The sequence below is a fragment of the Tachypleus tridentatus genome, chromosome 12, assembly GCF_004210375.1.
Source record: "Tachypleus tridentatus isolate NWPU-2018 chromosome 12, ASM421037v1, whole genome shotgun sequence".
NCBI lineage: Eukaryota > Metazoa > Arthropoda > Merostomata > Xiphosura > Limulidae > Tachypleus > Tachypleus tridentatus.
Genome location: NC_134836.1, coordinates 14,649,247 through 14,937,604, shown reverse-complemented (window position 1 = coordinate 14,937,604; position 288,358 = coordinate 14,649,247). Strand labels below are relative to the sequence as shown.

At 33.9% G+C, this 288,358-nt stretch overlaps 3 protein-coding genes and 2 long non-coding RNA genes across 12 annotated transcripts in view; 3 read left to right on the top strand and 2 right to left on the bottom strand.

Annotated features, from left to right (window-relative positions):
- The window catches only part of LOC143234923 (uncharacterized), a 14,701-nt gene extending 9,440 nt beyond the window's left edge, over positions 1-5,261 (top strand). The window contains exons 1-3 of one of the 2 annotated variants that reach the window (XR_013018852.1): positions 3,565-3,673; positions 4,578-4,659; positions 4,883-5,261. This is a non-coding gene — a long non-coding RNA (uncharacterized LOC143234923). Of the gene's footprint in view, positions 1-3,564; positions 3,674-4,577; positions 4,660-4,882 lie in introns of those variants that run through there. The other variant, XR_013018853.1, reaches the window with a different exon arrangement.
- Positions 5,262-24,370: 19,109 nt separating this feature from the next.
- Positions 24,371-52,864, bottom strand: LOC143234920 (cytochrome P450 3A5-like). The gene is made up of 14 exons (XM_076472619.1): positions 52,710-52,864; positions 45,403-45,499; positions 44,581-44,633; positions 44,328-44,424; positions 43,852-43,980; positions 40,319-40,556; positions 39,862-40,004; positions 39,448-39,574; positions 38,365-38,443; positions 37,248-37,356; positions 36,293-36,381; positions 25,746-25,886; positions 24,824-24,986; positions 24,371-24,597 (listed from the first exon to the last, which is right to left on the bottom strand). The coding sequence occupies exons 1-14, from the start codon at positions 52,766-52,768 to the stop codon at positions 24,520-24,522; spliced, it is 1,602 nt and encodes a 533-aa protein (XP_076328734.1). The 5' UTR covers positions 52,769-52,864; the 3' UTR covers positions 24,371-24,519.
- Positions 52,865-61,771: 8,907 nt separating this feature from the next.
- LOC143235132 (uncharacterized) lies at positions 61,772-66,268 on the top strand. The gene is made up of 3 exons (XR_013018935.1): positions 61,772-61,887; positions 64,280-64,371; positions 64,924-66,268. It is a non-coding gene; the product is annotated as an uncharacterized LOC143235132 (long non-coding RNA).
- An 18,353-nt stretch (positions 66,269-84,621) lies between these two features.
- cyc (basic helix-loop-helix ARNT-like protein cyc) lies at positions 84,622-248,365 on the bottom strand. 7 transcript variants are annotated; one of them, XM_076472613.1, is made up of 18 exons: positions 248,066-248,235; positions 224,113-224,244; positions 223,786-223,855; positions 221,208-221,293; positions 174,622-174,750; positions 173,677-173,742; positions 172,694-172,851; positions 160,240-160,319; positions 156,076-156,168; positions 150,798-150,915; positions 145,216-145,380; positions 135,428-135,671; positions 124,658-124,764; positions 112,243-112,393; positions 106,847-107,077; positions 103,975-104,074; positions 97,275-97,449; positions 84,622-85,885 (listed from the first exon to the last, which is right to left on the bottom strand). In XM_076472613.1, the coding sequence occupies exons 6-18, from the start codon at positions 173,727-173,729 to the stop codon at positions 85,710-85,712; spliced, it is 1,851 nt and encodes a 616-aa protein (XP_076328728.1). In that variant the 5' UTR covers positions 173,730-173,742; positions 174,622-174,750; positions 221,208-221,293; positions 223,786-223,855; positions 224,113-224,244; positions 248,066-248,235; the 3' UTR covers positions 84,622-85,709. The 7 variants fall into 7 exon arrangements, with proteins under 7 accessions (XP_076328728.1, XP_076328725.1, XP_076328729.1 ...); XM_076472610.1 differs by lacking the exon at positions 174,622-174,750 and having other exon boundaries at positions 248,066-248,236; XM_076472614.1 differs by lacking the exons at positions 223,786-223,855; positions 224,113-224,244 and having other exon boundaries at positions 248,066-248,365.
- Positions 248,366-272,749: 24,384 nt separating this feature from the next.
- On the top strand, positions 272,750-274,098 carry LOC143234910 (alpha-crystallin B chain-like). Its single transcript, XM_076472606.1, has one exon. It carries the CDS (start codon positions 272,813-272,815, stop codon positions 273,452-273,454), a length of 642 nt encoding a protein of 213 aa, XP_076328721.1. The 5' UTR covers positions 272,750-272,812; the 3' UTR covers positions 273,455-274,098.
- The last annotated feature ends 14,260 nt before the right edge of the window (positions 274,099-288,358 follow it).

Genomic DNA, 288,358 nt, shown 5'->3' with positions numbered 1-288,358 from the left:
TAACTAACTAACTAGTAGCATATTATCAAGTAAAATAACAAAACTCAAATAACTACAGTATAGCTTTCAAATAAATAGTTCAAATAAGCTTTTGGCCAGATGTAGAAGTTAAAATTACACAGTAGAGTGTGAATGTTTAAATTAAACTAAAATACCTAAAAATTGAGAAGAAGCTAAGTAGCACTTTATTAATTGTTTTATATTAACCTCAGAAGCATCTCCGCCAGATGTATCGTAGCTTCATTTACAGCTTTGCCGATTACTTTGAACGTAAGGGTGAATGGGTTTAAATCACTTTCACTTGGAGTATGTCAAAAGTGTTTGAACTGCCTTTGAACCTAGGACGTGTATGGTTTTATAAACGATCCGCTAGTCTTTTGAAAGAAGAGACAATGCTTGCGTCATCACTCATTGGATAGCAGAGTTCTTAAATGACATATGATATTTGAGAGAATTTGGTTCGATCTTTAAGACTTTTTATTCTCAGCAGAGTTCTAGCTACATATTAAAGGTGAACTTGTAGATAGACTCTATTAAATATGATTATTAATTTCTTCTTCAACATGGTTGATGAAGGCTTTTATTGACTGTATAATATGTAGTATATACTGGGTAGAAGTTGAGTTTTAAATTGAATTTTAAGCTGAATAACTCTCCTTGTAAAATTTTTCAAGAAATGGTAAATCTACGACATATTAAAATTTTAAAGGTTGTCTTTGAAATAAATAAATAAAAACTGTCAGAATGAGTTTATAGCTTTGTGAACCTGTATCTGACCATGATTTGTGTATTTTAGTGTTATATTAACAGTTTATTAAGCGCCAGTACACCTTACATGCGCTCAGAAGGCACGATCTTTGCTCTCATTGGTTTAATATTCGATACTGAGTGAGGCATTTGTATAATATACAGCTACAAATTGTCTTACTTCAAACATTAAGTAGCTAATGCATACTTAACTAGATTCCTAACGCAGCATTGTATAAGACTAACATAACCTGAACGAGTACTCGACTTGCAACTTGGAGATGGCGGTATCGAAAGCCGACACCAAAGATTTCTTGAGAGCACTATAATGTGTCAGTGAACCTCGCTTTTCGTTAGTAACCTAAAAGTTGGAAGTGGATGTTGTTAAATTGCTACTCTTTCTCTAGTCTATCATTTCAAAATTATAGATGTGTAGCGCAATTAGCACTCGCGTAGCTTTGCAAAAAATTCAAAATACGAATGAAGAAGTAATATAATATAATTATAGCCTTAAGTCAAGCCACCCATTCAACTTAAAGATGGGTATGATACACAGCCTATATTCTCTGGAAAAAATAAAATATTTGTAATAAAGAAGAGGCTAATAAGAATGAATTAAAACACAACTTGAACAAGCTTTAAGTCACACAATACCAATTTAATATAATATAATATTTAGGGACAACAAGAGTAATGAGTGGATCCATCACAAGTTGGGATCATCAGCCTTCTTCGGAAGAGTGAAGGAAGGGTCACATCTTGGGATTGTAATAAGCCATGGTGAAACTGGCTGAATGAGACAGCAAAGTCGTCCAATACCAGACATGTGCAGGTGCGTGTCTATGTATGTATGACTGCCATAGTTCCAAAAGGAAATAATCTTGATTGTTTGTTTGTTTGTTCTAAATTTCGCACAAAGCTACACGAGGGCTATCTGCCCTAGCCGTTCCTAATTTAGTAGCGTACGTCTAGAGGAAAGGTAGCTAATCATTACCATCCACCGTCAATAGTTTGGCTACTTTTTATCAACGAATAATGGGATTGACCGTCACTTCATAACGCGCCCACGGCAGAAAGTGCAAGAATATTTGGGGTGACGGGGATTCGAATCCGCAACTTTCAGATTATTAGTCAAGCGTCCCAGCCACCTGGCCATCCTGGGCCAGTTATTTAATAACAACATGGGCTATCTGTGCTCTACCTACCACAAGTATCGAAACTTAGCATTCTTTCTCTACATACATTTTGCTATGCAACTGGAGGGATGAGTATTTTGTGTTCTTTTGATAGGAATATATACAGTGCTACATTAGAATGAAGGAAACACACTTTGTTTTAAGAGTTTTGAATAACAGATGCTATAACTGTAAAACATTCCACATCCTAACAAAGACATTTGGATACTTCTGTGACTTGGTAAAAAATAGACATATGCCTGTTAGAAGCCAGTAAAACACAAAATTGTTGCAGAGCAGCCATGAGTCCCAAAGTGTGGTTAACAGGAGGTGAATTTTCTTTCAAATTAGGAATACAGTTTTATCAATTACACGAGGCGTTCAATAAGTGACGGTGATGTGATGCCAGGACCAAACCTAACTCCATTTTTGCACTCGAAGATGATAGTATATAGAACTTTTCAGAGTTTACTGGTAATGATCACACTGACACTTATATAATACTACAAATGCTATACTATACATAGATGCACTATTAGAATTATTCCAATATTCAGAACTTTCATCTAATAGATGCTAACATTCTCACTGTGCTTACTTGGAATGGGATCTCGAGTAACTAGACTGAACAGCACTCTCATTAGATTTTATTTTAAACGTGGATAATAAACTCTTTACAGTACATGGTTACTTCTTAGAAGTGTTCTTGAAGTGGAGACAGTTACTACCTTCCCACTAATCAATCAGTCCTAAATTGAGGATGACTAGTGCATATAGTCTTTGAGTAGTTTCGCGCGAAAACAATATAATTAAAAGAGGATCATCAGTTGAGGAAAAGGAATGAAAGAAAGACACAATAATATTTAAGTAAGTTACTAGATATATATATATACTAGAGATATATAAAGTATTTATAACAATAAAATTGAATTTATCTGGCCAGTTCAAAATTATCTTCTGATCAAGAAACCAATAGACTGATGAAAAGGTGCCATAATTGGTTTAGTTCCAAATCATTTCCAGGGTGAATATATGTAATAGTACGCACCAAACTCTTACTATTTCTGCCCTTTCCATAAAAGAAAAGAAAGGCTAGCTTTATTTCAAATAACCTTACAGTTGAGAGCATTAAGCACAATCAAGCATTGGTATCTGCCTTGTTCAACAGAAAGAAATATCCAGAACAAAGTTTCAGAACAGAGTACAGAGGGAAAAAAAGACTTTAGTCAAATTTGTAGTAGAAACACTTGCCCGATCAAAACATTTCCACTTTCAAAACAGGCTAAGGGTTCAAGAAATAGAAACTATTAAGGAACAAGGACTGGTAGAACTGAGTACTAGTCCTTAGGAAACGCCTATTGTGCTTGTGAAGAAGAGGGTAAATCAACAAGATTCTTCGTGGACGTCTAGAAGGTGAATGAAGTCACAAAGAAAAATACCAGAAAGAAGAATGATTGATTTAATACTTCATAGTAGGTGAATTTTATCAAAAAGAAAACTTTTTTGTTATGTATTTACGTGTGACATTTTCAATGTCATTTACACAAATGCTACATTCTAAGAATCATAGTTTATTTGAGTGTATGAAGTTTAATTTATGATATCTAGGAGCAGTTCTAGTGTTTATGAGGTATTCACATGTAAATTAGCTTCTTATAATGTTCGTTGCAATTTGTTAAATGCAGATGGCTGCAGATTGGGACTTGTGTGAAATTTCCTCGTCGAAAGTTACAGGTGATAAACCTTACAAGGTGAAAAGTAGAATTACATCCTTTATCGGTTAAAGTATATTAAATGTTTTAATTCAAAGTACAAAAGTTTTAGCACTTTGTATGGATTGAAAAAAACAATGGAAATGTTTTAAATGTAAAGCAAGACGTGTTTCATTTTATGATTTATCGTAAAGTAACGTTTGTGACTTTGACGAATTTGATCAAGATAATTCTCAAATTGAAATAAAATGTGACTTAAGACGTAAGTAATTTGATTAACAACGTGCGTTTGATAGTCGACCATGACAGTAGCTCCTTAGCCTTTATGAAAAAGTTTGTTCTGGATTAACATATAAATTTATGTATATTTAGTTATGTAGATTTGATATTGACGAGTTTCGTACTTTTTACTGTATTAATTGCTCACTGTCGGTGATATAAAGTGAATTCATAGATACATTGGTTTTGCTCATTGATAATATTAATTTTGTATATTTTTGATAATTTGAATTTTTATCACTATACCCAACAAAGAACTGACAAAAGCCGTACACTTTCATTAAAAAGTTAATGTCTGAAAAAAAAAATTTAAAATGCGAAACATTTTGTAATTTACATTTCCAATGTTTACTGGCGATATGTTTGTTTTTCTATATGACTCAGTTTTGTAGCTTTTATTTTGCTAGTCCCCAGGTAATCCGGTAAGAAATTAATAATATCCTCAGTTAGTGAGTTTATCTGGAAATATCAAGAAATAAGTTTTTATAATAACACTGTGAAAGAGCTTGGTAGCGTGATTGTCAAAATAACATCCCAGCACATGCGATTCACCCTCACCAGTCTATTTGATATCTAATAAGTGAAATAATTCTGTATTTTACTTCAAACAAATTGCATTTTTGAAGTCAGTTGTATAATATTTCTTGTTTGTTTTATGTTATAGGTGTTGTAATCTGCTATAATGAAGTCTTTGGTACTTGTATTACTTGTTGTTCTGTTCACCGGTGTGATTAGCAGAAAACCAGGTAATCACATTTTTTCATTTAAACATTTCTTTGTTTAGTCAATTTATATTTTGATACACTAAATGTTATTACTTTTTATTGTAAACTTATGACAGTCTATTGGTATTAAAAATTTCAGTATATTTGTATATACCCGACTTTCTTCCAACTTCAGATTTTATTAGTCTCGCCTAGCATTACGAGAAATACTAATAACGTTTACATATTTTCTTCATCTACCTAGCATGGAAATGTCCGCCTTGGCCATATTTCTTTGTAGACCCTTGTCCCAACGGAATTCTTCCAGGCTCAACCTGTAACTCTGACAATGATTGTCCTGGTGCTTCATATTTATGTTGCTGGGATTGGCGTGACTGCAGAAATAGGTGTACAAGAGGTGTCAATACTTAAATACAACATTTAGTATTAAAATGCGAAATCCAACTTCTGTACGATACCTCGATTTAATGATAGTTTTGCCTCGTTTCGAAAGTGTGAAATGTTTTGCGATGGCACAATAAGTTACTTACTCTTCAGATTATATTTCATAATTTTACGATATCTGAATTTTAAAAGCATTTTGTATGTTTTAATCTTCAATAAAGACTTAATTAATTAAGAAACGAACGAAATGCCCGTTTACTACAAATCTTGATGTGTTAATACGGGCATCGATAACTCGATATTTCCACTTTTTTGCAAACACATAAAAATATGTAATTTTTGTAACCATAAAAATGTTGTTAATATCTTCGAATACATTTTGTAAAACAGCAGAAACTTCGTATATTACACGCAGAACACTTAGTTTTAAATCCACACAAAGCTATAATACTTCAATGCTATAAAAAATTTATAATTAACTTATGATAGATCTGTTTGGGATAAATGAATAAATTTCATGTTTCTAAAACGTGGTATTTCTTGTTTTTTAGTTATTTTCATACTATATTATCCATAAGGCGCTATATACACTTTGAAATATTCTGCCTATAAGAAATTTAAGAATTATATTCGGTACGTTTTTCAATATTTTTTTTTTTATAATAGCAGTTTAAAGCTAACTTTCGTTTCAAAATAAAGTTACGACTATAATTTACACTAGTTTTAAAAAAATCATTCAATTTGACTATTTGCATTATATATTCATATATAAAGTTTTTATTTAATTTTACTTACACCAGAGATTATTTGTGCTGTGTCGTGTATCGAAATCAGTATTTAGCATTATAAGTGATCATGAGTACCACCGAGCTACATTCGGGGTTGGGAAGGGGGAAACGCGGAAGGAAAAATTTGAATATCTCAAGCAATTATACACGTTAATACATTTATATATTGTATGATCATTTATTCTCTCTAGAATGGGACAATCTAAAATTCATGTCAAAACATTAAAACACGTCTTTAAGCACTAATAACAAATGCCTTAGTAAAACTATATTTAAAAAAAACACATTAAGTACCTTTTCTGTAAATGAAAAGAATCTAATTTAAAAACGCCTTAGGTTTGAAACAAAGGTACGGCAAATGAAGGATTGAGTGTGAAACTTAAAATAATTAAAGCGGCGGCCAAACTGGTAGCTAAACTTATAGGCCTTGTTTTTTGTTTACCTTCCAGGCATGATGATGAGTAAAATAAAATGCGCAGCCGAAGTAACTAAAGCACGGTATTTACTAGAAAATACGTAATGATGCTGGAGTGGTTTCAAAAGAGGCATAGCCAAAGTTTCGACTTAATTCTGTGATGGGTCGCCAATTTATTTCGAATTGTCTGAAACTGAGTTAAATTGTAATTTAGGGTTAGAAATTAAATAAATGTAGCTGTGTAACTAATTTATCATACCAACAAGATTGATATACACACTTTTTAAATACAAATAAATTTTGATATACAAACAATAACACAATTTATAGTAACTGTTATTAAAAATAATGATCCACAAACAAAAGCTTTATAAACTCACAAATAATATTTGGTGGCCTATATGACGTGGAACTTCCTCGATATCTTACCGAGGGTTTAAGATGAGTGAATTAATTTTAAGTTGATGTAGATACAATTAAATTAACAATGGCTTAGCTAGCTCTCTGTCTCCTTCATTCTTCGTTTGTTAGCATGAAGATTTATTGAACACTGAAGTTATGTTTTTGTAAAAATACTAATGTCCGACGCAAATCCATTGAAGTTAAATGTATTAAACGTCCCTAGTCAAATGTATGAATTTTCCTATTAATAAACGATATAACAATCACGATTATAGCTTCCTAGGTTTATAGCAAACCAATAATATATACTGTCTTTGTGTGCGTGCCGCATTGGTTATATTTATAGGCATGAGGGGAGTTTCTCGAAATTACAGTTGTCAAAAGTGATTTAGGTGAATGAATACTTATGAAGTCAACACATTTCAGTTTGTGTATTCCTATGCATGTTTTGCAGATATTTAACCCCCTTTACATATAAAAGTGCCAAGATTGACCGTTAGAATTTTGAATAAAGAATAATTTTAATAAAAACATTATTTACATTACTTGTATTTCATCAAAATGTTTCCCCCCGCAAGTACAGCGGTATATCTCCGGATTACAACGCTAAAATCAGGGGTTTGATTCCCCTCGGTGGGCTGAGCAGATAGCACGATGTGGCTTTGCTATAAGAAAAACACGCGTTTCATCAAATTGTCACATTATTGGTAGAGCGTGAATACTTTTGCAAGGTATAATATTTATATTGCCACATACCTTCAATGCCTTACATTTTGACAAATTCTCTAATAACAATATGAAACAAAATTTTTACTTTTTCTTGTTCCTGGACAGAAAATGTTGTTCTCCAATTGTTCATGCCTAAAGTAAATGGAAAAGATCTATTGTTTTCTTTAAACTTTGCTATTGTGACCAGGGTAATGAAATTTTCAAATTTGCCCATTTTCCAGAACATTCGAGGTTAATTTAGTGCTGAATAGCTGACAAAGAATTGTCTCGAACTTACAAGAATTTTCTACAATGTCGTAGAACATACACGAATTTTCAAGAACCTTTTAGAATTTTCTAGAACTTTCCATGGTAATATAGGGGCTCACCACTTTCGTTTAGTTTTAGCTGCCTAAGTGAACACATAGACCTATCTGATTTTATCACAGATGGCATCAAGAAGCTGCAAGCATTCTGCAGACACATTCTGCTATGTATGTGGCCAATTTATCAAAACAAGAGCGAAAAAGTACTCTGTGACAGCATCTGCTAAAATGTGTGAAACCTTCAAGGCATATTTTGGCATGCTTGTTGGAGATCAAGACAAACTCTGGGCACCTCATTTTACCTGCGAGCACTGCAAAAAAAACAAAACTCTAGAAGGTAAGACGGACAGTTTTAATTGCTTGAATAGTAAGATTTTATATTATACAAGTTTTAGACCTTTTAAAATTTAAATATCTTTTAATTTATTTTTTGAATGTCCAATAGTATAGATAAAATATCACATATAGAATATTTTGCACGAACCTCTTACACATTAGTTGTGGATGAAATAAATTTGTTCTTCATAATAAAAATTTTATTTTGCTTTTTTGCAGGATGATACAGAGGGGAAAGAAAGCCATGAAGTTCGCTTTTCCAAAATTTGGCGAAGGCCCACTGACCATTCAAGCAATTGATACTTCTGCATGGTGGACTCTTTCAAACGTCGGGTTGACGAGAATGCACCTACTATCACGTATCTGGACCTTCCATCATCCATCGCCTCAATGCCACACTGCCCTGAGTTCCCTGTAGCCACTTCGCCAGAGAGAAACAGCCATCTCAAAAAACTACTCACTTCTAAACACTTTTTTTTTTCATTTTTATATAACTTTAGTATAAATACATGTAAATCTTGATACATATGTTGTTTTATTCAGTCCTTATGTAAATGCAAATGTGCAAATTTGCCCGTTTTTACATAGAAAATAGGTTAATTTCTAAATTTCATTATCCAGGTCACAAAAGCAAAGTTTGAAGGGAATAATGGCCATTTTGTGTACTTTTACAACATCTCGTATGTAGGTCAAGCTGGACTTGACATTTGGGCCAAAGGAATAAAACTTGGAAACATAACTTATTAGTTTATATTCAGAAATATCTGAAGTAAACAGTCAACAGAAGTGGTTTATATACGCTCTTTCGTGCACCTTACACAAAGTAGTAGTATATTTTTCATTAGCTGCTTTTGTTTTGTAACCGAATTAGAACTAACTGAACAGAGAAAAGAGGAATCTTACTCAAGACCATCCAAGTTCTAAGTCTTGCCTATATTGTTTCGTTTTGCTTCTTTTTAAATCACGTGAACTGATATCGAGTGTTTATAGCATTATGATAGGAGAGGATTACCTTGCCTCTCTGTTCTGTAAAGAAGTATAAACATACTGTTTTGCAGATTTGAAAGTAAATAACATTTAGTTTTCCAGCCTTATATCAAAGTGGTGCACTATGGTTAAGCTGTATGTTTAAAGGTTGATACTATTAAAATTAAGTTTATACACCAGAAGGGCAAAGAACTCATAATCCATATAGTAGCTCTATGCTTAAAACAGAAAAACAAGCAAAAATCTAACAATCACTATTACTGTACTTGGATTCGAGATTGTTCTATTTGTTATTTAATGTAGATTGTTAAATCAAGGATTAGTGATTAGCGTCCAGTTGCTTTAGTAACGCGCTCGAATTGTGATACCATTGTTACAGTATAAGACTGACTTTCAAATCCCTTTATTTGGTCTGTCTACAGTTAGTAGTGGACATGTGCCATCCTTTTATACCATGGTTTTTCAAACGATGCTCCACGGAGCTCTTGGGCTCTGCCATAGTTATCTGGGTTTCCGCGAGGAAATTTTAGAATGTTAATATTTTTTTCCTAAAACTATAAAATTGAATCATAATGCGATATACAAAAAAATAAAAAGTAAAATATATAATTAATATAACACGTTTATCGCGTATTGGGCCTTTTAATATTTTATTCTGCCTAACGCCAGATGATTTTATTTAGCTTAGGGGAAGTTCTCGCGGTGAAAGTGTTAATATAATCTCAATAAACTTCGACAGTGGCACTACTGGTTGCTAGTAGATATGGCATCATCTCAAGATTGCATGCGTCATTGGAGATACAAAATGAATTAGTAATTTTCGTATGAAACATCGGTCAGCCCTGGGTAGTGATTCCAAGTGTCTTTTGAAATCCAGATCTGGTTAGCAGCTAAATCTCGAACGAAATGAAACATGGTGTCATAGCTAAAACTTGTTCAAATTTTAAACATTGTGATGCAATTAAATGCAGTATCAACTTTTTAATTTCAAAGTATATTTATATAAAATACAATTATATTTATAACAATTATAATTGGTAATTGTTAGGTTAGGTTAGATTCCTTGTAGTTTAATCAGACAAACTTGGTACTAATGAACTCTATGACGTCATACGCCCGCTTGACGCCATGTTTCATTTCGTTCGAGATTTCGACGCACGTCAGATCTGGCTAAATACTTTGTAATTTAGCTTAAAATTTCTGTTTAAAATATTAAAAAATGTAAACATAATGCTTTACCCTTTCCCTTCAGAAAAATATATTCTTCTAGCGGCCTAGCCTTTTTTCTACAAATTTTATTTCTGATTTCGTTATGGCAACACTGATCTAAAGTCAGCATGTCATTGTATGATGATAAAACTCAAGTGCTTGAAAGAATTTTCATTACGAAGCTATTTTGTGTCCGTGAAAATAGTTTTGAAATGCCAAAGATATAAGAATACGTTTTTAGACAAATTAATAATGAGTTGTCACCCTTATAATGGATAAGTGACTGAATATCAGCAATAAATCTGATACGAGTAAAAATCTTCCTAATATGAATTCATCGGCATTATTGTTGCGTGTAAGCACTTCAACACAGGATGATGAAAGAGAAACAAGAAAGAAAAAAATGTATGATGAAAGTTTTATTAAATATAGTTTTACATGGACAGGTAATGAAGATGGACCTAGTGGGTTGTATGTTGAATGTAGAAGAATGTTGAATAACAGTAGTTTGCATCCAGCAAAGTTAAAACGGCATCTAGAAACCAAACACTGCCAGTTAAAAAATCCAACTTCCGAGTATTTCAAAAGAAAGTGTTTGCAATTAAATGCAAGGAAACCTGCATTTCGTTCGTTTGTCCTTTAGGACAAAAGCAAAAGCAGGTGATGCTCATACAATTGCAGTAAATTTGATAAAGCTATGTGAAAAAGATTTGGTAGAGTGCGTGATTGATGAGAAATTTCTTAAAAACATTAAATCACTGCCCCTTTCTGACAACTCTGTTTCTCGAAGAATCAAAGATGTGTCGGCAAATTGCTTAACCGAGTAAATAAGGAGAGTAAAAGCAAGTCCAACTTTTTCGCTTCACATGAATGTATCAACAGACGTTACAGGTTATGTGATGTTTCTTTCTTGTGTTTGTTTGCTATATTCACGAAGCTAGTTTTGAAGAAGGCATGTTAATTTGCAAATCTTTGCCAATTCAAACAACAGGAAAAGAAATATTTAAAGTGATCGATGTATTCATGGAAGAACATGAGATCCAATGCACTGCTGAGGCTGCAGCTGTGATTGGCAATTTTCTGGCGCAGTGGCACGCATAAAAAAGAAAAACCCGGACATCGAGAGCATCCACTGCTATCTTCATCGTCATGCACTTGCAATGAAACGAATGCCAGAAGACTTTAAAGAGGTATTGAGTGATGTCATATAAATAGTTATTTTTAAAAAATCAAGACCACTCAAAGCGAGAATCTTCAGTTGACTCTGTGAGGATATGGAAAGTTTGCATAAAAATTTGTTGCTTCATTCTAAAGTTCGATGGCTTTCTCGGGGAAATGTGCTTGCTCTGTTTTATGAACTGCGTGAGGAGGTACGTTTCTTTTTATCTGAATGTCGTTTTGAATTTGCATACAAATTAAGGGACAAATGCTGGATACAGAAAGTGGCTTATTTTTCTGACTATTTTCCTATCTAAATGAAGTGAATGATACAATATAGGGTACCAGGATAACGTACTTCAAAGCTCAGGGTAAAACGGAAGCGCTTCAACGTAAGCTGAAACTTTGGGGGTGATTGTATACATATGGAAGAACTTGATTGCTTCGAAAATCTGTGGTTTTTGTAGTCGTGAATAAATTTCTTTAAGTGAAGATGCAAAGTTTCAGTCTTGCAGTACATATCTCATTTGTGTACAAGTATTCGAGAATACTTCCCTCCTCATTTAGAAAAATTGCTGTGCATTCAAAATCCCTTTGTTGACTCTGCAAAAACCAACAACTGCCTTTGAAAGAGAAAGAACAGCTTATAGAAATTTCAACTGATTACACCCTAAAAACAAAATTTCAGCAGAAAGAAATTACACAATTTTGGATTCAAATGGCCATAGAACATCCTGAAATAAGTAGCAGAGCTTTAAAAATTTTGATGCGTTTTCCAACAACATATCTTTGTGAGAAAACATTTTCAATGTATGCAACTACAAAGAACAAATTTAGAAAGAAGCTAAATATTGCAGATGATTTCCGGTTACAGGTAACAACCATAGTTTCAAACTTTGAACTACTTTGTGTACAAAAGAAAGCCCATCTCAGCCACTAATAAATAAATAAATACACTGTACTTTTACTGATATAAATTTTGCAAGCAGAAATTTTTGAACAAGTAAGTAGAAGCAAAACTTTTTCTTTAAATATTAACATTTTTAATAAATTTATATTCTAAATCTTGAAGTAAACTTTATCTGGTGCTAGTGATCGACTGTTTCTATTTTTAGTGTGTTTTTTTCATATTAAGGCTCCAGAATTTTCCTTTTTGATTTGAAGCCCCGCCGGTCTAAAAGGTTTGGGAACCCTTGCTTTAAACTATTATTTTTAATTTTGTGTGGCTATTTACAGATATCTTTTGTGCAGTTTGAGCAAAAATTCTAAAAAAAAGTAAAATTAAATTATTGCTTTGGTAGAAGTCAAACAGAAAACGCTAGTATCTCTGAGGTAGTCCAATTTATGGTTAGCATTTCGAGGTACACACACACAAATATATCATTCATTACACTTTGGGTTAATTCTTATAATAATGAAATAGTTTTGTATGTAATAAATTTATACATTTCGATCATAAGTAAAATAGGAAACACGACGCTTATTACTATTACATTATTATTAGTTGTATCTGTTTCTTATTCAATTACAGGCAAAAAAACTATATGTCTACACAGCTAAGAAAGATTTAATTGTTATACATAAATGTATTTTATATTTCATTTGTAGAGACCCACAGATAATCATTTGAGATGGTAAAGTGTACAACAACTCTTTTTGTTGGGTCCTTTGTGTGTGTTTTAGGGATAGCTAAAAATGATGTAGGACCTCCAATTAATTTGTCAATTAAAACGTTCAGAAACTATTTGAAAGACTGTTCTATGCCTTTGAAAGTTGAAAAAAAATATATCCTTACTATGAAATGGCTGTTAGATTATCACACGTGTTATCTTTTATTTGCCGGACCGTAAACATAATAACAATGAGAAATCTAGCTGTATGCTAGGCAGTGTACAATCTTAAGGAAAAAATATATTTATTTTAGAGATATTTCAAGGTATGTTAAAATGAGATGATAAAAGCTTCAAGATGTACAGCATAAATAAACTTTAGTGTACATAATATTAACTTTCAGCAACACAAACATTTATGTTCACGCCATTTGCAATATATCCGGATACGATGAGGGCACTGCCCTCAGAATTTACAAAGCCTTTACGTGTAGTGTTTCGTGTTATAATATAGTTGCCTTAATTTATGTTGAAACATACAGTGTTAGTATGAAACTGCTATTTGCGTAAAAGATAACTTATTTGTTTCTTTATTATTATAGAATATGGTTCGTATAAAAATGTTATATGAGTTACAACTTACGTCATAATTATCCAGCAGATACATAACGACAACAATTGTAAATATATTTTATCAAAGATTTTATTATCCAAATCCTGTTATCAAAGATTTACAATAAATTAAAGGTATAACAAATATGGATGCAATATTTCCTAATGGCTGATTTCGCAGTCGCAGGATTTAAATGAAAGTATGAACAAGTATAAAGTTAAGTAAATATTTCCATGTAAAGTTAAAGGTAATTTGGGTTTTTGAGGTTAGTTGAACATGTTGAGTGGCGTTTAAATCCACTAACATTATATTTTTATTAATATGAATCTAATGTATTTTATGTCAGTGTTTGAAAAAATTATACGATAGCTGTCCTGTACTGCTGTACATTCTCTTGAAAAACCAACTTGGATTTTATAAAAGTAATTCGATCGGTTGAACCATAAGCTCTTTAAACTCAGTCGGAAAGATGTGAAGCGTTATTGTGTATCTTCGTAACTTAATACGTTAAACATCAATACACCACCACACAACAAAAAAGGTTACTCTACCCTTCTTGTTCTACTTTTCCTTGTTTTTTTAGCACAGTAATTTTTTAATACCTCTACATATTGCAATATTCTAGAACGAAGAATCTTTTATTAACCGTGTTTGTCGACTCAGTGCTGTTCAACAGCGTGACAACGAAAGGTAAGTCCTTGTTTTTTATTTTAAAAATATATGATTTATAGCTTCTGATTTCTCAACAATAAACTTTTATTTTACTCGCTTTAAGAAAAATCTGGAAAATTTTAGCTATATTGAATGTAAGATATCTACAGAAATTCATTTTTATCCATGGATGGATTATAAACGAATAAAGCCAGGTTTCTTTCTTTTAACAAACAACTTCCATTTCCTTTTTATCTTTATGTTTCATAACTATCTGGCCTGGCATGGCCAGGTGGTTAACGCACTCCACTCGTAATCTGAGGGTCGTGGGTTCGAATCCCGGTCGCACCAAACATGCTCGTCCTTTTAGCCGTGGAGGCGTTATAATGTGACAGTCAATTCCACTATTCGGTGGTAAAAGAGTACAAGAGTTGGCGTTGGGTGGTGATAACTAATTCTCTTCCATCTAGTCTTACACTGCTAAATTAGGGATGTCTAGCGCAGATAGCCCTTGAGTAGCTTTGCGCGAAATTCAAAACAGACCAAACAAAATACATCATTAACCTTATACAGTGTAAAAAATGCAATCGCCAGTAGGAAGGACATACACAAATAATTCTTAGGGAACGTTTTAACAACCATAAATCGTGTATGAACACCGAACAAAATCTCCCTGTTGCTCAACACTTTAACCAACCCGGTCATTTCATTAACGATGTTACTCTCATGGCATTGAAACAAGTTTCAAAACAATAAATAACTGGTAGAGAAGTAAAAGAAGATTATTAGATTGCTAATTTAAAAACTGTTCAACCTTTCGAAATTATATAGATTCTAAAATCAGTGATCTTCGTTCATTGGTTTCATCTCTATCACAAAAATAATATTTATCATTTACGTATTTTTGTCAAGTAATGTAGAAGCTGAATTTCCTAAAATTTGCTAGTTATTTAAAATTAAGTTTTATACCTGCTTTTAAAAATTGATTATTATAACGATATGTTATTTCAATGAGACCTTGGACGTCATCTTTATTTTATGTAAATATTTTAATATAGTTTTAAGTATATATATATATATACAGCTATTTTTAAAGCAAGATATCTCTAATACCTTTTAACATACATTCTCTCCATCAGTTACATTGTACCGAAAATTAAACACTTAGAAACAACAGTACATGGAGAAATGAACATTTCCTGGAAAACCGAATGATCCTCATGACGTCAATAAACTCCTGTTATATACATATATCACTCATTAAATTATACCATAATGAATCCTTCGTTGGGGCGGAGTTTTTATCCAGCCCTCAACACCCGCAGACTAATCATACTTGTGCCAGCCATGGAATACTAAATTTAATGTCTGTTGTTCCCCCTCTAAAAGCACTGTTAGCCTTTTCTCCGTGTTTCTAAGGGGCATCGACCCAAAAATCCAACCTAAAGAAATAAAACATGCCATCGAGTGCTAAATCCAGACCAAGATATACGCCGTACATCGCATCTCTTCTAAACACACCAATCTGCTTACTTACTTCCTCAAGACAGTGACAATCTCCAAGTACTCGTATAGTGTCGACTGCATCCGACGAAACGGTTGTTATTACCATATATTTCACTTCAGTGCCGAACGCCCTCATCGTCGATCCACCAAGCCCGGGATATTCCAAAATTCCAGGTTTCCACAACAAGAGAAATCGACCGACGACTTCCCACAGTCAACCAACCAACAAACACCCAGTAAAATCACCCAAACTGATTTATACAACAAGTTATCTAAGGATACTCAAACCAAACTTCTAGACATCACTACGGTCGACGCCTCAACCTCCACCTCTTAAGCAACCCAAACCAACATCTATCGGCGAAGGAAGGCCACCCAGACGAGCAACCACCTGGTTGAAGAATCTCCACCACCCACAGACCAGCGGAACAGGCAGACGGACTCACCGCTTCCCATTAACCCATGGCATTGGGGAGCCGAATCATCACCACTACCTCCACCCTACATTATTCATCACCAACAATCCCACGGCCTTATTTATCGCCGATCAGATCCCGAAGACGTAACAGGGGAAAAAACCCACTCATCAAGTCGATATTTTTCCCGTCCACTTAGAACTGTATACAAGCCCTTCCTTTTTCTCCATGCTAACTCAACTGGCACTAGGTCGCTTCACTGGCACCAGCTAGTGAAAGTAGGTTTTCTCGGGGTTCTACCGTTTCCCCCACATCAAAAATTTGGCATCGGATTTATAGATACCAGCCTTTCTGATGGACCTTAAGTCCAATATCGGTAGTTGATTTTGTGATCTGGTGTACGTTATTCACAACCGCGATTAGATGCCTGTCATTGGCTCTTTTTCGCCGTTTTTTAATTCAACACCAATTTAAGAGTGGGGTGAAGCAAAAGCTAATTTTTATCACCCCCGGTTATGTCTGTTTCCAAGCAAAGGGGGCAAAGATATTCAGACCGAAATACTTGTTAGTTTCAAGGTATACCATCACTTCCAATTTGCCCCTGAAGAAGAAACGGTCCACATTTCGAAAGCGCTCGGGTTATATGGCCTTTATTCATTTTTTAAACTTAACATAAACTTAAACCTCTCAGCACGTAGCCCAAAGTGATTGTTATAAAACCAATAAAGAAGTATACTTCCAAATCAAGCTAGTTAACCTTATGAAGCATATATCGGTTAAACCTACCTACAACTACTATGATGAACACAAAAGAACTACAGTGTTTTTTATACTAAAAGCATTGCAATAGTTCTGTACTTAATAATATTTCTTTTTTTCCTGCCATTTCGATCATCACTTGTTTCTATTTGCACTAGAAAAACTGAATCGATTTGTAGCATTTAGGAAGCAAACTGTTGTTTTTCGTGTGCTAAACAAATTATTTAAGTTATCCATAGTTCGTTAGCCTTACATTTGGTAAATACAGAACTATCATTTTACCTATAAAAGAACTATCTTAACTTTATGTTTTCATGATCACATTTTTCAATTGTCACTACTAATTATTAAAGAGAAGAAAACGATAAGAGTATGGAGAAAAAGAATTTGATCTAGATGTTAAGAATTGATGAATGTTACGTATTATATTTTATCTCGGACGAATCTCGGATTTATTATGTTACGTATGTTAATGTTTTACGATTTTAAATTGCCGGAAACTTTAAGTTAATTAAATGTCGATATGTATCAAATGTATAATATTTGGAATCAAGACCGATACACACAACTTTCTTTTTTAACACATATATATTTTGATATCCAATACCATTTATAATAACTATTATAAATGATGATTTATTCTCATCGGCAACATATTCATAATTCATAATGCTAAAAGATTCAAAAGGCAATATTTTCACCTGGTAAACCCTATTAACTATCCAAAAGAATTTTAACATTATATGTAAAAACGGCTCGTTTGGGTTGAGAAAATATTTTACATAGAAGAGCGAACAACGTTTCGACCTTCTTCGGTCATCGTCAGGTTTACAAAGAAAGAAAGAGGTAACTGACCGGAAGCTGTCCACATGTTTGAAAGGGGTTGTGTAAATAAGTGTCGGAATGTAGAGTGTGTGCTTAGATGTTTGATTATATAATTTTCGCTACTCTACGTAAAATATTTTCTCAACCCAAACGAGCCGTTTTTACATATATATTTCTCTACAAGTGGGTTTTCTCGACATCACTGAATTTTAACTTTGTTAACTGACTACACAAAGAATATTTTATCAGCTATCAAAATATTTTTCAACCACTTACATAAAACTAATATGTATATAATTATGGGATAATTTTTATCATCTCTTTTCAAAAGATGAATAACATTAGCCAACTTCCAATCTTATGGCAACTGCCTCTATTGAAGAACTTTGAAAAAATTATAATAAACAAACTATATATTAAGACCTTCTTTCAAAATATTATTTACTCCAGGTGCTTTATCATTTTTTTAAACTTTCCAACTATTTCTTAACGAGTTCAGAAGTAATGTGATAATCATGTTAAATTTTATTGCCATATAGCAATTGTTCAGGTTAAGGAATATTGTTCAAAATTTTATTAGTAAAATGTGAAGAGAAATTATATTTTAATAACACAACCAGCCCATAATCATCAAATATTAGCCTTCCGGTGTTCAAAGGTCCTGCTCCCATCGTAACATTTTGCTTACCTTTAATGTATTTGAAGAAATTTTTTTTTCATTGAATCTTTTTATCATGTGTTGTTTATTTCATAATTTCTTATTTCACCAACGTTCTGGATCTATAATTATCCAAATCTCCCATGATTGCAATCAGTTTAAACTTTTTATAGTTATAATGTTTTTCTTTAATTTCATCAAAATACTCTTCGTGAGCCAACTTGGTTTTTTTCTTTGCAACAATCCCCCTTTTTTCCGTCTGAGCAACATACCTGTGTTGAACATTTAATAATTTATTTAAACATTTTTTTTCCACATTTTGGTCAGTGCCTCAATATAGTACAGTTGCCGAACTTACTGCAAATAGTTCTTATATCATTTTTTGAAAATTTTTTTTTTGACATTTATACAGAAAATGTCATTATTCCCTATCTCCATATGCAGCAAAGCATCAGATCTAATTTTATAATAATCATTATACTTTTTAACCATTTCTTTGTCAGAAGTTAACATCAAATTTAAAATAGCATTGTTTCTAATGGTTCCTTAACACAAAGTGTTGAAAAAAAACCATCCAGAACAAATTTTAAAAAATCTAACTCTCTCATGTTTCGACCCCAAAATCTCCCACTCTGTATGCCTAAAGTTAAAATATCCCATAATTATAATATCATTGACCGTCGAATTATTTATCTTATTAAAGAGTTTTTCAATACTTTTATCAGTTTCAGTTGGTTGTCTGTAAGAAATTCTAAACAAAACCATTTTCCTTTGAAATAAAACGAGATTGACTCAACCTCACTGTTGTTAGCTTTGATAATTTAATTTGAACAAGCTGTAACTGACATTTTACGTATAAAAAACACTTCTTCCTCGTCTACCATACAACCTATAATTATGTATTTTAACAAATTACTTTCATTATAAATGTCTACATGTCAGTTATTATTATTATATCAAAATCATCTGTTCCTACCTGTTCTTCATTTATCCGTTTTATTTTTTTATGCTTTTAGGATTACTTTTATGACAACTTACCCTACCATTAAAATTGCCTTTATATCTATACACTAAATACACTTTATACACTAAATCCCTAGGGCTCTCTGCATCTTATATCTTCTTCATTATTCTGGCACTCTCCACTGTCTAACCCTAGTTTAAAATTATCTTGCCAGTTGAATTAACAACCATAGCAAATAAGCCTTTTCATACGCTATTCAAATAGAAACAATTCATTTCAAAATGTTCCCTTTTCACAATAAACTTACCCCATAAATTTAATCAGTTAATCTTCTCTTCCTTACGCATTAACGTGAGCCTACCAGTCAGCCCTTGTGATCTATTTATAATTTCATCTCCTCAGTTAATTTCTCGTGGCCCTTTGGGCTGGCCGTAATAACTTTATTAATGGTTGTACTTGCTTAACAGTTAGCTCTTCTAACCGACCCTTTTCCTTGAACTTTAGCTTTATGTACACTACACTATGGCGAGAGAGAGAGAAAACATAATTTCATGTTGGGTTTTAAAAATGTATACCGTTTTACTTAGCATTTTCCAAAAGCACATTGCAAGAATATTGTACTTTGATTAAGTTTAAATAATAATTAATAAGTGTAGTTGTCAGAAGCACATTAAATTCACAGATAATACATCAGATTCCTTAGATATCTTAAGTTAGTTTGCCAAGTGTTTTATATGATAAGAGAAATAAAAAACACAAATTCATTTTCAATTTTAAATAATACAGTTATCAGATGTGTAAGTGGAAGGAAGTACCTGCGAAAAGATAATAAAAGTAGAGGCAATAGCCCAACTGTATTGGTCTCGACCCCTATTTTGTACTACTAGAATTAGGTGTTGTCTACGTACCAATTAGACATTGGGATACGAATGATGCTAAGTAGGAGTGTTTGGCGTCTCTGTATCCTGCTATCTAGCAAGGACAACAGAAAACACCATGGGCAAAGGTCATATAAAAGCCCAGTGTATCAGGAAGTTTTTAGGTAAAAGCGTTTGACATTGTCTGGCACTTCGGATTAAAATACAAATTTATGAAGTTCAAAGTATCTCCAATGTTTATCAGATGGATTTCCAACTTTATAGAAAATCGAGAGCTAAAGTCAGAATCAACTCTAACTTATCCAAACCATTCACCTTTAATGCAGGTGTACCACAGGGCTCAGTTCTTAGTCCACTATTGTATACACTCTTTGTCAATGACCTACCACAGCCGTCTACACCATTCACTCATCCATCACAATACGCCGTCGACATCACATTATGAAGCACTTCATGGGACTCTCCACTAATAGCCAAAAAAATACAAGAAACGCTAGACAACATTACTCAACAATGCAATAAATGGAAAACCACTCTTAACCCCTCCAAAACACAAGCTATAATCCTACACCGCAGATTAAACAAGAGATTAAAACGCGTAAAACTAGCTAAACTTAACCTTTATAACACTCCCATCTCTTTCTCCAAAACCGCTAAATTCCTTGGAATAATAACAATAAACAAAAACTTACATGGAATTCTCACTTCAAAATCATCAGAAAGAAAGTCTAAACCAGAATTTCGTACCTCTGCAAGATTAGTCACCATACCCATGAATGCAGACCCCAAACCACATTATACATTTATTAAACATTTATAAGACCTTTAATATAATACGGAGTTATGGTGACATGCAACACTAACAGAAACCAATCCTTATTACTACAAATGCTACAAAATCGAGTGATACGCATCGTACATCGCCTACCGTGTTACACGCCAGTAAGTTATGTCAAAAGAAATACGAAAATACAACTAATTTCAGATTGCCTAATTAAGCTAGCTAAAAAATAAGCTAGCTCATAGTCATAACCAAGTATTATTACACTCTTAATCTATGTCATTATGCATAAAAAAGATAAAGTTACCAAGGTATAATTGAACAAATGGATGCAACAAAATACGATATTACTAGATTTCAAGACAAGAACACTGTAGTCTGAAAACTATTAGAAAACAAATAACATATTACGGCTTAGTAAACATCTTAAAATATGAATATCAGCACTTCAAATGTAAAGCAATTAAAACATTGCTAGTAGCATATTAGGCCTGGCATGGCCAAGCGCGTAAGGCGTGCGACTCGTAATTCGCGGATTCGCGCCCGCGTCGCGCCAAACATGCTCGCCCTCCCAGCCGTGGGGGCGTTATAATGTGACGGTCAATCCCACTATTCGTTGGTAAAAGAGTAGCCCAAGAGTTGGCGGTGGGTGGTGATGACTAGCTGCCTTCCCTCTCGTCTTTCACTGCTAAATTAGGGACGGCTCGGGGCAGTGGGCTAACAACCTACTCACTTAAATACCTGTTGAAGAATCCGCAAGCGATTGCGGCCCTATGTTCCTAGATGGAATCTAATGGTGATAACTAACTAACTAACTAGTAGCATATTATCAAGTAAAATAACAAAACCAAATAACTACAGTATAGCTTTCAAATAAATAGTTCAAATAAGCTTTTGGCCAGATGTAGAAGTTAAAATTACACAGTAGAGTGTGAATGTTTAAATTAAACTAAAATACCTAAAAAATGAGAAGAAGCTTAGTAGCACTTTATTAATTGTTTTATATTAACCTCAGAAGCATCTCCGCCAGATGTATCGTAGCTTCATTTACAGCTTTGCCGTAAATTTTTTATTTTATTCTCAGCAGAGTTCTAGCTACATATTAAAGGTGAACTTGTAGATAGACTCTTTTAAATATGATAGCCTTAAGTCAAGCCACCCACTCAACTTAAAGATGGGTATGATACACAGCCTATATTCTCTGGAAAAAATAAAATATTTGTAATTAAGAAGAGGCTAATAAGAATGAATTAAAACACAACTTGAACAAGCTTTAAGTCACACAATACCAATTTAGTATAATATAATATTTAGGGTTAACAAGAGGCATGAGTGGATCCATCACAAGATGGGATCATCAGCCTTCTTCGGAAGAGTGAAGGAAGGGTCACATCTTGGGATTGTAATAAGCCATGGTGAAACTGGCTGAATGAGACAGCAAAGTCGTCCAATACCAGACATGTGCAGGTGCGTGTCTATGTATGTATGAGTGCCATAGTTCCAAAAGGAAAGAATCTTGATTGTTTGTTTGTTTGTTCTGAATTTCGCACAAAGCTACACGAGGGCTATCTGCCTAGCCGTTCCTAATTTAGTAGCGTACGTCTAGAGGAAAGGTAGCTAATCATTACCATCCACCGTCAATTGTTGGGCTACTTTTATCAACGAATAGTGGATTGACCGTCACTTCGTGACGCTCCCATGGCTGAAAGGGCAAGAATATTTGGGGTGACGGGGATTCGAATCCGCAACTTTCAGATTATTAGTCAAGCGTCCTAGCCACCTGGCCATCCCGGGCCAGTTATTTAATAACAACAGTTGCAAGCCACAAAGTTATGAAAAATTCAGTTTGATGATTAATTCAATATATTACTAAAAGTGAAGGAAACTTGATTAACATATACAACGTTTCTACATTTCTATATTCACGACAATAAGTGATAACATTTGCGTTTTATTCAATAATTAATATTTCCGAAGTGTAGAACTGATACGATTATAAATTTATTTTCGACAGCTTTCAGAACGGGTAGAAGTTTTCTATTTACGCTGTTGAAATATGCTAGTGCATCTAAAAGGTTCTGTTTATTTATTTTAGCCGCCTCCTCAGCTGCACAGTAGTATATCCGCGGATTTACAACGCTAAAAACCGGGTTTCGATACCCGTAGTGAGCACAGTTAGCCATTTGCGTAGCTTTGTGCATAATAACAAACAACAGTTATTTTGGTCTTTAGTATTTTCTTGAGCAGTTTAAAAGCACATTGAAGTAAAGGTTAATTCCATGTTAATATATGAGCATACTTTACATCAAGAAGAGTCTCAAATATAATTTCCGAGCACTTTAAAAACGTTTCAAGTTCTGGAGACTAAGCTGTCCCTAGGCTCCTAATAAATGTTCACTATTATGGGTGCAGGTGAATTACTGGTGCACTTTCAGATTAAGGTGTAACATTACGATCCTGCTCTCACCCTTATATCTAAAAAAAAATCAAACTATTGACCAGTTTGTCTGTCCATTTTTACTAGATTTCTAGCCACTTTAGAGTTTGGAGTAACGAGCTGGTTGAAAGGGAAACTATATAGGTTTCTCCTGTCACCATACGTTCATCTGAGGCAGGAAATCTGGGCAGAGATTTGTGTCAAGTGACAGGAAATCTGGCATTATAATAACCATTAATGTTTGGTCATCTATTTCAGAAAAAAATTTTAAAATAGTGTAAACAAGGTACTGGTCATCTAGTTTGCATAAAGGTTGTAGAAAAATATGGTTTTAGCAAACTTCCATACTGATCATAGCTGTGTTGTTATTTTGGAAAAGAACGACTGTCAATGTGTGAAATGTGAAAATCACTTATTGTGTTATATTTTCACGAATTCGCTATTGCACATAGTTGTTTTAAACTATGGTGTCCCTTTGACATTGAACAATATCATTGAAAATTACTGCCCAGATTGATCTTATATTTAACTACTTAATGGCCATAGGCCTTTTTATTTATTATTTTGCTCTTTTTGATACACTTAAATTTTACCTTTAAATGATTTTATTTCTTTGTTGTTTGAAGGATAATATTTTTTGTTACAAATAGCTAGTGTAACTTACCGCCAACATACTTCGAAAACAATTACTTCTAAATAATTTGTTGGTGTTTTTTAAGAAAAGAAAAAGATAACCGTTGTTGTTCACGTGAAAACAAGACAAACTAAACAACAAAGGTCAAGTTACATTTCGTTTTTCTATAGTAATTTTGAATCCTAAAACTTTAAACATTTTATAAACCTGCTAAAACACGTATAGTGAACACATTTTTCAGCAAGAGTAACAAACAATGCAATTTAGAATAATTTTTAATACCAATCTTATTGTAATTATCATAAAGCTTTATTAGAGAAACAAAATAGCACTATATATCTCAAAATGGCTTGGGTGGGTATTAACACTTATCAGTAAATGTCTTCTGAGATATATTTTTACTTCAAGTGGGTTTCTTGTCATCAAAAAAATAGCACTATATGCTCTCAGCAACAACAATAATGCCGGATCCTGGAACAACCTGAAATAGTTTCTCTTTCATCATTATCTGTCCCTGTTCGTAAGTAAAAAAAGAAAAAAAAAACCATTAACTGTGGAAGAAGTTAAGCATGTTTTCTTTTAGTTTTTTTTATGAAACTGGCTTAATTTATAATTACAGGAAAATAAAATATAATGTTAGAATGTAAATGTGCAAATGATGAATTTGATGTACTAAAAATTGTAATAATTTCATGAAATGATAACAATTTCTTTTTAATACGTTTAAATAATTCACTTACGTTTCCAGTTTTCTCGTCTGGTTTTAAAATAAAATGCCGAAGTATCTGAGCCACAACAATCTTGATTTCTAATAGTGCAAACCGTTTTCCTATACAGTTTCGTGGGCCCGCTCCAAAAGGTTGATAGACCAAAGACGATGGTTGGCTTTGGTTAGGAGAAAACCTGACAGAGCAGCAACAAAAACGAAATAAACAGTTATTACTAAATGAATAATAAGTATATATATGTATAAATAAACCTGTTGGACATTAAATAAACATCATAAGCACGATATCGATAACATCTGAACTGTCTGAAAAAATTCATACTAACTGTTACTACTGTTTGGTTATGATAATTACTTTCATTAGCTGAAGACATTATGTTACTGATTATAAAGTAAACCTGATGACACTAAAACACATGAATGGTTTTCTAGTATGTAGTAGAGAATATACAGACAAACTCACGTATTATTTATACCAGTTTGTTCATCTTAAATCATATATCGTAGAATGAAAATATTTGCTGAAGTTAAGTACATTTATCACATTTCTGAACAATATTGTTTATCAGTGTTCACTATACTGATTGTAGTATATTTGGTAACGAAAATATGGATTGCAGTTTGTTTGTAGGTAACCATAAAACTATACAATGTGTCCATCACGGATATCGAAACCCAGTTTCTGGTATTATACCTCCGTAAACTTATTACTGTGCCACTGGAATTATAGTTTACTAACGTTTAGTAAGTTCAACATGTTTTAAAATATAACTTCATATTAATGTTTTTATTAAAGTTTAATTATTTTCTCTCTCTTTGACAAGTAAATACTTTCTATAAATTTTAAGAAGCATGTTTTTCTTTTTCTTAAGTCTTACTATGGCAATTCATACATTTTAATTAATATATTAGAATTTTTAAGCCTATATACTAACCTTTCCGGGTCAAATTTTTCAGGTTCAGTCCAGTAAACAGGGTTATAATGAAGAGCCCATACAGGTACTTGTACAGTGGTTCCCTTAGGAATATACAATGTGCCATATCTGTAGTCTGTGACACATTCTCTATTAACAAACCTGCATAGATTATGATTAAATTAACACATTTTGTCTGCTATGAAACCATGTAAACAATATACGTTCTAGTAAAAGTGAATTACCGTACTGAATTACTTATTACGACTACAAGTAATAATAACTAATACTACAGTATATTGGCGCAATCCCACAGATGTTACTTGTTATAAGGTAAAACAAAGACATGCAGCACTATTCAAAAGAACATTTTGTCATTCTTTCTATTTTAAGGGGCTAATTCTTTCACGTCATTATAGAATGTAAATTTCAACACTGTGGTAATCGTTCACTGATTCTGTTCATAATTGAATGAGTCAGTGTAAAAATATTTGTCATTCTTTAGAATTCCCATATATTTGTACTAAGAGCATGTCATAAGCGCTCTACTTAAATGAACATACTGATCAAATTTAGGGTCTGAAACAGATGTCATGGTACCCTGTGCAGTGTCTTAAGTATATAGAAAAAAACTAGCAAGGAACTAGCACATAGTACCTGTACATGCTAGAAAAATCAATTCAATAGCACTCCACACATTAAAAGCAGTGTTTAACCTAAGTTTGTTTTTTTTTCATATCGCAGCTCAAAATGTATAAAATTGTCACTAGAGCAGAGAAGTCGCATAAAAGTTTTACGTGATGCTGGTTGGACTCTCGGACAAATTGTTGAAATGCTCCCCAAATACTGTCAAGTACATCCTTAGATAGTAAGACCGAGACAGGTAAATTTGAAAATAAAGAGGGAAGAGGAAGAACACTTAAATTTATTTATACTAATGCTAAGTATCTTCGTAAAGCAGCCTTCAGGACAGAAGAAAGACAGACACTGATCTGAAGCATGAGATAAATAAACATGTACCAAATAACAGAAAAGTATCCAGATCTACAGTATCAAGACTCAACGAGATGGAGTATTTGGTCGTGTAAGAGTTAAAAAACCATAAAACTTCTGTCCAGATCTACATTATCAAGACTCAACGAGATGGAGTATTTGGTCGTGTAAGAGTTAAAAAACCATAAAACTTCTGCCCAGATCTACAGTATCAAGACTCAACGAGATGGAGTATTTGGTTGCGTAAGAGTTAAAAAACCATAAACTTCTGTCCAGATCTACAGTATCAAGACTCAACGAGATGGAGTATTTAGTTGCGTAAGAGTTAAAACCCATAAACTTCTGTCCAGATCTACAGTATCAAGACTCAACGAGATGGAGTATTTGGTCGTGTAAGAGTTAAAAAACCATAAAACTTCTGTCCAGATCTACAGTATCAAGACTCAACGAGATGGAGTATTTGGTCGTGTAAGAGTTAAAAAACCATAAAACTTCTGCCCAGATCTACAGTATCAAGACTCAACGAGATGGAGTATTTGGTCGGGTAAGAGTTAAAAAACCATAAAACTTCTGCCCAGATTTACAGTATCAAGACTCAACGAGATGGAGTATTTGGTTGCGTAAGAGTTAAAAAACCATAAAACTTCTGTCCAGATCTACAGTATCAAGACTCAACGAGATGGAGTATTTGGTCGTGTAAGAGTTAAAAAATCTTTACTTTGATCTCCAAACACTGTCAAGAAATTGAAATTTGGTTGCAAGAACAAACACTGGACTGTTGATAGCTAGAAAAGAGTGTTATGGACGAATGAGTCCGAGTTTGAAATATTTTGTTCAAAGTGTAGATTGTACGTGCGATGGAAGAAAGGTGAAATATACTTACCTCAATGCATAGTACCTACCATGTAGCATAGGGGTGGCAGTGTGATGAATTGGGCGTGTTTTGTTTTTTTCTGCTAAGGCGACAGAAGATATTTGCAGAATGGATGGAATAATGGACCAGTGCAAGTATCATCACATACTGATCCATCAATGTATAACCAGTAGTTTGTATATTATTGGTAAAGGATTCTGTTACGAAAAAGTTAATGACCCTAAACACTCATCCAACTTATGCAGAAATTATTTCGCTAAGAAAGAAGTTATTGGAGTCATACAAATGATTCAATGGGCCTCACAGAGCCCCAATCTCAACCCATTTAAGCAGACCTGGGATTCCTTAAATCAAAATCCTGACAAATAAAAAATTACTTTATTAGTTTACTAATTTTTGATTTTGTCCTAACACTTTTGCACAGTTATATACATAGCTTGCAAAATAGTAATTTATCTCGTGTATTTGCAGCCTATTAAAGCATTGGCAATGATATTACGAATAATTAATATAAAACCTATCAGATATTTTACTCCTCAAACTGTGTTTATGCAACTGTTATGTAATAGACAAAGGATGCTGACAACCGAGACTGTTATACAATATGCAAATTATCCCAACACCGGAAGACTGCGTAATAGTCAGAAAAACCAGAAAACACAGTGCTAGAGCAGTATGATAGGCGGAAGTTGTCATACCACCATGACACTTTACGACGTGACGTGTCATGATTGATAATGGAAGCTATATAGAGAGTGCGTTGCTAGAGGCCCGTTGATGGAGTTACTAGGTGATAGGCAGAAGTTGTCTGCTATCAGCAAGTACATCGTAGTTTGAATGTCATATAACAGAGGGTATGTTGCTAGAGTCGCAAAATAGCATAAGAGGATGCGTTGGTGTGATAAACGCACAGACAGATCAACACTATGTTAACTTTAAAGTAACAATAAAAGTCTTAAAATTAACAATTTAATATAATTTACACAATTAGCTTTTCTAATTTTTCAACTTTAAAGTTTTCTCTAACACACATTTTACAAAGGTAAATGGTATTTTATAAGCTGATAGTGTCATTAAAGTTCTATGGACGAATGATATTACTAAGAGCAATTTTAACATCGCTCGTAGGATCATCGATTGATCAATGGTATTTTATTTGCTTAGAGTAGGTTTTACAATTATCCATCTCTTTTTGCATAAAACACTTCACTAATTAGTTAGCTCTAATGTTTTTCCTTCTATATCTAATTACATGACATACGTTTTGCGATTTCTTAATAGGGCGAATATTTTTGTGATAACGCCTCTAAATATCGTGAAATAGCTTAGCACACAATCTTACTGTTATATTGTAATTTATAGTTTTCATTTACATATGTTTTACAAAGTAGATGGTGTTACTAGGTGGACTGTACTACTAAGATTCTATAGGCAGAAGTTGTTACTATGTAAACAGTCTATAGATAGATAATATTACTATGTGAACAGCCTTAATATGATTCTATAGATGGATGATCATATTAGGTGTGTTATGTGTTTTACAAAGGTAAGTGGTGCTACTATACTTCTGTTGGATTGCATACAGATTTCGACTTGTCTCATCTTATGTTTATATTTCTGATTTTTATATTTAAAAAGGCAAATGGTATTACTACATGGCTGCAGGAATACATACATGTTTTAACTTGATTCAGTTTATTTCCTATATATATTACAAAACATTACAGTTCTGCATCTTTCAAAACTTCACTTTATATACACAATAAGATTTAAACTTGTTAGTTGACCAAATCTTAAAGTATATTTTTTTTACAAGTGAACAGAATTTATAACTGAAAAAAGAGAGTTGAGAATTATAAGTTAAATTATTTCAAAACAGATATTTTCGTCGCAAATATTTTGAAACAATGGTTCAGTAACATACATTATAATTCACTTACACTTCATAGAAACATTATCAAATATATTAATCGTTAGTTAGAAATTAGTGTTCTGTGATAAGTGAATCCCAACCATTAGTATAGATGTACAGAGCAAAACTAAACAAGATTTTCTCCTTTAAGGATGAAATCATGTAATTTGTGTTGTGTGTGTTAATAATATTCACTCTGTTTTGTTTACATATCTATCTTATTTTCATGGTATTGATAACAAACATGATAAGATTCTCTTTCTTTTATCAAATTAAGAATGGCAGAATTACATGCATAGATTTTTCAATTTGATATCTGCTTAATTACTGTGGTTCAATCAATTATTATTAATATATATGGTGAACAAATGTACCTTTTTACACAAATACTGAAGAAAGAAAAGTGTGAAACCTGTTATGTTATTCAAACTCATCATTCTTATAAGATTTTACATCATGATGAATATGGTTATATTTGAGATCTACATTAAGAAGAGTGGATAAATTTATTGTTGAATCTAAGAGTAAAAATGTTAAATTTATCAATTTTTTATTAATGAACCTTTCTTGGATACTGTAGAAAAAAAAACTTTATTCAAGATTTATCAGAAATAATGTGCGTGTATCTTTCCTTTGAAGATTTTAAGAACAAACACAAACCTGTAGAATAACTGTGATAATAAAAAAAATTTTCTCGACAAAAGATTTCAAAACTATACTGTTTCTTACCGTAAAAGATAAAGTATACAAGCAAAGACATATCTCATATCCTTTCTTTCACATTTTATAAATCCATCGTGTTTGCAGTACAATATCTATCTTTAGAGAATATATTTTATAACCACAGTAAGTTTTAAATCTAACAATGAAAGATGAATTTTGTATGTCATTGAACTTAAGAGCCAGTAAAAACAACACTTAAGGTAATAAACTTAAAAAGAACTCTCGTCATTTCGTGAAACATTAGAAAATTATGTTCTACTTCTAACCTATAACTTTCTATTTTCAATATAAAACTCGAATATTTGTCGTTTAAAACTACTATTGTCTACAAATACAATTTCTCAAGATCTATACATAGTCTGCTTTTATTTTAGGTGTAGCTATTTAGAGGGTTCCAGAGAAAAGGAACAAAACAGCATCTGGAATATACACACTTTACGGCACAAGCAGCTGCTGACGACGCCTATTGCACATTGCCAGAGCTCATTGGGTCTGTTGGGAAAATTTATGGAAGTCTAGGTGAAACACTGTATCAGTCATTACCGTTACATTTTTAGATAAGTTATTTAACTTTAGGGCTTGCATTTTCAGTGGAACCACGATCACTGAAAATGGACAAAAGGTCTTTTTAGTAGCGGTGTGTTTTGTAAGGTGTGCAAAGTTCAGATGCTTTCTACAGAAAGGCCAGAATAATAGCTCTACAACACTACTAGTTAAATACAGATCCTTTAAACCTAGTGATCGATTCCTACATGATATTTAAATAAACATCCTTTCAGGACGAATAGATAATATATATTAGATATACATATACTTATAAAACATGTAAAATATTATTAAATATAGAAATAAAAGCTATAATCAATGCATTAAATGTATACTAAATCATAAAAAACACAATCAGCTGCCTCGTTCAATATTATTGAAATAATACATTAGTTGTGTTAAAGACGTTTTAGGAATACTGTAGACATGTTAGTAACACATCCTTCCATAGAAACAAATTTAATATATAAACATAAGTTGTAAAAGTTGAAACTTTTATGCAGTTCTACATAAGTGTGGTAACACAATACGCCTTTTTAAAACATATGTAATACAATAAAATATATAAATAAAAAACTATATACATAAGATAAGCTGAAATCTGTATGCAATTTTAACCGAGGTATAGTAATATAGTCCACCTTTGTAAAACACATAATAAGATCATCAGCCTATAGAATCTTACTAAAGCTGTCCGCCTAGTAACATAATCCACTAGTGTAAAAGATATGTAAGTGAAAACTAAAATTTAACATGCGTTAAATGAAATAATTTGCCAAGAACAATAAAAATAATAGTTATATTCGTAGTGGAAGAGTACATTTAAACCATAATGCTAATAAAACTAATAAAACAGTAAAACTGTATGTTGAACTATATACAGAGATGTTATCACAAGATATCCTTCCTCTTCAGAAATTATAAAAAGTATGTCATACAAATAGATATAAAAAAAAACATTAGAGATAATTAATTAGTGAAGTGTTTTACCATAAAACGAAAGATAATAGTAAAATAACCGTGGTACAGCAAAATGATTGGGGACTTAAAAGGATGGAAACCGGATTTCGATAGTTATGGTGGGCAGAACACAGATAGCCCATTGTATAGCTTTGTGCTTAATTACAAGCAACTACAATTGTAAAAAATATGCTAAGCAAATAAAATAAAATACTATGATCAATCCACGATCCTACGAACTATGCTAACATTGTCCTCAGTACAGTCATCCGTTTATAGAGCTTTAGTAACACTATCAGCTTATAAAAACACCATCCGCCTTTGTAAAATGTGTGTTGGAGAAAATTAAAATCGATTTTTACTTAGAAATTGTAATATTGATATTATGCAAGTTAGATTAAATTGTTAATTTTAACACTTTGATTGTTACTATAAAGTTAACGTCATGTTGATCTATCTGCACCTTCATTATACCAACGTGCTCTTTTGTGTCATTTGGTGACCCTAGTAACACATTCTCTGTCGTGTAACAAACAATTTCCATTGTCCTGGTGGCATGACAGCGTCCGCCTATCTTTGTGGCCTAGAAACCTGCTTCTAGAAACGAACTATCTGGCTAACTTCCCTTATCAAGTGTCATGACAAGTTTGTGACGACTTCCGTCTGTCACGTCAGACTAGTAAATTGGCCTTAGCAACACATTCTTTGGATGTCATCACCCTATGGTTTTGTTATACAACACTTACGTAAATCTCAGGTGTCGGGATAATTTGCATATTAGGTAATAGTTATGTAATTTTTAGGTGTTGGCACCATTTGTCTATTACGTAACAGTTGCATAACACCAGGTGGCGGAAACTTTTGGTCTCTACTAACTTGGCGACTCCCCCCCATCCAGTGAGATGAAATACTTTGGACACAGAATAGTCTAGATAACTAATATCTCTCTTGAAAGAACTGATAAGCATCTAGTTTATCTAACTACAATCAGAGACTTGTGTATGAAAACACATTATGCTAATATAATAGCAAATTTACACACACAAAAATTAAGAAACATAATGAGGTGTTTCTATTTTGGGGGAAATTTTACATGTTTCGAAACATTAAGGAACATACTATGTTTCGGCCAATGTTTTGTCGAAACATGTAAAATTTTCCCTCAAAATATTATTTGTCGATATGTTATTACGATAAGAGACATTAGAACGCAATGTTATAAATGAGTGATTACGGTATTCAAATTTACATTTCGATATATTCCTGAATGCTCTCCCTAAATGTTTCAGTTGCTCTGGCTCCCATGAAGAAGGAAAATGCCTAAACAAGCGTAACCAGCTTACCTGCGCCAAATGTTAGGACCCCCACGCTACCAGCTATAGAGCTAGTTTACGCCAAGAAGGGACAGAGTTCTTTTTAGAACAAAACGAAACACAATCTCCACCCACAAAACATGGAATTTCCCCAAAATTTTCTCCAAAAATGCATGTCGAGGAACCCACAATTATTGGCGATCTAGGCGTCCTACATAAAGACTTAAAGGGTAACAGAAACACACTAAGAGGAATAACAGTTCGCAACTTACTAGCATGAAATAACATGTACATCATAAATAATAATACACCAACACATTATCACTCGCCAACAACCACATACGAAGTTTGGTTTGTTTTAAATTTCGCGCAAAACTACACGAGAGCTTATCTGCTCTAGCCGTCCCTAATTTAACACTGTAAGACTAGAGGGAAAGTTGCTAGTCATCACCGCCCACCGCCAATTCTTTGGCTACTCTTTTACCAACGATTAGTGGGATTGACCGTCACATTATAACGCCATCACGGCTGAAAGGGCGAGCATGTTTGGTGCGACGGGGATTCAAACCCGCTACCCTCAGATTACGAATTGAACGCCTTAACCCACGTGGCCATGCCGAGCGGAAGTACGAAGTTACGAAGTGCTTGATCTGATAATAGTCGCTTCGATAAACACCTAATTTTAGAGCCCATCAAGAACTCTCAAACGATCACTTCCCCCCTATTATGCACAATTCATACACTCAGACCTCCGACACCGTGGGAATTCCAACCAGTTTGCAATTACACCAAGACTGACTGACTTGCAGAAATTTAATGAAACACCCAAAAATCATTAACCGCCCATAATCACACATATAAATAAAAATCGACTTAGACTCTTACGTAGAAAACATAACCCATGCAATAAATAAGACCCCAGCCGAAACCATCCCGTCAATCAGTTATATAATCACTGAACGTTAACTTCTCGAGACACTCGTTTTAATTACAGAACGCAGGCGCCTCAGAAGATAACATAACACTTCGCGAGATTCCGCCCTCAGATAAACAGATTAAACACAAATAAAACAAAATACTAAAATAGTAAAAGAAACAAACTGGCTGGATTTTTGCAATAATTTAGAAAATTCTAAAAATAACATTAAAGACTTCTGTAAAAAATTCAAATCGCTATTCTCCAACAAAAACAATAATCAATTGTTTCAACCACTAACACACAATAACAATACATCCAAAACAGATGTAGACAAAACAATTTTACTAGCAGCCTATTACGAAAACTCCTTCACAAACTTAAACTCTCACAACTTCGATTCCGATCAACACGCTCACGTAAACACCTTTATAAATTCCCGCCCTACACTCTTCACCTCACGTTTTCCAGCAACAAACTTACACGAAAATATAACAATCAACCAGTAAAATTTGATTAACAGAAAAATCACCAACATTGAACTAAAAATTATCATACAAATATTCAAAATACAGGACACAAAATAAAACCCCAGGACACGATGTTATGAGAAATATCGTTTCCAAAAAAAGCTTCTAACCTCTAACTAGTACACTTAACAAATATCCCTGATTTGTTACTATTCAGTTGATATTACCCTGACACACGGAAACATGCAATAGATATAGTAATACCAAACAAACAAACAGATCGAACCCAGATAATTTCCACGCCATTAGTTTGATAAGTTGCCTCAGTTAGTTAATGGGAAAAAAAAAAAATTATATCAAACAAACTGTTACCCTTTTCTGCAACTACTAATCTCCTATTATAGTATCAAAATGCCTGTAGGGAAAACACACAAAAAAGTGGCCACTTTTCATGATTAATCAAATCAATATACAAATCATTCAGTAACGACCAAACCACAATAAGCGTATTTCTAGACGTTAAAAAAAAAGAAAAAGCTTTTCACAGTGTCTGGCACAGTGTCATAAAATACACATTACATACAATAAAATGGATATCAGTTTTTCCAACAAATCGATCATCCAAGGTCAAAATCAATTACATATTATCTAAAACATTTACAATTACAGCACCTTTGTGAGCCTGACGATGACCGAAGAAGGTCGTAACGTTGCTCATTCCTCTGTTAGTGCCTTCTCTACCCATACCATCCGGTTTTAAATGTATAATGATCTGTCCTTTTGTCCCTCCTATATATCTTATTTGTTAATTATATCCTTTTTCCCAGACTAATGTATGATATGATGATATTGCAATCAGGAGCATATCCAGAAACCCTATCATTGCCACAACTCGCGTCCAAAAATCACCTCAACTAATCCTCAAATGGTGCAACAGATGGCGAGTGATATTGAATCCAACAAAGACGCAAGTCATACCTTTCTATTGAAAATTACAGAAACACGAATAAACTCAAGATAATCAAATTAACAGTAGGAGATATTCAAATAAATTTTACAATAACCTTTGACACCAGATTAACGTAGAATAAAGACGTTCACGATACAAACACCTCAATCAACAAACACATTAGCAACATAAGCTTAACCGCAGGCAAACATATTGCCTTTTGATCTTCATAGCTATCATCTCGTAGTCATTACTTTTAGTCCTAGCCTAAATTGTCTGTGTTCAGGAAAGTCGTTTTACTTTATTTACCAAACTTGATGTTGGTTTTATTCCTTTAAAACTCATTCATTAATACTACTTCCATTTGCCCATAATACATTCTCCAAATACATTCAGACTTAAATCAACCACATAAGAGTCATAAAAGAGATAACCAACATGCAAAGACACATGACTAAACTAAAATTGCAATAGTTCTACAGATGGTGTGGGACCAGAGTAACTAGTAATATTATTTCATTTTTAATCAAACTTAACGTATGCGTGGTTATTATTATTGGGAAAATATAAGATTATAATGCCCAGTACAAACTAATCCATAACAGGTCTGCATCTCAAGGAAATAAAAGGAATAAAAGGAGAAATGAGCATTGTAAACGTTTGAATATTTAAAACTATTTGTCCGTTAATATTTTGCACCTAATCTTTTTCAAACTGTGATAAAAATTATGATAAGTTTAATAAAAAGAACCAATAGTTAATAAGTGAAAAAAATAGATCATACATTTAATACACAGATAGAATTAAGAAGGACTTAGTAAATGTAATTGTCTATTAAATATTAAAATAAAACAATGATAAGGAAACTTTAATTACATAGTAAGATAAGAAATATGAAGGAAGTAAACTTACGCTGGTACAGGAGGATACATCCTCAGAACCTCACTAAGCACTTGGTCTAAATATTGAAGTTTAGACGTGCTGCTGTAGTCCAGATCTTTCTAACCAATATCATAGCCATGAAAAAAGATTTATTAGATTATTCTTTAATGTGCTTTCTGTCCAATACCACAACCATGAAAAAAATGTATTAAGGTTACTCCTTAATGTAAATTATGCCTACGAGCTGCACTAAATTATGTTTAAAAAGAAATATGAAAATCAGCAAGCTTCATATCAATATTGTCATCTGCATGTGAATATCTTGAGCAAAAATAAAACATGTATTGAAACACCTATTACTTTCGAGAGATAGTGTGTTCCTATAAAACTATAACCTCGTACTTTGCTTAATGTGCTTCTAACCGGCGAATCTTTGGTGTTTTTTGTTGTATAAGCTTTGGAAAGTATATTTATGAATTATGCTTTTTAAGTTTTCCAGCATACTGATAACAGCAAAATTATTTAATTACTGTGTATAGTAGACACTTTATTATTATGTAGACTTAAGTATTTTGCAAGCTTTCAGTTAGTATTGTATTTTAAAATAAAGCGATTTTATGAAGTTGAATTGTGTTCGTTTTTTGTTGTTTTTTCATTCATGAAAGGGTTATAATGTGACGGCCAATCTTAACATTTGGTAAAGCGTAGTTCAAGAGATGGCGCTGTGTCGTTTTAATTATCTTCCTTCTAAATTAAGGACATATAGTACATATAGCTCACGAATAACTTCGCACGAAGGTCAACAAAACACCAAGCAAACAATCTTATAGTAGTCCAATGCAAAGGTTCGGCATCATTATTATATATTTTGCAATGGCTTCACTTGTTAATTTAACACTAATACAGTTTTATTTGTGGGGCTATAGATTTTTATTACGTATGATAAAACAACTATAATAGGTTAGTGAAAAAGATGGAAACTTACTTCTTTCTCCAACATGCTGTTTACTTCATTTCGAAGTTTTTCTTGTATTTGTGGGTGGTTGACTAAGAAATGTGTAGTAAATCCAAGAGTGGTACAGGTTGTTTCATATCTAGAGCATAACAGTAAAAATAATACCAGAAATTTAATAAATTTCTAATATTTCCCAGTTAGTCTTTTTTAAAAACATTAAAATTTATTGAGATGTCAGTAAAAAATTGAAAATATATAAATTTAGTTAGCAGCCTCACCAATAAAATAACACATTGTTTTATCAAAGACGTAGGTCTTTCGACGTTATATACATTTCATCAATCTGCTTTAATTATTTTAAAAAAGTTAAGTATGTACAGATTTATTTGCCCAATTTTGAATTTTCCTATTTTAGTTGGGTGTAAAAAAAATCATAGGAATAAAAACATATTTAAATATCAAGTTTTTTTATAAATTAATAATATTAAAATTCAATAGAAATACATAAATTCACTATAAAAATGACTTATTATATGTAAATAGGTATGTATATGTGTTAGCAACATTTACTCCGAATTGGGAACCTCGATTACCGCTTTATTATTTATTTATGGAAACTAGAAACTACCTGACAATGTTCAAATACTATTTTGGTGTACAATTTCTTCCAGAGAAATGAAACAAAAAAAGACCCTGAAATAGAGCAATTTTCTTTTTTATTTCTTTTTTTTAAGAGATTTTATCTTCATCACTTAAACTTGGTTTCCTGAATTATCTAAGGTAATTGAAAACTGCCGGATTGTTTATATGAACTATTTTGATTTCGGACTTTTGTACGAGAAGAGAGTAAAAAAGATCCTGAAATAAACCTCATTTCAACTTTTTTATAGACTTTTGGCTTTTAATTTAACGACACAAATAGTTAATCAGTTAAAAGAATCAGTTATCACTTTTCACAAAGTAGGTTATGCAATCATCATCTAATGAGATCATTGGGAATTTAATAGAAAAGAAAGAAGGGAAAAGAACAGTATCTAACATTGTCCTTTATAAAAATTTTACGAGTCGAGTATCCTAACCACCAGGCCATACTAGAACTAATGAGTATCCTCAGTTAGTTTATCTATAGTTACAGTTTCCAACTCACCCAGCTAAAAGAAACAGTAAGCAGTTCGCCAGGATCTCCGAATTTGAAATGTAATTCTGACCCAAATCGGATAAATTCTCTATAGAAGTAAAAACGATGCTATAATAGAAAACAATATATTTTACATATTCGTATGTCATCGTAAATCTTTCAAAATTACTCTCATATATTTTGTTTAATAGTATGAGAACTCTACCAAGACATGCTACGACTTGATCAGTGGGAAACAGTTCACTTTTCCTTATTCCCTTTAATTGCGACATTTATTCATCGTTATTTTTTTTCATTAGTGGAAGAAATATCTCATCTTACTATAATGGACATAGCGACAGTAAATGTAACTGACCGAAAAAAAATGTAGTGCCATCTATTGAATGGCACTATAAACAAAAATCCACAATTAGAAAAATAACTGCGGTATGCACAGCAATCATTACGTTTCCACAGAAAACAATTTCAAATTACAGTTCTCTCCTCACAACAAGAACCCAGCTTTCACTAGGGCTATACGTTAGAGTTTTATTATACCTTTATTCATGTAATTCGTAAAAATAGAGTTTTTAATAAGCCATTTTTTTTTCAGTGAAAGGTCCCACTTTTAATGTATAAAAACAGTTTATACCGGCATGATTCGAACATTTTTCCGATGAAATAGTTCCCAGAAAAATCTTTTTTTTTTCAAAATGTTCATTTCTTTCATAAATTGTTTCTTTCACTATTGGCTAAATTACCGTTTATTAAAAGTACATGATATTTCTGTAATTTCCAGCCGCATCAGTTATTTCAATAGAGGCAAATTAAGTATCCTGACTCTAGTCAAACAGAACATGACCCCTGAAAAAAGATCTAAGACTAGGAAGAAGGAAATGTATAGTATGGATTAATAAGCTTGAATGGTACTTTCAAAAATTGTGTGTGGTTTTGGCATTTGTCTTAGAATGCTCATCTACCCTTTTTAAGTTATCAGGAAACCCGTGCATATAGTGAAAAGCAAAACTCCCATGGATTTACGAATTTTCAATTGCAACGAGTAAGTGCACACTTCATTACCAGGAAGAAACTTTTGCAGTATTCTTAACATACCATTTGATAACTTAGTTTTAAAACATTGAGAATCAGCATTAGATGTCAATTCACTATTCGAAAAGGTCCCTAACTCGTTCGACATTTGGGCATCTAGCATTAGCTGAAGTAAGTCAGCTCGTCGCTCCTGAAGAAAAAAAAAAAGAGAGAAAGAGAAATAGAATGCATATACAGTAAGTTTAATAAATATTTTACATTTTTACATCACTGAAACTTTATAAAATTTCAACAATTCTGAAAATAGGTACTAACGAAAAGTCGTAAACTTACGTGTTGTTTTAATCTTAATTTATGTAATGAAAAGTAATAATTAATGTAATAAAACTAATGATAAACTATACTATTCTTCTCCAGACAAGTGTGAGATTATTTTTAAAAATTATATATTTTTCACTTCACATATACAAAATTTACCTTTGATGATTTTCTTCGTAGTTCCACAACTTCAGCACATGCTTCAAGAAGTTGACCAATGGGAGAAGTTCCTCGCCAAATTCGGATGAGTTCAACCAGACGGCGGAATGGAATAAAGAGAGATAATAACTCAGGAAAACACACTAAATTAGATAGAATGAACTATTAGTTGTAAGCGGTAAGAATCGCTTGATCTATATAGATTAGTATGTTAGATATAAAAAGAAAAACGCACAACCATAGACAAGATTTTAACAATATAGCTTAAAACCACGACGTGAATTAATTAAAACGTTTCGAATTAAAAATTAAGATTAAAGATCAGTTGGAATAAAGATAAGAGTAACTGACTGTCAATATGAGTATAAATGTTTACATGTTAGATAAAAAAATACAGATTAGTTCGTTAAAAATACAAAAATAAGAATATTTTTGAAAGCTTTAAGTTAATACTTACATTGGATTAAAAAGGCTGTTTTAGAAATACTACTTTTCAACATCTTTTGGACATTTGTGAGAAAGAAGTGATTGGTATCTTTTTGAGAATTCGTTTTGATCCCAAAGGCTGCTCTACTGATAATATCTAAGGTAATCTGTTCGTAAAACTGATAGATGTCAAATCTTTGTCCACTTGATGCCTTCTCTCGAATTTTGTTCAAAAGAATGTTAACTGCATCATTTATAAGTTGTGTTAACTATAAAACAAAATAAAAAAATTAAATATTATAGTTTTAATGGATAATTAAAGCAGTTGTACCTTAGTATACTATGAACAAAAGTATTTTATTTATAATTAAGTTTGGGTCCTACCCACTAAATTAAATAAAACATTAAAACGATCAAAACCAGCCCATATCATCCAAGCATTCTGTTAACTATCTTAAATTAACTGCATCCACCGCATTGGTTAGAAAAAACAAAGCTGTCTTAATGAAACTTTGTAGAATGGACGGCAACTGCCTGTTGTGTGGATACAAGCGTAGAGGATGACGTTTCGAAAGTCTTCCGCCTTTCGTTTTCAGGGAGAAGACTTTCGAAACGTCGTTCTCTCTTGTGTCTCCACAACAGGCAGTTGTTGTCCATTCTGCAAAGTTTCATCATGAACATTCTGCCTAAACAATCTACCAAAGAAAGCTGTCTCACATGAAAGTGACTCATATCTCACCAAAATCAACACTTTTATCCCTTAGTCTAATCATTCTAACCATTAAATATGAAAATAAAAACGTATCACTATTATCAGTTCCCTTAAGCACCTCAGTAAGATCCTGTCTAACAACAATTTGTTCAAGAGAAGACAAGCGCAAAGAACTTCTTTTTGACCTTAGATATCATCCTAGTATCCCTCGTATGATCCCCTTCCGACAAATTATTGTTCTTTCTAAGGCAAGAAGCCCAAGACTGAACACAATACTCTAAAAGTAACTTAACTATTGGCATATAAAATAACATTATAACCTCTTTAGACTTGTATTCAGTTCTTTTATAGATACAACCTAAATTTTTTTCAATTTCTCTAGCAACAGCATATTTTTTAGCCTTTTATTTTCCTTTATACTGTTAAGGTTACTCCCATCAAAATCACACACATAATTCAACTTATGATATCCCATGTCCATTGCCTTGTATTTATTGCTACTAAAAGCTATCTACTACTTATTCGCTGAACTCAACAAATAGTTTAAATCCTTTCTTAACGCAGTAGCATCTTCTTCACAAACAGCAACAGTCAAAACTTCAGTATCATCAGCAATTGTAAATAGCATCTGGGCCAGTCCTTCATTTATCACATTGGTGTAAATAAAGAAAACAAAGGTCTTGACACTGAGTTCTTAGATATCCACTCGTAATATTAATCCAATTTGAATGAATGTCATTTATAACAACACTCTGTTTTCTTTTATCAAGCCAATTTTCTTTCAGATGAGTCAGTTTATCTCCCACACCCACAGTGGTAACTTTTCAAACAAGCCTTTTATGTGGCACTTTGTCAAATGCTTTCTTAAACTCCAGATACACCAAATCCACACCACAAAGAGCTAACCTTTTCAATGAGTGTTAAAAAATATTAATAAAATAAAATTTTTCCATAGTGAAATCACCCTAACTATTGAACAAAATTTCAAACTTTGTTCAATTACTTTGCAAAACACATTTTATCAGACTTTCAAAACGTTTTTCACCACTGGTAGGCCTATAATTACTGGGTCAAGTTTTATCACTTACCCCGAAAAGAGGAGTGTCATTAGCCATTTTTTAATCTTCTGTTGCTTGCTACTACTGAAAAACTTAAAAATAGTGTCAAGTGGCTCACTTTCAAAACACTCGAGTAAATAAACTTTAAACTTCCCAAAGTTTTCTTAATAGGCTCAGGATCAGTTAAATCATCTTGTTCAACCTCAGTTATGATTCGCTTTCATGGGTTAATCTTCTATAAAATGTAATTATTAACTTATATATACGTCTATAAAATCTTGAATGTTTTCGTTTCCAATTTGTTCTTTACTAATCTTTATTAATAAATAACTGTTTCGGAGAAGCAAACAATTTAATCTTTGTCTTACATATCCATTTTGGAGTGACGCCTTCAATTGTAGTTTATATATATATATTTCACAATTAGATACTAATTATTAATTAGCTGTTATCCTCCTTGGCTTCTAATCCAGTGTCGTATTTAAAGACATTCTATTTCCGTATTGTTAGAAGCAATATTCTAGAACTTTTTCATTGAAGTCTGGTGCATTATCAGTCCGACTTGGGCCTCGCCAGTTTAGATCTTGAGTCACGTAATTATTTGCATGCTTTTAAGCGTAATATACTGGATTTACTGACTTCTACCTGTCTTATCACTGGGATTAGTAGTTAGTTATTAATATCTAGTTTCACGTACGTGTGTATGTATTTGTGTATTTCTATAACTTTTGTTCAGAGGCTTTCTCTAATAAATATGGCACTTGTCTTAAGTTTGGAGTTCATCAAATCCGAGATATTTTTAAGGAATTAAGATTTGACGCGTCCCCCCCCCAGTGGTACAACGGTACGTTTGCAGGCTCACCTCGCCAGAAACCGGGCTTCGATACTCGTTGTGTAGCTTTGTGCTTAATATAAACAAACAATGAAATTTGACTCTGTGATGGCTGTTTCATTTGTTAGAGACCTTTAAGTGTTTCAATTGATAGGTATGTAACATCTCTTTCAGTGACGTCTTAAAATTGAATGTATATCCAATGGTAGTTCAAAATACGTGGTGAACAGCCGAGTTCTTAAAGTTTCCTGAGTCCCAAGTAGCGTCATGTACAGATTTCATTGATTCTGTTAAACTATTTTAATTATTTCTGTTTTGGCATTTTCATAGCAACACCACATTATATTAACTGTGTTCTACAAAAAAAATATGATAACATCTCTCATATTCATAAATTCACCTCACTGAAAAATTGTGAATGTGAATATTTCAAATTCTCAATAGTGATGAATCGCACATAAACTGCCTTGTGTTCAGGTTAGACATCTTAACAACTTTTTTTTTTTAATACACTGCGCTTAATCATTTGTGGATGTGTATTATTTTCTATAAAAATTTCAATTTAATTAAATGTGTATCATATTAATGTCATGACCCCCCGCTAGTACAGCGGTATGTCTACGGATTTACAACGTTAAAATCAGGAGTTCGATTCTCCTCGGTAGGCTCAGCAGATAGCCCGATGTGGCTTTGCTATAAAAAAAAACACACACACACACATTAATGTCATGGATAAAGCGAGAAAAATCAGTAATTTGTTTATTTTAATGCTCCATACATTTTGAACTACAGTGGCTTTTGTTTTATAGAAACCATAAATCAAAGCTGCGGGAGCAATGAGGTTTTCTAATAAAGTTGCATCTTATATATAAAGTGTAACTACTTAATGATTGATATTCAACTATTAAATCTGACTGTAACTAAAGAATGAGAGAGGTTTCAATTAATTATTTTTCTAATACCTGTTTAAGTTTGCTGCTGCTAAAAGCTGGAGTCAAAACATTTCGAACACGTTTCCAGCTTTGACCCTTCAGGGCAATAAGTGCATCACTTGCCAGCCCTACTGGTGTTTGCCCTCCAGGAATTGAAGGCTATAAAAAAATACTATAAATCTTTCATGTTATATACATATTTCATAAATTTGAATAAACCTCAACTTAATATCATACTCAAGAGTATATTCAGACAATAAGACTTAAACCAAATCTTTCTTAACACAAATATATTGTTAGTTGTTCTACTAGTGAAAAAACATCAGTGAACAAGCATATTTTAAACTGAACAATTTTCTACAAAATACAATATAAAAGGTACTGATTTTTAAGGATAAAACATTTGTAGAGAATACCTATATCCTCATAACAAAAAATTAGGCGCCTATTATAAAAATAAATTTTAACGTAATTATTTTATCGTAAACCCGAAGAACCAAACTCACAGGGCGATCTGCAAAACTTAAAAACTCTTTGATTTGGATGTCTCTCAAAATATCAGGTTCGCCAATCAATAGTATTGGCTTAGTTCCAAGAAAGTACCTAAAACAAAAAAAAATTGATGTGAAAAAAACATTAGAATTTTTATGACGCTTAACTATAATATTTTGAAACTAATTTTATATTTATTCAAGTTATGTATAATGATAGGAGAGATATGATATTTGTTGCACTAGAATGTTCGCTTAAAATACTCACCCTACGCAATTTCCGAATTTGTTTGTCCATTCCACTTGACATGTTGTAAACCCCTAAAAGTGAAAAACTACATTACACGGAAATTCTTTAGAAATTACTATTTCTTTATATATTAAGTCTTCGAAAAAGGATTGAAAGTTGTTTGTTTTTGAATTTCTCACAAAGCTGCTCGAGGGCTATCTGTGCTAGCCGTCCCTAATTTAGTAGTGTAAGACTAGAGGGAAGGCAGCTAGTCATCACCACCCACCGCCAACTCTTGGGCTACTCTTTTACCAACGAATAGTGGGATTGACCGTAACGTTATGACGCCCCCACGGCTGGCTGAGAGGGCGAGCATTACGAGTCGCACGCCTTATGCGCTCGGCCATGCCAGGCCAAGATTGAAAGGAGGGGTCACCTGTCTTTCGGACGCTTAACGTTGCAATTTGTACTGTTAGGGAATCAGTAAAATGTACGCATGCCATGAATCACGAAAAAAGTACGAACTCTGTAGGCTACAACAATACAATGATATATGAATTTAAAACGCAAAAAAAAAAAAATCGTTACTCTTAATTATGGTTTTATTTACTCTTGAAGCAGAACATTTCCGGAACCCTGCGAAATTACGTCTAGTTATACAGTAATAATTAATGTGCTCCTCGATATCATAATTTGTCTATGATTTTTTTTAAATAATTGTACGTTCTGTAGATAACATGGGAAAAGTATCTACGTAAACAGTCCTACTAAATATGATGTGTACCTATAGTTGAAAGGTATTTCTGTCAAATATTAGAAAAATTAAACAATACAGGAATTTAATTTAGTTTTTTATCTCACCTTACTGATATATTCTCGAAGATTACCAGTTATGAGATGAGGCTTAGGACCTGGTATACCCAAATCTTCGAAAAATTTCGTCTGCTTCCTTCGCCAACTATACCATCAAAATAATCATAACTGAGCCAATCTGTCGCATATATAATAAATAATATTAACTAATACTTTGCAAATTAAACTCTAAGATATGCTGGTTTTTGCGCTCTCTTTTAAACATAAAATGGAATTACTATACGAACTAGTTGTTTTCGCTTTAAAAAATTTCTATAAAACGTTTTACAAAATAATTGCTTCGAATATTTCTTTGTATACTTAAAACAATTCTTGAAAATTTGGCGAAAATTGTATTTATTAACTCAGCAAGCAGTGAAGCCACGAGAATATACATTTGAAAATTGTTGGAAAACTGCTACGTTTTCCTCCTGTTTAAAAAGAAACCTTATTAAAACCTTTTCTATAATCCTTGTTACAGTGTGAAATACTAAGGTGTGGTTTCTCATCTTTCTTTAGTATTTTGGTCATGATAAGAAAGGTTTGAGTTTTTTAGTCTGACGTATGTCTGACAAAATGATAGTAAGCGTTTTGCTTTGTTTGTTTTTTAAACACAGAGCTGTAACGTGCTATCTTATCTGTGCTCACATAAAAGAAAGCCCTGAATCTTAATGTTATAAACCCTCAAAATTACCGCTAGAGCACAAAGGTACAGATCAGCTTACAGAAAGGTTTGAGTTCCACCAGAGTGAATAGCAGGCTATAATAATTATGATGAAATCATTTCAGATGGAAGATTCTGTTTTCGATGTATCGATTTAGTCAAGAGGGCAGAGAATACAGGAGCGGATCATGTTATATGAAATAATGTTGAAGCCTCACCATATCGTTAAAGTATATGACACCATGTCTGGGCATCTTCAATATGACGACAATGTGCTGTAGAACACCCATACAGCAGAGTTTCACTGTAAAAGGATCTATAATACATCTAGGGAGAGTCTAAACACTAATTTCAACAGTGTGGTTATACAGAAATCCCTAGAACCTAGCATTTGGTAACTGGAGTTATATATCTTCGTATGGAATAGCATTAATGCTCACTTTATTCTATAGCTGCTTTTGGTGTATGGTAATTCATCAGGAGATATGAGGACAAGAAGTATCTTGGTGAACCTATAACCTTGTCACCCTAACTTTTCATACATGAGCCCTTTTTAATTATATTGTGAACTGTTGCCCATGGCAGATGGATGGCTTTTGTCACCGATTTCTGTGTTTGTCAGTTTAAATACAATAAATAGAAATACCAATAACAGTGGTCTCCAGACGTTTAATAAATGGTACAGCCATGAAAGAAACATGCTTTTCAAGCAGTAAGCAATACCATAGTGGACCTTTTCATTAAAAAGTTTGTCTTCCATGAGCAAAAAAAACAAAACAAACTTCAATAATAAGAGTATCAACAATTCTCAGAAATACCTACTGTAACATGACACGTTGGAAGCTATTATAACATGACACGTTGGAAGTTATTATGCAAACCACAATAGTCTCATCTTGCAGATGCTTTAGATGAAAAGCTTTTATCTCTTGAATTTTTATCTTATTTCTATTCTTCCAAGTAGACATATAGTGACCGGCCTTACTATGATAAACACAGGTGAAAAGGTGTGTGTGTGTGTTTTCTTATAACAAAGCCACATAGGCTATCTGCTGAGCCTACCGCGGGGAATCGAACCCCTGATTTTAGCGTTGTAAATCCGTAGACATACCGCTGTACTAGCAGGGGGCAGGTGAAAAGTAGGACGGGGGAATGATAACAACCGTAAGAAATGCTTATTTTTATACATATACTATTATATTATGACATATTGTGTTATATTTGCATTGAATATATATATGCATACAACTATACAAATTGAAATATTCGTATGGCTATCTATACACACTACAACTTGAAAAAAACAACTATAAACTTTTTATGTATATATATATATAAAACTAACCAACATGCATTGCATGTGCATGTTTCTATAAAACGAGTGCGGTTACAAAATCTAGTTCATGCACCATTCCAGTATAGTTGTGTGTGTTTTCTTATATCAACACCACAACAGGTTATTCACCGAGATGGATCGAATCCCTGATTCAAGCGTTGTAAATCTGAAGACTTACCCGCTGTCTCACCGGGGGACTCCAATGTAGTTCAGAAATCCTTCTGATCCATGCCTTAAAAATGTAATATTTAGGAGAGTTAAAATGGGGATTTGTAGCTTGAAGAAATAATTTTCAACACTAAGCTTGTTTGTTTACTGTCTTCCGATTGCACTCTCACTCTGAGCTATCTGTAATGTTTTGAAAATCCTATTCCCTCTTTTTAAATGAACAACTTTAATAATCTTGTTATAAAATATATCACACTACCAATGTAATAGCGAAGGTGAGTTCATGGTTAATTTATAAATATTTACCAGTTATATCGTGTTTGTGTGATTTATTAGCAAGAAGTCAGCTGATTGAACTAGAAAAATAACATATTAAAAAAAATTATAAAATATATCAAACCAGATAAAGCTGATCAACAGTATAAAGCATAGAAAGCCTAAGATGAGAGAAAGTTTTTCCTTTTTTCAGAACTGTTTTCAAATAAAATTTGTTTTGTTTTGTTTTGTTATGAATTTCGCGCAAAGCTACACGAGAGCTATCTACGCTAGCCGTCCCTAACTTAGTAGTGAAAGACTAGAGGGAAGACAGATAGTTAGTCATCAGCACCACAGCTAACTCTTGAGTCACACTCTTGCCAGTTGGAAATTTAGCAACGTAAAAATATATATATATATTCCAAAATCCGACCAAATTAAACGTTTTTCTTAAAGTTCAAAGTAGATATTATACAGAAAGCGTACAGAAAGTTTTGTATAATTTATTTAAGTATTCTAATTGTGGGGAAAAAACAACTAATCCTGACAACCGGTCTAGAAAGGAATAGACAATTCTGGTATTCTACCACTTATGGACTCGGTTTATTGGTTACAATATGCTCCCTAGTGGCGCAGCGGTATGTCTGCACACTTACAACGGTAGACACCGAATTTCAATATCTCTTTAAATCTTAGCACTGTATGTATATTTTGCAAGCCATTGACATTTGTTTTTGATTTACATCTCGTTTGTTCGTTCTTATATTGTTGTTTTATAAAATATTTTTTTTAATATTATATCTTTTTAGCTTCTTTTAGTTTATTTGGTGTTAGCAACATATTCTATTGTGCACTCAAAGTATGTGTGGGAGGGAAACAGCACTTGATATGGCCTGAGGAATAATGTGTTATACTCACATTCAGCGGAGGAATTATAATGTAACAGTCAATTCCAGCATTTATATAGCTTCCCAATGCATTATACCACTCAGTCATTTTTGTCCTTTAAGACAGTGTTGGGTATATGCTCTCAATAAATGCCCTAAAACAGCAATACCCACTGTCCAAGTAATATTTGTAGAATCTTTTAATATAATTATCACTTTGATACTGACTTTAGAGAACTTAAGGTAATTTTGTATCATGATTAATGGACGGGCAAAAAAAGAACAGGGAAATCAGATTTAATAAAGCGATTTATGAAGTTATTTTCATGCTGGTTTGAAATGTTTTTTATTGATAGAAAAAAATCATCCTAAAAACTCAAGTAAGTAAAGGGAATTAGTGGAATGTAAATTAGTTGATGAATCATTGGATGTACATGAAATACCCAAGTAAATAAATTTGGCCACTTAGAACATTCAGGGTGTCTTATCTGGACCTTATAGATCAGACTTTTGAAGCTTTCTCTTCTTCCAAAGAAGGGACCTTTACCTCAGATAAAATAACTATGCACAATATATATGTAGCTCAGATTTCAAACTTCTCTGAAGTTGTTTAAGCTTTGAAAGAGAGAGACAAACTTTTTTTGAAAGAATACCAATAGTTGTAACGATTGAAGAAATTATCAACAAAGATAACCAGTTTGAAGCTAAGAACAACCACTTCTGGAGTTTATTATCTGAAACGAAAGAAAATAATTCCAAAATCTGAGTCTCCACGGTAAGTTTAGCTTTACGAATGAAAAGACAATAACATAAACAAAGCCAACTTTGTGCCAAACATTATAGTCAAAAAATGATCAGTTTTTGTAGCATAATAATCCATAATGATTATCTGATTGACCAGCAAAAAAGAACTGTCTTTTTGATAGATTATTATAGGTTATCTCTCTCTTACGGGAATGTGAATAGCAAACAACTGCGCTTTATTAAGAAAACATAAAGCTAAGTAAATCACTTGAATATCTTATTGCCTTCAAAGTGGCCACAATGAAAAATATATAATAATTTTGCATACTAAATAATGGAGAAAGAAATACACAGTTTATTATTATAATTTATTATTAAATATTGAAGCTAGTTTGTTAATGTTCTCAGAGAAAAGGCCAAACAGAACGAATACAAACCAAAATTTGTGGAAATCATGAATTAAGAATGCAATAAAATATCTGATTAATGCTTTGAAGAAAACGTTATAAAACTTATTTGGGAGACTGAACATTTGTTGAGCTTCTCTATTGGAGTATTTGCACCACTTACCCCTGAAGTAGACAAAAATGTGATGGCAACTTTAGTGGTTGGAAAGAAGATTTACGCAGATTTCAAGTAAGAAAACTAAATATTTTCTCTAACTGTTCAATTCTATGACAAAATATGAAAGCAGATGTTGAGAACTTAGAGAAGTAAAAGCAAACCAGAGAAAAGTCAAATAAATTATTTGCAAACCTAACAAGATTTAATTGCATGTATGATTCCTATTGTTCTGAGTAGAAGCTTACAAATGCACACAAATACCGATTTACTTTAAAGCCAATATTTGTTAAACAGCTTTGAAATAGCTCACTTGCTGTTAAAATTATCCCACAACCTTCAGCTATCATTCTTGATGGCATGGACGTTTTTGAAATGTTTGGCTTAACAGACAAGTAACCATAAAAACACTGGAATCGTTAGAAATTAAATTGTCTTGCAATGAAATAACGTTTGAGCAGTATGAAGAAAACCATTGTTTCCGTTTTTTCTTGTACATTTAAGACTCTGGGCCTCTTATACAATCTTTTGTACCAGTTAGAAGCAATTATCTTCTGAATACGGTTGAAGACAAGGCGTAACCTACTTAAGAAGTGGGATTGTCAAAGTCAAAAGTTTGAGTCAAATGTTTACAAAAAGGTTACACAGCAAGCTACATGAGACACATCCTAATAAACAGCATCGGAAAGAATATATGTAAATCTTTCAGTCAATAAGTATGCTCTCTCTAACATGGCAATGTAGCCAGTTGCTGTTTGACGCCCCTGTATAACCTGAAACTCCATTGTTCCATGGAAGGAGAAAGCACCCCAGATCATGATGGAACCTCCTCCACTGTGTTGTGTAGAAAATGTCTCTGGTGGGGTATCCTTATCGTGCCAGTAACGTTGGAAGCCATCTGAACCATCCAGGTTATATTTTATCTCATCAGAGAACAAAATCTTTGTCCACCTTTCTATGTCCCATGTTTGGTGCTTCTCAGCACAGTTTAACCAAGCTGTTTCGTGGTGTGAAAGGAGGCGTGGCCTTTGAAGACGTTTACAGTTTATAAAGCCTTTCTCTCGTAGATGCCGTCTTATTGTTCTTGAGCTGCATTCTGCGTCTGTAAGGGTTTTAACCTGGTTCGACGATCGGCTGATGTCTTGCTGGACAACTCGTCGAATCCTCCTGCTCAACGCCTGCGAAATTTTCTTGGGCCGACCACTTGAAATTCTCGTTCCTTATCCCTCAGGGTCTTTTAAGAAATTTGCAACAGCAATTTTACTACGCCTAATCTCACCAGCGATGGCACATTGAGAGAGACCTTGCTTTTGCAGCTCGACAATTCTGCCACGTTCAAACTCTTTCAACTTTTTAGTCTTTGCCTTGTGTTTACTCAATGCAACATAGGAGATTTCAGTGGGAGATGTTGACACTAATGACTAAATTTCGTTACGTGTTTACTGGTTAACGCTTCGTTTCAGTACGGTTTTAAACTTTTAACCAACTACTGTTTAGGCTAATTTCATAGTGTTCACATTTTCCCTGTTAAATTATTTAAAAAAAAGTTTTTATTTTTATTTTCCCTTTTCTTATTTTCATCTTTCGGAGATCTACTCAAATAAGTGGTTGAGTCTAACAATGCAAAAAGCATATTTTTTCTTTATGTTCATTGGCCTTAAGATTTCGGCCAGCAGTGTATGTTGAGGTCTATGGTTTCATTCAGTGGTATATTTATATACAATGAAATAGCATTAAAACTACCAAATGCAGTTTCATGATAAAACTAAGAGTTTTTAATAAAGTTTGACAAATCGAAGTTCTATGATTTTGTTCTAAAAGATAATGTACCATTAGGCCTATTGTCAAGGGATCATGTCTCATATCAGGAGAGCAATGTAATATGCAAAACATAAAATACAACTTGTCAATGTATTGACGATGAGGAAATATAAGCACAACATACTAAATTACTTGGTTTATTTGCGTAAAACTGCTTTCATTGAAAATAATATTCACACCAGTATTTAAATATGAGACTTAAATTTATGTATGTTCTATCACTTCTAGCTATCACGTAACATATATTTGTAGTTGTTTTATTTAATATATATTACTCATACGGTGATCTAAATCAAATCACTTGTCATACCAAACAATGTCAAGCTGAACGATATTATGTTGGTTTACATGTTTTCTCTATTTATTTATGCTGCTCAGCACTTAGTAAATATCGCATTACGTCTAACCTTATGTGAGTACGGTAGTAAAAGTAAGGTTACTACAGACGAAGTCACGAACACAATAGTGTAAATCAGTATGAAAACAAGACAGCGTGTTTTTAAAATTTACAAGGAAGAAATATAAGACGGAAGTGCGTAGCACACAAGAAAACATAATTTATTTTTACATTTATTTAGCACATAGTTAGTTCAAGTGACAAACTGTAGAATTGATGTATCTCAGGACGGTCGGTATGGGTATTAATACTTTTATTAATAAAGCAGAGAACAACGTTTCGACCTTCTTAGGTCATCTTTAGGTTAATTTGGGTTAACCATACTAACCGTCCTGAGATACATTTTTACTTCAAGTGGGTTTCTCGTCAGCACGAAACTGTTGTATTATTTTTTGTATATTGTTTGTCAGTATTTTTTGTCAGTATTGTTTATCAAATTTACATCAAAAATGAACATATGTAGTTGTGAAACTATGTACTTACCTGTACCAATAGGCTCCAAGTGAAATTAAAGCTAAGCTGATTAAAAGACTCAGAATCATTATGTTTATGTTTTCTTTGCTTCCTTCGTTCGAGCAAGAATGATGAAATATATATACAGTGAATATGCGTTGTTCCACGTACCAACAGGATACAGCTGTGGTCGAGGTCTAAGGTCAGCACAATGAGATACGAGGGGCGGAAGACTAGAGTAATGTAGACGTTACTGTATATTCGTCTGGAAATTTGACACCACAATCAACCCTGCGAACTCACTAAAACTACTACGTGGTTTTAATGTTTCAGGTTACAATGACCTTAAATTCAAGATTTAAATTGCAAATTAAAATTTTAAATCTTGAACTTGACTAAAAATAAACGAATCGGAAATTCTCGTATCTCTCAGATACAGTTACGCCAGTCAGGTTAGACTCAAAGCTATAATTCTTTTATGTCTCTTTCTCTCTCTTATCCGTGTCAAGAAGTTACTCATGTGGTCAGTCTTCTGTGTCATGATTCCACACATCATCCGATATTGGTTTTTTAATCATTTTCCTTCGAACTGTTTCACCCATTTATAGCCGCAATACAAATTCAGTTCCCAGTCTACTTCGATAAGTATTTAAATTCCTCAAATTCAACCATTCTGCGGCCTTCTGCTGAATAACAAACAAATACAACCGTTCAAGAATTGCAGTGTGGGGAAGACATTTTTAAAATTATTTTTGATGGTATATATTTATTTTAAGAGGTTCTAGCGTATCATTTGTTTCTTTTTTTCAGTATATGAAATTCAAAGCTTATTGTTTCCTGGTTGTAATGTTTAAAACTTTATCTTCCATTATCTTTAAAACACATATAATTATAAGTTTATGATGATAATCAGTAATGGTATAGTTAATATGATAACAAGGAAATAAATCAATGTACTTTGGATTTAAACAATGAATAAATGTTATATAATTATGTAACACTGGTCCTATGGGCAACAAATATTTTATTGAAAAAATAATTTTATGCATAACATTTTCAAGCAAAGAAGGTAGACTTAAGTTGTTAGGTTTTTTGTTTAAATTTAATAACTTTATATTACTTTTCTCTTCTTGGCTCTATTTATGTAGCCAATTAGTGGGATTTGATTATTCGTCACTCTTATAAGGTGCTCATGGTCAGAAAATAACGATTTTATAGCAACAGTTAACGAACCACAAATTATTGATGCCACAGGTTAAGGACGTTGACCACTCAGCCACATCCTACTCGAAAAGACTGCAACGCAGACTACTTGCATCCGTAAGTTGTTGGCAGGCTCATTTTGCCCAGAATCTGCTATGGCTGACGTCCTTCTGTCCAACGAAACCTGTTGTAGTGTTTTCTTAACATTCTTCAGTCAGTCATGGTTCCACCAAAGTAGCTCATAGTTAGTAATGATGATCTTATCCGATTAAATCTTCCAGAGCTGTATCGGTTGAAGCTCTTCTGCAATGTCTGTAGAAATTATCAATTGTGTTCGAGTTTTCAAGAGGTGAAGAGGAGCAGCTAAACCTATGATGATGGACCACGACTATGCAATGTACAAACTATTAAAAAAAAGGTTGACTACCTATGAAAATCCTACCAGGATCCTGGTAGTTGGGGTCTTCTCGCCCACTAGGCTGCGGAATGTGCGTTTAAACTTTCTTGTACTCAAGCTGCTTTTTTCTGGGTACAGTACAACTGATTTTAGGAGATGCTTTGTTTGTTTGTTTTGGAATTTCGCACAAAGCTACTCGAGGGCTATCTGTGCTAGCCGTCCCTAATTTAGCAGTGTAAGACTAGAGGGAAGGCAACTAGTCATCACCACCCACCGCCAACTCTTGGGCTACTCTTTTACCAACGAATAGTAGGATTGACCGTCACATTATAACGCCCCCACGGCTGGGAGGGCGAGCATGTTTGGCGCGAACCCGCGACCCTCGGATTACGAGTCGCACGCCTTACGCGCTAGGCCATGCCAGGCCCCTTAGGAGATGCTAACAGTAGATCCTAACTTTACTCAATGAATATGTATTGTATTAGCTTCTGTCAGTGGGGCAGATGGTATAACAAATAATATCTATTTCATTAAAATAATATGATGCAGTTGGTAGTAATGCACACAGGTTAATAATTCGAGGAGTATTAAGTGAGAATAAAAAATGAGTTAAAAGTTCTCTTAAATAAAAAAAAATGTTTATTAACAACAACAATAGCTATACATTGTATAAAGTTTATATCTGCATTAAACATTTCTATACTACATATATTTCAACACTGAGCTATGAATCTTAAGAAAACCTTTTTTCACAAGATTTACGAGCATGTTTCAACAACACTTTAATTTAAATATGCTAACAACTACAGTCACTAAGAAACTAAAATTTCCATGGTAAGAGCAGAAGACTTAAATTATTGAAGATTCATTCTATTATAGCTTGGTGGAACAAATGTAGACTTTTTGTTTAACTAAAACATAATGGAATGTGAAAACGCAGCTTAATATTGTCACCTACTCTGGAAGAACTCACGATTACATACAGGGTGTTCAAAAAGTCACTGTGCAGTTTTGTAGTCATATTTTATTCACTCTATTTCAAGCCAGCAACTGATAGCGGTATTTAGAAACAAACTAAGAAAGATCCAGGCCTGTATTGATGCCAACGGGGGCCACTTTCAACATTGTTTATAATTGTCATTCATATTTACCTCCTGTATTCTATATTGAAATATGTCTGTTAATAAATATATAAGTGCACAGTGACTTTCCGAAAACCCTTTATTATACATAGCGAACTTTGCTCACTAGGTTTGCATTAGTTCGCGAGCACTACGCCGCCGATTACAAAAGTTCAAAGTGCGGACTTTTATTCACCACGTGATTACTAGCGTCATTATTCTGATTTTCTGTCACCTTCAAGTTTTCTTCACCCTCTTTGCAAAAATCTTCCTTATCAAAGGTTGCTATTTAAATTATTTTACTGTTGAATATATAGAGATTTGATACCTTTTATTGATTTCTTTCCAGAGAAAGTCCAATCTCAAATAAAAGCTTCCTAACTGTATTAAAGAAAGACGACTATGCTGTGTTAAAGTGCTTGTGTCTGTATACTCAATCTTTGACCTTGGTGTTATAGTTACTGTTTCATAACTCTAAATTTCTGTAGCACGAATACTGCAAGAAAACTACATCACAGCAAATAATATTTTAGTTTTGTGTATAATTATAATAGTATTAACTTTGTCTCTGTTAGTGCATATATGTACTTACCATAAGAATTTCAGCTGTTCGTTTATTTGAAATTACATGAAGCGTTTCCTGCAGAATACTTTTAGCTCTAAACGCATAAAGATCTCCAATACGTCTTTCTTGAAGAAGTTGCTCTGGATTAGTTCTCAGAACTGCTAGCTTATATACTTTTTCACACACATTACTTTAACTCATGTAGGTGCTACATTAGAAGAGAGGAATGTGTGTCCTGGAACAGTTGAGTGGTCATGTCACACTGTTAAAAACAGCTAAAATTTCTTCTGCAGGGTAACTGATGTAAAGCAAGACATTTTTCTGAAGGTTCTAAGAAATGTGTTCACCCCAACTATAGCGAAGGTTTGTTTTGAATTTCGCGCAAAGCTACACGAGGGCTATCTGCGCTAGCCGTCCCTAATTTTGCAGTTTAAGACTAATGGGAAGGCAGCTAGTCATAACCACCCACCGCCAACTTTTGGCCTACTCTTTTACCAGCGAATAGTAGGATTGACCGTCACATTATAACGCACCCACGGCTGAAAGGCGAGCATGTTTGGTGCGACCGGGATTCGAACCCGCGACCCTCGGGCCGGCTAAGGTAGAGAAAACATCACTGTGGATTCTATAGTGGTATTATAAATCAAAACTAACTGGCTCATCACTACAATTTCTTTCAAGTTATGACAACATTACAATATCGTGTATGTGGTGTATGTTTTGCGTCCTTGTATTAGTTATGAACTAAGACCATTGAAAATTAATAGTTTGTGTAGAAGTGTGCTTTCTATACTTTAGTTGAAGTCATTCAAAAATATATGAAAGGTATTTAACTTCAAATTTGTGGCAGATCACGTTTATAGAATTTGCAATTACTAATAATCGAATGAAAAGAATGATAAAGTTATTGAATAGTTAAAAACATTAAAAACAAATGATTCTTTGTTAACCTGAAGATGACCCAAGAAGGTCGAAACATTGTTCTGTACTTTATTTTAATTAAGTTTTAATAACCATACCAGCCGTTTTGAGAATGTATTTAAACTCTAATGGTATTATAGATCACTCATACAAGAGTAATTAAACCTGTTTGATTGCAGGTTTTGATTTTCTGGTTTATATATGTTCTCTTTAATAAGATAGAATGTGTCCTTTGTCTCGTCTGGTGTTCAGCGGTGCATTTTCGGACTTACAACGCTAAAAGCTAGGGTCCGATTTTCAGGGGTGTTCTTATTCATTTTATAGCCTGGAGTAGAATTCATAAAATGTGACTCCCAAACGATAAGAAAATTCATGAGTGGGGTTCTGGTCAATTGCCCAGTTTGCCCAATAAGTAAGGTCGCCTGTGCTGATTCCTTGAGGTGATCCATTGTGTAGCTTGTGAGAGAGTTGAAGACTACTTTTACACACTTTATCCTTCTATCTAGCAGCATGATAGTGGTATACAACACTGAAGTGATCTTCCTACAAATGGTAAATAGTGGTATACAACATTGAAGTGATCTTCCTACAAGTGTTAAATAGAAGTATATAGCATTGAAGTGATCTTGCTACAAGTGTTAAATAAAGAAGACACTTCTGTTGTATTCTCTTGTTTTTAAATAGTTCACTTGCTATTCATTTAAAATATATTCTATAAGGATATTGTTTCTTTATGCAAGTGGATTTTGAGGTTGAAAATGGATCCAGTTTATTGAACTTTAAAACTATCCATTATATAATAGTCAATTTACTAAACTGTCACATTTCACGAACAAAATAATTAACGATTAACTATATTATTGTTAGACGATAAATAACGTAAATTAGTCATTTAACACTTAAGAGTCAGATATGCAAAGCTCTTCCAATCTGTTATTTTGCACTTCATTATTTTAAACCTCCTAATCTACGTCAAAACGCATCTTTTAGCTAAATGCATACAGTAAGGTTCAGGTATCTATTATTAATTAAGAGATTATTGTGAGTCACCAACTCTATACTTCATTTAGCAAATACAGTCAGACTTGTTCAAGATAATATCACCTTTTTCGGGTTGGTCTGTAATGCTTGATAACAGTCTTCTTTGAACTGTAGTTATACAGGAAAAACAAAGCAATGTTTAAGTTAGTGTTCAGCAGACCTTAATTTTTCTTTGAGCGAATTTCAAAAACAAATAAACTGAAAATAAATCAAACATAGCTTGCTTTATCTGTTCTTTGTCGAAATTATTAACCTCAAAACAAATAACTTATTTTAGTCTTGATTGTTCTTTCTTTAACTGAACAAACAGCAAACACTTTATATGATTATAGGTTAAATAAACAAACCTTTCTGATTTTTATTTATTTCAATTCCCTATGCATTTGTTATTTGCTTTGTTCGACAGTCAAGGTGCATGAGTTGCATACATCACTTTGATCAACAGAATTTGCTTTGCAAGTTACATACAAGTTGAACAAGAACATTGTTTTTCTTTTTTTAACGAGTACACTCCTATGATGTGTCATTATGGATGTAGTGTCGAAGTGTCAAGTTGTGTTATAGTTCAAAATAAAGTTATTTTACATTCAGAATCACCTTGATCTTTGTGAATTTGTTTCTTTAGCTTGTCATTGGTTGCTGATCAGGATATAAAAAGAAGACGATGTAGAGTTTTTTGTTTGTTTTTTTTAATTTTGCGCAAAGCTACACAAGAATTATCCGCGCTAACCGTTCCTAATTTAGCAGTGTAAGACTAGAGGAAAGGCAGCTAGTCATCACCCCAACTCTAGGGTTACTCTTTTACCAACGAGTAGTGGGATTGACCATCACTTTATAACGTCCTTACTGCTAAAAAGGCGAGCAAGTTTGATGTGACAGGCATTTGAACCTACGACCCTCAGATTACGAGTCGAACAGTGCCGGGCCTGACAATGTAGAGGATAGATACTAAACAAACCTTGTCTACAGTAAATTATATTGCATTCCATTCATTTCTTCGACATTTTGGAACAAGTTATATTCCTTTCCATCCTTTCTGTATCTGAAGTTGTTAAATTATTTTTGTGAATTAATAGTAAAAATGTATTTTCAGTCCTACTACAAAGCAAATACGGTCAATAAATTGAAATAAAAAGAAACAAGGAACTTTATACATCACGGCACATAGTTTTTAATTCATTAGAAAATGAAAGGTGTTCTCTTGGACAGAACTGAAGAGAAAGACAAAAGTTACTGTTTTTAATTTTATATTTAATATTCCGACCAATTTTAGAAAGTTCAATATTAAGCCTGAATAGCACCTTGCCTAATCGTAATTTATATTACTGAACTATTATCATTTGTTGTAAAACTATAAAGCACGCCACATAAAATACTGTTAAATGAGAAAACTCAGTGACGGTTCTGTTTCTCGAATTTTCAAACTTATACTTTAAATCATGCTACTAATTTTCTCATCCATACTTCAGTTCTAAAAGTTAATTTATGAAATTATCTAACTGTTTTGAGCTAATTTCGACATTTGTTAAATTCAATTTTTACTGTTAAGTTTTTTAAAATAATATTTGGCTTTAAAAGTTTATTAGTTATAGCTAGAATACTCAAACGAATTCCTCACTAACTGTTCATCTAAAAATGTAAACTCGAAACAAGTTGGTCAGAAAATAATTAATCATACGAGAGCTGAAGAAATTTCTAATAAGTTTAAAATGGCTAACAGAAAATTCGCGTTTTTGACATTTCAAAAGACATTCTCAGTCCATTGCTGAGGTATCTGTATCAGGATTCCTAAGAAATCAAAGGAAAAATAAATTAGCTCAAATACATTGGGAAGAAACATCATTTAAAATCAGAGGGCTTCTCTTGAACATAGTAAACAATGTACATACATGTAGATAATTAGCCGTAGGCCTACAATCACTAGCAGCAATGAATATTCAGTCTAAAACTCATTAGAGTGTTTGCATGATTTTTAATACAAAATTAATATAATGAGGAGTCAACTTATTTGTTTACCAACGCTGACATCATCAGAAATTTCCAATGTCTCAGACTGGACCTGAGGTGGTAGTGACAGCACTGGTAGAAAACCACGGTGATGACTGACAATTCAGTTGACAATCCTCATTCAACCCGATTGGCTGCAGCAGATTGATCAGGTTCAGCCTCATGAATGGGTTTAGAGAACCCATGCTGTGTCTTTTGCTTTTTCAGGCTTGACATAGTGAATGATTGTTTATCGCAATCTCTATTTGTCAACGTCACATTCACAGTACCATTGGCGCCATCTATAGTGAATGATTCAATGGCGCCAATGGTACCAGGTTAGTGCCATGGTGCTGCCAGCCTGCTACGGTGCCACCCACTGTTTGTGAAGTTAATTCTTGAAATCCAGGGAATCTGAACATACACTGTCCATGACATTTGAATACAGATTATAGACACTATACATATATTTTGCACTCTCCTGAATGACTCTATATTTCATATGTTCATGACAAGACTGTTGGCCTACTTTGCTGGGCCCGTTAACTCTTAAGTTATATATTATATATATAGGCCTATATATTTATTTATGATTAAAAAATAAGACAAACACTAGCAGCAATGAATATTCAGTCTAAAACTCATCAGAGTTTTTGCATGATTTTAATACAATATTAATATAATTAATATAATATAATAGGTAGTCTCAGAATGCATAATTCAGGCTTTTCTTTTATGTTTTTATTAAAAAATTTCACTGGGGCGCATGCCCCCGGACCCCCGTAGCATGGCTTCGAGCTTGCATCAAGCACTGAAACTCCCCCCCCCCCCAATGGCTATTTCTGGCTACGTCCCTGCTGTGAGACGAAGAAATGAGTTTATCATTAAGTTGTACATCTACTTGAGAAAACAGAGAATGAAGTAACACGTTTAGAGGTACAAAGGTATTTTTATCCTTTTTTTTTTTATATAGAAGTACCATTAGGCTTAACAGTCTTTACCTTTACAGGGAGATATTCATTTCCTGATTTTCATATAGAAAATTTGATGAGTCGTCTGTCGGTCACTGAATATACTAACGTCTACTGTTGCACTGGATCGAGTGCTATAGAGGTTCCATCATTTACGTTCATGCTTACTTTTTCGGTTAAACGAATCGTAAGTAAATATAAGTTCATTGTCTGGTTTAGGAAGTGTATCTTCTACTGTTTTTAAGATTCTAATTAAATCTTCAGGTTGTTTGTAATGACCTGGTCTAATATAATCAATTATGGTAACAGAATGAGAGCCTGAAAAGTATGATATCCATCCTGTACCATCATGCACTTTATGTCAACTATGTAGATAAATGTAATTCGACCAAGGCCACTTCCCACGATCCTTCAAGGTTAATAGATCTAGAAAGATGAGTGATATAAAGTGATAAATTATTAGTAGCGAAATAATTCATAGAACTGTTACTTGGTAACGTCACATACAACTGATCTATGTTGAATAATAAGAAATATAGTTTACATAACATTTTATCAAAGCAGACGATTCATATCTGTTTGAGGAATCCAACTATTTATATGCAAAAACGGCTCGTTTGGGCTGAGAAAACACTTTACATAGAAGGTCGAAACGTTGTTCGCTCTTCTATGTAAAGTGTTTTCTCAGCCCAAACGAGCCGTTTTTGCATATAAATTTCTCAACAAGTGGGTTTCTCGTCATCACTGATTATGAATCCAACTATTAAATTTATCAGGATATCCTTTCCATTTTACATAATGTTGTTTGTTTTTGTTTTTTCCTCGTTCACGTAATATTTATTCAATAGTGTAGATGTCATCAAGATACTTTGTAACTCTTGGCAGTTCTGAGTCATGAAATATTCTATTTAATTTCTCTTCTAGATAGCCTTGCAGTTTATAAATTCGTAGATGTCTCTCTTTACTCTCTGATAAATCGTAACAATTTCATTTGTCCATCCAGGTATGTAACTTTTCCTAAATTGACGCCTTGCTTTACTAATACGTATTTGATCATTTACTTTGAAATGAAATTTTACTTTAATGAATTGGTTTGTAAAGCGTTTTCCAAGCCGAAGACCGAATAGAATGATTAATATTTATTGATCTAATTTTAATGTAACCATGATATATTTTATTACAGGCATTGACCAAATGTTTCAATACAGTGATATATATATAAGTTCAACGATGAGTAAATTAGCGCCACAGTTTAATTTTAAGAATGCGAATAAATATTTATACTATATTTGCCTTTGTTTCATTATATGTAATAAAGAAGGGAATATCTTTTTCCTTGAAATACCGTTGAAAGAGATGATTAGTAAACTCTGTCTCAACGTTGGTTTGAAGTTTACAAGGTTTTCGACCCTATTTTAAAATTTGTATGAAAGGTTTTACAAGTGTTACACCTTTCTTATTTTTGAGTGTAACAATTCATGAACATTTATAAAACACGTCGATACACATGAGTAAATACTTGAACTGGTTGTTCTATTGATCTAAATTAGAGAGAGCAACTAAATCTGCTTCCTATTATTCATCGATCTCCAAAACGATAACTCGGTTTCTCGAAAAAATCTATTTTACCGGTTTGTGTAAAGTCTATGTATCTTCTCAACTTAACCAGTCTTTTACAGGTTTTAGCCTTACGAACTTACCTTGCACTTTTACAGATCTAACTAATGACTGTACTCCAACAAAACTAGTAGGATGTGCAAGATTATAATAAATAGATTGCAGACTTTTATTAGATATTATTTTCTTCCGCATCTACTTGTATTTAATTTTTACATTAAATTTGTCCATAACATTAGTAATAATATGACCTTTACAATAGACGATATTAACTTTTAGACGGTTCAAGATATTATACAGTAACAAGCCCAGCCACTAAAACAGACGTATAACAGTAAATCTGTTACACGTTTCATGATGAATACATGAAAACAGACTGTATGTACAACATATAAAAACTGTTTATTGATACATCCATTTAGATATAACATCAACTTTCTTCACACTACAGTTTTAATATCTGTTTATATGAAATGAACATGACACAACAGAATTTGCAAGTTGATCAACCTTGGGACATTCAAACAATTTCAGATTATAACAATAAATTTTCAGTAGACTTGTCAATATCTCAGCTTTTTCTCTTTCATTTGTACAAGGCCCGGCATGGCCAAGCGTGTTAAGGCGTTCGACTCGTAATCCGAGGGTCGTGGGTTCGAATCTCGGTCGCACTAAACATGCTCGCCCTCCCAGCCGTGGGGGCGTTATAATGTGACGGTTAATCCCACTATTCGTTGGTAAAAGAGTAGCCCAAGAGTTGGCGGTGGGTGGTGATGACTAGCTGCCTTCCCTCTAGTCTTACACTGCTAAATTAGGGTCGGCTAGCGCAGATAGCCCTCGAGTAGCTTTGCGCGAAATAAAAACAAACAAACAAACAATCATTTGTACAAACGACTGTAAAAATACATTTTAAACACGGCTGCTTTGGGTACTAAGACTTTAATTAAAATAAAGTACAGAACAACGTTACAACCTTCCTAGGTCATCTTCAGGTTAAAAAGAAAGTTTGCAACTGAATGTTGCCGGGCATGTCTTAGAGATGAGAGTGTAAACGGGTATGAGATTGTAGGGGCATTACAATAGATGTTAGGTTATTAATTAGTATAGGTATAAAGGTGTTCCTTTATATTGGTTCACTTTTGGTTTGAGTTGTTGAATAAGTAGGGTTTCTTTGATTTTGCGTTTGTTTGTATTTGTTTCCCTATCCAGAATGTGGGTGTTTTCTATGGTTATGTTGTGCTTATTTGATTTACAGTGCAGAAAAACGTGAGAAGGTGTTTTTTATGTTATGTGAATATGGTTTTCATTCTTCTGCTTGTTTCTCCTATGTAGAAGTCGTGATAGTTGTTGTATTGTCTTTTTTAAATAATGTTGGTGTTATGTTTGTCGATGTAGTTTTTACTTTGTATGGAATTTAGTTTTGTACCTAGTTTTTGAATAAATTTAGTGTTTACTGGAATGTTACGTTTTGTTGTAAGTTTTCTTTCCATATGGTTATTATTTCGCTACTATCAGGAATATATGGTATGCAGCAGTGTAAGGTTTTATAGTTTGTTGTTTCTTTGAATTTATTATTGCTTGTTTGTTGTTGATTGTGTTGTTGGTTTGTATGTGCGTGTATCATTTTTTCAATTTTTTTATGGAAAATTATTGATGTTGATGAAGTATTGTTTTATTCTATTGATTGCATGTTTAAATTTTCGATTGAGCATAGTTTTGCGGCTGTGTTTATTTAGTTTCTTAATATGTTGAATTTTTGTTTTATTTCATGTGCTGAGACCCAGGAAGCTCCAGTCGTCTTTAGAATTTATATTTTTACTAGAAGTTGGTTTCTCGTCATCGTGGAGATACGATTGTAAAATATCCACAGGTAAGGATAGTCAATATCACAAGATTTCCATGGAATGTTATGAATGTGTTGTGTCGTCCAATTACACTGACGACGATCAGCAACTGCAAGAAAACGGTTGTTTAAACAAAAACAAGTTTATATATCCATTGACAAAAATGTAAGTTCTTTAATTACGTATAGTTTATTCTTGGCTTCTAATTCTACTACAGTTACTGTCATATTAATAAATTAGTATATATTCAGTTAAGCATTATGTTAACTTACCTTGGTACGTTACATTATAACTTTATCTTCAGGAAAAAGTCCGATTTCAAGTAAACCTTCGATAAATTGAATGCTTAGAACGTTTCCATTATTTTGATATTCAACGGTAGAAATTCACTTTAAAACCATATAGTGTTTTCAGGAATAGAATAAATTACTTCACGTTGATAAATTAAACTATACTTAGAAACTGTAATTTATTCCATTCTGTCGGACCTGACACTAAACATGTAAAAGGATGTAGTAGACGGTTATTCATCTCTAAATTTGATGATAATAAACTCTGTTGTGATTCACCTTATATAGATCATGTTTGAGCACACTTGGGAATCACCCCAAGGCCCTGCACATGCCCTCTTTCTGACTCGTAGACCATGGCGAGGAGTTAATTCCAAAGGATGCAAAGAAATCAGTATTCATACGGAAGGGTGTTGAAATCTGGACGGGTGTGTCGTTTGGTGTAAATCGAACGATAATTCTTCTTTGTTGTAAATCATCTGCGTCTTTACGTTTCTGCAAATATTATGATTAGTAACTGTTATAAGAGGTGAAAAGGACTGAATATATCCGTTACCATACATTTCATTGACGAAAAGTTTACATTTTTACTGTTGATAAAATTAAGGGTAATCCCACTGATTTTACAGCATGAATTTCCGTAAATAACCATGGAGATTTGGACCATCACTGACCCACGATGTTACATGGTGTCCGTCCAGCTCGTCTGTAAACTCTCCCAGAGAATATTCTAGAGGTGGATCGTTAGATCTGTCTGAAATGTATGTATCGTAATATAAAACAGACGGACTTAACTTCTCTAATGTATCATATAATTTCAAACGAGCATGTAATGTTGTGAACGATGCCAGAAAGATATTCGTTTTATCTTTCTGGGACACATATTCATGTTTACGTTTCCAATGAAGAGCTATAATTTCTTCATTAATTAAAGTAACATTTATTATTATTTTGATCTTATCATTCATTAACAATGATATTCTTTTAACAGAAGTTACGTAGGTTAGTTGTGATTTGTCTGATTTGTCCTCAGACATACCCCAATGACGCCGAAAAGACAATGTTTTGCAGTTTATCTTCTGCCTAGATTAAATTCTATGTTTTCAGGGGTCAGTTGCGCTCCTTCCTTTTTAACAAACTGTTCAATATATTCCTGCTTTGCTTCTGAAGTAACACAGTGAGAAAGCCATTCTGAACTTTCTTATTTTATTTTTTAAAAATGTGTCTATATAATATTTAAACACTTGTGTGGATCTTTCACAGAAATGGTAAAGTTGTATTATCTTATAGTTACGCTCGACTTCTTTTTTTACCTACTCTGTAACCCACATGCCGATAAAAGGTTTGTCATAATCCGTTGGTGATATACTTAAATAGATACACGTTTTACACAGAGGAAAAGTCAGTTTCTCGTTACTTCTCAGAGGTAATACTGGATGATAAAGTTTCGTCAGTGCTAAAAGTTTACACATAGTAAATCACAAATAGTTACTTGAATCAGAAAAATTTGTTCAATATGATATTCAAAATATTTATTAGACCACGGGGATAAAGATGTGAAACCTACATGATTTTCCTCCTTCTTTTATGTTGTATAAAATGCTTGTAGCATTAACTATTTCTCAATCTAAGCGAGAAAATTCATTAAATCAGTGTCATTAGTTGTCATATTCTTGTATTCATACTCTCTTATTATCACGACTTTGTATTCTAGACCTTCGAGTTGTAGGCCCGGCATGGCCAAGCGTGTTAAGGCGTGCGACTCGTAATCTGAGGGTCGCGGGTTCGCATCCCGGTCGCGCCAAACATGCTCGCCCTTTCAGCCGTGGGGGCGTTATAATGTGACGGTCAGTCCCACTATTCGTTGGTAAAAGCGTAGCCCAAGAGTTGGCAGTGGGTGGTGATGACTAGCTGCCTTCCCTCTAGTCTTACACTGCTAAATTAGGGACGGCTAGCACAGATGGCCCTCAAGTAGCTTTGTACGAAATTCCAAAACAAACAAACAAACCTTCGAGTTGTTTCTGTTTTTCTATAGTACGATTTGTTACAAACCACATGGGTCTATTTAAAACTATCTTTTTTGCATGAGAGTCATAACAGCTATTATAAACATGATACAAGATCCCTAAAGCTCATAGATGATGCTATGTTTCATAGAGAAACCGTCTACCTTATAATATAAGATTTGTTTCTTACCTCCATTAATTGCATGTTGGATCTTTACCCTCTCCAATTTTTGTATTCTTATGTGTTACAATTTGAAATAGCTTGAGACTGAGTTCAGTTGTAATTTAGATTTAATAGTAAAATGAATGTATTCAACTTAAGATGCCCCCAAGTAGCACAGCGGTATGTCTGCGAACTCATATCGCTAGAAGCTGGGTTTTGATACTCTTTGTGGGCAAAGCACAGATAGCCCACTGTGTAATGTTGTACTTAATTCCAAACAAACAAACTATTTATAATACTTCCCAACAAGATTGATACACACAGTTTATTTTTTGATATAAATACATTTTAATATCGAAACAATAAAAGCTTACAGTAACGGTTATTACAAATAATCACCTATATACAAAAGTTTTACAACCTTACAAAGAACACAGAGTCTTCTATCCGGTCTAGATCTGAATATCCTACCGAGGGCTCACGATAAGCAAATTAATTTTCAGTTCATGTAGATACAATTCACTTAATAGGAGCTAGCTAGCTCTGTATTGTTTTTCTCGCTGGTCTCACGTTGAGTTTTCCACCGATGAAGTGATGTAATGTAAAGGTGTCTGCTGAGATGGCGGGAATTTCCTTTTATGAGAAGATATTTTATGTGTTAAAGTTTAATAATTGGAAAGATCAGCTGCTTCCTGTAATGTTTCAACTTTTTTCATCCAAGTAATGTTTCAGGTCATCACTTGTGCAGCGTTTAAATTCCTCAATTAGTCATAATTGTTTTAGTTTCTCTAAATTGTTGCCAATGTGCACAGAATTACACCATCTATCGAATTAAACCTCTTTTTGTCGGATAATTCTAAATACGGTTAGCTATCCTGCTTGCGATAAGCTTCTGGTACTAATTCACTAACTCGTATGCTTCGAGAATAGTTGTTTTAGCCTTATCATAATTGACACAATTTTTCCAAAAAGAGACCGACGTAAACTTCTTGTGCTTTGTCAGCCAAAACACTCTGTAATAATAATGATCATTTTTTCCTTGGACTATTCCATGCTTTGGGAAACTTTCTCAAAATGTTGGAAATATTTATCAACTTCATTTTTATTAAATATTTTAATATATCGATTGTGTTCAAAGTCAACATTTTGCCTTGGTCGATCGGAGTTAAGTTTAATTTCCATTTCTTTCTCGACTTTGATACAGGCTTATTATTTCTATTTTTTGGCTTCCATATAAGCTTGCTCTTTCTGGGTTTCGATGCGGGCTTGTTCAAGTTCGATTTATTTCAGTTTTAACTTGATTTCTAACTTATCTTTATCACTCAACCTTGATTGGCTAGTGGAGACGCTAGAGTATTACCCTAATGCTTCCTCAGACAAGAAATTATTATTTATTATTACAAATAATAATTTATATACAAAAGGTTTACAAACGTACAAACTATATTGAGTCTTCTATCTGGCCTAGAACTGGTCCAAGTACAAGAGCGAATTAATTATATTGTTACACTTCGCTTAAGCTAGCTAATGTTATGATATTTAATATTTTCATAGAAATATTAACGTCCGAAGTTAATCCACTGAAGTTACATGCTTTGTAATGTTCGAAATATTTAAACTTCCTGATCAAATATCTAGTTTTCTGATTAATAAGCGTTTATCACAATTATAGTTTCCGAAGATTATACCTTACTAACTGTAACAGATCAACAATATTCCATTGTCTCCTCACCTCATTAGGCGAGATTTTCGAAGATTCAGCTGGCAATAATACTGGTACTCCCTAGTGGTACAGTGAAATATCTGCGGATTCACACCGCTAGAAACCGGGTTTTGATATTCGTGGTAGATAAAGCACAGACAGCCCATTGTGTACTTTTGTACATTTAACAATATACGTTACATGCATTTCTAAATATATATTAAACCGAAATACACATAGATATTAATGTATATATACATTAGTACATTGGTAATCAAATTCTTTGACCACACGCATAGTACCATGGCAATGACACATACACAGTAAAGAAAAGATCAGATTTCAATACCCGCAGTAAGCATAACACAAAACGCCCACTGTGAAGGTTTGTGCTTAATAACAAACAAAGAAAAAGTATTTCACATAAAACACAACTTTACAACAATCTATGTAAACATAATAATTCTCTCTGTTGCATATTCATGTAACTAGTTCGCCAGGGAGTGGATTGATCTTCATCAAAATTGGTTTGAAGGTTCCTTATTTCCTTGTGGGTGTACATACAAATTTTCAGTTTTGCCTTTTATGAACGTTTTTGTTTTCGCGTTTTTAACCACTTCTTCGCCCATTGTTGATGGATTTTCACCAAATTTGCATGAAAATTCGTTGGATCCATGCGGAAATATAAGAAAACTTGAGGATACATATTTTGTGTTTTGCAGTTTTTATGGGCGTTTTCAAGTTTTCTTGTAACTACCTATAAGGGAAGCAACCTTTCACGTCTTAAGATAACCTATAATTAACTATGAGTTTACATAACTTCCGTTCAGGGTACAAGTACTCCAGCTAGCTAATGTATTCTTTGATTCCCTGCTCCCTCTGCCGTGGACAGCAATTTCGGTAATTCAAGGTTCATCATCACAGCTTGAGTCAGCCAGTCAAAGATATACAGTAATCCCTCTTATAATGGTGGTGTTCATATAATATTTTAGGGATTTTTAAGTCCTTTTAACTCACCATTAGTATCTTTCCAACTTCCTTTGTGCTAGAGCGCAGGTAGCCCTCGTGTAGCTTTGCGTGAAATTCAAAACAAACAAAACCTTGGTGCTGGAACTTTATGTCCACCTGCTGCTCCCACCATATTTGGAGGCGCGCGTGTGTGTGTTTTCTTATAGCAAAGCCACATCGGGCTATCTGCTGAGTCCATCGAGGTGAGTCAAACCCCTGATTTTAGCATTGTAAGTCCGTAGACTTACCAATCCTTCTTTAATAAATCAGATAGAATAATTGTATCCATATCTCCGCTGTCATATTCTCAAAACTAAACTATTATAATTTACACAATAAAATTAAAGCCAGGTCTTATCTTTCATGTACTTATCAAGCTTTCCTCTAAACTCACTCAAATTTACAACCTATACAACATTCAAAGGCACCCATTCCTGAGATGAATCCCCTTGTTAGAAAAGTAAAACTCGCTTGACTGAAGATAATTTCTACCTCCTTAAATTTTCAGTTTTATATTTTGCGTTTTGCGCTTTTTATGAGCGATTTTGCGTTTTTTCTAATACTTCACCTCTTGTGGATAGATCTTCACCAAGTTTAGTATGGAGATTTATTGGAGCAATAGGGAGATACATACAAATGTTCAACTGGCATACGAAATATTTGTAACTAAACTAACGTCGTAATACAATTTGAGGAATTGTTATACAGCTTTCAATGCATAATGATGGCCAAACTAAAGTTGTTCGTTATAGTATTAAAAAGATACTTATAAAAACGCTTAGAAAACAGTGTTTTGAAAAAAAGTCTTATATTCTTTAAATTCATTAAATCTATTATCTAAAACAAGAAGTGTTTTGAATTTGCTGTGATGTCCAAAATGTGGTAGAAAAACCTCGTATGTGAAAAATGAAAAATAATTTCAGAAGTTTCTCCACGAAATCTTTATGTTGAGCAAATTACATAGAAAAAGTTAATTTTGATTTTTGAGCCTCTTTGTAATGTTTTTTATTTATATTAATTTCACCATTTTATAATGCTAATTGAAAGTCGCATATTTACAATTAATATATTTGATAGCTTTATAAATATTGATTTTTATATATTTTAATAAAAAAAAAAACAGAGCTTCTACGTTCCATTCATTTTCCCTAAAAACATGTTCAGACTTTCTCAGAGTAATGTTATAGCCTAAAAGTAGTATGTTCGTAAGTATCATGAATTTTTAAATAAACCCGAGTATGAAGTGGCCTATTTTACGTTCAAGAGAATAATTAAAGATTTCTTCGGTGTATAATTTGAATATTTTTGCTCGCTTCTTTTGTGTCTATCACCAAAAACTAGTTGAAATTATTTCAAAACAATTCCAATGTAAATCCTTCGAGCTAACGGATTAGCTGTCACTTTTATAACTCATCCATCGCTTATTGTGTGATTATTTCACAGATTCAAAATAAAAAAATTGCTACATTGTCGCGTCCAAATAGTACGATTTAGATAGAATCTTTTAAATGGAAAATGCATCTATTCAATTTCAATTCAAAATGTTTAAAGTGAATCACTTGTCTGAACTGTTAAAATTAAACTTTTCAAGAGTTTCTCATCGTTTTGTTTGTTTGCTCTCATTTAAGCGAAGTAGTGGTAAAAACGCCCACAAAAAATCCCCAAAAAACAAAATCGAAATACAAAATTGAAAATCTGTGTGTGTCCCGTATGGACCTAATAAACCTCCATATCAATTTTGGTGAAGATTCATCCACACCCTGCAAAGTAGTTACATGGACAAAAAAATGAAACATTGTCAGGAATATGTGAAGTACTTGTATTTCAAGTTTACGCCTGATACTTGCTATTACAACGATCTATAAATAACTCTTCGCCAATTTAAGGTGTTCAGAAAAACAGAATTTAACAAGTTTGGGGAAAAACTGAGCAAAATAACAGAAAGAACATGAATTATTTTCACTACATCCACTATCTATGCCAAACATCCAGTAAAAAATTAAAATTAAAGTAAAATTAGGAAATTTATAAAAGAATTTAAGGTAAAATAATACAAAGTAAAAAAAGGCATAAAACCTATATTTACATCTAGTCGACAGCATTAAGAGAAAAACTACAGTAATACAAGTGGTAGAAGACTTTCTGTAACGTAACTGTAATTATCTGAATTCGCCAAGAAGACTAACGGGTAAGTACAAAAACCACTGTCAATCACCTGAAGTTGGCCTTTCCAGTCCTGATTCCAAGTTATTTGATGTTATGGACATTTTCAAAAAGTAAAGTAATAACAATTTTAAAAGACTTGTGGCAATATTTCAATAATAACTTACCAGGATGACCAACAGGTATTTTGAACAGCAGCATTAGTCACCTGAAGTTGGCCTTTCCAGTCCTGGTTTCGAGCTATTTGACTTTACAGGCAATTTTCTAATTTCAAACTGAACTAGATGGACCGTGATTCTTAAAAGGGAATCTCATTAAAAAGTCTAATGTATAAATTAACAAACTTAAATAGCATTAAAAAGATTGATGGCCTTTAAAAAACAAAAACATTTCCAAGGTGGACAGTGTCACCATCATCAAACAACACTGTCTAACGTTATGGACAAACCTTGGGGCAGAATATGGTGAAAATGGCGCCGTCGTTGAGAGTCATAACGACAGCAAGAAAGTAAAGTGTGGTTTACCGTGACCTGAGTATCACACAGACTACACATTGGTGCATCAGTTCCAGATAAAAGTAAATGATGAGTTAAAAACCGTGACCAATGCGTAGTCTAGTTAGAACAACTTCCTCTTTCTGATCCTTACGGAAACAAGACGGCCAAAGCCCAATATAGGGTTTTATTTGGAAAAGCTTGTTGTCAGGTTGCTCATTCCAATTCGACTGCCAACTGGCACAGAGCCTAGCCTTGAATACAGGATCATAGTCCATGTATGGAACATGCACAGTGGTGATAGTGCCAGAGCAAATAGATTTTTCTGCAACGTCGGCAAGCTCGTTCCTACGGACACCAACATGGCCTGATATTCAGAAAAACTGGATAGAAGTAGATGTTAAAGATAATTGGGCCAGTCGGTTTTGAATGTTGGCGAGAACAGGGCGTGAACTAACGTGAAGCAATGTAAAGGAACGATTATAGTCATAGAAATAATCAGCTCGAAAAATATAGGTGACTGCTCTGCCTAAGTTTTAAGGGCTAAGAAGGTGGAGGAAGAAGCAAAAGTGCTAGATACCCAACAAAAGATTTCAACTAGAGTATCAGCAATGCTTTGGGTATCAGCTATTTCCTGGCCATCAGAGAGCAAAATCGAGAAAGGGATAGAATTATACTGCCCACTGACCCTTTGAATCTTGTCCCATATGACTTTGGAACTGGTGGTAGAAGATATGCTGGTTGTGAACTTAATCCAAGATTCCTTCTGGCTTTGATGTCTTACCCACCGAGTATATGCATGGTCCTGCTAGAAAGCGATGCGATGTGAGAGTGTGGGATACCTACGAAAAGTATCCCAGGCCCGTTTTGGGGCCTTCAGTGCCATGTGGCAGGCTGGGTTCCACCATGGACGACGATATAAACCTCGACAGTTCCATTGTAGCAAGGTGGCCAATTTTATTTACGTGTAGGTGAATTGGGTGGAGAACACTTCTGTTTACGACCACGTCTTTTTCTTTACTGTCTTTTTATTCGAGGGAGGTTGATCGACCTTCATGGATCCTGCCCTCAGTCGATTGGGCAAGTCTTTGTTGTTGGAAGAGGATTCTAGCGATTGAGGACGTGAACGAATGATCATTTTACATTGTGGGGTGGGAGAAGAAGATGTATCTAAGGAAATGCCTGTATCCAAAACCAAAGGAAGGGGATCTTGGAATTTGTTGGAATGTATGGAAGGGTCAGAGATGGATATTGAAGTTGATTCATCAACCTTTTTAATCATGTAGGTCAAAAGACTTTTCAATTGTTTGGAGAACGATTCTTTAGGAGACAGAGAAATCTGTCTGCACTCCCACAGTAGCTGTGGAACGAAATGCAGCAGCATACGTCCAAGATGAGGTGGTGGACAGCAATTTTCGAGCCTCAGGATAGGTAATGTTATGAATTGTTTTCAAACGCTGCACCTTTTTTCTTCCAACCATTTTGGGTAAAAACGAAAGTAGGACGGGTGAGAGGCATAGCAATTGATGCAATAAGGGTCTGTTCTACACTCGTAGGCATTATGGTCCTTGCCACTACAACGAGCACACGTCAAGGAACCACGACATGACGTCTTCGAGTGACTGAACTGCTGACACTGGTAATATCAGAGAGGGTTTGGAATGTATGGCTGTACTCTGCAATTAAAGTAACCTGCCTTGATGGTGGCAGGTAGACGTGGTGACGTAAATGTGACAATGAGGACATTGGTTGGCATTATAATTCCATCTTTGCGAGTGGATGTACACCTCACTGCAGAAACTCCTAGGGTGTAGAAACCAGTGAGAATCTCCGACTCTGGGATGTTCTTCAAATCCTTTTCAACAATTAACTCCTCATGATGAATTCGAAGTAGCATGAGGTGTAACCTCAATAGGTTTATCCCCAATTAACTTTGAATGCAAGAGGAGTTCACTGTGTTGCAATGTGGATGTTTCCACCAATATGACACCACATCGAAGCTTTTTTTACTGACTTTGGAGAGCCAGCAAGTCCCTCTAGTCCATTCTGAATGAAAAGGGATACATTTGCCCTTAATGTTTCTCTGAAAGTGAATGCAATATTAGGAAATGAGGTGCGACAAGTGATACAGATGGTGAGGATTGCTGCTCAGAAACTTTAAGATATGATCGTTTACCTATAGATTGTTTTCACTATTTTATTAATTAGAGTATCCATAATAAAAAAAAATTTCGATGCCCACTGACCCCACTCACCATGGAGCCCTATGAAAGAATACACTGCAATGTCAAAGGACATAACAGCAACGTCAGGGTTTCGTAAGCACTATACCCAAACACCAGCATCAGATACAATGTCCACATCATCTGTTGAGAGTATTCAACACTGGTACTTAGTTGACCCTAACCAAAGTCGACCAGCCAATTGACCCAAGGGGCCACTCCAAAGCTGCCTGTCTACAGGAATTCAAGGCCAAAGTGGTGTGTTAGGGTTGGACCCTCACAGGTTGCCACACATGACAAACACGTGGGTGAATGTTTAGATCCCAGAGGAGATAAACTGAAAGAACAGAACCTTTCCTGGGAGGTCCCCTCACCACGTACAGGAATCCACACCGAGGGAAAAGTAGTAGGAGAAAGGTCAATAAGAAATTGAAAGATGCCCAGTGATAAATAGGAGTCGGAGCACAAAAAGAATTAGTGCATGTCACATTACAGTAGAGATCCCTAACCAGAGGAGGCTATCAGGATCAGATGGTCATAAAGAAGTGGTGTGGAAGAAAGGGAGATGGGTGTGAAGGTGGAAGTGCCCTCCTTAGTGGACAAAGGTTTGGCAGGAAAGAACAGTCAGGAAACATAACAACATAAGAACAGTGAAATAATGTGCAGTAGACATCAACAATAAACACATATGATATGTTACATATATATGTCAACAGAAAGAGAAGACAATATCTTGTAGAACAGGTCCTTAGGGCATGGAGGACAACTCTGAGGTTCCAATCTGGGAATGAGGCAAGGCAAGAGAAACTGGTGATATGAAAATAAAGAAGCAAAAGAGAAAATACTGGCACATGAAAAACATACACATATTATCGAAAATGAAGCGTAGCTGACAAGGCAGTGTAATATTCCAACACTGAGGAGACTGAGAATATCTTGCTGAAGAGCCAGTTATAAGAAATGAGAGATGTGGGAAAGAGATGGACGAGAAGAAGGATAACCATGACATATGGATCAACAAAAGTATGTATGCCACATTTGTTGAAACACAGTCTTGGAAGAAAGATGACTGAAATAAGGATACTACATGCTACAAAAATCTGGACTCACCTGCCCAGAGACTAGGAAAAGCCATGTTTGAAAATGAAGAGTGGAAACTGAAGGGTAATAGATACTGGAATAAAGGTGATGTAAAAGGGTGGGGGAAAGAGAAAGCAGAAGAGCAGACAACACCACTTACAGGTAGAGGACCATCCAATCCTGAATGAAAGCACTTACCACATCAACTGAGTGATGTTGAAATGACAACCAAAACCATGGGAGCTGAGAAAAGAGATGTGTGGCAAAGGCATTCAGATCTAAGAATCCTACTGGGAACATATACACTGAAACACCAGTGCTCCTGCAACCACTCCATAGAAAGGATCTTATCGAACATGATACACAATCCAAAACTAGAAACAGAGCACCTGGAAAATGGCAAGCCATCAAAAGAATATGATGGTTTTTCGGCCCAATGTAGGTGATCCAGTGTTGGAAAAAACAAGATATCTCTGGAAATAGAGATATCTGTAAGAGGTGATATTAGGGAAGATGAACACCCATAGTGGTTTTGTTTTGGTACAACTACAAGATGAAGTTGATCAGTAAGGAAGGAGGAGAGGGGCATCCAAGAGATGTGAAGAAGACTTCACTGGTCCATCAAGCCCATTGAAGGTGATGCACATGGGCACGACCAAGAAAAGTGAGTGCTTTAAGAGAAGCCCACTACCCTAAAAAGAGATAAAAGCTCTAGTGAAATGAGAGAAGGTTATGCCCAACTGAGAAGGAAGTTATGACCAAGATATTGTGTAGGAGTGAAAAAAAGGCTTCTCCATTTCCATCAACCAAACAACTTCTAATAAGGAGAAACTTGAAGGGTATGGGTTGGCTGCAAGGGAGCTAGAAGTAGTCATCCATGTGGCATTGGAAACAAAGGTCTAAGGAAAAACAAAGACATGTCAACACACTGAACACCAAACAAAATTGTAAGACGCCAAAATGGAAGAGCCTGAAATTGAAAACCATGACCTTGTTGGACAAAACAAAGAGAAAGTCAGAATACAGCGAGATGAAAAAGTAAATGAAGACCATCGACTTTCACAAACCAGAAATAAAATTAAATCCTAAGGACTGAATGAGATGGAACCAAGAAGCAGTTCAGAATCAACAGGTCCTGGGATTCTTGGAGACGATAAAACAGATTAAAATAAAGATCAGCACGAGAGGAATCTATCATTTGTTGGAAGCTGTGTTAAGCAGGTCCAATGCCACCACTGAAAGTTGCTGGTAGTAAATTATATCCTTGGTAGAAGAAAAGGAAAGCAGATGGTAGGACAATGGAGGAATAAATTCGAAATGAAGAACCTGACTTTCTCAGAAACTTCAAAAACATTGATGTTCCATAGCATAGGACTACCAGATGTGGGCAAAGCAGAGAGCCCAGCCCAAACAAGACCCAAACCTACTATGCACACTCTGAGACCACTGGAATAGTGCCACAAGTATCAATTGCAAACTAAAGTATTACAGAATTCTGGAACCCAAATGGAGAGGAAGAAAAAGGGCAAAACACAGAAACAGCTTCAAGAAGGGTTCATGATAAATAAGAGGCAAATGAGAAAAGGTAAGTAAGAAACCATGCCACCTGAACTCTGGTTGTCAAACAGTTGAGAATTTCCCTTGAAATCTCCTGATGCAGAAAAGGAGCTATATGCAAATCACACACTGAGAGAGAGAGCAAATGTACCTGCAACAAAAGTGATTTTATCGCCAAAAAGTTTCAACAACAGAGGAGCTGTATTAGCAAGGAAAGAGTGAACAAGAAGAGGCATGCCACAGTAGAAAACAGGAAAACTGAGGCTTAGAAAAGTAACCAAAGTATTGAGGTCAATAACTTAAAAGGGATAAGTAAGTAGAAATGCTGAGAGTCTAAGCAGGGAAACTTAGAATGGTGATATGGCCTGATGTCATTTGAAGTTTCAAATACAAGTTGCAAATCAATAAAAAAATTATTTGATAAACAGAAAGATGCATGTTTGGAATAACACATATAAATTAGCTAAAAATTTTGTATTTGTTGTTATAGCAAAGCCACATCGAGTATCTGCTGTGTCAACCAAGCAACTAAAAAAATTAATGAACTAGTATATAAAAAAAAAAAAAACGAAAATGGCAAGTAGTCTGCTATAATTTGAAAAAAGACATAATCAAAAGGAGAGCATGAATGGCAAATGTCCTATCAGTCACAATGCTTTTTGAAAAGTGATTACAAATCACAAAAGAGAGAGCACTAGTGATGGTAGGAGTTGTGTTGCACTCCTAATGGTGAAAAGATGCTACATAATAGTATGCAGGTCTCTCATGTGAATACATGTGAGGGTAGTTGGGAGTATCAAAGCTAGTAACAAGCAAAACTTTGCACATATACAAGGCAGTATAAGTCAAGGAAAGCTATTTGTGAAATGAGGTAAGATATCATATACCAAGTTATTCATTGAAGTGAACCAGACAAAGATGTGAGAAATATATTTTAAAATTCTTTATTATCATTTGCAACAAACAAAGAAGACTGTTTTTATATCTTGATCTTTAAGTCCTACTAACTTCATTGCTCTTGAGGTAGGGAAGATATTACAATTAAGAAAAACCATCACTTGCACTGAACTGATACAAATATACTGATATAAGATGAAATATTAAAACTGATACATTCTACTTGTATCTTGTTCACCCTGCTGTTGTTGTTATTATCTATCCGAACATTTGGCAACTGCACAACACTTAAAAAGACATGATATTCATGCAAGTTATCTAATCTAATGTTCATAAACTTATATCAAAATCTAACCTAACATTCATGGTATTATGGCCAAACAATGAAGACAGTTTTGTGACTTCATTATTTTCAGTACCACAGAAATATTCTAATGTTCTCTTTGTGATATATTTTGTTAACAAAGTATTTTTTTCACAAACAAACAATTAAGTACAGATTTCAGGAAAATAGTTATTCATAGCTAACAAACACTGTTTCAGGTATAACTTCACAATCTAAGGATAAAAGCACATAAAAATAATTTAAGAGTTTACAGATTTTATTAAATTTTCTACTCTCCAGTATGTGATTTTCTAGATTGACCTGAATAATTAGCATTATACATAGTGAAATAATGCATGCACTGTACCTATCATGAATGCATGTAAATATCAGTAATATAACAACATAAATATAAATTGCCACATAGAAACTATGCCTTACATTTGGTTTATCTTTAAATATTGAGTGCCACCTGTTATCTCAGTATTATGAAACTTTATATTTTGACAAAACAGTAAATGTACTTATTTAAAGCAGTAAGTATTTTAGGATTTTTCACACAAAAGTACTTAATGAAAATTGCAATCTTATATACAGCATACACATTTATCCTTTTCTTCATAGTTAACTTTATACATAACATACTTGTACCATAAAAAAAACGTTAAACCTAACCACCATTACTCATGCTAAAACATTATTAGAAGAGTAAAATGTAAAGGGAAAGATTTTATTGTTGAAAGTTGTAAAGTAAACATATGTCTGTTGAAGTTATAATTTGTTTTTTCTCTAAACATTAGAATATTCAAACTAAATATACAAGTTTTCAGAAACATAATTAAGGCTTCTATTTAAATGTAAAGCTTATTTTAAACAAAACATTTTAAAATTGTATATATGGCAGACAGTATGGTCATTTAAGTTTATCACTATTTGACACACATTCAAGTGTTAGTAATAATCTAAATACTCGTAGCATACACAAGAAGTTGTTATAAAATAAACAGAGGTTAACAGAAAATAAATCTTTAGGGCAGATACAAACAGTTTAAGAAAACATATTTCTTGTATCAATTTGTAGGTTCAAACACTTTAAAGTTAATAATAGTTGAAAATCTAAATAAATAGCTTTGACTTGTACTTCTTGTAAATACAAGCATAAATTAACACTTTCAGTACTTTAGGTTGGTTTTGTCCCAGCACGTTTATGCAGGACTGGTGGTACCTATATATTCTTCTCAAAATATTTTAAACGTGTCACAGCAGAGATTACAAGTTTAATGTCTTTTTATTTCAATTTGATGTACTTTCACTAATTATTTTATAAAATGAATCAGTATATATCTCTATGTATAATTAATGTATATTTTTATAATTTAAAAAAATAGCACATTGATTATGAGATATTATTTTGTTACTTTCACATTAGAATGTATAGATATTTTCATAAACAGCTGATGGGACACATGATCACCAACAATGCTTGTTAGGACAAACATGTCCCATACGCAAATTCCAGAAGTTATACTTAGGAAAATGTAGGAAACCTCTCTTATGTATCCTGAGTTATTTAAATGCACTTGTATTGTTTCTTTTTCAAAAATACAAGTTGTACTGAAAGGATTAATGAGATCACTGAATATAACAAAAATCTTCATGTTGCTGAAAGACTAGCACTATTTAACTCTATAATACATTATAAGTGCCTTATTCCTTAGGACGGTTATATCCACAATATATCCAATGATTTAGAAAAATAAACATAGCCTTTACTTTAAATGTCTGTTAATACCCTGGAAATATCATATATGTGCTAAATTAATATGTACCAAATTATGTTAAAGCACTTAAGTATAAAATTTTAAAATTATTTAAAATTTAAATCTACCCTTTCTGACTTTGATCCCAATTATCTGAACTGTAGCCTATTATAATTATAGCTTAGTGTTAATAATAAACAATGCCCATTAAAATTTGCACCCCTAAATGTTTTCATGAATGGCTTTCTGTGCACTAAGTATATGCTGTATAAGTGCAGGTTTTAATACACACACATATGTACACAATTTAGAGAATATCCATACTTAAAGAACAAGTATGCTTACATTGTTCAAACAAACTGGTTGATAAGTAAGGAGGTATATTTTTCAAGTAAAGTATATGCATCTGTAATAGAGAATGCCTAATGACGTGAACACATTTTGATAAAATACCCTGAAATGATGAGAGATGGTTACCTATCTCATGGTAAAAGATTTATGAAACAGGAAAACAAACAGTAGAATAGTATATGAACCTCGGGATGGTGCATGGAGTGTTTAGTGCAGCATTCTTGCTAAAGAAAAAGGAGTTAACAGCTTTACAATCCTATGTAATAATTCACTAACACACATACATACATTTACACTCAAGCATGGCATGTATTGACAAATAAAGCAGATTGGCTAGTGACAGAAGACAGCTATTACCATTTCATAGCATACATGTATATACTTTGGAGATGAACAATATTTTGGTCAGTAACAAAGCAAAGCAAATACATAGCACTGGATGTAACAGTTTAAATAATATATTCCACAGATTAGCTTGGTCATTAAAAGCTGGTAACACAAAACAGATTATTACAAATATTGAGACCTTATAGTTCATCTGAAGTATGCAAGGCAGAAAATTATATACATGAAACACATGGGAGTTTATCATTATTACAACTACTGAAATTCTTGGTAAAAGTTACATTACTTTCTCATACATTTTATCTTCTCCTCAATAAACTTATCTAAATAATTGCCTAAAGATTATACTAATCGCAAAAACCCTTTCTGTTAATAATGTTCACTATTTGTATTTCTTAATATCAATAAAAAAACAGAATGTTTTGGGAAGAATATATATAAATGTGAAGATATAGCATTTGGGGTGTTAACTATATACAACAACTGGATGAATTTCCTTAAACATCAGTAAAACATAAATATGGATCACTCCCATACAAAAAGAATACCAAAAACAGATATCTAGAAAAACAAAGTATTCCATTCACCAAATTCTATTACTCTGTATTCATATTACTGAGTAACTATATAGCTTTATAATAAATTTTAATAAATAATTACAAGACAGTAGTAAAACAGACTAAGACCCATTCCTTATTCTCTCTGTTAACATATACATACAAAGCATTTTACCACAAGTATGAGCAATGATAAAATATAACTATCAATATATAGTTTTTAAACTTAATGATGGTGTAATGCTACATGTTAAAGTGGTAAGTTTTGCTTTTTCAACTATTACATGTTGGTAGCTTTTTTTACCAACTGTGTAGTTGTTTATTTTTTAATATCTTTTGTATTAAGGGTAACCTGATGACAAAGAGCAGTCGCTTTTAAACTGCAGTTTTTAACAAATACTGAAACAGCTGAGAACTTTTCATAACAGAATATGATAATTGTTGTTACTGTGGTACTGCTACAATCTTTGAAAATAGTTTAAAATGTATTGTAATTGAGCCATGAGAACATAATTATATTATGTAATACAATATTTTACAGAATTGTGAAGGATGTAGGCTTATATTAATCTACTGCAAAAGATGGTGATGCTATAAAATTAGAAAATACCTTCATTAAAATAGATTATTCAGATACTGGTGAAAAGAGCTTTGTCAAATCCTTGGAGGTCAATCAAAATTGTGGCATATCAATAATTATATAAAAAATACACTGAAAACAAGCAGTAATATATGTATGTATATGTAATGTTCTAATGTAACATACATGTAACACTCAGTATTATAATAAAAGGAAGCCAGTTGTCAATATTCTCCTATGGTGTAGTTTAAGAGTAATAACTGTAATTAATGTTCCAATGTAATGTAAGGTAGTGCTCAATAATAAAATAAAAGGGAAGTCAACTGTTGATATATTCTTATGTTGAAAGTCAGCAATGTAAAAAAAATATCGTAATTTCATGTATGTGTAAAAATATTATAATAAATTGAAGTTAACTGTTAATAATTCCTGTAAGTTTCACTAAATGTGATGTCATGCATTGGTAATTAAAAGTTCTCTACCTGATGGATCTCTGAAAGTGCATCAGTTGAATTGTAAAATTTACTTACAGTAAAGTTACCATTCTAACAGTTAATGGTTTCAAAGTAATGAGAGATATATGCATTATACACATTATTTGTGTGTATTGGTTTTAATATTACACACTAAATATCTTCTGACTGTAAAAAATAGTAATGTTTATTTTTGTTACTTACCATCTATTCTCATACCAGATGAGATATTTGTGTGTATTGGTTTTAATATTACACACTAAATATCTCCTGACTGTAAAAAATAGTAATGTTTATTTTTGTTACTTACCATCTATTCTCATACCAGATGAGATATTTGTGTGTATTGGTTTTAATATTACATACTAAATATCTTCTGACTGTAAAAAATAGTAATGTTTATTTTTGTTACTTACCATCTATTCTCATACCAGATGATAAATTATGCAAGATTCTTTACTTGCAGCTTTCCCCACCTACTAACAGTCCAAATACTATTCCTAACAACAGTGAATACAAATCACACCAATAGTTAAGACAAAAAAAATATTATTCTTGCATCTATCATGCTTTTAATGAAGAGCAAAGACAAACTGACAAAATACCATTCAACAGATCCATCATAATACTGTCTCTAACTATAATGCAATTTGCAGTATCTCATTTAGAACTCAATGTCACCAGGTGTCTTGAAGAACTAGAAAAAAATGACAGGCAGCAAAAATTGTACAAAACCCAAATGAGACACTAAAGGACTAGATGGCATCATCTTCTTTCTTCTCAAATACTCTTTATTAGAAGGAACACTGATATGATGATGAACAAAGAATTTCAAGCTTTTACACTGTTAAAACCTGGTTTACAAATGCAACAGTAGTTGAATATGAATGCTGCTTATAAAAACATGACTGACTGCACTTGAAATAACTGTATGTAGCAATATTAAGAACAAAAAAAACCTAAAACAATTCAATGAAACAGTTTTAATAAGCACATTAAATCCCAAAATAAAGAGAGATCAAGGCTAGGAAATAAGATTACTAGTGTTATTACATAATAATAACTTAGAACTAAAGCAGTATTCCAAACAATACATTATTGTGTCTTATTAAGATTTTGCTATCAAAAAACTACCTTGTAGCAGCATTTTAATTACTCAGTAATTTCTCTGTTACCTTTTATTACATATTACTCTTGAGCTTTTGTTTAGACTGTACATCTTAATGAAAATGTAAGCCAAAAGATGGATGTAGTAAGTTATTTATATATTCATAATTAGTCATGCTTATATGTAAAGACAAAAGTTATACCTATGCTTACAAACTTTTCCAGTATTATTTTCAATAAATAAGTTTCTCAATGGCATAACCATAACTGTTACTGTTGATGTTTAGAGTATTCAAAATTGTAATGTTGAATAGTTCTTTTTACTGTAAATACTTACCAGCTCTATTATGACATTTCAGATCTCTGATGATCAAATTTTCAAAATAATATTGTACATCCTTATCATTTTTGTACACTTTATGTATTGGTGATTTAAGAGAGCTTCATTAATTTGTAATGTTAAATTTTTTCTATTTGCTTGCCCAAAATAAGAAATTCTTTAATGCTTATTTAATAACCCTTTGAAATAATTTTTAACTGAACAGTAATGTGTTATCCCATTGTTCTTAATGTTTGTGTGATGAAGCGGTCCTATGGAAAATTTATGTGTTCATTAGCAGTTGATGAGAATGATGACTGAGGACTTTTGCCTAAAGATAATGCTATTTCAATGTTGAAGTAATGACAACAATACATATTTGTATTATTTGATAGATTGTTTAGGCAGAGTATTCATGAATCAATACATATATGATTATAATGCTTTATAAACTGGAATGTACTAGTATAAAAATTTATTTCAGTGCTTTAATCAAAGAGGAGAAAATGTTAGTGGGTGATTTGTTTGTTTTGGAATTTCGCACAAAGCTACTTGAGGGCCATCTGTGCTAGCCGTCCCTAATTTAGCAGTGTAAGACTAGAGGGAAGGCAGCTAGTCATCACCACCCACTGCCAACTCTTGGGCTACGCTTTTACCAACGAATAGTGGGACTGACCGTCACATTATAACGCCCCCACGGCTGAAAGGGCGAGCATGTTTGGCGCGACGGGGATGCAAACCCGCGACCCTCAGATTACGAGTCGCATGCCTTAACACGCTTGGCCATGCCGGGCCGTTAGTGGGTGATGATATAAACATTGTCAAATCAGTAACAATATGATAATGTAAAAACAGAGCATTTCTGTTCATGAAAATATCAATGTTAATAACAATTTATTAATCTGAAAAATGTATAGACTAATATCCTACATAGACAAAAGTCATTCTTGTCTGATTAGCCATCTATATTAATTATGTTCAGAAAATAGAACTGATGAAAAAATAAATACAGACATGTTTCACTTATTATAAAACACTATAGCAATCAACTTGGCAATTCCTACTCTCCTTTCTAAATTAATGTTACCTATTGTGGCCAGAATTCACTAATGATAGTTAAAACAATTATCATAAAAACTTTAATATCAAACAATATGGCAAAAATATTACAGGTTTATAAATATTTTGTACATGACCAAATGATCATCACAGTTTCATAGATTACCCACAAAAGAAAGGTTATTCACATCAAAAAGGCTCCAACATTTGATCTAATTGCCTCAAATGATTCAATCAATTACTAAGTACACATTTGGTAGTAAGATCTTGAATGATAGAAGGAAATTTGAAATCATTTGAAAAGACTTTAAATTTACAAAACAGATGTATTATTGAGGGCATTCAACTAGGACTTTTTTTATTCAGCCAACACTGGTAAGAGATATCAGTATTTGACTCATTTATTCCACCTACAAATTTTAAAGTATTATCAACACTATTAAGTAGTATGTGATCAAGCACCACATGCAAACAAAATGTGAAAAGAAAATTATTTTTTTCTGAATCACACATAATAAAAACGTTCTCAGTGGGCTTACAGTAAGATTCAAAGTTAACAAGGATGGTTCTTCAACAACCAATGTAACATTAAATTTAGGATTTCTGTTTAGAGTTCAACAATTAAACAACACTGACTGATCACAGTTGAAATGTATCATAATTATAATGGCCTTCATTATTTGTCACATTTAACTGTCACAATAACATTAATTTGTTACATCAAATTCAACTAGTAATATTCTTCCATTTAGTGTCAAGACTGACATATTCAATTTGTCATGCAGTTTATATTCAGGCTAAAGTGAAGAGATTCAAAGCTTCCAGCTAAACCACGAAACGTCTTGTTTGTGTGAGAGATAAATAAGCAGATAACTACACTTTATTTGAATAATACAAACACTCAAGTCATGGAAGAGGCCATGGAAGGCCACTGAAGTCTACTGGGCCCCCAAGTCCTGCATCAGCTTCCAAAAGGCTCATAATAACTGCCATTGCAGCTTCATCATTTCCTTCATTACTGTTGTTTTGGTATGAAACACTGAGCATGTCCCGCCCCATTAACGTATCCATAATATCAATATCTGTAACAACAAAAGCATCCACTGAAATTCTTGAAACAACATGACTTAAAAAAATGAAATGTTTGTATGCAACAATTTAATTTTTATGTATTATCAAGTGCACAGAATAAAACAGTGGTTTTCATCCCTCTTTTTGACCTTATGGATCCTTTAGTAATCCAAAGACAATACTGCCTGCATACTCTGACAGATTATCTGTGGACGTTGAACCTACACTGTGTAAAAGTGCCACTGACATAATCAAGTTTGTAAGTTATTAAATTTTCAAATAAAACATAATTTTCATTTCTTGAACATATATATATTTTTAACTACAATGCATAAACTCATTATTTATCAGAGTACAGTCCTTGTGGATCACAAACTACATGTTAAAAGCCAAAGAATCAAATACTGTTTAGAAACAAACAGAAATGGGAAACATAATCATGAAAGCATAATAAAAATCGTGGATTTCACGATTAACAAGGTTAACCACTACTAAACTGGAACACTGAGAAAAATGTATATAATATTAAGCTACTGACAGGCAATATCACCACAGTAAAATTAATTCAACTACCATTTGTCCAAACAATATGCTTCATTTACATAAATAGGTGAAGGCTGCCTTTCTTTAAACCATTTGGTAAATGAAAGACAACTGAGGAAACAATAAATCTTTTAGAAAGTGATTATTTTTACACGACTAAATACATGTTAATATTTCTAGGTTAACATATTAAAGACATAAGCTCACTAAATTTGTATTTCGAAAAACTACTCAAAAATACAGATTAGATTAAATTATTGTTTGAAGCTAGTTGAAACAATTCTCATAAATCAATAAGCATGAAGCTTGGTGTGTGTGTAAAATTATTCATTCAAAGTAGAACATGTACATATTATTGATTTAAAGCATTCAAATAATGGCTCTTCAACAGTTTTGAATAAAATTATTTGCAGAGATTGATCATCTAAAATGCAAAATACTGGTCAGTTAGAAGCAGAGTAAAAACATAAAAAACAAAAACTACAGCAGACTGAAGTCTTACATCAGTTCAGTGATAGAATAGACAGGTAGATGTGTGATCAGACAAATGAGTTAAGCAAAAAAGTCTGGAATTACAGAAGAGAGAAGTCATATACAGGGGTGCTACAATGACCTAGCCCAAAACAGATGGTACTTAAACATTTACTAACCAGTTATTATCACCAAAAAAGAACATTCCTGAACTCATCCCTATTGCAAAACCTTTCAAGCCATGGGATTAGAGTAAAATTTAAGTATGAAAACAGTCTCAGGAGTTTGGTGGATCAGTTCTTTGGGGAAAAAACATTTTTTGTACAAATCCAGTTGTTGACTAGAGGTAACAACAGCTGGTGAGAAGAACAGTGTGATCTAGTTTTCAATTTACATAAAGAAAAATGCTTTAGGTGTGTTGGGTCACTTTTCAGTCCATCTCTGGCAGGATTATAAGCTCTCTAACTAAAGCTTTAGAGAAAAGGTATATTGAGCCAAGTTTAGGATAAGGGTAAGATAACACTTGAAGCCACAACAACAGTTGGTACAGGAACTAGAGAAGCTTCCCCATTCTGTCCATCTATGGAAACAAGCCTACTCTAAATGTTATTACAAGATCAGGTAATAGATGCCCTAGATGATGGCAAGTTAAAACTCCATGCTAAACAGGCTAAATCTCAGGTTTTCCAACAATTTAACACAAGCATTGGAATTTGAAGCATGCATCAAATCAAGTGTAAGCTAAAGCCAACAAAACAGAATGATTGGTGGCAACAACAGGATGCATTTTATAGAAATGCAAGCTAGAAACCAGAAAAAAACAAAAAAAATGGAATAAATGCATAGATGATTTATAAAATAGAATAGGAAATATGGCAAAACGTGTGAAAAAAGTTAGGAAATAGACTGACTTTATTGAGTAGAGGAAAAGAAACTCCATCATCTGGAACAGGGAAAGCAAAATCCACAACTAAAAGTAAGAAAAATACTAAGTGTTATACCTGTAGGAAAAAGACATTACAAAAGTCAGTGTTGGTCCAAGACGATGATAGATACTCTACAGAGAAGGCAGCAACAGTTAAGTTATTCAGGGATTGTCTTGCTGGTCTTAGAACAATCAGTATTAAAACAAGCCCCACCTATATGGAGTAGAGGGGAAGAGACTTCTGTCCATGGCATACGAGTAGAAGGAAAGGTTAACATAATTAGGGGTATGATGACTGTAGATAATGGACCTAATCAGACATTTTAACAATCAGGGATCATGGGTCAGAGGTAATTCATAAACAATTATGAGATATTAAATGGAGTAACTGAGCACTCTAATACGATTAAAAGGTTCTGAAGAGTTTAATGAAACTTCAATAAGACTTAGGATAGGTGACACTGAAAATATATGAGAAAAAGATGTTACTAACGTTGTTGAAGCAAGAACAGTCTATTTTGAGAGCTAAATTAAGAATAAAGATATGGTAATTTATTGTGACATCACTGGTTCTGGATTCAAAGAACTTGCAAGAACAAAATTGGTAAAGGTAGAAGGGGAAAGATCCTGAACAGAGGAAGACTGCCAAAGGATAAAGAGTTGAGAATGGGTACCATAGAAGTAAGCTGTGCAGGCAATATAACAATGAATAGTATGGACTATACACACAGAAATTTTACCTGGATCGAGACAAGGACAGCGATGAGAAATAGAAGGAAAGGAAATAGGCAAAAAGGAAACATTACCCTCCCCAGCCAGCAAGGTCTTTGGGAAGAAGGAACAATTTGGATAAAGGAAAAGAGAGATTGTTTGTTTGAAGTTAAGCACAAAGCTACACAGTGGGCTATCTGTGTTTTGCCCACTACAGGTATCAAAACCAGGATTCTAGTGTTGTAAGTCCACAGATTACCACTGTGCCACTGGAACACAAGATAGATAGGGTAGTAAAGCATATGTGAAATGTCAATGGCAAACAAATTAGACATTCAATGTCCACACTATAAGAGTAAAAGAAAATACATTTTAAGAAAAAAGTGAAACATGGATGACAAAAAAGTGGTTCAAATATAACGTAAAGTGAGAGAACAGTAGACCACATGAATATCACAGTTTAAATGAGTAAGCCTTCAGGGGGAGAGTAATAAATCCAGAAGGAAAACATTAACTTGGTAAGAATGGTGGAAGCAAAACCTTGACAGCATTGGGAAGAACGAAACGAATGGAATAAGGAAGTCCAACAGCCAAAAAGTGATGACAACAAAGACCCCCAAGTACCAAAAACTAAGTGAGAAACTTTGCCACTCAAGTCACAGTCAAGTGGTCAGCATGAATTCCCTAAATTACAGACCAATTACAGAATACCTTCCATTTGTACTGATACACCTTCACTGAAAATGGATGTGGAATGGAACAAGCTATTAGGATAGATACTAGATTGGTGAAATCTCATCTCCTTACCAAGGATTGCATAAAAGCAAGGTGTAAAGATGAAGGTTTGGTTTCTTTTGAAATTTGTATAAAACTTCATGAAGGTTATTTAGCAGTGAAAATGGTGGGATAGAGTTTCAAACCTGTGCCCCTCAGATTGTAAAATAAAGGGCATTAATGACTGGATGCAGTATTGGTGACAGAGTTTGACAAAGAAGGGACAGAGATGTACAAATGAAGAGATACTAGAGGGAAAAGTGGAAATTGTTGTTATCACAGAAATCACAGTTAAGCTGGCCAATAAGGAGTGATCAGAAGGACTCAGCATGGAATGGCATGGATGAGAGAGTCACCCAATAAAATAATCAGATAGGAGGATAAACATAAAGGAACTTCAGAAACCAATCCTGATGAAGGTATTGACAGCCAGAGCCTGAGATGAGATGAGATACTGAGGTCTAAAACAGGGGTAACTTGTGGCAAATGTAACTACACATGGAAACACCAATGAATGCAAAGCTTCCCAAAAATGAGGGGACCCAAACACTTCACCACTAAATAAGTTTGGTCAGGACAGGAAAGACAATCCTCTACAAGATTGAAAGCACCCATAACATGGCACACAGTGAGGTAAATGTGGTGCATGTGAGCCCAATATAGTAAATCCAGCATTCAAAAACACAGCGTTAACAAGTGGGTGACCCCTTGATGATTGATATGTGCTACCACCTTAGACTTATCAGAAAAAATAATCACCAAACAATATCTGGTAAGAGGAAGGTTGTGAGTTAAAGCTTAACAGACCACAAGAAGCTTAAAGATGTTGATATGCAAAAAATCTTTCATCTACAGATCTATGACCTGAAGCCTCCTGGTGATTGACCAATGCATCCCAGCCTTGAAGGAATGCATCCATAAAAAGATGTAAATCCAGAGGAGGAGAAGGAAGAAGAGCACCCATCGACATACAGACTTTGTCCATAAAACCAATGCAGATCATCCATCAGGTAGGAGAAAGGATAATGCAAACTGACAAAGGATCCTGAGCAAAATTCTATTATTCATGAAGAATCCACTGAAGGAATCACACATACACACAACCGAAGGAAACCAGAGACATTATAGAAGACTACATCTCTAAAAGCAGCAAAACCTCACAAGCAAAAAGGGCTTGATGAACTAACAGTTTCATGAAATGTAGTTGTAGAGGAAAAGGATGGGCCCCACTAAGATGAATGCTGAAAAAAACCTCAAGAGGATGAGATATTGGGTAGGTCAGAGGAAAGATTTTTCCAATTTAGTTGCTAGAAGGAACTAACAAGTGTGACTGGGAAACTAGTTCAAAATAAGCCAGTACAAGCCACTTATCCATATAATGGTGTGGTGGACCATAAATGGGAGACTGACCTCAATCAACATCATACAAACTATTATAGTGACATTTGGCTCAACAAGATAAGAAGGTCCAGTATCTTTCACCTCTGTGCATATCCAACTTGACCATCATCCTAACTGCCAAGAACTTACATATGGGGAACAGCAGGAAGATGTGTACATCACTTGGAGGAGCAAACTACATTTGGGTAGAATGTATCATCTAACACCTGACAGAATATGGAATAGTACATCAGATTTGCAGTAGAATGAACATCAACACCATCTACACCAGCATAACACCATCCTACTCTCAATGGAATGTACTTCAGCACACTCAAGAGGAAACCTTTATGACCCACTAACCCAATGACTAGGTACTGGTTAGTGGCAAGGACCCTCATACTACACTGCAAGAAGGGAGGAACAGTATATTGAAGAGTTCAGAGGAATGTAGCACCAGAGAAAGTGCACACCCTATTTTTAAAAACAAACCATTCCTAAATCGCTTAAATAAAGGAATGGCAAGAATGGGCAACAATTTTCTTTTGTTTGCTAATGTTAGTCTATCAGTGTACAGTCCAGGGCAAACATATTTATAATGCAACACACCTAAAGCAGTCACGAGAAACACTCCATCTCAATAATAGGCATTATTAACCTGAATGATCATACACTGTGGGTTCAAGAATAAGTATACCCGGTCATGCAACACTTGTCATTGATGAGGATACGTATATGCAAGAAAAATCCCTGAAAAAAGCAAAAGAGCATTTATCCACTCACAGAGAAACTATGGAGCTCAACATGGCAACAAGAGGTAGATAGTAACCTACAGGACAGGAAATTACCAGACAATGAAGATAATGCAAAATAAACACACAGGGATTGGTCTACATGGCAGCAAAAAGCATAACTTTTTGCTGCCATGTTATGCAATACTCTAATGAACATTGGAATCAAGCAACTAGGAACATGGTGAGGTGAAATATTGAAAAAAAAATAGATGGCAATCACTGGGAGACAGAGAAGAATAAGCCAGGGAAATAAGCTTGTAAATCTGACCTGCAAAGGTAATGAGAGAAATATCAAGGGAAAAGGGAGTCATGTAATAGCAACAAATACCCAGAAAAAATATAAGACACAATCTGGATTGGAATGACGATAGAGGTGAGAAATGGAGAGGTGGGGGGAATGGGAGTGAAGTCAAAACTGCCCTCATGTGCAGCTCACATTTTAAGCATAAAAGACTGATGATCTGGATATAGGATGACATATTCTGTGATATAATGTACAAAAGACACTGAAAGCACAGATACTGCTGTTAAAATTTCACATACCAAAAAGAGGAAGAAAAAGACCTTTAAGAAGAGATGATAAAAGGAACATAATGACATTAGCTCAAAAGGGGGAAATGTAAGGGCATGGAGGATGAAATAATGTTAAAGGATTAAAAGGGAATCACAAACTACAAAACATTCCAAGTTTTTGTTTGGAAATCAAAATTGCATTAGTTAAAGATGGCTTGTACCTCACATAACTCTGTATACATAAAATTTTGGTGCATCAACATTAGAAACTCCTTTTACAATCTTAAACACTTCAATCAGATCCCCTATAACTTTACTTTTTAACAGAAAACAAATTTAAGAATCTTGATATGACAACTTTCCATCCAACTTATACTTGCAATTCAAAACATGATAACCTACAAGTAATATCTGGCCTTTATCATAATTAAACTCATCTACCATTTATTTGCCCAACTCACTAAATGATCTAAATACACCCTTGTGCAAATTAATTGAAACAAATGGTCATTTTACAATATTTTCAGCATGGCGGCCAGTGTAGGCTAGCTGGACCCACTGATTTCCTTTAATAGTCATTTTTTTCACACAGACGGCATCATTAGCTGTGTTTTGCAGTACGGTCGATCTATTTTTGGGATACATGACGAAATTTTGAGGAATATTACGTCATTCGAAATTGCGTTAGAAGGGCAAGGAGATCAGTCAAAAATCAACTTCTTACCAACTTAATGAAGAAAAAACGATATCAATTGGGTCTGAAATACAAGGACTGGACGCAAGAACAATGGAGGAAGGTGTTATTCAGTGACGAGACTCATTTCTTCATACAGGGTCAAAGACGTCTGTATGTTCACAGATCTCCAGGTGAGAAACTTCGAGAATCTCGCATCAATCAGTTCATAAAACATCCCTTGAAGAAGATGTTTTGGGGCTTTTTCAGATACAATGGCATCGGAAGGTAGAAGGTATGATGCGAGTACCACAGTACATTGAAGTTTTGCAGAGAAAAGTCGTTCCAGAATTGAAAAAGAGCTTTCCACATGGATCTGGCATTTTTCAGCAAGATCTGGCTCCATGTCACACATCAAAACTTGTGAAGAATTTTATGACTACAATGTGAATAAAGATGCTGAACTGGCCTGGAAACTCTCCAGACTTAAATCCTATTGAAAATCTTTGGGCGGTTTGTATAGAAAGACTTCGGGGAAAAGACTGTACTACGAAAGATAAGCTAATTGAGGCCATAATTGAGGTGTGATACCCTGATCCAAAAACTAGTAAAGATTGCAGTCAACTCGTGGACAAGGTGCCAAACTGGATTAATGATCTTCTGAAAAATAAAGGCAGTCATATCATGTATTAATTTACGAGTAATTTTTGGATTCTCAGAAATAAAATGCAAAAAATTGAAAATATCGTAATTTTTAATCTTGTTTCAATTATTTTGCACAAGGGTTTACTTTTGTAAAGCAGCAGCATCCTCTTCACAACTAGCACTACCAAAGACCTTAATATCATCATAAAATGTAAGTAATTTATTGAGCATTACTTCATCTATGCCATTAATGTAAATCAAAATTAGCAATGGTCCTAAAACTGAGCATTCAGGTACACACCACTTGCAACATTAATCCAGTTTGATTGAACTCCATTTATAACAGCCCTTTGCTTTCTTCCATCAAGCTACTCTTATGTCCAGTTAGTTAACTAATCCTTCACACCTACAGAGATACAGTTACGACAGAATGTGTTCATAACCCTGCATCACGAGTAGTTTTTTGCTCATAACTTAAAACGTATCACAAGCCTTTTCTGTGGCACTTTGTTAAATACTTTCTGAAAATCCAGATATGCCAAATCTTCACCATTATCTTTATCTGCATATGCAAGTAACATTTTTAAAGCATTTTAGTGAAACCATGTTGCCTGTCTGAAAAAAATTCTAAACTTTGTTAAATGACTTTACAAAGTAACTTTTATCAGACTTTCCAAAACTTTTCCCACAATTGATGTAAGGCTAAAAGATCTATAATCACTCAGACAACTTCTTATACCTCCCTTGAAGATAAAGGAATGACATTAACTTACAACCTGTTGCAACTCGTCCACTGTTCAAGGACAAAATAAATTGTGGCAAAAGGCTCACATATCAAATCCTTGATCTTCTTTAAAACCCTTGGAGAAATGTTATCTGGCCCAGGAATTATCATTCATTACACTTCCAAATTTTATTTTAAGAAGCTCAGAATTTATGCAATTATCTTCTTTAACTTTGTTTTCATCTATCAGTTGCTCAAAATGAGGAATACTTCTTAAGTCTTCATTGGTAAAAATTGAATAAAAAGCAGAATTTAATAACCTAGCCATTTCATAATCATTAAATAAAAAGGCCTTTCTTTATCATCCATCAAGAGTCCTATCCCCATCTTTTTGTTTACCATTAATGTGCTTTTTAAAAAAATCCTTACTGTTAATTTTTATGGTTTCAACCAAATATTTTTACACATCCTTTTTGATGCCCTACTTTTAGTTTGACCAATTTTCCTGATCTTCTATAATAGATCATACTAGTCCATTTAAACTTCTTAAATTTGTGATGCTTTTCATTAATTTTATTTCTTATGACTTTTATGAGCCAACTTTTTTTTTACTTACAGCTATCATATATAAGGAATATATCTGTTTTGAATAGTAAAAAATGTTTCTTTAAAGATATTCCAAGTTGCTCAGTGTCTCCAAATAACTCAGCTATCCAATTCACAACAAATAATTCCTGTTGCATCCCTTCAGAATTTGCTTTTTTGAAATATGGAATCACAATATCATCATTCTCAATTTCCATATCCAGCAAAACATTAAACTAATGCAACAATTATCAATGTACTTAAATGTTCCCCGATGTGCACGCTCTCTACCATTTATATATTAGAAGTTAACAATAAATCTAAAATAGAATTATTTCTAGTAGATTTCTTGACCAACTGGAAAAGAAATCTATTTTGAACAGTTACCAGAAACCTTTCTCCCTTATGGTTTGAGGTTCCAATCTGGGATGGTAGTAGGATATGGGGAATGGCAAAGGCAGAAGAAAAGAAACAACAAGATGAGAACCAGAGAAGTGAAGACACTGTAAAATCTTGTGAAACAGAAAATGGCTGACAAGGCTGCACAATAGCCAATAATGCTGGATACCAAACACCACCTGTTGAAAAACCAGGTAAGGCAAGAAATCAGGTGCAGGAAAGTAGGATGGGATGGAGGAAAACCACAACAACACAATCAAAGTTACAAACATATCACACTGGTGAAGTGACATGGATGATGGATGAATGGAATAGGAAAATGAAGAAACCTGTCTGTCTGGCAAAAAGCCACATACGAATATGAAGAGTTGGAATGAAAGAATGTAATGTACCTAACTGAGGTTGTCTGAGGAAGGTGGATGAGAGGGGAAGAGGGAGAGGAGGTGTGAAAAAGCTGGCACAGAAGTGAAAAACCAAAGTGGTGCCATCAAAAGGACATAACAAAGGGTGGTTTGGATGAAGAATAGGATACAAGAAAGAAGACAAATGGGAGGATGGGCACAGAGGTAAAGAATAAAGATACAGGTATCCTGAATAGAAGAATGCACAGAACCCAAGTGTCTGTGGTGAAAATCTCCCAAATGATGGTAAAGCACAAAAGCCTGGCTCCCACTGGACCTGTCCCCACCACGTAGTCACCAGGAATATCAGCAGTGAAGAAGTCACCAACGAATCAACCTGCTGTTAACCTTGAAGATTTCTGTAGCAGACACTGATAAAAAAAAAGGAGAAGAGAGACAGAGCACAAAACCAGGGTCAGGAGAAAGTTGAGACAAACTGGAAGCCAATGTGGAAAGGGAACAAAGAATGAAGGATAAGGATATGCAGATACAAGAAAACTTAAGCTGGGAAAATGTTACCACAGTATTGGGATGCAAAGCCTATAGAAGCAGAACAGAATACAACTAGTGGGAGTCCAATAAAGGAAACACAGACCTATGGTAAGCCATAGCATGGATTGCTATATTATGTGGGGACTGAGGCATATTGACCTCTGAACATAATTGGTCTGCAAACCTACTGACATGAACCCCAATACCTGGCAAATGGGGGAAAACAAGATATTGGCCTAAAGATGTCTGACTCAAAATGGAAGGGGAAAAGTAAAAGTAAACTGAAAGGGAAATAACAAAACATAACGCACCTGGTGAATTGAAAGGAAGTATGGGCATATTTATTAGAGATAAATGTAACTGCATGGCACAGGAAGGGTGAAGAAATAGGCTGTCAAAATCTCTCTATCCTCTTGTTCAGATACCCCTGAACAAGGCCTGAGAGAATAATCCTCAAACAAGTCAGAAACCTGTATGAAAGTAGTCAACTCCCAGCAAACCAAGGCCATAAACATCTTCTGCTTACAAATGTGGACCCAAAGCCACCGTAGCTGAAGTAAGTTTAAGAACAGCAGTAATAGTAGTTGCAATGTGAAACTCGTAGCTCATTTCAACTAACAGTGTAAGCAGAAAAGTCCAAACAGGGAGCTCCAAGGAATAAACATGTAACGCCAATATGTACTAACTAAAATTTCAAAGCACAAGTATAGCAAACATAAAGAAAAATCAAGTTTCCATAAAAATAAAAAAAGAACTCATTGAAAATTATGTAAATATAATGTTCTGGGACAACATTAGACTTATTTGTCTATCAGCTATCCCATCCTCTAAATGCAATTAAAACTATTAATAAATACATTTTTAAAAAAGTAATAAAAAGCCCAGCCAACCCTCATCATTCATATATTTATCAAGCTTTTTTTTAAACTCAAATTTACTGCCTCCAAAACTGCACGCAAAGGTGCAGGTGCCAATCACATATAGTGTGCAGTACAAGTCAGGAAAAGCCATTGTATGAGAACAGGTAAGATATTGTCTTGCAAACACTTTAAAGTAACTTTTCATGGTAACATTTTATTCACTCTTTTTTAGTATTTTGAATTTACTATTTTAGAATAATTTTATTAATTTCTGTTAACTTTACAGGATACTGATAGGCATGCTAAAAGCTATCTGTTTACATATACCACCACAGATTGGGAATTTGTAACTACTGATAAGCTGCTAACAATGGAATCTAAGAACACACAGTTTGTTCTGTATGGGTGGTATAAATTTTTAAATGTTTTCCTACTTGTTAATTTCGTGGCTTAATTTAGAAAAAGGATAACTTACTTTAAACATTAAAATATGTTAACACAATTACTCACCTGGATCACTAACAGAACTATTATGTGGAGTCCCAGAGTACTGGCTTTGATTACTTTGGCAGGACTGTTGAGAAGGTGATACAGAGCGAATATCTCCATTCATAATAGGAAGATGCTGAGGTTCCACTGGAGTCATAGTTGCCATGCTGGGGCCAGGGATGATATTGGTCTGGTCCTGAAGAAAATTGGACTTAACATGATATACTTTTCTCATAAAGAAGTCTGATCCATCATATATGAATATAATTCTGACTTGAAAACTATAAGTTATATTTACCCTAAAAAAAGTAACAGTTGTGGATAAATCATCCACTGACAAACTTGATACCAATTCACCTAACAGAAACATTACATGAAGAAATTACTCTCCTCATAAGAATTAATTTAGTTATTATAACTCAAACAATTTTAAGTGACAGTACAACAGATTAGGCTTAATACAAATGAAACATTTCATAAAAAAATACTACTTATGGCAGAAACCTGAAACTTGTTTTATTCATTAGACAATAAACAATCATAGCTTTAACAAATAATTCTCTTTAATGAATAGAAACATCAAAAGTACAGTTAATGTTTTAAACAAACTGCAAGATAAGTTTAATAAGCACCAAGTTGAAAAAGGTGTTGTTTACAATGATTGTACACTGAAGCAATCATTAACTGCTATTTTCATAATCATGTATCATACACTAAAATATGATTTTAAAATAAATGAATACTTCTTTTAAAAACACAAATATCAATTTTAATTTTCAATTAAAATGTTACATACTGTTTAATAACATTTCATTTAAAATTCTGGATCATACTGTAAACAATCCTTACTTTTTCATCTACATTCACTTCCAGGAGTTTGCTATAACTCAAAATCAGTTTTAAGCTTCTTATTCCAAGAGTTCAGTTGTCAAGTTTTTATACTTAACATAACTTGTCAAATCTTATTTTGACAACATTTGTCTAAGAATCTTGAAATATAATTTTCAAATTATCTATAATTTTCTTTGAATTTAAAATTATCCTTTGGTGTATCACCTTCTATGTATTTTCAATAAGAAAAGATAATTCCCAGAACTCTTTGGCACAATGCACGGGCATCATCATCCAAGCTTACCTATTTTACAATCAAGCATTAACACCTTGGAGATGAGTCACTGGGAATTATTATAAAAATACATTTCCAACAGCACAGCAGTCATTGCTGTAAAATTTCATTATTTAAATGTATGAAAGGAATAATTAATGTATATTTTTGTACATTTCAATCATTTTTAAATAAGTAGAATCAATGCAATATCAGAAAATTCAATGTACTTAAATACAATTAGCATTTGTTTTATATCATATTCAACAGTGGTGATTAAACATAGTTCTAAACTACATCTTTCTTCTTTTTTTTTTAACACTTTGGAAAGTTCCCTCATTATCTATAGGCAAATATTTTGCTATTTCACCTGGTTCCTCAAAATGGAATTTCCTACAATCAAAAATGCTACAATGATATTTAATTCCTAAAAGCATGCATATTCTACTGACGAGAAACAGTTTAGTTCCTTCAACTCAGTTGGTATTAATGGGAAAAATACTGTTATGTCATTTGGAGCGTATTGCTTCTGTATTCTAATGCCTGCTTTCATCACTTCTTAGGGTTGAAAGATCACTTATGTGCTTATAAAAAAATTTCTTCAGAGTAATATTAGCATATTGGTAATACATAAACCTGATATTATGGGTTAATAATAATTCAGAGAAGTTGTAATATTTTCTACACTGAAAATGTATTCTTGATAGGTATTTTTCTCCATTCTCAAGATTAGTTATTCTCATCCAATGCTACTCTACATATGCAAATTTTTCCTTACACACACCCCAATTTTTTTACTCATCCCTATTGGAATCTACACGCCAACAACTCAAAGCCTCCTGGTGATTGACCCATTCATCCCAGCAATGAAAAGATGCATCTGTGAAAAGATGTAAGCCTGGATGATAAAAAGGACATGAAACACCTACTGATGTATAAGCTTTGTTCAACCCTCAGCGCAGATCATTCTTCAGGGTAGAAGGAAAGGTAACAAGAGAAATATTGAGCAAGGTTCCACTGATCGTGAAGACTCCACTAAAGTGTTTATATATGTGCATAACCAAGCAGAACTAGAGAAATTACTGAAGATCACATCCCTAACACAGACAGCAGAAAGTAGGGGAGCTAAAAGGACCTGACAAACTAACAGTTCCATGGAACGAAATCATTAATGAGAAGATTGGGCACAACCAAAATGACTGTTGAAAAATACACCCAAGTGAACAAGATATTGGATATTCTTTGATAGAAAAGAAAAATCAAAGAATAATTTTATATTAACACTATTAAACCTTCACTTAACAGAAATTCCAGATTAGAAGTGAGTAACCTGTGACTGCCATTGGTGAATCTACAGAAAATCAGAAACAGTAATAATCTGACCAGTCACAGAACATTCTCCACAATCCACCAGGATACTATAAAAGACCGTCAGCACCTACAAACACATTGACCTGAAGACAAAAGGCAGAAGACTTTTGAAACGTTGTCCTCTACACTTGCGTCTCCACAAACAGGCAGTTGCCTTCCATTCTACAAAGTTTCATTCAAGATATTAGGTAGATAAAGGGAAGAACTTCTTCAATTGATTAACCAGCCCACCACCTGAGTATCCACTGGAAGAAGTTAATGAAAATGGCTGCCTGATTTCAGTTTTGAAATAGCCAGAAGAAGCCAATCATCCATATTATTGTGAAATTGCAACATCTATTTATGATGATGATGAGCAAAAGCTATTACCATCTGACAGAAAAATAAGGGGCAGAGGCAAGCCTAAAGGGTGAGAGAATAGAACTGATAAACCACCCTATAATGGATGAACCAAAGATATGGATGAGACCATGGCAATATAGTAATGTGGAGATAAGCATTGCCAATGTCCATCTTTGTCATTCATAAGCCTGGAGAAAATGCCCACTAGAGGGTGAGAAATGGCTCAATGGTAAAACACAGCAACTGAATAAAGTTACTGAGGTGGCACAAATCGATTACAGGTCTCCAGTACTCAATTTTCTTGGGAACAAAAAAAAGAGTCTGAAAACAAGAACCTGGTGAATGACGTTAAACAGGTTTGATGGTTTGCTGAGATAGTAGTTCCTGAACCACCTATGGCAAAGCTGTCTAGTCATAGGGCCCCAAAGCAAAGAAAAGAAAACAGGTATATGACACACAGGTAACATGTGGTTAGGAAGGGCATAATTCATAGGAAACAGGGAAAAGGGATAAAACATCACATACCTAAGAAACAAAACCTAAAAAGACTATAGTAGAATTAATTGTCTCCTTATGTATGGCTTGGGTAAGCACGGCAAATTAGGTGGTGGAAATAGGCAATCCAAGTCCTTGTCCACTTGAATAGGCTCAGCTTGCTCAGGAGGAAGTGAAGCGAGATCTTTAGACAGAAGATGACCTATGTAACATTTGATCTCCTGGTGAATAAACACGTATAAATCACTCACTGGGTCACCTGGTTCTGAGGCATAAGACATAATGGTAGTTGCTAGTGTGATCCTTAAAGTAGTAACATAGCTTCAGAATTCATAGTGAGGAAGAGTCAATCAATAATCAGAAGTAAAAATATGCAACTGTAACAAACTGGGATTAACCCAATTGTGATGGGTCACCACATCTGTTGACTTGTTTTCAAAAGTTAACTGAATTACTATTTTATAAATTTATGTCAATAAGTTTGATATGAAATTATAGATTATAAATCAAATTTTAGTATTATATTTTAGTTAATTTCTTAATTTAAATTAAAAGAACACACCTAAATACTGATATCTGTGTGTCACGTGGTAAAATGAATGGAGCATAGGTTCAAATTATGTGTTTGTGATGTCAAAATACAAAGTCTATGGTTCTGTACAAACTAGGAACTCAAGTTACCAATTTTGACAAACTAGAATATAAAATAAAAACTTCCTATCTTTTTTTTAAATTTTGAGATATCTCTTATGATCTGAAACACACACAGTAACCCCACCCGCCTCTTTCCATCTTTAGAAACACTTTCTTATGTACACATACTTTTGTCTATGTCATGTCAATAACCAATCAAAAACTCAAAATGTTTCTCTAGTAGCTTTTTCAGCCATTTTGAAGTACAATGATGTCAGCTTGTTCTTTCGATCCAAGATTTCACGCTGGTAAGTTTTATATATTTTTAGACCCAAATACAGCTTAGTTACTAAGTTTGCTAAACTTACTGGAATTCTGTGGTATCAATGTAGTAATTTATGACTTTTAGTTATTTCAAATGTATATATAAACCATAAAAAATTTTAGTTTCACATCTTCATGTGCGAAATTTGATAGGCTTAGCAAACTATGGCACGAAGTAAATGAGTACAAAGTTTGGAACTAAAAGAGATAATAGTTTGCTATATATCTTCATTTAAGTTTCAAGAAAAATAATTTTAGCAACTTATTTGTAAATAGTAATAACATACTCTAAATAAGCCTTTATAAGTGGTAAGTAAAAATAGAGCCAAGTTGTTAAATGACCTTATTCACAACTAAAAATAGTTATCAGAAGTGTTTAGTAAAATTTCTTTAATTTTTATTTATTTATATTTTTAATACATTATTATATTTCTTACAGAATAGTTTAATAATTTTATTTAACATTTCTTTATTAAATCCATTAACTATTAATTTTTATATTATTATTTCAACATTACTGATAAAATCTTGCAATTTATTACAAATATTACAATACATAAACAATTGCAAAGTTCTAATACTTATAACAGAAAGGCATGGTACATTACTATTAAAAGAGTGTAAACCATAAATTGGAAAGACAAAATATTTTCTTTTATCAAAAATATTAACATTGATATCTTTATCAATTATTTTAATTTCTAAATCTAAATAATGTGCTTCTGTATTAGATATTCAAGTGTTTTCCATTTCTAATTCTACTGGATAAATAGTGTTAACAACATTATTTATTTTAGGATTATTTATCCTAAATAAATCATCTATATATCTGTAATTTAAGGTAAAAATATCTGAATTTGTGTAGTTTTCAATAAATCTATTCCAATACCAGTAAATATATAAAGTTGCTATACAAGTAGAATAGTTAGCTCCCATTGGAGTTCCTATTACTTGTTTAAAAACCTGGTTTTATATATATATAATTTATATATGAAATGTGACAGTATTTTACACTAAAACACAGCCAAGACAGGTCACTTTGTAAAGGCCAGTTTTATTTTCTTGGATTTGATAACTTAAGTGCATGTGTGCCACATCAGTGCAACTTCTGTAATGTTAGGCAGGCACAACTGGAAAATCAATATAATAAAAATAATAAATGTATATAAATGTACAATGTTGTGTGGTTTAAGTTATTTAGATTAAACATTTGTGTTGTCTCGTTATAATTTGTAGTCATTCTAGAACGAAAAACAGCCTACTTTAGATGTATTTCCTAATTTTTTATTGTGGTTACAAGATCAGTCAAATTGACAGATCCCATATAGTTAAGGTAAAGAAGATAACAGATGAAATATAAAGTTTTACTGCAAATAAATGTATGAAATGTATTTAAGAATTTTTATAGATTACATAAATAATATATGAGATTTTTGGGAGGAAGAATACTTTTTAATCATAACATGAAAATCACTTTGCACTCAGACTGGTAAAGAAACAGATTTGTTATTTCCACAAGCAAGTCTTTAGTAAAAAAAAAAACAACTAAATTTTTGTTTGCAAAAGACTTGTAAACTTTACTAAGAGTCTGCCCAATTTTGTGAAAATACACACACTGTATCAAAAGTTATAGTATAAATACTTGACTTATGTATATTATACCAAGCTCATAACAAAGGGGTTAGAGTGAACTTAAAAACCAGTATTACTAGAAACTAGATGTGAAATAAATTAAGACCATTTTGTGAATATAATAAAGACAAACGTGAAACATTAAACAAAGAAAAAGGAAGATGTCTGAGTACAAGCACTGATAAATAAGAAGTGAATGTTCAGTAGAGGAATATAGGAGGAATCACATGCATCACATATGTCATGCTCCTATTGCTGGAGAAGTGATGCCAAGAGATATGTAGGAATCATTCATTTCCAATAGAGGGGAGCACAAGGTTTATGGTGTATGTAAAGAAACATTTGCTTACACAGGACAGAACTGAATGAGCATAGCTACTCTTATGAATGGAGGAGAGTACTATATTGGAAAGAGGGATTACGTTTGTTTTTGAAGTTATTTACAGAGGCAATAACTATGAAGGCTAAAAGGATTAATATAATAGAAAATCAGTTACTTTTAGTATTGTCAGAAGTACACAGTTAACCTAGTGAAACAGTGGGTAGGACAGCAGTTTTGATATGAAAAGTGAATATATCAAAAACCTTTGTAGTTACGTACATGTATAATTCTAACTTACAACTTAAATTAAAATTTAACACACATCCTTTAGATTTATTCAAAGCAAAATATTAGTGTGCAAACAAACTGTATGAAAATGTTAATTTGTCACTAAAAATTATACAATTACAAGCCCAGTGTAATTAAAAGTAATAAAAATAAATGTAAAATAAAAAATACAGTAAATAACTTGTATGTATTATATGAGGAGTGCTTACTTCTATTGAGCTGTTCACTGAAAGTGATGTCCTGTCAGGCAGCCCCACATTATTATCAAATACAGGAACTGGGCTGTTACTTGCAGAAGAATCTCTTAGTCTGGTGAATCAAAAGAAAACTGCATTCATGCTTAATTCCATTACCACACTTCCTATCAATAACAAAACTTTAATTAACATTTTTCTGAGATTAAAATCCAGAATCCAGAAAGTACTTTCTTAAAATAATCTTACAGTAGATAATTATGAATGTTTCCATGTTCTACAAAACTATTTTTTGTGTCTCTTCTTAGATAAATGCTAAAATATTTTTTCATTATGTAGTAGAGTATGATGGTTATGTTTATCATAGATACACTTTAGTAGGAAAAATATATTACTGTCCTCTCTATTAATTTATTTTTATTCTTTCTTAATAGATAAGTACATGTAAAGAAATGGTCAATCTGTGGAGAAAAAAAATAGAATAATATTATCATTTCATTATCTACATTCAAACATCTTATTATAAACATTTTGCATCAATTAACCACACCATGATACACACTGGAGGAGGAGGATAATTACCACTCTTACACATTTTGTCTGTGTTTACCATATCATGATCCATGCCCAGAGAAAGGATAACAATTACCATTACAAAACTTCTACATGTTTTACCAAGTCATCATTCATGCTTAAAGACAGAACAGCAACTACCATTCCAAAACTTCTATATGTTTTACCAAATCATCAACCATGCTTACTCAGAATATTAATTATCTTTAGAAAACTTCAACATGTTTTACCAAGTCATCATTCATGCTTAAAAACAGAATAGCAACTACCATTACAAAACTTTTACATGTTTTACAAAGTCATGATCCATACTCAAAGATTATAAAAATGGCATGTCCTGAAAAATAATTTTCACCTATTACAAATATTTCCTCTAAAAATATATGGCTCATAAACAAAACCAATCACTTCTTTTATGAAAAGACTGAGATAAGCAAAAAAAAGTATTAGTTTCACTAAAGAAAGTAATGTGAAAACTGACAATTACCTGGTTAGAAAAATTAACTTACCTTAATAATGATTTATTATTCTTTACAAAAAACATTATACAACTGTAGTTCTTCTAAAACCAGCCAAGGTCAAACAAATTTTTAAAATGGTAAGCTGTAGATGTGAAAAGATATTTTGAAAGTAACGTAGAACACTATTAAACTTGGATTTAAAAGATGAAAATTACAAACAAAGATTAGACAGATACACACACACACAACAAAACATTCTGAAATGTCACCAGATTATGCTGGCTTAAAATACACTGATTGTTGCTTTATTTAATGTAAGTATATACATAGATTGAGTTGTCTTATTAAATTACATAATATAGATTAAGATAAAATGTATATACCCACATTATACACTTTTGCCTATCCGGTGTCTTGAAATCAAAATACTTGTTACCTACAGTATTATGGTTTGAATGTGATTTGTTTAGTATATGACCTACTATAATACCTATTGTTTAGACTATACTAAAACTTTTTTCCTCCTCCACTGAAATGAAATAACTTGCATTTTTCTACAACTAGAACTAAGACTCTGTTTCATATATTTAGAAATTACAGCTTCCATACTTGTTGATCTCTAGTATCACACGTAATACACTGTTATGATAGGAATAAAAAAAGAAAACACTTTTTCCAAAATAATTTTATTTTTATATTTATATTTTTTAAACATAATACACCTTTATACATCAGGAAAACATAGAATCAAATTCTACACTTTTAAGAAGAAAAAAACTGATTATATGAGAGAAAGTGCAAATTACATGGGGATTTAAAATATTTCAAACACTTTGACTTAAAACACTAAAAAACATAATTAAGTTCCAAAAAAATATTTTGGAGAAAAGAGCCACTGAATGCCTAGTGCATGTATATCATCTAGATTTTTAATCTTCTTAAAGGCACAGTTCCATCTAAACAAGAAGTTCAACAGTATATTACAACATGTGATTGGTGATTTACACTCTTCCAAAAAATTTGAATAATGAGCATTTTTTGCTACTACCAAACACATTCTAAACATCAGTCATTCATTTCACATTAAGCAATATAACGCCTTGCAATATGGAAGAAAGTTAAACAAATTTCATGATAATATTGAACAATAAAGTTAAGCAACAGTTATACTTTTTGAAACAAGCATTACTCTCAGTACAGAAAAGCAAAGCCCCCAAAACTAATGTTCCTTCTTTAAATAACAGATACATATATAAACACACACACATACTTAAAATTAATTATCTAGCAACAGTATAAGCAACAGTTATACTTTTTGAAACAAGCATAACTCTCAGTACAGAAGAGCAAAGCCCCCAAAACTAATGTTCCTTCTTTAAATAACAGATACATATATAAACACACACACATACTTAAAATTAATTATCTACAGAAAAAAATCTTTCTTTACCAATCATCATTACCTACATAAGCAACATGAAGTACATATTCAATTGAAGAAACATATATTCCATGTAATTTCATCAGTTAAATCGAAACATATAACGTGGAAAGTTACAATCTCATGTCTTAAATATCAGGTGATTTTAATCTATTTATTTACACAAATAATTAACATGTAGTAATAGAAATTTTAAATGTGATAAATTAACATTTCTGGCCCACGTTCCCTAATTATCTGCTGGAGAGAATCTTTGTTGTTAATTTTCTGAAGTATAAATGAAAAAATGACAAACTAATATTTTTTTCTTCTCTGGTTTGAAGGCTTACTGATGTATATAAAAATAGACTAATAAACAGATTATTTTTTTTGCTGAAACCTACTTCAGGTTTAACTACAAATAATAATCTACCTTTGCACTTCCATGGCTTCATCAGCTATCTGTCTGCCTATCTTGCTTGCTCCAACTCTCGTATTTAAAAACTTCTGAATTGTGTCACTAGTAGATGCACTACTGGTTGAAGGAAAGGCAGATAATACAGCATCAAGACTATTGGAATTATTGAGCATTTCTTCAAATGTGGCATTTGAACTTTCTACAACTGCCACATCAGGAGCACTAGAGGGGTCATGGGAAAGGTACCTCAATACAAAAGAGAGAGAGAGAAACTACTGAAAGCTTAAATTAGTGAAACAGAAAAGTTAGCAAAAAGATAAACAAAATAAAGTTGTTATTCTTGAGTACTGTTGAAAATACCTGTGTACCTATTTATGTGTATGTAATGTATGAATACTTAGGTTTAGAAAAACGTATGTAAAGAATATTACATTAGAAAGGAAAAATTGTCACAGTTCAGTGCTTCAAGTTCACAAAGTTAAAAAAAAAACAGATGCAAGACTTGTAAATGTGACTAAGTGACTACTCTAAGGTTAAATATATCTATAAATACAAGCTAGATCTTTAAATACATTTCTTCTTCTCTTCAAAGTGATAAGCTGGCTTGAAAAATAAAGCCAACCCATCAATGAGTGGAAACACAAAAAGACTGGCACTAATGATTGCCCTGTCAAGAGTAAGCTCAATAAATATGTTTACATAGGTGGTAACAATAAATGCACCACTGGTCAGTCATGTGGCAAATAAAAATTATAACACAGCAGCAATCACCAACTTCAAACCAGCCTGACGAGCTAAGCCCACCACTGTAATTATTTGACCTTGCAAATGGTGTGTGGGACCCATCAATAAGTTCATCTATTAAAGTAAAAGCACTACTCAAGTAAAAGTTATACTCAAATATAACTCAACACTTTTTCAGAGTGAGTAGGAGCAAGAATAAGTTGCAATTAAGTAAGAAAACTCTCAGATACTCTGAAAACTGCTGTAATTCATCAGAAACTAAGTCAGATTTCTTTTTAAGCTAGATGTATAGTGATTCAGTTTGAGTTGCTTTTGGTAGCTTGTATAGGATTGATAAACAATGTTCATTGTTCTTTCTAAAAAATATACCACACATTTTAAAAATTAAGAAACAACAATTGTATATTGCTGTTCAACAAAATGTTATAAAAACACGAAAAATTAAGAAACAAAAACTGGTTTTAACTGTGAAACATCACCAATAATTACTGTTTAATAAATGACAGAACTATATATGAAAAGTTAAGAAACTATAATGCTTTTTTTATAAACTGTTTAGGCAGAGAGTTCATGAGAAATAAACAATAATAGAAAAAATAAAGAGTGAAAAAGGCCAGGACCAGATTTACTATGATTGGAACCCAGGGCCCCTTCACGCACATTAAGTTCCTTCTTTTACAACTTAACCCCTCTTGCTCACTTTTGAACACTGATTGGACCTGAAATCATAACTTTTTACATCACAAAAAAAATACTTTTTTTGACATGCACATAGTGATTAAATTGTTAATATTTAATCACTTGGAAAACACCTTTATACAAAATGAATTACAGGGTTTTCAAGCATCAAAATGTAATACTTCAGATATCTACACAACTGAACAAGCTTACCCCTTAAACACACCTTTCAAACAACATAATAACACAGTAAACAAAATGAAAGGAGAAAGATCCAACAACCTTCATACAAATTAATAACAATGACTGTGGAAATTTCAATGAAAACATGAAACACTTTGAGTAAACAGATCAATAACAACCAACCCTAAAATGCACCACTTAGCAACAAGACCTAAGTATGGGCCATTATATAGGCCAACTAAAATGCTACTGCAATTACTGAAGTATCATTTTAGCTTTTTTTCTACTTTTTTGGTATATGTTTTCTAACTGAAAGTTTTAGTTTGTCTTTTTTTCTTATAATTTTCATTTTGTTCTGTTAAATTGACAAGGAGAAATGCAATCCTATGGGCACCTATTTGTGCTGGTAATTGTTGTATTAAAGTGTAATGCTTTTACATATTAAAGGTGATACCCTTCATTGAAAAATGATTTTTTAAGAACTCCATTTCTTTAGTACTACATTTATAAGTTACATCAATAAAGATATAATAAGACCCTCATGTACAGTACTAAGTGAAAGTTGTGTTATTTTTGTCATAAGAGTACTTTCACTTAAAACTGTGTTCAGTGAATAAAAAAAAGGTTGTTGCATATACTGTAGTTAGTTTCCTAATTGCCTGAATGTTGAATATCTAAGGTGTGAATTTTTTATGGATTTTTGCTTGTGGTGTAATTCAATAGATGACACAGAAGTTTTGGTTACAATACATAGATACTGACATACATGTTACATCCATTATAGTAAAGACATACACATTTCAAACACTATACTTATATTTTAAAAATAATAGTAGTATAATAATTATAAATAAGAAACACAGCTTTTCAAATGCATTTGTTAGTGATATTCTAAATATGATTCCCTTTGACTGCAAGGTTGTGTTTTAACAGGCAGTTACTGCTGCTTCAAATGTTGTGCTCTATTCTAATCCATAATGAAACAAGTTTCATTTTATATAATCTCTAACAGATTATAGGAAAACCAATGCAATATAACATGAAGATGAAAAACGGAAAGTGCTAAGAACATCATTCTTTCTACTTAAGTTACTTTTTAGATTAATTTTTTGAATAAGTTTCACTATTGACCAGGCAGTTACAGTCCATTTCCCCTCACTCTGTTTGTCAAGAAGTTACAACACTTCTTACTGTGTAATTATTGCTACAGATATCAAAGGTTAAGAAATAAGTTTTTTTTTACTGTCTAATAAATGCCAAAATATGATACGCCAAAAATGCAATAAAACTGAATTAGGATATAAAACTGCCAAGTGAAATTACTGAATTTCTTGAAATCACTAAGGCTAATTTATGCTTGGTTTGTCCCTTTATTATACATTAAAAGCAGATTTTTCCATCCATTTCTGAATCACTTGATGACAAGAAACCCACTTGAAATAAAAATGTATCTCAAAATGGCTTAGATGTGTTTGGCAAGAGTCACTTGCAAACTCTTTCCTGCTTAACCTGAAGATGACGTAGGAAGGTTGAAAACGTTGTTCTCTCCTTATCAATAAAAGTGTTAATACCCACATCAACTGTTCTAAGATACATTTCCTAATCAGTCTTGCTCATGTACATATATATTTAAATTCCTTCATTCATTGGAAAACTCCTGATATTTTGTTGCTGCCTGCACAATATGTATACTATGCCATCAGAATCAGTGTAGTGGCAAACACAAAGATTGAGGGGAAAAAAAAAGAGGTTTTAAGTGTCCATAAAATGGCACAGAAATAAATAGTTAAGAAACAATTGGTTGTTACCATATAACAAACACTGAAAGCATGAAGAGTTAAGAAACAAGTAGTTATTACTATCTAACAACTGGCATAGATATGGAGAGTTAAAAGAAACTATATGTGATTGTCCAGAGAAGCATCACAAATATTAAAGTACAACAAGAAACATCAAATTATAATTATTCTACCAAAAGCACAGAAGCACTGAGTTAACAAAATATGAGTCTATAGCTTAGTAACAGACATGATGTGGAAATAAACAACCTATTTTATACTTGCTGTCAAGCAGACATGTACAAATAAATGTAAAGAGTGAATGAACATAACGTAAAAATGATTTATTTGTTTGATAATTCTTCTAGTTAAATATTACAAAAGAAACTTGAATACAGGACTCAAAGTGAGGTACTGGGATTTAATATATTTGTGTCATTGAAATAAATTAAATAGTGCTTAAAAATTTAATAAAGATTAACAGTTAAATCAACTTTCATAAAAGCTAAATGTAGTTCTATTGGGGCAGAAATGCTATATGAATGTAATGACTTTATACAAGAAACACTGTCTATTAGATTTCCTCATCAGAGTAAGAACAAGTTAAGTGCAGAATCATTTCATGCCATTTTCTTCACCAGACATAACACCAACTGATTTCTGGTTGTCATGAATGTACTGTGGGAAGCTTACACAATTCCAGACCTCAAGGATGCAGTTGTTCAGAAAGTGGACAACATGCCATGTAATATGTATGTTGTTTTTGTAATGTTCATTGTCACACAGATGAAATAAATTCTGAATGATGTAGGAGTAGATTTTAAACAACTGTTGTGATTTATCAGACATTATGTTATAGTGGCACCCCTTGGGATAACATGTGACAACTGCAGCATTTGTTTCTGCAAGAAACATACCCTTGACACCTATATGCAGTTTTTTCAGTGAAATATGCACTGAATCAGAACCTTTCTTCATAACCACCCTGTACAACTCACTGTATACACACAAAGCAATAACAAGTGGATGTTGGTATTTATTTTTCAGATAAAATGATGGACTGCATTCAAACTAGAAAGTAATTTTTATGGCTATAAGAAATATATATATACATTAATTAAATGTTTTTATCATTTTTGAAAAACATTGAAAAGGGGGCTTAAATATTTTTATATTACAACGTACACACTAAGAAAAAATTGCATGCTGCAGAAATATGTATGTCTCTTGATAAAATAAATCATGCAAGAAATATATATTACATACTTACATATTCTTCCATTCTTAAATATTTGATTAACATTTCATACATACAATAAACATGAACTTAGGTTTTAAAACTATAATTATTAAATCTAAATTAACCATGAAAAACAACTTCACAATGAGAATGTTTCATCATTTGATTACCATTTCTGGCATTAATTACAGAAGAATTTACTACCAACATTTAACAAATATTACAATACTGCAAGCTCTTTTGTTTGTGGTATATCAACCCAATTTGACTATTTCTGGCAGCTGTTGACCTATATTACACCACTGCACCATAAGACAAGGATGCAAATTTAGAGGGAAAGGTAATTACTATCAGAGATTGAGCTTCCAATATTCTTTGGTATTAAACCCCATTTTTAATTTCTATTATACCTAATATATAGTTTGAATCCTAACAGTAAAACTTTGCCACAAATATGCAAATCACACTTTTTCATAGATAATTAATTCATTACTTGTGATATGAAAAATAATTTTTGAAAACAAAAAATGTATAATCTTCATGCTACTATATATATATATACATACATACATATACACATAGAAGCACACAAACATATGCACACATGAAAACTAAGCTTTTGTTAATTAAAGTACAATACAAGTAAATGTAATTTTCTCTTCTGCCACATTTTGAAGGAAGGTATCTTTACTATCTTAACCAAATTTGAAAAAGACTACATATATAAATACACACACTCATACATCTATACATATGCAGATGTTAATTATTTAATGTTTTACACTTACGGAATTAAGAAATTAACAGCAATAAGATATTCAAATTCTTTTGTCCATGGATTTTTGAAATTCTTCCACTTGCTCTGCATACAAATAAAAGATCCCTCCTTTGTTCGGAACCTATAATACCGAGTTGTAAGCCTTTCATTTGTTTGAAGAACTAAAACAAAATTACAAAATATATTGATTAAGAATGTTGTTATTTTACAAAGAGAGCAATATAAAAGAAATAGTTTTTGTAACATTAATAATTGTCAATTTTTTTAAATATCACAGTGGATAGAAATGATGCATACTACACCTTCATAGAAAATCTAAATATGAGGACACTAGTATATTGAAAAATGTATTTTATAAAATAATACCTTGTAATACGTAAACACTATGAACTAATATAAAGTACATGCATCTTTCCGAAATTATCATTTTCTTACACTGTAAATGTATTACTGATGAGTACTTACCTCCATCACACAAAACTATCTATCTTGATCTTCATTCTGTTCCTAAGGCATTACTAAAAACTTTTAACACTCATTACACCAATCTATATACACCATAAGTTTCATGTCACTCCTGGATATGTATATAGCATGTGATCACACTCACAGAATAGAACTGTACCACCTATATTGATGCAGTTTGCTCCCTCTAATGTTCTCCCCCTCAATCCTCACTTTCAAACATTGTCAGGATTGAAAAAGAATAACAGCAGCAATCAGGTGGAAAGTTTGTGAGAAGAGATAAGTACCTATCAGATATACACTTTCAGTGTAAGAAAATGTTAACATTAGATACAGTCTTACCTACTCTCACACAAAGTTAGAATCCCACATTGAAAAGGTGGAAAGGCCAGTCAGTATGTGTCTAACAATTAATCCAAGTGGAAAAGTACCACTAAAAACAATTACTGTGCTCAAAGACAAAACCAATTTACAAATATGGAACCATGCACTACTTCTGTAATAAGTATGCTTTTCACCCCACGAGAAAGAAATTAGCCTGATACAAGCTCAATATAATCTGAGAAGTGCAATCCATAGAGTGAGTTCAAATTGTTTTCTATCACAAAAACTAGATAAAAAACCAGGTAACACCTATAGACGAAGAGCAGTTTCATACACAAGTAGCCTTAGCTAGGTATTTATCAAACCTCAACAGAACAGATGAAGCTTCATAAGCTGTCCTTGGCATTAAATGTGGAGAATCACCTAATATTTAAGTAATGTAAGCATTGTGGCTGGGGCTTGTGGACCATAGGACATATATACATCAACCCCAACCAGAGCAAGTACACTTACAAACAGGTAGTTTTCATTCAGTTGAAACTGGACAAACTCCCTAACCCACGCAGAAGAAAAAAGTACATCAAATTGAACCTATTGTTACAGGGTCATGCCATTGCTAAACTCAACTGTAAGAATGGAGCAATATCTGTAACTGGTTTTAAGAACAGAAATCATATCTCACCAAACCATAAATTCAGGGAAGATACATCCTATACCTGGAATTACAAGTAGGCTGTGGAAAATTTGCTCAGCCACAGGAACAATCTATGTGTATCATGTTGCTGATGTTATGAAGCAGACAAAGTTCCCCAAAATGAAACGTAGGAGCAGAGAAAGAAACCTCCTGCAACTAGAATTAACAAGAACCATGCACTTAACCATGGGAACTGCACAGTGTCATCCTGAACCCTAAATTACAAGAAGAATCCCACATAGACTAGTCTGCTCCAATTGACAAATCGTTAACCAGGAAATAAGCATCCAAAGAAAGCATATGAAATTTTGTGAAAAGACACACCCATGTTAAAGCTGAATGGACATGCATAAAATTGCCAAGGTAGAGAGACAATATCTGCCTCAAAAACACACAGCCACATAATGCAAATAATAAGTGAAAAAGGAACAGGGGGTAGTCCACATTCCACCTTGAATGACATCCTCCAATAGATGTCAAAGACACAGCGAAAAGAAGAAACATCAAGGAGACAGCAATCTTCCATGGATATTGCATACATCAGTATAAGAAGTTGACATACTCAACCAGCTAGTGTGACATGGGAAACAGATAGGTTCCATGGGATAAAAGGTGAAGAGCAAGAACCCTGAAATTCTGCATAACAATGTAGGGAATGAACCCGACAGAGATGCTGATCGAGATCAGAATGGAAGTACAGTTGGGAAATGAAAGGTAAAGAAATGGGTGATAAATACAAATGGCTTCCTGGATCATAAGGGGGTAGAACAAGTCTGGAAATAACTTATAAGAGGATTTTGTTAACATTACTCATATAAAAATCTAATGGATGATGTCTGCAAGCTATGAGTATGAATTACAAGCATCTTAAGAGAAATAAATACAGTAAACCCTCCTAAAATGTAGGTTTATCCAGCACAGATTCCCTTATACGTGCAAAAAGTAAAAGCAACCAATAAATAAAAAAATGCCTGCCAAACAAGGAAAATTCAATTATATGTAGTTCACCCAACATGCAAAGATATAAGCACTTTAGATTGTTACAAATCTCTCAACATGGGTTCAGTCAATTTCACAAATCGAACCAGTTAGTGTGACATCAGACAGATCACGGGAAATAGAAAGGTTCCATGGAATGACAGGTCATTTATCCCTATTGCCATGGGAATCCTTTTCTGTGCAAGATGCAAAGTTTAGTGAGTCTTACATTCAAAAATTTATTAAACTCCCTTTTGTTTACACTATTCCAATTACAATAGCATAGAATCTTAGCTAATAATTCATATTTCAATAGTATATAAGTTTCAATTTAATAATTCTACAAAGCAATATTAAGAAAAATTCTCAATTTCACGTAGTGTGACACACATGAAATATTTTCTCTCAGCATGTTATCTTCCCTATTGTATCCACTACCCATTGAAAAAGTACAAAATCAAACTTAAATTACTCTCTATAATATCATCATTGCTCAGACAAACCACATTTATTATAGTCTTAAATTTTGTTTTGTTACAGAGCTATCAAATAGAAAATCAGATCTATCCTGCCACACGTACCTGTCACATGCTCTTTTCCATAATTCATTAATAGCTCTTTCTTATGTTTAATTATATATTACCATTAATGAATAGAAAGCAAACCTTTTCATCTATCAAATGACCTATTACATAAAATTATGTTCTGAAGGATTAAATTTCAGTATCACTCACAATACCAACATCGTTCCCATGAGAAAGTTAGCAACTAGCTTGGATGAATTTTTAATAACTCTTATAATAATTATAAAGTCAGAAAAATTTTGAAAGGTGAGGGGAATTTGTCTACTTTTTTGTATGTTATTAGTTTGTACTACTTGGTACATTATTTGATTAAATAAAAATTATTACATGCAATACTGTGATTAGCATAAAAAATTAGAGATAACTCTCTTCAACAACTGAGAGCAAGAAAGGAAAAGAGTGGTGTAGTAGTTTATTTCTTCTTTTTCAATGTTTATTCCTTATATATAGCTATAAAAATAACTAAAATGCAAAAAGAGGGATTTTTCTAGGTTAGCTAATATTAAAGTACAATAAAGAATAATTTTAAACAAGTTTCATAAGGTACACACAACAGCAGATTGTGGTTGCTCAAGGGTAATATAATTTGATGGAGCAGACAATAGTTGAATACAGTTCAAAGGACAATAAAACAATAACATTTAATTATAAGTAAATGTATACTGTTACAAACTTAAGATAAATTAATGTAGTTTCATGTTATAGTTTGAAGTCATTCTATAACTAAAAAAGGGTAATTTGAATTCATTTTGATTTTTTTAGTGGTTATGAAGTTGATCAAATTGACAGATTTCATTCTGAGACAGGTTAGAGTAAATAACAGATAAACCATAAAGTTTTACTGAAAAAAGCTTTTGAAATGTATTTAGGAGGTTTTACAGATTACACAAAGGAAATTTGAAATTTTTGAGATCAGGAAACATATTTTTAATTTTAACATGAAAATTATTTTGCACACAGATTACACAAAGGAAATTTGAAATTTTTGAGATCAGGAAACCTATTTTTAATTTTAACATGAAAATTATTTTGCACACAGATTACACATAAACATCACTCAGTGTATTCACTGACAAATCTTTATTTTTTTAAAATACTTCATTAAAAAATATATTTCTGTATGTGAAAGACATAGCATTAACTGAATGACTGCCAAATTTTGTGAAAATATATACACTATGCTGAAAGTTAGAAGTATTAAATCTATAAAGACTTTAATAAATGAGTACATAGAGGTCACATGGTCAGTCAAATCAACAGAACCCATATTGAGAGATTTAATAAACAACATTCATTTAGCCTAAGTAGCTTTATGATTACAAAAGTACACATATGTTTAAAATTAAATTTTGTTGTTTTATTACCATTTTGACTGCCTTTTGAACCGTGTCTAAGTACTATTCGTCTCAATGTAAGTTGTAAATCACTGGAGGAATATACAGCTCACATTATGCTTGTTTGTTTTTTGAAGTTCGCACAAAGCTACTCGAGGGCTATCTGTGCTAGCTGTCCCTAATTTAGCAGTGTAAGACTAGAGGGAAGGCAGCTAGTCATCACCACCCACCGCAAACTCTTGGGCTACTCTTTTACCAACGAATAGTGGAATTGACTGCCACATTATAACACCCCACGGCTTGGAGGGCAAGCATGTTTGGCGCGATGGGGATGTGAACCCGCGACCCTCAGATTACGAGTCGCACGCCTTAACACGCTTGGCCATGCCGGCACATTATGCTGTCAAATAACATTATCCATGAGTTATTCCAAGCTGCTCATGTTCATACTTTGTAAAATAATTTTATTATATTATATATTTTACCTGATTTAACCTTACCTAACCTAAAGAGATCCATACTTTTATATTTTAGTACTTCTATAATAATTAATAAAGAATAAACATGAAAAACAAGGAATACAGCACTTACTTGAGTATTTTTTTTTGCTGTCGACTATGAATGACACTTAATCCTTTTTTTTTTTTATACAAAGGGTAGTTGTACATTAAATAATGCACCAAAGAACAGAGCATAATAATAAGCAAAAACCAGACAATATCCTCCTCTAACAATCCAGCTATACGACAAGAGCCATAACAAATCCAACCAAACTAACCTTTAAGAATTTCCATACAAATAAACTATGTATTATGTACGTAAAATTGACATCTATCTATGTGGAACACAATGTAATATAATACCATTTAATAAATGCAAACACTGACTTCATACTGGTTATAGATGAAACATAATTAAAAGTACGAGAGAACTATTAACAGACCCTGCTGTACTAATTGGTGTAACATAAACAAAAACTAGTTTAATAAAAATTCTGAATATAATACACAAACATTTTGTGACATGCACAGTAAAGGATATCTATAAAATAGAAATAGACACTCTTCAGCTTCCCAAGCATCATTCTATCCCCACAACTTGTCTAACTGATCAGACTAAGTTCAGTGTCATGTAGTAAATTTATTTTTGCCTTTTTTTTTTCTACTTTTCTTAATTACCCTTAGACAGCATTATGAAACCAAAATGTAATGCATCTCCAAGTGGGATGAGCATAACATCAATGGGCTAAAAATATGTCAAGAATGAGTCATTCATACATATGATGAGGAGGAGTGAAGAGAAAACCCATGCAAGTGTTAAGGCTTTTGCCCCTTTTAAGTGCTAAGGTTTCTCAAGTGCCTAGGAGGAATCTGTTCATGGAAAAAACAGAGAAATTATTGAATATATGGATCAAAAAACAAGTTAACAAAAAAGACTGTTGTTGATAGCATAGCTATACATGAGAAAGCACATAGTTTGTATGAATGCATAATCTATAATGAGAGTGAAAGTGCTGCAGATGCCAGTAAGTTTCAAACAAGTAAATGTTGGTTTGTGAAACTTAATCAACACTTCAACCTGCATAATGTGAAGCTGCAAGGTGAAGTAAGGTGATAACAATGCAGCTGTGGTTCCTTGAATTCATTATGGAAAAAGAATATGCCTCTCAGCAGGTGTTTAATGCAGATGAAACAGCATTCTTTTATAAAAAGATGGGCAACAGGATATACATCACCAAAGAGCAGAAAATAGCATTGAAGTTTAAAACCTTTAAGGAAAGGTTTACTTTGTTTTTTGTAAGAATGCACTGGGTGACTTTAACTGCACCCTTATATTAGTGTACTGCTCCACAATTCCACATGCATTAAAAGACAAGAATAAATGACATTTACCTATTGTTTGGTGTTCAAATAAAAAGACTTGTGTAACTAGGAAGTTATTCAACAACTGATTGCAAAATCATTTTGTGCATGAGGAAAAGAAGAATGTCAATTTTAAGATTCTTCTAGTTTTAGTTAATGCTCCTATCCATGACCCTTACACACTTTAATTCTGCCATCCTAATGTGGAGATAATATTTTTACCTCCCATTACCACATCCATCCTGCAACCAATGAACTAAAGAGTAATAAAAACATTCAACTATACAAGGAAAGTCTACCAATATACAACTCAAGCTATAGATTCTAATTATTTTGAAAACGTAACCAAAAATGTACTGATATCACCAAAATATCTGAGGTGAAGTTGTGAACAATTTTAATGGTTTTCTGATGGTTGAGAAGGAAGTTGCTGATATTGTGATACTTGCTAAGAAATAGGAAGTGAGGGGTTTGATAATATGAGGTATGAGGAGGCAGTTGAGCTGAGGCAATCCCATGAAAACTTTGAAGCATTGATAGCCTCTAGCAACAGTAATGAAGATGCTGAAGAGACACAAACTGCTAAACCCATCCTCACAGTGAAAACATGTCTAGTTTCCTATGCAAAATGGCTGTAGACATGGATCCCATAATGGAGATAAGAATTAAATTTAAAAGAGGCTTTAATGATGTTCAAGCACCCCATAGAGAAATCTTGAAAGATTTGTGAAAGAAAATAAACAGCCAAAAATTACTGACTTTATGAAGCCCAAGTAAGTCAATGTAACACCTTTTGACCCCATCCTGTCGATTTCTACACTTGCTTCATTGGAATTTAAGGTCATAAGTCTTCCCCTTATCAACAAAAGGCCTCTGTCTTCATCATTCATAGATGAAGGTTAGGGTAAAACAGTATGGTATTATTTCATTCTACATATTTTAATTTACAGGTGCAGGATATCACTTGTGAATGTTATTACATTTATGATTTTATATTTTTCGGTAGAGCCTTTCATTTATGTGTAAAACACCCATGTATAAGCTCTTATCAGAGACTTAATAGAGCTGTGTTCTCATAGCCCTAATAATCTTATAGAGTAATGAGTTCCTCTAACATTGATAGTACTGATGCAGTTTTGTTCAAGAACATATCCCACAAATTGGAGGATTTCTACCATAAAACTATAAAGTGTTATAAAGGAAATATACCAACATTGCAATTGTTATTCTGTAGTAAGGAAAAAAACAAGTAGGTAAGCATAGAAAACATGGATTGTTGAAGTAAGGACACAGGCATACCACAAATTCACATATACTAATGGCCCGATTACATAACCCAAGGCTATACATACCTGTGTGAGGTAATCAAAATATTTTGGAAAAAAACCTAAAAGTTGTAGAGCAGTATTATCAGGATTGAGCAAAACTACAAAAATAAAATGAAACTTTATATATGATATGCACAACTTGAAACATAACATATGAATAATTGTGCATTTAATGTGTTGTCAACAGTACTGTATTTAAATTAAACCTGTTGATTATACCAATGAACGTATGTAAATATATTATGCAAAAGACTTAAAATCATTGTTGACAAAAATTACAACTCCAAAATCCACACATACAACATATGGACCATCAATGCTTGTCTATAATTACTGAAATCCAGGATGCCAGACTTGACTTTCACTCTGATGTCTTTGCCTTTACTGGTCACCTCTGCCTTCACCAGCTTTCAGAGATAAATTGAAATTAAGACTAATTTCATAATACAATTACTAAAAAGCCCACTTTAACTAAAAATAATCTTCATGAGTGAGGGAATACTAATATCACTGAATATCCCAAATGGGGGAAAGTTTCCTTCCATTTCAAACTAAACACCTGCCAAAATTAAAATGAAACAAAATAAGTAGCATATGCAATTTGTCCTGGATCTGATAATCTTTGTCTACTACTACTGCTGTGATACTGAGCTACACATGTAAACAATGACATAGTAATAATACAAATGTTATGGAAAGAAAAATTAGGCACTTGTTTCATTAGAACCTGCAGAATAGGTTGCCATGTTTGGAGTTCATATACATAATGACTTCCTTTCTTGTGTACTCAGCTGACAAAAGAATCAAAGATGTTTTGATCTATACCTTCTTTGAAGATTTCTTGGAACAGCAAGACATACAATACTTGTCATGTATTAATATACGTACATCCAGATTTTTTAATGAACGACTTGTGAGATATGTTCTTATGGGTGTAACATTCTGTTCTCTACCTTATTGATAGCTGGATAGTATCCAAATTCTTGATACTTAAGAGATATCAGATGTATCATTGGCACTGAAGGTAGATAGTAAAATATGTTACAAAAATGATTGATAGATATTTCATACAATAATTTATTTCATTATTTCTTGCAAATGTTACGATGGTTAGCAGTACTTGCCTGTATTATAAACTATTTCCATAGTTTCCACTTGTTATTTTCACTTTAAGCCTTTTTTTGTAGGTTTTGTCTGAAGTTAATGTGCATTTTGCAGTTTATACACTTGTTAAAAACACAACTCAGAAAAGGTCTTGCCAAGATGAGTTATGTGTATGGATAAATAATGGCCAAGTATTATGTCCCAGGATAATTTAGAAGGTACATGAAACATCTGATTTTGTGACGTTAATTTAGTCGTCCTTATCCAAAATGTTTCAAAAGTCTGCAAATATAGTTAATTGACTCTGTTACTTAGTAGGGGTACAGTGGGTTTGTTTACATTCTTTCCTATCAGCAAACTTCATTTATTAGCCACAAACATATTGTATTACTTTATTTAAAATGCTATACTTATAAATCTTTTTGATACAGTTTAAGGTTTCTTAAAAACATATTGTTTAAACTTTTAATGCTATTACTACAAGTGATGTAGGAACATTGTACCTTAAAGCATTAACAAGATGTCAACGTTTATGAATAAAATATTATAAAGGAAATACTTTACTAGTCAGAATGTCTGCCGACATGGCACTATAACAAGGTCCATCAGATGCCAGATAGTAAAGCTTTTACTGTAAAAGCTTTTTCCTCAAATATTATACATATTTCAACAGCTATCAGATAATACTACTCCTAGAAGTTAAGGAAGGCTAGTTAGTGATATTTTCATAAAAAAGAGCCAGGAATGATAAATATCAAACAGAATAATATTGATTATACTATGTGTTGCATATTATAATTAAATTGGACAAATATCCAATTTATCATGTCACATATGTTAATGTATTATTTTTTCAAATAACCAAATATATGAATTTGAATTTAGAATTTAATTAAATGTTAATACATACCAAATGTATGGTATTTGCTAACAAAACTGATACACACAATTTCCTTTTTTAACACATATATATTTTAATATACAAACAGAAAACAAGACAATTTATAACAGCTATTACTAATAGTTACTACAAATGATTGTTTATATACAAGAGTTTTACAAAATTACAAACAATACTGAGTCTTATATCTGGTCTGAAAATCTTTTATCAACATTCATTGAGAGCAAATTATCTCTTTATTGATACATCTGTACACTTCTTTTGAAACACCCATAAGTGTTCACCAGCAATAATATATAATGTCCTTGTAGAAGTACTAATGATGGAAGTCAATCCACTGAAGCTGAATGGTTTGTAATGCTCAAAATTTATAAATGTTCCTGGTTAAATTCTGTAGTTTCCAATAAATGAGCATTAATCACAATTATAGCTTCCAAAGCCCATAGCACACCTACTGTAATTGAGTAACAATAATCTTCTATTATTGTCTCTCAGCTAACTGCTTTTATATGAGACACACAATTTCTCAAAATTTCAATAATGTTCAAGCATGCTAGCATTTTTGTAAAACAAGTATTGTTGATTCTTAGCTCTCAAGAATCTTCTACAAATTTAAAGAACAGGTGGGACTTGTACAATACACAGCAAATATACATCACATGCAGAAATAAAAACTATATTGAAACATGCACAGGTACTAAAATAAACCATGCTTATATGTACATATATCACATATGGCACACATCTTTCAACAATATGTAATAAATTTAAAAGCAACAAAATGTCTTACTTGCAGCTTCTAAAACGTAAGTTTATAACCAACATCAACCTCAGATTTTCATGTAAAAGTAGTAATATGTCCAAACCACACAAATAATGCACAATGTTCTTGTTTTTAATCTTTTTTGACTGCTTTCTTAAGGTAACAGCCACCATTAATTAATTATCCTTCAATATAATTGGCCTTACAGTTTGCGACTTTTTCATTTAATCTGTGATGACGAGAAAACCCACTTGTTGAGAAAATTATATATGTGCTTTCTCTACCCATACCAGCTGTTTTTTTAAATATATAACTTTTTCATTTAAATGAATCATTAAACATTCACTTGCTTATGGGCCATATGACAAAACAATGGGAGCAGTTTTATTAACTGTAATATGTTATTTTCTCAGGAATAAACTAAACCATATGTTTTTTGGTGTTTTTTTTAACAATTGGTGAGGTGCATGTATTTTTTGTTTCAAAGTATGGTTACATGTGACACTATGTTGTTGTTGTGCAAGTCTCTGTTCTTCAGTAGCATCTGTTAGAACAGCCTACAGAAAAAGGAAACATGTAACAGACCACATACATGATAAACCATTTGTATAAAAAAAAAATGTAGATTGTAGCAGACCAAAATAATTTCCTTTTCCTAGAATTTATTCATCCTCAAAAACACTGTGGTGATGAAAATAAGAAAACATCACTAGCCAAACTTAGGAACCTAACTTCCTTCAAATCAAGGACTGTACCTCCTCAGCAGATAACATGAAATCCAAAGCCTCAGTAGTCATATTAAAAGCATTTTCTACCGCAACCAAAATTTCTGTTATCAATACATTGAATTGCAAAGTCATTCTAAGTTATAATATAATTCGATAACAATAAACAAATGAAAAAAAAATTAAAAACTGAGACAATTTAATGCACACCAGTAAAAGAAAACTGTTTAAAAATGTATTGAAATGTCAATGAAATAAAATTTTAAAAGGAAGACACATGAGAAAAACACACCTGTCTAAATGATGCTGTGCCAATTAAAAAAAAAAGAGGATTGAGAAGAACATTAGAGTGAGCTAACTGGCACCAATGTAGGTGGTACAATACTATTAATGCATGAGGTATAAAGACTGGTGCATTGAGCATTAATATCTTTTAGCAATGCTTAGGAGGCAGAAAGAAGATTGAAATACCTTTGTATAAGATCAAGACTGTATCAAAAAGTATTCAGGTATTCAGAAAGACTATAAATACACTCAATTTCTTTAAATTTTTGATGAAAATGGACAAAATGGCAACAATATAATGCAAAAAAGAAAGGAAGATAATAACCTAAACATTAAATCAAACGTCAATAAATGTAAAATAAAAAAAGCTATCTTAATTGAAGAAAACAGCCCCACTATAAATCAACAACCCAGGGTACCAAGATATCTATATCAGAATGTGAAGCAATATGCAGTCATGTGACTTCTTTGTTCTGTAATGTATATATACTTGTGTATCTCTGTAAACTATACTATCAATACCTGGGAATGACAAAAATCTGTTGAAACATCATACATTTATAAAAATGTTTTTCATTACCCAGTCAAGCTGTCTCAAAAACTTTTATTTTCTAAAAAGGGGTTCCTCATTACCAACTAATTTTATCAGGTAATCACTTGAGTTAAGAACCTGAAAGAAGAGCTAATATGTAATTGGCAAAGTATTCAGGAGATCAAACAGCTATAAAAATTATATTTACATGTGGGTATGTGGGTAGAATATATTTCACATATTTCTAAACTTGCAATGAGCAGACCTACATTAATCAAATGACAGTTATAGAATTTTAAGTACTTTTCAAGTGTTTGTATCTCTAATACATATTTCTGCAAATCAGTTACATTTTTTCCCTACTATTTACTTATAATTATAATTGAATGTGAATATTGTGACATGTTTTTCCAGTATTCAGAGAGATGTAGCCATAAAGGTGCACCTAAACACCACATTTTATACTCATTAAGGCATCTGAATGGTTCTTTGAAAGAAATGTAATCTTTTAATTTCAGGAAAATATTGAATTTTGGCTTTCCTTACCTTGTTTATGGCTATCTGCTAACTGGGATATATCATCCTGATGGCAGTATTCATAAAAAGAAGTTCCTAGAAGTTCCTGAGGAAGGTACCCCAACATTAAAGTCGCTCTATAAAAAGAAGTATTTCATTAAAACAATAGGAGGCACACTTTTTAAACATAACAGCACTATTCTAAAGTCATGAAATAATTTTTTAAATAAAGTTGAATATTAGATAAAATAAAGTTATACCAATGTCCTACAAGAAAAGATTCTTAGATACAATAACAAAAATGTAATATAATGGTTAACAATTTATTTCATCAAATAAAGTTTGGTACAATGAGAGTGACTAGGTAATATAATGTTCTAACCTATTCACAAAATGTAATACATTTTAGGTCACCAGATTTCTAAAAAAGGAGTAAAGACATACCTTCTGGTTATAATAACTTATATAATTATTCCTTATATTTTGTCCAGTCATCTTGGTTAAACTTAATCTAATAAACTACAGTATACAATGTAACATTACTTGTCTTATAAAGTATTTACTGGTAACTGACATATGACTCATGGTACTAGTAATTAACTTATGATTCATATAACGTTACTGATAATTGACTTATGCATAATATTATATTAATAGTCTTAAACGTGATAATAATGTGTGCTGAACTGTAATTGAGAAATGAGGTTGATGGAGTTAGTACTGTTTGTGACTATAACTTTGTCAGTCAGTGCTATATAGGTTCTAATCTACCAATAACTAATTGGATTTGTCACTCAGACTGTGGATGTTCCTTGTCCTGAGTTATTTTATGTCATTTGTCTTCATGTGTTAACAAACAGTTCCTATGATCTAAACTTTGTCATCATTGAACTTCAATGCTACTGTCAATGATTTAGTCATACAGGGTGTAAAACTAGACTGTCACATGATTTACGTGGATTTTATCAATGTTACTATTTAACAAACTTATCTTAATGAAACATCCCGCCACATACAAAATAATACCTGAAGTTTATTTGTTTGTATTTTCTTTTGACTTAGTGCATTCTGTCTACCACAGGGAACCAAATGTCAAAATTTAGCATTTGAAGTCTGTGGAGTTACCATATGATTATTAAATATGAAAAAAAAGAAAACTTTAGCACAAAGATATTTCACCAACTTAACTACAATAACAATTAAATTGCAACTAAAAACAGTGTGTTTGAGCTGCTAATTTCATTTCTTAACATATTTAAAATGGTGAAAATAATATATACTCTTCAAAAAAAGAAACGCAAAAGGGATATTTTTATTTTAAAGAGAAATATATGTAATAACATTACAAGCTCAGAGTATGTGATGTCACACGTGTTGAGGCACTGACTGTCAGACCAAAATGACAATAAAAGTTGTGCACTTTGAAAACGGAGGAAAACATCGGATTTTTCTCCAAAACGCATTCGTGTCCAATAAATTTGTTTGAGAGATCTGCATGTTCTGCAAGTGCAACATGTGCAAAATTCCTATAAAAGTGACGGGTTCTTGGTTTCCATAGCTCAGTGTTAAGCCACCGACACGCAATACAGTTACGCCAAGACTGACTGAAGCACAACGCAACAACGACATTGGTCGCTTGGAAGCAGGCAAATCTCGATCAGATGTTGCCAGAGCTGTGAATGTCCACCCAAGCACCATCACAAGGCTATGGAATCGTCACCAACAACATGGATTAACTTGTGGCCGTCCACGATCTGGCAGACCTCGTGTGACCACACCCGCACAAGATCGCTACATCCGGTTACGTTACCTTCGGGATAGGACCACCACTGCGACGTCTACTGCCTCAACCATACCAGGGCTGCGTAGGATTTCCGATCAGACCGTACGCAACCGTCGACGAGATTCTTAGGCCCCATGTGCAGCCCATCATGGTGAACGTCAATGACGTTTTTCAACATGACAACGCCCGTCCTCACATAGCCCAACTCACCACTGTCTTCTTGAGACACCACAACATCAACGTTCTTCCCTGGCCCTCCAGATCACCAGATTTAAACCCCATCGAACATCTTTGGGACGAGTTGGACCGACGTCTACGACGGCAACAACCTCAACCGCAGACTCTACCTCAGCTTGCAGCAGCTTTGCAGGCTGAGTGGACAGCCATTCCACAGGATGTGATTCGTCATCTCATCGCTTCCATGGGCAGGAGATGCCAAGCAGATATTGATGCTCACGGGGGGCATACTCGTTATTGACGTTGAGTGACATTAAACTTCACCTAGTGAGCGTGGACTTCGCCTTTCCAGACTTTGGATGTTCAGCAGTGAAAGTGCAAAGTTTCACACATGTCATACAGAACTACCCGGAATAAACTTGTTAACAATATGTCTCAAATTTTGCCTTTAGCATTTCTTTTTTTGAAGAGTATATTTTTATATAAAATAAAACTTTATACCTGATATACAAAAATATACAAGAAAATTTATACATCACAGAAAACATCTAAAATCAAATATAAATAACAGTCACATATGTAACATAACTGGCAGGGAACAGAAAGAACTAAAAATGGCTTCCTATTCAAATTTATTTAATATCTATCATAATTATTTTAAATGTTTCAAGTTATTTTACCATTTATTATCAAGAAAGTAGTTTTCAGAAGTTCTAAGATTTCTGGTTAATAACAATTCAAATTGTAGATATGTTATACCGATTACATAATAGTAAACGTGAGTTTTGTTTTCTAGACTATAACACTTTATACTAAATGACTGCTATATTAATAAACATAATTTGTCAACTGTGTTGTTGGTTGTATTATTTAAAACTTGTGACATAGGTTGATCAGTAATATTTGATCCATCCTGGACATTTCATACATTTTAAATATAGTAAAAACTAAGATGGTTAAATTAACTGCTGGGTTTTTATTCAAAAATTGTAGCTAACATTTTGCATAAACAAATTAGTTTGGAAAATATCTTGTTTTAACATAATTTCTTGTTAAAAAATTATCCTAGTATTGGTAAGCAAAGCTCTGTGTACATGCCAAGTGGTAATGTATTGATATAATAAAAATCTATCATGCAAATTAAATTCTATATGCATGTGTGGTATATTCAAGTGCACTAAATTAACTTTTGAGCTACCAGGTAGAAATACTAAATAACTGGAGTTTGTTCAAAATATTAATTATAGATTATATTAAAACTTTTAATTAACTGAGTTAATGGTCAACAAAATAATGAGACTGGACTCAAATTTAGAGCAAAATCCACAATTTTTATTATACACTAAACACATACATTAACATGAGATCATACCCTTTAAAATAGTGTAAGAGTACAAAATAAAATAAAAATATATCATTTTACCAGTTTAAAGTCCTTACAGAAAAACACAGTTCAACAAGATAAACAAAAAATTAAGATTTTATAAATCTGCAAATAGGAATCATCAAAAAAATTAGGAAACAAGGGTAAAAATACTGTATACATTATTTACTCAATCTACAAACCCCTGTTTTGGCTCCATGCTGTTACCTAAAATTCAATTGGTGGAGTTAATAGGAACTTGTAGTTTAAGTAAATAATATCTACAGTGTCATCAGCCTTGTTTCCTTTCTTTTTTATGACCAGTATCTGAAAGTTTTTAAATTACCAGTTTTGTATTTATCTTGTTTGCTGGCTTTTTTATGTTCTGCTATGGATACAAGATTATTTGTAAGGTAGGTAAATGTATACATTGTAATGATAATAACCATAGTTAGTAGCTTGTTGATATGGTTCATTATGATTCACTGTAGCTATTAACTATTTGATTGCATTAGTTCAAAATATGAAATGTTAAGTTATAGCTGGATATTGTCATGGAGATTTCAGAAAATAGCGAGTGTTCTTTGTTTCTCTATATATAATACACAGCAATGAGCGAATATATGCCTAGACTAAGACACAACCCAACTAAATGCAAAACAAAATTTTACCAGCAGAAAAGCAGCCTTTTCATGTAAAACTTATACACCTAAAACATTTGCATCTTTTAAAATAATTATTCTATGAATTTGTATGACAAAATTTAAGTGTATTGATTTTTTTTGTACACCTTCAATTCACATGTAATATAGGGGTTGTTCTTTTATATACAATGAATGCATAGAGTGCAAAACATTGTGTATACACATGTTAAAGTCATCTAATAGTCATATATTATTGCTTTTGTCCTGTACTTTTGCTTTTTCAAGGAACACCAGATACTCATAAGAAAATTAACATCAAGGGGTAATAATAACATCACTTACAGTAAAATTATGATGGTTTGTTTCTTACATAAAATATGGAAGAAACAAATACATTTTTCAATATCCCTATAACCTTTGCAGTAACTTATTTAATGTTCTACAAAAGGTTTGTATGCAAGATATCAACCATTTTCTTGTAAGCTATTTGCTACCATTGAAATACCCAAGGATTGTTTATTTATTTGCTCAACAGTGCTAGTTATACCAGCAATGAACTTTTTATCTAAGGCTTGGCAATAGAATGGTTTCATTAATTGCTGTAATCATCTCTAAAGGCAGTAATGGTGCAGGCTGAGCATCAATGAATGCCTTGTTTCTGCACCCTCTGCATTTGACTGTTCATTGATATTAACTCTGAAAAGACCTTCAGCTTCAGAATAAAACAGTCCCACTAAATGTGGGTGCATATTTGATTATGTCTCTGGTTGGTTTTAATGGTCTACCACTGCTGAAACATCTGCCAGTTCTCCTTCTTGATCATGGTAACTGGACTGCTAAAAGGCATGGAGGTAGGATTAGCTGATTCATAAGCAGCTCCATCATTCTGCCCAGTAAAGGCTAGGATATTTGTATGCTCCAAAGGAGACTGTTCAACCTCTGGAGACTTCAACACCAACTTGATATTTAAGTTGGCCAGTAATGTATCTTTATCTATGGATTCTAGCAGATGGAAAGTTGTGCAAGCTCAAATTTGTTTTCTCTCAGATGCAATGTCATTCTTTTAATCCTCCATAACACTTCACTATTTACTAAACATTTCAGTGTTAAAATTAAAATATCTTCTCTCAACTATTAATTAAAATAACAAGTACAGTGTACTTTCAAATAATACCTTTGTTTTCATTCACATGTTTACTTCATAATTGATATATCCAGATTAAACAACCATCAAGGATTCCATATAATGTTCCTACATGTGCATAATATCATGTATGTGTATTTAGTTATACATGTATATTATGTATATTGCTGCAAGTATTAACTCTAATACATGTTGTCACATGCATTAATAGTTCTTCAACAGATTGCCCCTGGTTCCCACTCAAATTATGTCATAATTGTCTTAGGTTTTCCACATAGTTACTACTGATAGCTTATTATTTAAAGCTTTCCTAAAGGCCTCGATATAATAAACATGAGTTCACATTTGTACAAATTAAGTAGTTACACTATAACCTTTGATACAGTATATATACCTTCACAAAATTTGTCAGACTTTTAGTAAATATTACAAGCTTTTTGTACATAAAAAATCTGATTTTTAATGAAATATTTTTACTAAAGGTTTGTTTGTGAAAATAGAGTCTGTTTGATCACTAGTCTGAGTCCAAAGATATTTCATGTTACGATTAAAAACTATTCTTCATCCCATAAATTTCAAATATTATTTGTAAGATCTCTAAAATATCCTAAACACATTTACAATGTCTGTTTGCAGTAAGACTATATTATATGTTATCTTCTATACCCTATGTGGAATCTGCTATCTGACTAACCTCGTAACTATCATAAAAAAATTAGGAAATAAATATAAATTGTCTTTTTTTGTGCTAGAATGACTACATTTTATAATACGAAAATACAAATGTTTAGTCTAAGTAGCTTAAGTCTCATAATGTTATATATATTTATTTATTTTTTTATTACATTGACCTTTAGTCATGCCTAGCTAACATTATAAAACTTGCACTAACGTGATGTACATGCACTCCTGTTACCATACCCAATAATTTAAAACTGAATCAGTCATAACTGTGCTTTAGTAGACCAGTATTTTAAAACATACAGTAACTTTTCAATTATTATACATTATATATGTTCACAGATTATTAGTATTTACAAATATTTATGAAATTTATTTTTCTTAAAATATAGGATAAATAAAAAAGTAAAGCAAACAATTATCTCTTCTAGCTATGATCTTTGAAATTTGCTGCTGAACATGAGTTGCTAAACCTTTTAAAATTTTGAATGCAGAGGATACCCAAAAATATCTTTTTTAGGTTTTATATATATACTGTTGAATAACCAAAAAAAATCATAAATAACTACTGATACTATAAAATTCGACTATAATTTATTATACTTAGTAATTAAGATGTATTTAGGTCTAAAAAAATAAAAGGTATGAAACTTTGAGCACACTAAAGACAACTTACCTACTTGAAATCTTGTTTTGAAAGAACATGGTAGCCTTTTTGCAGATTAAAATGGTTAAGAAACCCACTAGGGGACATTCTGAGCTGTCAATTGGTTACTCACGTGTCCTATGTTGTAGTAAGAGTATATAAAGGACTGCTTCTAAAAATGGAAAAAAGTGAATTGGGCTACTGTGTTTGATTCAGTAGAAAATCCATATCTCAGCAAAGTAAAAAGATATGAGGTTCTTATATTAAATTTTAGCTTGTCAATATCAGTAATTTGAGTTCCTAATTTGTACAAAGCTATAGACTTGGTATTTTGACATCAGAAGCATCTACCTTTAACCAGTGCTGCATTCAACATGTCATGTGGTTCACTAAAATCCATGTTTAGGTGAGTCCTTTTAATATTTACTTTTAAACAAAGCAATTAACTCATATATAATATTAAAGTGTGAATTATAATCTACAATTTGATTCCAAACTTACTGAGATAAATTCATAAAATAGTATTTCAATAAAATATTAAATGCTAGTCAGCTAGCATAATGACATGGCCTTTGACTTGTGATCCCTAGTGTAAGGATTAATAATGTACTTTCACCTGCATGTTAGCAAACTCTAGCATTTTCCTTTTTAGGTATAGTAAAATATATATAATCACTGACTGATATGCTAAAAATTTTAAGCAAAACGTTTTGTAAATTAGTTTTTGTTACTACAGAATATCAATACACACTTATATAAACCAGAACCCCATTGCTGCATGTTGAGAAGTTCTATATTTCCTTTAAGGTGTCTTAGTAAAACAGATTTACTAAAGATCACATAGTATTCTTCATAAAGCACTTGCTACTCTGCTAAATCAAGAGTGTTATTTATGATATTTAACCTTGGAAATTTATGCAGTAGTTCTGAAAGCAATAATTGTAAGATCCTTTTGATTGAGGTTCAAAACATCCATCTGTTTATCTTCACTTGTGCAGACTGTCAAAACATTATGTATTATATTTACTGACACCAGCCATTTTAAACTGTGTTAACTGAGCAACCATCATGTCTCTGGTTGGTTTTAATGGTCTACCACTGCTGAAACATCTGCCAGTTCTCCTTCTTGATCATGGTAACTGGACTGCTAAAAGGCATGGAGGTAGGATTAGCTGATTCATAAGCAGCCCCATCACTCTGCCCAGTAAAGGCTAGGATATTTGTATGCTCCAAAGGAGACAGTTCAACCTCTGGAGACTTCAACACCAACTTGATATTTAAGTTGGCCAGTAATGTATCTTTATCTATGGATTCTAGACATCTCTTATAGTGAAACTGCTCAGTAGCTCAGAAAGTAAGAGTTGCAAAGTTCATCTAGTCCAGTTTATCTTACAACTAACAAATCATCTTAACTTCTGATGGTTGTACTACACAATACCTCCCAACAGCTCAGAAAGCAAAGATCCCAACACAATTTTATTCACCATATTTCAGCTATTTGACCATCCTAGCTTACATCTTTGAATTTAATACCACCAATAACAATTAAAAGGTTGGGTGGTAGTGGTTCTGTGAGCTGTTGGAATTAAACCTTACCTCCAAATCTGGCACTTCCTCATCTAACTCATGCTGAACAGTTAGATAAGTAATATAAGTACTTTACTTGTCACCTCTTTGATTGGAGTGGGATCAAATATTGTGTTCACCCTCATCCAACCCAACTAACTCTTGATCAAGGTAGTTTACCAGAAGTAAACAAATCTTTGGTGGGACAAAGATTCGAACCTGCAACCCACAGATTATGAGTTGAGCACTTTAACCACCTGGCCATGGAAATCTGGTGTCAAACATTAGTGCAAATGCAAGTAACAACTTGATTCCCTCTAGTCTTTGTGTTATGCAAAGTCTAGAAAATGTCATGCCTTGTAGCTCTTGGGATCATCAACTATAATAAAAGCTCAGAGTCACTGTTTGGCAATTGGTGAAAATGGTACATTATAACTTCCTGCACTCATACCGATCAAACAAGTGCCATAGGTTATGTGGATTCATATCCTAGTCCTCAGTCTGAGTGCACCTTACCTTGTTAAAGGTTATGTAAATGGAGAAAAACATCTATATCAGCAGTAAATCTTTCAGTGACACCCTCTTAGTTTTGGCTTGCTATGTTTTCTACTGGGTCCAACCTCTGGCACAGCTCAGTAATGGCTGTCTTACACTCAGAGTCGGTATTCATCCAAATGCTCGATGAGAACTAAGGCCAGGCTGTCAACACTCATGACTAGACATTCATAGCCTGTTCTGGAGTCTAGTTATTCCAGGCAGTATCTACCTCAAACACTTCAGAAAATAGTTCAAATTTTCCTTTTATGTGCCTCAGAATATTAGCAGAGTGATCTATTTCATCTCACTCATAGAGAACAGTAATAATAGCCAAACATTTATCTCCTGATTTCCTGCCCAGCATGGTAGGAGCTCTAAGGGACTCCAACATTTTGACAAGTGGAATGATCCTGATGAAGGGTGATTGAGCAATGAGGAGCTATAGGTAGCTTGACTGTAAGCTCAGCTTGATCCCAAGTTCTATCATCAATTATCTTCATTTTGACATTATACCTCCCAGCTCAGTGAGGTTCACCACTGTCCCATGACCTGTCGTCTTCTTGGCTGGGCACACACTGTCTAAAATGCTAGCAAAATGGCTCCAGTTGGTAAATTGGATAGCCAATTACAACATAGGTAAGACCATAACCTTTATATAACACCAAAACAACCCATAAAGGACACTACTAATGACATCTTTATACAATGTCTATTGAGCAATGTTCTCCCAAGGTGGTAACAGGAATCATTACCTACTTCAAGAATAACAAAGAAACAAAGTAACTTGAAAGAAGATCCACTTGATTTTATTGATCATGCATTATGTGAAAATTAAATATATAGGGAACAAATAATAAATTCACAATAAAATGTTTTAAAACTAAAGAAGATAAACACACATGGTACATTCATATATCACACCAATACCATGCTATGTACATGAAGAAACTGCTTAGCATTTTGATTTGTGGATTTAATCTTCAAGTAAAGAAAAGATTATAATGGATGAACTTTGACTAGTTTTCTATCGTGACTTACTACTTAGCTCCTCACAATGAAAACATTATACACTTGATTTTACCTTCTAGATAAAATACAATCAGAACACTGATTTGCTAAAAGAAATTACACAAAGTGTTAAGGCTTATGTTCATGATATTTTGAACTGTCTTTTACTCATGTATCACAGTGAACCTATATTTAAAGCAGATTTGAAGAACAGTAGCATTCAAATCCTGCATAAATATAGGTTTGCTATGGTGTGTGAGTGAATGACAACTCAAAACACAATAAACATAAATCTCAAAAATGGTAATATCAATATAGTCATGTTTATATATATATATATCTTGAAATTTCTCAATTAATGTAGTAGTGTGTCTTGCACTTCATATTCACTGACTGGTTGTGATAATATTTTTGTAGAACAGAACAGACTTAACTCACAGAACTAATGTTATACTTAATTTTATAACTAATTTTAACTGGGTGTTCTAGACCATGTTCACTTACTATTTTTAAATCAGTTGTCACTCTAAGTTTACTTCATGGCTGTTTATAAAAGTCACTTAAGCAGCTTGTAAACTTTAAAATACCAGAAGGCAATTATCCATATGAAAATTTTGCAATATTAAATCCTTCTTCAGATTATACCAGAAAATTTATTAAAATATAATATAAACATTCTATAAAATTACTGATGCCCATGAGTGTCTGGTGGATAGTACAGGAAGATATTTGCCCTATTCCCTCAAGCATTCAGAAGAAAACTTGTTTTAATAATTTATTTAAAAAGTGCATTAGAAAATAATACTATATAAGTATAAATGAAGAAATTAGGTGAGCATAAATAAGCCACAACCAGCTAAAGCATCACATTCAAACTTCAAGGCAACAGCATGCACTCTTCGATGATGACCATGTTTGCAGGTTGTGGGCTTGCCATCACCTTGAATAAATTTTGAGGTACTCAAGCTAATTACATTTGTTAATTAGCTGAGGTGACATTTTTTAACTTAAACAACTTTTTGATATATAATATATAATGAGGAAAGGCTCAAGTTGCACAAAACATTATTCTAATACTATTCTGCATAGCTTTCAATAACCCTACTTACTCATTTCACTATTACAGAAGAGTCGAAATAAAAAGAAATTCCAAAGTCAAGTATTAGAAAATAAAATAATAAACAAGTGTACAAGAAAATAGCATTTTTTTCATTTAGTACATAGTTTATCATATTACATTAAATGAGCTACCTTTGATCAACATAAAGAAATTTTCCATCCATGGCATGCCTTGAGACAAACTCAAGTGGTCGTACTTCAAGTCCTGGTTGAGGAACTTCTGGTTGCAAAATTTCTGGGTGGACACGGCCTACTGCCACTAAACAACTAAGATTACAGCTCTCCCCATCACTGTCTGTTTCCTCTTGAAGATTCAGCTTGGCTGGAGCCCAGGATTTTAGGTAACCCGTACAATGGATAACTAAATACTTTCGATCTGTAAAGTAAAGGTAATAATATACTTAAGCCGATTAATGGATTTCAAACTACGTAAACTAAGAAATAAATATAACATTAATGAGTTACAATAAATGTTAAAGGAAATGGATGGGACTGAATTCAAAATTAGTCATGAATTTGAGATACCCAAGTCTGTGTGTGGTTATCTTACAAATTTCACCAGATAATATTAATGACCTATATAATAACCTGTCAAGGAATGTTATAATTATTTGTGAAAGGGGCGTATCACTTATTTGTCCACAGTAATCTTTTACTTTAAAGTAATATTAACTGACCAATAGCTATCTGTCAAGAGTTTAAAATACTACTTAGCCTGCATAAATAAATATCAATGTGTTGAAGTACCAGGAACTTCTAAACATCATATGAAATGCCAGAGAATCAGAATCAACTGTCTGGGACCTTGACCTTAAAACTGACTCATAATAAATAGCTACAATTAATTATATATACATGAACAGGTCTAAATCCTACCTTAAATAATGTACATATATTGAAGACATAATTTCAAAGCACTGATGTTTCAATGCAGTTGTCTTTTAAGTTAATGTAATACTTATTCTTCAGTTAAAATAGATAGTACATAACACACACTAGTTTGTGAAGTGGACCTAACACACATACAATGGCCCAAAGCATGTTTTAAAAGATTAAATACTTCTCATTAATAAAAGAAGAAACTTATTATTACTGAACTCACAATTTTACCTGACACTTTTCCCAAAAAGTAAATACATAATCAAACTGATTCTAGAACTGATGAATAATTTTATACTTGAAATCATTTCTATGTTGGAGCTAAGTTAGAAATATATTTCAATGATATTTGTTACACTTCAAAGTTCACTATCAAATTACTTTTCTCCCAATATGTGTGAAGGTTATAATTTTCCAATACCAAAAATAATTTCCAATAGGTACTTACCTCTTCTTCCATAAATAGCTATTCTCATTCAGTGCTACCCTCTATATACAAAGTTTTTTCACACACCACAAGCCTCGATCTCCTACATAGCTAACAATCAAATGGTTAAATTGCGTTTCACGTGTAAGTCTTCATGCTACAACTTTCCACCAATAGAAATGCAATACACACTCCTGACACATGTTGTTCTCTCTATTCTATTCTACAAAACTATCACTTCGAGTGTTGTTAGAAAATGGAAGCACCAGTTTTCAGTGGGGAGAAAAGGTGGGAAGTGTGAAAAAAGATACTTATCAGATACACATTTTCAGTAAAAGAAAATTATAACTTCTGATACAGTACATTACCACTACTCACATAAATGGCCAGAACCCCATACTGAATAGGTGAATGGAATGGTGCAAGGAAAAAGCAAAGCATTTTTTAAAATCATCTGAAGAACACCCTAAAAGACTAGATCATTGTATCAAAGGAACATAAATGTGAGACTACACCACTTTTGTACCAGGTATACTTTTTGCTCAGTGTGGAAAAAGTTTTCATAAACATGAGCAGAAAACAGGAGAAGCACATCCAAATGGGAGAGAATAATGGTTGGATAGAGAATCTAAACCATGAAATGTTGAAATCTCAATGTCATAGAGTGCATTAGCATGAGTGAGAGCAAAAGAATGTGCCCCTAGGTACAAAGTGGATAGGGTGCAATGAACCATACACAATAAGTCAACTGCAATTCAAAACCAACCAATGGTAGGATTATGATATAATACATTGGGTCAACTACAAACTAAAACTTAGCCGTTGGGAACTGACATCATTGTGGGATAGGAAAGAGAATCATATCAGCAACAAGTTAAGTACAATCTAAAATCCAGCCTCTGAATCCAAAACCCAGCCAGTGGGAATTGACATCCATGTGGGGGAAGGATGAATGGTTGAGCTACTATTACGACAGGTAACTCTAAAGCTACAACATCCCCTCAGATAAGCTTGTACAGAGATAAAGCATCAAACTGGAGGACATCTTATTAATTACACCAGCATAACACCATTACTATCAACTGAATAGTTTCAACATTATTTGTATCATATATCAATATCACACTCAGCAGGATGCCTCCATGGTCCACCACCCCAGTGGTTTGGTATGAACTTCCACCCACTACTAGAAGAAAAAAATGGGACAAAAAATGTGGTGGAGAGTCCAAAAGAATGTCAACACCAGAGATAGTGCAGCAGAGGATCAGGAAAACCTGAATTTTAAAAGCAGAACATCCCTTATTTATTCAGTCAAAGTCTTGGCACAGGTTGGTAGCTATCCCCTTCTGCTTTACCCACGAAGTCCATATGAGTAACGTCTTGAACGTGCACATTAATAAAATGAGAAAAAACCTACAAATGACCTTGTGGAACACCCCATCTCAATAGTGAGCATTTTATAGACATAGGAATTATATATATGCAGTCAACATGGCTTGACTGTGTGTATTTGACTATTTGAAGCATACCTCGTCAGGCACTTCTTCACCACAGAGTGGAATCCGTACAGTAAAAAAGAAAGAAAGAAAGAGATATATATATACAAAAGATAACTTACCCATTCGTAGTCTCACCAAAGTCTGAAGAATGGCTATGGCTAATAAGAGAACATGATAGCCTAATAGCAAAGTAATAGTGGTCCAATGCAGATAGTGAGATATGAACATCTGTGGTGTAGTTCACATGATCAATTAAAGAGTTTCCTCCAATGGACTGTTATGTATTATAATTTACCTTCGATAAGTCTCAAATTTATTATGTTATGTACATTACATATAATAATTTCAAATAGCTGGAAATTGTAATTTAGAAGTTATTTGAATTTCAATATGTATCAAGTTTATGATATTTGCCAACAAGATTAATACAGTTTTCTTTCTTAGCATAAATACATTTTAATATGCAGACAAAAAAAAAATACAATTTGTAATAATGGGTATTACTAATAGTTATTACAAATGATAGTTTATATACAATGGTTTTACAAACTTACGAACCACACTGAGTCTTCTATTCAATCTAGAACTGAATATTTTATCGACGATCCAGGTCTACAATGAACAAATTAATTCTAAGTTGACAAGTTACACCTAGCTTAAGTTAGCAAGCTTGGTTATCCTTACACCACTTATAAGTTGACTTTTTACAAACGAAAAAGTTTAATATTCTCAGAGAAATACTAACACCTGAAGTTAATTCACTTACAAACTGCAGAGATGCCAACTATTTCAAATGACTGAGCATAACGATTGTAGACAAAGCCCTTTATCATTTGCAGCTACCTGGCCTGACTAATGTCTTTTAGCTGTTTATTATTATATTATTATTTTAACTATTATTATTTATTACTGCTATAGATTGCTCATTTATGACTGTATTTTGTATATTTAATAAATAAATTTAAAAAATTCTTTTGAAATTATGTCTTTTATTTAGTTCAGAGTTAACAAACATATTGGTAAAACAACATTGAACGGGCACAAATGGTAAGCAGAAAAAGCCTTTGTGTAAGGACTAGTTTATATCATGTTTATGACACTTATTGTAATAGTTTTGCAGCTGTTGCAGCCTTTGCTTTCATATAAATGTCTCTGGATGGTTGGGAGTTATAACAACATTGTCCATTTGACTGCATACATATCTTGTGTGTTATAATACTGCTCAAAACTGAGGTGCTCAAGTTTGGTCTGAACTTACTTTTGTTTTTAGTCACTAAACCAAATATCCTTTCACTGTCAGCATTAGAATGGAAGATTGTAAGCATTCCAAGCATAACCATACACAGAATGTCATACTTCTGGTTACCATTTCCATCCTTAACTGTAGACAGCTGAACCTAAAACTTGTCAACATTCAACTGTAGGACAGTTTCTGAGAAAGTTTCAATTTGATAGTTCAAATCTTGCCCTCCCAACTTGTCAATAGTGTCATGCTCATGTGTATTGACAAGGACAGGATACCTGTCTGTGAAGAAGCGTAGTGAAGAGAAACCTTTGCTGACTTTCAGTTTTGGATCAGCAACCTCTGCGTGAATCAGAAGTTCATCATTTAGAGGGAAATGTCTCATCATGTAATTTATAGCTGCAATATAGTATTTCTTGACACTGGTGTAGAAGCTGATCAGGTCCAGGTCCTTTTCGTATTTAACAATGTATTCCAGGGCAGCATTTCCAATAGAAACTGCCTCATCAGACTTGTGTAAGGATTCATTGTTGTAGTCAAGTTCAGTGATGTTGCCTTCAAGATATTCTGGCTTGATGTATCTGACAAGTATATTTTTAACTTGTGTAATCAGAGTTCTATGCATAATGTGTATGCAAGGTTCTTCTCTTTGCAATATCAAATTGGCTTGCTCAAATAGAGGAATTGCAGACTGAAGAAAAAGACAAAATAACAAGTTCATTTTGTTGTCCACGAAAACTGTTAACTTATCTAACTTGCTCTGCACATAACTTTTCTTGGTTACTTCCTTGCTAGCTTTCGTTTTCTTATCTTTTTTTCATTGATTGTCTCTTCTTTAGTTCAAGGTCAGACTACCTAAACATATATTGAGTTATATCAAATGTTTCTTTGTCTGCTTTTGGAGACTGTTGTCTTGTGTCCCTGTGTGGCTGGGAGGGTATCTTCACTGTGTCCTTGTATGGCTGGGAGGATGTCTTGACTGTGTCCTTGTGTGGCTGGGAGGGTATCTTCACTGTGTCCTTGCATGGCTGGGAGGATGTCTTGACTGTTAAAGTCTTGCTGCCTGACTGAGCTGCACGTTTAGATCCTTTTGAATCTAGTTTTTCCTTTTCACAGTGAAAATACTTCTTCAATGGTTTCCACATGTCCAATATTCTGTTGAGGCACACCCCAAGTGACAACCATCTTGTGTTAACAAGTTGTAGAATTTTTTTTGTTTCTTTTTCATGCAATCCTTGAAACCCTTTGAAATGTTGCTTTCTGCTGGTACTCTTGTCCAGAAAATAGTAGAAATCTATCAATATATCAAAAACTGGGCAGGGCAGTTCTATGGAAGCTTTCTGGATAGCAATATTCATGAGGTAACAGGCACAGCCCATGAAGTAAATGCTAGGCTGTCGTTTTGAGATGTGTCCCATCACACCTTTACCTATACCAGACATAACTAAGGCATTGTCTGAAAAAAAAGAAAACAGTTTTTCTATGGAATTTTCTTCTTTGTCAGTTCGTGGTCCAAAAGCTTGAAAATATTATCTCCCGTTGTAGCTTCTTTCCATTCCACCATTGTCACAAGAGAACAAACAATTTTTCTAAGCAAAGGGTCAAGATATCGTACAACCACTGGATACAGTTTTGAGTCATCCATGTCTGTGGATCCATCTGTGGCTAAACTGTAAACATTGTTAGTAAGTATGCTTGAAATCATTTTGTCATCTTCACAACCCAACATTTGTACAATGGCTGTAGTTTTGGTTCTAGCAGAGCCATATTTTTTTGCCATATCAGAGTCTGGGAACATTTGTCTGAATAAATGTTCTGCATGATTGGCTACAGCTAGGGGCAAATTATAAGCAATGACAAATTGTGTGAACACCACTTCTGCATTTATGGTTTCTGCATTTATGCATTTTATGCGTTATCTGCATCATTTTTGTCTTCACATGAGCCTTTTGTTGGTGAGATGCCAATTTTGTATGTCTTGAACTATCGTTTATCCCGCCATGCGCTACATAAAAATCGATGTGACAAACTGCACAAAATGCATGACTGTCACTGACTTTTGATGCAATGACCGGGTATTTTGTACTATACTCTTTCCTAACTTTTTGATTCACAGTTTTAGTCATTTTAGATTTGCCAAAAACAAGACAATTTGGTGAACAAGGCCTCTTTTTTGACATCTTGTGAACGATCACATTGGTGTTTCTATGCCGCTTATAAAACAAGAAATACCCATGTACGCGAGCGCTGATTGGCTGACAAGCACTGATGACATAACTATGGATTCCCCCATGTATCCAGTATGGAGAAACACTGCACTAAAACTATTGGTAGACATCGGTGATACAAATATTTTTTATTATTTCAAGCACAAACATGATTATCGCAAGTAGCCATTTGAACTATGTCGTTTATTTATTATCAAAATCTATTTGTATCTCACTAAAAATTTTCTTTTCACCCCTTTCAAGCCCTGGGGGAACAATTATCACTTTATTGTATAGGCCTATATAATATATAATAATGTGGGAGTTGCAATAAGTCTTAATATTTGTCTGTATGAGCATATAGTCGTAATGTATACACCAAAATCGTAATGATTATGCTCAAATTGTAATGCTTGACATTTCTGAAACTACGCTGAGTCTTCTATCTGGTCTGGAACTGAATCTATTCTCAATGTTCATGGAGAGTGAATTAATTCTATGTTGATAAACAGGTACAATTCTCTTGACGGCTTGAAGCACATAAGTTTTTTCACTAATGATAATATCTAATTTTCTCGTAGAAATAACAACTTCCAAAGTTATTTCTCTGAAGTTGAACAGTTCATAATGTTCAAAATATGTGAATGTTTCTGGCAAAATTTTGTAGTTTTCTAATTAATAAGCATTTGTCACAATTATAGCCTCCAAGGTTTATAGCAACCAAACAATATTCAATTAATGTCTCTCTTGGCTCATCAATTTATCTTTAGGTAAGATTCTTGAAATTTCAACAATATTTGAACAACATTTTCCCTTAGCATGTATTTCATCATCTATATTTTATCAACCAACCCCTGAAAAAAGTACAAAATTATTCTCTATAAAATCATCATTGCTCAGACAAACCACATCTATTATTGTCTTCAGTTGTGTTTGGTTACAGAGCTATCAAATAGGAAACCACACCTCTCCTGCCACACCCACCTATAACATCCTCTCTTTCATAATTCATTAATAGTTCTCTCTTACATTTAATTATATAGTACCTATAACCAATAGAAATTTAAGGTTTTCATCTCTCAAACAACATTGTTCTCATGGGAAAATTAATGACTAGCATGGATGAATTTATAATGAATCTTATTGCAGAGTTAAAAAGCAAGAAAGGTTTTGAGAGGTAAAAATATTTGTCTAAATTTGACAGGTTTTTTTGTCTACTTAATATTGTTTGGTATATTATTCAAACTCAGTGGACTCAGCAGATAGCCCAGTGTGGCTTTGCTATAAGAAAACACACACACACTCATTATTCAATAAAATTAAATTTATTAAGAAAAGAATTATTAGTTGTATACAAAATTGGGGTTCACTCTTTACAACAATCAAGAGCAAGAAAAAAAAGATTGGATGAGTTGTTTTTTTTCATGTTTATTCTTTATAAGTCACTAAAATGTAAAAATAGGGACCTTTTTAGGTTAGTTAAGATTAGATTAAGTAAAATAATTAATTATATAATAAAAATGTTTCATGAGGCAAGCACATGAGCTGCTTGTACTTGTCGTAATAGCTCATAGTTAATGTAATTCAAGAGTGTAACATAAGCTACACATTTCCTAGTAATTAACAACTTATAGTGGTGAGGACAGTAATGAGACACAATAATCCATGATGATGAGAAAACTCACTTCTAGAGAAAAATATATATGTAATTAGATACAGTTTAAAAGGCAATAAAACAATACAAGTTAATTATAAATAGATGTATAATGTTATAAACTTACAACTACTTAGAATAAAAAAAGGTAGTTTCATGTTACAATTTGAAGTCATTCTAGAAAGAAAAAAAAAGGGTAGTTTAAATTTATTTTGATTTTTTTTTTCTGTGGTTACTTAGATAGTCAAATTAACATTTTGTTTTGAGATATGGTAGAGAAAAAAACAGGTTAAGAAAAAAGTTTTACTGTAAAATAACATTTGAAATGCATTTAAGAGGTATTAGGGATTACACAAAACAAATTCGAGATTTTTAAAATAAGGAAACGTATTTTTAATTTTAACACAAAAATTACTTTGCACACACACTATTCAACATAAATACTCAATATATTCAGGAACAAGTGTTAATTATATTTCATTAAAAATACTTCACTAAAAATATGATTTTTGTGTATGTCAAAGACTTATAATATTAACTGAAAGACTTCTAGATTTTGTGAAGATATGCATACTATATTAAAAATTAGAAGTATTAAATCTGAAAAGTCTTTAAATGAAAATAAAGAGGTCACATGATCAGTTACATAGATCAAGTCCATATTGAGAGAGTTAACTGGAAAAGGGGAAAATACTGAGAGGAATGGGTACTGTGTAACAAAGAAGGAAAGGGATCATATGAAATTGGAGAAATGGATGAAACAGAACATAATTGAGGAATCACACCTACAAAAACATATTTATTAAGCCTAGCTGATTCCACCATAGGAGCATAGGAAGAAACAACAAATTTAGGTGAAGGAAAAAAGCTGTCAAAATCTTCATTTATTTGAACAGTTTTGGCAAGTTCAGGAGAAAGAGGAGCAACATCAGAAGAAACAAATTGACTCATATAATGATGAATCTCATGTCAGATGAGAGTTGACAGGTTCATAGCCGAGTTACCTACACCTGTACACTGTTTGAGTTTGCTAGTAGATGGAATTACCTCCAAATTGGTAAATTGTACTTCAGAGTTTATTGTGTAACAATGAATAATCAAAATACAATTTAATGAAAAAAAATGTTTAACTGAGTAAAATAAGTTATCATGAAATTCATGAACTTTTGAAAAAGAAGAAAAAACAAATCCACCTCAAAATTAATATAAAAGATGAACTAAGTTGAATGAACTAACAGGACTGAAAAACAGAACAAAAGAAAATCTTGAAATAAGTACTGCCAAATGAGAAATGAAAGTTCAAGAAAAAATAAGAGGGAATCACATGCATCAAGAGAGTGTGTTGGAATCTTATTGGTGGAGGGTTGTCACATGATGCAGATGAGCCATTTCATTGTAAGATATGCGAGATCTTATGGCCTGTGGCATACAAAACATTTTTGTGTGTTTCGAGGGAAGCACTAAATGAGAATAGCTATTTATATGAGAAGAGGTAATGTATCATGTCAAACGTACAAGAGTACAAAAGATAAATGACTATCAAATATTTCCACAAATTGTTTAATTTCTGAAATTACACAAAAAATTAATTCTGCTAAAAATTACCAAACTTGTTTAAACTAAACCATCATTTTAACAAGTTTGTGCATGTGTAGTGTGTGTTCACTTATAACTGATGAACTACTAGAAAAATTCTTAACAAACCTGACAAGTTCCCTTAGAGCTCCTTGGGGAATGACATAGAGGGACTTGCATTTGGATCTGATCACTTTGCCAACCCTTTTCAGGGGTCCTTATATTTTCTTTATGTACTGGTTCATTGAACAGATATATCAGCTAGGATTTTTTGAAATTTATAAGCAGAATAGATCTTTTGGGCAGTAAACAAAAAACTTTGGGCTTTCTACAGTTAGTTATACTTTGTTACTCATAGAAGTTCACATCATGAGGTTTTCTAATAAAATCAAAGAATATCATTATTTAAAAAAACAAACAAAATAAACATACTAACCTGAGCTTTGACATTTCCGTTTTCTGTGGCAGCCTGTAGTTGTATCTGCTTCTTCTTTCACAGTTGGCACTGACCTACACTTCATTCTACAAAAAAATGACCGCCGAGATCCTGGACAAAGCCTGCTCTGTCCAGAAGGCATATCAGTTTTCACAGGCAGCATGGCTATAAAGAAATCAATGTACTTAAAGATAATAAACTAAAGATATTCAGGAAACCAAATGGTTAAATTGTGTGTGTGCTCAGATACAGCACTATAGTTAGTGTTCATAAACTGAGTGCTTGGCAAGTTTTCAGCATTATATTTATAATCAGTGCATATGTTAAACTATATACACATGCACACATATATATGTATCTATATAAAAAACACTATTATGTTCAATCAAAAATGTAAAATAAAAAGGCATGAGATACTTTCTCATAAATTTTTAAATAAAAAAGTGTCTATAACTAACAATTGTTCTGCACATTTTAAAACATAAGCTTTAAATAAATAAATACCCACAGTTAAGCAAATGTTTATATAAAGTTTTATTCTATTTCAATTTAAGCCTAAGATTTTGCTAACATGTAGTGCACAATGATGATACTCCACAGCACATCTGTTTTATCATGCCATATCAATAATGCCAACTCTATCACAAATGTGACAAATAAAAGAATGCAATTAAGTGCTTTAGTAGACTAGTATTTTGTAAAATACAATCACATTTCAGTTTTAATATAGTAATATGTATGCACATGTATAATATCTAAAATAACTTCTTAAATTTCTGTTATTTTTCTTACAACATGAACCAGTAAATAAAGAACCATAGAAATAACTATCTCTTCTAATTATGCATCTTTAACTCATTTGCTGCTTGCCATAGGTTGCTAAGTCTTTAAGTTTTATATATATTTTTTGAAATAACCATAAATTATAAACTGCTATATTAATACTATACAATTCTATAATTTATCTGGCTTAACAACCAATGCTGTATTTGGGTCTAAAAAAATATGGAATTTCAATCTCACTAAAGCTTCCCCTTATGTTTTGACATTAAGCTTGGAAAAAACAAGTTTGGTGCTGAATAGTTCAATTACACTGGGAAAGTCTCTACAAAGAAATATTGAGCTTTAGGCTGATTATTTACATATCATAAGCATGTCTTTCCAAAACTGGAAAGAGGTGGGTAAGATCATTGTGTTTGTCCAGTAGAAATAACAATAGCTCAGCGAATATGAAAAAGAGAGGATCTTATTTTATATTCTGCTTGTTATTATCAGTAATTTGAGTTCCTAATTTGCAAAAAACTATAGACTTTGTATTTCAACATCAAAAACATCTAATTTAAACCAATGCTGCATTCAACATACGACACACAAAAGTAAATATTTAGAATTTATTTCTTATTACTTTTAAATTAAGAAACTAACTAATGGGTCATGCTAAATATCTGAATTATATTCTTCAATTTCATAACAAAATCGACATTCCTTTTCAAAATAGTAGTTCAATAAAAATTTGAATGTAAGCCAACAAACATGATATGACATGACCCTTGGCCCATAGCAATAGGGTTAAACCTGTCCTTACACATACTGACCTTCAAATTTCTAGATGTTGCTGATATCAGGTAATTCTGTGCTTGATATCTCTTTGAATTATAGCATATATACATTTCTTTATCTGAACAAAAATATGTTTGAGTTATATTGTGGATGATGATTTCTTTTTTCTATAAACCAAATTGGTATAGGTATGAGACCTGTATGTTTCATAATACAGAAAAAACAAGAAATCCATAATTACACTTGCTGACGAAGTTTATAATGTCTTCATAATACACTAGAAACTGATATTTTATAAAATAACCTACAGAAAATGCATGAAAGTTTTAATTATACAATGTTAATAACTCCAGTGACTACAGCACAAGTAACAAAAAAAATTGCAAAAATTAAATATGATATGCATTATAAATTATCTTGGAAAAGCCTCAAATTTGCTACATTATTTATTACAATATGAAATAGCCTGAAACTAATTTAAATTGTAATATAAACTTAGAAGTTAATTAAACGTAGAGATAATAATCAGTGATGTCGAGAAAATCCACTTGTATAGAAATATATATGCAAAAACGGCTCTTCTACGTAAAATATTTTCTCAACCCAAACGAGCCATTTTTGCATATATATTAAACGTAGAGATGTATCAAACTGTTGATGTTTGCCAGCAAGATTAATACACACAGTTTTCTTTCTTAACACAAATATATTTTAATACACAAACAACAACACAATTTATAATAATGGTTATTACAAATAATGATTGATGAACAAAAGTTTTACAAACTTAGGAACAATACTGAATCTTCTATCTGGTCTAGAATAGAATAGTTTATCAATGGTTCACGAAGAGCAAATGAAGTTTAAGTTTATATTACTTCACTGAGCACAAGTAAGTTTTTTACTGATGAAACTATCCTTGTAGAAATACTCATGTCTGAAGTTAATTCTCTGAAGTTTACCAGTTTATAATGTTTTATATCTATAAACGTTCTTGGTCAAATATTTGTAGTTTCCCAATTGATAAACATTGATACAACTTCCAAGGTTTAAAGTATACTAACTGTAGCAAACTCCATATTACTGAACTGCCTCTCTGCATGTCAAATTATAAACTTAAAGGCAAAATTTTAGCAAGTTCAGTTGGCAATAATACCGGCAATCATTAGTATTTTGCATACACACATAGCACTGTGTTTATTCTAACAGTCGAGAATCTTCTACAAAGTTAGAGAATAGCTGGGACTTTTGCAATCCACATTTAATAATACAAGTTACATGCATTTCTAAATACATGTTAATCTGAAACAAACTTGGATATTAAAATAAATAAATAATAGTAAATCTGTTACAGATGTAAGGATAGCAAGACCAAAAGGTACAGAAACAAGATAAGAATGAATGCATAAAACTATACAAAATCCCTACATAAGTAGTCAATTATTTAAGAGTTAATCTTACAAGCTTAAGATTATTTCCCATTATAAGACTATATAGCAATATTCACTTTAAATGCTATACAGTCTTACAGTGGTAAATAACCTTAAGCTTGTAAGATTGATGCATTGCTAATTGGCTACTTATGTAGGGATTTTGTACAGTTTTGTGCATTCACTCCATTTTAAATGATTTTATTCAAACCTGAATTCATGCAACACTTAGTTGTATACAAAAGTTATTCTTATAAAGTTATGGCTAATTAGTAGTGATTCTTGTATGGTTTTGTGTATTCATCCCTACCTTGTCGCAATACTTTTTGACACTGCCATTTGTACATCATACTTAATTTTTACAGCATCTTTTTTATATGTTTACCCTCTTTTTTATAAAAAAAATTCAATGAAGTAGGTTGAGAAGTAAACATCTGTTTTATTTTTATAATTCAATGGTAATATATTTTGTTAATATCATATTAGTTTTTGCCAGTTCCTTCACTGCACTTATAGAATAACCTCAAATATTGATATTATACCATACAACTGGCTATAATATATTATTAAAAATTACTTGTCATAATCTTAAGTTCTTGGAAGTAAAGCTGAGGAATCTACAGTAAGAAAACAACATATGAAAAATGTGTAGCTGTATCATCCCCATATTCATGATTGGATTCCTTTGGGCACTGCTATCCCTATATTACTTATTTTCTGATGTTTTTTCCCAACTGAAAGTTAGTGTATTCTATAAAAAGATATAAATATATTTAACATTGTCTGTACTAATTTTTTTCTCCTCCACTTCATACAAAGTACAGAGGGTTCGCTCCCTAAAGACACCAATATATAGTGTGCAAAGTGCTGAGTATAATAAATGTTACAGTTATTAATGTTCATCAATTAGTATCTGGTAATTCCTGTTTCACCCTGTACGTAAGTTTTTAAAAGAACACCAGCTATTTTGTAGGAAAGCTAACTTTAAGGTATAACAATAAAATTGTGTAAACTGATTTATTTTATTTTTAGCTTAAAATAAGCATTACAGTGCTTAGTGATAGCCTGTTCCTAAGTGCTCTTAAAATGCATTTCTATCATACTAAAACCACTGCAAAAACTTCATACTATGTTTGGCTAGCATGGGAAAAAAAAAAGACAAACACTTTGGCTCTTTAACTAGATCTCAGTTCTCCACTTAGCAACACTTTTCAACAATATTTGGAGTCTCACAAGCTATGAACACTCAATAAGGGCAATTATGTACTTAAATAAGACTATAACTCAACTTTAGCCATTATCTGTAAGCACTGCAATAGGTTGAATGAAGCAGACTTTTTTTTTTTTCAGCCCATCTCTACATACTAAGCACTAAATTGCTTAGTGGTGGTATGCTTATGGATAAATGATAATAAAGTATAAACTGACACATCTAAATGAAAACTATTTTCTAGTATATTTTGTGCAATGTTTCAAGCAAATGCTCTTTGTCAGACAGTAAAAACCACATTAGAATGGAATTAGGCTAAAAAATAATCATTATAAGGTATGTTAATGCAAAGGGTCTAATTACGTGTATTCAATGTGAAGAATGGTAACAAAAGTCCTGGTAAATATATTATTGAGCTTGTTACATGGATATTATTGAAATTAGCATGGAAAAAAGTAAGTGGAACAAATAAAACTGTAATAAATATAATATAATAAATATAAGCACAAGAAAGGAACAAAGTAAATTTGCAAAATAATGACATAATTGCCTAGTAAAATAAAATAATAATCGAGGGAAATAACTGTGGGATGGAAAAAAAACTTTAACATAGGTTAGGTTCAAAAGAGAAATTTTAACCAGGAGTAAGAAGTAAGGTAAATGCATCTAAACAAAAGGCTTACAGAAATTAAATTGGAAAAACGATTGACACATGAATTCACCCAACCACAAAGGTACCTCCAACATGAAAGTCTCAAGTCATGAGAAATGCACCACTCTTAATAAGTTAACACCATCTTTTCTTCCAACTGAACATAAAATCCCTTTATGGTATAAAGGAAACATTTACTTTCAAATAAACATAAAACACCACCAATTTTTGTCACCACACTTTATGCTGGACAATTAGAACCTTTGTATTATCTTATCTCTTAACAATTATTCCTGAACCTGCTTCATTTGTAACACAGCCTTTGCTACCTGACAATGGGTGTCTGCTTGAAACATCATACAAAATCAATTGGAAAAGTTTTCATTTAGATGTATCAATCCATTCTTTATTATCATTAATCTAACTTTGTCTTTTCACATCTTACAGAACAACACTTCTTCAATAGCACACCTGCATCTAACAGAAATGTAATGTTTATTAAAAAATGTATATATATTTTGTATCATTTTACCCTTGCTAATGTTTTCTATCCATAGATTTAATTATATGCTGACTACTATCAAATCACTACTATCTAATACAAGTTTGGAGATACTAACACTCATATAAAACAATTAAAAGTTGTTTTCACAAGAATCTTTCTAGCAGTTAAAAGAAATTAACTACTTTCTTCCATTCTCAAGTTATTAGGCCAAAATATGTTACTTACTTTTGGCATCAATGAGACGTTCTTTGGGTGAGAGATCAGAGGAAGATAACTGTTCTTTGACCTTAGCTATGTCCTTAGGATGAAGAATATCAAACCAACTTTGACCCAAAAGGTCTCCCTAGGAGGAACCAGATAATTAAAACAACATATTTGAAGCAGCAACTGAAGTATGTTAAACATGGATACTAATATTTTACTTCACACAGCTGGAAAGGAGCAATTTCTGTTTATGTTACTTGCATATTTCACCCTTTTTCACCATATTGCAAATGCAATAGACACTGCACATTTTTCAAAACACATAAAACTGTGACAATTAATAAGAGGTAAAAGCACTTGTTAACAAATTAATTCCAAGTGTTATACTAAGATACCAATAGTAAGTTTAACTTCTTAAGCGATTACCTGACAATGGACTCTTGCAGTAACCTTGTGAATAAAACGTACACTATACTTACCAAAATAGCGACTTTTTAGCACAATTTTAAGTAGTAGTAATGAATTATACCATTACAGTACTCCATCTTCACAAGTGGAGATATGTCATACAGCTGAAACTCTTTAACTGGAGAAACCAGAAAGAATCTCTGACTCAGGAATACTAAGAAGGTCCCTCAGTTTGAGATGTAATCAGGGTAGCATGGAAAGTAACATGAATATGAGGTCTGTTCAAAAAATATGCGGACTGACATCATAAAACAAAACGTACTTTATTTAGAAGTTACAGGTCTGGGACCCCTTCAAAGTACTCTCCTCCCCAATGCACACACTTATCCCAACGGTGTTTCCACTTGTTGAAACAGTCCTGGTACGCTTCTTTTGTAATGTCCTCCAGCTCCTTCGTCGCATTTGCCTTAATCTCGGGAATCGTCTCAAATCTTCTTCCTTTCAAGGGTCTTTTGAGTTTGGGGAACAAGAAAAAATCGCAAGGAGCAAGGTCAGGTGAGTAGGGGGGGTGGGGAAGAACAGTAATCGAGTGTTTGGCCAAAAACTCACGAGTTCTGAGGGCTGAATTTCGCAGCAACGTGGTGCATCTTCAATTTTTTGCTCAAAATCTCGTAACAAGATCCAACTGATATCCCACACTCTTCAGCAAGTTCCCTGACAGTCAGACATCGATTTGCCCGCACCAGGGTGTTGATTTTGTCGACGTGTGGGTCGTCAGTTGACGTGAAAGAACGTCCAGGATGCTCATCATCTTCAATGGATTGTCGACCATCCTTAAAACGTTCATGCCACTTGAAACATGCCGTACGCTTCATAGCAACATCACCGTAAGCCGTGTTAAGCATAGCAAAAGTTTCAGTTGCAGATTTTTCAAGTTTAACACAAAATTTCACAGCAAGTCGTTGCTCCTTCAGGTCATTCATTCTGAAATCCGCTAAACGAAAAAATCGCACTTCACTTAAAACCGCGTAGCTAATACACAAATGAAGATATCTGCAATCGGGAAATGGTGTTGTAATCAGCTGATCTGTGCGAACCTAGCGACACCAAGCGGATTCCCCTGGAACCAACTGGAGCCACGCAATTCAAACAGTCCGCATATTTTTTTAACAGCCCTCGTAGACAAATCCCCAAAAGTCTTAGACATCAAGAGAAATTTAGTATATTCTGGTTTTGATGTTTCAACCAGAATGTCTCCAGATATTAATTTGTGAACAGATTTGGACAAACCAGGAGCCCTTCCAATCCATTTTAAATTTTTTTTTAAAAAAGCAACATCTGCCTGAGGAACTTTTCACATAGGGAGTGTGAAATGAAGAATCAAGGTACAATATTAACTATAGCTTGAGACTGACTATTACAGCCCTCCAAGTGGAGTTGCTTATCAATCAATGGTTGTTTAACCTTAGTAGTGAGAGACGTTAGAGGCCATGAGAAAAATAAAAGTTCAACGTCCACAAACACTCCACCACCATGAAGCCCTACAAGAGAATGCATTACAGAGCTGAAAGCAAAAGACTTGGCAGCAATACCAGGGTTTCATGTATACAATACCCAAATGCCAGCATCATACCCTATGTCTATAGTATCTGCTGAGAGCATCCATTACTGATACTCGGTTGATTCTATCCCAACTGGACCAGTCATCTACAGGAATCCAGGGACAAAGAAGTGTGTTACATTTGAACCCCTCAAGATCCTTTCCTCCCCTTCATGGACTGCCAATCATGGCAAACGTGGGTGGACGTTCTGATTCAAGAGGATGTAAACTGAAAAGACAGAACCTCCTCTCGGAAGTCCACTCACCACATACAAACATCCACGCCAAGGGGCAATCAAAAGGGTTTGACTTCTGAATCCAAAACTGTATTCAGATATAAAATCAGACAAGACATGACAGAGCTACACACTAACAATTTGTACTTGATAAGAAAAACACTTCCGAACCATCCAAAGAGCTACTATGCCATGGCTAATATAAACACAATGTTTAGCAATAAGTCCACCTACCCATCATATGTATTGAATGCATAAGTCTGGGTTTCAAAACAACCTGAACAACACTTCACATACAGCTGTTCTGTCTCAGCTATAAGTAGTGAAGAGTAATGAGAGGTATTTATCAGAGGGTGTCTGGATTAGGTTTGGTGCACTAGTAATAATTAACCCAATCATGATGGATATCCATTACTGTGCATGTTACAAGGTTTTAAAGACTTATGTTAAAAATTTTGTTAACCTACTTTCTGTTTATGTTATACCAATATTTTAAAAACCCCTTATGTTTAATTCTATATCATCCAATGTTTTAATCTATCAAATGACATATTACATAACACTGTTTCCAAATGGAGAACTGTCAATTTCATTGTTAGTACAAAATTTGTTACCATCAGAAAGATTACAATTAGCTTGGATAATTCTGTAACCAGGAAAACTGTTAGGAGAAATTATCTACTTTTTGTACATTATTATTCTACATTCTTTGGTGCATTATTTAATTAAATTAAATGTACAATATTTAGTGCATTATAATCATTAGTATAAAAGAAGTAAAGTGTTAATCAACAATCAACAGCAAGAAAAAGAAAAGATTCAGGTAAATTCTTTATTTTTTGTATTTTTCTCTATTTATTATTTTAAAACTAAAATGTAAAAATAGGGATCTCTTTAGATTGGTTATGGTTAGATTAGGTAAAATAAATAATAATACAATAAAAATGTTTCATGAGGCACATGTACAAGGAGTTAATGTAATTTGATGGAATAATATGAACTATACTTTCCTCAAGTGACATACAACTTAGAATAGTAAAAAGAGTAGTTTGATATGGTTCAAGGAGAAACCATGTCTTTATGGGCCTCGCTTTGTGCACGGGGCCATTGTCATGCTGAAACAAAAAAAGCGCCTTCCCAAAACTGTTATCACAAAGTTGGAATCACACAATTCTCTAGAATCTCATTGTATGCTGTAGCATTAAGAGTTCCCTTCACTAGAACTAAAGAGCCTAGCTCAAACCACGAAAAAACAGCTCCAGATCATTATTTCTCATCCACAAAACAAAACAATTGGCACTATGCATTCAGGCAGGTAGCATTCTTCTGGCATTTGCCAAACCCAGATTCATCTGTCAGAGTGCCAGATAGTGAAGCATAATTCATCTCTCCAGAGAACATACTTCCACTGCTCCATAGTCCAATGGCAGTGTCCTTTACACCACTCCAGCTGACACTTGACATTGCGCATGGTAATCTTAGGTTTGTGTGCGGCTGCTCGTCCATGGAAACCCATTTCATAAAGCTCCCAACAGTTCTTATGTTGATGTTGCTTTCAGAGGCAGTTTGGAACTCGATAGTGAGCGTTGCAACTGTGGACAGATAATGTTTACATGTTTATACGCCAATCTTTGTCTTTGGAGATTGCATGGCTGTATGCTTGATTTTAAACACCTGTTAGCAATGGGTGTGGCTGAAATAGCCAAACCTACTAATTAGAAGGAGCTAGTGAGGGTATTATCCATACAAAACGTATCTGCACAGATCATGGGTGTACCAAGATAAGGTTGGTACTAGAGTGGGAAGCCACACTACATCATAAACTTAGCTCCTGTATCAAGGAGTGATCATCACTAAAGGTCAGCCCCAACCTAAATTCTAAAAAGTTTCAAGAGAAACCTGTATCAAGAATTGTTACTAAATAATTTTCTCCAAGACTCTTCTCTGGGTGCAAACTTAATTGGGCCAACTTTAGTAGAGCTTTCAGTAAGTATGATGTCAGCTTTTATGCCTTTGGAAAGAGATTGAAGTATCACAGAAATAAAGGAATTACAGTTTCAAATAATTGTTTCTTTTAATGTAATAATTTATGTTAAATATTTGAAAATAAAGTAGAAATATGATTACTAGAATGCTGCTACTATCTTAATTGACTTTCAGCACCTAATCAAACCTGAACTGCACAATATTTTTATTACTACAAAACAAAACTAAAAAAAACAAACTAAACAGTAATGATGCCAAATGTCACAAGGCTAGAAATGAACTGGGATATTAATTGACAAATTACAACAATCATAAAAGACCTTGGTAATGTTGATAAGAAGCAATTTTAGACTAGGAAAAAAAGTTTTATTCTTGTGCTAATATGAATAAATAATTTCTTTTTAATGTTATATATATATATATAATCTTTTACTTTAGTTTAAGCCAATAATGATGGTCATAACACTAACTTTTACATAGAAGGAAAAGTACCAATCCCAAATGACAGGAAAAGTTTAAGTTATTCTATAAATTTAAATTATTTCAGGTACTTTAAAAGGGTTAATTGTGTTGCACTCTTGGTTTCACTCAGATCCAAAGCTCTGAGCTACTTGTACTGCCCACCAGGAAATGTAATTGTTAAGCATTCTAGACATGCTAAGAGCCATTGAAAAATAACATACAGCAAATCAAATTTTTATTCTTTAAGTTGTATTACATTTTGTAATGTGAATGATAGTGTGATTTATTTCTAACAATTTAGTGCAGAATTTCCTGTTTCTAAAATAAAATTTGGCATCAACATTATTTATACAAATGTTAATGTTGAGCTTTGCTCAAACAGGAGATAGATGAATACCTAGACTGACACTATGTTTCACAATTTATATACCATAATTTTTGTTTATTTAGAAACAGAAAATTGAGTTCCATACTCTAAACCATCTATTTTCAATTCAGTTATGCACATGAAAGATATGCTGCCATATATAACTGAAAAATTGTTATTAGTAATTTATAAAATTATTATTTTCATTTTATATCATATATAAAAGTTATATTTTCATACCTGGGAATAGTTCAGTATCTGGGAAACTGACTCGGAAACAAACAAAATACGACCTCTGTCACAACTTACTACAAATAAAAAACCTTCAGCTGCCTGTAACAGGAAACACAAAGAATGTTACCACATGCAACTATCATAGTTGAAAGATATCCTTTTCTCAAATGAAAATAACTCAATGAATACTATATTCTCTTATATATAGTATACAAAATTTTAAATGTATAAAATTTCAATGGATAATACATCTGAAACCAAATAAGTCAAATACAAATATTTTATAAATTAATCAGCAACTATATTTCTTATACAGAAAGAAAAGAAAATTAAAATACAGTTTAATAAAATTAAAGGGTTCCAAACATTTTGTTACAAACAAAAAGCCACATACAAACAGATGTGCATCTGTAAAAAAAAATTATATAATTTAGATTTTTAGGTAGTATGGGCATCAATATATTAAAAGTACTATTACTATTTTTCACATAGTGGTTTCAGGAAAAATTGTTGGTCTCAAATTTGGAGAAAAAAATCATAGAAAAAAAATTCTGGAATGAAATATTAATTAGTAACACTCAGATGTAACATGTAATATAGATACTTGTGGCATCAATGAGTTATTTCTCATAAAGATTATTTACTAGATGCATATATTCATTCCTTTTTAAAAATATTTTGGACGTATTATTAAAAAAAATAATATATTTATCTAGTTTAATACAATACTTTTAACAAAACAAATATTTAGTGAATCAGCATTTATTTAGCATATTTCTTTAACATCTCTGTAAATGTACATACAACACAGGCTCTCAATTTATTGTCTACAAAGAGCTTTGGAAGGAATTTTGAAAACATAGAAGTTTTTAATGTGACTTAAAACATATAATCTGTTCCTTTTTGTTTAATTATATTCTACTTTGTTCATCTGGTCAAAAGGAAAATACTATCCTGTCACAAAAGAAGAATTTAATCATTTGAGATATTTTTATGAGTGGTAAAACTAAAAATCTGGAACTGTTTTGAAGAAGTTAAAAATCTAATTTACGTCATTAGGCAATAAAATAACTATATCATTGTCCATAAAAGTTCACTTAAGTCCCACAGAGCTCAAAAGGTTAAGAATCTCAATAATGGAAGGCAATTTCAATTCCAAGAAGTTTGAAAATTCTTCACTCCCAGGCCAAGTTTTAAACTGGTGCAATTGTCATTTTATTTTATTGCAAAAATATTGCTACAAAGTTTCTCAACATATTTTGTACAACAAGTCAGTTCTATTAAAATAGTACAAATTCTCAAATGTAAAACAAGAGATGGATTCACAAAGTAAAGCTCTAAAAAGAAAAATACTGACATTTCCAATTTATCACTGTTCTTAATGTAACTTTTATTAAAAGTCTTATTGTAATTTTATGAACTATGACATCATGAGTGAAAAAAAGACTCATATATAAATCAGATAATTCAAGCTCATAGCCACTTCCATTTGAAATATTTCAAACAGACCCTTAAAGTACATATTTAACCTTAGACATTGCAAAAAAAATATTCATTTTATTTCTTTGCATAATTTTACTTTTCAAAAATTATGTTCAGGCATCTTCCAGGTCAACAGTCAAAGTAAATCTGTAAGTTATGATACTCCACATCTAGAAGTTCATTGTAATTACATACATTTATAGTAAAGACTTTACTGATCTTTACTCTGCAATAAAAGGTAATATTTTCATAAACTGAAAATGTATTTCCAATAATAATTACCTATTACTCAACTGCCACAGTTTCTGCTTCTGTCCAATTTAGCAATCTTCTTTTTTTTCTCACTTGCTCCAATCTTTCATATCTCACTCAAATGCCCTTGGTGATATTTGTTTTGTGATACTCTCCACCTAAGTCAATGCACCCTTTGTCTCAGTACTATATATAAGCACCACATTTAGATAATTTTATCGCATTTTCAAGACTGACACCATGCCAATCTATAACATTGGTTCTTAGTGAGAAGGAAGGGAGGGAGAGCGTCAACAGAAGCAAATATTATTGGATATATGGTTTCAATTAAGAAAAACTTTTGCTTTTAATACATACTTACCTATACTGATACTTAAAGCTAGAATTCCACACTGAGAAGATGGAGGAGCCAGTGAGGGCATTATCCATACAAAAAGTATCTGCATAGATCATGTACCAAAATAAGGTTGATACTAGAGTGGGAAGCCACACTACATCATGAATTTAGTTCCTGTATAAAGGAGTGATCATCACTGAAGGTCAGCCCCAACCAGATAGCCAAGATTCTATTACTCAGTGTTGGAATTAAGAGGTTTTGGTCCTTATATTCCATGTTGGTGGCTTGAGCAATTGGACAGCAAAGTTACACACACACAACACTGAAGTAAACAAACCTTCTCCTCCACCTGAAAAAGCCTGAAAGGCAACAACCCAGACTCAGATTGACAGGATCACACATGCCGTAATCAAGCAAAGGAACAGAACTCATCCAGTTTGGAATTATCAGCATTCATCCTCATTCCCCAACCACGACACAATCTTCTTGCCCCCAGAATTATGGGGAGGATGTGGAACAACTGTGCACAACAAAGAACACTCAGTGTTCAGATTTTTGAGGAGATAGTAAACATCCTTCCAGGAACAATGTATTAAGCTGATACTGATCAAAAAGGAGAACCATTCACACCTCAATCAGATAACTAAGCATCAAATCTGAGCCAGTATTAGAAGAAGGCTCCTGCAGAGGGTGGTACTGCTTCTAACATACATCTGGGAAAAAAAATTCAGGGACAGAGGTAGGACAGTTCCCAACTTTGCCCTCTTCTCTGAGAGTGGAGAGATTTGCTTTAACAGTCTGGGGAAAAGCCTTCGTCAATTAAATGAATAATTTTCCTAAATTTTAAAAGTAAACCTATGCAAATTTATTTAATCTGATGACTGACAGGAATGGGCAGGATTCCTTTTAGCTTTACTCATGAAAGTCCATGAGTAGTGTTCTTATGGAACACCTCACTTCTGCAGAACCTGTTACAACTGGTAGTAATTATAGTGAAACAGTGGTTGCTAGTGCAGAAATGGTTTGATAAAACCATACCTGTCTAGGCAAAACTTGCTACAAAGTATGATTCTGTGAAAACAATGTAATAATCCTGAAAGGTAGAAATAAAAATACTTACCCCTCTGAATAATCTAGCAACAATGATTAACATAATTACAGGAGGTAGGCAAAAATCCACAGATGAAGAGACTGCCACATCAGGCAAATAATTTGAGATAAAGTTTTTGGGGAGTACCAGTAAAAGCCCTGGACCCATGGTTAAGGTTACTATAAGTCCCGTAGTTGTAGAAACCGAGCCCCAACAGCCCTTGAAGGTATAAAATAATCACTAATACCTCTGGAAATCTGACTAAACACTGAAGTTATTCTGTTCCGTCAGGAGACATAAATCTATGCAGGTGAAATACAAGCTTTTCCGTAGAAACCCAAATTCTGAGAATCAGATGTATTATTGGAGTGTCAGAAAAATACCTCTACCTAGTGGTGATAGACTAAATCAGAAAGTTCTAACAATGTGTCAGAAAAGGCCTAACTGTCCCTTTACATAACTAAAAAGTAAACCTTTTAGTATAAAATACAAAGTTTGTGTATAGATAAAAAAGAAACATCGCTCCCATCAAATTAGTTGAATGCTCAAAAGTAACTGGGAAAAAGTCCAAATATCACACACTTGAAGAACCAACAGAAAAGAAATAAATTATCTCAATGAGGCTGCCTTTTCATTTTGCATAGGTCATATAAAAATTGTGTTGATTCCCAGCAATCTGAACAGCATTTTATGAGGTAAAGTAAGTTGTTTTGCTCTAAAACACTTTCCAGCCACCTGCTGTGTCCACCCTATGGAACTGAACCCTTCACCAGTGCTACTAATCCATAAACATACCACTGTCCAATGGGAGCGAGTGAGTGCGTGTGAAAATCCAACAGCTTATAAGAATGTAAATAAAAAAACTATCTAAAGTTTCTCCAAAATGTTGAGGATCACCCTTAATTACAGTTTCAGAGCCCACTTGAGGACCACCACAAATCCCAATGTATGTCTCCATCTTATTATGAATAACATCACCAACAATGACAGTAAAAATTTAATAACTTACTTCTAAAATTAGGTACTTTAGTTCTTCATCCGAAAGAAAAGAAGGCTTGTAATGACCTTCTGTATAAGAATTTATGGAACCTGAAAAAGAATTAAAAGAAATTCTCACCTAATATGAAACATGAATAAGTTTACAACAGTACACATACTATCAAATAATAGAATATCAAATTTAGTTTATTAAAAATCTGGTAAGCAACAGCTAAGGTGAGACTTGTAGTTTTGAACTGACAGCATTTTACATGATTAACATTGGAAAACCATTTTCACTTACTTATATTTAACTTCATACTGGATCACCTAATGAGCCCTGATGCTGAATGAAGAATATGCTTACAAATCTTGCAACATAGAAGTTGAGATATTTCTCTCCAAAAGTTGTCAGTTCTTTTATCACACTTTTTAACTTGATAACTCAGTATTCCAAATTAAGTGTTTGAACTAATAATTAAAAGGAATTATCAAGTTTTAATCAAACATGAAATCTAAATACATTCAATGTACTCTAAATAATTCAATACAAACATACATCTCTTTTGGAACACTCATCTTTACAATCTTTCTCTGCTGTTACTTTTTTTATACAAAAGTTAAAGATCATCTCAAACTGAAGAGCTTGACCCTAACACCACATTTATCAAAATAACCAAATTAGCATTTTTGCTCGAATGTCATTTCCGCATACGTTTGACTTTAAAGAGTATGAAATAAACTTGGAATTACCAAGTTTTGGAATAAACAATATGACAATGTTTCCTTTTTAAATATGGAATGAAAGTCTGGAGGTACAAAACTTCTAAAACACATATGACAAGAAAATGCAGGGACAGTCATTTCTTGCTGAGATTGTATTTAGTTCTGACCCCTTCTTTTTCATGACTGATTAGAGCAGAAATAAACACAATGATCCCAAAGAGGCAGATCCTCCCTGCAGGTCATCTAGTAAAGAACTGAAATAAAAAAAACTTTGTTTGAAGCAATAATATAAACTCCCTCAATTTCTTTGCCCAGTGGACAGCTTCATCTAATGATCTCTCACTCCTTAAATAAATAATCCTTTATCACTTTTAATGAATGCAATAACAGATATGCAAAGGATATTTCAGTGCCAGCCCATTTCAAACCAGATGCTTCGTTCAATGCTGAAATATCCTTACAAGTAGAGATGTCACCTGCTAACAAGAGCAAAAAGCAAAGTAACCAGAGTTAATAACTTTCTGAACTACTTGTTGTCACCATAACAGTGGGGAAATTAAGTAACAGAACAACTTGAAAACTTATATATCACTACTTAAGGAAGAAAAGCATTACATGTCTCCATGTCACATTGACTAAATAGAAAAAAGCATCCTGTCATAACCAAATATAAACTTACAACACCTAAGAAGTAATGTTCATGTTGTAGTAATTGGACATCAATTGTTGTCATTCTTATTAACCAATACAATTAATTAACTCTAATTATTGACTGATTATTTTTATTTAAAAATTTCTTGTTCAATTACTACTTGCTCAACATCTGATATATCACAGCTGTACCATTATATTCATCAAATACTCATTTACCTGTCTCCAGCTCTGACCTTCAAAGTTCTTATCCAGCCAGCCAAATCTTAAATCTGCATCCTCTTATCAATTTTACCAAACACGAAACAAAAAGATGATGAGTTAATCTTATCAGTTCACTTTATAATTTTAAACACTTTAATCAGATTCCCTCTAATCCTTCTTTTCAAAATAATTTTAAGAGCCTTAGCCTGTCCTAGTGTGAACAGCCTCTTCCATCCCAGGAATTATTTTAATAGCCCTCTCTTTTCACCCTTTCCAAAAACTCAATTCTCTTAAGAAGCCCAAGACTGAACACAATTTTCTAGAGGAAGACTAACCAGCAAGCTGTACAAAGAAATGTGCAATACCTTCCTTTGCCTTATATTCAACATTCCTGCAGACACAACACAAATGTGATTTGCTTTCCCACTGGGAACAGCAAATTGCCTGAAAGGCTGATATTATGAACAAATTTAATCAATATTTTGACCGTTCCTTTATCAGCATTATCGATATCACTATATATTTATAGTTTATACCAAACATTTGAGCAAATAATCTCTGCACTTCACCTCCATATCTGCAGATAATAACTAGGGCTAGAATTCTATCCTTATTCTACTTGTTAGAAACAGTTTGTGTACTATTTACTCACACAAGGTTCCCCCATTATGATTTTCCAGCCCTATCTTTAAACGCCAGCTAGTGTGAACCAGACAAGTAAGCAGAAACACCTCCTAAATGCTGACTTCTTTCATGATAATTCACAGGATAGGTAAATTTGAACTGACAACTGACTATATTACCATGAAAATACCTCAATACCTCAGGTGATCTTGCAGAACACCCCACCCAACAACAGGCACTTGTTGAGCCAAACTGAATCGTATGAACATTTTTTATTATTCTGGCTTGATGCTAGTTTATGGTAAGTATACACTGGAAGACAACATTAGCCACCTAGATGAATCCTATGAAATAAAAGAGGAGCCTTGAAAGGGAAAATGTACATATTTTACTCAAGAACAGTGTCAGATTTTATGAGGCCAAGGATTATTTACAATAGGTGTTTATAACTTAATGGCAATAAATGTCAAGAATAAATGATCAGCACACAATAAATTTGTTTTAAAATAATATATTCAAAAGAAGTAAAGCATATGTACAAAACTTTATTAAACTAATGTTTATCACAGTTGTATCTAAACCTTTAAATAATTTTCTTTTCTTGTCAAAAGTCCACACAGACTGGTTCAGTTAGAACCCAACTGACAAAACAAATTCTTCTCTATCTTTCTCATTATACAGTCTGTGATAAATGTGCTTACATTACCCCATGGGTTACTACATTTGTATCCAGAACTTTAAACTGTCTACTTTTCATCAAAATACACACAGGAAGGTTCAATTATTTTAGATCAACCTTTGACAAAGTAAGTTATTTCTCCTTACCTCTGTTAAATGCCACCCATTACAGGCAGACTAATAGTGATGCAGTCTGGCTTTGCTTTAATTAATTTAACATTTTTCAGACTTAAATTTAACTTCTTTTGGTGGTTACCACAGTTGTATCCAGAGCTTTAAACAAGGTCACTTTTTTTCAATCAAAGGTGCACACAGACTGATTTAGTTATTTTAGAATTAAATTGAAAAATTATTTTTCATACTTCTGTTGTTACAATACAGCTGTAAAACTCACTATAGAAATTACTTGTTAATGCTAATTAGTCATACACTGGATAACTTCATGTTTTCTTTCACTAACTAACTTTTTTCTATCTTCCTTAATTTGCTGTATCTGCACATATTTATAATGTGCAAAAGAAAAAATTAGAACTATTTATCCCTCTTGTAGCAACAATATTACACATAACTTGGAAGCTTCAAGTAAGATGACATCAACAATATTACTAAAACATAGTACAACAACTGAACTGCATACACAATGTACAATTCATACAAGTTACATAACAAAACTTGTCATAACTATTGCTTTTAAAATAATTAACTTTTAATAATTTTGTTATGAAAACCAAATCATTAAATGTGTGTATGTTTTTCTCATAGCAAAGCAATATTGGGCTATCTGCTGTGTTCACCAAGGGAAATAAAACCCCTGATTTAAGCATTATAAATCCATAGACTTACCACTGTGCCAGCAGAAGACAAATCATTAAATACTAAATTATAAAATAAACTATAAAACACCTCTTAAACTAAATAGTCTTGTTTATCTAACAGATAATAAAGTAATGAATGAATGGCAAGCCAAGAAAGCCAAAATCTATCAGGAGATAAAACAATCAGAATGTATAGAGAAGATAAATGTGTAAAGGAAGTCCACATACCTGGAGCACCTCCTCCAAGAGCCAGCAAGGAAGAGAATGAAAAGTGACAAATAGAACGTGGTCATCCACATCCCATGACAAACATGTCAATATAGGAGTCAACAGATCAATCTTGTAAACAGAGGAGAAAATAAATTAAAAAAAAAAGATGGGTCCCAAAATAGGAACAGAAGAAAATAGAGAACTCTAAAGTAATAGGTCCATGAAAAGACACATGAAACAGTCCAACAAGATACAGGAGCCAAGCCTAGTTTAGGTGGTCCAATAGGAGAGAGACGGAAAGAAGAGAGATATGAAAGAAGCACAATTTACCCCTTAGTAGTCAAAAGTATGAAAAAGAAAGGAACAATCCAGGTAGAGGAAAGGATAAGTTCAATGAAAGAGAGTGTAATATGAGACATTGAAATAACAGTAATCATAAGAAAGTAAGAAAAAACAATTCAGGATAAAAAAAAGAATAAAAAAAAGGCAAAAAGGTAAACAGCTTGAATGGGGCATGCACAACATTAGGCAAAATCTCAATGAAGTCTTTACAGGCAAGAAAGCAAAGAAAGGAGGATGGAGGAGTAAAAATAGCAGAACAGAATGGAGAGGACAGGTGAAAAAATACTGCTTTGTATCAGGAAAGAAAAGGGGCCATGGACAGAACCTGCCTGACAACTAGCAATGGTTAAAACCAAGAATTTGTTTTGAGAAACAGGCTTATAAGAAAGGTAGATAAAATAAGAACAGGTTAAGAGAGATAGCTTCACAAGAACATGAAAGCTATGGGCAAATTTATGTGAATGGATTCAGAAGTGTATATTAAACATCCAAAAACAAACAGGTATGGGAAACAAAGCCACAAGGATGGTTGGAACAGGAAAAGGCTACGGAAAAGACTATCTGAATCATGACCAAGTAAACCACTAGTAGGAGCAGGAATGGAATCACCAAAAAAATGGAAGATCTTGTTTAAGTATTTGTGGCAAAGGACTTAGGTCCCAAGACAATCCCCTTCCCAAAATGGAGTATCATAAAAAAAAGAGGAGGTAGAAGAAGAAGAAACATCCAATAGCTGGTTAGCAGAAATAAATGGTCAAAGAAAAAGAATGTATTATGAATATGGCAAGTAAAACCTTCATTATGCCAGCAAATACAAGGGAAATGTCAGGAATGGTGAAGATAAAATAAAAAAGACAAGACAGAGAAAAGGGAGAAAGTCTCATGAGAGATGTGTAGGAAGGTGTGACAAACTGACAATGGCCAACCACAGACTGGACAAGAAATCAAAGATAGGATCAAAGGAAGGAGAAGACAAAGTGGAAAGGAAAGTAAAGAGAAAAGGAGTATGGAAAGAAACTAAGGTGGAGAAATGAAACTCTGGCTATCAGCAAATACTGAGACAAACAGCAGAAAAAAAGAAAGGCACCCACATAATTGTACAAATGCAATAGTCACAAGAAAGAGAAGTGATGAATAAGACTTTTGATAGAGAGGAAAAAAAAAAAAAAGAAGAGGATGGTATGGAATCAGAAATGGAAAGGTGAGATGGAGGATAATCTATACAAGGAACAGGAGTAAAGGGTAATGTTTAGAAAGGGAGAAACCTGGGAATAGTATGAGGAAAAAGTTGTAGAATATCAGATCAGATCACCAGGGTAAAAATAACACCACTGAAGACATATAGGCAAGAAAAAGAAGCCAGACAAATAACCTATACACATAAAGAAGAAAGAAAAACAGTATAGAGCAAAGGAACCAAACCCAATGAGTCCTGATAGATGGGAAACAAAGTACAGCAGAAGTGAAAAAGGCCAAATAGAGTGGAATTAATATTCACAAAAGCCATCAGAAACACAAAGAAGTATCACAGATAAAAGGTGAAAGTAAAAGAGGGAGAAAAGAATGGTAGAAAGAGAAAAAAGGGTGAAAAATGCAAAAATTGGAAACCAGGAAGTGAAATAGGAAATAAAGGACTGAACCCCTAAGAAGGGTGAGTTTGACTAATAAACATGTTAATCCCATTTGACAAATACAATTCAGTGATAACAAGAAAACCCACTTGTGGAGAAAAATATGTATGTAAAAACAGTTGGTTTGGGTTGAGAAAATTTTTATGTAGAGAAGCGAACAACGTTTCGTCCTTCTTCGGTCATCATCATCCAAGTGGGTTTCTCGCCATCACTAGTCATGATGATCATCCTGCCATTTATCAACACAACATTACATTTGCAATTGACCATATATACAGCATTGGTAACTGAATGTCACAGCTTAAATAAATAACCCATTAAACTGGTAAACATATATTATGCAAGTATTATGAATTGAATGCATACAGATGGTATTATCTTGACTGCTTTTTGTTCATTATTTTATATGATTATGTGGTATAAACACAAATAATCCAAAACATGCAGGGAAGGACTACTAGAGAAACAAAACAATACAAATTCTATGTAATGAAAATTAATGGATATTAGACAAAATAAACCCAAAAATCATGGGCCAGAAAGTATGAAAATGAAAAACAATAATGAACACAGGCATAAGAGGTGGAAAGGAACAGAGATGAGAAAGAAATTCAGAAACAGAGTGGAAAGACTAAAGTCACTTCACAAATGGCAAAGTAGTACAAAGCAAAGGAAGTGGTACAACAGATCATTTCCAATTGAAAAGAAAGAAATTCAACCAATGAGATATGAGAAGAAGGCCTATTAAGCATGTGATAATCCATAGCATGTTGAACAATGGCTGCAACAACCCTGAAAGTTAAAAGGCCTCCAAAAGCCACAGCAGAAATAAGGCCTAGCTGAAAACAATTTCTCACACTCAGGAATAAGTATAAGCCACCATAATTTGAGAAGTTATGATAAGAAAATTAAAGCTTTTGAAACAAAAGAAAATCAGTTTCATTAATAATGCAAATCTCAATAAGACAATAAATATAATCAACTCTGATTAACAGTGCCAAGGAAAGAATGAAAATTCACAAGTGCAAATTCATGAGAAGAGTTAGTGTGCATGAAGGAGTGTTGACCTCCTGTTGGTTCACTAGTGAACCTAGAATGTAGATAAAATACTGAGATCTGAACCGGATATAACAATCAGTACTGTCCATAAGTTTATAAAACTCTTATATATAAACCATCATTTGTGATAACTATTAGTAATAACTATTATTATAATTTTTTATATTAAGATATATTTGTATAAAAAAAGAAAACTGTGTGTATCAAACTAGTTGACAAATATCATAAATTTGATACATATTAACATTTAATTAACTTCTAAAATAAAATTAAAATTTCTGGCTATTTAAAATCTTAATACCTAATATATATAACATAATAAATCAGAGACTCATCCAAAATAAAATATAATACACAACATTGGATATACATAATATATGCAAATTGTAGGAGAAGCTACAAGTGCATAAAACTATGCTGTACTATTTGTATCAACCATCAACTAGTGGTTCTTATCCTGTACTGCTGCTAATGATCTTAAGAGTTGTGAGGTTCAAAAAAAAAAAAAAAAGTCAGCTATGCATACTCATGGGCCTTGATATTTCAAAAAGATGGGTCATGAATTATCTTTTAATTTAGCAAAGTCCATGACTCAGGCAATGGCAAAACACTGGATAACATGGTTCAAAGGATCTGAAAAGATCCACTTGGATTAAGAGGCTATCATTACTAGCCAACTGTTACAAGTGTTATGTAAAGTGTTAGATATGTTTAATATGTAAACTTATCTTATCATCTCTAGTCCAATGGGTTAGTGGAAAAGGTGATACAGATTGTCAAGTGCATGCATTCTAAGATTGTTGACTGGGATGAGCATTTATCTTATATCTTATTGTTATATCAAACAACTGAACAGTCAAACAAGTTGTTCACTATACATGCTGATGTTCAATATCACAATGTTTTATCACTTACAAATGTGATATAAGGTCTTCCACCAAGAGCAGACGTTTCACACTTTCCATGTGAATATGTAGAATGGTTAAGACCTGTATCACGTGATGCACAAGTTTACACATTGATAGGTATAAAAGGCTGTCATGCAACACAAGAGATTTGGTATGTATATACATACATACAGTAAGAAAGCCTCTAGACCCCATCTTATTCTCAAATAAATCAAAACATTAATATACAAGATGAAGCTGATAAAGAATACAAGCAAGTGCACTGTACACATCAACCAGCTATGTTCACACATAGCAAATGAATTTATGGTGAATTTGCTTGATCAAGAGATACAAAATATAATTAAAGTAAAGAGAAAGCACAGCCTTAGTCTACTGTGACCCTGAAAATGAAGGAAAAAGAGCTGAGAATCATATGAGAAAATGTCAACTCAAGGGGCAAGATTATTCTCTGATGGTCCACATAAATGCTGCCACCAATCTCCCAACTGATAAAGCCAGAGTTGAACCCAAAAGCAAGCTAGGAGAGTTACGAAGTTTGAAGTAATAATGACTGAAAGAGTGTCACAACTCTTGTTTTTTGAGACTCCACATACTGACATAAGACACCAAGTGTGTATGTAATACATAGGGTAATTGCCACTTACACCATACAGACAGGATGACTAATAGGTTGTTTCCATTCACTAAAAAGATGCAGCAATCATTTTCCTCACCAATATATTAAGTGATGTTTACCACACAGTGTATATACTGCACTGTGTGATTTCCACTTGATTATCAATAAACTATGATGGTTAGTCTAAGTACATTTAATGCCTAAGGCATCAACAGTTTGCACAAATGAAAATGGTAGTTGTTGAAAAACACAATTGAAAGGATGTCAACCATTCTTTCTTTCTGAATTATTGAGATATATTGCCAAATATGCTCTATATTGTACAGTTACCATATAATCATGGGACATTAGGATAGTTTGTTAACCACAAAATTAACTGTACCCCAAGGACTTTGTAGACACTACTTTTTCAAACATCAAGAAGAATTGTCTGACAAGAGTTAGCCACAAGATATCAGATAATAGCTGCTCAATTAACACGGTTTTAGATGGTTTGTGTGCCAGTAGATAAAACTGATGATAATTGTCAGCAGATCAAAAAATCCATTAAAAAGTTGTTATAACCCTTGCCTTCTGAACTACTAGGTGATTTGTTTCCAAGGCAAAGTTGTCACAGACATTTTATAAAAAATTTACTCACATGATCTAGCAAAATAATAACAGATCCATGTAGAATGCCACATAATCTTTGCTAGATATGTGTTTCTGGTACACCTCAAAAGAAACTGTAGAACTTCTCTACATGCTATGAAGCAGTTGTATTTTGTCTGAGAATAGCCTGATATATGTTACAATAACAGCACAAATAATAAATCTTTATAAGAATTCATAGCTAATATGTCTTAGTTAAAAAGTTGGACTCTGATTATTTTTATTTTCAGGTATCAGAAAGGTAAACAAAGACAATTTTTACTGTTTCATCATCTTGAAATTTTCTCACGTTCTATGGTAACTCCTGTATGCTGAATAAAAAAAATGATATCCCTTTTTCTCCACAAAACATCATGTGTACTTTTACAAAAGTGAAACATTTTCACTGAAATTGGGGCACATTTTTTATGCTTAAAATGCTGACAACCACTGGCTATAAACTTCTCTAGACCAATCATAATGTGAGTCTTATCAATCATTTTAAAACTAACACGACATGTCATTTCTTGATAGTATTTATTTATACATGCACTTTCACATTATTTCTTATTTTCAATATTATTTGTTATAAATATGATCAAAGCAAGTTTTTCTTCCAGATTTGTAAAATATCCTCATGTGATAGAAAAAAAAATTGTTATTTTCAAAATCTGCATAGCTGAATTAAAGAAAATTCATTATTAAAACAAAAAAAACTTTCATGAAGTTTAAATTCACTGGCCTGTGTTATTAGTGTATATGACAACCTCTAATGAACATTACACAATGAATAAATATACATGTTGTTACAAATACGTATAGGATTATTAGAGAAAATCATTCATGAATGTTGTACAAAATGAATAAATCAGTTGTATAATAAATAATTACTACGTCACATTAAACTGGAAAGAAAGGGTTTGATCTGGATGTTAAGACGTTGTGGTATGAAAATAGCTGTGATTACTGACCTGCAAGATATTATTTCAAGAAGATGCTCCTGTTACTTTTATTAATACTTGTAAGTGAAAGTTTTATTCTTTAAATTAAACTTTTCAGCAGATAATACAAATAAGAGTAGCAGAGTCGGAGAGAAAACATAGATTTCTTGTTTTACTATAAAAATAGTGCAGCACTTTGTTTGAGAGAAAACAGTTTTACTAGTTTTGTTTCATAATGTTTGAGTAAAATTTAGTATATGAAATAAATAGACAGTAGCTTAAAACATTATAATGACAAAGTTTGTGTTTGTTTCATGATGACGAGAAACCTACTTGAAGTAAAATTGCATTCTCAAGACGGCTATACCGGGTATTAAAACTTCAATTAAAATAAAGCACAGAACAACTTTGTGACTTTCTTAGGTCATCTTCAGGTTAATCTGAAGAGCTTAAAATGGAAAAAATGCAGGCTGTACTATACTAGTGTTCAGTAGAAAGTATCTGCATGACTGTTAGTAATAAATTTTTAACTGAAAGAGGATCCCTAAGAAAAGAAATGACAATGTTGATGATTGCTAATGGTTAAAAGTAAAGGTTAGTTTTATCTTATCTAGTTCAGTGTATGAATGTGGGATCTGGTTTCACAGTGAGCATGCTGTTCTTAATCACAAGAATGGCAGTAAAGGGCAAGCAGAAACCACTGGTGCTGCAGATCATACAATTCGTTCCAAAGAAACATTATAAAGGCAATTAGAGAATAAGCACATGTGAATCTCACTAAATAATTTATTACAGTTAACTTCTTCTACAGTAAGTAAGATTAGTTTTCAGAACAGGTTTTGATTACTGGTGTGATCATCATCAAGTACACAAGTTTTTGCAGTAAAGAAAGTTTCTGTATTTAAATCAACATTCAAACAATATATTTAAATTCTAGAATTAACTGTAATTATTTTTTTATGTAAATATTAATCTGCATGAATTTTACAGATTATTTATGTATGGCTAAACAAAAACAATAGAAAGATGAATAAATATAAAAAACTATGAAATATTTTGTGCAAAATATTTGCATAAGCTAAAGAAGATGTGAGGAATTAATGATAAAAAATATAGAGATGTGCCTGGGTATTTGTTAATTGTGGGGCTGTTTGATTTTATTAATAAATTTCTCCCATTTTTAATCTGTTAGTGTCAGGTTCATTTTTTAGAACTGTGACATTCTATTCAGAGAAACTTTATTTTCACTTACATGCTCATGAATTGGGAAGGGGGTTTCGGGTGTTCTTTTATTCTGATCTTCAAGTTATGTCCTGTTTCACCTATGTAAAAGGTTGGACAAGTGTTTCACTGTATTTTGTAAATGTTTCTTGGTTAGATGGGTTCCTTATACAATTTTCTCAATGTGTTTAGTTTTTATTCAAGGGACGAAAATTAATCTTGGTGTTGTGTTAAGATTATACTTATGTGCTATTCTTTTCAAAATTTCTGACAAAGGTACACTAATATTTTAAACACATGGGATGGTGCGAGTAAATAGATTTCTTTGTTTTGTAGTTTGTTTCAGTTTGTCTGTTTGTGTTTTTCCAATTTATTAACAGTTTCTATATCCAATTTAGTAGGGAACTGGTTAATGTTAGTGAAACATTAAATCAAGTGCATAACGTCTTTATTGATTTTTCTGTGATGCATATAGTGTTGGCTAAATTTAATGTATACTAAATTTAATATATAATTAACTAAAGTATAACAGTAAAATCTAAATATGATTTAACTGTCTGTCAAATTAATATGCATTGTTACATATTACAATTTATCTTGAATAAATCTCCAATTTATTATGTTACATGTGTTACATATTACAATTTCAAGTAGCGAGATATTTTAATTTTATATCAAATTTATGATATTTGCCAACAAGACTGATACACACAATATTCCTTCTAAACACAAATATATTTTTTAATACACAAACAACAATAAATTTTATGATAATGGTTATTACAAAGATTGATTTACATACAAGTTTTACAAACTTACAAACTATACTGAGTCTTCTATCTGGTCTAGAAATGAATATTTTATTGATGGTCCAGGTCCATGATGAGTAGATTAATTCTGAGTTGATATTGTTAAACCTCACTTAAGCTAGCTAACTGTCTTGTTTTGGCTGGCCTCAAACCGCTTACAAGCTGACTTTTACTGATGAAAATATTTAATGTCTTAAAATGTTTTATAATTCATTCTAAAGTTTATTTCACTAGATAGGATACTCTAAATGGACTAGCAATTGCCTCGTTATTCTTAAATTATACAATTAAGTTTACCTCACGTTACAATTCACCTCTACGATTTCCATGTTTAGATCATATCTAAATTAAACTTTCTAGGGAATCTGCATGATCTAACCTTGTAACTAGTTTTAAAAGTGACCAATGAAAACTTACCTCTTAATGTTTTCATATGTTGAACTGCCATTCGAAGAACCGTTAACTTGTCCAACTTACGAGACATGGCATTGCACATGGGTACCATTGAGGAGAGTTCAGTGATATATGTGTTCATTTTGTCTCTTCGACGTTTTTCAATCTCACTATGATTATGTCTATAGATTATGGTAGACATTACAAAAATCTTTTTCAAAAAAATAGTCTTAATATATGAATAACTGTTCAATATATGATGTTGTCTGATGTATGAAAAGTTTTAGGAATGATTAACTATGGTTATTATGGCAACAATAAAAATGTATACGTGTCATCATTAAAATACACAAAATACATACATTAAAATACATACAAAAATATACACACTTATTAAAAAAACATATTTTAAAGTCAATAGTTTATAACATATGGAAACAATCTCTGCTCTTTTAGTTCTTTTATTAAGGTTATTTATACTCCTCAATCTAAATGCTGCAAAAAACTATATAACAACAGTCCTAAAGTAAATTACACTCATCTGGAAATAAGTTTGTGAAATTTTAATCTAGTTAACTTTATGACTTATTATTTACTTCATGGAATTAAATTATTTCTTCAAATCATGCTTACACAAGTGATGTTCATAAACTTCACAGATATAAAGAGAAGAAACAAAATTTGTTTCAAAAATTAATGAATTGCCCTTAATTGATAATAAAAACTCTCAAAACACTAACAACATGATATGAATATTTTATACCTCTGATATTTGCAAACATCAACAATAGCAGTATCCTCATTAAGAAACACTGCAGTAAAGAAAAAAATATATACATATTAATTTTGCTTAATTATAATGTATAGATTCATTAATTATGCATGCATTTTTGCACAGATTCTCTCTCCTATGTGCACTAACAACAACGTTATGTACTTTGTTATCATTGTTAATCTCTATTTGGTAAATAACAAGATAACAAAATGAATGATAAATGCTCAAATACCTCTTTGTTTGTTCACTCTCTAATTTTTGAACTTTCACGTCTTCATCTTCCATATCACTAGCATCACTAAAACAAGAAAAAATAACAATATGTATATGTTATTAAAGTTTTGAACTATGTTGGTATTCATATTGTTTAAAAACTAGTATAAAATTACTAAAATACAAAATTACTGATGACGAGAAACCCACTTAAACTGAAGATGACCCAGGAAGATCAAAACGATGTTCCCTCCTTATCAATAAAAGTGTTAAACCCCATACCAGCCATTCTGAGATACATTAAAATATAAAATGTTCACTATGTATAAAATTTAAGTTTCATTACCATCAGGATTCTACTTTAATTTTAAACTACTGTTTGCTAATAAATGTCCCCAAAAATGTCAAAGTTAAAAAAGGGATATAGCATAATATGCTGAATTGGAGGAATACAAGTCTTGATGAAACACTTCATCTTTTACTATAATGCACGTATGATAGCTACAAACACAAAATAAAAGGGTTACAAGAAAGCCATTAAAACACAGATACCAAAAACATACACTTACTGGAGGTATCTCAAGTACAATATCCCTTTATCAGGAAATCTAAAATGTTCTGTAAAACAACTAAAGATGTTTACTTATTTCACTTATGCTTATAAAGGAGTTTTATCTTTGTCACAGATGAAACACTTACACCTATGTAAAAATAATGGGTAATCACTTACAAACACTGAATTCTGGAGTTCATAGGTTCTATCTATGTTAGCAAGAATGCTCATTTTGATTTCATCACCTGATTACGTGTTAAAAAATTAGGTAGTGAATACCTTAATATAATAAATAAAAATCTTGAACTAGAAAACTTGCATTTAACAGGCTGGAGACCAGAAGAACCTTGCATGTAAAAGGTTAGTAACTGAAAGGTGTTTAGAATTGAGTATATAAAAAAAATTATTCACCAGCAAACAGCAATAGCTAAAGAGGATTCAACCTTCAGCTCAATCAAAACGTTTGTTTGTTTTTTTATTCAGCTTACTGGAGCAGATCAAAATCGTGGATGCACACAAGGATAATGTGAAAATACAATCCTTCAAAAACAGAGAAAATTACATACAATTATCATCTTACAATTCAAATGACTTTAGCTAAATCATCACATTTTTAAAGATTTTCTGGTAAATGCATTTATGTAAATCTCAAAGCTGCTGAAAACATGTATACAATTGATTTATATACACAAGCAGAAACTACAAGTATTTTATCATCTAAGTATATTTTTCTTTTTCATTAAACACAAAACAATAGTATGAAGTAGCTGACATGGGTACTTTATGAATATAACACGCAAGAGCATGAAAGTATGTTCTATATATACTCTTCAAAAAAAGAAACGCAAAAGGGATATTTTTGTTATTTTAAAGAGAAATATATGTAATAACGTTACAAGATCAGAGTATGTGATGTTACACGTGTTGAGGCACTGATTGTCAGACCAAAATGACAATAAAAGTTGTGCACTTTGAAAACGGAGGAAAACATCGGATTTTTCGCCAAAACGCATTCGTGTCCAATAAATTTGTTTGAGAGATCTGCATGTTCTGCAAGTGCAACATCCCTATAAAAGTGACGGGTTCTCGGTTTCCATAGCTCAGTGTTAAGCCACCGACACGCAATACAGTTACGCCAAGACTGACTGAAGCACAACGCAACAACGCCATTGGTCGCTTGGAAGCAGGCGAATCTCGATCAGATGTTGCCAGAGCTGTGAATGTCCACCCAAGCACCATCACAAGGCTATGGAATCGTCACCAACAACATGGATCAACTTGTGACCGTCCACGATCTGGCAGACCTCGTGTGACCACGCCCGCACAAGATCGCTACATCCGGTTACGTTACCTTCGGGATAGGACCACCACTGCGACGTCTACTGCCTCAACCATACCAGGGCTGCGTAGGATTTCCGATCAGACCGTACGCAACCGTTGACGAGATTCTTATGCCCCATATGCAACCCATCATGGTGAACGTCAACGACGTTTTTCAACATGAGAACGCCAGTCTCCACACAGCCCAACTCACCACTGTCTTCTTAAGACACCACAACATCAACGTTCTTCCCTGGCCCTCCAGATCACCAGATTTAAACCCCATCGAACATCTTTGGGACGAGTTGGACCGACGTCTACGACGGCAACAACCTCAACCGCAGACTCTACCTCAGCTTGCAGCAGCTTTGCAGGCTGAGTGGACAGCCATTCCACAGGATGTGATTCGTCATCTCATCGCTTCCATGGGCAGGAGATGCCAAGCAGTTATTGATGCTCACGGGGGGCATACTCGTTATTGACGTTGAGTGACGTTAAACTTCAACTAGTGAGCGTGGACTTCGCCTTTGCAGACTTTGGATGTTCAACAGTGAATGTGCAAAGTTTCACACATGTCATGCAGAACTACCCGGAATAAACTTGTTAACAATATGTCTCAAATTTTGCCTTTTGCGTTTCTTTTTTTGAAGGTTATATATTTAAAAAAATAAAAAGCCAGGTTATCAATATTAGCAATCCCAAAAAGTTTTCTACATGCTACAATTTTCTTTCAAACACTTTAATGGTTTAGTCTCTTTCCAGCACATAAAACGTTTTTAAAAAATACGTTTTAAAGTTTTTAAATAGTTCAGTATAGTTTATCAGTATCAAATTTCTGATCACGTTCACAGTAACTCTGCCGTAGCTTGTACTTTTTAAGTTGTAGACTTCTAACACCCATGTTTGGGGTTCAGTTCTTCATTGATGTGAGCTAGCCATTCCTCAACCAAAGTTGTAAGAACGATCACAAAAGTAAATACAGTAAGATAATGTGAATCACCAGTAACACAGAAATATAAACATCATGCTCATTGTTTAAAATTCCATTATTTAAATACTGTTTGCAAGAAACAACGATATAGCTTACATACAAATTCTTATTTTTTTGTGACATTGTTACACCAAATTAAAAAGATAAGTGCATGTCGTTTGGAAATAATTTTATTCTAAATTTAAATCTATTCACGATTATCACAAAGCCGAACAGTTTAAACTACTCGCACTTTATAATTTAAATATTCTAGAATAACAAAGTGGTATACTATACACATGATTTATGAAGTCACCTGATATACACTGCTGGCCAAAATCTTAAGGCCATTAAACATAAAGAAAAAATATGCATTTTGCGTTGTTAGATTCAACCACTTATTTGAGTGGAGCTTCGAAAGATGAAAATACGAAAAGGGAAGATAAAAATAAAAAACCTTTACAGCATTTAATAGGGAAAATGTGAACACTATGAAATTAGCCTAAATACTAGTTGGTCAAAAGTTTAAGACCATACCAAAAAAAAGTCCTAAACAGGGTAGGTAATGCCCAACAAGAGGTCCCAGTAATGAGTTGCAGTCCGTCATTGCGAATAACTTCAAAAATTCGCTTTGGCATGGTCGATATAAGCGTTTGCAGAAGTCTAGCTGGAATGTTATTCCAAGTGGTGAAGATGGCTTCACGAAGATCATGCACTGTTTGGAACTGACATCCATTTCTATAGACTTCCCTTGCCATCCACCCCCCAAACAATTTCAATTGGGTTCAGTTCGGGCGAACCCACTAGATTGTCCAAAAGAATCACGTTATTCGCCATGAAAAAGTCCTTTGTCCTGCGGGCATTGTGGATTGCAGCATTCTCCTGCTGAAAGATCCAGTCATTTCATTACAAGCGAGGGCCTTCAGTCAATAAGGATGCTCTCTCCAATATGCCAATGTAACCAGCTGCCGTTTGACGCCCCTGTATAACCTGGAGCTCCATTGTTCCATGGAAGGAGAAAGCACCCCAGATCATGATGGAACCTCCTCCACTGTGTCGTGTAGAAAATGTCTCCGGTGGGATATCCTTATCGTGCCAGTAACGTTGGAAGCCATCTGGACTATCTAGGTTAAAGTTTTTCTCATCAGAGAACAAAACCTTCGTCCACTTTTCTACGTCCCATGTTTGGTGCCTCTCAGCAAAGTTTAACCGAGGTGTTTCGTTTTACTACGCTCAATGTCACCAGCGATGGCACGTTGAGAGATACCTTGCTTTTGCAGCTCGACAATTCCGCCACGTTCAAACTCTGTCAACTTTTTAGCCTTTGCCATGTTTTTACCCAATGTAACACAGGAGATATCAGGCCCGGCATGGCCAAGCGTGTTAAAGCGTGCGACTCGTAATCTGAGGGTCGCGGGTATAATTATAAGTTTTGATACTAGTTATGATGACAGTGCATTGCTCGGGTACACATAAAATTGATTTAAGTGTAAACTGACCTTAGCAATGAAGTAGTTGTAGAGTTATCTCGATTGAAACAAGAAAAAAGACAGATGAACAGTTTAGGTAATTTGTCACTTTCTGCTTTGTTATCTTAGCGATGATTTCTTGCCTTGTTGGGTTGCGAAACAAAAAAAGTGAGTGACAATGATCTTTTAAAGGTGAATTTTCAACAAATTTAATAATTGCCTTAGAAACTGTACTTTGGTTAGTTATAATTCTTGCGTTGTTGCCATATTTTTAAACACTTTAGTTTTTGAGTAAAAAATGAAACAAAATATGCGGGTCCTCAAACTCAAGTTCCTCTCGGTCGTTCGGCTCTTTTCGTGACGTTTTACAACTATGGCGTAATATTTGCCAAACATGCTTCGTTGCGCGCCGACCATTTTTTTACTTTCAGTGCTGGTGTTTTATGTAAATCTATCGGTGCTTCTTTCGGATTACATACTTTATGAGACTACTTTTTGTCTTGATATTGCTACTTTATGTTTGTTTTATGATAACATGGTTTACTGCGTTGCTTATGTTTGTAAAAACGGTTCAGCATCGGGCAAAATCTTCTTTTCGTTTCCGTGCAAGGAGAAGGAACCGGCAAGGTGGCGATAGTGGATGCGGATGGTCAATAGGAAGAACTGGACTCTTCACACCATGCAAAGCTTTGTCAAGATCACTTTGAACGCTCATGTTTTGTGTCGGATCCCACTGGTTGAATTCCGTGGGGTTTAAGCCAGGCAGGTTCAGACTGAAAAACTCATCGGCAGCAGACAGGATCGTCCCCACCATTTTTCCTCGTGTAGAGCTGAGGACTAATCTCAGCCTGCAGCGTACAGGTTCCACCCCTCTGAAGCCATCCCTTGCCATCACGAAAAGAACAAACTTTAAGGTATGTGTGCAGTATAAAGCGATAAACAATAACTAGTATAATATAATAATTTAAAAAGTGCACGTTTTTGAAGAATGTTACTAGACATACACATTGCACATTCATGAGCATGTTTTGCATTTGTGGCACCTGAAAGTCAATGAAACCTTGATTTCCTAGTCTACACAGTGGACAAATATATCCAAAATAGAGTATATTCCAAGTTTAAAAGCTGGTAGATAATTCTGTAGATGTTTTTGTATAATTTTTACATATGGAAAAGTTTGAAGAATATCATTTTTCAAATTTAACATTTCAAGATAAATTGAAATAAGACTATGTCTTGAACATGTTGAAGTAATCAAGTACATGTTATGTATTTTTTTAAAAAAACATTGTAGACTTGTAAACAATCAAATATAAACTCTTTAACATATTTACATAACTCATCATAATAAAATTAATCTTAACACAGTACTTTGACATTGTCATATTAAATGTAAATCTCACAAACCTCATAAAGCATGTTGTTTTAATATATAATCTTATTTCTTCAGTATCACTCACATTTCCGCTACTCTCTCTCATGGAACTGTTCTCATCACTAGAACTTGTCAGATCTGTGTCAAAAGTAACTGTTCTAGGTTCGTTCAGAGTAGGTTTGAATTGATATGGCGCTACTCGACACTGTTCAGAACACAAAGTCAAAACAGACTCCGCCTCTGTTTCTCCGTATGCACTGGCCATGTTTATTTACATTCAACGCGCTGGCGTTGGCGGTTTGTTTGGCAACTATTACGTCACAGTACATTTCCTAGCGGCAAACGTAAAAACTAAAACGTTCGAATTGCCGCTTGGAAAGGGCTCTTTCTGCACCAAGTTCTATGTTTCATTTATTAGCACATATGTTTTATAAAAAATGTGAACCTGCAAAATTAATCAGTATGAGTAGTTCTTTTGACTGCAAGGTTTTCTTTTTTGTGTAAAATTCACCTTTAAAGTGAAACTCTGTCGCTGTTGAATTTTTAGTGCGCTTATTCGTATTATGCCTATCAAGTACATTGGCCATCTCTCCATACAGGGTCTATCGACTCTGTGATAAATAAGCTTTCAATACCACTATACGACAAGTCAACCGAATATTTTCTTTTTTAAATGAGAATAAAGAGTGAAAAACATAAGCTGTACAGCAAATTAACAAAATTTTACAAAAATGTCGTCAAATAACTATGCTTTTGGGTGTGGCTGGTATAAACTTCGAAAGTTTCTTAAGAAAGAACTAAAAATGGTGATGACAGTTGTAAGTAACCAATAGAGTTACAATTTTATTACATAACGTGTGTTATGTATAAAAATTAATCTCGGACGAGTTTCCGATTTATTATGTTACGTAAACTACCTATTACGATTTCAAATAAACAGAAACAAGAATTTAAATTTAGAAGTTAAATGAATGTCAATATGTATCAAATTTATGATATTTGCCAAGGAGATTGATAAACAATTTTCTTTCTTAATACAATTAAACATCAATATACAAACAACAATGCAATGTATAATAACGGTTATTACAAATAATGATTCAGGTACAAAAATGTTACAAACACGGAGTCTTTTATCGGAGCGGGAACTAAATATTTTATCGACTGTTCACAAGGCGCAAATTACTTTCATGTTAAAACACAGATAAACTTCACTTGACGAGAATGCTAGCTAGCTTATTCTTCATTTGTGCGTAAGTTTTTTAACTGGCGTAAATATCTAATATCCTCGTAGAAATATCATTCATTCATACAATCATCCCCCCACAGTTTGGTCTGTTAAATTGTTTTATTGCTTTGTTTTGGTTTATTTGTTTGTTTTGGAATTTCGCACAAAGTTACTCGAGGGCTATCTGTGCTAGCCGTCCCTAATTTAGCAGTGTAAGACTAGAGGGAAGGCAGCTAGTCATCACCACCCACCGCCAACTCTTGGGCTACTCTTTTACCAACGAATAGTGGGATTGACCGTCACATTATACACCCCCACGGCTGGGAGGGCGAGCATGTTTGGCGCGACTCGGGCGCGAACCCGCAACCCTCAGATTACAAAGCACACGCCTTAACGCGCTAGGCCATGCCGGGCCTGTTTTATTGCATCACAGGCCTACAAATTGTGTGTTTCTTCTTGTGATTCTCGTGTTATTACCAATCGAATTACATAATTAGGCCTAGATGTAGGCTTTTTTCAGTAGCCGAAATGTACATATTTAATATAGGCGTGCTTCTAAGCTTTTCGATCTAAGCGATAGTTCGTAAGTATCAGTCAGTAGGCCTAAGTATACATGCAAGGATTGCAAGCACTATCACAGAATCTACCTGCGTCTTGTACGTAGTGTAAGATTAAGTAAAATTTTCATCAGGCAGATTGAATAGAGCATGAAATTCGAAAATATTACTCTCAAGCGTAAACTCCTGTGATCTAGATCTGGCAGGCTATTTGTAGTTTGTAGCTACATCAATCTTATGTGTATATTGTGCGGCTTTCCTACGCCATTTGTTCTTATGCATGTCTAGCCGGTTTTATTGTCGAACGCCTTACTCTCCTTAGCTGCCGAAGCCGCTGACCACAGTGTACGTTTAGTATCGGGCCGCTCGGATCCAGACGCGCCCTACATCACCTCCCTCCGCTCCCTTTAGTCTGAGCCTCGAATTTAGAACAGGCCTCATCAGACCTGTGTTTTTGGCCTTCGTTAATCCATGAAATTTCAGATTATCACCGCCCTCTAATAACATGCTGGTGCTTTATGGTAAAAGAACAATATATTCTCTTATCATAGATAGTAAAAATATTGTATTTTCTTGTATAATTAGAACACAAAAGGAACGATTTCAACGGACTGAAGCCTCTACTCAAATTGTATTGCTAGTTTTTGTTTAGGTGTTTTTATTTAACAGACATGCTAATAGACATTATATCACAACGTGTTTGCCTTTTGGTGAGCTTTAACAGGAATATAATATATTTGTGATTGTTTAAGTACTTTTCGAAAAACTTGCAATAACTTGTGTTGTAACTAGAACACATTATTGTCCCAGCGATGCCCAGGTGGTCAGTCGGCTCAGTAGTCACTGTGAGGTCCGCGCGTTTGACTTAAATACATTGTACAGTTCAGTCCTACTTCCAAGTGCCCAAACAATATAGCCAACCAACGGTCAACTTCCAACGAGAAACTACGGAAATACCGCCGAGTCCAGAACCAGCTAGAAACAACACGAAAGCAGATATAGACAACTCGACCCAGAAGACGAATACTCCCGGTAACAACACGCCAAGATTTAGCAATCCAAGAAAGAAAAGTGACAAATCATTCCAGACTTCAGTTCCAGTTTCACGGAATTTAACTACCAGCCAGACTCAGACCATTAACAGATAACTATCGACGCATCAGCTCAAACAGAAAAACATACTACCATCACTCAGAAAACACAAAACAAAATTATAATAAGAAACAAAGCATCCCAGACCAGCGAAGAACAACTAACCGAAGGAGAACAGCCAGTTGTTTCACCACCAAAACCACGTTTTTCTCTATCACCAATGAGCTTCAGGTGTGAACACAAGTTCAACACGAAATTTCTACCTGATCTACAAAACTGCCGCTAGCAGTTTTTCTAGTCACCTAACATCCAGCACCACGTATACCACTGCCATAATCCATCAGTTTTCTTTTTATTCTTGTGTTTCTTCCCAGCTACTTCCGGGCACGGTCTGGGTAAATTTTTCGGCGCCCAGGCCGTGAAAGTGGGTTTTCTCGGGGTACTCCCGTTTACCCCCACAGCTAAAACTCTGGTATTGGATCTTTAGATCCAAGTCAAGGCAACATTCTTGTCCAATCCTCTGAAAAGAGCCGTTTTAGTCAGGTATAGTTAATTCTAAATCAACTCGCCAGCCGCCAGGGTATTCTGATCATGGGCCAAGGCCTGGCTTACTTCACTTATACTGCCCTCATCCGGTTCTCCCTTCTTTCGTGATACTCTCATATAGTTCACCTCACTTCTTCACCTTAATAGAGTCAAAATAAATTAAAGAAAAAACCCCATGTAAGTTTCAATAATTTTTCACCTAAAGGGACGGAAGAGGAACCACAACGTTCCTGACCACCCCAGTTGGAGAGAGAATTCTTCAGATTTATCTCTCTCTAAACTAAACCCCTGCCACGTTCGTTTGCATTTTTTTCTTACTTCCATTCTGTTCTATCTTCGTTCGTTGTACGTTATAGTTTTTCAATAAAGACTGTATTTTAGCCTGTTGAGTCATCTAGGAAACAGATTCCAATTATGACAAGCAAGCGTCTGAAACTTTCCGATATTAGACAGTTCTGCAAGTCAGTTACTAGTACTATAAGTGACAATGCAGATGCAGATAATCTAACAACCTCAAGTAAAGTAATAAAAACTTGCTATACAGAGGAAATACCATGTTCATCACAGGACGAGTCTGAAAATGCTTGTGCAACTATTGCACATCATGAACTACCAGATAGTTGTGAAACAAATTTGTGCAGTAATGAAAAATCTGACACTCCACAGATACAGTGTGGAAAGCCATATTATACAGACGCACAACTAATACCACGGCAGAAAGCAAAATCTCAAAATATCAACTTCCAGGGTAAGTGGTTTGATGAGTTCCCATGGCTGCACTTCGACAATCAGACTCAAAAAGTCATATGTTTTCATTGTGCCAAGGCGGAAATGGAAGAGGCCAGTGGAGTATACCTTCATATCCACCAGTTTTTGCAATTGGAAAAAGGCAAAACAGAAATTCAACGAACACTAATCCTCCTCTCAGCACAGATTCGCTATATCTCCAGAAGGTTCACTTGATGTAACTGCAATGACTGTCCAGCTACATGATGAAAAAAAAAAGCAGCAGGAAGAATGCAAAAGAAGTCTAGCCAAAATATTTAGAAGTTTACGTTACTTACTGCGTCAAGGTTTAGCATTACGTGGACATACTGATACGGGGGAAACTCCTGCAGTTAATGAAGCTCATGGAAGAGGAAGATCCTGAGTTGACGGCCTACTTGTCAAAAAAACCACATTTACATCCCTCCAGGCTTAGAATGAAATAATGAAGATGTTCAGCCATCAAATACTGAGGAACATAGCACACGAATTGCAGCAAAGTAAAATCTTTGCATTAATGGTTGATGGCACTCAAGATGTTACAGGTGCCGAACAGGAAGCAATATGTGTACGATACGTAGATGAGAACCTTGACGTCCATGAGATATTTCTTGGTTTGTACAGTATTTCCAACACAACTGGTGAAACAATATCCTTGACTATACTTGATGTACTGACTAAACTCAATTTACTACTGTCAGGATTAAGAGCACAAACTTATGATAGAGCCGCTAACATGAGTGGTGCATACAGTGGATGCCAGGCAAAAATAAAGGAGAAGCAACCGTCAGCTTTGTTTTTTCACTGTGGAGCACACAAGGCTAATTTAATAATGCAACATGCAGTTGAAGCTTGTGAATTTGTTCGAGATTCTATCCAGTGGGTACATGAACTTGGTGTCTTGCTTCAGAGGTCAGGCAAATACAAGACAATCTTTGAAAATATTGTATCGTCAGACAGCCACGATGGTCCAGTTAAATACATCCGCCCACTATGTCCAACACGCTGGTTGTGCTGCCTATCTGCAATTACATGTACTAATGATCACTACAGTGACATTGTTGATTCTTTGTCTGAATTAGCAAATGAAAAATCAGATGTAGCAGTGAAAGCACGAGGTCTGCTGGACAGATTTGACAAAGGAAAGACAGTTTTAGGATTGTTGATGGCTCAGCATCCATTAGTTGCATTAGAGGAACTAAACCGTGCATTCCAAGCAAAATCAGCGACAGTATCTGGCATGATTGAAGCATCTGCTATGACAGTTGATCAACTGTGGGTATTGCGAACAGAGGAAAATTACAACAAGATATTTGATGAAGCTGAGAAAAAGGTAACTTCCTTAGATCTGGTGTCTATTGAACTACCACACATTCGCAGAAGGATCACAGGTGATGGCTCAGCACACCATTCTGCAACAGCTAGAGATTACTCCAGAAGCCAATATTTTGAATTTGTGGATACAATCATAGAACATCTGACCACTAGATCCAATGCAGACAACAATGACTTGAGGTAATATCCGGCAATTGAGAACATGATCACATCTGGCAAGATTAACAGTTCAGTTATCAACTTCTATCCAGAAATCTCTGCACAACGGCTCAAGTTTCAGTTGCCCATGTTCAAAGAAACAACAAAAACAGTATCTCTGAAAGGTGCGAAGGATGCTTACTGTAAAATGCATGAAACAAGCCAGCAGATGTTTAGTGAAGTGTTTCTTCTCATGAAAATTTTGCTTGTATGTTCAGTATCCAGCTGCGAATGTGAACGCAGCTTTTCTTCATTAAGACGGTTGAAGACGGGGTTAAGGTCAACTTTGTATCAGTGCCGCCTCAACCATGTAGAAGTTTGTCACACTCACAAATATGAGATCGACAAGATAAATATAGAAGAGCTTATGAAAGAATTCATAAACAGATCATCACAAAGGTCTACGTTTGGGAACATGTAGACTAGAGGACTAAATGAATCTTACTTCAATGAAAAGTATGAATATTTATGTGCTACATTGTACTGATGTGTAATTTTCAAGAGTTCGCAAAGACATTTTAATTATTTTTATCAAACAACATGAACAGTTTTTCAATAGATATAAACTTATCAAGGATAATTACTAATTTTATTAATATTTGAAAACGTAATTCTTGCAATGAAAGTTATTGGTAACCTTGTCAAGTATAATGGCCATCTTTTATACCGTGCAGTGTGCAGAAATAAATTCATGTGGCCATTAATTTGTGACACATTTGTCTTTATTCTATTAACATTTTGAAAACTGTTCACAACACCTCACTTATACAAACCTGCATGGAAACCTTGAAGTATCGTGGCAACAAGATTACACTGTGACTGCATGTTTACAGCTTTCAGGTTCACATAATTAGAGATTACCAATTTACAAATTGAAAAGTCCACATAAGTGGTTGCAAAAATCATCCCCCCCATCGGGTGTACAAAATCTACGCCCCTGTTCCTGGTCAAATATCTCTAGTTTTACGATTAATAAGCGTTTGTCACAATTATAGCTTCCGACGCTTACAGTATACTGATTGTAGCAACCAAACAATATTCTAAAACTGTTTCTCGGTGAGTCGATTTATAATCTTTAGGTGAAATTCTAGAACGTTCAGTTGGCCCAACAATATTTGAGGATACGCTGGTGTTTTCGTAAAACATATGTTGTTGATTCTTACTCTTTAAAAATCTGCTACAAAGTAAGAGATCAGGCGGGACTTGCGCAATACACATTTAACAATTTCAGTTAGAAACATATCTAAATATATATATTAAACTGAAAAGAACATAGATATTAAACTCGGTGTATAATAGTAAATACATTACACGTAGGAAAGACAGTCTGGTTTGATTTGAATTTCAGGTAAAACTACACGAAAACTATCTGCGCTAGCGATCCATAATTTAGCAGTTAGCACTTGAACTTACATAGGTGAATTTTCAACTGTAGAAGTATTTTTATAGGCACACAATTAGTGATCAATTGCCCACTAAGAAAACCCCTGAGAAGTTCAAAACCTTAAAGTAATTTACGGTGTCTTCTATTCAATTTAGGCCTGGCATGGCCTAGCGCGTAAGGCGCGCGACTCGTAATCCGAGGGTTGCGGGTTCGAGCCCGCGTCGCGCCAAACATGCTCGCCATCCCAGCCGTGGGGGCGTTATAATGTTACGGTCAATCTCACTATTTGTTTGGTAAAAGACTAGCCCAAGAGTTGGCGGTGGGTGGTGATGACTAGCTGCCTTCCCTCTAGTCTTACACTGCTAAATTAGGGACGGCTAGCACAGATAGCCCTCGAGTAGTTTTGTGCGAAATTAAAAAAAAATAATAATAAATAATCTATTCAATTTACATCAAATCAGTTAACGTTTACGGAAATTTACCCTAATATAGCTTTTTTAGTACTTCATGTTTTGATTCTTTGTACTGTTATTCTACGTGAAATGCTCTTAAATCAACGGTATTCTACATGAAGTAAATATTTTACAACGTATTTCGATTGTTTTTCACTGTCATTCTATGTATTTCAAGGGTTTTTTTTCATTTTAAATTCCACACAGAAGTACTTTAAATGGTTTATTCACACAAAATAACATGTATATTATATATATTATGATCAAATTCAAGCTTATCGCAAGCAAGGTAACTAAACTTACATCGAGCTCGCTCACAAAAAAAAAAAAAGAGGCATATTTTGATCGATGTTGAAATTCTTTGCATACTGGCTCCAGTTCCGACAAATTAAGACAATTATATTTAATTGAGGAATTATTTCGTTATGCAATTGACAATCTAAAAACTTACTTGAATAAAAAGAAAGTTGAAACACTAGAAGAAGAAGCTGCTCTTTCGATCATTTCACACATTCCATATAAAGAAATCCCCGCCAACTAGGCAAAACCTTTACCTATTCAATTCACTAAATAACTTGAGTATTTTTTTAAATACTGTTCTTCTAGTTCGAAATCTTCTGAAAGTCAGAATAGAACTTCATTAAAATAATCAAGGCCTGTCTGCCATTTTTGTAAAAAATCTGGTCGTTTTGTCCAGTTGTTGGAGTTTGAAAAAGAAAAGTAGGCAACACCGAATGCGTTTATGTCCATATGCGGACGTATAAGATTGTACAGATTATGATAAGGTTAATGCAACTATTATCAAAGCATGCAAGTTAGTACCGGAGGCTTATCGCCAAGTTTCGAAGTTATCGCAAGCAAGATAGTTAAACATACTTGGAATCCGCCCACGAAAGAGAGGTTTATTTTGACCGATGTTATAATTCTATGCATATTGACAACAATTTCGACAAATTCAGACAATTATGTTTAATTGAAAATTTTAAACACTGTTCAAGTGACGACATCAAAACTTATTTGGATGAAAAAGAAGTTGAAACACTATAGTAATCAGCTTCTCTTTCCGATAATTACACTTTAATACATAAAACCACTTTTCATAAAGAGAAATTTCTGCCATATCAGCAAAAACCAGTATATGTCAAATCCATTAAAATTTAGAATTCTTCCAAAAAATTAAAGTTCGTTATGTTCGAAATATTCAGAATATCATGATAAAACTTTGTCGAAACCATCAAAGTCTGCCTGTTATTTTTGTAAGAAACCTGGTCTATGTTGTGTCCGATTGTTGGAGTTTGAAAAAAATTAAAAGAAAAGAAGGCAACACCCAGTGCGTTTGTGTCCGCATATGGACGTAGTTTCGCCGGATCGCTCAATGTTGTTTATTTCACCACTGATAAAAACTGATACAGTTAGGGAGGACTTTAGACATTTTGTGTCTGTTGGTTCTGTGTCATTAACAAATGATACTGCTAATCCCATAACCATAGGTATTCTACATGGTACTGGAGCGACTCAATCTTGTTGTTCGAAAGTGTATTGCCACTGATTAGTCTGTTATTGCTCAGGGTATGGAGGGTGGCTTTCTTAATGTCCCTCTTCATAACAGACCAAGTTTTGGGACCAATTAAAGGTGTATCATTATTGTTGGGAAACGATTTGGCTGGGAGAAAGTTGTTGCTGAACCCAAGATGGTTAGCGAGCCAATCACTGTTTCACCTAAGAATGATGCTATTATTTAGGATAATCCAGACACGTTTCCCTTGTGTGCTGTGATCGAGATGAGACTAAAAAATTAAACCAAAAAGAGATTATAAACATGTGCTCAAAAAACGACATTACAGATTTGTCTTAAACATTTTTTTGGATCCTACAGGGAACTTGTAAATAATTATCTTACTGAAACTTCATTGGTGCGTGACAATGATGAACGTCAGCAGCCTGATTCAGCTGGAGAAGTTTCGTTTGCTAAAAGCAAACCAATCGATGAGCAAGAAAAGAAACTTCAGATCTCTTTACTATTTAATTATGCACTCCCAAAAAATGAACTGGAGAAAGCTCCAAATGGTTACTTTTTCAAAAAATGTTGTGTTCATGAAAAATAAAAATCACCAAATGTACCACCTTCAGAACACTGGGCTGTAGTTTATCAAATTGTTGTTCCAAAAGCATATCGACCTGAAATATTAAAAGTTGCCCATGAACTTCCCATGGGAGGTTGCTTAGGTGTGAAGAGGACATGTGAAAAAATGATACATTTCTTTTGACCATAAATTAGGCAAGATGTTTCCCAGTTTTGTAAAATTTGTCATACCTGTCAATTGGTCGGAAAATCTAACCAGAAAATTCCCGTTACTCCTTTGAAACCTATCCTATCTTTCAAAGAACACCTCAGTCCTGTGATTACTGATTGTGTTAAGACAAAAAGATAACATTAGTGTTTAAGCACTTTCATTTTATCATAAAAAATATTTTTATCGATCATGTTATATATTGTCATTATTTTTGAAATTGCATAATTCTTTAACAGTGAATTGTATTTAATATATTGTTATATGCAGCATTTTTTATTTAATGTTTTTATTTTGGCTTGTTTTTGAGCTATAATAAACTAATATAATTATTCAGAGATTTGGATTTGCTGTTTTTAATACACATCTTCCTTGTGATTTTACTTATTTTACTATCTCATTTCATTAAAATGAATTCATTACCACTAATATATATATATATCTTACTTAAAATTATCTAACGCCAGTTTTTAATTCTCTAAGGAAAGAGGTGTAACACATTTACTGTCATACATCATTTATTTTAATATTTTCCTTCAGTGGTGGCACCAAGGAGGAGCTTGGGGGCTTAAGCCCCCAAAAATAAACCAAGCCCCCCTCAGCCCCCCAATATTGTTACCTACACATATTCATAAAATATGGAAAACACAATCGTCGTTGTTGCTTAACAATTAGCATCAAAGAGACATATATCTGTAAAACTCAACGTCTTCATTAAGACGGAAGTATGTGTCATGCGTCCCATAGCAACGTACTGAATGCGCTGAAACTCATGTGCTGTATTGCCGCTCCCTGTGTAATACCATTCTATCTTGAGCTTTGACGGAGATTAAACAACCACGTTGATTTCAGGTTACAACAGATCATCAGAAATTTTACTTGATAAACCAAAGGTTAAACAAGTATCTACCCATTAATTTCATTTATCTTTTATTGAAAAGTGAAACATAGCATGCATGTATAAGTGTATTGTGTATAGGTCAAACCTATGAAGCATTTAGCCAGTGTTGTGTCCTCTGTGAGATCATTTTGCATTGTGTATCAGCCATCTAAAATTGTACTGATGATTGTGGCATACACTTAAAATTGTGACTTACAATCCAATTAATGTTATACTTGTGATTAGATAATAACCTTACATGTTAACTGACCAAATAATATTTCTATACAATTCTAGAACAAATTTTGAAATTGTCATTGGGCTATTTAGAAGTGCTTAATTTAATGTAATGTAGTAGTTACATTATTGTAACAGGTTCTTGTCACAATTATAATAATAAGAACAATATCACAATCACAGTTTGGCTTGTATGAAAAATGTGAACTTATGAAGAAACCAGCCTTTCTGTGAAGGTCAACTGCAATTTAGACATTTTGTTTTGGTGCTATTATGATCATTCAATATCCAGGCCGCGGGTTTGCTTTGTTCGAGCGCGCGATTCCCGCCTCGAACGCCTTAAGCGTATGATCACCGAGCCGCTGACCATGGTGTATGCTCTGTGTACGGCTAACGATCGGCTCAGAACTAACGAGATCCAGATGCCAGCCGCACGTCACACCCCCCGTTCACTCCCATTAGCTGCCCACAGTTTTACATGCCCTATCAAAGCTGTGTTTGTGTTCCCTAATTAGCCCTGTAATTTTATATTATCACTATCCTCTAATTAAGTACTTGTGCTATATGGTTAAAGATAAACACTTTCTCTAACAGTATTTCACGGATATTTCTGGATTTACATGTGCAATTAATATAATTGGGTGATTTCAATGCCGTAGAGCAGTTATTCGTAATGTTGAACTATGTTTAGTTGTTATTTGTTCCTAATTCATGAAATGATCCGATAGTATGTATGTTATATCTTTTTCCTTATATTTCGATGTTTAAAATGAATATCCTTTGTAAGCCCTAATGCCAATATAAGGAGAGAAATTCCCATTCGTTTCATATAAACTAACACGACTTGGAAGTAAGAAGTGGTACTAGCAGTCAGCCAGCCCGGGGTCACTTTGACGTTCGCGCACTCTGTATAAAAGCGAGTTATGTTTGTTTACGCAGCTCTTGCTCTCTCTGGTACTCGGCCTCACACTGGAACACGCACTTAGTTTGGATTAATAAAAGGAAATCAAAATCAGCGACTCGTTTTCAAACAAGGACACCAACACACAAGACAAAAGTCAGACATCACCCACCAAACATAAACCGGTCATACTACACATAGGGTTGATTATGCAACACTACCTGTGACCCAAGAAGAGACAGCAAGCTGGTCCTACAAACACATGTGGTGCAAGTGAGGAGAACAGTGGTGATCGTGATGGTGAGATGCAAACACGACCAGTGCGGGACCCCAGCCGCAAGAGGGCACCACTCACATCCAGGATGTAAAACTACCACCAGGACCCAAGGACCTGAGCCAGCTTCCAGATAGTGGTCCTACCTATCCAGACTTGAAGAGATGCACGGCCACAGAATACAACAGCCAGTCAAGGTCATTCAGTAAGAATTGGCGTTATCAGCACTCGTGGTTAGAATACTCTCTGACCCAAAATGCTGCATTCTGCTTCGCATGTCGTCTTTTCAGTCACACACACTTCAGTAAAACTGAGAAGTCCTTCACCCATGAAAGCTTCTGGAACTGGAAGAAGGCGACCACATCACTGAAGTCCCATGATAACACTGCAGGACACAAGTTTGCCATGCAAGCTTGGGCAGAGTTTAAATTGCAGAAAACAAAGAGTGCAAGGATCCAACATGCTCTCGATGCAAGCCATGTGAAAATTGTGGAGGAAAACTGACATTTCACAAGAGCCGTGATAGATGCACTGCTCTACACAGCCTGCCAGAATGAAGCCCAGAAAGGTCACAGGGAAGATAGTCAGTCAGATTACAGGGGCAATTTCCTGGAACTTCTTGACATGATTTCCAGGTATGACGAAATTGTGAAGAAGCTGAGTGGTCCTGGCAATGCCAAGTACACGCACCATGATATCCAAAACGAACTGCTTTACATCATAGCTGGAATGATCAGGAAGGATATCAGCAAAGATGTCATGAAAGCTGAACATTTTGCTCTAATGGTGGATGAAACAAAGGATGTGAGCAAACAAAAAAACCTCCACCAACAGAGCCTTCACGAGGAGTTCCTGGACTTCACAGCTGCTGAGGGTCTGGATGCAGATTCATTGCTCAAGAAAATCATGGCGACTCTGGCTAAATGTGGTATTGATCATAATACCTGCATTGGTCAGTGCTATGACGGAGCTGCAGTCATGTCAGGGCACATTAGTGGCGTACAGGAGAGGTTGAGGAGAGAGGTGTCTCAGGCTGTGTATGTCCACTGCTATGCACACAGGCTAAACCTTGTGCTAGTTGTTTTTTTGCACAACGTCCAGGCTGCAGCAGAGTTCTTTGTGACAATTCAGAAGCTGTACAAATTCTTCTCTACATTGGTTGTGCATGAAGAATTTCTGAAGGTACAGAAGGAGCTTGAACCCGTGAACCAGCACATAGAGTTGAAGCGACTGTCATATACAAGATGGGCCTGCCAACATGTTGCTTGTCTGGCTGTAAAAAGAACCCTCTCTGCCATTGTGACAACCCTAAAGCGTCTTGTGGAGGGGGACAATGTCCACAGAGCCATTGAATCAAAGGGTCTGTGCATCCTCCAAGATCAGCAGTTTGTAACCAGTCTAGTGGCCATAGAAAAACTACTGCTGATGACTAAACAGTATCAGACCACTTCCAGTCATCTGACCTGCAGCTGGCCTCTGCAGAGGACCTAGTATAATCTGTCATCTCTGGTCTCTCAAAAATGAGAACAGAAGCAGCATGGAAAGACTTGAAAGAGTCTGCTGAGGATATATGTAAGAAAGTGGGAATATGCACTGAGATGGTGTGTCAAGGTGGACAGCGATCTGCCCCCAGACACCTGGACGAATTCATAATCACATCTAGTACTGTCCAAAGAGATGAACCAACACCAGATGCCAGGAGACGCACCTTCTATGCCATTATAGATAAGATGCTCAACGAGTTGAATAGAAGATTCTCCTCTGATGCCTGCAGTGTTCTGATGGGTGCAACTGCATTGAACCCCAAACACTCCACATTTCTGGACAAGCAAGCACCCTTAGCAATGGCAGAAAACTATGGTGTGACAGAGGATGACCTTGCAGTGGAAGTCCACCAGTTGAACCGGCTAATTGCCAGGAAGAAAGACAAGAGGCAGGAAGTATCCACACCATTGGAGCTTGCAACCATGCTGGAGCCATACAAGGATGCCTTCATGGATCTCCACAAACTTGTATGCATCGCTGTGACCCTGCCTGTCACTTCAGCTGCCTGTGAGAGAAGTTTCTCATGTCTGAAGCTTCTCAAGACATACTTACGCAACAGCAGTGGTAACAACCGCACAAGCAACCTTGCTGTCACATCAGTAAACTCAGGAGGGCAAAACAACTCGATATTGGTACTGTTATAGACACATTTGCTGCCAATCACCAGAACAGGCGCATTGTTTTGAAGTAATATTGACTATAAACACAATATGATGAAAGATAGTTAGCCTGATAGTGACCTTACTTTTCTTCAGAGTGTATTAACTTCACATGGGATAATTCGTTTTTGCTATGTAAACTATGTCTTTATGTTATATTTCTTTTGATTTGTAGCTTTACTCTTAATGGTATATTAAATGTTCAATCTAAGCTAATCTTGATTTTCTTTATTATTATGTATTACCTTGGGTGGAATTTAGGTGAGCTTCATCTTTTACATATGCGCTTATTTTCATAAACATATTATTTCTAATTTGTAATAATGAATTATTAATCAGAGTATGAGTTTCCAATGAAAACTCCATTGAAAACGCAGTTCAAAATAGCACACCTTTCTGAAATGTACCTTGGTATTTACATTATTATAATTTACCATCTATACTTCATATTGATGTCATTTTGGGAAGCCCCTCCACAATTTATCTCAGCCCCCCCCCGCAACGAAAATATCCTGGCGCCGCCACTGTTTCAGTTTGATGCATGATGGATGTGTATTTCGCAAGTTCCACCTGTTCCCTTAACGTGTAGAAGATTTTCGAGAGTAGGAGTCAACAAAATGTGGTTTACAAAAATACTAGAGCGTCTTCAAACATTGCTGAACGTTCGAAACTTATAGTGTACTGGGTGTAGCTGACTAATAATATATGTATATATATATTACTGTCTCTCGGCTAGCGTTATAGCAATCGGAAAACTTCAGAATTTGATCAGAAACATTTATAGATTCGAACCCTACAAACCGTTCAACTTCAGTGAATTAGCTCCGGATGTTAGTATTTCTAAGAGAACATTCAACACTTAATTTTCTTTTGTATGGGTAATTACTTTATATTTTATATTTAAATTTCCAATGCTTAAATTTCTGGCACCAAACATTAAGAGCTAATGAAAGCATCTCCCATCTTGTGGGATATAAATAACAACTGTTTGTTTTAATAATTTTCGAGCAAAGCTATACAAAGGGCTATCTACAATACATCTCTAGCTTTGAGCTAATATTCTAGAGAGAAAACAACAGAAAAGCAACAATTTCCGCTCAACTCGGCCCGGCATGGCCAGGTAGATAAGGCACTCGACTCATAATCTGAGGGTCGCGGGTTCGAATTCCCGTCACACCAAACATGCTCGCCCTTTCAGCCGTGGAGGCGTTATAATGTTACTGTCAATCCTACTATTCGTTGGTAAAAGAGTAGCTCAATAGCTGACGGTGGGTGGTAATGACTAGCTGCCTTCAATCTAGTCTTACACTGCAAAATTGGGGACGGCTAACACAGATAACCCTCGAGTAACTTTGCACGAAATTCAAAAACAAACTGCTCAACTCTTGCGACGAAAAGGTGGGATTTGACAGTCACTCGTATAAAGCATCCACAGCAGCAGTTCGGTAGCCACTTCATTGGCGAAAGTGACGTCATGAAGAAGGAATTTGGGAAAGGGGTGAGAGAGTGATGTCTCTCAGAACGGCTGGTATGGGTATTAACACTTTTACTGATAAGGAGAGAACAACGTTTCGACCTTCCTAGGTCATCTTCAGGTTAAGAAAGAGAAAGTTTGCAAGTGACAGCTGCACGTCTTAGAGACGAGAGTATAAATGGGTACGGGAATATAGGGGCGCTGCAGTTGAATGTTAGGTTATTAATTAGTATAGGTATAAAAGTGTTCCTTTATATTGGTTTAATTTTGGTTTTAGTTGCTGTATAAGTAGGGCTTCTTTGATTTTGCGTTTGTTTATAATTGTTTCCTTACTTAGTATCTGTGTGTTTTCTATGGTTATATTGTTTTCATTTGATTTGCATGATCCAAAACGTGTACAGGTGGTTTTTTTTTTGTTCTTTGAATCTGGTTTCCATTTTTCTGCTTGTTTCTCCAATATAGATGTCATTGGCATTTGTTGCACTGCATTTTATAAATTATGTTGTTATTGTGTTTGTCAGTGTAGTTTTTACATAGTATGGACTTTAGTTTTGTACCTGGTCTTTGAATGTACCTGTTTACTGGAATGTTGTGTTTTGTTTTAAGTTTTTTCCAAATGTTGTTATTTTTTCGGTTGTGTAGGGAATATATGGTATGCAGCTGTATAAGGTTTTGTAGTTTGTTGTATGTTGGGATTTATTGTTGTTTGTTTCTTGTTGGACTAGGTGTGTGCATATAATTTTTCCACGGTTTTTGAGGAGCTTTGATGATGTTGATGGAGTGAAATTCAAAACAAACCGAACCAAACATGAACATAATTATATACATTTTACCATGCACACAATACATTTCTGTAGGTTTAAATCACTATAAAAGGGTAACATCAGAGGGGGTTTTCCACCTACTCCCCATTGGCACAGTGGTATGTTTGCGGACTCTCACTTCTAGCATACGAGTTTCGATACCCGTGGTGGACAGAGCACAGATAGCTCATTGTGTAGCTTTGTGTTTAATTCCAACCGAACAATATTTAAACCTTTGACTTTATATAACAAATTACAGCGTTAATAAAACGTTTATTATGCAATAAAAGTATTACCCATTTCACTTTTTTATTTTACAAAGAAAGCTAAAGCTAATTCATCAGTTAAGTAAAATTTCTGTCCTGAAAGGGCGATATCTTAATTAAATCTTACTCTTTTAATTATGAACAAGTGTTTAAAGATTTTTAGTGATATGATAAAATGCCAAAAATATTATTTAACATTATATGTTTGAATGAGATTACAATCTTATGTCCAGAATGATAAATATATTTCGCAATATTACAAAGTTAGTTCAAGGACCAAGTGATTAAAATTTTGATAATTATTTTATAATAATAAACTCTAACAAATAAACAAATTATACAAATCAGAAAGTATGTGTTAAAATACCGTAGCAGTTATTAATGTTACAGCATTTAGTCATATGATTAATTATAGGCCAAAATTTTATGCTAAAACATTATAACAGTTATTAATTTTAGATGAGACATTTCAAGCCAGCCGGAAATGTTTCAGACTATTGGTTAAAATAGTATAACAGTTATTAGCTGTATTAAAACTTTAGAAACGACAGATTTAAAACCCTGATTTTGAAGTTAAATTATATGTTAGAGCCTATTCATACCATGACGACTGAGTATTATGTCTATTGAAGGAGATTATATAAATCTTCAGAAATGTGTTAAAGCTTTCTGAATAACTTGCAGATATCACTTAGATATATGTAAATGCAGAAAACAATTACGTAATTAATAGTATGCCCTTATTAACAAAAGAAAATATTTCTACCTGTGATAGTATCATAATTGTAGCAAAATAAATTAAAAACCTGAATCATTTATGGTGTTATACACATTTCTTGGCTTATTGGTCATCGTTAAACAACGTCCTTGAACCCTGATATTCTTAGTGTTAAGTTGCTAGTTTTTATGGTCGGTTTCAAAGCGGAAATTAATTGTTGGTGAAATACAATCAGTGTTGAATTACTTGAGGCACAACAAAAGAGTTTGTGTGCATTTAGAATATCATTCGGTTACAATATGATCTTTAACTGAAAGACAATATTACTACAACTAGCATTAAAACTCGAGGGTCAAATCGATACACTGATACCGGTCATAAGAGGCGTATAAAGATCCTATTTTTGTATTTTGGGTTATTTGGTCCCGCAAACAAATCAGTCAAACGATTCCACAGAACTCGAAAATGAATCAAGTTCCTAACAGTAAACACGACAATAAGAACCTCTGTATAAGTACGACTAACATGGCAACAGGTTTTAGCTAAACATACTGGACAGCTAGCGCGTGTAGCTTTGCGCGAAATTAAAAAACATACTGTGTTATCAGAGTTCATGCTTTAACTTTGTGCTTAATTCCAAACAAACAAAATAAAGTATATAATTCCCAATTGTCGCGTATGAAACAAATTTTAAGTCTTATTTGTTTCTTTGTTTTGAATTTTCGCGCAAAGCTACTCGAGGGCTATCTGTGCTAGCCGTCCCTAATTTTGCAGTGTAAGACTAGAGGGAGGGCAGCTAGTCATCACCACTCACCGCCAACTACTCTTTTACCAACGAATAGTGGGACTGACCGTCACTTTATAATGCCCCCACGGTTGAAAGGGCGAGCATGTTTGGTGCGACCGAGATTCGAACCCGCGACCCTCGAATTACGAATCGAACGCCTTAACCTATATGGCTATCCCGGGCCGTTATTTTAAGTCATAATACACTATGTTTTCATTAAAAATATTGTTTTATTACTAGGTTATGTTATTCAAAAACTGTAAATAATTTACATATTTACACGTCTTAATATTGAAATATTATAAGTAGATAATAAAAATTGTGTTTTATATGTTAATATGTTTCATCCCTTGAAAATCTTGTTTTGTGTTTGACAGTGGCATGGTAACTCTTCAGGCTTTCGGTAATACCAGGTGCGTAGAGGACAAATAGCTTACTGTGTACCTTCGTGCTTAATAGCAACCAATCAATCATACGAATATTTTTACACACAATTTAAACAGTAAACATTCAAATCTATAAAAGGTGATTCGTGGTTTTTTGTTGTTGTTCTAGACTACAAGCTAAGTTTGACTTTTTGTGCCTATTACCTTTGAACCAATTTAGTAAACGTTTCAATTAATCGGGTTTGCATAATCTGTTCCTACTCTATTGTATTCCGTGAAAAAAAAAATGTCTTGTAGTGAAGTTGAAAGAATTCTGTGCCAAGATAGTTGACAATGTAGTCTTAAAATGTTGTACTCCTAAGAGATCACTGTTTTTAAGAAGCCAAATTAGGTTGTTTTACCTTAGCTGGATAACATTAATTCAGGCGGGATATACTTAGTACCTGGAAGTCAAAAATATACGTAACTTGAAACTTGTTTAAAGAAAAGGGTATTTTGTTATTATATGAAACGATGTTGTTTCTAAGAAGCGTTCATCCGTTTCAAAAATATGTTATTGACTTTGCTGCACCAAGGATAAAAAAAAAAGAGTAATACGCTATTAGGTCACTACCCATTAGAATATATCATACCATATATCTTGAATACGTTACCAGGTGTCTAGTAAATGTAATATTACAGTTGAAGATATTGACTAGAGTTGAGGATGGAAGAGTTTTGTGATTTCTAGTTCGGAGCCAGTCCCTCTCAGCACAGAGAGCAAAACGCTCCATGTAAGGATAAGTTCGTGAAATATTCTTCATACAAGTCAAGTTTTGTAAGGAACTCTCCATTCGTCTTCAGTGTGCTTCTGAAGGCGACTTTAGATAGTTCTTTGGATTGTTCAATCCAATAACATTAAAAAAAGTGTATAATTGTGTCTGACACTTTTCTAGTTTTCTAGTTGTATTCTACTCGATGTTGATATAAATAGTTTAATGATGTGGATCCTCAAAGGGATCCTGATAAACTTCCAAGAACCTTTATAATAATAATTGTTCAATGTTTCAGTTGTGAAATATTTTTTTATAAACAGACGTTGTTTCAGTCATAAAGGATAATATTAGATATTTGATAGGTATATCTGTAATCGCGCGCATGAACTTCATTGTTCCAGATGAATTATTTGTGATTTTTGAAGTCGCTCATAATGGAAGTTGCATAGAACTGACTGATAGATGTGAAGGTGAATTTAGTTTAACTTGCTGTAGCTGGCTGGTTCGTTCAGTTTGTAGAGATCTTAGCATAACCTTAGTTTAACTTGCTGTAGCTGGCTGGTTCGTTCAGTTTGTAGAGATCTTGGCATAACCTTAGTTTAATTTGCTGTAGCTGGCTAGTTCGTTCAATTTGTAGAGATCTTAGCATAATCTTAGTTTAACTTGCTGTAGCTGGCTAGTTCGTTCAGTTTGTAGAGATCTCAGCATAATCTTCCACATTTACAATTCATTGGTTGCAGTTCTGAAGTATATGTTCTCATGAACTACGTTGATGTGACATTTGAACAAGTTTAACTTGCACATTCTCATTAAGTACATTCTCTATGTCTTCTTACACAACAATAGTATCTACATGTATAACACCTTTAATTGCTTTCACCAGGTTGCCTTCTAATTTACTGCTCGAAACTTCTTAACTAAGTCAATTTTGTTGTAGGTTCTTCGTTTTGCTGATCAATGTTTCTCACCTTTTTCTAATATCCTTCTAAGGTTTTAACTCGTTTGAGGTTATATTCTTCAACGCATTTGTTTTTTCTGGTCTAAACGTATTGGCAATACGTCCAATAATGTTTCAGTTCCGATTATTCTTAGTTAGAGAGACTACTAACATATTAAGTTTCAAGTGCGTTCAAACATTGATAAAAACAGGTGAAATCTTTTAATGAATTAATACTAAACGTTGCACGATTAACTGAGCAACTTACGATTTCTAAAAAAAAATGTTTACACGCAGATAACCCTCGTGTAGCTTTGCGCGAAATTCAAAACAAATAAAATGCTCAAAGTTTAAAATCGTTTATATGCTTTAGATATTACTCTAAGTATTTTACTAAATAACAATAAGAATACTTACGTCAAAGTCTGAATGTATCTTACAAGTATCTATACTTCAGTAAGTTTTGTGATAAAATCTTAAACCTTTGAGTTATGTTTAAGTATTCATTATTTAAAGTTTAAGTGTTGAATTCAATATGCTAATTATTTGAATAATCTGTGAATTCGACAGGTAATATATATTTTAAATATTCACTAAAGTTAACCAATATATACATACATATATTTATAGATGTATGAGTAAAAGAAACCTGCATCGGTAAATATATGGTTTGACAACTTTCTTTACTAAATTCTTACAACTCGTGTATGCAGAGGTGTTAAGACCTGTTCTCAGTTTTTTATCACTCATTGAAATGTCGCTAAGTTATGCTCCTACATGGTACACGAGTTGGTTTAGAATAAGTTATTGTGTTATGTTTTTATTTGATTGGTTTGTTTATCTGCAAAATAACTTCAGATGAAATAATACCTTATTCACTAAATAACTCTCACATAAACGAAAATTTTCTGTTTTGTTTTTTCAGAGTAATCCATAATTTTCCAATTAGATCCATGCACGCAGCACTAAATGGGATTTAAATTGCCATACTTCTAGTTTTTCAGTTTATAATCATAATAATTATAGATCTTTTTGTCTTCTTTATTAGCCTATTCTAGTTTTTACCTTCATCATGTTTCATTACTGTTTCAAACTGTGTTAGCTAGAAGCCTGAAAAACAAAACCTGCATATCAAATTTCTTTAATACGTTCTGTAAATACAATATTTTTGTTGTCAAATGACAACTGGTTTGTGAAACATTACCTTGTTTCCTATAGTAACTAATAAACTGTAAACCGTGAACAATTTTACATCTCTCTCTCCAGTAGATGACAGGATATCCATGTTTTGAAAATGAAATTAAAAAATCGCTGTGTGTGAAGAATGTCAGTATTCCTAAACACCTTCCAGCTTGTTACCTTATTAAGGAGTACAGGGAAAGGCAACGACGAAACTGTGCGTGGGAAATAACCTGATTCTAAACACATTTACTTACACACAAGGTAACATTTATATCGTTCCTGAAATTACATATGAATATGACACTACCAGATATGTTTGTAACTATATATGTGTGTATATACTCAATCTTAGTATTAAAACGAGAAACTCTAATACAAGTCACATACTACAAAACAGAAAATGACCAAATAATTATCATGTTACTAACAGGTGTAAATATGTGGGGAAGGACCTTTTCAACATCTGCCACAGTAGGGGTAAGGCGGAATTACCTCGTGTAGCTTTTCGCGAAATTCAAAAACAAACAAACCTATTGCGAGATACTTAAATATCTTAGTTTATTGTTTTTATTACAAAACATAAGGTGCATCAAAATCTGACGGTGCGCTTAATAAATTTCTAAGTCTTTCAAAATGTTTTTCTGTATTTGGTGCTCATAGAAGACTAAATGATATACTTTGTTATAATTTTCTATTTTATCGTAAAAGTACATAATTGCATCCTTACAGTATAATGAGTAAATTTTTACTTGTTTCTATTCTGGCGACTCTGGTAAAATAAATCAGTTTCTGCTGTCTTTTGATATTCAAGTACGTATGTACACGAAGTTTTAATATATGTGAGTCAAACTAATTGCAAGTAGTACGAATCTGACCCTTATCAAGAGATGTTTCAAGACTTTCTATACACACACATACACTTCTGTCGTAACACTAACCGATTTCTCAGCACATATACAAAAGTGTTATAGTTATACATAAGTAAAAATTCTTAAGTTACTGGCGTCAAATCTTGAAATTATGTTTTTATTTCATGTTCTATAGGTCTGTTCTATTGTATATTTTAGAACTGTAGGGAGTGATTTCATAATATGGTCTTAACAGGGTGTTTAAAGTATTTCCGTTTGCACACTGCAAAACAAATAAACACAACAGTATAAAACACACAGGTACTAAGCTGGGAAACAAATATAAACAAACGCAAAATCAAAGAAGCCCTACTTATGTAACAAGTAAAACCAAAATTAAACCAATATAAAGGAACACCTTTTTACCTATATAATTAATAACTTAACATCTACTGCAATGCCCCTACAATCTCATACCCGTTTACCTTCTCGTCCCTTGTGTAAAATCCAACAAATAAACAAAAAGCATATTTCGTCAGTTTGTGTGTGTGTTTTCTTATAGCAAAGCCACATTGGGCTATCTGCTGAGCCCACCGAGGGGAATCAAACCCCCTGATTGTAGACTTACCGCTGTATTAGCAGGGAGCTATTTCGTCAGTTTCTACATTAACACTTAGTTGAATCAATATACAAAGCAAACGGTACTTAAATATTTCAAGGAATAGTCAGGCCTGGCATGGCCAGATGGTTAAGGCACTCAACTTATAATCTGAGGGTCGCGGGTTCGAATCCCTGTCACACTAAACATGCTCGCCCTTTTAGCGGTGGGGGCGTTATAACGTGACAGTCAATCCAACTATTCGTTGGTAAAAGAGTAGTCCAAGAGTTGGCGGTGGGTGGTAATGACTAGCTGCTTTCTCTCTAGTCTTACATTGCTAAATTAATGACGATTAGCGCAGATAGCCCTAGAGTAGGTTTGCGCGAAATTCAAACCAAAATTTCAAATTTCAAGGAACAATTAACTCATTATAAATTAAAATAAAAGGATAAGTCCCTTCAGTTTAGTATTTTGGCTAAAGTTTGTTTGTTTGTTTGTTTGTTTTTTAATTTCGCACAAAGCTACTCGAGGGCTATCTGTGCTAGCCGTCCCTAATTTAGCAGTGTAAGACTAGAGGGAAGGCAGCTAGTCAACACCACCCACCGCCAACTCTTGGGCTACTCTTTTACCAACGAATAGTGGGATTGACCGTCACATTATAACGCCCCCACGGCTGAAAGGGCGAACATGTTTGGCGTGACGGGGATGCGAACCCGCGATCCTCAGATTACGAGTCGCACGCCTTAACACGCTTGGCCATGCCGGGCCCTTTTTGGCTAAAGAAGACAACTTTTGTACATGGTAACTAGAATAGGTACATACATTTCTCTTGTTTTGTCAAGTGACTGTGCATTGACACTGGTGCGAAAAAGTGTATATACAAGAATAACTTATACCAGGTATTAGATGAAGGACTTAATTCTTTATTTGATGTAGGTACTTTCATGGAAGGTTGACTCTTCGAACATTAATAACAGTCTAATGGTTCGAACATTAAAAACAGTCTAATGGTTCGAACATTAATAACAGTCTAAAGGTTCGAACATTAATAACAGTCTAATAGTTCAAACATTAATAACAGTCTAATGGTTCGAATATTAATCATAGTCTAATTGTTCGAACATTAATAAGTCTGATGGTTCGAACATCAATAACAGTCTAATGGTTCTAAATCTAACGTCACCGCGAGTAGATTTACAAGTTGAGAAAAATAAAAGGATAAATAACAATTGATATTTAAAAAGGGTAAAACATTCTTACCAATTTAATATTACCTGATGTAATTTTATGAAGTGTTTTAATCATCCATGTCATGGAGCCAATCAATGGAAGACTTAAGAGTTTTTAAAGACATTAAATTCTTTTCGCAACTCTATAAAATCGTAGAAAGTAACATGTACATGAGATAAATAGTAATATATACTTGAGATATATATTGTGTAAAAAACTAAAGTTTTCAGCTTTCTCTTTCTCATAAATTATTATTACCCTTAAATACTCAGGGTCACCCCTTTCCCAGAAAAAATAAACATTCTCTTAAAAACCTCATGTTTCCGTTATCCTTCAGCGACAAGATGTATAAAAAAGTGAATATTTTAACATGGTAATAAATTCAAATTAAACCACTATAAGGCTGTAGAGGGTATTTATTATAGTTCTTGAAATGGGTACCGTGATATACATGTCTATTCCAATATTGTTTGCAAGAAATGAACTGTATTTAAATCTTATTAAAAACGCGGATAAAAAATATAAAAACGCCCAGGTCTTGACTTCAATTAACCATGTAACTGACGTAAAACAGTTTTCTGTTTTATTAAATCCTAATATTAGCCCAACTTTTATTTGATAAGTAAAGCAAATAAAACAGAACGTATATCTCACTACGGATGCCCAAGGAAAGATGTAATTAGTGATTTCTGTCAATAAACATTGATATAGAGCTACGAGCAGAAATCAACAAATCAGGGATCACTTTTGGCAGTAACTGGATTTTGTCGAAACAGCTTTTACTGCATATGAAATATTGATATATTTTAATGCCATAACTTATAGCTGAGTTTTACTACTTTCCACACTTATCAATTTCACTACACTCACAGCCCAACAAATTAGCAAACCCTGCTCACGCACTTACATTTATGCTACCAATTTCTTCACTAATGTATTCATTTAGCAACTTAAAAATATCACTAATCATTACAATTCACCTACTAAGAAATCTTCACCTGCAAAAATTGCAATGGAAATAAGTAAGCTAATTACGTAATGAAATTTCAGGTGTGGGTTCGATTAATACAATCATATTTTCTAGTTGAAAATAAGGTTTTTAAATTATTATAAAATTAATGGAAAGGCAAAACTGTTTTTCTAGCATTTCAGGCTTCCATAAACTTGCATTTGAAACAATCTATGTTATACTCTATTAATTATGTAATTACAAATAGTTTAATCGTCTCATTTACATTTTCTTCCACAAAACAATTAATTTCCTGAACAATGTTCTGCATCGTATGAATTTATTAAACAAAATTTAAATCATTATCACTAGGCAAATTTGGTAATAGTAAATAGTGTGTACTTTTATCATCATAAATAAGATCTCGCAGTATATAATTATTATGGTCTCATAAGTTACAATACACGAGAGATTCATATATAGAAACATTTACTATTATTATGCATACAACAATCCATTATAGAAATACATGAAAAGCTGCCGCCATCTGAAACCCCGGGCGCTTCAACAAACCGCGAATATTTACAGAGTCCAGTTCAGGAAATCTGCACATTACCCTCATAAACGTCGTTCTTCATATAAATACTAAAATCTATAACCGTATTTACTTACTCTTATCATCATTCTGTTATAACACTGCATGGGGTGATAAGACTTAAATTAACATAAATATGTACGTTTTACTATAGTAAATTACTCTACTATCTACATACAGAGTAGTTATTAATTGTTAAATTATATTACAAATTTAGGCAACTCTGTACAACAATATACGTGCATAAATAACTTACATACAGTTTTAACGTTGACAGCAGTGTCTTAACTAATGTGTATTATACCCAGAGCACACAGTCCTTCTTCAGTTTCTGTACACCTCAAGTAATCATTCAACCGGTGGAGAGCAGATGCCAAATGTTCACATGTACATGAACTTAGTGCCAGTGTTCGTTACATAACAAAAATAGGAAATTCGGCTGAAAACCCTGTTCTGCGAACGCGCGTAAAATACCACAATCAAAACACGTTTCATATGTGAAGCAGGAGTTGTTCCCCAAGTAAATATGATAATTGATTTAAATTTAAAAGTCAAAAGGATAATAAAATAGCATGGATAAACTTCAGCTAAGAATAACAGAAATGTAGATACATGTAAAAGTAATTAAACCCTTAAATAACGCAACATATCCTAAAATCACAACGAATTAAAAACATAGCTAAGAAATCAAAATTTAAAATACTCGAGGGATATTAAACATTCATGAATACGGAGTTTGTTGGCGAGAGTGAAAGAAAGCAGACGTATTTTTGATCTTAGCAAATTTAAAACGGAAAATTGAGTGAAGAGCAAGTTTGTCGAGAACTATTACTTCATATAATTCTATCTAGGCTACTTACTATTTGAAGTTACGAGCCATACCGGCCGAAATGCCGAAGAAGACCTGCAAGCCGAAAGATGCAATGGCGTAGAAAAATGAAGGCCTAGGTCAATGTTCAACAAAAAGTAAGTCTAATGTAGGTGGCCTAACGATAAATGAAAATATAAATTTAAAACCTTTAATAGAACTGGCGAAAGAAGAGCTAAAGACTATAGTCTGCCCAGTGGATGTTACTCAAATTAAAGATAGGAAAAAAGAACAAAATATATAAAGTAATTGAAGAAAATATAAAGTCTACTGCTGTCGACAATAAAGCTGAGGCTACATTGTTAGACAATGAAAAACTAACAACTAGTAATGTAAATGCTAAAAACCCCACTCTGGATATTGAAACTAACAGAAATTAGGAACCATACGAAACAAATTCTGACGACGAAGGCTTCACACTAGTGAAGACTAGAAGTCAGAAAAAAGAAGAAAAACAAACACTAACAAACACAGAAACACACAAAAAAAATTACCAAAAATGCCATTATCATACAAGGCATACCATGAAATTACAACAAACCACAACTAGCAAAGGAAACATTCAGGTGTAAACTTAAAAATAACATTACTAACGTTAAGCGTTTGTCTCGCGGCGGGGTCCTCGTTCAAGGACAGGAACTCGCTGACTTAAGTAGATAACTGAAAGACATACCTTGCTAGGTGTTTTGGTTAAATTATTCTTTCGTTCTCCAAAAGTCGAACGAAAAATAACCAGGGGCGGTCAGAAACTACTGTTTCTCTTCACCCCACACAAGGCAAGAATAAATTAATTAAGTGATTGCGGAGAAAGTTATGTAGACAGGAGTGGCAAGTTAGTTATTTATCCAACGGTAACTGAAAGAATGGTCTTCAGACGCTTTTAAAACAGGAAACATAACTATACACTTACCTGGAACTAGGCCAACACCCAAATCTTTTCAAATAAGGGGGTTGCACCACTCTATTGACATAGAAGATATTAAAGATAAATTAAGTGAACTAAACATAAAACACGTTTCAGTGGAGCGAATAATTTTTAATATAACTAAAAAACCAACTAATCTAATTGAAGTAATTACAGAAAATACCCAAGATATAACCCAGCTAATAAATAATGGTATCACAGTGTGGTATCATAAATACACAGTAGAACAAACCAAAACACCATCAGTGGTTGTCACACAGTGTTACCAATGCTAAAAGTTTAAACATGTAACAGCAGCATGCCAAGCAACTGCGCGTTGTGTAGGTTGTGGAGAAAATCACCACATTTCACAATGGGCCAAACAAAACCCCAAACCTAAATGCTGTAATTGTGGGGAAGAACATACGGCAAACTATAAAGGTTGCCAGAAATACAAATCAATTAAGTCACACTTATACTAACTTAAAAATCCAAACACGAACAAGCCACAAACAAACAAAATTCATGAACCGTCAAAACTAACTACCACTCCAGCACCAGAAAACACAAATACACAAACAAACTCGTATGCTGAAGTAGTCAAGAAAACATCATTCATACAGGAAAAACCATCAACAAGTAATGAAGATTTACCTAAAACAACTGAAGACACACACAAAACCACACTATGAATATTGAAAACACACTAACCAACGCCATTACTTCTACCTTTTCTAAAATATTGACAGAATACACAAATCCAAATAATGAAAACAGTCTAACAGATATAATCATTAAAATAATTATGAAAAATATCGAAAAGTACCTACCTCAAATGTTAACATACATCATGAACTCTGTTAAACATGGATAAATTCAGGGAATAACATATCAATATCCAGGGTGCTATTTCTTCCAACACCTCTCCCCGTTAAATTTGTACATCTGATCTTCAGATAAAATCAAATTTAAATAGTAATAATAAATAAAATAGTACTAAATTAAAACAGCCACCTACGTACTAGACTTAAAAAAGAGAGAGAGAGAGAGAAATATAAATGGGCATTGCCCTGAAAAGGACCAGTCTAAGTTGATATTAATCCATATTAATCAGTCAATTCCAATAATGTAATGAAAGGAGGAAGAGGTCTGGTGTACCTGACCCTCCTGGGTATAGAATTATATATACCCGAACACCAGAGAGAGAGAGGGAGATTCATGAATACCTTAATCATTTAGCAAGACTGAATTGAGTTTGTTTGCATATTATTGATACTGTGTAACAAAAGTATGTTTGTTTTTTGAATTTCGCGGAAAGCTACTCGAGGGCTACCAGCACTAACCGTCGCTAATTTAGCAGTGTAATACTAGAGGGAAGGTAGCTAGTTATCACCACCCACCGCCAACTCTTGAGCTACTCTTTTACCAACGAATAGTGGGATTGACCGCAACATTATAACGTCCCCACGGGTGAAAAGGCGAGCATGTTTGTTGCGACGGGGATGCGAACCCGCGACCTACGGATGACGAGTAACACACCTTAACCCACCTGGCCATGCCAGGCCTGATAAAAGTATGAGGATGGTCCGGCATGGCCAAGCGTGTTAAGGCGTTCGACTCGTAATCCGAGGGTCGCGGGATCGAATCCCGGTCGCACCAAACATGCTTGCCCTTTCAGCCGTGTGGGTGTTATAATGTTACAGTCAATCCCACTATTCGTTGGAAAAAGAATAGCACAAGAGTTGGCGGTGGGTGGTGATGACTAGCTGCCTTCCCTCTAGTCTTACACTGCTAAATTAGGGAGGGCTAGCGCAGATAGCTCTCGAGTAGATTTGCGCGAAATTCAAAACAAACAAACAAAAGTATGAACTAAATGTATAAACACTGCTGGCCAAAATCTTAAGGCCAAAGAACATAAAGAAAAAATATGCATTTTGCGTTGTTAGGCTCAACCACTTATTTGCCATTGTCATTGTTTAGAATTAAGGACATAGCTACACAATGGGCTATCTGTGCTCTGCCCACCACGGTTATCGAAACCAGGATTTTGGAGTTGTAAGTCCGCAGACATACCACTTAGCCACTGGGAGGCCCACTTATTTGGGTAGAGCTTCGAAATATGAAAATACGAAAAGGGAAGATAAAAATAAAAAACCTTTTCAGCATTTAATAGGGAAAATGTGAACACTATGAAATTAGCCTAAATACTAGTTGGTCAAAAGTTTAAGACCATACCAAAAAAAAGTCCTAAACAGGGTAGGTAATGCCCAACAAGAGGTCCCAGTAATGAGTTGCAGTCCGTCATTGCGAATAACTTCAAAAATTTGCTTTGGCATGGTCGATATAAGCGTTTGCAGAAGTCTAGCTGGAATGTTATTCCAAGTGGTGAAGATGGCTTCACGAAGATCATGCACTGTTTGGAACTGACATCCATTTCTATAGACTTCCTTGCCATCCACCCCCAAACAATTTCAATTGGGTTCAGTTCGGGCGAACACACTAGATTGTCCAAAAGAATCACGTTATTCGCCATGAAAAAGTCCTTTGTCCTGCGGGCATTGTGGATTGCAGCGTTCTCCTGCTGAAAGATCCAGTCATTTCATTACAAGCGAGGGCCTTCAGTCAATAAGGATGCTCTCTCCAATATGCCAATGTAGCCAGCTGCCGTTTGACGCCCCTGTATAACCTGAAGCTCCATTGTTCCATGGAAGGAGAAAGCACCCCAGATCATGATGGAACCTCCTCCACTGTGTCGTGTAGAAAATGTCTCCGGTGGGATATCCTTATCGTGCCAGTAACGTTGGAAGCCATCTGGACTATCTAGGTTAAATTTTTTCTCATCAGAGAACAAAACCTTCGTCCACTTTTCTACGTCCCATGTTTGGTGCTTCTCAGCAAAGTTTAACCGAGCTGTTTCGTTTTGCTACGCCCAATCTCACCAGCGATGGCACGTTGAGAGATAGATACCTTGCTCTTGCAGCTCAACAATTCTGCCACGTTCAAACTCTCTCAACGTTTTAGCCTTTGCCATGTTTTTACCCAATGTAACACAGGAGATGTCAGTGGGAGATATTGACAACGCTAATGCTTGAACACAAATAACTAAATTTCGTTACGTGTTTACCGATTAACGCTTCGTTTCAGTATGGTCTTAAACTTTTGACCAGCTAGTATTTAGGCGAATTTCATAGTATTCACATTTTTCCTATAAAATGCTAAAAAAGCTTTTTATTTTTATTTTCCCTTTTCTTATTTTCATCTTTCGAAGCTCTACTCAAATATGTGGTTGAGTCTAACAAGGCAAAATGCATTTTTTTCTTTATGTTCATTAACCTTAAGATTTTGGCCAGCAGTGTATTGATGTTTAAGTTTTTAAACAACGTATATTTGAGTTTTAATTTTAACAGTTCTCGAAACTTTATAAACGTTATCAATATGAAGCATGGGATTCAAACGTAATGTGAATGTAGTGTAGACGATTCTATTAACAACTTGGGACAGACTGTCCCAATACTTTAATTAATATATTTGAAGGGAGTGGCATATTTCAGTTAATGTAATCATGTAATTCACTGAAGTAAACTGTTAAATGGCATACTATGTTTAACACTTAGAGACAACAAAGGACTTATTGATCCTTCTAGGCTGTCCCGTCCTCTAAGCCAAACTAAAACTTTGTTTTTAAATTAAAGCTAGCCCTTAACATTCATATATATTTAGCTTTCTTTTAAACTAACTCGAATTTACTGTCTCCACAAGATACATGTGAAAGCAACCCATGTCAATGACCAACCACCATATTTGAAATATAAAATTATCTTAGCTGAAGACAGCTTCTACCTTGTCTAATTCTATATTTGTGTCTCCTAGTTCTATAATTCACACTGTTAAATATGAGAAATATTGATGCATCAACATTATCAATTCCTTTTACAATCTTAAACAATTCAGTTAGATCCCCTATAACTCTTCTTTTTTCAAGAGAAAATAATTTTAAGAATCTTAATATTTCCCCAAATGACAACGCCTTAGTTCTAGGTACTATTTTAGTGGATATCCTTTGAATCCTTTCCAACAATTTAATGTTTTCCTGAGGTAAGGGGCTAAAGACTGAACAAAATTCTCCAATTGTGATCTATGTAATGAAAGTATTGCTTCTTTAGTCTGGTATTCGATATTTCTGTAGATACAACCTAAAATCCCATTTGCTCTACCACGAGTAACATCATACTCTTTGGATGGCTCAAGAGACTGATCAATAATTACATCAAAATACTTTTATTTCATGACACTCTTAAGGTTATTCCAATCCAGATTATACTTACCCTTATGCAATATCTTGCACTTTTCGTAATTAAAATCCATCTTTTGTAAAGCAGAAGCATCCTCTCCACAGCCAGCAACACCCAATACCTTGATATCATCAGCAAATTTAAGTAGTTTATTGACAGTTCCTTTACCTACGTCATTAACATAAATCAAAGAGTAAATATCCTAAGAATGAACCCTTAAAGTACACCACTTGTAACATTAATCCAGTCTGACTGAGATCCATTTACAACAATCCTCTGATTTCTTCCATCAATCCACTCTTCTATCCAATTAGTTAACTTATCCGCTACACTTATAGAAGTAAATTTCATTACAAGCCTTTTCTTATAGCACTTTATCACATGCTTTTCGAAAATTCATGTGTATTTCTTTCCTACTCACTGTAATTCGTTCCGTGCTTCTTTATTTTATGTTTTTTACTTCCGATCCACATAAGCAAGTCTATATTTAATTACATTTATCAATACTTTGGTGCATGCATGCTTCAATTTTTTCCTTTGTTACCTCACATGACTAGGAATGTTATCATGCTATTATGCCTTTCTTTGACTCCTAAACTCTTATCTTTAAACTTGAGGGGGTCAGATCTCCTTCTTTTTGTCCATTTTTTGTTGTTAGGCTTAATTTTTCCTAGTTTCGTCTTATACTTTGACCTTTTTTAAAACCCTCGGGAAAATATTATCTTGCCCAGGAGCCTTATCATTCTTTAAACTTCCCAATTTTATTTTAATTAGCTCAGAACTTATGTAATTCATTTATTATCAATTCGTCATAAATATAATGATTAACGCCAATTCATAAATTAAATTTCTTGTCCTAAAAAGGTCCTACGCTGGGACAGCGGTAAGTCTATGAATTAGTTTCTTTGTTTTTTGAATTTTGCGCAAAGCTACATCAGGATTATCTGCTATAGTCGTCCCTAATTTAGCAGTGTTCGACTAGAGGGAAGGCAACTAGTCATCACCACCTACCACCAACTCTTTGGTTACTCTTTTACCAAAGAATAGTGGGATTGACTATCATACTATAACGACCCCACGGCTGAAAGGGCGAGCATATTTAGTGTGACGGGAATTCGAACCCGCGACTCTCGGATTACGAATCAAGCGCCCGAACCACCTGGTTATGCAGGACCATTCGAAGTTATAAGCTATAATACGTGACGTAATAAATTGGAGGCTCGCCCGAGATAAATTGTAATATTTAACAGTAAAAAGGTCATCGTATAAGATAGATTTAATCTACAAGATGTTTTGGCTGTATTTTATCGTCACTCTTTTGAACAGAAATAAAGAGTATATGTAACTTTGCGCTTCCCAACACGTAGACACAAAACCTAATTATTTAGCTTTATCCATAGGGCTCAGTGTTTCTGTTTTTCTATTTAAATTAATAAAAAAATATCTTTTATTTCATAGAAACAACTCCATTTATTTTATTTTCTAAACTAAAAACACTTGCAACTAATGTGATGTTTTATTGTGCTGTGTTTTGTGGCTCAGTAAATGAGTTTCGTTTATTTAGTCAATATGGATAAAGTTATTAAATTTTAGTGGCAATACTTTTTGGTCCATTAAAACATATACTTTAAGAACTAACCTTACATTCACATTATCAATAATTTTATAGTACGATCAAATATAACTTTTTATAAACATCACAACTATAATTTGGTTTCGTTTGGTTTGTTCTGAATTTCGCGCAAAGCTACTCGAGGGCTATCTGCGCTAGCCGTCCCTAATTTAGCAGTGTAAGATTAGAGAGAAGGCAGCTAGTCATCACCACCCACCGCCAACTGTTGAGCTACTCTTTTGCCAACGAATAGTGATATTGTCACATTATAACGCCCCCACGCTTGAAAGGGCGAACATGTTTGGTGTAGCCGAGATTCAAACCCACGACTCTCAGATTACGAGTCGAGTGCCTTAATACCTGGCCATGCCAGGCCCAACTAGATTTAGTATGCAAGAAACAAATACATAATATGTTACATTACAATTTAGATTTAAACTTTATTTCATATTTAAAGACAACATCAGAACACTTTAAGCAATATTCCTCATTTTGAACAATTGATAGAAGAGAATTACGACCCGTTATGGCCAGGTGGCTAGAACGCTTGTCTCGTAATCGTGCATGTGTATCATAACTGACTAACAATACACAAGTGAATAGTGAATGTGTATAACTGAATAACAATAAAGAATCGAACAGTGAATGTGTTTGATAACTGACTAACAGTGCCGCATCGAATAATGAATGTTTATGATAACTCAGTAACAGCACCGAAGAGAATAGTGAATGTGTATGGTAACTGACTAATGAAAAGTCCTTAAAATAAACTTTAAAAAGGAAAATAAAATGTTTTAAAAAGCGTAATTAAAAGTTAGAAATCTTAAATGTTTTATAACTGAAGACACAATAATTTTTCAAATTAAATAGAGCTTAAAACATATTTGAAAAACATAACTTTTTTATCAACATCTCCTGCACTGTACAGCAATAAATGTAATTTTTGAACTGAGTATACACAACGTTCTGTGTTTCATGTGAAAAAAAACTAACCCTGTCACCTTAAGCAATATATGGTGCTTATATAGTGTACTTGGCGCTCATATCATTAAAAATAATTATTAATGCAGACTGCATTACGGTTGGTTTATCTATTGTTAAGCGCAAAGCTACACAAGGAGCTTGTCTTTGCTTTGCTAATTACGGGTATTGAAACAATTTTAGCATCATAAACCTTGAGACTTGCCGCTGAGCCGTTGAGGGCGCATTATGGATAGAAAACCGTCAGAAAAGGTATGATGTTATAGCGTTGCTTTTCAAATTTTATGAGAAATATGTCACAAAAAGAGTTTCTACATAAATATAGACAATACATTTGGTATTGTTAGTAGAATGGGTAAATGGAATTATTTTCCTGTGAAAACCTAGGACAGAATAAATTAGCTTATAGCTCAATGGTTAGAAGTGATACTTCATATATCGTTTTTACTAGAAACAATACCAATTTTGTAATATAAATATATGTTTAGACCATGAGCAATAACAGATAGTGAGTTGTTGAATTCTGACGGACTGCTTTTACATACTTTACAAACTACGCATTTCACAGGCCGTAAACTTAACAACATGATTTACTAGCCTGCACATTATAAATATGTTGTTAAAACAGAAGTCTACCCCTAGAAAATTAAAGAGAAATTGACTCAAACGAAATGTGTGCTGTACAATCTTATCAGTCGTTTCATGTAGGATGACTCAGTTTCTATGGTAACCAGAGCAACTACACTCTGCCAAATAGTTCTCTTGGTAGGTTATTAAACGACCCAAAAATTCGGCTTCTAGCGTTTTCCCTTTCCTAGTATGATTTTTTTTCAATGCTTATAAAAATAAAATCTTAATAAACATCTCAGGGAATATATTATAATTCAAGAGCATAATCCACACGGGAAGCTCTTTCGTAGGAAAAGTTCCCTTTAAAGTAAAAACATTTATTGTCTTATTGACATAACGATGTTGATATTATAACGATTTTAGATCTCTTTCGAGATATTTATCACACCATTAAATGAGAATAACTTCATACTTGTTTTCCATTTAATAGCTTTTGTTACTTACTTTTTATTTAAATATATGACATTTTGTTCGTTTTTTTTTATTAAACCCAAAGCTAAGTATTGGGTTCTCTATGCTCTGCCCACTATGGGTATTGAACACCGATTTTTATTGTTAGAATAATTCGGACTTACTGAGGGGTAGAAACCTTTCAGCTTGACAGTTTTTGTCAACGTTCAAAGATTGTTCGCTAAAATGAAATGTTGAAGTCACTGAAGCCTCTTAATGTGAAAATGGAAATTCGCTTAAACTCCTTGATTTAGTTATCTCACGCTGTTATTTCTTGACAAAACTTTGTAGAATGGACGGCAACTGTCTCCATAACAGGCATTTGCCGTCCATTCTACAAAGTTTCATCATGAATACTCTGCCTAAACAATTTATCGAGGAATACACTGTTATTTCTTATTTTATTCTACAGGCACTACATTGACGTTTGTAAACATATTCATTTATGTGTTACTGTAAACGTTAAAACTTGCTTCTGAATAATGTATTGTATAGAAGCAGACTGAAATCCTTCAAATAGGACTGTTGCAAGAAAATAAGAGAATATTTTTAGTCGGTTAATGCTCAGCTTGAATGACATTTAAAACTTGTGAATAACTCGGCTATTTTTATTTGCTCTGGTATTGAGAGAAAAGTGTCTTTCCTAGTGGCATGGAACAACATGGGATGATGGTTCAAAATGTTTCAATTCCTTGATCTTCCAGAAGAAATCGATTGGTGAATGAATTATGTATAATATTTATTATTATGTAACCGACTAAGGTTGTAATGAGAGTTAAGATGATTACGTAATTTTATACTATAAAACTAGTTAAAAGTACAACTGAACAATAACTGAAGCCCTAAAGAAGTCCAGAAAATAAAGAAAACCCATATAAATACCTTTTATATATCTAACAAATGCATTTGATCTCATTAGCAGGAAAGAACTCTTCTATGTATTGGAAAAAAATCAGTTGCTCACCAACTTTTGACTAGAGCTATGATATTTAAACCACGCTTACCAAATGATATTCCACACCGATAAAAAAGGCAAACATCGAATAATATGCTCCACAAGCGTATTACTGTACGTTAATGATTATCTCATGACAGAACTAAGATCGATCACACTATAACCAGATTTTCAGCTTTGAAAAGTTATGTCTACGTTTCCTGATCATGTTACCATTAATCAAATAATCCGTGACTTGCATATACGTCGGATGGAAATTTGGCTAGGATAATAAATGACTTGACAGAAGTTAATTTTTGAAACGAATTGAAAACGTACTCTCGTACCTGCAAGCCATCAAAACACAAATGAAACTTTGGTTGCAGCGAATGGAGTCTTTTATTCTAACATGAGACCTATTCAGAAGCTGTTAACTGCCCTTTCTGTAAAGACATGTTCGAGATAACGTTGTAAAGGATGAAAACCTATCTTAGGTCAATGAGTATTTCAAACTCTTCAAAAATTCATAATTTCATTTGAAAAGGTCATTGGAGTTTCACTAAGAAGAGTTTACGCCGTTTACAACTTATGAAGTAACTTACTGTAATTTCAACAGGCTAACATCTCCAAAGTTATATTGCAGCCTACAGGCACCAGTTAGGACGACTATTAAGAGAAATCAAATTCTTCACATAAAAATAGATATTAGTCATAAGAGTCATTCACAGTTTGCGAAAAAAGGTGTTATGAGTAATTTACATTTTTTTATGTGTGTAAAATTTTGCTTTTGTTCAAGGTATGTTTACTTGTTATAATTTAAATCTACACAGTGAAATATCTGCACTCTATCCTGTGTGTGGAATCAAATCCCATATTTCAGCATTGTAAATTTAGATAATTACTATTCACCTATCGAGAAACTCGCACTTAATAAAAAAATTGGTTAAAAATCGTTTAAAACATTAATTACATAAGTATATTTCCTTTCACGCCAAGAAAGGTGAGGTACATTATCACACAAACACCCCTTCCCGTCTCTCACCCTCCAACTATTGTTAATCCGCTTTTGTTTACTGATATTCTGCTTGTTTAATGTTTGAGTTGTTTGCGTGCTTATAAATCATGCTCCGGATTTGTATGAGGTTGTTGTATTCAATCTGCTACATTTCCGTAATATCAAAAAATATGTAGAAAGGGAAAACTTTTCAAAACAGGGCATTAATGTCTCAGACAGGGAGCAGGTGAAGCAGATGTATTTCAACATTTTCTACTAAGATGCTTTACCAAAGTAAACAAACATCGCTACAAAACATTCTAATAATACTTCCGCTCATTGCATCATAAATCAACGATGTTTTGTCGGTTTTATACAAGGCTGTTTTACCAACCATCATGCTCCAAGCTGAACAAAAACATGTCTAGCTAACTAATGAATAAATATCAGCGGTAGAAGTTTTATTAACGCTGTACATTTAATTACCTTTAATGTTCAATCTTTTTTTTTTTCTTAAGGAGGCATCTTTTTTCGCACTTAATGCTTTTGATTAGAGTTATACTTTCCCATTAAGGATTTCCAATCAGACATGTTAACACTGTAACATTAAATATCTCGTATTGCATATCATTTATAAGTTTGGATAGACTTTAGTTACTACCATGTTTAGTCCAGCTGGGAAGTCTATACTGTAAGGATAATGAATGATTTTCTGGCGCAAAAGTGATTGATGTGAAATGATACTTTTACACATCCTCGACTTGAAATCTATAATAGTCTAAGGAAGAAAATATGGGAAACCATACGCACTCTTTTGTGATTTTTAGTATGAATATTAGGCCTATTGGTTCAATTTTTTCGTCAGATTTCAATGTTTAACACCTTGTCTTTTATAAGCCGTTACTGACGCGGCCTTACGATTAATATCAGAGCTTACAAATATTAACATTACATCACAGCTAGAGACTAGATTCTGCGTATGGTGGTTGATTTCCTGCTGCTTAGTATACCAACAACAGACAATGTTATACCCCTAATCCACGTGGGTAGGGTTTTCCGCGTTTTCATTTTATATAGAAATTACTAAAGAAATTATTGTTCTACAAAAATGTTTGAAATAAGACCACTGAGGGCAGGCTAAATCTATTTCACGTTTTAATCCTGGATGATTCATGCGATAATAAAGGGTCCCCCTTAATTGTAATAACCTTATACATTTTTTTAAATTATATGTTATGCCTGATTCATGTTTTTATATTAGTTGTTTTAGTAATGAGTTTGTATATCATGAAACACTACATTCATTTAAAGATTTTCTCTTAACTCGGTTTTATGCAAGATAAAAGGATAAGAAGTTTGTTCGAAAAACTATATCATAAAGAAAATGTTTGTTTTTTTATAGAAAAGCCAAAGTGGGCTATCTTCTGAGCCCACCGAGTGGAATCGATTCCCTAATTTTAGGGTTGTAAACCCGGAGACACACCGCTGTACTATTGGGGGTCGTAAAGAAAATAAAAGGTTCGAGACTTAAGTAAGACTAAGCTCAATATTGGAAAAAAAAATAATGTAGATGCTGACAACGTCTTTCAAAAATTGATTTTTACTTAAGTAAAAATCCAAACCGAGTACAGTGGAACGATATCTGCTCTCTGGTGACTCAGCAAGCATTAGGTCTCAAAGCTCTAACATTCAGAGTTCGATCTCTGAAGTAGTCACAGCATGGATAGTCCCTTACATAAACTTAATCATTTCGACATAGCTTTACATTTCTTTGTTTCTGAAAGTCATTTTGAAAGATTGTTTTCGAATCTGATCTTTTATGTCTTAAGTTATGAAAATAATTACAGAAAGCTGTGTAATCGAAGTTATCAAACACAATTTATTCTTTCACTTGTCCAAAATAAAAAAATTAAACGAAAAAGGACACTGTCCAACAAAACACAGTGAAACTGAGTTTGAACAAAGTCTCGTGAATTTAGTCTTAACGAAAAGATGTAAAAAGCGTTATCTGCGAACAGCCTCTCTAAGTTTGAGCTTTTAAATTAAAAGAAGACAATTTGTTAAAAGCACCAGCTGCCAACTCTTGAGGCATTCTTTTTCTGAGCGAATAGTGTGATTTGACCTTCGCTCTTATAAATTGAGAGTGTTTCCGTGTAAACGGGTTGCGAACCGCGAATCCTCAGGTTCACATTCCGAGCACGCTAATCCCTAGACTACATCCAATTCCTAGATACAAAAAACATTAAATTAATATTTTCAACGTCAACATCAGTTATAGACCAATTGTGTTTCTATTTATGACAAAGCTTCTAAAGCTATATACCACCGTTCCTAATTTTGAACAACTTACCACAAGAAATGCAACCAATCAGCAATACCTTAACATCTGAGCTATACACATCTATTATTTTCCGAAAGAGAATAAACATGAAAGGTTTTTCTTTACTGGTTAAGTATATTCCGAAAATATTCGAAAACAAAGAGAAAAACCATGTCAAACTAGGAGGTAACTTAAATTAACAACAAAAAACTGTGGTTGACATGGTATTAACAAACTATAATAAAAAGTCCCAAGCGTTGAAAATTGTGAGAGATAAGATATTATTCGAATAAAATTAACTTGTTCGCTTCTTTCCCAAGACTAAACGTATGTTTTTTTTAAGTAAAATTCAAGATCAAACATATTTAAGCTTCTATTTCAAAATATGCAGAACGTCCAGAAACATGGATATTCACATCTTTTTAACGTTGCCATATCTATTTAGATTTTTTCTTCTTATCAAATACAGATATCACAAGCCAAGTACTGAGCTCTTATTATTTCAACGTTTATAACTGAATACTGAACTTTTCTTATTTCAATCTACTCATAATTTATGACTTCTTGCAAACAAACTAATGGAAACATGATTTGATTATCTAAAACAAATACTTTCATGCAATTCTCCTGGAAATTTCCGTGCTTCTATAACATTTTTTATATAGATACATAAATTTTTCTTCCATTCAAATACATAATGAACGTCTTTCATGTTTTTTTGTAAAAAAATATAGAAATATGGTCTGCAATTGAGCTTGAGTTTGTTATCAGACATAAGCTCTGACCAAGAAGAGTTTGAATCAGTTGTATGTATGTCTTCAGGTCACAGTTATCCTTCATGTTAACGTATTTATGCTATTTACTTTATATTTCTACCCTTTTGTCCCAGAGCGTTGACTCACGAAAATTAAAAACATTTTTTAGCACTCCAAAGCGTAGTTCCTCGTACCAGCTTATGTCAATCTTTCCTGGCACAAACATGGTGTAGGATGCAATGAATATTTCATGTTGTTGTGTTATTCCAGTAGTTCTTATGTGATAGAAATAAATAAAAGTATGTTTTTTGTGTACAGTTGATCAATCCAATCGTATTTGTTCATTAAAGTTGTAATATTGTTATTAACTTTTACATAGTTTATCTTGAATGAGCTTTAATACAATTTAGATTTTATTTTTTATAATATTTATACTGTTGTATTAATCTGATCAATATGGTTTGTAATTATAGCACCTGATGGATTTTGATATATCGCTTATACTTTAAACGTATTCAACTTGTCTTATTTTCACGATATATTGTCTTAAAATTTAGATCGTAAAAATCGTTTCTTTGAACAAATATTCCGCAAAATTTGCTTCTTTCTTACTTTTATACACAAACTTCTTTACCCTGTTTATTGTTTTGTTTCTATGAACAAAAATATCACGTCATGCCCAAATACTGTAAACAGGGCTTTCAAAGTTCACACATTCTAAAACTTTATATTACTCATTTTCTGAATATAACGAGTGTAAGATATAAATGAGTGATAAGTATTGTAGTCTCATTTTTAGCTACGATATCGGAAATTATTAATAATTACTTCGAGTCGCTGGTAACATCTACTTTCATTAAAAAGAAACAAAAAACAATGAAACTATTTTATATGATAATTATATTAACTTATTGTGCTGCTGGTTTGAAATCATTTGAGAAAAAGTTCATACTTTAATTTGTTTGTTTCCAACATAACAAAAACCATTCTAATGAGTATAGGTAGAATACTGTGAGGAACTGTACAATATGCTTTGGTGCATTTCAACTAACGTTGTAAATACGATAATACAGATAAGTTTGTTCAAGTGGTCTACATGGTGGAATAACAATGTAAGATCTAAATAGATCTTGTTTTACATAACTTTCAGTCGCATGAATCGGAGTTAAAATTATACGATACAATAAATACAGGGTGCATAAATCGTGCGATAACACAACTTTTAAGCAGTTTGAAGTTACTTTATCTTACTTGGAATTATTGATCTTCCTTTTACGGAGAGTTTCCATATTTACGTCCAGCCCCATTCCCACATCCATTCTGGACGGGTCTGTTCACTGAAGATAAAGGAAAGGAAGAAAGAAAAATTAAGATCAGTTGTTTTTTGTTGTTTTTTTTTAATTATCGAAAACAAAACACCATCTTAGTTCAATTTCTATTATTTCATGATTAGTTGACATCAAACATTTAACTGCTTTTGTTTTATTCTTTCACAAGCACTAGCCCCCCAGTGGCTCAGCGGTATGTCTGCGGACTTACAATGCTAAAAACCGGGTTTCGATACCCGTGGTGGGCAGAGTTCAGATAGCCCATTGTGTAGCTTTGTGCTTAATTCAAAACAACAACAACACAAGTACTGAATATAAAGTATCAGTTTTAGGGAAGTTGGTTAACCAAATAATACATAATACTATGCTGGTAAAATATTACATAAAGTTATTAATTTATATTAGTATGAAGAGTATAGCATGGCCTAGTAGTTAGCATGCTCAAATGTAATTCAGAGGATTAAAGGTTTGCGTCCCTTCTCCGCAAACAGGGCTCAAATACAGAATAGTCCAAGAGATACTGCTGTTGATAAGCTGTTTCGTTTACTCCATCACTTCAAATTTAGGGAAAGATAGCTCTTGTGAAGCAATCAGCGTAAATTCTCAAACACATTTTAATATTATCAACGTGGATAAATCAATGTGAAAAAAATTACATAAAATAGAAACGAAGAAGACTGTGGTTGTGAAATCAAAGTCAGGTACAACGTGTAGGTAAGTTTTAAAAGTATTATTAAAATTGAAAGGACACAGTATAATAACACACACACATATACACTTGTATATGGCCAAAAGTATGCGGACACCCAACCATCACACCCACATGTGCTTCTTGAACATCTCATTTCAAAACCATGGGCATTAATATGGAGTTAACCCCTCTTTGCTGCTATAACAGCCTCCACTCTGCTGGAAAGGGTTTTCACTAGATGTTGGAAGATGGCTGCGGGGATTCGCTCCTATTCAGCCACATGAGTATTAGTGAGGTCGGGCACTGATGTCGGGCGAGAAGGGCTGCCTCACAGTCGGCGTTCCAATTCATCCCAAAGGTGTTCGATGGGGTTGAAGTCAAGGCTCTGTGCAGTCCAGTGAGGTTCTTCCACACCAACCTCGGCAAACCATGTCTTTGTGCACGGGGGCATTGTCATGCTGAAACAAAAAAGGGCCTTCTCAAACTGTTACCACAAAGCTGGAATCACACAATTCTCTAGAATTTCACTGTATGTTGTGGCATTAAGACTTCCTTTCAATGGAACTAAAAAGCCGAGCCCAAACCATGAAAAACAACCCCAGACCATTATTCCTCCTCCACAAAACTTTACAGTTGGCACTATGCATTCAGGCAGATAGCGTTCTCCTGGCATCCAAGATTCGTCTGTCAGACTGCCAAATACTGAAGCATGGTTAATCACTCCAGAGAACGCGTTTTCACTGCTCCAGAGTCGATTGGCGGTGTGCTTTACACCACTCCGGCTAATACTTTGCATTGCGCATGGTCGTGATTTCTCCAAGCCCGTTCCCTTGGCTGTGGTTTCGCTAGATAATAGATAGGGACAGTGGAAATCTCGTTAATCCTTTCATGCGCGTCACGAATTAGATGACGAGGCATTTGGCTACCTTAAGAGAGTCATCTTAGGCTTGTATGCGGCTGCTCGGCCATGGAAACCCATTTCATAAAGTTCCCGATGAACAGTTTTTGTGCTGACGTTGCTTCCAGGGGAATTTTTGGAACTCAATAGTGAGTGTTTCAAATGTAGACAGACGATTTTTACACGCTACGCGCTTCAGCACTCGGCGGTCCCGTTCTGTGAGCCCCTACTGCTTTGGGGCTGAACTGTTGTTGCTCCGAGACCATTCCACTTCACAATAACAGAACTTTCAGTTGTCCGGGGCAGCTCTAGCAGGGCAGAAATTTAACGACCTGACTTGTTGGAAAGATGATATTCTATGACAGTACCATGTTGAAAGTCACTGAGCTCTTCAATATGACCCATTCTACTGCCAATGTTTGTCTATGGAGATTGCATGGATGTATGCTTGAGTTTATGCACCTGTTAGCAATGGGTATAGCTGAAATAGCCGAACCCACTAATTAAAAGGGATGTCCATGTAGTGTAAATAAATTATGTCAAAATTAGCCATTACATGACACGTGAACACATTTTCCAATGACAAAACATATACACTCTTGATGTAAAATCAAGATGTAAAATTATGTTTATAAGCATAATAAAAGATACTCGCATTTATTATCTACTAAAAGTATTTAGGTTATTCATTTCTTTAATTATATCAGATTCGGAGCTTAAAATCACTTTTCAGCAACTTGGAAATTTAGAAGAAAAAATAGAAACTACTAAAAACTATTAACATGATATTTAACAAAGTAAAATAAAGTACAAAAGATTTAAAATGTAGATTGTTTTGACACTCTACTTATATAAAATTCAAAGCTTTCCTTAACACTTTCTTTTGAACAATAGAAGTCTACGAATAATTACAAAGATCCTTGATGTTTTCTCTCTTTTTTTTCTCATAAATTTTCAACGGCAACAGATAGTTGTAGCTGTACTAAAAGGAGATAAAGAGTATAAAATCAACAGAAATCTTACAACAAATAAACATGAAGTCACTAAGCAACCCACGAAATAAGATATATGCTGGCATAAACTCAAGAAGTTACCTGGGGTTACTGCTTTGAACATGACTTCCAGACCACTAGTTCAATAACTGTCTTAAGAAAGTTTAGTAGAAAAGAAAGAGTTATAAGAAAAAGAGTCGGGAACGTCACTAATGCAAAAATCGAATATACTAACGTCATTACTAACCTCTGAATTCCCACAGAGCTGTTCCTGCACGAGAATCAACTTACAACTTTCATCATGAAAATAACTATTGTTTTCTTCATTAAAGTTGTACGAAATAAAGACTAGATTTTAGCAGGAAGATGTGTTCAATTTCTGTAAAATAAAGTAAAAATTCTCTGTTTCTAGTGGGCAGTAACTCAAGCCTCTTGAAGAAAAAAACTGGTATTAAGCAAAGGAAAACTAATGATTTTGATGGGTTCATAAGGAATTGTCCTATAATTAGAATAAGACATAAACTGAAGACTCGTCTAGTAAGATCATAAGTCAGTCTAGATTTTGCAAATTATATCTTATAGCTTTTGAAGTTAAAAGACATTTTCAGATCTGCACCAAACAAGTTAAAACGCAACGTTATAAGAACAACAAAATTATAACAAACAACGAGAATAAATAATAAAATAAAATGGTAAACTTTAAATTATGTAATAGAGGCAAATGACTTGATAAAAAGAGTTAAAATACATGCACTAATTTTCTTGTGCAAAAGATATGCCATATGGAACCATGAGCTCCGTAAGTTGTTGTTTGTTATTAAACACAAAGGGTAACCTGTGTTTGATCCATCAAGAGCATTGAAACACGGTTTCTATCAGTATAAGTCCATAACTATATCGCTGTGCCATTTGGAGGAGCGAACTCTTTAAGACATTAATATTTGTTTATTACATCTTAATATAAATTTCGAATTCAAATAATACTAATAAGTACAAGAAAAAAACTACAAACAGTCTCAAATCACGATTCAATCATAGTGGTCATGATTCAAGATGGATGTTGCTCATTAGCACAAATATTTGAATATTTATGCAGACTTATACTCACGCTGGCAAGCATCAGTGACATTTAGTTAAAACTTAACAAACTGCAATGAATGTAACTGGTGTTTACCAGAAGTAGCTTGTACAATTTTTACATATATATACTAATAATCACAGAAATTATACTGCGTAAACAAAAGCATATCTTGACCCATAATTCACTATCTACATGCAGCAAACATCAGATGAAATACATAAAGAACTGCGCAATACCAATGAATGAGCCATGAGAGTTTATTGATTATATACTGAATACAAATCTGTCTGGAAACAAAACGACAAAAACAGCCTCAAAACACTTACAAAAATTCTAAAGAAATTGGATGTACTGCACGCCATAAACTTGGTTGTTTGATAATTTCACACTAGACGTTGTGAATAGTATGAAACTAAATAATTAAATCAAAATCCCTACAAAGAACAACAAATAACAGATGTAGATAACTTTAAGGTATATTAGGCAGACCATTTACTAATAATTTAGTTATAAGACAAAGTGGAAGAAAACGAACATTCAAAAATGAAGTTGAGATGAAAGCAGTTGAAAAACTATAAGAAGGAAATGTAAAGAAGCCAAAAAGTGTTTCTATTCGATAACACAAGTGATCTCAAATGTAGTTTGATGGGAGTAATATCGTTCTGGAATACCATGTTTCTTAGAAGCTTGAGGACAGAAAGACACCTGAGGACGGAATATAAAAATGTAACACAAATTTTAAACAAAATCTGCAGACGAAAAGCATACTTGTTGTGGCAAACAAAAATTTCCGAATATCAAACACTGAATGAAAAACAAACTACTCATAAAATATGCAGCTTTAAAATAAAGTATGTTATGGCACATAACATGCCATACTACTGACCCACACTTCAAAATATTTTTAATTAACATGCAAAGAATGGTACAAACTTATAACTCAACAATCACCTCTTTGTAACTAACAGAGTAGAATTTCCTTGCAGGATAAAATTACCCAAGCAGTTACCAAAGGATTAAGACCTGCTTATCATTAACAAGAAAGATAGAAGTTAAACTGATGTTAAGATTGATGTTTGGAGAAAATTAACAAATATTAACTACGATATCTTATATTTTATCAAAAATGTTTCAGAATAAAGGGGTATTGTAATAACTTCTTATACATTCCTCACTCATATACAAAGAGTGTTACAACAAAATATGTAAAAAACGTACTGGTGAGAATACTTTCAAGGAGTTGTTTATTAAAAGAGTCATTAAAGTTGTAAATATAATTTTCATTATATACTACATTACATATTTATATTCATCAGGCCAATATCATATTAGAGATATTTATGAAAATGTCATATTTCTGTAAATGCAGTAAATAAATTCATAAAATTTTGTAAGTTAATTATACTAAGAAGATCTAAGTGCATAACAGTTTTTATGATAACATGTAACTAAAATCATAAAAAGTTCGAGTACTTATGAAATACAGTTTAAAATTAAGATCACATTAGAACATATCTCGTTGAGTGCGCTCTGAAAAGATATAGTTTTGCATATTTCTCTGTTATCTAATAAAAGATATAACAAATTAACATTTTCAAGAGGGAGGCACTTTTTTGTCCATCCACTGTATATATATATGTGTATTAATGAATAAAGAAAGGTCGTTCACTGTATGCCGTAAGGGTTACATGATGTCAATATTTACACTTATAATTTAACCTATTAGAAAACTTAAAACTATGAGCATTTTTAATGAAGTAATAACAAGTCATTTGATTTTGTTCCGCATTCTACAAATCTTAAACATTTAGAATTCAAGTAAGCTTAACTTTCAGCAAGTTCAATAACAGAAAAATCGATCGATGTTGCGTTTACCTCTACTTATGAGACACACTGCATCATCATGTGACATTCAGCCCTGCCTACGCAATTGTAGAAGCGTAGGTGAATTCGTTTATCGTCTAAAAGAATGACAGAAGACTTTGAAACGCGTTCATATACAAACGAAGACTCACTCTGAAAATATTTCTCATTCTACATTGTACATATATTTATATATATATGTCATTCCTTTTCAGGAACTGTTTTATGTTAACTGTCTAACTCTTTACACAGTGGGAAAACTTCGGGTTTACGCACTTTATGGACATATTCCTCAGTTAAGTGTGTAAGTTACAACGGTATAAAACATTCGTTAAAATGGGTGATTAAGGGGTTCTGTATTTCAGTTACTACATAGTTGTGAATAGTTTCTCCTTTATGAGGTGTTCCCCCTTGCGCCCCAGTGACACAGCGGTATGTTTGCGGACTCACACCGCTGGAATCTGGTTTTCAATACCCGTGATGGGCAGAGCACCGATAACCTATTATGCTTAATTCCAAACAAAGAAACTGTTCCCATGTAAAAAACAGCTGTAAAACAATAGTTTTATTATAAAAGGTTGTTTGTTTTGCTGTCAAGCATAAAGCTACACAAAAGACTATCCGTACTTTTCCCACCGTTGGTATCGAAACTCAATTTTAGCCTATAAGCTCTGAGTCTTTCAGCTGAACAGTAGGGGACAGTCTGTTATTTAGTTCAAAACATGGAAACCATAAAAATATTTACAATCACTGCTGACATAATAAGAAATGGCAAATAAAGTTCTTATTATTTAATTTATGTTTGTTTAAAAAGCGTTTGAGTTGCGCAAGGCTTTCCAAAGAGGAAGTGAACTCGTACTGTAGCTAAAAGATGTAACTGAAAATCTCCGTATTTAATAAAAATGTTTGTTTCAAACAAATAAATGAAATAACTACGTCAGCCAAATAGTTGGTGGTAAGCGCTGTTGATAAGCTGTTTTTTCCTCTAGTTTGTCTCTTCAAATAAACCAAGCTAATAATAAATCATTTGCTTTTCTAGTTAAATCACCTAAAGAATTTTAATTGCATGAAGCCAACGATCGTAATATTGTTTTTTTATAGTTCGTTAAGCTGCAAGCATCAGTGATTGATTTTTTGCTATTTATTTTTTTAATCATATGGTTGAAACTTAGTACTTCTAAGATTATTGACGTGGTCAGCTTTAGGTGTTTACGTTACAAAACTATTGGCAATATTTTTCTTCTCAAGAAATTAACTATCGATCTTATTTTTTTTCACAGAAGCTAAGTTTGTGATCAACTTATAGAAACAATATAATTATACGTTTTGAAATAATTTCACGTTCATGTCGAAACTGTCACTACGTTATGTATTCAGCTAACAAGAATTACGAAAAATAATTGATTTATGTAATTGAATTGTTTTAATTATAAACAAAGCATGAACATATTTTTCTTCATATTTATATGACATGCGTAAACATTGCTAGATTAATTAAAATATATGCAATTATCACCTAGTCACCTGAAATTCGTAACAATAATAGGTTCGAATACCTAGTTTTTGGAAGAGAAAATTTTGTAATTTGTTGCAGGTGGAATGAGAAAGACAAGACGTGGTGCAAAAATAAACGCTGGGATTTTGAAAACAAGGGACAACTAATTAAATCCCAGGACGTCAATAGCTGGACGTCGTGTGGAAGTAAACTTGTATTGATTTTGTGGTTAAAATAAAATAGAAATAACAGTTGAATATAAATAGACGTAAATAAACAAAATTAAAATGTGCTAATATAGATTTAAAAAAAATGAAAAGTGAATATAAATCGCCAGCAACAGAAACAGTTTCTAAGGAAAACATAAAAGATGTACCAAAAGATTGTTTGTTTGTTTTTGAATTTCGCACAAAGCTACTCGACGACTATCTGTGCTAGCCGTCACTAATTTAGTAGTGTAAGACTAGAGGGAAGGCAGCTACTCATCACCACTCATCGCCAACTCTTGGGCTACTCTTTTACCAACGAACAGTGGGATTGACCGTAACATTATAACGCCGCCACGGCTGAAAGGGCGAACATGTTTGGCGCGACCGGGATGCGAACCCGCGAACCTCAGAGTCGCACGCCTTAACACGCTTGCCCATGCCGGGCATATACCAAAAGAAGTCTTGAGTTTTTCAGTATTAAAAAATGCTATAACTACGCTCAAAACCTACACTCTCTTACCAGTCACAATACTGGATTACCAGTAGCTAAAATCACCTCTACTTCATCTAGTTGCACATATAAAATATAATGTAAGATAGAAATACAACAGTAACATGAAATAATAGATAACTGATAAAGAACGCAAAACCTAAAGTTGAATTAGAACATGGCTTCGATTAGATTTGCCATGCCCCAAATTTTGAAAATATACAATGTATATATGTATATTGGTGAAAATGAATACATTTTAATGAAGTTAAATGAGCAAAATCACAAGGAAGGAATGCATTAAGTACAGCAACTCTAAACCTCTGACTAATTATATTAGTTTGTATAAATTAAAAAAATAAGCCAAAAAAAGAATAAATTCAACATAGAACGTTGCACTAATTGAAAAAAATCGCAGAGTACAAGCTATAATGTGGGATTATAAAATTTACTCTAGGTTTTGGAAGTGACTGATGAAATAGGACCCACATTGAGGTGGGGATAAACCGTCTATCAATCTTAACCTTCATTTGCCAGTCTCACATAAGAAATGAAAAGTAGCAATAGATATGGAAATAGAAATTGGGAGAGCGAGATGTGGGTGCTCAAGCCCACAATGTCCCACATCTATACCATCCTTCACTGCCTGCAGACAGTTGTGAGAAGATGACTGCTCTCCCAAGTAAATAAGAAAAAAAAAATGAAATAAAAATAATAAAATAAGGTACTACCATTCGGGGGTAAATAAGTTGAAAACTTACTCTTGAAGTTGGCATTCCAGACCCCAATATGGTGAAAGGTACTAATTTACAGCACTGCAAATGAACTATACCAGCATGAAGTGTCTCATCCAGCTATCCAAACAAACAAGTACAGCTCCCAACCACCACCCATTCACCAAGTCTACTGTGATTATCAAGTTCTAAACAAGCCTCTATATGCAGCAAAGTGTACATCCACATAAAGTAGTGCCAAGTATACTCTTCAAAAAAAGAAACTCAAAAGGCAAAATTTGAGACATATTGTTTACAAGTTTATTCCGGGTAGTTCTGTATGACATGTGTGAAACTTTGCACATTCACTGCTGGACATCCAAAGTCTGCAAAGGCGAAGTCCTCGCTCACTAGTTGAAGTTTAACTTCACTCAACGTCAATAACAAGTATGCCCCCCGTGAGCATCAATAACTGCTTGGCATCTCCTGCCCATGGAAGCGATGAGATGACGAATCACATCCTGTGGAATAGCTGTCCACTCAGCCTGCAAAGCTGCTGCAAGCTGAGGTAGAGTCTGCGGTTGAGGTTGTCGCCGTCGCAGACGTCGTCCAACTCGTCCCAAAGATGTTCGATGGGGTTTAAATCTGGTGATCTGGAGGGCCAGAGAAGAACGTTGATGTTGTGGTGTCTCAAGAAGACAGTGGTGAGTCGGGCTGTGTGAGGACTGGCGTTGTCATGTTGAAAAACGTCGTTGACGCTCACCACGATGGGTTGCACATGGGGCCTAAGAATCTCGTAGACGGTTGCGTACGGTCTGATCGGAAATCCTACGCAGCCCTGGTATGGTTGAGGCTTTAGACATCGCAGTGGTGGTCCTATCCCGAAGGTGACGTAACCGGATGTAGCGATCTTGTGCGGGCGTGGTCGCACGAGGTCTGCCAGATCGTGGACGGTCACAAGTTGATCCATGTTGTTGGTGACGATTCCATAGCCTTGTGATGGTGCTTGGGTAGACATTCACAGCTATGGCAATATCTTATCGAGATTCGCCTGCTTTCAAGCGACCAATGGCGTTGTTGCGTTGTGCTTCAGTCAGTCTTGGCGTAACTGTATTGCGTGTCGGTGGCTTAACACTGAGCTATGGAAACCGAGAACCCGTCACTTTTATAGGGATTTTGCACATGTTGCACTTGCAGAACATGCAGATCTCTCAAACAAATTTATTGGACACGAATGCGTTTTGGCGAAAAATCCGATGTTTTCCTCCGTTTTCAAAGTGCACAACTTTTATTGTCATTTTGGTCTGACAATCAGTGCCTTAACACGTGTAACATCACATACTCTGAGCTTGTAACGTTATTGCATATATTTCTCTTTAAAATAACAAAAATATCCCTTTTGCGTTTCTTTTTTTGAAGAGTATATTTTCAATTTCTAATTCTGCTGGATAAATAGCATTACTAACATTACTTATTTCAGGATTATTTATACTAATTAAATCATCTATGTATCTGTAAGTTAAGGGAAAATATCTTTATTTATTTAGTTTTCACTAAATATATTCTCAAATATATATTCTCTTGTATAAATTTGCTATGCAAGTAGAGTACTTAACTCCCATTGGAACTCCTATTACTTGTTTAAAAACCTGTTTGTTAAAACTATATAGTTATTTTAAATAGAGAAACTTAACATGTCTTTTATGTTTTTTGGAGCTATTTTTTCCCAGTTCTATAAAAGAACTATAAAATGAATTTAAAACAAAGATTAAACCTTTTAATGGAATTGTGGTGCACAATGTGGTAAAATCAAATGTTTGAATATTATTTATTTGTTCACACTTTTTTATATATTTTAAAATAGGTTGATTATTTTTTATTTTCCAAAAAGTATGTTTTTTATTATTAACACTGACATTTTTTTTATTTTATCAAGTAAAATACTGAGAAATTTATTTAATAATATAGCTGGTTGTTGGATAATTGTTCTTATTGAATTGGAAATAAATATAAATTTAATTGCAGATTTATGTGGTTTGAGAATAGCACAAAGAAATGATAAATCTACATAAGAATTTTGATTAGAATAAAGTTTATTACAAGCTTTAATGAAATTATTAATTACTGTATCTTTGGATTGGTTACCAAATTTAAATGTTTGTGTACTATGGATTTCTTTTATCATAATTAATGCATAAAACTTTTTACAAATTATACCAATGTAACAGCTAGTCTAATCAAAGGGAACTGTCACATATTTTTCTTGCAATTTTTGAATTTTATTTTTAACTGGTGAAATGATAAATCTGTATGGTATTTCTTTAATTTTATTTTTATTCCATTCCAGAAACCATCTAGGTGAATAAGAGGTAATATAGTTAAGCTGTAAAATATATTCATCAATATTATTTTCAATTAATTTTAGAATATTATCCTTATTACATTTTGTGGCTATTCTGCATTTAGAACCTTTTCTGAGTATTTCACATAATATTTTATCTTTTATAATATTCAAATTACCAGTAACAATATGTTTATGAAAAGTACCAATAAAGAAACTTTTTTCACACTCACAAGGTAAGTTAACTTTATCTACATTTAGGTCAGTTAAAAACTTTTATAATTACATAGTAATAGACCAACTGGAACTCATATTTATAACTGATGGCAGGCTTTAAGTTTTTACAAGGAAAAATATTATTTTTTACAGATTGATGAATAATTTTAGAAATCTGAAAATCATTGAATAATTTGTGATGACCATACCAGCCATCCTGAGATATAAATCACTGAATATTTTATGTCTAAAATTAATTACCAAATATTAAAGTTTGAATTGCCATTTTTCTTTTTCAAATCTTGATAAATCATTGACTTTTAATTGATATTTTTTCTGTCTACAAGTAAGTGTTTTGCATGATCATTTTGAAAATCAATTTTTTATTGCATTAATTAATGCTTTAATTTTGGGAAGATTTATTTAATAATTTTTTTTAAATAATTTACATACAGTATTATCCAAATAACTAAAAATTCTGAAAAATTAACCCATTTTAATTTATTATTTCCTTTATCTCTAGTTTTTCTATTTTTATGAAATAAATTATCTTTAAAGAAAAAAAATTAGCAAAACAATAATCACTACTCAAATTTAAAACAGTACAATTATTAAAATCTTGGTTTAATTCATAAAAATATAATGTTCTTAATTTCACAATGTAGAAGTTTTCTTGTTGAAGTCTATTGGTGTCTTCGTTAACAATTTGTAATATAGTTATCTTAACAGAAGTAAATGGGTGAATCTGAAATGTTTCAAATTTATAGAATTCAGTAAATTGTTTTTAACTTGAGATTTATGTAAATTTATATGTATATGCAATGGGTTCAAAGTTTGATCCACATATTCCATATTACATTTAGTATATATTAATATATAAATTATATTTTTTATTTTACAAAATAAATTTGTGTAAGTAATAGGGTGAAAGTATTTAGAGTAGGGCATGTGAGACATCTTTTGCTACTACATTTTATAATATTTGCAGCAATATAATCACTATAATCATCTTTCTAGGCTAAATTATAGTTTCACAATATGTCATTAGTTAAGCCTATAACACTTAACTTCATAAAGATTGAACAATGTAATGAAAAGTGTGACATAGTCAGTGACAATTCACATACATTGAATATATTTTAATTAAAATGAATACATTTTAATGAAGTTAAATAAGCAAAATCACAAGGAAGAACTGCTTTAAAAACAGCAAATCCAAATCTCTGACTAATTAATTATATTAGCTTATTATAACTTAAAAACAAGCCAAAAAAATTAATTAAACAAAAATGCTCCACCAACTGAAAAGATTCCAGGATACAAGCTATAATATGGGATTATAAAATGTTCCCTAGGTTTTGAAGGTGACTGCTGAAATAGAACCCACATCCTGGTGAGGATAAACCGTCTATCATTCTTAACCTCCATTCTCCAGTCTCACATGAGAAATAAATGAGTAGCAATAGATATAGTAATAGAAATTAGAAGAACAAGATGCTGGTGCTCAAGCCCACAATGTCCCATATCTATATCACCTTTCACTGCCTGCAGACAGTTGTAGGAAGGTGACTGCTCTCCCAAGTAAAGAAGAAAAATTAATTGAAATAGAAATAAGAAAATAAGGTACAACCATTTTGGGGTAAATAAGTTGAAACTTACTCTTGAAGTTGGCATTCCATAGTTCATTTGCTGTGCTGTCAATTAGTGCCTTTCTACCATATTATATAAACACACCAGAGATCAAGATCTCTGAAATATTTACACCACAATTGCCTTTTCCTATACTTTAGACTTGTCCTCAAGGTAAGTTGAAAAAATATATATAGTACTAGAGTTTGTTTGTTCAACAAAGACACAATAGACTATCTGCTGTGTCCATTGTATGGGACTTAAACCCAGATTTTAGAGCTCTAAGTCCATAGACTTACTGTTGTCCCATCCAAAAACATGTACCACTGGAGAGTGAAATTTGTATCTTTATACCACAATTACCTTTTCCTGCAGTTCAAACTCGGTCTCTAGGTAACTTGAAATTAGATTTAACACTATTGTCAAAATTAAAATAAGATTCCACAAAATTACATAAAAATTTCAACCAACCCTTAGTCAAACTGGATACTAACATCACGGTTATGTACAGTATGCACCAAATGAGTTAAGTGTACACAATACTTACAAGCATAAATAATAACTGCATTTAACACACACAAAGGTGATTAAGGTGCTCAACATCTGAAGGTTGCAGGTTCAAATCCTCATCACATCAAACATGCTCACCCTTTCAGCTGTGGGGGCATTATAATGTGACAGTTAATCCCATTATTCATGAGTAAAAGAGTAGTCCTTAAAGTTGGCAGTGGGTGGTGATGACTAGCTGCCTTCCATCTAGTGTTACACTGCTAAATTAAGAACAGCTAGCGCAGATAGCCCTCGTGTAGCTTTGCATGAAATTCAAAAACAAACACAGAAAAGATCTAATAACAACTTTAAAAATGCAGGTTTTAACAACATTCAACACAGAGGGAGAATAGAAATAAAAGAAACAGTCAATAACACCTTCTCTCCTGGTAACTCTTCAACAAATATTCTGAATTCCTTCTGTTTTAGCCATTATAGCGGGATATAAACAACCATGGTATTTTGGTAAATATTTTGGTGGCAATATAAAATGAGGCCCTTAATCCAATACAGTAAAAGAACACAGGGTGTATCAACTCCCAGTTGACTGTGGATAGCATTGTCTTGTCTCCTTCAAGTTCTCACTCTACCCCCAACTTCCTATGATAAGGAAATGATTTGAAAAAAGAGACTATTCATGGTACCGGAGTTGGAGATTTGTAAATATCAACAAACGTAGTAACCAATGAAGTTCTTACTAAATTCCCCAGTTTTGCAGTTGAACTGACACCAAGATTTAGATTATTTGCTCTGATAGTAAAGTGTAAATATTTTAGTTTTGGTTTATCTCTTAAATGTATGAGTTGAAATATGAAATGTAAAATGATCAGTTTATGACATCTGTTATATGTGATTACATGACATTATATTAATCCAAACCAAATGAAGTCAGTTGCAGTCCATCTATTGTATGGCAGTTTAAGAGGTAAGGTTTCAGCATAAGTTGGTGATTGGTTAAAACTACACACGAGTATTTGTCTTGAATGAGTAGTTGAATGTAAAAATTTTACATATGCAGTATAAAAGTAAAATTATACCTGCTGCATCATTCTAAGCATACTTCTATACCACTCTAGAATAGAACTCATGTACTTGCCACAATGTAATGCTGTCCTTCCTGGAGGTAAAGAACAATCCTCAGGTATTATAAGAAATACTACTCTAACGTGGCAGTCACAAAAATGGCACAAAACTAACCAAGCTAATCATAACCTTAGCTAAAACTTTATGGTTAAATTCTCTGAGTAACTAACTGTATATGAGATGTATAACCACCTATATTATTGTCTGCCTTATCAATGACTTTGAAAATTGCTGACTAGACTGGACTAGGGTTTTATGTCCATTTTGTTACATTTGCACTGACATGTATAACAAGAGAAAGACACGCCATTAAAGTATTATCCTTTTGTTACACTGTACTTTAAAATTGTTTTTTCTTCTGTTTGAAAACATTCCTCAATCTTAAAAAAATTTGAAACTACCATCCAGTAATTTCCTCTATTTTTTTGTTTTTAACTACAATGAATGCTGCAACCTGCTTCCCAAGTTGATCTTATACCATACACACAAAACAGCTAAAGTGGCTTAACTAAATTTTTCTCTACATTTTGTAACAATACATACAGCATTTTGTTTTATTCGATTCACTTTCTTGAACATACATGCTGTGATAAATGTGTGCAGTTTTACTAATGTGATCTTATGAATGTTTACTACACATTTATTTCTTTGTTTTATGAATTTTACTCAAAACTTCACATATCAATCCTCAATCTTGAGAGAATACACTGGAAGGAAGAATGCTAGAAAAGAACATCCACCTGCAACCCTTATATGACTGAACAATGAGATTTGACTGTCACTCTTATAGCACATCAACAGCTTCAAAGTGTGGAGCACAGTTTTCTAGTGATGGGATATGAAATACAAACCCCGGTATTCACAGTTTGGGTACACTAATTTCTAGGCCACAAACACATGCAGCAGTTTATGGTTAGTACAAGATTTAAGCACAGTATGAGAACACCAGTAATACATTATGCTTTCTTTGCTATAGATAAGTTTTGTTTACTGTTCTACCATCATCTGTGGACATACACTCCAAACACAAATAATACACATAAACAAATCAACTGAAAAACATTACCCCTGTGCTTCTTTCTAGAGGAAAGTACAATTAGCATATAATATAATCATGGAAAGCTTAAACATTATTTAACAATGTTACCTCTCTCTTTTTAAATTTTTACATTGCACTTATATACAACTATATTCACTTACACAGACCTATTATTTCCACAACTCAAACTTTACTACACATTAAGTGTGTCTTCTATATACAAGATTACTCCTTATCTCCTTCAAAGTGCAATTAAAGGTATCATCTAAAATAAAACCTTGATATTCTTCATGTCATAACATCCATATACATATTGAAGTTATTCTGATCAAGTGATATCTAACAGACGTTGGTATGTGCTAGTGAATGTACTGCATAATCGAGGTGTTATTTGACACAAACATTTAGAAATAGTAAATGAGGAAAGCTAGAGAACCTACAGATTTGATCAAGAAACTGCTTGCTTGAAGGTAATAGATCTGACAGAATTCACTGCCTATCATCTTTGCCAAATTTGTTGTCTATCACTCAGTCTGATTACAAAAAAGAGAAATGAGTTACTATGTAGACACAAAAAGTGAGGGCTTGTGCCAACAATAATCAAACAGTTATAGAAAGTATTGTTTCCACCTTGTCCTCTATGTGCATTCTAACATTTTAACTACATTATTGACACAGATGAAAGAGTATGTTTAGAATATCACTGACACAATCAAAATTTCTGGCAACTTAGTGTAATATATCCCTCATAATGTATTTCTCCTGATACACCATCAGTTGTGCAAAATTTTTATAATGCTTATGTGGAGATGCATGGATTCAGTAGGAAATCTGCACAGAAATTGACCGAAATAATGTTTTCTCAGAGTCTGCTATGCTGGAGTGTGCCCCAGAGCATAAGCATTGCAACTTACCATTTCTCATGGCCCCATTGTTTATGAGCCTTATACTTTACCCAGTAAATGACTGTTTTTTACTTGGTCAATTTGCCAAAGTAGTCATGAAACAGTGGTCTTCCACTATAGAGTTTATCAAATTCCAGGTATTCTACATCATCGACTGTTATGAATTACATTCAGCAATTTGACAAAACTGCTTAAGAAATTAATCTAACTCTTCCTCCATTGTACCTCAGAACAATAAAAAAATGTCTTATTCCATCGCATTATCTATTGCTTGTAGTGAGGACAACCATTTATTATTAATGTCATTCAACATCAACGGCTATGAAACCAATGTCAATACATGCACGAACTTTATCACTCTGAGAGTCAGTATTTTAACACTGTGCCGAACGTTAAACCCTTTCTTCTTCCTGCCTCAGTGATGTATAACATCAATAATTCTCTCTTTACAGACGTTTTCTGAACGATTCAAGACACGCTTGGTATGATTGTGACCACAGTTACCTAGCAGTTAGAGTCAGGTTAACTAAAATCATTCATTCTCTGAATGCTGATCTGCGTGGGTCACTGAATAGATCATTCTAGGTCTCAACGAAACTGCGATTAGTTACCCATTTGTACTAACTTTCCACTGGTGTTTTCGTACTTGAGTGATATTATCAGTAATTCTTGAAGGACCATTTCATTGTGGTATGAAAAAGAGAGTTTGTAACATATATATTTCTGTCAGTACTGTTTATTTATTTGTTTTGTATTTCGCGCAAATCTACGCGAAGACTATCTGTGCTAGGCGTCCCTAATTTAGCAGTGTAAGACTCCACTCTTAGACTACACTTTTACCAACGAATAGTGGGATTTACTACACATTATAATGCTCCCGCGGCTGAGAAGACGAGAATATTTGGTGTGGCGGTGATTCAAACCCGTGACACTCAAATTACGATTCGAACGCCCTAACCGAGTGGCCAGTAGTGAGTCAAATTGCGCCATAGGTCTATGTATAAACTATTTTTACGTCACAAAACAATATCTGAAAGAGAGCAGTCCGGAAAAGTAATTCCTCACTGAACAAGTAATATAACAACAGATAACACTGAGAGCATATAGCTTCCATCTGTATAATGGAACTTCTAGACAGTATATCGATACTTGTGGAAAGACGTAAGCTGTTATAGAAAAGAAGAAAAAACCTTTTCTATGTGTTGTACTAGTTAAATTATTCAATGATACGGTACGAGATTCATTAGAAAGGCAACCACACACTGACTTAGGCTTCAACAGTTAAATTGTTGTTATATGATATAATACTTGTACAGTACACTCGAATGGTTTCAAAACTCAATAGCTTACTTTCTTTAGAGGAGCTCGCATATACTATCTATTCATTGACCCCAAATGATAGATAACAGTTCAGTTGTCACTGAATTAATTTATTTAAAAATATATTTTTACTTACTTGTTCTTTTACTACAGTTTAATTTAGCATCTATTGATTTCGTTCAAATAACCTTGTATTACAACATTTTACAATAACATATCTACAAATGTTGAAGTGCTTATTTTTTCTATTTTAATATAAATACAGTATGTTATTCATGCTCTTTGGAACAAAGATATATATGAGCCTTTTTATTGTGTGAAGTGTTAGAATCTGAGATTTTTTTTTCCTCAATACACCATGTCATATAGTTCGAAGGTACAATGTTCTAGCGAACAAACACCGTGGAATGAGTTTTATATCACTATAAAAACTGGAAACAAAAACGAACGCTAAAATATTTTTCTATTATTTATGATTCTCTGATTGTGTGTGTTCTTAATTCTACTTCAAAAACAAATGTAGATTATAAAGCTACGAAAGAGAAACAGTAACTAATTAGATCGACGAACAAAACTTTTCTTACATTGTTTTGTTTTTGTAACTTATATATCAACACTTTGTTTACTAATTTTCGAACGATATTTTATCTGCTATGTCATTTAGTGCTTGCAATTTGTGTGAAATTTATTGAATATAGTAAGTTAATTCTCTATACGCGTTTGTGTTGGGGTAACATCACTGTAGATCCTAGACTGCACGAGACTAGTGACGTGAAACCACATGCCGTGAAAAGTTTCTAAAGAATGTGAAACTGTAGGCTTCCTTCTCACTGAACAGCTGCAATTGGCACGAAACCTTTCAATAACAGCAACTGATTATCTGTTCCTGTGACAACTGCAGACAGAGTATCATACAGTTTACTTTGTAATTATAAATATACGGACGTATTCGTCATCTAAACACTTCATTATAAAGGCATCGTTATAATATTTTGCATGTAGTTGGTAGTCTTGTAGAGAGTCCTGTTTAAATACTAAAGTCAATCACTTTTTAATGTTCATGATTTGCAGTATCCTAGTTAATATGCATAAAATTGTATTGTAGTATTTCAAAAATCACTTAACTATGTGAAATGTTCATTTATAGCACATTTATCAAATTATTTCCGAGTTATAATCACAATTATCTATTCATAATTGTATGTCAGTTCATATAATGTATAAAGAAAAATAACAGAACAATTATTCTAATTTTTAACTACCGCAATGAGAATGTCACATATATAATACCCTTTATAAATGATTACTTATTTTAAAATAAAGAGATTTAAAATCAAGACCATTCCTAGTATAAAAATCATATTCTCATTCTAAATGTTCTTCGATTTTTTTCAATAATATGATTACCTAATGAGCATAATTTGCTTTCCCCTCAGATCAAGCTACATAGAACTTGGTTCCACCTGTTCAGTCTTGAAATAGAAATAACATGAAAGTCCGTGACTAATGACAACAAGAAATGTGGAGCTTTACTGTAAAGTTTACTTTAAATATTTCAACATGAACTTATAATTGATTAGTTTATGATTGATATAAATATAAAATAATACTTTACTATTTTACATTAATTCATTTAATAAATTATCATTCTGAAATAAACTACTGCAAGTTGTGCAGTGGAAAGTGTGTTACATGCAGTACAACACCATGGTGATACAAAAACGTGGTTTAAGGCTTGGGCACCCATCTATGTATAATTATTACAGTTCATGAACAATCCACTGTATTAGTAAGTTTAACGAGAAATGGTGAATTAGGATAATTTGGGATGTTACATATTTTTCAAAAAATATTGAGGTGTTTCACTATTAAGCAAAGTATTCAGTGATCTTACGACATAGCCTTAACCATATTTAAAATTACCAGAATTACAGTAGGCCTATTTGTAATCAACTACTTACAACAAGCTGCCTATTTAATAACCTGGAGAAACACTTCATCAAGTTACTGAGTTAGAACTATTATCGAACAAAATACTGAAAATTATTCAAAATAATTTCGCTGCCCCGTAAGTTGTATAGCCTATCAACCAAAAACAAGTTTAGTTGGTAATGTATATCATAATAATATTACATTTCAAAAAGGGTGGTTGGCTTTTGGAATGAGCCTACCAAAGACATGAAGAAAAAAATAAAGGGTTAAATACCATAAGTTTATACTGACAGATAAGTTGAAAAATGTAAAGAACTGTGGGAAAGTTATGTATTTAGCAAAAATAAATTAGAAATTCAAAAAAGAGTGTATGAGAAACAGCTTTAAGAAGAAAACAGAAGTGTTGTTGTTGTTGATTTGGAGCAAAGCTACACAATGGACTATCTGCGCTTTGTCCACTGCAGAGTTAGTAGTTATTATTAAAGTTATATTTGCAGTACTTTTCTCAGTATCTGCATTGAATGTTACAATAAGAATTTTAATCCTAGAATTATCAGTGGCGTCTATATCCTCATAGGGTTTTGAAACATGTTTATGAAATTTATTTATAAAGCAAATTATTTTAAATTCATGATTTTGTTTACTACAGGGTCGTCCCCCGCAGGGACAGCGGTAAGTCTTAAGATTTACAACGCTAAAATCAGGGGTTCGATTCCCCTTGCTGGACACAGCAGATAGCCCGATGTGGCTTTGCTATAGGAAAACACACGCACGCACACATACGCTACAGAATCTGTAATATCATACACAAAACAAATAAGCAAAAATGTCAACAACACTACACTTTACACGAAATGTTGTAACAGGAAGACGTTAAATTCCTCAACAGGGTACACAAATAATACTTTATGCTGTGTATAGAGGGCAGCTATACGCCTGGCCAGAAGATCTCTATGAACGTAGTTTTCAAACAGATTTCCTCATACTTTAACAAGGTCATGCCTTGCTGTTCGTGTCTCATTTTTGTTTTCTACATTATTTAGCCTGCTGATCGTGTGTGTATTTTTTGTTGCAAACTTCATTAAGCACGTTTTTTTTTTCCTTTCACCTAAAGTTTAATATGGCACTGTCCTTAATTTTACTTTACAACATAATAGTCCTACTTATAAACAATGATAAATCACTACATTTGTTTTTATACACAGTAGGATCTCGAATCTTTACCTAACATGGACATTAAACAACTATATGCTAGGTTTACTTTTGACCATATACATGCCTATTGTTATAAAGAAAGGCTGAAAATATGGAATGTTACAATCTATTTATGTAAGAAGGAAGGGAAATTAATAACACGACAAATAGGCAAGAGCAGATATTCGATTACACATAGCGCAAAAGCAAAACCTTTTACAATCATCAAAAGAATGTCAATTTCTTAGAAATAGTTCCGCGTTCAGATCCATTGCTATTGCTCAGCGTTAAATTCAACATGACAACGCTATACACAAACCATATTGTTTTGTTTGTTTGTTTTTGAATTTCGCACAAAACTACTCGAGGGCTATCTGTGCTAGCCGTCCCTAATTTAGCAGTGTAAGACTAGAGGGAAGGTAGCTAGTCATCACCACCCACCGCCAACTCTTGGGCTACTCTTTTACCAACGAATAGTGGGATTGACCGTCACATTATAACGCCCCCACGGCTGGGAGGGCGAGCATGTTTGGCGCGACTCGGGCGTGAACCCGCGACCCTCGGATTACGAGTCGCACGCCTTACGCGCTTGGCCATGCCGGCCCCGCAAACCATAATGTTTAATATTGAATTCAACAAGACAGCATCATATACAATACATAACTAATGTGCAGTTTTGAATTTAACATTACAGTGTCAAATGCAAGCCATAATTAACGTTCAATGCTAAATTAAATATGACAGCGCCATACACCATCCACAGAGAAGTTTTGTTTTGTTTGAAGTTAAGCACAAAGTAACACAATGGGCTATCTGTGCTCTGCCCACTACGGGTCCACAGAGAAGTTTAGAACAATATTATATTAATGATATATAATTTCTAATTAGATCTTATCGATTTAATTAGCTATTACGCATTTCAAGATACGCTGAGGATTAGTTCATTAACTTAAAAGTAATCATTCATTTAAGCATTCTCAATTTTCGTATACATTCGCTGCAATAAAATAACACTTCATTTTTCTCTATACACCCATTTATTTCACATTTAAAAACGACACTTGTTCATAAAATAACGTGCAGGTTAAACGACAAACTCATATTATATACACATTAATATGCCTGGGAGGATTTGTTTGTTTATTAAATGAAGAGCTAGATAATGGACTACCCTATTTAGCCTCACGCTTACCGCTAAACCATTGAGGAAGGAAAATAATTAAATTATTTGTGCCAAAACGCTGTATTATTACATCTGAGAAATTCTAGGACATTCTTCTAAGATACAGCTACTGAACGATAGGAGAAAGTTCTTTGTTTGTTTGTTTGTTTGGGAATTTCGCACAAAGCTACTCGAGGGCTATCTGTGCTAGCCGTCCCTAATTTAGCAGTGTAAGACTAGAGGGAAGGCAGCTAGTCATCACCACCCACCGCCAACTCTTGGGCTACTCTTTTACCAACGAATAGTGGGATTGACCGTCACATTATAAAGTCACCATGGCTGAAAGGGCGAGCATGTTTAGCGCGACGCGGGCGCGAACCCGCGACCCTCGGATTACGAGTCGCACGCCTTACGCGCTAGGCCATGCCGGAGGAGAAAGTTCAACGTAATTCTAAGAAGTGTCATTGAATAATCATCACGAAAGTTGCCTCCTCGCCATATGCCATTCTTATATCAGCATAGTAAGGTGTGTTGTATCGTACGTAGTGCTCACTCTTGTAATTGTTCCATGACGATGAAGACATCTCCTCTGTCAGAATTATGAATGTGTATGACCACAGGTGAGCTACAAACAAGAGTGCTCAAGCAAATACTAACTCCCCAATAGAATTATGTTTGTGATGACGAATGACGTGTGAAGTTAATGGTAACTGTACTAACTACGTACGATTGCTCTGCTTGTATATACGATTCCTATGTGGGTGCAATAACAACTTATGCAAACATTATACATTGTGAATATAGCAACGCTTCTGTACACGACGGTTATACGTGAATGCAGTGTCTGGTGTACATGAGAATTTAGTGGAAATGGCGACACTCGCTTACGCGACAACGCTGTATATACGCAACTGTTTTATGATTGTCGTGACAAGCTGTTCTATAACTGTGATGACGAGAAACCCAACTGAAGTAAACATGTATGTCAGGACGGCTGGTATGGGTATTAACACTTTTACTAATACCTGAAGATGGCCTAAGAAGGTCGAAATATTGTTCTGTGGTTTATTAGTAAAAGTGTTAATACCCAAACCAGCCGTCCTAATATATACTGTGTAGGTGAATATTCTGTGATTGTGGTGACTGTCGTCTGGGTGTCCACTCTGTCACTCCGGTAATGCTTTTGAACGCGATTGTTTTGTATTTTATATCCGATGACCAAAAACTGCCTGTGATTAATATTTGTATTTGTATTATGAATGAATATTAGTGCCCTTAGGATCGTTGATAGAAGCTGTTTCAAACCTAATTAAAAAGACTGCTCTACTATACTATACAAAAATAATTATGTTCTTTAAGCATCATCAATATCTTTTACAAATAAACTTATCAGAGTATAAGATTAATAAACCTTACGATATGATATATTAACTACCCTGAATTTTTATTCACTGTTGAAGCACGCCTGTCTATACAGTTGTACGTGCATATGTATAACAGTACAAATTAGTGTAAACTCGTACTTCTTCCTTAGAGTTGTAAAGCACAATACATAACTAATTTCACATGGTCTTCTTTGATTAAATCTATTCATTTGAGATACGTAATAATAGACAATATATAGTTTGCTATGGTGCAAAACAACCGCTGTCTGCAGCAACAAGGTTTTCCTAACTCGTGTTCTTTTCTGGTTTCTAAAATGATCAGTTTAGTTCTAAGGATATTTTGTGGCTTCATATAACACATACCTAAGAACAGTAAATGTATATTTCATACAAAAAAGAAACAATAACTTTGACACTAAAAATTATTGATATACGCTGCTGGCCAAAATCTTAAAACCAATGAACATAAAGAAAAAAATATGAATTTTGCGTTGTTAGACTCAACCACTTATTTGAGTAGAGTTTTGAAAGATGAGAATAAGAAAAGGGATAATAAAAAAAACTTTTTTTAGCATTTAATAGGGAAAATGTGAACACTATGTAATTAGCCTAAATACTAGCTGGTCAAAAGTTTAAGACCATACTGAAACGAAGTGTTAATCGGTAAACACGAAACGAAATTTAGTCATTTCTGTTCAAGCATTAGCGTTGTCAAGTCAACATCTCCCACTGACATCTCCTATGTTACATTAGGTAAAACATGGCAAAGGCTAAAACGTTGATAGAGTTTGAACGTGGCAGAATTTTCAAGCTGCAAGAGCAAGGTCTCTCTCAACGTGCCATCGCTGGTGAGATTGGGCGTAGTAAAACTGCTGTTGCAAATTTCTTAAAAGACCCTGAGAGATACGGAACGAGAATTTCAAGTGGCCGGCCCAAGAAAATTTCGTCGGCGTTGAGCAGGAGGATTCGACGGGTTGTCCAACAAGACACCAGCCGATCGTCGAAGCAGATTAAGGTCCTTACGGACGCAGAATGCAGCTCAAGAACAATAAGACGGCATCTACAAAAGAAAGGCTTTAAAAACCGTAAACGTCTTCAGAGGCCATGCCTCCTTCCACACCACGAATCAGCTCGGTTAAACTTTGCTGAGAAGCACCAAACATGGGACGTAAAAAAGTGGACGAAGGTTTTGTTCTCTGATGAGAAAAAAATTAACCTGGATGGTCCAGATGGTTTCCAACGTTACTGGCACGATAAGGATATCCCACCGGAGACATTTTCTACACGACACAGTGGAGGAGGTTCCGTTATGACCTGGGGTGCTTTCTCCTTCCATGGAACAATGGAGCTTCAGGTTATACAGGGGCGTCAAACGGCAGCTGGCTACATTGGCATGTTGGAGAGAGCATCCTTATTGACTGAAGGTCCTCGCTTGTGTAGAAATGACTGGATCTTTCAGCAGGACAATGCTGCAATCTACAATGCCCGCAGGACAAAGGACTTTTTCATGGCGAATAACGTGATTCTTTTGGACCATCTAGTGTGTTCACCCGAACTGAACCCAATTGAAATTCTTTGGGGGTCGATGGCAAGGGAAGTCTATATGAATGGATGTCAGTTCCAAACAGTGCATGATCATTGTGAAGCCATCTTCACCACTTGGAATAACATTCCAGCTAGCCTTCTGCAAACGCTTATATCGACCATGCCAAAGCGAATGTTTGAAGTTATTCGCAATAACAGCTATGCAACTCACTACTGAGACTTCTTGTTGGGCATTTTCTACCCTGTTTAGGACTTCTTTTTGGTATGGTCTTAAACTTTTGACCAACTAGTATTTAGGCTAATTTCAAAGTGTTCACATTTTCCTTATTAAATGCTAAAAACGTTTTTTTATTTTTATTTTCCCGTTTCTTATTTTCATCTTTCGAAGCTCTACTCAAATAAGTGGGCCTCCTAGTGGCTAAGTGGTATGTCTGCGGACTTACAACTCCAAAATCCTGGTTTCGATAACCGTGGTGGGCAGAGCACAGATAGCCCATTGTGTAGCTATGTGCTTAATTCTAAACAATGACAATGGCAAATAAGTGGTTGAGCCTAACAACGCAAAATGCATATTTTTTCTTTATGTTCATTGGCCTTAAGATTTTGGCTAGCAGTGTATGTCGCTAGTATTTTGTTTGTTTGTTTGTTTTGGAATTTCGCACAAAGCTACTCGAGGGCTATCTGTGCTAGCCGTCCCTAATTTAGCAGTGTAAGACTAGAGGGAAAGCAGCTAGTCATCACCACCCACCGCCAACTCTTGGGCTACTCTTTGACCACCGAATAGTGGGACTAACCGTCACATTATACACCCCCACGGCTGGGAGGGCGAGCATGTTTAGCGCGACGCGGGCGCGAACCCGCGACCCTCGGATTACGAGTCGCACGCCTTACGCGCTTGGCCATGCCAGGCCCCATGTCGCTAGTAAGCACCGTACAAAACCTCTTAATCAACAAATAATAAGACATTGATACAGTACTTTAGACAATATTTGGAATACAATTTGCGACTTTTCAGATTAGTATTAAATGGCATTTTTACCTCACTTTCTAAATACGAATATTTAAAACACGTCTATTAACACATTTCATAATATCAATTTAATAACTTTTTGATTTGTTACAGAGACTTTTGATGAACCATTAAACAATCAAACTCTAAACAGAAGGATCATTATTATATATAGACATTCACCTAGCACTGCTTTTGTAAATAGCGAGAGGATTATATATGTATGTATACAGAAGCTCTTAAGATACTTCTCTTGTTTAAACAACTTCAATATCTGTCGTCGTAATTGCAACCATATAAGCACTAGTAGTGGACAATAAACTTCATCGGATGCACATTGCAAGATTTGTGTGGTTTGAGTTTTATCGTCTTGCTCAGAAAATATTAAAATCGTTGTTTTAACAAGAATTTGATCCTTATACTTTAGATAGATAATATAAACATAAATATTAATCAACGACAAAATTTACTTTATGCAAAAGTTCTCTGCTGCACGCCGTTATGTATGCTGAAGTTGCAAATTTAAGTTTCCAGGTTACATTGCTAGGAGCCATCGGCAAAGAACATCTGATTTTAAAACTGGTTATCTCACTTAAATCAGCAACCACACATTGTAACGTGGTGTTAATACTCAGACATCCAAAAGTAAGTTCAAAATTACTTTACAAGCTAGCAAAGAAAGTGACTTACGTATGTTAGAAAACATTGTCATTAAAGTTAGAAAATCAGTGCTCAACAACAGGGAACAGGCTCTGCCAGAATCTCCTACAAATTGTTAAATACCTATTTAGCCCGTTGGTCTACTTTGATTTTTAAACGTTTTGTATATACGAAGTTAAATCTATACACAGAAAAGGTAAGACACATACATCAGTCATTTTCCTACTACGCTGGTATGACCGAACACAAAGTCTCTATTGCATATTTCTGCTTAATATCAAATGGAAGACTAAATTATAAATCTATTTACATAGAAACAAAAAGTTTCTGAAATTAAAATTCAATTTAATAAAACTTAGGCCTAGAAGTGAGAACTATACCGTGAAATCCATTATTCAGTTACTACCTGGAACGAGGTGATCGCTGCAAGTCCTGTCGAGAGCTTCTGTCAGCGTTTTTCTTTTAGTGTATTGGTCCACAGCATTAGTTGTAGCAAAGCTAATCCATTGTTGTTAATTTTCATGACGACTTGTGCAGCCAATCACACAGCAGCCTTTATAAGTACTAAGTCTACAAGAGACACTTGCTACGTCATAGTGACGTGTACTTAAAAGGGTCAATACGACGGTCTACTTGAACAGCAACAAGAAGCAGCAGCACAGATGCTTTCTATCAAACCCGTCGCTTGGAGCGCTGCGATTAGCGTGATTACACGCTTCAGACTGAGTGAGTCGTCTTAGCGATAATGTGCATTTGGATGTGGGCCTGGCATGGCCTAGCGCGTTAAGGCGTGCGCTTCGTAATCTGAGGGTCGCGGGTTCGCGCCCGAGTCTCGCCAAACATGCTCGCCCTCCCAGCCGTGGGGGCGTTATAATGTGACGATCAATCCCACTATTCGTTGGTAAAAGAGTAGCCCAAGAGTTGGCGGTGGGTGGTGATGACTAGCTGCCTTCCCTCTAGTTTTACACTGCAAAATTAGGGACGGCTAGCACAGATAGCCCTCGAGTAGCTCTGCGCAAAGTTTAAAAAAACAAAACAAACAAAGCATTTGGATGCACTCTTGTCTGTTTCGGTGCAAAGTTACGTAATGGAAAATTTAACCCCAGATGTTAGCGGTGTAAGTCGGGAAACTTACTGATGACCCTCTTGGTAATTAGTAAGTAAGAAAATTGAAAGACAGGTTGCCGTGTATAAGTTAATTTAAAAGTAAGTTTATAGGTACACCCTTGTGCAACTTAATTGAAACAAATGGTCATTTTACAATATTTTCAGCATGGCGGCTAGTGTAGGCTCGCTGGACCCGCTGATTTCCTTTAATAGTCATTTCTTTCACACAAACGGCGTCATTAGCTGTGTTTTGCAGTACGGTCGATCTATTTTTGGGATACATGACGAAATTTTGAGGAATATTACGTCATTCGAAATTGCGTTAGAAGGGCAAGGAGACCAGTCAAAAACAACTTACAAACTCAATGAAAAAAAAACGGTATCAATGGGGTCTGAAATACAAGAACTGGACGCAAGAACAATGGAGGTAGATGTTATTCAGTGACGAGACTCATTTCTTCGTACAGGGTCAAAGAAGTCTGGATGTTCGCAGATCTCCAGGTGAGAAACTTCGAGAATCTTACATCAATCAGTTCGTAAATCATCCCTTGAAGAAGATGTTTCGAGGCTTTTTCAGCTACTATGGCGTCGGAGGCTTACATATCGTAGAACATCATGCCTAATTTTTGGCAAAAAGAAATGCCATAATTTTGTTACATGTCATGTTGACACTAGGTGGCCTCCCACAGGAAATACATGGGCAACTTTTAATATATCAGAACGATATAGTTTTAGAACAACAACTACAGCCCAGTCTTCTGAAGATGACAAATTTGATGGTCTTCATTTTCTCATTAGCACATCATTTTTGAAGAAGTAACCATTTGGAACTTTCTAAAGTTCATTCTTTTGGACTGCATAATTAAATAATGATGATATCTGCAGATCCTTTTCTTGTTCATAGATCAGGTTGCTTTTGGCAAACGGATCTTCACTAGTTAAACTAGATCCCTCACGTCCATCATTGCCACCCATCAAAGATTTGTCAGTGGGACAATCTTTCACAAGATCCCTGTCAAACTCAAAATATATCTGTGACAAATTTATAATGTCGTCCTCTGAACATGTATCTATCATTTATTTTTAGTTTAATTTCTTAGCTTGAGCTCGATTCACAGCCAACGTGAGAAACATGTTTGGATTATCTTCAACTTCATCATTCTTAAATGAAACAGTGATTGGCTCACTACTCATTTTGGATTCGGCAACAACTTTTCACCCAGACAAATCATTTCCAACAATAATGATATACCCTGAATTGGCATAGTATGTATTCGTCCAACCACAAATGATCCCAAACTTAGGTCTGATATTGAATAAATGTTATGAAGAGGAACATTAACAAAGCCACTCTCCATACCCTGAGCAATACCAGTGGCAAAACTCGAATCTCAAGGCAATACACCTTCTAACAACAATGATAGAGCTGTCTCAGTGTCACGTAAAATACGTATGGGTATGAGATTAGCAGTGTCATTTATCAAAAACAGAACCAACGGACACAAAAGGTCTAATTTCCTCCCTAACTACATCAACCTTTTTATCAATGGCCAAATCAACAATATCGGGTGATCTGGTGAAACTACGTCCATATGCGGACACAAATGTACTGAGTGTTGCCTCCTTTTGTTTTTTTATTTTTCAAACTCCAGCAATCGAACATAACATAACCAGGCTTTACATATAAATAATAGATAGGTTTTGACAAAGTTTAATCTTGACTGTCAGGGGATTTCGAACTAGAGGATCCAGTTTTTTATGAGAATCAACTTTAGTAGGTTGAACAGGTACAGGATTTTTCTAAGCAAGCAGTAATTTCTTTTTATGAAAAGTGGGTTTATAAATTAAAGTGTAATCATCAGAAAGAGCAACTCGTGATGACAAGAAACCCAACTGAAGTAAAAAATGTATCTCAGGACGGTTGATATAGATATTAACACTTTTACTAAAATAAAACATAGAACAACGTTTCGACCTTCTTAAGTCATCTTCAGGTTAACAAAAAAACAACCTGAAGATGACCTAAGAAAGTCGAAACATTGTTCTCTGCTTCATTTTAATAAAAGTGTTAATACTCATACCAGCCGTCCTAAGATACAGAAAGAGCAACTGCTTCCTGTAGTGTTTCAAGTTTCTTTTCATCCAAATACGTTTTGAGGTTGTCACTTGTACATCGTTTATACTCCTCAATAAGACATAGTTGTCTTAATTTTTTTTCTAAACTGTTGCCAGTATGCATAGAAGTACACTATCAATTAAAAAAACCTCTTTTTCGTAGCGAATTTCATATGTATTTGGGTATTTTGTTTGCGATAACCTAGAAATTTTTGGTGAAAAGTCTCCGGTACAAATTCGTTTGCTTTGAGAATAGATGCTATAACCTTTTCATAATTGGTATAATCTTCTAGAGAGTGAGCAGCATAAGCTTCTTGGGCTTTACCAGGCAAAACACTCTGTAATAATAATAACCTTTTTTTTTATGGGCCATTCCACGGTTTGGAATGTTTGCAACGTTTACAAAATGTTGGAAATATTTATCAATTTCATTTTCATTAAATGGTGGAGCCTTAATATATCTACTGAAGTTCAGAGTTGTTATTTTGGCTTGGTCAATCGGGATTGAGTTTAATTTCCATTTCTTTCAGCCCAATTTTTTTCTCGGTTTCGATGCGGTCTTGTTCAGCCTTGAGATGTTTATTTATCCTTCTGCTTTAATGTGGTCTTGCTTTTTCTCTCTTTCAGCTTTGATGCGAGCTTTCTCTTTCTCTTTTCGGCTTCGATACGGGCTTGCTCTTTCTGGCCTTCCATACGGGCTTGTTCCAGCTCGATTTGTTTGAATTTTAACTGTATTTCTAACTTATCTTTATTACTCAACTCTAATTGAGTAGTAGAAACACTAGAATGTTCCCCTGCTGCTTCCTCAGACAACACATCGTTATCGATTAAGATTTCAACAATACGCTTTTTAGTTCATTTTCTCTTATTTATTTTAACCTCTAATTCTAAAATTTTATCAGTTTCAAGCAATTTACTTTTGTTATATATTTTTTAGTTATTCGAGGAAGGGTGATTCAAGTAGGGTGTAATCAAACATGATTAAATCTTGTTAGCATTGATAAATATAAATCAAATTATGATTCAAATTTGAATTTATTTTGAATTTTGTCTCTGATTCATATGTCGGACACGAGCCCCCAAATTACGCATTATAATTTATTTCGGACGCGTCTCCGACTCACTGTGTTTTTCGTTACTTATTACAATTTCAAACAACTGGAAATGTAAATTTGGAAGTTAATTATATGATAATATGTATTATATTGAATATATCTGCCAACAAAATTGATACACACAATTTTATCTTTTAACGCTAACATATTTTAATATATAAACAAAAAATACAGTTTACAATAACAGTAATTACTAATAATTATCACAATGATGGTCTATATGTAACAGTTTTACAAACGTACAAACAATACCGAGTCTTATATTCGGTTTAGAACTAAACATTTTATCGACGATCCAAGTCCACGACGAACAAATTAATTTTCAGTTGATATTATCACGCCTTCCTGAAGCTATTATCTGCCAATAATATGTCTCACAGTGTCTCACTAAAATGACTGTTTGGTGTTGGTGATAATACTTTTCATAACATGAAGAAATAATTCGTCTGCAACTGATACATATTTTTATTTTTATACATATAGAATTTGCTTTATTAACTCACTAGAGGAGTAGTATAAACAACAATTGTAATCAAGTTGTGTAAATCTATTACTAAAACTTCTGTCACAAACAGTTTTAATAAAGAAGAATTGAAAAATATTTCACTTAAATGGAATGTGATTAAATTTCAGCCTGTGGTAAATGACTTCAGGAACAATATTCAACTGGCTTTGTGTAACATATTTTATGTCCTGTGTTTGAATTGAAATATTCAATCCATTTAAGAATTCTATTGTTCATGTAAAGATACTGAGTGAAAGTAAGTAATAATTCATGTGGGCCAGTAAAACGTTAATATTCCAAATGTGGATGAAACTACTTTATACACTGAGCTAACTTTACGTTCAAGACCTAAAACAAATAAGCAGTTTTCCATGTTTAATAGTAAATACACCTATTCTGGCACCATATTATCCATCTTGTAGGCTTAAAAAATTCTGTAATTGTTTCATGTAAAGATGTTCACATAATAACCGTTTTGGTATGAATGCTTTCTCTAAGCCAGCGAAGCAAAATTACAGTTACCCAACTTGTCAAAAGACGTTAGCATTAGGATATTACATTTGTAACACTGCATTATTTATCTAAGTTTCTTAGAGACGTTCATGACTCAGAAGAGTGTACAATAATAATATTTTAATCTCACTATGTATTCGCTGTCGGCCTGAAAAAGTCTGGACTGGGGAAAACGCTTGAAAATCCCTAAAGGTCAAGATATAGTTTAGTTTGTTTGGAATTTCGCGCAGAGCTACACGAGTGTTATCTGCTCTAACCGTCCTTAATTTAACAGTGTAAGACTAGAGGGAAAGCAGTTAGTTATCATCATCCATCGTCAATTCTTGAACTACTCTTTTACCAATGAATAGTGGGATTGATCGTACATTATAACGCCCCCACGGCTTAGAGAGCAAGCATGTTTGGTGTGACGGGAATTCGAACCCGCGACCCTCGAATTATGAATCGAGTACCTTAACCACTTGTCCATGCCAGGCCTTGCAAGATATAGAATATAGCGTTCAAAAATATGATATGTCTTATACTAATGCCTTATGGCAAATATAATTAATTATAATCATACTTTAACATTTTAGAAAGAGCATTCACACTATAATAATTGTTGTAGTAACAAATGGCTTATATAAATAATCTTCCGATTACTAATAGAGAAAGAAGTTACTTCAGCACAAATTTAAAATTTTGCTCTAGGGGACAAAATATCCTCATTAGTTTCTTAGTAGCTTACACATACTAAGAAATTAGCTTAAATATTTCCAAATTTCACAATATTTATTACTGTGTTTGTTATATCCCAGCCTGCTTGTGTAATAACGTATTCTTCATTAATGTCATCATTCAAATATTACTATAATTGTCTTTCCTTAGCGACTAGGCCCGGCATGGCCAAGCGTGTTAAGGCGTGCAACTCGTAATCTGAGGGTCGCGGGTTCGCATCCCCGTCGCGCTAAAAACATGCTTGCCCTTTCAGCCGTGGGGGCGTTATAATCTTACGGTCAATTCCACTATTCGTTGGTAAAAGAGTAGCCCAAGAGTTGGCGGTGTGTGGTGATGACTAGCTGCCTTCCCTCTAGTCTTACACTGCTAAATTAGGGACGGCTAGCACAGATAGCCCTCGAGTAGCTTTGTGCAAAATTCAAAAACAAACAAACAAACCTTAGCGACTATGTAAATATCACCTTATAAAAGGTTTAGACTAAAAACGTTGTTAAATAATTCCCTTCTCACATTAATATCTTTCTAGTGTTACCATTATTCAGACTTCTAAGTATTTAATGTGTAATGATTTTTGTTGTGATTATTGTTTTGTAAATATTAGCGCTTACTGCCTATTATGACATATTATGCACGGTAAGTCTCCTACGCAGCATATGTAGCCTGTATACAATATTTACATTATTTCAAGATACTTGTTAAAACGTGTTCACAATATCTCATCCCTATTCCAAATATTCAGAGAATTTGTATGTCTTAACTGTAAAAAAATTTATCGAATACGGTTTACTTCAAATATCGCTTTCAACCTCTTCGTGCTGGTGTACCCTTGAGGTACAAACCTACGCAAATTTTGCAGTGTTGTCAATCGTACTAAAGAGCTCGGAAACTCTGAGTTCTGGAAAATCGAGTGAACAAAAGAGAGAGACTGTCAAAACTAAGCAGATTTTTTCAGATAAAAAATAAAAAGCTACAGTTTATCAAACAGTCAAGATTTTCTGAAAGGTCCTTTTCTACTACAACACAACCCAGTGAATCGGCTCCATTTATCTATTATACGTTTGGGTTGCAGGTATTTGAGCATATCGTATTTAAAACTGCTTTCACTGAAAAGGATCCTATATTTCACAAAAAATAGCCATAAAAAACGTAAAAAGATATTTTGAATATAACATAACAGTGTGACCTTTCATATTTAAGTCAAGTCGTTGCAGTAAAGTTGCTCGTGTTGAATTTCAAATGCCATTTTGTACTGTTAGTAAGAAATCAAAGTACCATTCTTGTTAAGTACTCAGGAAGTTGTTGTTTCTAAGCAGCACACTATCAATATCTTATCCAATATATGATGTTGAATAAAATTTGAATAACGGCTCAGAATGGTGACTAGAAATGTAACTCACTTTAAATAATTTGCCAGTCAGCAGAAAATACGGCACAGTTGAATGTGCTTGGTTATATATAGTGTGATTACCAAAACAATAAAACTGTATATCATTCTCTTAATATAGTTATTAATACATTGTGTAAATAATTACTTACCTAACTGAATGTTACCTTAATATAACAAGATAATTAAAAATTGTTAATTCAAAAAGGGGAATAAGGATCGTCAAAAAAGTACAAGTTGCCTCAACACACAACGATTATATTTTCAAGCCCACAACTAGGGAATCTTAAAAAGTAAATAAAGTTGGCTTTAAATAATGTCTACATTATTTTCCCAAGCTACAAATTCCTATTTTGAATCCCTCTCTACAGAACTTATCAGTACTATCCTCCCTCTTTTTAAATTAACAGTTTTTACTAATCCTGTTTCTTATGTTAAGCTACATACATGCATATGCATTCAGTTGAATATTATATGTTTTTAAACACTTATATTGACTTTTTATTCCACCAAATCATCACACTGAACTTATTCAAAGTAAATATTAAATTTATAACAAAAGTAAATACATGTACTTGTACGAAACTACAACAAACAAAATGTAAAGTTGTTCTTAAAGGAACATCTTGAAGGTAAAAATTATATCATTAAAGATTTAATGATTGGCTTCCATCAGTGTCAAAGTGTAACGTAACAAAAGGTGATTAGTAATAATAAAGCAACCTCATTAGAACGGAATAACATTTCTTCTAGAAAAATACAGTATTGATCAATGCAATGTTAGTACACGCTGCAACATGCTTATCTTGTTAGGTATACATGACACATATGTATGTTCTTCAACAGTCTGTCGTGTACAAGTATTTACCACAATAAGACAACACAAATAATTCAGGTAAAATAGAAAACATTGACTCAAGTAACGATACGCAACCTTTCACGTGGCAATTTCTAATCAATGTGCTAAAAGATACACAACTTTCGTTTGCAACTAATGCACACGCTAAGAAAACACTGAATTTTATGATGGCAGGAAAATGAAGAACTTAGAAAATGTCGCAGTGCGATAAAAATTAATGTCGAATTAAGCTTCAAACTACTCTTTCAGGTTTTTGCAAAAATTGCTCTGTGATCCCACACTGCAGTTCGTATCATTTTCAATAATTTTATATTGAAGTCATAATAGGGATTTGTAATTTGAACAAACTATTAGCTACAGAATTCCATCTTTGTTTGCTTATTTTTTGCGATCCCTATTTATAGATTTTTTTATTTGTAGGAAAAATACACTACATGATCAAAAGTATGTGGACATCCGACCACCACATCCATATGTGCTTGTTGAACATCTCATTCCAAAACCATGGGCAGTAATATGGAGATGGTCCCTTTTTGCTGCTAGGAAGGCTTTTCACTACATTTTGGAACATGGTTGTGGGTATTCGCTCTTATTCAGCCACAAGAACATTAGTGAGGTCGGGCACTGGTGTCAGGCGAGAAGGCCTGCCTCGCAGTCGGCGTTCCAATTCATTCCAAAGGTGTTCAATGGGGTTGAAGTCAGGGCTCTGTGCAGGCCAGTCAAGTTCTTCCACACCAACTTCGGCAAACCATGTCTTTATGTACGGGAGCATTTTCATGCTGAAACAAAAAAGGGTCTTTCCCAAACTATTGCCACAAACTTAAACGCACACAATTCTCTAGAATCTCGCTATATGCTGCAGCATTAAGATTTCCATTCACTGGAACTAATGAGCCTAGCTCAAACCATGAAAAGCAGCCACAGGCCATTTTTGTTCCTCCACAAAACTTTACAGTTGGCATTATGCACTCAGGCAGGTAGCGTTCTCCTAGCATCCGTCAAACCCAGATTCGTCTGTCAGACTGCCAGATAGTGAAGCGTGATTAATCACTCCAAAGAACGCGTTTTCACTGCTCCAGAGTCCAATGGCGGTGTGCTTTACACCACTCCTGCTAATACTTGGCATTGCGCGAATGGTGATCACAGGCTTGTATGCGGCTGCTTGGCCATGGAAACCCATTTCATAAAGCTCCCGACAAACAGTTCTTGTGCTGACGTTGCTTCCAGGAGCAGTTTGGAACTCGGTAGTGAGCGTTGCAAGTGTGGGCAGATGATTTTTACGCGCTACGCGCTTCAGCATTCTGCGGTCCCGTTCTGTGAGCATGTGTGGCCTACCGCTTCGGGGCTAAGCTGTTGTTGCTCCAAGACGTTCCCACTTTACAATAACAGCACTTACAGTTGCCTGGGGCAGCTTTAGCAGGGCAGAAATTTGACGAACTGACTTGTTGGAAAGCTGGCATCTTATGACAGTGTCACGTTGAAAGTCACTGAGATCTTCAGTACGATCCATTCCACTGCCAATGTTTGTCTTTGGAGATTGCATGGGTGTACGCCTGATTTTATGCACATGTTAGCAATGGGTGTGGCTGAAATAGCCGAACCGACTAATTAGAAGGGGTGTCCACGTTTTTAGACAGTAACGCGTGAGACAAGAAGTCGAGCGTTATCATGCATCAGTGTGGGTCTACTGTTGCTGGATAATTTCATGGCAATTTTTGGTCCATAATTTCAAGTTCACAATAGTAATTATCTGTTGTGATTGTTTCTCCTGAGTTTAAGAATGACTAATGGATCACATCTACTGATAACCAACAAACACTGACTATAAACTTCTTAGGGTGAAGAGCTGATTTTGGCATATGTTTTGGTGCTTCTTCCTTGTCAAGCCACTGTCAGAATAGTCGTCAATTATCGTAAAGAATCCATTTTTCATAACAGGTGACAATTATTTGGAGAATTGAGTTGTTTTTTATGAGTGAGGAACAAATTTCAACTCGTCTTGTTTGATTGGTTTCAGTCAGTTCGTTCTCACCTTATCCATTGCTTCAAGATGTCGGGAAACTGTTGAATAATAAAGATTTGTCGACAAGTTCTCTCATGGATTGGCGGGTATCTGATTCAAATGAGATATTCAATTCTACCTCATTAATGGCAGTGTGAGGACGGTTTCAAGGGTCATTCTGAAGACTTGTATCACCAGAGTGAAATCTTCTAAACCAATGCTATGCTGTGTGCTCATTATCTGTGTCGTCATCAAATCCATGCTTGATATTACGAGCTGCTGTCGCCGCATTGTGACCAAGCTTGATTGGTTTGGTTTGTTTTGAATTTCGCGCAAAGCTACTCAAGAGCTATCTGCACTAGCCGTCCCTAATTTAGCAGTGTAAGACTGGAGGGTAGGCAGCTAGTCATCCCCACGCACCGCCAACTCTTAGGCTACTCTTTTACCAACGAATAGTGGGATTGACTGTAACATTATAACGCCTCCACGGCTAAAAGGACGAGCATGTTTACTCTGGCGGGGCTTCGAACCTGCGACCTTCAGATTACGAGTCGAGTTCCTTAACCACCCGGCCATGTCGGGCTAACCAAGCTTGAACTCGTGCAAGAAAATTACACGAGTATCAATTTTATTCATGGTGACAAAAATTAATATAAATATGATTCATTTTATGAAATAAAGTGAGCTTGAAATAAATCAGACAATATACTATGTTATTCTTACAAATTTACGATAATGCTTCTCTTTTAGCCACTAAAAATCGAGTTTCAAATTTGCACATGATAATCCGACATTTCATATGCAACAGCCTAACAGATTGTATACTGACTTTTAAAGCACAGCAATGGGTATATAATCGTCTAGAGCAAGACGCAACCACCACTAAATGCATATAAAAGTTTGCCAGTAGAAAAGCGACCTTTAAAAAAATAAAAAAATATCGCTTTAAATAATGCTTGGTGCCTTTTAAGGTACTCATTTACTGAGATAGGTGGTTTTGTGTAGAGACGCGTTTGATACGCGAGTACAAAAGCAGCCGCTCAGAAAAAGATCCATTATACTATGTGTGTATAAACCACATAAAACAACTTTTATATAGGCCACAGAAATGCTCAGCGTTTCATATAGTATAACTGTCTAAGTTTTGACACAAACTACCTGGCTAATTTTGCTGTAGACTTGTGAAACAATAATATTAATAACACTGATGTTAATACGGATGTATGGGCAAATTTTAATTTTGTTTACAATCGTGAAATCATTTATTATGCTTATGATCAAGGTTTGAGTGATCTTAACTATTGAAAGCAAGATTTTGAGTGTAGTTTCAAGAATAAGTCTGCTTTTTAAGGTGATTTTCAACCGAATGTTCTATCAGAGTTCTGAGCAAATCCCTCTTATTAACCACTATTGTGGTTCATGACAATAAAACTTTTCGTTAATTATCATGTAATCTAGGCTTACTAAAATATACGAAACTGTTCGTTGCTACTGGCTCCCTACTGCAAGTGGGTACATCATTATGGATCTTCCTATATAAAGAGCGATGTAGCTTACTGTTTGTTATCTTGAATATCTCCATCGCACCAAATATGCTCTCCCTTTCAACCGTGGGGGTGTTATAATATGACGGTCAATCCCACTATTCGTTGGCAAAAGAGTAGCCCAAGAGTTCGCGGTGGGTAATAATGACTAGCTGCATTCCCTCTAGTCTTACAGTACTAAATTAGGGACGGCTAGAGCAAATAGCCCTCGTGTAGCCATGCGCGAAAATAAAAAACAAAACAAAAAATCTTGATTATAAATATGAAATTCTAATCTAATGTGAATATAGGTATAACCCATGTTATATTTTTGCATGAAAAAAATATTAGACAACGATGCTACAGTTTGTTGTTCAATTTATAGTGTTACATTTATAAATATTATTTTACAGAATTTTCATTAGAAAGTTTGTGTAGTTAGATTGTTTATATTATAAAATCATCTATTATTAGTGTTCTCCGGCGACAGGAAGGTAATAATAATGTAACAAGTTTCAGGGTTATAAGATAAACAAGTTGTTACTATTTATATATAGTCTTAAGAACAAATTTTTAAATACAGAAAAACACTTGCGTAACTATACGGTAATTAGATATTGTGTTTATACCACACCTACTGTTAAATGGATCTTACGTTAAAATCGCTGAAACAATAAAAAGGTTAACAACGAAAGCAAGTAGTTCAATATTATAGATTTATCCGTCAAAACGAAACAGAATATAGAATAACAATAACTAAAGACATCACTTATTTACTTGTTCTTGTATATCCAATAAAATGACGAAGAACGTTTTTTTAAATATTTTCTAATGATAAACAAATCACATCGTGATAGATAATCAAAAATTATCTAACAACTATGGAACTTTGATCTATCGGATAATTAGGCTTTTTATTTTTTTATACTGTTTTAAGACTTCTTTAATATTATAAAATTCTAACAACGCTGTTTGTGCACTTTAACTGCACACTTTTTTCTCTTAGACTGTTCCATTACATTACATTTCCACACATTTAAATTTCACTTTTGAAATGTAATCTTAACATTTTAATTTTTCTTGATTCCCTTTTTACCAACGTTTAAGCAGGTGTACATATCACTCCACTGCAACGTTTATTCTTTATATTTATAGATATATTATTTGTATTAATCATAGAAATTTGCTAAAACATCCGACAAAAATGTTATTTGCTGTTTCTGTGCTCATCGTCAACAGTATAGCTTTGATTAAAGCACGAACAACATGATATTAAATACTTTAAAACTATCTCAAGTCAGTGTGTCATCAAGTAAACGTTAGGAAATTTTACCCTTAGGAACTGGTTCAAGATTCTAATAAAGGGAACCTTGATTTGAGTAACATATTGCCTTCAAACTTATAAGTTATGAGTGAAACGACTGTTGTTTTTTTAAAGCTCCTCAAACTGTGTTGAAAATACCTAAAACACATCGCAATAACTTAAATATGCGATAAAAGCAATCAAACTCTATAATAATATTAAGGAATGTGATACTGTGAAACATAACGTAAGCAAATAATCAAATTATATTATTTTATTTAAAACGGGCAGAATTCTTACGTGTGTGTATGGTTTTCATATAACAAAGCCACATCGGGTTATCTGCTGAGTCCACCGAGGGGAATGCTTACGTATATTTAAACAACTAAATTTATTTTCTGTTGTAGAAATTCTATTTCTTCGCCTTAAGAACACCGCTCACAAAATGAAACAATACTAAGTTTCAATAAAATTTAGTAATGATGCAAATCAGATTATACTGTTGTATATATTACTACGTATGTATATATATACAGCTGCCAAAACCTGAGAGAAAAATTGTTACTGCTATACGTTATTCCTTAACACTGTCTTATTTGATTGGTTTGAATTTCGCGCAAAGCTACACGCGGCTATCTGCACTAACCGTCCATAATTTAACAGTGTAAAACTAGAAAGAAAGCAGCTAGTCATCACCACCCACTGCCAACTAACTCTTGGGATACTCTTTTACCAACGAATAGTGAAATTGACTGTGACATTATTACGCCTCCACGGCTGAAAGAACGAGCATATTTGGTGTGACGGGATTCGAACCCGCGCCCCTTGGATTACGAGGCGAGTGCCTTAACTACCTGGCCATGCCGAGCCGATGTATTATATAATAACTTGAGCAAAAGTAAGTATTTAAATATTACAATCTTCCAAGCATTTTTAATGATAAAAAGCACATCTTCAAAGTACACTTACTACAAAGAGACATTGTAAATATTGTCACACTATTAATACTTGCCAGTTGGAAGCGTGCTCGTATTGTGATTCCGAGGAGAATATTTTCTTTCTTCCTTTATTTTTCTAGGGGTATTTGGGGGAGAGGGGATAAGTCACTAGTAAAAATTTAGAACTATTATATATGCAGCCGTGCTCTCGATTTTTTGCTTGTGGTTGTAGCATTTCTTTATTACTGCTGCCATCTATGAATCCGTTAGGAAGAAATGTTTTTCACACTCACGAGGATTCTGAAGTAAGACAAAGAGAAATATTGTTGTATTTTGTGTAAAGCGTACAGGCCTTTCATAACAATTGTGAATTTATGCTTCTCATTGTGAGTTTTGTACAGGAATAGCAAGCTAAAAATCTGATGAGTTTATGGACGGATGCAATATTTTAATTATATCGTATCCCGAGATATACTTTACATTATAATGAATAACTGGTAAATACCCTAAGTCCGAAGCTTTGAATGATGCTCATAAATCGTGACTTCGTCTAATAAAGGAAAAAATAAGATAAAAACAAAGCCTATAAGAAATTATGTATATACGAGCGCCCCCCAATAGCACAGCCGTTTGTCTGTGGACTTACAACGCTATAAACCAGGTTTCGATAACCCTGGTAAGTAGAACACAGATAGCCCATTGTGAAGCTTTGTGTTAATTTTTAAGCAACAACAATCAAGCATATATAAGTAATAAAACATTTTGTAAATGTCAAATTATGTTCGAGATGGCAGTGCCAAAAAGAATACAAACAAAAAGATATAGATGTACGTGGATCATCCCTACATGACTTTTAATAATAAAATTTAATGTTACACGAGTACAAAATGGTATGAGGTCTGTCAATTCGACCGACTTCGTAGTGAGAGGCTGTAATAATCAAATCATATTTTGGCCCGGAATGACCAGATGATTAGGGCGCTTTAAGTGCAATCTGAGAGTCGCGGGTTCGAATCCCTGTCCTACCAAATATGCTCGCCCTTTCAGCCGTGGAAACGTTATAATATTACGGTCAATCCCACTATACGTCGATGAAAGAATAGCCCAAAAATTGCCTTCCCTCTAGCCTTCTACTACTAAAGTAGGGTCGACTAGTGCACATAGCCCTCATGTAGCTTTGCGCAACATTCAAATTAAACTCGAGACATATTTTGACTCAACATGGTTTTCTTTATAAGCATGTCTTAGACTCTTACACTATATTAATGCCTACCCTGTCAAGAACATGTTGTTATGATAAAAAAGAACTGTATCATCCCTATATTCTTGTTTGCATTCTTTTGGGCACTGTTACTCCTATAAAACTTTACATTTACAAAATGTCTTTTACAACTTTTTTAGTGATGTTTCCCCCCATGACTTAAAGCTAGTGTATTTTATGAATGGGTGTAATAATATTAAATATTACTTGTATGGACTTTTTTTTTACTTCTTTACTTCGTACATGATGTAGGGGTTGGTTTCCTAAAGATACCAATTGTATAGAATACAAATCATTCAGTGTTCTACATGTTACATTCATCTAATGCTCAACTACTATTGCCTGGTAATATCTGTTTCACTGCACTTAAGGTTTTTAAAGGAATGGCAGATATTGTATTGAAGCTAACAAGAAGAGGCAAAGATAACTTCGTTTACACTGGAATTATGATTTTTTTATTAATTATTACAGCTATTACAATTAAGCGATTACATTGTGTACTGCCCAGAAACGCATAGAATAGATTTAGATTTAAACTGGTATTAGGGATAAAGTAGTTGTAAGAGTTATCTATACTGAAACAAGAAGAAGAAAGATAAACAAAAAAAAGTTGATTGGTCACTTTCTGATTTGGTATCTTAGTAATGGTTAATTGCCTTATTTTGGGGCTTATTAGGTAGAGAATCAAATGAAAGTGAATGGCGATCATCTCTTAACGTACACCTCTCTGTCAATGTAGCTTTTTTATTATGTATATTTGTATTATGCCTGTTAAGTATCTCAGTCGTCCAAACATATAGATGGCCCGACATAGCCAGGAGGTTAAGGCACTCGACTCGTAATCCGAGGGTCGTGGGTTCGAATCCTCGTCACACCAAACATGCTCGCCCTTTCAGCCATGGTGACTTTATAATGTGACGGTCAATCCCACTATTCGTTGGTAAAAGAGTAACCCAAGAGTTGGCGGTGGGTGGTGATGACTAGCTGACTTCCCTCTGGTCTTACACTGCTAAATTAGGAACAGCTAGCGCAGATAGCCCTCGTGTAGCTTTGCACGAAATTCAAAACAAACCAAACTCTACATATGGAGTCTACCTACTCTACGATACGGACTAACTTCTGTTGTTGTGATAAAAAAAACTGGTAAACATGCCAAAATGTGGAAAATATGTCGGTAACTGATTTTTGCTTATCGCTATATTAATTTTTTACTAAGTGAAAAACAACAAAATGAAAAGCAAAATAAAAAGTAACTAATTCAAATAATTGGAAATGGTTGTTTGGTTCTTTCACATTTTGTGGCGCAAAACATCAAGGCTCCCTGCGCCAAATAACCAGTACTAAAACTGAAGGGAAAATAAAAGAGCAAAAGTAAAAAGATGTATAAGATAAAAAATTATAACATTGCTTATAAATGAAGTTAAAAACAGAGTGAACTAAAGAGATCGGGAAAGTGTGTTTGAAGAATAAGAAGTAGAATCTCGGTCAAGAAAAATAGGAGATCGGAGACGCTGAGCAGAAAGTTTAAAAGAGAAGTTCTAATTTGTGAGATAAAATCAAATACATGTTATACGAAACACAAATAGTATATGACTATTTTTATGTAAAAATGCTAATGTTTTATCAGAAGAATGTAGATTATGCAGAAAAGGTTGACTACCTTTAGCAGTTGTGCTATAACTATATAACTATAATTTTTATACTACAAAAATATGGGGTTCAGTTAAATCATGTGTAACTATCTCACACTTGGATAAAACGATACGAATCACTTTGTTACTAAATATTGCCTTAAATGGCTCAAAAATATATATAAAGTAGTTACATCAAACAACAAGAAATAAAAGGTGGAGAAAAAAATCTCTAGAGATCACAGCTAATCACACCATTACGCACGAATGTACATTTTATCCACTAGAACAGGTGTGTCAAATAGTTTGTTTATTTGTTTTGAATTTCGCGCAAAGCTACTCAAGGGCTATCTGCGCTAACCGTCCCTAATTTAGCAGTGTAAGACTAGAGGGAAGGCAGCTAGTCATCACCACCCACCGCCAACTCTTGGGCTACTCTTATACCAACGAATAGTGGGATTGACAATCACATTATAACGCCCCCATGGCTGAAAGGGCGAGCATGTTTGGTTGAACGGGGATTCGAACCGGCGACCCTCAGATTACGAATCGAACACCTTAACCCACCTGGCCATGCCGGGCTTAAAATATCAGCACATTGAAATTCAAACAAGATAGAATAAGTACAATAAGTCATTTGCCCCCAAGGGATTTTACAAAGTTGCTTAAAAGCTGCTAATATAACCACAACTGAAGCTCATGTGTATTGTGTTTTTTGCTAATTCATCTAAAAGCTGCTAATATAGCCGCAACTGAAGCTCATGTGTATTGTGTTCTTTGCTAATTCATCTAAAAACTGCTAATATAGCCACAACTGAAGCTCATGTGTATTGTGTTCTTTGCTAATTCAGCCAAAAGCTACTAATATAAGCACAACTAAAGCTCATGTGTATTGTGTTTTTTGTTAATTCATCTAGATCGGTTAGTTTCTTTTTGTCTATTTGCTTTTCAGTCAATTAAACTTTGTCAATATTTAATTACAGTAAAAATCTCTATAAATGTATATTTTAACACTTTTACACTGTCTTACTTGAGCATTTCAAGAGATGGAGACAGTTACCTTCAAATAAAAGTTTTATGTTCCCTTACCTTTGAAGATCCCTTCCACGTGATCACAACCCCGTGTAAATATATATTACAGATTAAAATCTTTTATTTTACAAAAAATATCATACAAGTTTACATTTCTATAACTATATATACTTCTACTGAACTGGAGAGTGAGCAAAACACGCTTTTGTAACATAGCGGTCCACTTCCACTATTAAAGGATGCCTTTGCCCGCCCCAAGAGATGGCGGTGTGTGGTGATGACTAGCTGCCTTCTCTCTAGTCTTACACTGCTAAATTGAGAACGGTTAGCGCAGATAACCCTCGAGAAGCTTTGCACCAAATTCAAAACAAACCAAACCAAGCCTTTGACCGCAAGCTTAAAGTCGCGCATGACATTCACGGGCAGTGACGTCACAAGACGTTTGTTAATAACATTTTCGAATAGAGACGTCGGTTTTATCTTCAAAAAGTGCATTATTTGCATCAGCTGATAAAACAGTTTTATCTCTGTTAACTCGCACACCTAATAGTAATAAAATATTAATGGATGAAATACCAATTCCATACAATATGATTTGTACGTTCAGTAATTATAAGATACACTACATTGCCAAAAGTATGTGGACACCCGACGATCACATCCATATGCGCTTGTTGAACATCTCATTCCAAAACAATAGGTATTAATATGAAGTTGTCCCCCCTTTCCTGTTATAACAGCCTCCACTCTTCTGGGAAGGCTTTTTGCTAGGTTTTGGAACATGGCTGCAGGGATTCACTCCTATTCAGCCACAAGAACATTAATGAGGTCGGACAATGATGTCAGGCGAGAAGGCCTGCCTCGCAGTCGGGCGTTCCAATTCATCCCAAAGGGGTTCGATGGGGTTGAGGTTAGGGCTCTGTGCAGGCCAGCTGGTTCTTCCACACAAACCTCGGCAAACAATGTCTTTATGGACCTCGCTTTGTGTACGGGAGCATTGTCATGCTGAAACAAAAAAAGGGCCTTCCCTAAACGATTGCCACAAACTGGACGCACACAATTCTCTAGAATCTCGCTATATGCTGTAGCATTAAGATTTTCCTTCACTGGAACTAATAAGCCTAGTCCAAAACCATGAAAAACAGCCTCAGGCCATTTTTTTTCCTCCACAAAACTTTACAGTTGGACTATGCATTTAGGCAGGTAGCATTCTCCTGGCATCCGCCAAACCCAGATTCGTCTGTCAGACTGTCAGATAGTGAAACGTGATTCATCACTGCAGTGTTGCAACTGTGGACAGACGATTTTTACGTGTTACGCACTTCAGCAATCGGCGGTCCAGTTCTGTGAGGTTGTGTGGCCTACCTCTTCCGGACTGAACTGTTGTTGCTCCTAGACATTCTCACTTTACAATAATGGCACTTACAGTTTCCCGGGGCAGCTCCAGCAGGAGATAAATTTGACGAACTGGCTTGTTAGAAAGGTGGCATCCTATAACAGTGCCACGTTGAAAGTCACTGAGCTCTTCAGTACGACCCATTCTAGTGCCTATGTTTGTTTTTGAAGATTGCATGGCTATATGCTTGAATTTATGCACCTGTTAGCAATGGATGTGGCTGAAACAGCCGAACCGACTAATTAGAAGGGGTGTCCATCTACTTTTGGCCATGTAGTGTATGTCTGACTATTACACAGCTATATATTTGCATGTCTCACTGCCGAAGGATGAATTCACAGCCTTTATGCGGATGGTGATAGACTAGTTTCTAGATCTGCATGTTAAGTAACATATCCAGACTGACGTATTAACCTGTTGTTTTGAGTTAAAATCTGCACCTAAATAGCATTAATAATCGCTACATTAAAAGTAAAGGACGGTTGCTAACAGTAAATGTGTGATAAATTACGCAGATGATAATAGACATTGTTATTTGTCTCTTTGGTAGGTTGGTTTAATCAATTGTTAATTCCATGATCCATGAGCCCAACAATTTTAGCACAAACTTGACACGTAGAAGTGAAGAACAGTATACAGAAGGTTGAAAATTGTATTAAAATTATTTTAAATATACAAATTAGCAAGTCGTGTGATATCCACTGCTAACGTAGAGTCGCTGTGGAACAGGATGTATCAGAACTATATTCTATCATTGTTTAGTTTCGTAGGTAGCGTGATACCATTGAAAACTGGTCGTTTTTCTGACACAAAATAATCTTACACGCAACTTCATGATTTGCGTTCTAAATCATGTCTTGGAAATTCTAAATCTTCCAAGACAGGTATATCCATCATATTTAATGGAATTGGAAAACAAAGGAAAGTGGGTCAGCTTGGGGTAAAAAAGGCCATACAGAAAAAAGCCAGCAGTAAGCATTACCCCAACAAAGTGCGAAGTTTTTCAACAGGTGAGAATTTGAAAAACAAACAAACATATAAAGGTCAACGGCAAGAGCCATCCATGTACCATAGAAAACTAAACGCAACATACTCAAGATTCTTTCCAGTTGGCACGTGAATTAAGCCAACTATCCTCCTCCAAAACCACTTTATGGCCAGCTTTGATATTATCAACCTCTTTACAAATATACCTCTAAATGAAACCGTTGATATTTGTGTACCTGGACTTTTACATAATAATATCCCGCTTAATGGTTTTGCAGAACCTCATATTAAGACCATGTTGGGCCTTTAAAACCAATAATTCACATTTTATATTCAATGACACCCTCTTTGAACAAATAAATAGCGTAGCGATTTACTCCCCGATGGGAGTAATCCCTTAAGTAATATCCGATTTTAGGTTCAGAAAAAGAGAAAGGATTTCAAACGTTTTAATGTTATTTAATCAATAATGTATGTTCCATTATTATTAATTACTTCTTGCCAATGATTCACAAGCTTCTGAATGTCAATTCCATAAAATTATTGGGGTTTGGAGGAAAAGATTGTAGAGAGGGAAGTTTTGACATCTTCATGTGTTCCAAGCTCTTTTCCATCAAGATAGTTCTCCAAACCTCGAAATAGATGATAATCAGATGGGGCAAGGTCTGGAGAATAAGGAGGATGTAGAAGCTTTTCCCAGTCTAGCTCTTCAATCTTTTCAGATGTGATCCTTGCTGTATGAGGCTGTGTATTATCCTGGTGTAACACAACATCGTTACGATTGATCAAAGCAGGCCTCTTTTCTTTCAGTACGACATTCAAGCGCTCTTAACTGTTGACAATAGAAGTCTGATGTAATCGTTACATTGAGTGGCAGTAACTCAAAGTGGATCACACCAACGATGTCCCACTAAACGCTTAACAAGACTTTCCCTGGGTGGAGGTCCATTTTGGGCTGTGCTTTAGCCAGTGTACTTGCACTGAGCCATTGTCTGCGGCACTTAACATTTTTATAAAATATCTATTTTTCATCTCCAGTCACTAACCTGTTCACAAAAGGTGAGTTACGTTCATGAGAGTGCAGAAAAGTGCAAATTTCCCACTCTTGTTCTAAGCATAACATCTGTCAAACCATGGGGGACCCATTTTCCAAGTTTTGACACCTCTTTAAGCTGTTACAAATGACGATGAACTGTTGAATGGGTTGAATTAAGCTTCTGTGCTAGTTCTTTAACGGTTACAGCATAATCTTCATCAAGTGCAGCCAACAGCAAGTCATCATTAAGCTCAACAGGACGATCTGAACGTGAAGCATCATTTAAGCTGTAGTCACCTGAACTGAGCTTCTAAAACCACTTTCGACATCTTCTTTCATTGAGGGACTCTGCACCATAAACACTTTGAATGTTGCATGTAGTTTTTGCTGCACTGTTGCCTTTTTTGAACTCATAAAGCATCATATACCTGATGTGCTCTTCAAACACATACATCTTCATAAGGGTTTATTTAATAAATGATCTGAAAATCTTTTATTTGTCTGAACATTTTTATACATGTCTTACTAAATATTCTAGTCATTAATTAGTCAGAAATAACGATGCGCTTTCTGTATTGAATTTTCGGACATTACTTAGGGGATGACCTGATATGAAGTTAAAACAACATGTAGTCCTTCTTAAATTCTTTTTCTGCGGAGACTGTAAAACCTCTCATGTTGGTCAAACTAAACGTTACCTTAAAGTACGGGCATTTAAACACATGATTATATATTTAAAAACTGGAAGAAAAGTTAAAACCCTTCAAACAAAATACCAACACAATACGGAAACAGGGAATCCGATTCCTCTCTCCAATTTTAAAATCCTTTGAACAGTTCAAAAAGATATTGAACTTTTAACAAAAGAGACGTTGGACATAAAAAATTTTTTTCCGTCTCCAAGTAATACAAAAATTCTTCATTTGGTCTAAATATATTTGAGTATGAACTATTTCATTTGCACTGGATACTTTTCACTTTCTCTTCTTCTTCTTTTCGGTATTCAAGTTGTTTTCTTATTGTCTATTACACATTATATTATATTTCTGTTGTAATTACCCTGATGTTTGTTTTCTGCTTCTAGCTTAATGAAGATGGAATTATGAAGATTCTGAAACGTTTAATAAATACTTCGCGTAACTACGTTCGCGTTTTCTTTATTATTATACTTCGTACATTTTGATAGAAATAAAACCTAATAAACTGAAACACAGGCAACACTTTAACACATACTTCAACTGACAGTCACTAGAAAAAATAACAGATAACTGATTGCTATTTAATTAGGTGTTTCTTTATTTATTACTGTCACTACACGTAATAACTTTCTATTTCATATCACATAGGCCCAGCATGGCTAGGAGGGTTAAGGCGTTCGACTCGTAATCTGAAGGTCGCGGCTTCGAATCACAGTCGCACCGAACATGCTCGTCCTTTCAGCTGTGTGATAATATTTCGATCAATCCCACTATTCGTTGGTAAAAGAGTAGCCCAAGAGTTGGCGGTGGGTGGTGATGACTAGTTGCTTTCCCTCTTGTCTTATACTGTTAAATTAGGGACGGCTAGCGTAAATAGCCCTCGTGTAGCTTTGTGTGTAATTCAAAAAACAAAACATATCATATATATCCTAAAATAAGACATCTATGGTTTCCTATGTTATATACAAAATCGTAGTGGCATCTTTTTTAATTGTCTACTTCTATATGATTTAAACATTTACTAAAAAGCATGGTTTTTAACAATGAATTAATGTTAAGTAAACTTAACATTAAAATTCGTGTAGTATTATTTTCAAACATTTGTTTTCTTAGTGAGCCAACAGAAAAATAGATTATTTTTTACTTTTAAAGAAGACATTCTTTACTAAGACTGTGTACGAAAAAAAATAGAACAGTTTCACAAGAAAATTTACAAATTCTCATTGCTTCGGACACATCTATGTGACCAAAATATTTATATACCATCCGCAACCTGCAAAGTATTTGTAATAGTTTTCATACCATTCTGAATTTTCCTCATTTTATCATTTTCACACAGACCATTTAAGCAAAGATTTCTTGCAGATATAATGTGTTAGATCAATAAGCAATGTTTCTATCATTCCAAATAACTCCGGAGGCTCAAGTGTTAGTCTGAGGATTATAATATTACAAATCGAGTTTCGATATCGATGGTAAAGGAAGCATACACAGCCACCAATCGTGTAGCCTTGCACTTAACAACAAAAATATTCATTCAGTCAGAACAGAAATTCACAAACAGAAACAAAAAGACGGCTGGTATCGGTATTAAAACTTTTATTAAAATTAAGTTTTAATACCCAGACCTGGTTTGGTTTGTTTTTAATTTCACGCATTGCTACACAGGGGCTAGCCGTCCCTAATTGAGCAGTGTAAGACTAGAGGGAAAGCAGCTGGTCATCACCACCCACTCACAACTATTAGGCTACTCTTTTACCAACGAATAGTGGGATTGACCGTCACATTATAACGTCCCCACGGCTGAAAGGGCGAGCATGTTTGGTGTGATGGGGATTCGAGTGCCTTAACCACCTGACCATGCTGGGTCTGCCCAGACCTATCATCCCCCACTGGTACAGCGGTAAGTCTACAGATATATAACGCTAAAATCAGAAGTTCGATTCCTCTCGGTGGACTCAGCAGATAGCACGATGCGGCTTTGCTATAAAAAAAACACGCACACAAATCCAGACCTATCATTTTTAGAATAAAAAAGAAAAAAGCGTAGGTGTTTGTGCAGGTGTTTTTTTATTTTGGCAAAGACACATCAAGTTACCTGCTGAGCCAACCGAAGAAAAAAAGACGTTGTTTTAAAATTAAGCACAAAGCTACACAATGAGCTATCTGTGCTTTGCCCACCACGGGTATCGAAACACGGTTTTTAGCGTTGTAAATCCGCAGACATACCGCTGAGCCATTGGGGGGCGAAAAAAAAAAGAATTTGATTTGTTGGAATATTTGCGCAAAGTTACAAGGGTTATCTGCGCTACTATCAACAGTTTAGGAGGTAAAACAGTCAGTCAACAATTCCCACTTCCAACTATTAGGCTATTTTCTACCAACGAATAGTGAGATTTACCAACCATTATAACGCCGCCACGACTGAAAGGGCGAGCATATAGAGTTTAAAAAAACAACAACAAAGGAAGTTCTGGAAATTTTGCAATACTTTGTTTATAAAAGTGAAAATTAATTTTGTTACAAAATTGCAATAAGTCGAATTTTTTCTATTGTTACCAGCATTTTATAATATGTAGAATGTTTGAATATAATTTTCTAGCCATTTACTACAACATTGTGTCAAAAAATCAAACTTTCGGGATATTATATCAGTTTCAAATTTAAATATTTACCTTTAAACTTGTTTTTCAAACGTTTCTTAAAATTTATTCATAATTTTAAAATATTAAAATAACGATTTATTGTTTCCTTGAAATACGTTACTGAGTGATATTCACGTCTAAAACATTTAAGTTGTGTTGTGATTACTTAATGAGACTGAAAGCAACGTTAATAAAGTATTGCCCTCTACAAACTAAGAATAGTCTAGAACAATCTGTGTAGTATGTGACGAAATAATAAGAGAGTGTTTCGTCACTACCGACATTGCGTAATAATATTCACGATATAAATATAAACGTTCAGAAGGACAACGAAAGGTGGTGTGTTCCAAGAAGCGCAACATGGCGGTGAGGTTGACAACGCGTGTTATTCCTGTGTGGAAAGTACTTCCCCGACTATCGCCTTGGTTTCGTAGAAATGTATTTTATCGTAGCTTTACACCTGCTCAAGTTAGGCGCTGTTCTGGTCGAAGGTGGGTTGAGCCGTTTTCTGAACTTTCGTCTGTAATTCGAAATATGGAAAGACAGGTTCAAGAAGTTGACAGAGAAGTGAAGCGTATGTTCGACGAAGTTGAGCGTGCAAGTCCCTTACGATTTCCTCGTGTGCTTCAGCCGTGGTGGTGGTCACGAAGACGTAATGTGCCCGTAGAAACAACCGGCGATGAGAAACGTCAGTATAAGCTAGAACTTGATATGTCTGACTTTAATCCAGAAGATATTAAAATTACTGTCAAAGATAACCTGTTAACTGTTTATGCTCGTCAAGACGTCAAAAAACCTGATGGTTCTCGATTTCTTCGAGAGTACAATCACGAGTACACTTTACCAGAAGAAGTTAATCCAGAGTCTGTGCGTTCTGTATTAAACCCAAACGGTACGTTAATTGTTGAAGCGCCGTTACCTGCTGTTGAGCTACCACAGCCAAAAGAAATCCCGGTAACTAAAGAACATTCACAAGATAGTAAAAGTGAAGAAGGATCGTAATTTCCATCGTTACTGTCCTGTGAATTTGTAGAAAGTACAATACGAAGCATATTTCGTAATGCAAAATATGTGTATTAGCACTTGATTTGTAACATTTTTGGAATTTCGTATTTTACTGTAATCTACTTTAAAAGTTAAAGCAAGACTATTTTTAGTATTACTGCTTCAATATATATTATTGTCACAAAGGTGAAAACTTTGATGTAATGCCTAGTAACTTGAGTAGGCTAATTATATTAGGTCTAGTATTCTTTCTCCATAATAGCATTTATAAGTTGCATATAAATATTTCTGCATTAAATTTTATTTTAACCTTGAGTTAATTTAAATTGTAATAGTTCTTAGTTCGCAGGTTTCTTCAGCGTAAGTAACATACCAGTTTTCTGGTAATGTTAAATTGAACCCTAAAATATTTACAAAGACGTCGCCACTCCTGTTTTATAATAATTAAGTAGTGTTGAACTTTTTACGTGTTATTAAGCAATAAGAGTTGTTATCGGATGTCTGCGTTCTTTATTTGTTCTAAAATTCAATCCCTTCCTTCGTAAGCTGAACAGCATTTTATACACTTAAAACCCTATGATTTCAACAACTATGAGCTTATTTTCTTTTGTTTGGTGATAATAAAGCCTTGTTGTGTATTATGTGACTGTCGGATTCTTACATAGTAGTACAAAACCTTTAGAAATGTTTCATCAATCTATGGATTACATCGTCATCGTGCGCTCCATAATAGCACCCCACTGGTATTTGTATGTTTTGTATAAAAAATTTAAGCATTAAGAGTAAAAATTTCGGCTGCACTACCTTTCTTATCCCAATAACTAAGAATTTAGTAATTTGATAAAATCAACTCGAACATCGGCTTACAACTACTAAACTAACGACTTTGACCTGTTATATTCCACCCCTAATACCGTTTTCGAAAAATAAAATTCTTAATATCCTTTTAGTTTAATTACTTTTTGTATAATCTTTCAAGAAGTAAAAAAATCTTAAAACTGTATGTGGCTCGAGAAGAGACACTAAAGGTGCAGAGGAGAGAGAGAAAAAAGTACAAAGTGAAAAATAGCGTTCTCTAAAAGCAGGTTTTAGGTCTACTTTTAGATTTGCAAAAATAAACTAGTTTTTGGTTAGATGGGACTGCTTTAGTTACCAAGATTATTGGTTCTTCGAACGATTAATAAATAAAATTGAATCTTATTTTTCCTACCAAAGCAAAACAACTAAAGTGGCGCGACGCAAGTAAATTAAAATTATAATATTTGTTTTAACTACTGTAGTTATGAGCTATCTTTTTACCTTTAGAACTATGAAATCAATTAATACGCGAGGTGTATTAAATGGCCATTACTGTACAGAATCTTGTTTGTTGTTGTTTTGGAATTTCGCACAAAGCTACTCGAGGGCTATCTGTGCTAGCCATCCCTAATTTTGCAGTGTAAGACTAGAGGGAAGGCAGCTAGTCATCACCACCCACCGCCAACTCTTGGGCTACTCTTTACCAACGAGTAGTGGGATTGACCGTCACATTATACACCCCCCACGGCTGGGAGGGCGAGCATGTTTAGCGGGCGCGAACCCGCGACCCTCGGATTACGCGTCGTACAGAATCTTATTTTCTATATACATCAACAACCTGCCGTCTAAAATGTTTACAAATTAAGGCTAACTCGTTCCTCGTGTTTTTTAGCTGGCATTTCTTGTCGGTTATTGATGTCCTCTGCTGGCAGAGCGGTACGTCTACGGATTTACAACACTAAAAGCAGCGGTGCGATTCCTCTCGGTGGACAGCGCAGATAACCCTATGTGGCTTTCGTGTAAGAAAAACAGATTGACTCTTGCTGCTTGCGACCTCCTAAAGAACAAGAGTAAGTTCTTCATTAAGCGACTAGTTGCAAGAAGAATGGGTTTTAGGTCTATGAATGTGGAACCGCTTAGAGCACTCAAATCACAATCGCAAGTCTCGTCCTTAACAATGTTTACCACCTTTCAGGCGTGGGACGTTAAAAAGAGACATTCAGTCCCACTATTTGTTGGTAGAGAATAGCCCAAGAGTTAAGACTTATTTATTCATTAGCAATCTTCCTTCTAAAAATGTTTTCGTTTTTAAACGTTTACGATTTTGTCTATCAGTTCGAAATTAAGAACGGCTATCGTGAAATTAAAAAAAAAAAACCTCTGTAAATAAAAATTGTATCACCCTAAAACCCAAAGACGCTGGATGCGGCGAATATTCCTTTGTCTTTGTAAGAAATAACAAATACTCGTTTCATTCTCCAGCTGCTAGATGTAAATTTTATGTTGTGTACCGTTTCCTGGAGTGCGTGGAGGCTTTTACTACTGATCTTCAAGTTTATAGATTCTCGCACGTTACAAAACCCTAAATTTCGCTAAGACTCTAGTAGAACCTGCTGCCCTCTTTACACCAAACATGCTTGCACTGTCAGCCATGGAGGCATTACAAAGTGACGGTCAATCTTACTATTCGTTGGTAAAATAATAGCTCAAGAGTTGGTGAGGTCTAGCTACCTTCCCTCAACTCTTACACTCCTAAATTAGGGACGGCTAGCGCAGATAGCCCTCGTGTAGTTTTGCGCGAAATTCAAAAACATTCATTTTGATATAAACAAAAATAAAAATTGCTCAAAACCCTTTTATTCAACAAATTCTCACTTTGATGTTAACAATTTCTTATTTTGAACTTAAAACTATATAAGCAAATTATTTACTTATACCTTAATATTTATTTAAATTATAAAAAAGTTCTAGATTTTTTAATTGCAAAGTCTTTGATCAAGTCTTCAAAACTAATTTGGCGTATCAAATCTGCTTCTACACTTAGCCAGAGACAAGGTATAGTTGTTCTGCTGGAATTTTTAATATGCTCGAGTTGAGAAAATGAACGTTCAGCTGTGCAATTTGTGACCATTAATGTTAAAAGTACACGCAATGCAGTATCTACGTTTGTTTTGTCTTCTGAAATTATACTCTTCAAAAAAAAGAAACGCAAAAGGCAAAATACGAGACAAATTGTTAACAAGTTTATTCCGGGTAGTTCTGTATGACATGTGTGAAACTTTGCACATTCACTGTTGAACATCCAAAGTCTGCAAAGGCGAAGTCCACGCTCACTAGTTGAAGTTTAACGTCAATAACGAGTATGCCCCCCGTGAGCATCAATAACTGCTTGGCATCTCCTGCCCATGGAAGCGATGAGATGACGAATTACATCCTGTGGAATGGCTGTCCACTCAGCCTGCAAAGCTGCTGCAAGCTGAGGTAGAGTCTGCGGTTGAGGTTGTCGCCGTCCCAGACGTCGGTCCAGGGAAGAACGTTAATGTTGTGGTGTCTCAAAAAGACAGTGGTGAGTCGGGCTGAGTGAGGACGGGCGTTGTCATGTTGAAAAACGTCGTTGACGTTCACCATGATGGGTTGCACATGGGGCCTAAAAATCTCGTCAACGGTTGCGTACAGTCTGATCGGAAATTCTACGCAGCCCTGGTATGGTTGAGGCAGTAGACGTCGCAGTGGTGGTCCTATCCCAAAGGTAACGTAACCGGATGTAGCGATCTTGTGCGGGCGTGGTCACACGAGGTCTGCCAGATCGTGAACGGTCACGAGTTGATCCATGTTGTTGGTGACGATTCCATAGCCTTGTGATGGTGCTTGGGTGGACATTCACAACTCTGGCAACATCTGTTCGAGATTCGCCTGTTTCCATGCGACCAATGGCGTTGTTGCATTGTGCTTCAGTTAGTCTTGGCATAACTGTATTGTGTGTCGGTGGCTTAACACTGAGCTATGGAAACCGAGAACCCGTCACTTTTATAGGGATTTTGCACATGTTGCACTTGCAGAACATTCAGATCTCTCAAACAAATTTATTGGACACGAATGCGTTTTGGCGAAAAATCCGATTTTTTCCTCCGTTTTCAAAGTGCACAACTTTTATTGTCATTTTGCTCTGACAATCAGTGCCTTAACACGTGTAACATCACACACTCTGAGCTTGCAATGTTATTACATATATTTCTCTTTAAAATAACAAAATTATCTCTTTTGCGTTTCTTGTTTTGAAGAGTATATTTTATAAAGTTCAGCATGACTGAATCTGGTTTTCACAGTTTTTGTTGCACTGAACTTGTAGCGCGCATATGAGTGAAATTGCTGAAGCTCGGCAGAGAGATTAGTGTCCAAGTCCTTTGGGTAAGCATCAATCAGCTTTTGGGAACACTAAAAGTACCTTTCAGTTTCAGCAAATGAAGTCACATCATTTGACACATCACTTAAAGAAAATCTGTTTGCTATTTCTTTGTACCCCTCTTTTCTTCTCATCTGGGTTTCTAGTTTGTCAACAATTGTGAAGAAGATGGTGATAGGAAATTTATCTCTAGCATTCAGATCTACTTCTTGTACATCTCAATCATTGAGTACCTTCTTTTTCACACGTTTGCGAGTTTGAGCTGCATTGTAATCAACATATGGTAGTATTTCCTTTGCAACTGGTTCAAATATTTCAAAGTCATCCTTTAAAGTGCATATTTAGTGAGCTAATGACTCGTACAGATATGCACGTTTTTAAGTTCACATCCTCATTTTGCAGAACTTGACTTGCTTCGTGAAACTTTTGCAAAATCTCATCCCACATGATCAACATAAAAACAAATTCTAGCTCTTGCATTTTATTTGCAATATTGTCTGCTTCTTTTCTAGTGTCTCCCTTTTGTGACTGGTCTTCAACTAGACATTCTAAAGCTTCTAAAATCTTAAATATAGACTTCAAAATTGCTGTTGCCATAGCATGTGCCTCCCATCTGTTATTAGAGAGGGGTTTTAACATACTTTCACTTCCAAGATAAGCTTTAAGAATTTTCCACGAGGTGGTTGAAGCTGAGAAAATGTATAGAGCAAATGCATTGTAGATAAAAAATTAACTGCCACTTGATAGTACTAAACAGCACCTCGGCCTACCAGATTTAGTGATGGAGCTGCATAAGACACATATGGCAAACTTATTTTCTTCTAAAATCTTTTACTGCGTCCCTTTATAATTGAAAAATTAAATTTAAAACTTCGCGTAAGTAGTGCAATACTTGGTTTATCATTTCCTCACCGGTATGGCTTTTCAGTTCCAGAAAGGTTAAAAAGCGTTCAATCGGCTGCTTATCTTTTAAGTATCGAAGTACAACACTTAACTTATCTATATGTGATAATTTGTTTGTTTGAATTTCGCACAAAGCTACTCGAGGGCTATCTGTGCTAGCCGTCCCTAATTTAGCAGTGTAAGACTAGAGTGAAGGCAGCTAGTCATCACCACCAACTCTTGGACTATTCTTTTTACCAACGAATAGTTGGATTGACCGTCACATTATAACGCTTCCACGGCTGAAAGAGCGACCGGGATTCGAACCCGCGACCTGGCGTTGAGTCAACTGACAAGCTAAAATAGCCAGAAGAATTTACTTCATCAATAATGAATGCATGGACCTTCTGAGCCATTGGTTTAATGAGTTCTTCACAGGTGGTTTTGGACAAGTAAGAAGGATTTCCTTTTCCAGAATATCCATATTTCGAAATATGCCCTGCTAAAAATGGAACCAAATTTATCTGTTCCTCGAAAATCCAGGCAACGTTCAGCTAATGTACGAATAACAGCTATTACACGCTCCAAGACATGTTTTCAGTAAGTGCACTCTTCTTTAATTTGTTTTTACAACTCTTGACGCAAGTCTAAACCTTGTCTGCGAGTTAAGTATGTTAGCATAGAGTTTCGGTGATCAGTTACAATAATATTTGGCCAGTCACTGAACCTTTCTCTTTCAACAAAACGCAAGGGTAATTTAGGGGCAAAAAGTTTGCAAACAAAGCAATAAACTGCCCCTGTTTATGGTGAATACAATAACTACTCTCTCTTGTATTGCTCACCATTAGCTTTTACCCAAAAGAAAAGTTTTTGCGAACAGTATCTCATTGGTGTGCTGCTATTGAAAGTCTGGCAAAATTTGCCAAATGGCACATTGTGGTGTTTACAGTCAGTTGGTCCACAAGCAGTCCAATAAGCCACCTCATCAGCAGAGAAATCGAGTCACAACCCTAGATCTTTTACTTCAATTTCTTCATCTTTTGTAGACTAAAACATTTTACCATAGTCCAGTAGATTTTCAGCAATTATTTTAACTTCAGACTGTCTTGTAGAGCAACTTGCATCAACATTAACACTAGACTTATCAAAAGAATTTATAGGCAAAGTGAGATCAGTTGCGAGATTTGTTCCAGTTGAGCTAGACTGTGACACCTCAAAGTCAGCATGATGTTTTGACCCTGAAGTAGACAAAATGGTACTTGAAGCTGTGGAGCTAGGTTCAACTTCAATCTTGTCAGAGTCAGATGCAATACAAGTGACTTCTGATAGCGAAGGTGGGTTTTACTTTGGAAGATCAGCTTTCCAGTCTTGGCCACTAAATCCAAAGCCTTTTGTTGGTTCTCCTTTGTAAGTTTTCTCTTTTGTGCACTACTTAATTGAACACGTTTCATCATGCAGTCAGAAAAATACACAAACAAAAATAAAAAAACAAAAGAATACGAACCATATATAGTTAATGATTAGAAAAAACACCGAAATTCACAAAGAAAAACGTTGGTAAGACAGTCAAACATACTAAACTCTAGGTCTACATTTAGACAAAGATTGTCAGAAAGTTGTCCTAGGACCTGGGTCCATCAGCATATGAACTTCTATTGATTTGCTGCATTCTGATTGGTTGAAAACCCATTCGAGACTGGCTTCAATCAATTTTAGGAGAATTAGTTTTCAATCGTTGCAAAAGTTTCATTAAGGCTGTTGCTATGGTAGCTGTATGCAAGAAGCAAAAGGTAATATGCAAGTCCATTGTGGGTTAAAAAGTATTCCAAAACAATTTGTGATCAACAACACATACTGTACTAGCCAATATACACAGTGATCATTCTGTACTGGTACACATATATAACATATAATCAGTTGTGAACTGTATTGCACAGTGAACTACTAAATACTAGGTTAGGCATACATCATAGTACCTTAATCCTAATCAAATATCTGATGAGTTGTAACCTCACCTTTGAGCGCAGTTTTGACCTGGGGACTTTAGATGAGCCAACAAACCATACATAAACAAAACAGGCATATGTTTAAAACTTCATCTGCATGCCTGGATGCGAAGGAAAATTCAAAACAACGGCCTTAAATCGGGTATAGTCCACTTCATTATTCCAGGACACAGTAGTGTTTCCAGTGTACTTCCCCAAAAGTAGTCACAGTATTTAGGCCACACGTTATTATCACTCAGTTCTCAGGTAACAACACTAACGTTAAACCTAGTACTCAGTACTAACCTTACTCACATGAACTTGTTCAATTCGTGCACTTTTTCCAGACAATCCTAAATTGATTTTGTTGATTTATCGGTTCTTTACAGTATCTTTGTATGGCTACGGTGCCACAATATTGTACAACTTCTCGTAGTATAGTGTACACATAACAACGTTAAGAATCATGCAAATCTCAACTTCAGATCTGTTTTTATTATTACATAATCACAATGGAATACATACATACACGCCCAACTACTAAAGGTTACATGTAATCTATGAACGGCGGCATTCCTTTCCAAATGTTTTCTTGGTATGATAAATTTCAAAACATATACTCACACACAAAGGAAGTTTTTAAAAGTTCTTTGAAGTAAAAAAAATTACAGCTCAGAAAAGCTTCAATGAAAAACACTTATAAAAAATATTACAAAACACACATGAATAATGCAATACTAACGCAAATAAAACTAAAACAAATGAGACAATAACCCAAATATAACGTACAAACATAGTAGCCGAAAAACATAAAACTTTCCACGTCTCTGTACACGTCACCATTTCGTTTGACTTGCGTTTCTTTGGTATTATACTCATTTTTCTGTAGATGTGACTGAATAAAGCAGTAAAACTTAAAACAGTTCCACTGCCTACAATTTATTATAAATCGCCACAACAGAAGGAATGATTGAGAAAAATATTTCATCTTTAAAGCCAAACATCATAACATACGATCATTTTTTACCTGAAGTTTTATCTACATTTTGTACTGCTCTTTACAGTAGTATTTCGCAAATCAATGACTTCTTACTTCAGATATATAGTTGAGTAGTTTCTCGAAACTTTAGACACTCACCGAGCCAAAGAAAACGTTTTTTTTAACAATGTGGAGTAAAGTCAATCACGGCAGATAAGAACAATTACAAAACAATCGACTAAAGTTGAGTGTGGCAGTGAAAGAGTTAAGGACATGATAGCTACGAAAAACACTCTGTGGTGCCCTGAGCACGTTCTTATTTTGCTTAATGGGTAATTCAGAGCTGCGTACATGCCATTCCGCTGCGACTTCATATTGGTTGTGGTTGTCACGTAACTTGCTGATTGGCATATTCAAAATCGTTTTAATGTGGCATACCCAACAATCTGCATTGCATAATATTAAGTGATTATGTATTTTTGTTTATTGCAACACTAAAAAAAACTGACCAAAAATATTGGATAAATAACACACTTTCTAAATAAACGACCTAGGAACTTCCAGCATCAATGTTTAAAAAAATGTCTTTATAGAAACTGAAATTAGAAGGTTAATATAGCGGGTAATTTAAAAAAAATCTTCTAAATTTTTAATATGTATTAACTAATTAAAATAAATTTAAACCAACGATATAAAACCCTATAACCCAGATGCTTTCTGACGGAAGATCTTTCACTTGAGGGGCAGAAGAAAGCAAACTAGTGAAATTATTAGATACTAAGAAAGATTTTCGCTCTTAGGTGTCTGTGATTACTAATTTAACATTGTGAGGTTTTCGATAATCATCTGAAAAAGGTTGAGCTGTCACTGCCTATTGTGAATGATTCAACTAACAAAAGGGATGACGCTTATCATTCAGGTTAAATGCGTTCACAGATGTCTGAACCACGTGATTATTGCATATAGAATTTTATATGCAAAAACAGCTCGTTTGGGTTGAGAAAATATTTTACATAGAAGAGCGAACAACTCTTCTATGTAAAATATTTTCTCAACCCAAACGAGCCGTTTTTGAATATATATTTCTCTACACGTGGGTTTTCTCGACATCACTGATTATTATTTCATATAGAATTTTGTACACTTTTACTTTGGAGTTCGTCTTGGCAGGTATATATAATAACCTTCTTTAAATAATTTAGTTTTCAACTATAAAATAGGATTTAGGAAACTTCCTTAGAAAATTAAAATAAATGACTCGTGAAACAAGGTACAAAATAGTACCCAGATCTGCGGTCCGACATGGCCAGATGATTAAGGCACTCGACTCATAATGCGAGGGTCGCGGGTTCGAATCCCTATCACATCAAACATTCTCGTCCTTTCAGCTGTGGTGGCGTTATAATCTGACGGTCAATCCCAGTATTCGTAGGTAAAAGAGTTGGCGGTGGGTGGTGATGACTAGCTGTCTTCCCTCTAGTCTTACACTACTAAATTAGGGACGGTTAACGCAGATAGCTCGCGTGTAGCTTTGCGCGAAATTCAAAAATAAACAAAATAAGTAATAATGTATCTCAAAATGGTTGGTATGGGTATTAAAACTTTTATTAAAATAAAATAGAGAACAGCGTTTCGACCTTCTTAGGTCATCTTCAGGTCGAAACGTTGTTCTCTATTTTATTTTAATCCCCATTTTAGTACCCATATCAGCCGTCTTGAGATACTAGTTTGATTTCTGTCCTCCCATACCCGTAGTTTATGAATCGAACACCCTAACCACTACTACTGCCAACAAAGTGCTTGCTGAATGTTGTGATGCCCTTTCCTCCGGCATCCGTCAATATAAGTGTTGGAAATATTATTGGTATTCCAAGGAAATCTTTATGGTTGCCATTTTATTTTATGTGCTCACTTGCAATCATATAACGATATATTATTGTTGTCCAATCCAGACAAATACTTGATCCCTTCAAGAAAAATGTGCCTAATGAGATATTTACTAAGTTCTTCTTACTGTGTTCAGTTAATGTTGCTTGCACAAAATTCAACCAGCAACCCCAAAAGCTTAAGAAGCCGTGCATTTGTTTTTGGATACTTTATACCCACATTAATTTCAGCTATACATTTACTCTGCATCACGTCTGCTTCTCTTACCACGTCATTGACTTTTCGTCTGGAAGTTGAACAACTAAATGTTCATAACTACAATTTAACGCTCGCACAATTTCAGCACTTGGATAAATAACTGTGTGAACTAAAATTGCTGGACAAAAAGCAAGGTGTTTCATGTATCATTTCTGTCACTACAACACATGGTGACAAAGCATTGTAACGGGTTACAGAATGTTACTTGCACATTTTGAGGCTCCACTGTTTTCAGGTGCTAATTTGATCAGCACTTAACGGTTTTTCTATAGAACTACAGTTCACCCATAACTCATTAAACATGAAAAACTGTCTGACAACTTCAGTTATAGATTCATTCTCTAAACCAACAACATATACATTTATTAAAATTGTGAAAGTTCCATTGTTGAGTCATAAATGCTTCCTTTCTTCCTTAAATCTAGTTTATTACTGTATTACTTACAGAAACAATTTTAATGTTATAGGTCTCTCTTCTCCCTTATCATCAGTGATTGGAAGGAAATTAACGTTAACTAGTCAAAGTGATAACTTCATTCAAAGTGCCTGATACACAATAAGGTAACACAAGGTTTTTGCTGCTTCAGATTCCACAAGAAGCTTCATCTGACATTATTGCATCATGAAATTTACATTCAATATGGTTTATAGCCCACTGTTGAAATAACAGCCACTGTGACTTGGGTGCATTTTCATTGTTGTACCCATCTGAGTTAACATCCATATTCAACTTAGACTCCACTTCTTCAAAATAGCCAAAACGGATTACTGTCGACTCTCCTACATATTCTGAAATGTTGGTTGGAAAAGAACTTACACCCACCACTTTTGTCCCAAGACAGGATACATCAATTCTGTATCCAGTGACCTACTACGTTACAGTTAGAACAAAACTGTTCCAGCACTTTTGCCTTAAGCACGTTCTTCACAACAAGTCCAGCTCTGTTGGTGGTTCAACTGCAACAATTGGATCTGTGTCATTTCATAGAAAACACTGTGATTGCTTCATTACATATTATGGTACATAAATTAGTTTAAGGCAGCTCTCAAAATACATTTATATTTTGTTTTGTTTTTTGCCATTGCAAACCTTTAAAGTTGTTTGGGAGTTAAATTATCTATTGTAGCCACCACATTTGGTGTTCATCTTCAGCTCTAATTTCCATTTTAATGTAACCATCTTAAACCAGCTCATTGTTTAAATATACACTGCCCAAAATTATATGTTTGCAATACCTATATAGCATCACCTTGGTTTGACAGTGGCCTTATCTATGAGGAATTCCTCACAATCAATGGGTGATATGCTCACGAAAGTTCTTCCATGCAGTCACTTCAGATCGTATGCATAAGCATAAATTTCTCATTGCGATCTTTATGTCACTTATATTCCAGCCACTAACTTGTTCTTCATTTATGCACATTAAGGTATCAAGTGTTGAATCATCTAGAATCAACAGTAGACGTTGCACTAGCCTACCTTGAGTCTAACATATCCAGAAAATTGCCTAAACATTTCAAGAGACTTTTTCAGATCCTTTTTTACTGTTCCTTTAAACTTCAGAAAATTTAACTACTTCATTTTACTAGCATTATAAAATGCAAGCATCTTTACCATTGTATGACTTAAACATCATCATGCTTTCTTTATTTCCCAACGTTTAGAAACATATTTGCTCTAACTGATATAGTCTTCAGACAAAATTTGTGGCAGAATGTCTATAATTTAGGGACACAAGTCATTTGTTCCGCTTCTTCCTCAGAAAGTGGATGCAGACTAGGGATGTAATCTGTAATTATAGCCAATGTAAAAGACTCTTGACCACTCCAAAGGTTTTTACAATTATTGTGAGGTGCTAACTACTCCACCTGATGACGTCATGAATCTGACAGACTTCGTTCACTCTATGTACCTTATCACTCTCTAATATCAAGCAGCACTGCTGCCTAGATATGACTGTGCTAGTCACTTTGTAGGTAGTTTGTCATAGAAATTACCCCAGTTGACTTGAAGACATACATATTGATCATCACCATTGTGAACCACCTCTTTCATGTTATATTTTTTGCATGCTGGAGATAACAAGTAAAAATTGAGTCCAGTTTCAATTTCTCAGCTTAAATATAACTCTTCTTACAACTAGCAATAGTACTGTGATTCGCAAGAGAGTTACTCCTAGTTGTTGTTGCACGTTTCGATCAAGTCATCACTTCAACATCTGGTTCTTTCTCTTTACCATAAGTTCTATTTGGTTTTAAAAGTAAATTTCAATAGTCATGATTTGCATAACTTACCAGTAAATAGAACAAAAAAAAGAAACATTAAAAACAAACTCTTCAGAAACAAATCCTAGTTACAGACGAAACTTTTAACATTCTAACCCAGTATCTGCTACTTTGACACGAAATTATAACCAGCAGGAAAGTCAAAAGTCTGTAACGAGGAAATTTTAAATACTTGCTTGCAGAAAAATAAAATGAATATGAACATCAGGAAAAATAAATCTAACACAAATATTCAAAAGCTTTGCTGATACTCAAAGCCATGATATACATTTATTCAATACTTGCTATGTGTTACATTCAAGTGGTTGATTGGCCTCTCATAACATTATTTTACCACTATAGTTGTTGGAGCTGTATGGAAAACAATTCAACTACAGTGCTTATCAATAGATGCCCCAACGCAGTTATCCATAATCTTAAATTATCTTGTGTGTGCTATCTCTTCAGTGGAGTGCCGTTTCCACTATAGCAATAAATATATAGCGATGCAACTCTCTTTCTCTCTCTCTGGGTGTTTGGGTATGATATGTTCATAGCCAACCTCTTTGACCTCTTCCTCCTCCCCGTACTTATGTGGTCTTGCAGTATTGATATTTGTAATTATTCTATTTTTAGGTCAGAGTAAACTGAATATTATTCTGATCCTTTACAGGGCAATGTTCATGTATTGTGGTACATATATGGTTGTTATTTTGCTCTATCAGCAGAATGTCAAGTTTGTTGGTGGCACTTTTTTATTTTTTAAATTAATTTTAATTTGTTTAGTTTATTACATGTATATATGTATACAGGGTGTCCCAAAATAACGTTTATACTCTTTGGATCATTATAACTTGCCTTGTTTATTGAGTTTAACAATGAAACAAGATACATATGATAGCCAAAGGATTTATTTAAAGATTTAATACTGAAATCAAGAGAAAAAATAACAAATAAAATTCTTCCCAAGGAAAACTCTTCTTGGTTAAAATTGTAAAATGTCACAATTTGCTTGCTTCACTTCAAGTGTTCAAACTGAAATCCGTTCTGCTCCAGACACATCTCATAACGGAAAGAAATGGAAATGCACACATCAAACACCATCTCATCTGGTATTAAAGCACATTGTTCTTCAATTGCAACTCTCAATTCGTCAATTGTTGCCCTTTTTGTGCTGTAAACTTTGTCTTTCAGAAACCCCCACAAAAAGAAATCCATGGGTGTCAAATCTGGTGATCTAGCAGGAAATTCTACACTTTCTCTTCGTCCAATCCATCTGTCTGGCATAGATGCATCCAGATAAGCTCTCACGTCGCGATGGAAGTGGAGAGGAGCGCCATCCTGCTGGAAGAAACACTCTTCTTCTCTAAATTGTTCTTGGATGCTTGGCATGGCAAACTCTTGTATCATTTTGAGATAATTCAATCTTGTTACGGTGTCTTGGAAAAAGAATGGTCCGATGAGTCCCCTAGCAGACAAACAACACCACACAGTCACTCCAGGCAAATTCAAGTGATGTTCCTCTGTAACATGTGGATTTTCTGTTGTCCAGTAGGTGCAGTTGTGTCGATTTATTGAGCCATTCAGCTTAAACGTTGTTTCGTCACTCCAAACAATTTTGAGTGGAAATTCATCATCGCCTGCACATCTAGCAAAATACCATTCACAGAACTCGACCCTTCGATCAGGGTCATCTTCTTTCAGAGCGTGAACAAGCGATGGGATGAAACTTTTGAATTGGGAACGCTTCAAAATGCGATGAACGCTGGATTTAGGGATGCCTGTTTCACGAAACAGTTGGCGCACTGATTTTCTTGGAGAATTCAGAACATTATCAATGACCTCTTGCTCTCTTGTTGGGCTTCTTGATGATCTTTTTCGACCGGAGCGACCCTTTCTCATATGGTGGAGAGTTCCGTGTTCATCAAACTTGGCGATGATGCGTGAAATGCCGGGGCGAGATGGCGCATCCATATGGAACTTTCTAGTAAAACATCTTTGCACTACAGCTTTGCTTTCGAATTTCCAAAAAGTTTTGAGAATGAATATTTTGTGCTCGATTGTAAGCTGATTATCCGCCATCCTTGGACACAAGTCAAATCTGAAACCAAAGAAACGGTTTATTAACTATACACAGTCAAAGAGTGTAAATGTTATTTTGGGACACCCTGTATATATTATTTTTAATTATATATTTATTTTTTTAATCCATTTTTATTTTTTTATGTTTAAAATATAAATTGACCGGGGAGAGATGTTTAGGACTAACTTCATCATGTATGAGGTACCTATCTAGTTCGCATAGTAATTCATTTTTCACCCAATTTTTATTGAAGTACATTATTGTACTATGTAGGAGTCTGTCTGGTATGGTTGGTATGTTCGAATATTTGTGTATGAATTGAGATGATGTAGTTCTTGAAACTCTGTATGCTGTTATGAGG

Bases quoted from the DNA above. Each gene is read 5' to 3' on its own strand.
- LOC143234920 (XM_076472619.1), bottom strand. From the start codon at position 52,768: ATGATTCTGAGTCTTTTAATCAGCTTAGCTTTAATTTCACTTGGAGCC. The intron at 45,500-52,709 runs GTAAGTACATAG...TTGATGGTATAG, and splicing joins CTTGGAGCCTATTGGTACAG to TTGGCGAAGGAAGCAGACGA. The intron at 25,887-36,292 runs GTAAGTTTACTT...TAATCTATGCAG, and splicing joins ATGTATCCTCCTGTACCAGC to GTTTGTTAATAGAGAATGTG.
- cyc (XM_076472610.1), bottom strand. From the start codon at position 221,275: ATGGATGTGGGAATGGGGCTGGACGTAAATATGGAAACTCTCCGTAAA. The intron at 145,381-150,797 runs GTAAGTAACATA...ATTTCTTTATAG, and splicing joins ACGTCTCATTGATGCCAAAA to CCATGCTGCCTGTGAAAACT. The intron at 107,078-112,242 runs GTAAGTGTAAAA...TTTTGTATTGAG, and splicing joins GCTGTTAATTTCTTAATTCC to GTACCTTTCCCATGACCCCT.
- LOC143234910 (XM_076472606.1), top strand. From the start codon at position 272,813: ATGGCGGTGAGGTTGACAACGCGTGTTATTCCTGTGTGGAAAGTACTT.